This window comes from Cricetulus griseus, assembly GCF_003668045.3.
Source record: "Cricetulus griseus strain 17A/GY chromosome 1 unlocalized genomic scaffold, alternate assembly CriGri-PICRH-1.0 chr1_0, whole genome shotgun sequence".
In the NCBI taxonomy this organism is placed as follows: Eukaryota; Metazoa; Chordata; class Mammalia; order Rodentia; family Cricetidae; genus Cricetulus; species Cricetulus griseus.
In genome coordinates this window covers 237,414,305-237,702,662 of record NW_023276806.1, presented here as the reverse complement: position 1 = coordinate 237,702,662, position 288,358 = coordinate 237,414,305, and the positions used below count along the sequence as shown (strand labels likewise).

Genomic DNA, 288,358 nt, shown 5'->3' with positions numbered 1-288,358 from the left:
TCTTTCTCCACATCCTCTCCAACATGAACTGTCATTGGTGTTTTTTATTTTGGCCATTCTGACAGGAGTAAGATGGTATCCCAGAGTTGTTTTGATTTGCATTTCCCTGATGGCTAAGGATGTTGAACACTTTCTTACATGCCTTTCAGCCATTTTAGATTCCTCTATTGAGAATTGTCTATTTAGTTCTCTACCCCACTTTTTAATTGGATTGTTTGGTGTTTTGGAGACTAGCTTCTTGAGTTCTTGGTATATTTTGGAGATCAGTCCTCTGTCAGATGTGGGGTTGGTGAATATCTTTTTCCAGTCTGTGGGTTTCCGTTTTGTCTTGCTGACTGTCTCCTTTGCCTTACAGAAGTTTACTTTCATTACAGTCATTTATTCATTATTGTCTAACCAGAAAAAGTCTCATCTATTGTCTAAAAACTAGTGAGATGCAACATGTATCTTTACCTAGTTATGTTGTTTCCCATAAAACCTAAACTGATATGAAACTTAGCAGCTAAGATCAAATAATGTGTATTTCTTACAATAACTTGCTATCCAAATACCTTTATATTTCCTGTCTAAATGGGAATAAGCTTTAGAATATCTGATTTGGGTGATGGGGATAACTGAGCTTAAGGCACTGGAGAATGCTTGAGGTGTGTTTTCACCACTCTTTGCGTTTCTTGTTGCTGTAACTTTAAATGAAAATTTTAAATAACTCAAAGGTTTTCAAAGCTACAATGGAAAAATCATTGGACTGGAAGTCTTCTGTACCTCCTCTGTTGATTACTTGCAAGAGAGAGATGCAAAGCTGGGTTACTAGACAGGAAACATCTGTGAATGGGGAAAGTTGGCAGGACCAAGGGGTGTGATGAAGGAACCTTCACCTTGCCGAAGTGAGCTTTCAAGTTCAGTTTCTATTTGTAGCATGCACACAGATTCTTCTTCTTTTATTTTAAAACTGCATGTTATTAGATTTGTTCCTTCTCTGTAAACATAATGTAATAAGTTGCCTATGACGAAGATTTGTGGATTTAAAATTGGAAGGAGAGGTGGATGATATGGTGTTTTCTTGCGCATGAAATCTAACTTTACAATGAAAATGACAACATGCCCACACAGAAAGTTGATTTCTCATAGCTGGAGACAGAAAAGCAGTACACAACAGGCTGGATTCTTCAGAGTCCTTCAAAACAGCTCTCAGTACAGTTTCGTTTGAAATAACCAGCCAGGCAGAAAGGAGGAAAAATATTGTTCAGCTACCTAGCTATTTTCAGGAAATTTTTCTTGGATCACAAAGGAAAGAAATTATATATTCTGGGAGCAATTGTTCTGTGAAAAAATGTGATTTTATAAAATTTATTTGCATTTTTTAACTGACAAATGGGTAATGAATTTGAGTCAATGGCAAACTGACTACATTTTAATATCTAGGTAAATGTAAAAATATGCTCTTGGTAACTTGTATTTAGACTATAATTACTTTACAGTAGACTTTCCAGATGTGGATGCTATTCCTGGCATTGCAGTGATTATCAGCCACACTTCTAATAAATTCTAACCAGGGCCAGTTAAGACAGGACACAGTACTTGCTATCATTCCCAACATTTCCAGGACACTCCAGGTGTTATGGTAGTATTTTCGATGTCAGTTGCACAGTTGCCATCATTATTCAGGCAAAATGCATAAGTCACCCCAGGTGTTAGCATTTCTAGGTCAGTTGCACATGTGCTATCAGCACATGTAAAATGCCTAGTCATTCCAGGCCTTATATAACTTACACAAATATGTGGTGTGGCCATGTAAGCCCCTGTAGGAATGCCCTGAGCATCCCTTAAAGGTAGACATGACAGCTCCTCCCTCCCTACCCCACCCTTCTCTCCCCCGGTAAAAAACTGATATGAAACCAAGTATTTTTTTTTCATTTTCTAGGCACTGATGTTTTAAAGGCAGGAAAATGTTTGTTTGGTTTTTTGGGGGTGGGTTGGTTTTATTTTATTTTATTTTTAAATTTTGAAATCTGTTCAAATACCCTAGGAAACAGCAGGATTACTAGGTTACTCACGTTAATTTGGAATTTTTAAAGATCTAATGGGTGGGGGACTCTTGAATATTCCTAGTATAAAGTCAGACTCCATAGTTTTACCAGTTACTTCGGTGTGATTATTAGGCATGGGCTATATTATATGGGTTAAAATTCCCCACTGCTTCATATACATATACATATATATATATATATAATATATATATATATATATATTCAGTTGAAATAAAGTACATTGAAAATGCCCAACACTTGAGGCCTAGAGCACAGATGTTAAGAATATTTATTATAGCAGGTGTCATGGTATCGGATATAGTGCATGCCAGAAAACCAAAACAAAGGTGACATTCACCTCATAGCTTCATCAAGCTCTAGGAAGATTCAAATGCTATCTAAATCAGTGAGTTGAGCCCTATAAGTTTCAGTAGCTGTCTGATATTGAATGAGAGGGTATTGAAATAGAAACTCAGATGTCATCTATGAACCTGAAAATAGAGGCATGATTTCCCAACTTTTTTCTCTGGTCCAGCAGGTTTTCAGGCTGGACTCCCCACCATTATGATGGACAGTATAGTTGAGCAGACTCAATGGTATGGCATCTTCACACAATGAGCAATGCAATAAGGTCTTCACCTTATTGACCTTCACTTGACAATGTCCCAGGCGTCCTCACATGTGTCTCTGAGTGAAAGAAATTGCTTACAAAATCTATGAACTGAAAGAGAACTTTGTTTTGAAATGGAAGAGTTTGACAAACAGAGGATGTTAAATAGAAGAAAAAGAGAATGCCTATGCATGTCAGAAAGCTCTGTGCTGCAAATCATTATCAGTAGACACCCACTAGGAACCAGAAGCAAGCCTCTCTGCCAGAGCAGCTATAACCTGCCACAATATGACATACTTACCCTAGTTTTGAGACCACCCAGAAAATGCAGCAAAATCAGGATGCTGGGAGCTCTGAATTAATTTTACAGAGTTTCAAACTGCAAAAGGTAGACTTACATAGTTTCAAAATCAAAACCAAATTGGATTTCTCCCTTAGTACTGATGAAATTGAAACTATATTGGAAAGAAAACAAATGTTGACAAGAATATCAATCACCAAGCAAGGAAGTCTGTAACATAATAAATAAAAGTCCCAAAGACTGATATTGGGGTTCAAGCTTTAAGCTGAAGATCAGAAAATCAAAACAACCCAGCCACTAGCTCTTACCTCTACCTCATCTCAGACCAAAGGAGCAATTCTCAAACTTCTCCCAACTTCTACTTCTCCTCAGATTCATTCAAACTGCTATGCTCTCTTCAAAATGGCTAGATACTGTCAGGATGAATGCCTCTACCTTTTATAACTCTCAAATCCTGGGATTAAAGGTGTGAGATGTGATTTACTCTCCCATGCTACTGCCCAGGGTGGTCTGGACTCAGCAATCCATCAGCCTTTCTCCTGAGTCCTGGGTTTAAAGGTATGTGCCACCACCACCTGATCTCTATAGCTTGAGGCTGGCTTTGCTTCTGAATCCTCAGGCAAGCTTTAATAAATCATAAATATATTACCACAAAAAATCAGAGAAGAGTGGTATGAAGAGGGAAGGGAAGAAAACATGAACAGAGCTGAGTATAAGGAATTGATTATTTTGTTTGTTTTTGATGCTAGGACTTGAACTTCGTGTTTCACATATGCACACAGAAGTCAAGTAGTCTGTCCCTGAGCTGGATATTAAATTCTAGCTTTAGTGCCTGGGGAAATGATGTCTCATTCTCGCCTCTGTGGGCACAGTTTGCATAGGGTGCACAGTGAGCTACTTGATGTAGGTGCTGGGAACCAGAGCATCAAGAGCTCTTAAATGCTGGGTTGTCTCTTTAACTGAAGTCCAGCTCTGAATAGTAAATATTTCCATAATGTTTTTAAGTTCTTCTTCATATGTGTACCCTGTACTTTCTATAAATAATTATCATTAAGTCCCATATCCAAATGTAATTCTTCAGGAAAATGCAAACAATCACACAGAAATACTCTTCAAAAATAATTAATAAAATAATTCTAATATCATTGTAGTCTCTAATAATAGGAATGCAAATTATTAAAAGGTAAATCAAATATTACTTGTTATAACATTATAAAATATCACAACATAATTGGTTTGACTACTTCAAAATTGCTAATATATATTACAATAATAATTAAAGTTATAGCATTGTTATAAAATTAGTTTTATTCATCTGTCAGTGTAAAATGTTTTGGGGGATTAGTATTGACCATAGCAAGTTTTACTTGAAAACATCTTAATTACATCAAACTATATGAAAACATTACCAACAAATTTTAGTAGGTATTAAAATCTATTGGATGTTTTTATTTTTATTGTCTGATCTAAGATTTCTGGACTGTGGGTGAGATTGTCTGTAACAGGAATTTATAAATTATAGAATATTAAAATTCATAGCTGTTATTATTGTTAGACTTAATTTCCTAGCTGCTTGTATCATACTATTGTATCATCAGTTTTCACTTCTATGCTCCATTTTCTAATGAGATACACACCAATATTTTGTGCTCTGTGAATAATATTGAATATGGAAATTCTTAATGACAGATTCAGTACTTGGTTGAATAATAAGATACCTGCAAAATTTTCCTAGAATGAAAGTTCATAGTGATGACCCAGATAGTGAGTCAGGTTGCTAAGGTACTCAGTGTCCAAATAAGTAAGGATAGCAAGGAGCCCCTTTCATCATGACTCTGGGAGTGATTCCTTGGAAATTATTGCAGTTGATGTGTAATGCTTATGACATCAAAATTAATGTGAATGAATAAAACAAGAAATAATGAATCTGCTTTTAAAGAGGTATGCAGAGGAAGATGGGAGAGACAGAGTGACAGAGAACTGAGTCTTTAATATTCATTTTTAATATAACAGGATATATAGCTACATTCTCAGTGTTTTGGAAAGATAAATAATACAGTACTAATCTGTATTTATCAAGTACCTCATTTAATTGACAAGCCTCATACCAGGGCTCCATCAATTACAGCCTTCAAAATACTATTTCAATTAAAACTAAAATCTTGACAATTATAAATACTTAAAATTTTATTGAAGTTAAGACAGTTCCCTAACATATTATAAATATGCAATCTATTTCAGCAACTTAAATTGATGACAGTATTTCTATTTTATGCTCTCCTATTCCAAATTCAAGCCTCCCAAAGATGCTTCATCTCCTTTTACTGTAATTTACTTAAGAGCTTTGAACTGACTGTTCACTCAAAATGTATTTTATAAGTGATAGATTTTTTGGAAGTGTTTTTATTTCACCTCTAGTGATAGATATGAACACATTGGATAAAATTTTTGTTTTAAATAACTGTACCAATAAATTTCAAGTTGCTTTTGAATCATTGAATTAGTCCCCATTTTCTGATTATTGTGGATGACTAGTCTTGTCATCACTGCCAGCTTCTATATTTTGGCTTCCTTTTTTAGATTTCGTTATTTCTACTGTGTCCATAAGAGTTTAATCTCTGGGAAAATATTCTGAACTCCATATTTTTTTTAAAAAGTAAAGCTAAATAGGCATTCTACTGAGTTATTAATGAGGAACTATAATTACATCTAATTAAGTCAATCCTTAAAGTATCACCAGAGCTTGTCATGACACATGGTTTTGAAGACAAGTTAACAAGTGTTTGTTTACAGTTAGGAAAGCAAGGTGGTAAGATCAATGTTTTTGTCTTTCCATTCAAATTCAAGCAACTGTTAAGCCATAATGTAAGTGGATTATTAGTTTTTTGTTGACATCCGGGATTTATTTATTTATAGATTTTTTTAAAAAAATTTTATTAGAAACAATCTTCTTTTACATGTCAATCCCAGTTCCCTCTCCCTCCCTTCCTACCCTGGAGTTCTGCAACCCCCTTCCCAACCCCTTTCTGCTCACCAGGGAGGGAGGCCTTCCATGGGGGATCTTTAAAGTCTGTCCTATCATTTGGGTCAGGGACTAGTCTCTTCCCCATGTGTCTATGTTAAGAGAGTATCCCTCTATGTGGAATGGGTTCCCAATGTCCATTCCTGTACTAGGGATAAATACTGATCCACTACCATAGATTGTCCAGAACTCCAAATTGACATCCTCGCTCAGGGGTTCCAGCACAGTCCTATGCTGGTTTCCCAGCTATTAGTCTGGGGTCCATAAGCAACCCCTTGTTCAGGTCAGCTGTCCCTGTGGGTTTCTCCAGTTTGATTCTGACCACTTTGCTCATCACTCCTCCCTCTCTGCAACTGGGTTTCAGGGTTCAGCTCAGTGTTTGGCTGTGGGTATCTGCTTCTGTTTCCATCAGCTACTGGATGAAGGCTCTAGTGTGGCATATAAGGTAGTCATCAATCTCATTTTCAGAGAAGGGCATTTAAGGTAGTCTCTCCACTGTTGCTTAGATTGTTAGTTGGTGTTATCCTTGTAGATCTCTGGACATTTCTCTAGTGCCAGAATTCTCTTTATTTTTTACTTTTTTCTTTCTCTCCATTTTTATTTAAATTAGAAACAAGATTAAACCTATAATGGCTCCCTCTATTGTGATATCTCTTTTCTTGCTCTCCTCAATTCTTCCCCTGACTAAATCTTCCTGCTCTCTTATGTCCTCCTTCCCCCCTTGTCCTTCCCCTTTCTTTCTTCTAGCACCCTCTGCCCATGCACTATGCTCCCAATTAGCTCCGTCGATCTTCTCCCTTTGACAAAGCAATTGTTTTTGTTTTAGAAATAAGATGCATTGAGTGTAACAGAAAATTATGTTGCTGCAAGATTTCCATGAACTCTTTGAGGCTAGTTTATCTGTAATGTTCATCATAAACATTTAATTTCAAGAAACTAATAATCATGCAATTTTCTGGGTTCATAATCACAAAGCTCTGTAGCCCTGCTAAATCCTTCTCATTGCTACAATGCTGGCAGCTGAGAGTATCTGGGAAAAGATGTGCTATCTGTGGGCAGTGAATTTTGATCCATGCCTCTCCGCCTCCAGTGGGCTTCATTGTAATACCCCATTTCTCCCATCCATTCTCTATGTTCTGTGATGACTTCACACACACACACACACACACACACACACACACACACACACACACACATTACCTCCTCAAACTCCAGCCCTTATTTCTTCATTCTTTCAGCTGAAGATCTCACTTCTCATGTGAAGAATATTTCAATAACCTGAAAGACATTTCTTAGTTTTACCACTGCATTTTTGTAATAAATCTGTGTGTAGCATGAGTTTATATTAAGTCTTAATAAAAAAAAAAAAACCAGAGTCAGATATCAGGCTAAATGCTGAAAGGTCAGAGAAGTAAAGAATCCAGCCACAAGAGAGACCTCTTATCTCTAGTGAATCTTCAGACAAAATGGACATTCATGTCTCTAGGAATCTTCAGAGTGAATGCCTGGAGCCCCTGTCTCTTCCTGCCTTATGTTCCAGCCATATCCTTTAATGTCTCCTCCTCTCTAAGTACTGGCATTAAAGACGTACATCTCCCAAATACTTGGACTAATGGTATGAGCCACCACCACCTGACTCCATTTCTCTTTTAGACTGGATCAATCTCATGTAGCCCAGGGTGGCCTTGAACTCACAGTGATCCATCTGCCTCCATCTCCTGAGTGCTGGGATCAAAGGTGTGTGCCACCATTGCCTGGCGTCTAGTTTATGGCTAACTAGTGTGGCTAGCTCTACCCTCTGATCTTCAGTCAAGATTTATTTGTTAGATCACAAAATATTACCAAATCTGTGTCTTTACCTTTGGAAAATTTTTAAAGGATGAATTTCTCAAATACTATTTCTTACCCACCAGTTCCCATGTTCTCCCTATTCTAGCAGCTTCTTTCTTTATCTGTCCTGTATCATAAGGTTTTCTAAGTATAGAACAATACACATAATTCTTCTGCAGACACACAAATAGTACTAATACAAACATTTCTTCAACTTGTCTTTCTTCTCTAGTCTTCTATTATTGCTATTGTCAATATTGTTATCTTTGTTGTAAGTTCAGTTGTTTTCCCTGTGTGTATGTCTTTGCAACATGTGTGTGCAGTGTTCATGTAGTTCTGAAAATGCATTGGAATTCTTGGGATAGGAGTTGCAGATGGTCATGTGCCACCATGTGGTGCTGGGAATTGGACCCAGGTCTTCTTGAAAAACAGTTTGTGCTCTCAACTGCTGAGCCACAGCTCCAGCATCTGACAATAATCTTATTACACCAAATATCTCAACCCAACTGCATGTATGCCATCCCCAATTTTCTACCTGTTTGTGTCACATGAATTCCACTAATATTTCTTTTTTACACAGAAGCTTCTTGCCAGGGTCCCCTGTGATCTTTACACCATTATTAACTGTTAAATCTCTTGCTTTACCTTTCCCCAATAGCAAATTGTCAAATATTATCATTAACTCCTTCTTGCAACAATTGTGAATATGAATTAAACACCTAATATTTTCCTAAATTCGGCACTTGATATCTTCTTCATTTTATCCAATTTTATCATCATACCCTCTCAGAGTCCTTTAATGATGAGATAATTTACTCAACTGACCTACTAATATTGAAATGTTTCATAGTCTTTGCTGCTCTATGGAATATCACAGACGATGTCAGGATTTCACATTCTGTATTTAAACTGATGGCTCCAGAATTCAAAATGCCACAAAACATCCCTTAAATCCAAAAGTTTCTGCCCAGTTTGTATTCAATACCCAGTCTGAGTTCTATTATATATCAACATTCTAGTTAGGATTACTGTTGCTATAATGAAACACCATTTCCAAAATCATGTTGGGGAGGAAAGGCTTTATTTGGCTTATACATCCTCATCATAGTCCGTCATTTAAGGAAGTTGGGACAGGAACTCAAGCAGGGCTGGAACCTAAAAACAGGAGCTGATGCAGAAGTCATAGAAGAGTGCTGCATACTTTCTTGCTCCACCAGGTGTCGTCAGCCTGCTCTATCTATCTATCTATCTATCTATCTATCTATCTATCTATCTATCTATCTATCTATCTATTTTCTACCTATCAATCACCTATCTATCCAATCATCTGTCTTTCTATCATCTATCTATCTATCTATCTATCTATCTATCTATCTATCATCTATCTATCTACTTCATCTATCTATATCTATCCTTCTATCATCTATCTATGTATCTATGTATCTATGTATCTATCTATCTATCTATCTATCTATCTATCTATCATCTATCTATCTATGCCCTGTCCATCTGTCAGTTAGACTCTCTGTCTCTCCTGTTTGGCAGCACAGGCCACTTGGCCATTCACTAAATATTACTTATGTGTTTTCAGATTGGAGCCTAATATTTGCAGTGCCTTGCCTGAAATGCTATTTCATATCTATCAATATTTGAGTTTACCCCCATCCTTAGAGATAACTTCTCTACTTAAAATGAAATCTTAATATATTTTGTCACTTCATTCTCTGGTAATTAAACTTTCCTTTGTTCTTATCCCCTTTTTGCCTTAGATGGAACAAGAAACGTGCATTTAATCCTCCATTTTCTCTTCTTATCGTGTAGGATTAATACAGAAATCTCCTTTGTACTAAGAATTAGCTAAGATAGTGTGTGTAAAACCCTTAATACTCAGTACTCTGGCAAGAAGAACAGCATACTGAAAAAGAAATAAGATGAACTTATGTCTGTTTTACTTTTACATTAGTATTTAAAAATTTTTTGTGGAACTTTCTCTCTGAGAATACCTTTAGGTAAACACTAGTTACACATTTTCAGGAGGAGCTGGAGAAGTATTTATGATGTCTAGCATACTTTCCTCAGCACTGCCACAGCTTTGTGCATAATTTTATATGTTGTATACTTTATATCCAGACTAGTTATTTTTACATCTTCATTCCTATGCATTGCCTCATATACACAGACTATTAATGTACTTGTTCATATATAAATATAAAGAACACTGATACCCTTAACAATTATACTCCATAAATTGGTTATAAAATTCCACATTTATGAGCATATACAAAGGAAATTCAGATTTCCCCAACTTCTGAAAGTGTTCTATAAGCCACAGTATAATATGTGATGGTAAAATAATATTCACAGACCATTCATAATATTCATTTATAGGGACTGTAGCACTCTTCTTCTCTTTAGGCCAGAGGGAACATTTGAATCATTTCCTCAAGAAAATACATTCTATTAAATTCAAACAAATTTTTAAGAAGCAATATTTTACCTTTTAAATAATATTACCATGTTAAAAATTATTTTTCAGATTGAAATAAAAATATTCAGTCACTGTTACTATGTGAAATTCAGTAAGTCATCCCGTCTCATTCTTCCTTCCTCTTCTATACATCTTTGTGATATGAGAAACTGCTCCTTTTCATTATGAAATTCCCTGTGTGTGCCCACTACATCCAAACCTCCTCAAATCATATCAACATTGCAAAACACCAAACAAGTAAGGGAATGCAATTTTGGACTTTCAAAAGCAAATTTACAGAAACTATGCCATTAATTTCAAACTCCACCATAATGTGCCCTTTAGAATATTGCCACTTTGGATATTCCTGAAAGCATTGTAAAACAGACACCATTGGTGAGGTAGTGTGAATTCTGCCCTGACTTGCACAGCAGTATTTTTCTGAAAGAACATAGCAGGGAGAATGCAGGCTGATCTACTTCTTAGAATGACTTTGCACATACTGCTGAAAAGATGCTATCTCTTTTTACAGCTTTTTCCTTCCTCCCCAGAGCTGACCTCTTCAATATTCCCTCTGAGGAGCAATTAGCCATTGATTGCTACTGAGAGAGTGACAGCCACTATTTTTAAGGCGTGGTCACTTTCAAGTTGTTCACACCCCTGTGGATGACTCTACACCCATGGGCATATGGAAAGCTTTAATTCAGTGTTATGAGGAAAAGGACATGAAACTGGAAGGTAGATATATTGCAAATGGGGAAAGCTAACGATAGTTATAGGAAAGGAGCACTGACTAGAGTATTGCCTCAGTGCATTCTGCCAGGTAACTGACTGGGTCAGGCCAGCATACTGCCTGAATCTTTCAACTTGCTTAGGTCAGCTGTTACTGCAGGTTTTCCCAGGAGTTTGGCTCAGTGTTTAGCTGTGGATCTCTGCTTCTGCTTCCATCAGCTACTGGATGAAGACTCTAGGATGGCATTTAAGGTAGTCATCATTCTCATAGGGAAAGGGCATTTAAGGTAGTCTCTCAATTATTGCTTAGGTTCCTAGTTGGGGTCATCCTTATGGATCTTGGTACAATTCCCTAGTGCCAGATTGCTCTTTAAACATATAGTGGCTCCCTCTATTGATGTGTCTCTTTTCTTGCTCTCCTCTATTCCTTTCCCAACTCAATCTTCCTGATTCCTCATGTTCTCCTTCTCCCTCCTGTTCCCCCTCCTCTTTCTTCTACCTTCTCCACCATCCTCCCAATTTGTTCAGGGGCTCTTGTCCTTTCTGCTTCACAGGGAGAACTTGAATATCTCTCTTATGGTCCCCTTGTTTCCTAGCTTCTCTGGAGGTGTGGATTGTAGGCTGGTAATCATTTTCTCTATTTCTAATATCCATATATGAGTGAGTACATACCATGTTTGTGTTTCTGTGACTGGTAACCTCACTCAGAATGGTTTCTTCTAGTTCAATCCATTTCCCTGTGAATTTCAAGATTTCATTTTTTTCTTCTGCATAGTACTTCATTGTGTAAATCTCCCCTCCTTCCCTACCACCTCCCCCAACTAAAGCCCTACCAATCACATACCCTTTCTTTTCCCCAAAGAGGATGAGGCCTTCCATAGAGGCTGTTCAGAATCTGTCATATCCTTTGGGATAGGGCCTAGGCCCACCCCTGTGTGTCTTGGCTCAGGGAGTATCCCTCTATGTGGAATGGGCTCTCAAAGTCCACATCTATGCTAGGGATAAGTACTGATCTACTACAGGAGGACCCATGGATTTCTGAGGTCTCCTCACTGACACCCATGTTTCTGGGGGCTGGATATATCCCATGCTGGTTTCCCAGCTATCAGTCTGGGGAACAAGAGCTCCCATTGTTCAGGTCAGCTATTTCTATGGGTATTACTAGCCTTGTCTGTACCCCTTTACTCATCACTCATTCTTCAATGCAACTGGATTTCAGTTCAGTGATTAGCTGTGGGTGTCTGTTTCCACTTCCACCAGTTGCTGGATGAAGGCTATAAGATGGCATTTAAATCAGTCATCAATCTTGTTATTGGGGGGAGGGACCTTTAAGGTAGCCTCTCCTCTGTAGCTTAGATTGTTGTTGGTGTCATCTTTGTAGATCTCCAGACATTTCCATTAAGCCTGATTTCTCTGTAAACCTAAAATGTCTCCCTCTATTATGGTATCTCTTATCTTGTTTTCTTCTATTCTTCCCCCAACTCAACCATTCTGTTCCCTCATGTCCTCCTCACCTAAAATCAAATTTCTAAGAAATGTTAAATTCTTCTCCAAGGTGGCTAAATTGTGCATTCCTAAGCAATAAATAATTTCCTTTTTCTTTGTGACAATCTCTATTTTTAAATTAATAAATGCTGATATATAATAGAGGCAAGTATTTCATAAAAGATCATTTGCAAGAATTGTTGAAAATGAGTGCATATCCCCATTGTATACAGATAGACATTGGTACAACATGTTTGAAACATATGCATCTTTCCCAGAAGTTAAATGGTCAGATCAGAATTCCATTCTTGCATTGCAAGAATATTCATACTTTCTTCAACTTAACAGACTGTACAGTACGGAAACATTTTGTGTACCATAAGTGGACATATACAAATTAAATTTGAGTAGCTATTCAAACTGTTTTCTGCCTCCAGGAAAATGTTACTTTCTGATTTTCTGTATTCTTAAAGACTTTGTGCTTAAACTCAGCTTCTCATATAAACACTGCCCTTCACTCTGGAATTTGAAATACCTTTCTGCCTCATATGATTTCTTTGCTAAGTATGAAACTTTAGTGATAAAATTCATGATAACCAAAATCCAAGGCAAAAGAAATCTCTTGAACTCCAGCTTTACTGTCTGTTAAATTCTCTAGTGAAACTATCATAAGGGATCATTTACAGATTCTTTATCAAAAAAAATAATGTGCAATCCTGTGAAATTGAATCCTTTTCTACTTTCTGTGAAGTACTTTTTGAAACTTCATAATGACCAAATAATCCTCAAAATACCACTGAGTGCTGAATAACTGGGGTTACATTATAATGCCCTAGAAAATTCATTTTTATAAAACCACAAATGGATTTTTGTTTTCAATTTTGATACCTCTGTGGCTGACTTAGACTGGGGATATATGAAGCCTTTTCACATATGGGATCTCTCTGAAGTATCCTTTCTAGTGCACAGTATAGCTACATTGAAATCTACATTTATAAGTTAGGTTAGCATTGCTGTTTTAAAAGAATGTAGTCTCTGATAATAAAACTTAAAATAATTATAATAGTACTAGCTAATATCAAGGTTAGTCACAAATTAAACTACTGTTTTGACCTTTATCAGTGAAATACATGCTGAAGATGTACATGATGTATCTGCAACTTCAGAACGTTGAGTGTAAACCAATGAGAAACAACCATTGACAGCAACAACCATAGTTTTGTAAGACTTTCCTATTTGCTTTTGGCTATCCATCAAGACAATAATTTACTTCTCAAAAGTATGTACCTACCCATCTTATAAAAACAATGATAGTTTTTTCTGCTCACAGAACTTAAAAACGTGTGAATGGAATCAGTCTCATCTTGTCCTTTGATTAAAGTACTTCCTTACATAAATTGTATATGCTAACACTGTCTATGTATTTATGCATACAAGTTCTCCATATCTTTGTTAAAGCATTTCAGTGTATACATGTACATTAGTTGGCCTATCCATACATTTGATACTATTTGTGACAATTACAATTAAAGAATTGTGATAAATGTCTTTATGTTTTTATATTAGTTTAGTGATATCTATGGAATGGTTTCTGGCTCTTATGGTAATTGTATATTAATGTAGGAATTACCAATACAGAGTCAGGCAAAAATATAAGCTTATTATTAGAGAGAAGCCTTACTTACAGAGCGACCTAGCCTGCTGGCAGGGCAGGAGTAAGTACAGCAAGCCGAAGATGAAAAGGAAGAACAGGGCCTCCACATGCATGCCCTTCACTCTTAAACCTTTCCTACGTCACCCTGACCATGCCCTTGCAGGTATGTTCAGGTATACTTGTAGCCAGCCCCTAGCAGGCATGGTTATGGTGTCCTCTACAGTATATTTACTTCTGAAGAGCAGAAAATGGTTTGTCTGTATGGCTGCTTCATTTTCTATATGTAACAACATGAACTTTCCAACAATTTTGAAGCTTCATGCCATCTTGGAATTCCATTATCCATATACTTTTCATTGCATGGCGCATAACACTAGCTCATTAGGATTTTGACTTGCACTTCTGTAGTGGTGATGTAAAGTGTATTTTTCTGTTTTTAGGTGAAGTGGCAATTTTACTGGGATACTTTATTAAAAGTTTTCTTTATTCAAATTAAAGTTATCTGGAACATTTTAAAAATACATTTTCATATTGTGTCTTGTCTCGTTTTTAGCTTTTGAGCATAAAGAATGTATTTTTTAAATTTTGATGACATTTATCTTTTATAAGCTGCAATTTCAGATATATCTATATATATCTAGATATAGATATAGATATAGATATATATGAAGGTTTTTTTAGAAAGCTAATTCTATATTATTCTTGGAAAAGGTAGCTTAAAAGTTACCATTTTGACCATGTTTCACCAAACTTTTCGGTTGGGTGCACGGATGAATTGGCATTCTTTCCATAATTTATTTATTTATTTATTTATTTATTTATTTAATTTACTTTTACATGTTAATATTACTGGGAAAGACAATTTTGCACCCCACTACTCTGAGCTGATTCTACAGCACAGTCTTAAAAAGCAGTTAAAATGACCACAGGGCCTGTGCTGAGCTTATAGTATCATCTTATTAACCTACAAATTTATCTTAATCAAAATCAACTATCCAACACTGTAGGATAATGTACTGGGGTGTAAGTTCAACGTATGACCCTTGTTCTTTGTAAATATGTCTGATAAAACACCTGCAGCGTCACAACACTTTGTGTTCTTCCATAGGGGAAGCACTAGAGAAGCAAATGGACATTTGCAGGTAGTTGCTCTGTCTTGGTTATTAGAACAGATTCACTAGCTATGAGGACTGACAAATACTGTGGTAGATGATCTTGCTTTGTCCTGTGTCTGTGTGATGTGTGGTCCATCCAGAATTATCATGGTTTGTACCACCCTGATTACAGGACACCAAATGTAATGAGAAAGAGTATGTATTCTTTCCTTGGGTAATATCAGAATATAGTGTTTTGACGAACAGATGTCAAGGCATTTTTCTCCCCCAAATCAATGAATGAACCAGAAAACATTCTTCCCCTTAAAAGCTGAAAAAGTAAAGAGAATGCCAATAAATCATAATTACATCAATAAATATATTAGGCACGGCATAAAATATAATAAGCCCCATAGATAGAAGAAACACTAGAGCAGGATGTGGATTTTCAGATTTGAATTAATTAATTAGAAGACCATAAAATATAAAATAAATATCAAGGTTGTAAATGCTTTTAAACTTTCCTTTCTATTTTTGTATTATAGAAAAAGAGAAAGCTCTATATTATTCCAATGAAACAATTTCATATCACCCACAAAGAAAATTAATTCTAAGTAATGAAATAGAAATAATTGCCTCATCATTTACTTTGAGTCCCACGAAATTATTTTAGCTATGAATTTACTGACTGAACAATGACAGATTTAACAGAACTTCATGTTTCATTAGTGTGTGATGATACAATTTCTAAGGAACATTGAGATCATTCAATTATTCAAAATAATATATTTTCTATTTCAAAGACACTATAATCTTAAATCAAAGAATAATAATGAAAACATGATAATAAAAGAAGAGATTTGAAAATCATGAAATCCACACACTAATCATGTCATCTCTTCTAATACCTAATCTATGAGGAAAGAAGTTATTTAGAGAAATACTAAAATTATATTTAATATTAAAGTGAAATGAAGTCTAGTTTATGCCTATGTTTACTATTATGTGAAGTATTAAGTAAGATGAAAGATTACTGTCTCCATATCTTCAAAGGCAATTTAGTTAAAATTGCTTTAAGGTTTTAAATGTATTTTATAGCATAACAGACCATACTAAATATCACTGCAAAAAATTCAAAGATAATTATGTAGGAGGGAGTTAATATTTCATAACAGAAACATATTGAGCACATAAATGAATAGCATTTACTTGCATCTCATTTGACAGAAAGGAATTTTATTGTTACCATAAATCAACAGCAACTCCAGTCACAAAGTCATATACATATTAGAATATATCTGAAAAGATATTCAACAAAGGAGTTCCATGTACTTAGAGTATATTTTTCTGTAGAGCATTGCCTCGGTTTAGGGAATAGTTAATAGATTAATATGATGGTAGTTGTATTTTACTTATACCAATATGATTTCTCTTTTATTTAATCCATAACAACATTCTTGTTTATGAAAGTATATTTTACACATTGAACCCCAAGGTGTCGGGTAACAAAAATATTGTAAATGTAAATTATAATTGAAAATTTATTTAAATATAGTTAACTGATAAAATAAATGAAAGTATCTGCAATATGGATCCTCTCAATCATATGAAGCTTGGATTTTTCTGTTTCTAATTACTTACATTAATTGTAAATTTTCTTAAGTTTAGTATGCAAAAACACTTTTATTCAATGCATGGTTTTCAAACACTCAAGAATAAATATAAAATAGTATTTACAATATTTCTGAGAACAATGTAACAATAGCATATCGAGTAAAATGAATTTAATTTACTAATCAATTTAATTTACTAATCAATTGTAGTAAGTTTTTAATGCAGTAAAACTAGGTTGATTACTTTCTATAAAGAAAATTCAAGAGCAAAAGTCTTGGCAATGACTTGGCAATGAAACTATGTTTCATATTACAATGGGAGATAAAGATAGACTAAGATCTATTATAAAGGTATCAACCATGAATATTTGAATCTTTCAGAATTTTAAGAAAATATATGGGAAACTGAAGTTTGGGGAGATGTTTCAGTGTGTAAACTGTACAGGTAGTCAGAAGACCTATAAACAGTGGGAAGATATGCCAGGCAACATATAATCTCAGTGTTCAGGATACAGAGACAGTGGTCCCCCAAAACAATCTGAGGAAAATGCCCAGATTTGGCTGGAAGCGGAAGGCCCTTCCTTAATTTAAAAAGTGTAACATGATCAGGGAGGACATATCCAGCATTCACACATGTATCCACAGACATGCACATGAACCCTCACACACAAGTAGCCCACACAAACACAGACATGAATATAAACATCTTGTATCCATGTAGACAATTCTGAATGATTAGGTGCTATTTTGCTTTATACAATTCATTCAGCAAATAATAAAGAATCTCAGTGGATAACTGCTGTTAGGGGGCATATACAATGATTCGTGGACTATTAATTATATAATATGAGAGCTATGGTATTTGAATGCTCATATGAAGGCAGTTGGAGCTCTTTCAGGTGACTATAGAGAATAATCATTTTCAAAATAGGAATGCTTGAATACTACTGCATAGTATTCATAGAACAAAATGCTAATGACCACTTGAATTTTCTTCCATTCACAAGAGGCCAGTTCAATTTCATGATTCTAAGAGCAGATTAGCAGGTTTACTTGTGGGCAGAGTTACAAACTACAAATTGTAACTGTTATATGGCACAGAGAGACCCCAATTTGAGCACAAATTCTATATGTTATAGAAGAGCCAATAGTCAGGATGACTATTTTGCCCACAAATCATGGGGTTATAGAGGCTTTCTGGAGTCTATCTAGTCTTGCTTAAGCTTCTTCACTCAAGGTGGCCTTAGGTAATGATGGCTTTGCTTAAATTGAGGATACAGAACATTTACTAAGCATGACATGAATTCTGTGAATAAATGAAACTCAAAGAGAATGAAACAGAATGGCCAGGCTCTGTACCAAATCCTCTGTGAATATATTATGGCTTCCAGTTTAGTGTTTCTATGGGATTGCTGAGTGTTAAAACAAGTGGGTCTCTGATTCTTCTGCCTACTCTTGGGCTCTTTTCCTTCTGTTCATTTGTCTTGCTCAACTACAATGTGATAGTTTTTGTTTTTTCTTATTAAATTTTACTTTGCTATATTTTTACAATATAAATGAATAAATAATGAATAGATGGATGGATAGATGGATTAAAACATAACTACTGTGTAAAAGTTAACCGCTTAACTATCACATATCTGCTGAGAGAGGAGAAATTAGTATTCTCTAATTGAGTGACAATGGGTATATCAACTACTCCAGGACAGGACTCATGTTTGGGAGTAGTTGACCAACATATAATTGAACTCCATGGTTTTTGTTTGCTTTTTGTGTATATGTGCATGCATGTTTTCATGTGTGTGTGTGTGTGTGTGTGTGTGTGTGTGTGTGTGTGTGTGTGTTTGCTTTTATTTGGTTACACTTTGGTGGTTTTTTTTTTTTTTTCATTTGGATGTGATTTTATTTTGGTTTACTTGTTTGGGAGACATTTGTTGTTGTATTTGGTATTTTTGTTTGTTTGTTTCTTTTCCTTTAGAGAAAGAACCTAAATTTGGGTGGGTATTGAAGGAGAGAGGATCTGAAGGGACTTGGGAATATGATCAAAATATACTTGAATTTGAAAACTATTTTAAGTAATGAAAAATATGGTAAGAACAATTGAAAAAAATGAATAATATTTGATACTAAAAGTTTGTTAAACATGGGGCAGGATAAAGTTTCTTTCTTTAAATACATCTTATTTTAGGTTGAGAAGACTGGAAGTCTGTATTTTCCTCTAGAGTGACATTAATAGTGAAGGCCCACAGAAAATCATTGGGCTCTTTTATCCCAACTAGTCTCTTCTGCAATATATCAAATATATCAGTTAAAAGTTGGTGTTCAATAGGGTTAATGCAATGATGGAAGATATAAAGTGAGGATAAGAAAACTGTTTTCCAAATACAGACATTAAGAGCATGATAATTCATGAAAATGTAAGGAGCAGTATAAAGTCTAAGACATAGAAGTTTACATTTAAATTCAAAATCGATTGACTGAAAGGTAAACAGGATCTTATAATATCAAGGCAGAATTATTTTCATTAAAATCCATTTGATGTTTCCTCACAGAAACCCATGTTCCTGGGGTCTTGATCAGTCCCATGCTGCTATTCCAGTCTGGGGAGCAAGTGTTCTCCTATGTTCAGGGCAGCTATTTCTGTGGGTTTCACCAGCCTGGTCTGGACCCCTTTGCTTTTCCATTATCCTTCTCTGCAACTGGATTCCAATTCAGTTCAGTGATTAGTTGTGGGTGTCTGCTTCTACTTTCACCAGCTGTTGGATGAAGGCTATAGGATGGCATGTAAGACAGTCACCAATCTCATTATCAGAAATCTACGGGACCTCCTGTAGTAGTTCAGGACTTATCCCTAGCATAGGTGTGGACTTTGGGAGCCCATTCCATATAGAGGAATACTCCCTGAGCCAAGACACAGAGGGGTGGGCCTAGGCCCTATCCCAAAGGATACAATAGACTCTGATGACACCCTTATAAGGCCTCAGCATCCAGGGGGAGCAGAAAGGATATGTGAAAGATAGGGTTTCATTTCGGGGATAGGGGAGGACAGGAGGGAGAAGGGAACCGGGATTGTCATGTAAAACAATCCTGCTTCTAATTCAAATAAAAAAGTTGAAAAGAATCCATTTGATGCAACTATCTTTAGCCATATGCTGTCTGTCAGTTACGTTAATCTGTGCATCACTTTGATGAGCATGAATCACAATTCCTAAATTAATCATACTTAGCATTTTAAAGAAATTAAATAGTGTAAGAAAAAAATGAAAGGATAAAATATTAATCAGGTTTTCTTAAATTTTTGTGCACCACCTTGGGTCATCTCTTATTTCATGCATAGAAAAATGAGAATAAATCAAATTTATCGAAATAAATTTAGATGGCAGAGAAATAAGATTAGCCTGAAGGAATGATTATTCTTATTTATTCATGTCTAATAAAGTCCATTGTGCATCCATGAATTATAGAAATGCCTCAATATTTCTTATTAAATCGCTCTACTATTTCATATATATATATATATATATATATATGTATGTATATCTCAGTATGTAACCATTCTCTGTATGAGATCATAGAAAGTAGAGATAATCTTTGTTGGTAAAGGAATTTATGAACCTTGGTGCTGATAAGAGTATTGCAAATGAGGAAATTTGGTCAAATTTGTACATATAAAAATGAAAAGATTAAAGACATTGCATGAATTAAAAATAATTAATAAGTTATCTAAAAATATAAATTTTATTTAGAATATCTATTTACAATCATTAGACAAATGAATTATAGCGTTCAATTTTTAGAGTAATTCAGTCAGTGGGGCATAATGCAATCCTTGAGGCTTCATTAGTCTTCACATTTTGATAGTTGGGTGGTTGAAGTAAAAACAGAAGGTAGTTTTCTTCAAACATACACAGGAATGTATTGACACTCGGGTATTATATCAACTCTGAATACTTACATATCTTTGGAAGCTGACTTCTGTGCTTGAAAGTCAAGAGTAATTAATGAAGGAAATGTAACCTACTGGGTAAAGTTTGGCTTGATTTTGAAGTGGAATTTCTTCTATTAATGTATCCAACATTTCTGTCACGATTAACTCAAGGTGAGACAGGTTTATTTGTATTCACTATTTCAAAGAAGTTTCAACTCATCAGGGCAGAAATAACAATGGTGGAGGAATGAAGCACAGATTTCTCCTACCGTAGGCACAGGTAGGAAGTAGAGTGTAGACATAGGAAGTATAGAGTGTAGACTAGAACCAGAGAGAGTGTAGTTTTAAAGAGCGAGTGTGGAATAATATTTATGTGCAATATGAATATGTATTACTCTTATTGACAAATGAAGAAGTGATTGTTCAGTAGCCAAGCAGGAAATATAGGTTGGACAGCCAGAGACACAGAGAATTCTTGGAAGAAGGAGCTCAGAGTCACAGAGGAGTGACTCTGCCAGCCAGTCAACAGAATGAGTTGGACACACAAAATGGGATAGAGGTAAAAGCCACAAGCTTCGGGCCAGCATATAGATTAATAGAAATGGGTTAAGTTGGAAGAGTTGGTAACAAGCCTGAGCTACTGTCTGAGCATTTACAATTAATACAAGACTCTCTGTGATTACTTGAAAGTGGCTGTGGGGCAGGGTGGGACAGAAAAACTTCCTCCTACACAAGTAACCTCTGCTAGCTACACACTGCATGCTAATGACACTGAAGCAACCTTCAAAATAACACCATAAGCTTAGAACCAAACAATTAAGACATGAGCCTACATTTGGCATTTCTGAGGCATTCAAACTATTTAGAGACCAAATTATATCATAAAGTGGATATTAAGTTTTGGTGGCATATTCAAACATCTGAGAAATCAAGAGCTTCTTACATTGCAGGATAATTAGGTCCATCCTAATTGGTATGAATTTTCATTTTTTTTCTTGTGCTGATTTGCAGTGGCATAGTGATAATGTGTAGGGACCACTTCAGGCTACTATTCACTTTTGCTCTGTAGCTATGTTTTATAGCATTTAATGATTTCCAGAGCAAAATAAACCTGTAAAAATGGATTTCTAATTTTCAAAATGGCACCATTGGATGCAATTTCAGTAGACAATTCAAGCTAGTCTTACCACAGCATGCTACCATATAGTTTACTGGTAAGTGTTTTTTTTTCCTTTTTTATTTAAATTAGAATAAAGATTGTTTTACATGTCAACCCCAGTTCCCTCTCTCTCCTCTCCTGCTCCCCAATAACACCCTACCTAACCCATACCCTTTCTGCTCCCCAGGGAGGGTAAGGCCTTCCATGGGGGGTCTTCAGGGTCTGTCATATCCTTTGGGTTAGGGCCCACGCCTTCCCCTGTGTGTCTAGGCTGAGGGAGTATCCCTCTATGTGGAATGACGCCCAAAGCCCATCACTATGCTAGGGATAAGTACTGATTTACTACCATAGGCCCTATAAATTTCTGAGGCCTCCGCACTAACACCGACATTCATGGGGTCTGGATATGTCCCATGCTGCTTTCCCAGATCAGCTGTTTCTGTGGATTTCACCACCCTGGTCTTGAACACTTTGCTCATTACTCCCTCTTCTCTGCAACTGGATTCCAGTTCAATTCAGTGTTTAGCTGTGGATGTCTGTTTCTACTTCCATCAGCTGCTGGATGAAGGCTCTTGGATGGCATATAAGTTAGTCAAAAATTATATTATGGGGGTGGAGGGCTGCATTTAAGGTAGCCTCTCCTCTGTTTCTTAGATTGTTAGTTGGTGTCATTCTTGTAAATCTCTGGACATTTCCCTAGTGCCTTCTTTCTCTTTAAACCTATAATGGCTCCCTCTATTATGGTATTTCTTACTTGCTCTCCTAAGTGTTTGAATGGCTACCAAGTGTTAGTTTTCAGTAACTAGTGTTTTGTAACAGTCAAAACTGAACAGAACTGAGACACTCATAATCACTAATACTAACAAAGAATACCTCACCTCAAATGGTGTACAGGACTTATTTCCAAATATTTCATTAAAGCATTATGACTAAATAGTAACTGATGTCATTATTACTAATGATACTATAATTTTAAGTTTTGAATGTGATTGATTTTAAGGTAACACAAACATAAAATGAAAGTAGAGTTTAAACTTTTATTAATATTGCATTATATATTAATTTGTGAAATCTAAAAATTATATACATCATAATCACTACAAAATATTACTTGAAAATTGTGATTTCTAACTTAAGAATTTCTGCTACCAAATTCCCTGATCAGCTGATGATCTCCTTTATAAACTGTGATATGATAGACATTTCAATGATTAATAAGCTGAAAATCTCAAAATAGAAATTAACAGTATTATCAAAGTGTCATAAATATGTCATATTCTACTGACATACTTAACATTTCACTCCCATATTATGATTTCCATAGTATCTAAATAAAATTGATTAACTAAAAGACAGTTTCAGTCCTATTAGAAAGCAAAAAATTGAAACTTTGAAGATACAGTTTTAATATTCCAGAGACAATGTAGGAAAGTATAACTATAAGGATTCATATGTAATATGCTATCTCTATCCATTTTAATTACAACTATAAAACTCACATTTCCATGCATTCTGGGTGCCTACAAATATGCTTCCTAAACCAAGTTGTGTATCTGGTTTCTGGATAGTTTTATACTAGAGCTGTAATAATATTATCAAAACTGTTTAAAGGTAGCTTAAATTTCAGGAAGAGCAAATTTATTTTTGAAAATGATACCACCAGGACACCTCTAAGAGAACATAGTTAAGCTTATTATAATTAGATTTGAGGGCTCTAGCTGATTTTATAATCTCAATATGAATTGTGCTTCACAAGAACAAAAATGTTACAGCTAGAACAGTAATCATTGATTATTTCTAGATAAGTAGGATTCTTTTAATATTTTAAGATAAACAGACTCTGTCTAAAACAAATTTGAATACTGAATGGAAATGTTTAAGTACTCTGGGAGATATATATATATATATATATATTATATATATATATATGTGTGTGTGTGTGTGTGCGTGCGTGTGTGTGTGTGTGTGTGTGTGTGTTTATTTGTGTGTGTAATTTAAATAATATTTTCCATCCATTTTACATACCAACCACACTTTTCCCTCCCTCCTGTCTTCCCTATCACCTCTTGCTTCCCATCTACCCCCCCTTTAGGGGGGATATTCTTTTGTATGCTGTGAATATATGTTTCTCCAATTGTTTGATGCATAAAGCTGTTTCAGTCTATGTAAAGGCAGGATGTAGCCAGGCAGGAAGTTTAGTAGGGCTACCAGACTAAGAAAAAGCTAGGAAGAGGAATGCAGAGAGTGAGTCACCAGAGAGACACCATGTACTGATGAAGGAGCAAGAGGGCTGGGCATTCTCTGGTAAGCCAAGACTACATGGGGATACATAGCTTAATAGAAATGGGCTAATAAAAGAGAGAGCTAGCCAACGAGAAACCTGAGCCATTGTCCACACATATTATAATTATTATAAGCCTCAGTGTGTTTCTTTGGGATTAAATGGCTCTAGGGCCAGTAGGGACAGAAACTCCATCATCACCCCTTCCCCATGTACTCCTCCTCTATCTCCATTCAGAAAGGAGCAAGCACATCAAATTGAAGCAGGACCAAGGTCCACCCCTTACATTAAGGCTGGATGAGGTGAGGTAATCCAGAATGGAGAACAGGTTCCCAAAATCCAGCTAAGCTCCATGGACAGGTTCTCATCTCACTGTGATTTGTAGATGATATGATAGTATACATAGGTGACTCTAAAACTTCTACCACAGAACTCCTACAACTGCTAAACATCTTTAGTGATGTAGCAGGATACAAGATAGACTTAAAAGAAATCAGTAGCCCTCCTATATACAAATGATAAGCAGGTTAAGAAATCAGAGAAAACACACCCTTTACAATAGCCACAAATAATATAAAAAAATCTTGGGGTATCTCTAATGAAACAAATAAAAGACATGTATGACAAGAACTTTAAGTCTATAAAGAAAGAAACTGAAGAAGATAACAGAAAATGGAAAGATCTCCCATGCTCATGGGTCGATAGGTTTACCAAAGTAAAGTATCAAAATCCTACCAATTCCCATCAAAATTCCAATGCAATAATTTACAGACTTCAAAATAACAATACTCAACTTCATATGGAAAAAAAAAGCTAAAAGAATCCTGTACAATAATGGAACTTCTGTAGGTAACATTATCCCTGACTTCATACTCTACTATAAAGATATAGTAATAAAAGGTTTGGTATTAGCATAAAACAGAAATATGGACCAATGGAATTTTATCTAAAGACGCTGAGCTAAATACACACAACTATGAACACCTGATTTTTGACAAAGAAGACAAAATTATACAATGGAAAAAAGAAAGCAACTACAACAAATGATGCTGGTCTAATTGGATGTCAATACGTAGAAAAATACAAATAGGTTCATATCTATCAACTTGAACAAAAATCCAAATGGAACAAAGACCTCAACATAATCCCAGTTACACTGAACATGGTAGAAGAGAAAGTGGATGCCTTGAGTGTATAGGCACAAGAGACTACTTTTTGAATATAGTACCAGTAGTACAGATACTGAGATTGACAATTAATAAATGGGACTTCCTGTAACTTAAAAGCTTCTGAAAGACAAAGTACATGGTAAACAAGACAAAATGACAGCCTGCAGAATGGGAGATCTTTCCAACCCAACATCTGACAGAGGACTGATCTCCAAAATATATAAAGAACTCAAGAAACAAGACATTAAAATACCAAATAATCCAATTATTAATGAGGCACAGATCTAAACAGAGAATTCTCAACAGAAGAATCTCAAATGGCTGAGAAATACTTAAGGAATTATTCAATATCCTTAGTCATCAGAGAAATGGAAGTCAAAAAGCTACCTCTGAGGTACCATCTTACACCTGTCAGAATGGCGATGTGCTTTGTTAGTCAGAGAAATTACATCAGTAGTGATTCCTTGAAACAATTATGAGAATATTGAGTTTCAAAAGTGTTTATTCTTGAATAACTTAATACCCCCAAATGTGTTCTAACTTATTCCATTTCATTATATTTCAAAATTTCATATTTTAGCTCATTATCCCATGCAGATCTTGGCTACAAGAAACAACTATAACTATAATTTTCTGAAGTGTGAAATTACTGACTGAGTATGGATATATACAACCATTAAGTAATTCACTTGACCTTTTATTGGTAGAAAAAAAATGTGTGTGTATGTGTCTGTGTGGGTGTATTTACTCATCAGTGTGGTGCTTGCAACAGCCAAAAGTTTCAGATCCCTGAGAGCTGAAGTTACAGGCATTGCAGTTGTAAGCTACCTGCCTTAAATGCTGGGAAACTAAACTTGGGTCCTAGGGAAGTACCTGCCCTTATCAGCTGAGTCATCTTTCCAGCTTCAGAAAATAGGCTTCTTGACAGAGAATTTAACCTATGCCTCATTGTAAGTTTTTTTAATATCGTCACAAATAAAATGACCATCAACTTTGTGATCATCAACATACAGTTGAATGATTAGATATTGTGAGCTTCCAAAGTAAATATCTTGTCTATGATGTTAGAGATGGAAAGCCCCATGAATCCTGAAAACAGCTCCTGCATTCTTTCTTATATCCCCTCCTTCATTGAAGAATAAGGTTTATACTCAACCATTCTCCTCTGCCTGCAAATAATCAAGGCTGCCTCTTCACTGAAATAAGATACTCACGAAGCAATCCATGCCTGAGGCTCTAAGACTTTTAAAATACCAATAAGAGGTACTGTCAAAGTGACAAGAGCATCGTTTCAAGGAGATCAATGAAATAAATGACTATTTCAGGAAAATGTAGTTCATTAAACAGCATGTATGTTTTTTTCTATTTCTACTATTTCTGCTGTTTGTTTAATATGATTTTGACCAGAATGATTGATTTATGACTGCCATCAGTCATGTAAGTGCATGCTAATAATTATATATCCAAATATGTAATCTATATGAAATCTGCTGTATTCAAGAAAGTAGCTCATTTAAACAATTTTTATCTCATAATCATACTGATCTTTGTAACTATGGAATTTGTGAAAGAGGGCACCTTGTTTCTGAATTTCTTCACATCTTCAAATGACAATTAGACTTTTTTACATCACAAAATTCAAAATTATTCATTAATTAAATTCAAAGCATTGGTTTCTACATTTCTTTTTTCTTAATTCTTTCATCTTGCATTCTGAAAGATTTAATTAAATCAATTCTGAGTTTCTTGCATGTAATAGCTTATGGTTGCCAAGAAAAATGTCTGTGAGCTCAGCATCTCTGTGTTTTGAAACTGTTAAAAAGAATTTGCACTGAATCTATGTTGCTGAATGTCTCCACAAAACAGAATAATAAGGCTATCAATAATATTTTTGAAGTTGTACATCCTATGGACTTAGTTTGTGTTTATCCTTTAGCAAATACAAAGTAGTTTTTTAATGTACTTTTGTTTCTTCCTTGACACACTGGACATTAAAAGGAAAGATACAAAAATGTTTTTGTTACTCAATTGCAATAGTAAATACATGTAGATCCAAAGATGTGGAATCATTTTCCTCCTCTCCCATCTATTTCATCTTGCTAGACACACAACAAATTTGTATACTGAGAGGATCTATAGTCTTGTGTTTTCCTTAAATTTACCTGAGTAGAATTTAATGCAACTCCATAATGATCACAACAATTGTCTTATTTTTTATTCTTGCTACCCCTATCTGATAGTAAGTCATTTGTGATTGGATGACTCACCAAATCCAAATGACATGCTACTATTAATGTCCAGAACTGGAATGATAGTCTGCTGGCTGCCAAAGTGAAGGAGGTGCCTCTGCTTGAAAGGCTGGACTTGGTCTAGACACCTCTGTTACTACAGGTGCCCTTTATTGTGTCTTTCCCAGTGATTCTAAACTACTACATTTATACTGTTTCTTATTTGGAAATAAAAAGAACACATATTTCAGATCAATAAAATCATGCTGAAAATTAGAGTACATATTGATTTCTGTAGTGATCATATTACATCAAGCACAGGGCAGCAATTGATTTCCCATGTGCTTAATTTTGGTTTTAACCCAGGATATCATGTTCCTCTGGACTTATTGTTCCAGGACAGATGAATATGGAGTTTCAGAGGCTGTTATTGGTGCCTTGCTTTCATTATGGACCACAGTCTGTTTTTATAACTTCTCATAAACATTTGTTCACCCCAGATAGCATACTGACAACAGAACAACAACAGCAAAATCCTCTCAATCCCATTAAAGAATGAGTTGATCCGGGTCACATACCAGAGACTGAAGGAGAAATTGCTAACCAGAATATGTATGGCTGAAAGGCAGGTATCACCACAAAGCCTATCTGGCACTGTGCTGACTCACCAAGGCTCAATTTCTGAAGGTCTCTGTCCAACTTGTAGGGCACTCCACTGGAGAATCTGATCTACACAGCAATTATTACAAGCGTATCTATGGGGTCAGGCCTTGTGAATGTTTTAACTTTTGAGTGGTGTGAACATTGTATCAGCCAATAACAGCAAAAGTAATTATAGGAAGAATTTATAATCTATTGTTCAGATGGCTATATCATATGATAGGTTGTCCTTAGCACAGGGACAATATCTCCTCGAATAACATAGGCATGAGTGCAGCAAAAAGAGGTCACTGTCTACAGCCAGTGAAAGTAAATGCAGGCAGAGGCAAAAGCAAAAGAGGAAGGTGGAAGGATTTGAAACACTGTGTGCCCACAATATCTTCCTAATCAGGCCCTCCCCTTTCACCCTTGATCCTCTTATAGCTCATCTGCTTTCCTGTCACAAATGTATAAACCATTATTCTGCTTCTGGAAATAAGCACACAGTTTTCCCTTTCTCTCTATGATGAACTCTTGTCCCTCATTGCCTATCATTGAGACTGCTTTCTTCCCTCACATTGTCTACTTCTGTTGTGATTCTCCACTGGAGCCTTCAGATGGGAACACAACCTGGTGCTTAGCATGGTTTTGTGTTCATATGTCTCAGTAAAGGAACTGAGACACACCAGACTTCTGATCTGCAGTACTATGAGCTAATTTGTGTTTAGTTCTTATATATCTAGTAATTTGCTAACCCTGGAGTAGAAAATTAGCATGAATAGTAAAACATAATAATATGTGCTTTGCAATCAGACACTGTTGGGGAACACATTTGAAATATATGACTTAATATACATCTTCAATAACAATTTTCCGTTCTGCTAGCTAAATGCATAATATGAATTAACAAAGCTTCTAATATTAATAAGTAAACAATGTAAATACCTTGGATAATATCTTGTTGGTTATTTTGACAGTTGCCTCAGAGCAGAAAACAAAATTCACTTCAACATGAGGTGCTTTCACTTGTGTGCTCAAACACATGTATGTGATAAAATTGAAAGCATGTTAAACAATAAAGACATCATGAGGTGTGCTTTGTCCTTTCTTGCCTCTTCCAACATGTGGAAACAATGCGTCATTCAGACTCCTCTGATAGTTGAATGAAGCTATGTCATTAACTTTGGCGAAAAAACTTGGAATAGAAATGACATTACTTTTATCTAGACTAGAAAATTTCTCATCAGAGACCTATTGTGCCTATTAGATGTTGTCATAATGATTTTAAATAAGTACTCAGACTCAGGCAATGCTGAGTTATACCCAGACCTTGTTACACTGACCAAAATTCCTGAATATAAGTGTTCTTTATTATATTTGCAGATAATAATGGGGGCTGGAATAGACTACACAGTATTTTCTTGATTCTAACAGAATATAGTTATCATACTTTATACATATTTGTAAGTAAAAAACATTACATTATTCATTATAATTGACAATTACTATTTAGTTTTAATGTTCAGGACAAAGATAATATTAACAAAACAGTTACAGCCTCACAACAAAGGTATATGAGAGGTTTAGAAATATCAACTACATAATCCTGCATTGAAACTAAAACATCTTTGATTGAAGTGATTGGGAAAATTTGTTTATCAATTTCTGTTAGACATCACTTTATTTAACTGCACGCACAGACAGCAACATAGAAGATTTTAGTTAGGATGGTTTGTAGAAAACAGATTAGAAAAAATACTGGATAAATTAATTTCTTTAATTGTTAGGTATAATTCTATATTGCTTAATAAAATTAATTTGCATTATCAGAAAGTCATAGTATAAATAAACAATAATGCTAATATGCTTGTTTTCCTTTGTTTCCAGGGTACTAGGCTATTTTACCTCCTCTTGAAAACACTGGCATCAACTGAGGAACTCATGGGCCGAAACAACACATTGTTCTTTTCCTTAAGCATGTGGAGTTTGAATACCACATTAATTAGAGTATTTAGATTATATGTATTTGATATAGTTCTGAATATCCATGAGGCTAAATTTTAATTCATTTGTTTGCAATTCATCACTTTCGTTCTTTGCACATTTTATTTCCTTGCCTTTCATGTTTTAATTATGTTCTTAAAATAACTTCATTTGATCACCAGTGTTTATCTTTTATTACCATGTCTGTATTTAATTACTTAATTATTGTTCTAGTGTTTGGAAGAGATTTTTTGCTTATCATAATCTATTCTCTGAAGTCATTATAGCAATTATTTATAATGTATAATCTTAGCACTTTATCTCTGTGGACAGTGCCTCATCTTTTGGGAAGCTACTACTACATATTTCATTTTCTTTCTAAGTTATGCAATAGCCCTGTTATTATTTTATGGTGATAATTAATTGCAAAGTACATGTGTCTGAGTGAAATATTTTATAATGTACCTCCAACATTGTTAAATGTGTTTCTTCAATCTCTTATGTACATCCAGATGCCAGGTCAGCATGAGTTTCCTATTGAGTAATAAACTTCCTTAATAGTTTCTTTACTGTGGAAGTGATTAATTCTGTCTTTCTTGTTCCAATATTTTCTTTATTTTGGGAGGGTTATATTTATAATATTTTTAATTCCGATTTCATTATTTGAAAAGTATAAATTAATGTTTATGTAATGTGTTTTACCACAAATATTGTCCTATTGTGCTTTGTCCTTCTGTCAGAGGTTGGTTAGTTGTGGTGATGTTGCTGTTACTGATTGTTATTTATGTGGGATACTTTCAGAAAAGGATCAAACAAGAGTTGGGACACTCATGTTGTTCCATGTAAGCAAGCACAAGTCTCTTAAGTGGCGCTACTGGAGACATAGTAGGAACTTGGATTTCCACCTATTCTAACAATAAGAAGGTATTCCCTCCTCGCCTGAGAGAGTGTGGGCATATATAGAAGAAGGCAAGGTATGTACCCCAAGCAATATCAAAGTCTCCATGCGGAAGGAATTAGAAGTTCACATTCCACACAAAGCTAAGATATATAAATGGAGATCATGCTAAACTCAAATCTTTGTCCAGGAGTAAGATTATTTCCCAGGATGCTAACAGAGGCCAATTGATAATTCTGGATGCTATTACCACTTGACAACAGAAGGTGGAATATTCCCTATCTTCCCACTTGTAGTTAAACTAGAAAATCTAAAGATTATTCTGATTTTTATAATACATCATCAGAAATATCCAGGAATCAATAAAAAGTGACCATCATATGAAGAAATAAACATTCTCAGCTTGAACAATAAGAAAGTAGCTGATGCTCATATCCTGATGAAACAAGGAGTGAAACTTTCTCTACTTATGAGGCTTCACAGTTTCTATATGGTAGGGAGGAAATGATGGTTCAGAGATACATAACAAGCAAATCTCTGTTCATATCCTCACCGAGTTTGTTTGCAAAGTGCAACTTTGAATATAAATGTACTAAAGTTTTGAGGGCAGCAAGGGTTAAGTATTAAAGCAAATGTGGCACTATCTGAGACTTGAGGCATCTTATCTACATTAAATAAGCAAGCGACTATGTTTTAAGAGAGCTTATGTATTCTCATGTTTCATTTTCTAAGAGTCAGTTGCAAGTCATGGGCTATATAACTATACTTCAGAGAAAGATTTTGTGAACATGAAGAATTAAATATAAAGAATATTAACTAATGGCTAGTGAGGATGACCTATTTTTTGCTTGTGTTTATTGACCATTTGTATGTGGATACATCCAATAATTTATGTGAATATGCTGTTAAAGTAGAAGTGAAGCAGTATAGTGAACAAAAGGTACTATTGGGACTGGGAAGAGAGTGAGAAAGTTGAGAGACATGGGGAATGAGAGTATGTGCTCAGCATAGAGTATATACTTGTGTGAATGGGACAGCCTGTAATACATTGTCTCATACAATGAATATATACAATGAAAATTAGTAACAATAATAATGAAATGAAAGCAGCTAAAAGTTTATTGAGCTTGCCTCTGAAGGAGAACCTTGCATTTATTAGGAAATCAGAACTGTGTAGTAATAAACACTCTGGATTCCCTTTCACTAATTTTCTCTCTCTTAATCTTTGCCATGATGGAAGATGAAATAAAATTAGAGAAATAACCCCTCAGCAAACCTCAAGGCAAGATGATGTACTGAAATACTCTAACCCTAACCTAACCCTAACCCTAACCCTAACCCTAACCCTAACCATAACCATAACCATAACCATAACCATAACCATACCCTCTAAGAATCTCTTGAGTTTTCTATTTGGAACATATTCACCTGTTTTTGTTTGTTTGGTTGTTTGTTTTATAATTTACTCTTTGGGGGCCCACCACCCAGCTCCCAAATTAATACATAGAAACTAATTCTTACTTATGAATTCTCAGCCTTAGCTTGGCTTATTTCGTGCCAGCTTTTCTTAAATTATTCCATCTATTTTTTGCCTCTGGGTTTTTAACCTTTCTCTATTGTATATACCTTTTCTTCCTTCTTACACTTATCTGATTGTATGGCTGGGTTGCAGACACCTGTCATCATTTTCTCCTCCTCCTTTTCATGCTCCACCCCTTTCTTCTTTCTTTTCCCTCCAACCTAGATTTCTTCTCCTAATTATTATCTCCACCTGTCAGCCCCACCTATCTCTCTCTCTCTCTCTCTCTCTCTCTCTCTCTCTCTCTCTCTCTCCCATCTACCTAGTGGACATTCAGCTCTTTTATAGAACAGTTAGGTGGTTTAGGTAGTCAAAGTAATATAGCATCACCAAGTTAAACAAAAGCAACATAAAAGAATACAAACTATCTTTGCATCATTAAACAAATATTCCATGCATCAAAGAATGTAACACGTCTCTAACTAATATTCTATAATATTCACCTAATTTATGCCAAGTGGAATTATGGCCTCTTGTGTCATTATAAACTTTTCATTCATTTACTTAGAATTTTCTAGCAGCCAACTAAAAAGATTCTTAGAAGTAACCTTTATTTCTGTAGTAACATTATTTAGATTAACATGTATTATTCTGTAATTGTGTTTGATAAAAAATCACTGTGAGAAGTTCCCATTGGTATTTTTAATACTTTATATATTTTATGACTCTATGTATTTATATAAAATGCAGTGATATATAACCACATTTAAAACTTATTTTTTGTTATAATCAATTGAGAGTTTTCCACCTAGTTGGTAGTGATTTATTCACTTCAGTACTATAAAAAATAGGATTTTCTAAAATATATTATGAATTAGTGGAATTTAGTGTTCAAATACATTACAATACTCATTCAAATAGTCATGTTGCTCTTTAGAGAAATTTTGACTAATTATTATTTTATCTTCATTTGCCTAATATTTTTCTTGAGACAAGAAAACTCATTTTTTAAAGGTCATATTGAAAATAACAACAAGAATATTGTTTTTGGATTGAAATTGGAAAAATGATCATGAACATATGGCAAAAAAAGAAGACAGAAAAAATACAGTGATTAAATTCATATAAAATTATGATCTTTGATGCCCCCAGAGTTGTAAAGAAGTGTAAGACTAGTTCATGAACATTATATACTAGTTTCTAATTTACTATCCAATTATAAAGCTGTTATTCACTGTTTACCAGAATCCATGCATGGACACTTGTGCCTCTCCTAAGTCACTGCAGGAAGCTATTGCTACCACCATGGCTTTTTAAAATGAAGGCTCTATATGGACAACCCATCATTACAGCTTGTGCTCATGTCATTCATTATTGTCAACTTACCTGGAAGTAGGTTTTAGCTCAACTTCTGTAGCCAATGATCCAAAATGGTAACTTCTAATCTTCAAACAGGTAGTGTGGTGCACCTCTATGCTTCTTCTAATGTATGTATTTGCATAAGTTTAATATAAAGGGTTGTGCCCATACTGGAAATATACAAGAATGGTATTCTCCATTAACTGTATACTTTCATGATGATGGTTCTCTGTATATAAAAATATAGGAAAAGGATACAGAGTCTTCTTAAAATGGTCAACTTGGTTATTTAAAGTAACATCCCATTTTAGCCCAGACAGGAGGATGTCAAACCTCTTGTCTAAGTGTACTAGGACTTTTTATGAGTATATAATTGAACATATGCATGTCAAAACAGTCAATTATGATAAGTGAGGTTTTCTAAAAGAACTAAAAAAAATCAAAGAATATATCAAGAAATATGTCTTTCTTTTAGATTTTACAATTTTGTGGAGTACAGGTTTTTGAAGTATGACCTAATGATTCTCTGGATTTCCTCAGTGTCTGTTATGTCCAGATTTTTGCTTCTGAATTTGTTAATTTGGATATTCTCTTGATGCATTTTAATTAGTTTGAATAAGGGTTTGTCTATCATGTTGATTTTGTTCAAGAACTAACTCTTTAATTGATTCTTTGTATTTTTTTTGTTTCTATTTTGTTGACTTCAGCCCTTAGTTTGATTATTTACTGCCATCTACTCCTCTTTGGTGTGTTTGCTTCTTTTTGTTCTAGAGATTTCAGGTGTGCTGTTAAGTCAATAGGGTGAGATTTCTCCAAATTCTTAATGCAGGTATGTAGTGCTATGAACTTTCCTCTTAACACTGCTTTCATTGGGTCCCATAGGTTTGGGTATGTTGTATATTCATGTTCATTTCATAAAATGTCTTTAATTTCTTTCTTTATTTCTTCCTTGACCCATTGGTAACTCAGCTGAGAGTTGTTCAGTTTCCTCGAGTTGATAGGCTTTCTGTAGTTTATGTTGCTGTTTATCTCCAACTTTCACCCATGGTGATCTTATAAGATATGAGGGGTTATTTCAGTTTTTTCGAATTTGTTGTTGTTTACTTTGTGGCCAAGTATGTGCTCAATATTAGAGAAGGTCCCATGAGGTGCTGAAAGGAAGTTATATTCTTTTATGTTTGGGTGAAATGTTCTGTAGATGTCTGTTAGGACCATTATGTCATAAATTGTTAGTTCCCTTATTTCTCTGTTTAGTTTCCGTCTAGAAGACCTGTCCATCGATGTGAGTAGGGTGTTGAAGTATCCCATTATTAATTTGTGGTACTAGATGAGTGATTTAAGATTTAGTATTATTTCTTTTACAAATGTGGGTGCCCTTGAATGTGGGGCATATAATTTCAGAATTGAGACATCATCTTGATGGATTTTTCCTTTGATGAATATGAAATGTCCTTTTCCATTTGAAGCAAAGATTGTATTCATTCTCTCCATGTCTGTCTGTCTCTGGAAATGAGTATGAAATGATGCTGGGATAGAGGTAAATGTGACTCTAATAAATGTATATCTTCAACTCAATCATTAGGTTAAATATCAAAGAGCCCAGTGAAACATTTTTTTTTTTCATTTTACATGCCAACCCAGTTTCCCCTCCCTTCTCTTCTCCAATATCCTCTCCTTCACCCATCCTATCCACCCATCCACTCCTTAGAGGCGGTAAGATATCCCTTGGGAAGTCAACAAATTCTGACATAATATGTTGAGAGAGGACCAAGCCCCTTCCCCCTGTATCAAAGCTGAGCAAAGTATCCCATCATAAGGAACAGGCTCCAAAAAGCCACTTCATGCAAACAATATAAGTCCTCATCCCACTGCCATCATCCCTTCCCCAACAGGTTAAGTCACAAAACTGTCACCCACATTCAGAGGGCCTACTTTAGTCCCATGCAGGTTCCCAAGCTGTCATTCCATAGTCTATGAGCTCCCACTGTCTCTGGTCAGCGGTCTCTGTGGTTTTTCACTTCATGGTCATGACCCTCCTTGCTCATATGATCCTTCATCCCTCTCTGCAGCTGAACTCCAGGAGCTTAGACCAGTGCTTGACTGTGGATTGCTGCATCTGCTTCTATCTGCTAGGATGACCCCAGCTAAGGTTCCAAACAATATTGGGGAGGGTGTATGAACTGGCCTTCCCCTATAATCAGATTAGTTCCTACCTTAATTGTCATAATCGAACCTACATCTTGAAACATTTATTTTAATCTATTCAAAAGGAGAGAGTGTGTATTTCAGAGTTTAAGTTTGTCATCTCTGTAAAGCTGAGAACATATAGTACATTTCTAAAGTTGTCTTTCCAATGCTTACTTAAATTTACTATGTTTCTCAGGTTTTAGTTTTTTAGTAAGATGTAGATAGGTGATTTCTTCAGACTAGGAATTATGAAAATATCAATTAATACCTTTAGCTGAAAATAAAGAAAGGAAGAAATAATGGAAGGAAGAGTAGAGGGAGTGAGGGAGAGAAGGAAGAAAGGAAGAACTCTTGGAGTATGAGAAAAGGAAATATACCATTCCTCTCAGAGTGAATGAATAACAGGAACAAATATTACTAAGATCAATTCATTTCATACACAGTATTTTCACTCATGCAGTCTGGAGGTACCCTTAGTTATAAGTGTCCCTCACTACAGAATGGAAGGAAGAGCACAAGATACATTTGGAAAAGCAAAGGAGTGAATATAAAGAGAAAAGCATGCCATCAATATAAAATTTTGCACTTTAACTCTTCTCAAGGGAACTGGTAAGTTCTTTCTAGATGACATACAAGCTTGTTCTGTATTAAAAAGTGAGAAAAAGCTTTGTTAGTTCAAAAATTCATTTAGCAGATTTTGCTTATTTATTTAAAATGAAACCAAACAGCTGCTATACTGTTGCTTAAGAATACTGCAGTCATAATTTGTGGGTTTTGGATCGAGATTTTTAATAATTAAAAGTAAACATATTTATAAAATTAGAAAATAGTGATACTATTTTACTTAGCAATTCTTCATAGTGAATAGTTAATGCCTATGAATTAATTATTGAATTAATATTAAAATTGTATTGAATATTTAAAAATACTGAGTTTCAAGGAAAATTCAGTTGAAAGGATTCCTCAACTTTAGGAAAAACAAAATTAATTAATCCTATTGGGGTTTGATTTCAAATAATATAGGTCAATCATTACTATGAAATAATATTATCTTTTAAAAATTGTGAAATTCAAGCACACTATCATAACTCCCACATCCTACCACAAATCTGTGTATGTTACATACTTGGTCAAGAGCATGGTTCAGTTACCTAGTATAAAAATGAATTAAATCACTAATTTATCTTGGAAAGATAAACAAAGCACAAGAACCTCTGAAAACATCCATTTAAAAGCTATGAAATGTGATAGATAAATTGATTAAAGAATAAAATATGCATATTTTAAGGGAGTAAGTAAAACATATGGTGAATAATGAAATAATCAGTTTATAAACAATTTAGAGAACATACAAAAAATTTAATTATCCAAACACGTCTGTTGGTGTTAATAAATACATTACTAAGTTTAAATCAAAGGAGAGACAACTCATTTTATACAGATTCAATTTTTTTGAGAACTTCATACATGAGTACTGTGTTTATATAGTTTCTACTTCATCCTCTTCCTACTCCAACACTTTCCATGTTCCCACTACTCCCTTTCAAATTTATGACTTCTATAATTATTATTTTTTACAACTATATGTATATATACAAATATGAATATATATCCTGCAGATTCCATTTAGTATTCATGTGCATATTAGTTGGGGATTTCCTAATATTTTGGGAATTCCTCCCTGAATATGCCTGATTCTTTGTCTCTTAGAAGCCATTAATAAACTGCATTTCTTCACCTGGTTCCTGGGGGGAGCTTTATAATACTTCTACCAATACTTCTACCATTCATATTGGAATGGCAAACTGATATCATTAGAAAGCTTTTATATAGGTGACCACATTGTTGAGAATTCATGGGTGCAGGTTTCCTGTAATATATGCAAGATACTAGATTACTATATTGCTATCTATAATATTGTTATATTTGTTATACTATAGAATCAGTATAATAAGCATAAACATATGATAGAGATATATAAATTTGTGTATTACTAAAATTCTATTGTATGTAAATAGCACTTGTGTGACAGAATAATAGATTATAGAAAGACAGACAGAAAGGTAAAAATAAAATGAGTCATGAGTTACTGTATTTGGTTTGATTGGGAATGGGGCATTGTATATATCTGTGTGCAGTATAGCTGATTTCTTCTCTCCTTCATGCATATTTTGTCAGCTGAGTAGTGTCACTGATAGGTGAGACAATGGGACATGGATTGACTTTTATCGAGGGACTAGTATGAGTTTTCTCTCAAGATTGCTGACAAGCATTAGAAGAGAAAGACCAAAGCATTGAATGTATATTGCAACTTATTCATCAAAGGTAAACAAACAAAGAAGCAAACCCAACAACAACAAAGCCAATTATCTGTATTCTAAAAAGAGCAAAAACATTTAAACTTCATATCTAGAAGGAAAAACATGGAAGGACATACCACAGATAAGAGAGATTATAGATTATAGCTGAGGAAGACATTCTCACTTTACTGGATAATCTTCCATTTTGTATTTTTTGTTGTTGTTATTTATTTATTCATTCATTCATTTTAAAATTTGAAACACGCTTCTAATACAAGTAAATCCAAGTTCCCTCTCCCTCCCCTTCTCCCCTACCCCCCACCGACCACCGATCCCACCCCCTTATTCTCCCCAGGAAGGGTGAGACCTTTCTTGGGGGATTTTCAAAGTCTGTCATATCATTTGGAGTAGGGCCTAGACCCTCCTCCTTGTGATTGGGATGAGAGAGTATCCATCTATGTGGATTAGGGTCCCACAGTCCATTCCTGTACTAGGGATAAATACTGATCCACTACCGAGGGCGGGGGTCATAGATTAACCAGAACTCCAAAATGACATCCTCATTCAGGCTGTCTGGAACAGTCCTATACTTGTTTCCCAGCGATCAGTCTGGGGTCTATGAGCAACCCGTTGTTCAGGTCAGCTGTTTCTGTGGGTTTCTCCAGCTTGGTCTTGACCACTTGCTCATCACTCCTCACTCTCTGCAACTGGATTCCAGGAGTTCACCTCAGGGTTTAGCTGTGGGTGTCTGCTTCTGCTTCCATCAGCTACTGGACGAAGGCTCTATGATGGCATATAATATAGTCATCAATATCATTATGGGAGAAGGACTTTAAAGGTAGTCTCTCCAAATTGCTTAGATTGTTAGTTGGGGTCAACCTTGTAGATCTCTGGACATTTCTGTAGTGCCAAAAAAGTGAAAGACCTGTACCATAAGAATTTTGGGTCTTTAAAGAAATAAATTAAAGAAGTTGCCAGAAAATGGAAGGATCTCCCATGTTCTTGGATAGGTAGGATCAGCATAGTGAAAATGGCAATCTTGCCAAAAGCAATCTACAGATTCAGTGCAATCCCCATCAGAATCCCAGCACAATTTTTCACAGAACTTGAAGGAAAAATTCTCAACTTTACATGGAAAAACAAATGACCCAATATAGCCAAAATCACTGTGAGCAATAAAGGAACTTCAGGAGGCATCACCATCCCTGACTTCAATCTCTATTATAGAGCTATAGTAATGAAAACAGCTTGGTGTTGGCACAAGAATAGACAGGAGGTGGCCCAATGGAATTGAGTTGAAAACCCTGCTATTTAACCCACACACCTACAAACACCTGATTTTTGACAAAGAATCTAAAGTTCTATTCTAAATAGAATAAAGAAAGCATCTTCAAGAAATGGTGCTGGCATGTAGAATACTACAGATAGATCCATGACTATCACCATGAAAAAAATTTTAGTCCAAATGTATCAAAGACCTCAAAATAAATTAAGCCATACTGAACCTATAAGAAGAGAAAGTAGATTGTACCTTGGAAGGAATTGGCACAGGAAATTGTGTCCTGAACATTACACCAGTAGCACAGACACTGAAATCCACAATTAATAAATGGGACCTACTGAAACTGGGAAGCTTCTCTAAGGCAAAGGACACAGTCAGCAAGACAAAACAACAACCTGCAGAATGGCAAAGGGCTGATCTCCTAAATTTATAAGAACTCACCTAGCTAGTCTCCAAAATACCAAATAATTCAATTAAAAAGAGGGGTAGAGAACTAAATAGACAATTCTCAACAGAGGAATCTAAAATGCCTGAAAAACCCATAAGAAAGTGTTCAACATCCTTAGCCATCAGAGAAATGCAAATCAAAACAACTCTGAGATACCATCTTACTCCTGTCAGAATGGTAAAAATCAAAAACACCAAATACAGTTTTTGCTGGAGAGGATGTGGAGAATGGGGAACAATCCTCTACTGCTGGTGGCAGTGCTGGCTTGTACTGCTACTTTGCAAATTGTATGGCAATTCCTCCGGAAAATGGGAATGGAAAAATGGAAATCATTCTACCACAAGATCCAGAAATTCCACTCTTAGGCACATACCCAAAAGAAGCACATTCATACATCAAGGACATCTGTTCAACTATGTTCATAGCAGCCTTCTTTGTAATAGCCATAACCTGGAAGCAACCTAGATGCCCTCAACTGAAAAATGAATAGAGGGAATTTGGTATATTTACACAATGGAGTACTACTCAGTGGAAAAAATGGAATCTTGAAATTCCCAGGCAGATAGATGGAACTAGAAGAAACCATTCTGAAAGAGGTAACCCAGTTTAAAAATACAAACATGGTATGTACTCACTCATATATGGATTTTAGACATAGAGCAAAGGATTACCAGCCTACAATCCACATCACCAGACAAATTTAGGAAACAAGAAAGACCCTAAGACAGACATACATGGTGCCCTGGTGATGGGACAAGGGACAAGATCTCCTGAGCAAATTGGAAGCATGATGGGAATGGTAAGGGAGTTATGAAAATGAGAAGGGGAGAAGAGGAGTGGTGAGGAGAACATTAGTGTGCAGGAAGGTTGAGTTGGGTGAAAATAGAGGAAAGGGAGAAAAAAGATACCATAATAAAAGCAGCCATTATAGGTTTAAAGAGAAATCACATACTAGTGAAATGTCTGGAGATCTTCAAAGATGTCACCAACTAACAATCTAAGCAACAGAGGAGAGAGTACCTTAAACGCCTTCCTCTGATAATGAGATTGATTAACTAACTTATATGCCATTCTATAGCCTTCATCCAGCAACTGGTGGAAGTAGAAGCAGACACCCACAGCTAAACACTTAACTGAACCAGAATTCAGTTGCAGACAAGTAGCAGTGATGATCAAAGGGGTCATAACCAGGCTGGTGAAACACACCAAAACAGCTGTCTTGTACAAGGGGGTGCTCTTGGTCCCCAGACTGATAGCTGGGATATCAGCATGGGACTGATCCAGACCCCAAGAACATGAGTGACAGTGAGGAGACCTCAGAAATCTGTGGGGCCTTTTGCGGTAGATCATTACTTATCCCTAACATACAAATGGACTTTGGGAGCCCATTCCAAATAGAGGGATATTCCCTGAGTCTAGACACGGGGGTGGGCCCAGGCCCTATCCCAAAAATATGACAGACTCTCAAGACCCCCTATTGAAGGCCTCATCCTCCCTGGGTTGCAGAAAGGGTATGGGGTAGGTAGGGTGTTAGTTGGGAGGGAGGTTAGAGGAGGAGGGGAGGGAGAAGGAACTGTGATTGACATGTAAAACAATCTTGTTTCTAATTCAAATAAAAAATCGAGAAAAAATAGAAATTATATATTAGTTCCAAAAATGCAAAGAAACACAAATATTGACCAGAATTTGGGAAGAACAACAAAACCATTTCCATTGAAAAAATTAGTTGAACAACAATTTTCTGGAAGATACCAGCAGACATTTGAAGCATCTATTAATTTTAGAAATAATTAGGACATTTTAACTAGGAATTTGTAATTCAAAAAATATGTTCAAGAACACAGAAATTGAAACAATAACTGGCATTATATTATTTTCTCAATTTAGCTAATAAATATGCTTAGGCAGATGAAAAGCACATAAATCATAATTTAACCATGATCTGGATTACTAGACTAGATATACAATAGCAATAAAAGCTCTGACATTTTTCTCCACCTCTTAGGATATTTCTTCACTTAGAAAACTGCAATATTAGGATTGTAGTTTTAAACTTTTGGGAATATACTATTTATTTATGTATTTACTCTTTTGGGGAATACTAAAGTGTGAACTCAGGCTCTTGAGGATGGCAATCAAGCAGTATACTGCTGAAATATTTCCCTAGTACAGATAGGCCTTGACATGTGATATTCTTGCTTTTGTATCCAAAGTTCCTAGCTTAACATTATTCTACAACTTAGGGCTATACTTTTTACTTTTTTTAAATAGCTTTAATTTCTAGCACATGTATCTCTTTAGTTATGTGTGTTTTGCTTATAAAGTGTCTGTATGTGAGTGAATGTGCATATGTGTACATGTGTATGAGCGTGTGTGTGTGTGTGTGTGTGTGTGTGTGTGTGTGTGTGTGTGTGTGTGTGTGCATGTGTTTGTACCTGTTCATGTGTGTGTACCTGTGCATGTATGTCAATTATCAAGTGAGAAGGTTAGAGGATATCTTGCTGTAACTGCAGGTCTGTCCTTCTACATTGTATGTTCCTAGGATTAAACTTAGATTTTCAGTTAAGAATTTATATAGCAAATCTGAATATTCTTTTAATAGGCTACTTTAGGATGTAACTTTGCTGAAAATGATATTCATGGGTTCCAAGTACTACACTTTTTGTATATAGTGTTCAGCTATCTCCCCTCAGAGATGGAGACATTGCTATGCATGTTTTATGAATGTGTTAACAATAAATCTTTCCACCAAAGCCACCTGAGCCCTACCTCCATGTGGGCAGTGTCCACCAGCCGCCCGAGTTGTGCCCGCCACGTGGATAGACAAATAATACAGAGACATATTAGGTACAAACTGCTTGCCCAATGACTAGGATTTCTCATCTGTTAGCTCAATCTTAATTAGCATATATCTATATATTTTATAAGACTTACCTTTTAGAGGATGCCTTTCGTTGGCACCCTCTCTTGCTGGTGGCTCATATCCCGCCAATGGAGGAGACAAAGGGGAAAAAAGACACTTCCTGTTTCTCCTTTCTTAAATATGAGTCTCCTTGCTATGTCACTTCCTGCCTGGAACATCACTTCTCTACTACATTTCCCAAAATCCTCTTTGGCTCCTAGTCCTACCTAACTTGCTGATTCTTTGGCCAAACAGTATTTTATTTATCATCCAGTAAGACAAACACACAGAGGCACTTTCCCCATCAGCTGCTCTTTTCTGTCTAAATAAAAAGGATAACTTATCTGTTATAATAACTGAAGAAAACTAAAACCATAACTATCTGTCTTTAACTCTATCAAAGATCACAGAAGGAAAATATATAAACTTTAGAATTGACAGAGATGTCCGGCTACCTGGGCAGTCACCCAAATTTCCTCTATAACGTTGGGTCATCCATCTTCAGCCCATAGGCCACAGTGTGTCTGGCACACTTCTCCATTTCAACAGGAACCCTTCAGGACTGTCGTGTTTTGTAAGTTCAGCAGTCACTTTCTTGTGGGTCCTGCATGTCCAGTTTATACAGCAACAAACAGTCCAGGCAAATGCTGTTTCTTGCCCAAATGGCTAATCTTGCCATGTGGAAAGCAAACTCCATAATGAGTTTCTTCAATGCCCATCCTCCTTTCTGATGTAATTGGTGTGCCAGGAGCAGTTGTGTCTCACTGCCAAGAAAAATCCTAAACAATTTAAATGCCATCTTTCTGATGGTCTTTGAAAGGTTTGAAGAATACCTATCAATCTCAGATAAATCTCTGTATATCTAGAAAACCTAACTAACCTAATTATAAGTTCTGACTATAATAGGTGATTATATAACCTGTATTTAATTATGCATATCATTTTAAAAGATGTATATAAACACATTACCTAAAGGAGAGGAGACATCCATATCACAATATTGACCTTAAAGTTGTATCAATAAATGAAAATCCATACCAATGCGAAGTATTCATTCCTATATCATTATTCCCTTTTTTTTCTTTAAAGAGATTGACTATGCTCATTATCATTTATAACCAACCCCATTTTAATGAAAACAAACATTTAAAAACAATATTTGGGGATTTGGGCGTCATTCCTTCTAAACTGCTTCCTGCTGATTGGGGGAGATGTTCATATACCATGGGGATCATGATAAAACAAAGAATCCTGACCAAGTCCCTGTTTTTGTAGTCTGAAAAGGCTGTATCATCTCAGTTTCAGGGGGTCTTGCTTGGTCAAACCATATTAGTCTGGAAGGAATCAATAGCTTTTGATTTACTGTGGAAACATAAGTAAAAACATTTTTTTCAAATAGCCTGTCCTTAGATTTAAATTCTGAAGTCAAAGCATTTTTAAAATGTATAAATTGGATTAATTTAGCAGCATTTATAATACATTTATAATGTATTTTAGCAGCAGTAAGCCTTTCCTTGGAAATCAAACAATTTAAAGACAACAATATGGTATATAGTATCCAGATTTTCTGTGTATTTTCCATCTTTATGTGGCTTTTTTATTACTTTTTTTTTTTTACTTTCTTTCTTTTTTTTTCTGAGACAGGGTTTCTCTGTGGAAATCAGCCTGCCTCTGCTTCCTTCAGCAAATCGCCTACCAAAATGTGCCACCACAACTGGCTACTCTATTTCCTCCTGTTTCTTTTTCTCTCACAAGCCTACATATATTTTTAAATGCAGTGTAAACCGTTAGAGGTTTATCTTTATCTGGATCTGTCTTTATCATCTCGGGAGTGCCTAGTCTAAACCCCAGAAACACCAGCAAGGCACTAGCATACAAAGCTGCTCCAATGCCTTTCAGCAGCCCAACAGGGCAGGCTGTGGTGGCAGGTTTTCCTCTTTCTCTGGGAACTTTGGGGAATGGGGTTAAACTGCTTACTGACACCATTCTGTTATGATAAATCTTTCCACCAAAACCACCAAGCCCCACTGCCATGAGTGCACTTTACACCAGCCGCCCACCCTAGTTAGGGCCCAAATTAATACACAGAAACTTGTATTAGGTTCAAATGCTGCTTGACCAATGACTAGGATTTCTCATCTGTTAGCTCAGTCTTAATTATCATAAATCTATATATTTTATAAGACTTATTTATACAGGATGCCTTTCGCTGGCGCCCTCTCTTGCTGGTAGCTCATATCCTGCCGCTAGAAGAGGCAAAGGGGAAAAAAGACACTTCCTGTTTCTCCTTTTTATATATGAGTCTCCTTGCTATGTCACTTCCTTCCTGGAACACTAATTTTGTTCCATTTCCCAGAATCCTTTTTGACTCCTAGTCCCGTCTAACTTGCTGCCTCATTGGCCAAACAGTATTTTATTTATCATCCAGTAAGACAAACACACAGAAGCACTTCCCCCATCCTGAATGAGTAAATCAAACCTTAGAAAAGTGTAATTATTTTACAAAAGTCTTGTGGTTAATAACTGGTTTCATCAAGATTCACACTTTAGTAATCTTATCCTTAAACTCATATTAGTTGCTGCTCATTACTGCTACATGCTATTTGTTATTTCGTGGTTACCTGTTTGAAAGAGGATATCATATAGGGCAGGTTAGCACTCAACTTCTTATGTAGCCTGGTTCTTGCTCAAACTTAAAATCTTTCTGCCTCCACATCCTACATGTAACAATTTCATCATGAACAATTATCCCTGAATCAGGGGGATGACACTGATATGACTGATGAATAATTTGGTATTTTGGTTTTCATTTATCTGCAGCTAAATTGAGAAAAATAAATTATAAAAGTTGTAGGATTAATATCTGTGTTGGTAATGGGCATATAAATCAAAGATTTTGAAGCCAATTTGGCTTTCTATATTACCATTTTATCTTTCTTAACTTTTCTCTGTTTAAATATTTAATAATTTAAAATTATATTAATAAAATATTAATGCTTTTGTCTATTTTTCCCAGATTCAAGTTTAGCCTTTGTGATTTTAAACATCATATTTTATTTCATATGCATTAAATCCAATACTTATTTCCTGATACCTGTTTTCCTTATGATTCTTTAGCATTTACTTCAGACCTATTGTGTATCTAAGGATCTTTGGCTCTGTGCTGCCTATCAGCAATCTCTGCAGAAATAATTTTTGACATCATGCAGATAGTCTTCCCAGGGAGAATTCATATCTATCTCTTTAATATTCCTTGAGACAAAATCAACTATGCTATGGAAAACTGCAACTTGTGTATGTAAGTTCAGGCCAAATCTGGCCTATTGTGTGTGCCTTTCTAATACAAACACAAAGTACTTCATGACGTAGCTTAGTTCTGAGACATCAGGGAAAGACTGATTGCCCTATATAACAAATTGGGTATTTATTTGTTACACAGCCCTTCTGAAACAGGTTTTAGAGTTTCATCTTAAGACAAAGTAGATCCTCATAGATCAAAATATACTTCACAGTGCTGGGCAAGCCCTGTAGTTATTTTTAGAAAGCAGATGAACTTGGAGGAAGCACATACAGAACTTTTAGGTAAAGAGCTCATTTTGGAGCCCTTGTTGCTTTAAGGTGGGTGTGTACTGTTTAGTAGTGGCCTATATTTTTCTAACTCCTCTCTATCACTGCCCTTTGCTCTCTAAACATGTTTGTAGCACTGTTTCTTCATGTGCTGAGCAAGTTTCTGCTTAGTGATCTGGGATGTAGCCATGTGCCTCATGCATCTAGCGTTTAGTCAAAGTTGATGCAGCTGGAGTTTGAAACGGGTTTGCTTACAGAATCCTATATCCTGAGATCCTGCAGTTTCTGTTTTCCTGTGTCTCTGGCAAATGAAGAGATACATGGAACAGTGAGAGGCGTTCCAGTTACCTCAGTTGAAGAGCTGCTCATGCTCTACCCCTTCACCCTAGATATGCACCTAGATGACATGCCACTGAGATTCTGTGACTACTTTGCAGCAATAAGTGCCTTAATACCCAGCTGCTAATTTATAGCCAAATAGCACCTAATTCATAGGTTTTTACAAGTATTGCGAACAAACAATTTTATAACTAAAATTCACTCAATAAATGTCGATAGGAAATGGAGAGTAGGCTACTATAAAAATCCATGGAGAATGAGTGTCACAAAATGTAAGTTTCAAGAAGTATAGTTTGGACATGATGGATACCAATGCAGGATATTTAGAAACACTGTTCTAACATTCAAATTTACTTACATATATAAAAATCAAGAAACTATTATCATCTGAGCTGATGAAAAACACTAAAATATATTTAAAACTTTACCTTCTGAACCAAGAGTTTATATTTTAACATGCACCGTTCTTTAGGGCTTTGCCAAGGACACATGGAGTTTTTCCATAGTGCATTAATCTTAGAACATGGCTTTTACTATTATTTATGGAGAGCACATCATGCATTTAGAGCTGAAGGCTTCCTATCAAGTGTGATTTAGAAACTTAACAATGCCTGCAAGTGTTCCTCCTCACTATCTCACCAGTTGCCCTATTGTAAAGCTTAAAACTATTCATTGGAGCTATTCCTCTGAATGAAAGCACATCATTAGAATATGCTGGCTGACTTCACTATCCTGTGCATTAACAGCTACTGATTCATCATCATTTGATGAATGAATAAAACACCAACAATTGGATCACAAAATGTTCATGAATAGATCTTTAAGCCTGGGTCAATGTTATGTAGGATGCAAAGGAAAATTAAACCAGAGAATAGAACAGAGGCCTCCAACCAGCCCATATCTAGAAGAGAGAGGAGCCTAGATGGATTATAAACCATTGTTTAGATACCAGGGAATGTGTTCAGGTCATTTCTAGCAGCAGTCCCTCTAGTTATTCATGAAATTTTTATACAACATGAAAGTATCATAATTTCCCTCACCCAACTTCTTCCAAATCCTGTTCTCTCCACCCATCCAACTCTACTCCTTTTATATCTCTCTTTAGAAAGCAAACAGACAAACAAAACAAGCAAAGCAAAATATGAAAAGATAAAACACAAGAAACACACACAGAGAGACAAAATCCATAAATCACAAAATCAGAAATCATAGTATAGAAGCAAAAGGCAAAATAAAAAAGCCCAAACAAAGCAATATGAGAAAAAAATTCTACAAAAATACCATTGAGTTCTTTTTATATTTATATCTACTTGTGGGTATGGAGCTTACCCTTAAGCTTGGTTTATATGCACAGTGACACTCTATTGGAGGAAATTAATTTTTTTGCAAGCAGATATCAGTTTTTGGTGAGGGATGGGAGCAGTTGTCTGCTTCTTTCCCTGGGTTCTAGACTCTGTCTGGTTTGAACCTGTGTGGGCCTTGCTCTTAACAGCTGAGCCAAACCTCTTGCCCCAAAGATTTGTATTCTGACCACTGAAAATAAAAGTAATTCATTTTTATTCTGTTAAGTTAATAATGTAGTAATTAGCATTAGCAGCAGCAAAACTACAAATATACTATGAGGAGGAAAAGGTGGGACTAATGTCTTGAAGAACAAGGTTATATAACAGTATAATTGTGTATGAAAATCAATGATATAGACAGTACTCTGAGAAAATTGGAAAGCATGAGAAAACTCTAAGCCTTGTTTTAAATTCAGAACAGATGGTAGAAAGGCTCTAGAGAGCAACTTTATGTAGGAGTCTTAAAGAGGCACAATGTAGAAATAAAGGCTGTACTGAAGAGGTCAGAAGTGAATGAGCTTAAAAGATGTGGCTTCAAATAAAAGTATACTCTCTATTTCATATAGTCAGACAGAATATAAGTATGTGCATTTAAATGTTATACAAAAATTCAAAAACACATAGCCACCAATACTGGACTTCTCTCAATTAATTATGTAAGCTGTGTCTATAAATTACAGAAACCCATAATAATATAATCTTATGTATCTTAGCTATCTATTGCTAAGAACTAAGGACTCCAAAGGAATGTATTATAATGCTTCTTATTTTTGTATGTCAAGATAATGTAGGCCAGAAAAGATTTTTTGAACTTGCACACTATAAAATAGTAATGACCAGCTATGGAGAGAGCCTTTGTTCATCCAAAGGAGGATAATTACTTTAACTAAGGTTTTGAAAGAGTCTCACATAGCAGTTAAAAATCACTCTATATAATTTTGATATGGAAAATGGTGTTTATTCTATTTTTAGGATATATTTGTTATTTAATATTTCCTTATTGAATCAAAGCATTAACCTAGAGTAGTGTATTATTAATATAATATACAAATACATTCATATTATTTACTTCAGAGATTCAAAGGAACTTTTATCTTTGACACTAACAAAATTATTAGAGGCATGGTTGTCTGTTTAATATTATTTGATTTATATATATTATTTAAATTAGAAAAAATCTTATTTTACATAACAATTTAGTTCCCTCTCTGTCCTATCCTCCCATACCCCCCATCCCATTCTCCACCCACTCCCCAGGGAGGATGAGGCCTTCCATTAGGGATCATTAAAATCTGTCAAGTCATTTGGGGCAGGGCCTAGGCCCTCCCCTTTGTATCTAGGTTAAGAGAGTAACACTCGATGGGAAATGGGCTCTGAAAGTCCATTTGTGCATGTGGGATACATCTGGATTTGACTGCCAGAGGCCCCATAGTCTGCCCAGTGCTTCTAACTGACACCTATGTTCAGGGGGCCTGGTTTCACCCTATGTTTGTTTCCCAGATGTCACACTGGGTTCTATGAGTTCCCACATGCTCTGGCCAGGTGTTTCTGTGGGTTTTCCCAGCATGGTCTTGACCCCTTTGTTTGTTACTCCTCCCTCTATGAAACTGGATTCCAGGAGTTGGGCTAGGTGGTTGCCTGTGGATCTCCTTCTGCTCCATCAGCTACTGGATGAAGGTTCTAGGATGCCATATAAATTAATCATCATTTTCATTATAGGAGATAGGCATTTAAGGTAGCCTCTCCACTATTGCTTAGTGTCCTAGTTGGGGACATTCCTCTGGATCTCTGTATAATTCCCTAGTGCAGGATTTCTCTTTAAACCTATAGTGGCTCCCTTTATTGATGTGTCTCTTTTCTTGCTCTCCTCTATTCCTCTCTCCACTCAAATGATGAAATAAATAACATTATTTTATATCATCACCACCTTATAAAATTTCCAAACTTTATATAGTAACAAGAAATACAAGTTGGCACTCTCACCAGCAGTGGAGAAGTGTTCCTTTTTTTCCATATCCTCTTCAACATGAACTGTCATTGGTGTTTTTGATTTTGGCCATTCTGACAGAAGTAAGATGGTATCTCAGAGTTGTTTTGATTTACATTTCCCTGATGGCTAAGGATGTTGAACACTTTCTTATGTGTCTTTCAGCCATTTTAGATTCCTCTATTGAGAATTGCCTATTTAGTTCTGTACCCCACATTTTAATTGGGTTGTTTGGTGTTTGGGGGGGCTAGCTTCTTGAATTCTTTGTATATTTTGGAGATCAGCCCTCTGTCAGATGTGGGGTTGGTGAATATCTTTTCCCAGTCTCTGGGCTGCCATTTTGTCTTGCTGACAGTCTCCTTTGCTTTACAGAAGGGAAATCAGTATGGCGACTCCTCAAAAAAATCAGTCTACCACAAGATCCAGCAATTCCACTCTTAGGCATATACCCAAAAGAAGCACATTCATACAACAAGGACATATGTTCAACAATGTTCATAGCAGCAATATTTGTAATAGCCAGAAACTGGAAGCAGCCTAGATGCCCCTCAAATGAAGAATGGATAGAGAAAACATGGTACATTTACAGAGAAAACATGGTATATTTACACATTGGAGTACTACTCAGCAGAAAAAAACAATGGAATCTTGAAATTTGCAGGAAAATGGATGGATCTAGAAGAAACCATTCTGAGTGAGGTAACCCAATCACAAAAAGACAAACATGATATGTACTCACTCATATGCAGACTTTAGATATAGAGCAAAGGATTACCAGCCTACAATCCACACTGCCAAAGAAGCTAATAAACAAGGAGTTTCCTAAGAGAGACATACATGGTCCCCTGGAGAAGGGCAGAGGTTCAAGATCTGCTGAGCAAATTGGGAGCACGGGAAGAGGGATGCTAGGAGAATGAGAAGGGGAGAAGAAGAGTGATGAAGAGGACATGAGGGAGCAGAAAGTATGAGTCAGGGGAAGAATACACGATAACAAGAATGGAGATATCATAATAGAGGGAGACCATTTTTTGGTTTACAGAGAAATCAGGCACTAGGGAAATGTCTGGAGATCTACAAAGATGACACCAGCTAACTATCTCAGCAACAAAGGGGAGGCTATCTTAAATGCCCTCCCCTGATTATGAGATTGATGACTGACTTATATGCCTTCATCCAGCAGCTGGTGGAAGCAGAAGCAGACACCCATAACTAATCACCCATCTGAACTGGAACCCAGATCCAGGAGAAGGACCAGTGAAGAACACAGATGTCCAGACCATGCTGGTGAAACACATAGAAACAGCTGACCTGAACATCTGGGAACTCTTGTTCCCTAGACTGATAGCTGGAATACCAGCATGGGAATGATCCATACCCCAGGAACATGGGTTTCTTTGAGGAAACGTGAGAAATCTATGGGACCTCCTTTAGAAGTTCAGTACTTATCCCTACCATAGGTGTGGACTTTGGGAGCCCACTCCATATAGAGGAATACTCCCTGAGCCAAGACACAGGGGTGTGGGCCTAAGCCCTATTGAAAAGGATATGAAAGACTCTGATGACACCCTATGGAAGGCCTCACCATCCAGGGGGAGCAGAAAAGATATGTGGCAGATAAGGTTTTAGTTGGAGGGGTAGGGAAGGACGGGTGGGATAAGGGAACTGGGATTGTCATGTAAAACAATCCTGTTTCTAATTCAAATAAAAAAGGTGGAAAAAATACTGTTACATGATAGAAAAGTCATTGAACTATTAGCCAATACCATGTGGGAGAGGATACCTACTAAATTCTTGGCTCTCTTTACAAGGTATACTTCCTGGGCAAGCTCACACCAAAATGCTATTTTAAAAATAATCTCTTCTATACCTCTTTCTAAGAAAAATCTTCTCTGGGTTGGCTTTCTTAAAGGCACAAAATCATAAGCTCATTAATTCATGGGAAGGCTGGTGATTCTGGCAATTCTAGCCTCTTCAATACCTATGGCACCTGTGGAAAGTCAGACAAACTTTTTGATTTTCTTTTGACAAGCTTAGATTATGATAAAATATATAAAAAATAAACTATTTTAAGTTCCTTTTTTGTCAATATTTACATTTTAAGATGAATGTGAACAAAATGAAAGTGCCCAATACAAAACACAAAATGATTAAGGGAAATATGATTTATGAATAGTGACTAAATAAATTGAAGTTAGTCCACAACTAAGAATGCTGAGACAAAAGAAAAATGTATTCAAATAGGCAATGGATTGTTACATGAATACTGATCAGCCAATCTTAATAAAGTTAAGCAATCAGTGAATCTGTTTGGTGATGAAACTTTTGTTCACAGGGCTCACTTAGCTTTCATTTCACTCCCTGATTTTCTTTTTTCTTTTGTAAAAAGAAACAACTGGGTTGGCAATTCTTATCACTAAGACAATGAAGACACAGAGGATTTATTCATAATAATAAGCTGACATTGTATGTTACATCAAGTAAAATAACTTTGGCTACAGCTCTAGTCCACCTGGCCAAAATAATGAGTGTTTTCTCTCATGATCAAAGTTCAGCTTGATGAGAAAGATGCTAATTGACCAGTAGAGACATGTCATTAGTAGTTTAATCACTTCTCTCTTTACTTTTTCTCCTTGACACCTTAGTTTCTTTCAATATCAGCAATGGCTGCTCCATTCCAGGCATTGCAAACAAATTTATTCTTAACTTACTTATAGAATACAGTTGATGTCCCTATTGCCCATTATTCTAAGGATGCCTTAATAGATAGCAATGCTTTGCAATAATTGGGATTCCACTGTTCACCAAAATCTAAATGAGTTAATACTAAGAAAATACATAACTTTGTTTTACCATAATTCACTTCTAAAATGGTAGAGTGCTAAACTCTGAGCATTTCTATTAGAAAGGAAGAAACTTTCCTTGGAAAATATTCATATTGCCCAAGAAGTCATTTATTAATAACTATAGGAAAACTGGAAGCTGAGCATTGTACTTTTCTTTCTTCTGAGTGTAACAGATGTTTATAATGCAAATACATGGCTACAGGTAGCATCAAAAAATGAGGGATGCCTGGAAAGGACACAGGAAAGTGTACAGATGTAACATGCAATATTCTTTTAAATAAAAGACTAATGTCCATGGTTTCTTATCTGTGATACTGCTGGCAGTAATTCCCTAATGGTAAAGGAGAGGTGTATCTGTAAACCTATTTGAGTTTTGGATGAGAAAAAAATCCCAAACACTTCTTGTATTTTCTGGTTATTTCCCTTTTAATTTTATATAATACAATGAACATTTTTGAAGACTCAAAATTACTGTGGATACATTCCATCCAAACACAAAAAAAATCCCTTCTTCTCAGTGCCACATGGAACCTTCTCTAAAATTGACCACATAGTTGGCAGCAAAGCAAACCTCCATAGTTACAACGAATTGAAATAACCCCCTGTATCAGATCACCATGTGTTAAAGCTAGAATTCAACAGCAGTACAATTGCAGAAAACCTACATATTTGTGGAAAATGAATAATACCCAATTTGCTCCATTTCTGGGTTGAGGAAGAAATAAAAAAGAAATTAAAGACTTCCTAGAATTTAATGAGAATGTAGACATAACATACCCAAACATATGGGACACTCTGAAAGCAGTGCTAAGAGGAAAGTTCATAGCAACAAGTGCCCACATAAAGAAACTGGAGAAAAGTCACATTAGAGAATTGACAGAACAACTGAAAGCTTTAGAGCAAAAAGAAGCAAACTCACCAAGGAGGAGTAGACGCCAGGAAATAATCAACCTGAGGGCTGAAATCAATAAAGTGGAAACTAGGAAAACAGTACAAAGAATCAATGAAACAAAGAGTTGGTTCTTTGAGAGGGTCAACAAGATAGACAAACCTCTAGCCAAACTAATCAAAAGGCAGAGAGAGAACATGCTAATTAACAAAATCAGAAACGAAAAGGGGGATATAACAACCGACACTGAGGAAATCTAGAGAATCATCAGATAACACTTTGAAAACCTGTACTCCACAAAATTCGAAAATCTAAAGGAAATGGACAGTTTTCTGGATAGATAGCACTTACCAAAATTAAACCAAGAGCAGATAAGCAGTTTAAATCGACCTATAATCCCTAATGAAATAGAAGCAGTCATCAAAAGCCTCCCAACCAAAAAAAGTGCAGGGCCAGATGGCTTCACTGCAGAATTCTACCAGAAATTTAAACAAGAGCTAATTCCAGTACTCCTCAAACTGTTCCATACAAAAGAAGCAGATGGAATATTGCCAAACTCTTTCTATGAGGCTAAAATCACTTGGATAACCAAGCCACACAAAGATATGACTAAGCAAGAGAACTACAGACCAATATCCCTCATGAACATCGATGCTAAAATACGCAATAAAATATTGGCAAATCTAATCCAAGAACATATCAGAAAAATCATCCACCATGATCAAGTAGCCTTCATCCCAGGGATGCAAGGATGGTTCAACATACGAAAATCCATATGTAATCCATGATATAAACAAACTGAAAAAGTAAAATCACATGATCATCTCACTAGATGCTGAAAAAACAAATGACAAAATCCAACATCCCTTCATGATAAAGATCTTGGAGAGAACAGGAATAACAGGAACATATCTAAACATGATAAACGCAATATACAACAAACCAATAGCCAACATCAAACTAAATGGAGAGAAACTCAAAGCATTTCCTCTAAAATCAGGAACAAGACAAGGCTCTCCACTCTCTCCATATCTCTTCAATATTGTACTTGAAGTTCTAGCTAGAGCAATAAGACAAGAAAAGGGGATCTAAGGGATACAAATTGGAAAGGAAGGAGTCAAATTTTCACTATTTGCAGATGACATGGTAGTCTACATTAGTGACCCAAAAACCTCTACCATGGAACTCCTACAGCTGATAAACACCTTCAGCAAGGTAGCAGGATACAAGATTAACTCAAAAAATCAATAGCTCTACTATATACAGAAGATAAATCCAATGAGAAAGAAATCAGGGAAACATCACCTTTCACAATATCCACAAGCAACATAAAATATCTTGGGGTAACACTAACCAAAGAATGAAAGACCTGTACAATAAGAACTTTGAGACTTTAAAGAAAGAAATTAAAGAAGATACCAGAAAATGGAAAGATCTTCCAGACTCTTTGATAGGTAGAATTAACATAATAAAATTGGAAATCCTGCCAAAAGCAATCAACAGATTCAATGCAATCCCCATCAATATCCCAACACAGTTCTTCACAGACATTGAAAGAATAATACTCAACTTTATATGGAAAAATAAAAAAAAGCAAGATAGCCAAAACAAATCTTTACAATAAAGGATCATCTGGAGGCAACACCATCCTTGATTTCAAGCTCTACTATAGAGCCATAGTTCCGAAAAGAGCTTGGTATTGGCACAAAAATAGACAGACCAATGGAATTGAATTGAAAACCCTGATATTAACCCACACACCCACGAAAACCTTATTTTTGACCAAGGTGCTAAATCTATACAATGGAAAAATGATAGCCTCTTCAACAAATGGTACTGGTACAATTGGATTCAGACATGCAGAAAATTGCAGATAGATCCATGCCTGTCATCATGCACAAAACTTAAGTGCAAATGGATCAAAGATATCAACATAAATCCAGCCACACTGAGTCTTCTAGAAGAGAAAGTGGGAATTACCCGTGAACATATTGGCACAGGAGACTGCTTCCTGAACATTACGGCAGTAGCACAGAAATCAAGGTCTGCAATTAATAAATGGGACCTCCTGAAACTGAGAAGCTCCTGCAAGGCAAAGGACACAGTCAGTAAGACAAAACAACCACCCACAGAATGGGAAAAGATCTTCACCGATTCCACATCTGACAGAGGGCTGATTTCCAAAATATATAAGGAGCTCAAGAAGCTAGCCACCAAAACACCAAACAATGAAATTTAAAAGTGGGGTGCAGAAATAAATAGAGAAATGACTGAAAGACACTTAAGAAAATGTTCAAAATCCATGGCCATCAGAGAAATGCAACTCAAAACAACTCTGAGATACCACCTCACATCTGTCAGAATGTCTAAAATCAAAAATACCAATGACAATCCATGCTGGCGAGGATGTAGAGAAAAACTAACATTCCTCCATTGCTGGTGGGAGTGTGAACTTGTAAGACCACTCTGGAAATCAATATGGCAGTTCCTCAGAAAAATGGGAATCAGTCTACATCAATATCCAGCCATTCCTCTCTTGGGTATATACCCAAATAGTGCATGCTCATACAACAAGGACATATGTTCAACCATGTTCATAGTAGCATTGTTTGTAATAGCCAGAACCTGGAAGCAACCTAGATTCCCCTCAACTGAAAAATGGATAGAGAAAATGTGATACATTTATACAATGGAGTACTACTCAGCAGAAAAAAACAACGGAATCTTGAAATTTGCAGGCAAATGCATGGAACTAGAAGAAACCATCCTGAGTGAGGTAACCCAGTCACAAAAAGACAAACATAGTATGTACTCACTCATATATGAATTTTAGACATAGAGCAAAGGATTACCAGCCTATAATCCTCTTCACCAAAGAAACTAGGAAACATGAAGGACTCTAAGTGATAAATGGACCCCAGGAATGGGAAGTGGCATGAAATCCTGAGCTAATTGGGAGCATGAGGGTAGGGGAGAGGGAGCTGCCACAATAAGAGCAGGAGAAGAGGAGTAGAGGAGAGGAAATGGAGGAGCAGAAATATTGAGTTGGGGGAAGAATAGAGGAGAAAGAGCCAGATGAGAGACATCATATTAGAGGGAGCCACTATAGGTCCCAGAAGAGATCTGGAACTAGGGAGATCTCCAGAGACCTACAAGGATGACACAATCTGACAATCCAGGCAATGGTGGAGAGGATAACCTAAATGCCCTTCTCCTAAAATGAGATTGATGACTACTCTTTATGCCATCCTAGAGCCCTCATCCAGTGGCTGATGGAAGCAGAGACAGACATCCACAGATACACACTGAGCTGAAATCTGGAATTTAGTTGAAGAGAGGGAGGAATGAAGATCGAAGTGGTCTGTACCAGGTTGGAGAAACCCACAGAATCTGTTGGCCTGAACAAGGGAGATCACATCGACCCCAGATGCTGTCTGGGAGGCCAGTACAAGACTGATCCAGACTCCTGAACATGGATGTCAACAAGGAGGCCTCTGCACTCCAGGGAGCCTCTGGTAGTGGATTAGTATTTTTCCCTGGTATAAGAAGGGCCTTTGAGAGCCCATCCCACGTGAAGGGATACACTCTGGCCCTGGACACATCGGGAAGGCCCAAGGCTTAGTACAGGAAGATTTGGTGGACTTTGCAGAGCCCCTGTTGAGGGCCCTACTCTGCCTGGGGATTGGTAGATGGATGAGGTGGGGGGAAGGTATGGGGTGGGGGAAGAGGGATGGGAGTGAGGGGAGGGAGAGGGAGAAGGGACTTTCATGTGAAACAAGCTTGTTCCCTAACTTGAACTAATAAAATAAAATTATAAAAAATTACCATGAATATAAAGCAATAACCTAAATGATTTGTTTTTTTTTCTCTTAAGACCTTTCCCATATTATTGTAAAAGGGACCTTTGATGATCTCCAAAATTCTCTTATGGTCAATTTACAATAGAAAATACTTGTATTTAAAATGCAATACCCAGGGCTGGAGGGATGGCTCAGCCGTTAAAGGCTAAGCTCACTACAAAAAATATAAAATGAAATTATTATTCTGTTTTTTTGAAAATAGGAGTTTCCCTTTTCAGATAACATATCCTGATTTGCTTTACCCCTCCTTGTACTCCTCCTAGTTCCTCCCTACCTCCATTTCTGTCTGGATCCACCCCACCCCTCTATTCTGTCTTTTAATAGAAAACAAACAGGCTTCTAAGGGGTTAAAACAAAATGCCACAAATACTAAATAGAATAGCACAAAGCAAAGAGAAAAAAAGAGACCAAGAAAAGGTGCAAGAAACAAATTCACTCAGGAATCTCATAAAAACACTAAACTGGAAGCCACAATATGTATTCAAAGAATGTGTAGCATAAAAAGAGAGAAGAAAACTGTGAATAAAATAAAATAAAAGTACAAATAAGATAAAATTAAAAAACAAAAGGTAAAAGCTCTGACATGATATTACGAGACAAAGAACCTGTAATGGTACTGTTGTATTGGTTTTCTATTGGCCATTGGCTGGTGGTTATGCATCCTACTTTTAGGAGAAATTGTTTTCCCAATGAGACGCCCTTGGAGGAAAGTAAATTTTAATTTTCCAGTGTTTTTCCCTTGGAACTTTCTTCTAGATTAGACATAGAGACATGTATGTATTTCTCTGTAAACTCTAGGACAAATGCAGGCCCAGGTTCAGAAACATACAGACCCTGTTCATGCTGCCTTGGTCTCCAGTTCATATAAAGGGCTATCTTTTCTTGGCATCCTGCATACCTCCTGGCTGTTACACTTTTTTTTTTTGCCTCCTCTTCTTCGGGTTTGAAGAACTCTGAGAGGAGGGATTTAATGGAGAGTTGTCATTTAAAACTCCTTTCAGCCTTGTTGACTACAACATATTTCTTTCTTTTAGAATGATTCCATTCCCTATTAGCAGCTTTTCTTGGTAGGTATTCCAAGGCATTCCATCTTCAATATCTTGAAGTATTCAAGGAAATCCAGTTTTTACCTTCACAGCATCATGCAATTGCCCCTCTAAGCCTCCATTCATGGACACCCTCTGCCAAATACCTGGCGGTGGCTTTAAAAATATGGACTGATTCTCAAATTTGCTTGTAATCCTTCAACATGTACCAAGTTGATCTTTGTATAATTCCAATTTTAGTATATGTGCTACTGAAGTAAGCACCCCATATTTTATATATGCAAAAATTATTTTTATTTTTAATTTTTACAACTCCCAGAGTTCAGGTCACTATTTCTCTTCTGGTACTATTAAGGGTGGTTTCTCTTTAAGGATAATAATGATCTCTGTCTGGCTTATAAATATCTACATTTCACAGACAATAATACATCAAATATTTCACAGATTAATTTCCTTACATTTATTTTTTTACATTATCTCTCCCCTGAGAAATTCCACTGTCTTTATCCAACAATATTTATCAAGATTAAAAGAGCTTATGACTATGTTTCTCTTTCCAGTAATACAGGATTATTTATCTTCATTAAGGTCTATATTTTCTTTATATTTGAACCAAGTCATTGCCATAGTATGTACTAATATCTTCTTTAGTATATTCCTTAACCTACAATAGTTATATATTGTTTATTTATTCACTGAAGAAAAATTCAATAAAAATATCACCCAAGCAATTTATTTTTAGAAAAACAAGGGCTCATTTGATATCACTTGTCAAAAAAACAGTTGTCAGATAATCCCACAAACTTCACTCAGGGAAAAATTAGATAAGGCACGTTAGTTCTCTCATTCCCAGGGTTGAATGACAGTTTTATGATGTGACTTGACTGCAGTCAATAAGCTGTGGCTTACCACAATATCACTGAGTTTCATGTTTCACTTTTCCTTGGCTTCATAATCTCTAAGTCTGACAACTGCTGATCATATTTTCGCTATAATCAAGATTGGCATTTTACCAAAGGTCAACTGGTTTAAAGTGCTGTGCTTCAATATAGAATATTGAGACATATTATATTTATAAAATATTACAACACTGTTCAAATTCTTTATGAAATGTTTGGGAGCTGGAATTATAAAACAAATAAAATTATATTTAAGTAATGAGTAGAAGGAGAAATATAAAATTGTGTGGCATGGATGTAGGAAATAATATTCATCATCTTATTGCACTTAATGTCTAGCAGCCTAATTGTCATTATCAAATATATTTGTTCTTTAAGGAAGTTTTACTGATTGTCCATTATGATTAAGTAAATTTTAGGTAGTTAATTAACAAAAAGGAAGCAAATGTTAAAAGTACTCTAAATGTTAATTTGACAACATGCAATTAAATCCTAGGATCCATTTTCTACATTAAACTTTTTGATATCAATGAATTATGCTATGCAACCAGATGAAGAAAAATGTGGGTCATAGTATTTCATTTCACATAGTATTATCAAGTAGCCTCCACAAAGTATAAAGTTATTCTGTTTGTATAAGTCAACATGAGATAGATGTATATATCAAATTTGAACTACAATTAAATGGGAATTGACTCTAAATTTAGGATTTATAAATGATTAAATGATTATTTTAAATGTTTTTATTTTTTGGTTTTGGTTTTTTATTTTCTTTTTAAATATTACTCTTAATTTTGCTTTTACCAGTATGCATTAATGATACATGTATTTTATTATCCCTTTCCATGCATACACACACACACACACACACACACACACACACACACACACACACACACATATATATATGGGCCATATTTTAAAAGGTTTTCCTGCACAGAAGCTTTTCTAAGGAGAAACAGAATATCAGCTACCTCTGAATGGAAAATGAAATAGCAGAGGGAGGGCTGTGCAAGAAGCCAGTTAAAAAATATAGAGAATCAGGAAGTATTTGGCCCTTAAAGCTGTATTACAGTGACAGGGATTCTCAAGTTTCAGGTGCCCTTGGTCTAGTCAGAAGTAGGATGTTTTCTCCTCAGGTCTTTTGGTCAAGTCAGGAAAGAATGTTCTTTCCATGATCTCTTTCACCTACATTTCTCTCATTTTTGCTTACTATTGATAACTAATCATGGATCAGAAGAGAGAGTGACATTATCATGAGAAAGTGACATTATCATTAAACTATTTCCTGTAACAGGAGGGTGTTGACCTCAATGGGGCAAGCTGCTAGTGATATCCTTGTGTAATTTTAGGGCCATAGGCCTCTGGTCCAGTAGTTAAGGGATGATGATCCTGTAATAGCAAGTGATTAAAGGTTTGACTAGAAATTTTTTGGATTTGTTGTTGAAGAAATCTAGACAGAAAGTTTATAAGACAGAATACCATTAGTGCAGTTGGAAAAAGAAGGGAAAGGAGATTAAGAAAGGCAGTATCCAATTCCATATTGGACTGTCAACAATCCATAGACCAGAGCCACTAAGATGTTATGTTTTGGAGATCTGTCTAGAGTTGTCTGCTGTTGACTTTTACTATACCTGATTGGTTGACATTTCTCCCTGAGGAAGGTGGAATATCACCCTTCTAGTTTGATGATAGAGAAAGCATGCAAAAAGAAGAATTATGGTAGAGAGTGATGTAGTTGTTATAAGGAAAATTGTCTCTTACTTGCTACCTGCCATTGAGCAGTTTCTAGATTCACCATGTGCATAGTCTGGGTGAAATGTTGAATGTAAGTTTCTTGAACCTCAAATATACACATGTAGTCTGCTAATCACAGTAGTGAACTGAGAAGGTAGAAAAGGAAAAGTATAGCATAATCCAATGGGGACACACTTGAGTCTCGACAGATGTATGAGGCCTTGCTCCTCTGAGAAAGCTATTTGACCTTGGTATCTTCTGAATTCTAAGGCAGTAAGACCCTGTTGGGTTCAAATATAAAAAAGTGGCTAATCTTATGATGGTGACATAAAGAGCTTGAAATGGGGAAGGTTATTTCAGTGAATGAAACCATGAATCTCAGCAATGATTAGGGTAATAAGGAAGATCCAGAAGTGGCTTGTCCATTTAGGTGAAAGAGAAGGGCATCATGACCAGAAGGAGAGAGGAAGACCAAGTGCCCAATGTTAATTGGGGAGGAAAGGAGTCAGGAAGATGCTGAGTTAGATAGTGTTGGTTGAAATTCCAGAGGAGGGTATGGCATAATGAGATGACATAACAATGGGGTAAGAAGGTGGTAGGGGAGAGGTAACAGCTGAGGCATGAGACCAGGAGGCAGAATTGACAATGTATACATGAACTCAAAATGAGTGATAGAAAGATATTTCTTTGGGTTGGCTGTCAGTCCCAGGAGAGCCAAGGGTAAGAGTTTTATCCAATCTACATGGTGTTCTTGTGAGTGCTTGATAAGAATGTTTTGGAGAGAGTGATTGAACTTGCCTGAGGACTGAGGAGGATAAAGGGTATGGAAACACTGTGGGATGTTGAGATTTTTCAATAAATTTTGGAAGATTTCAAAAGTGAACTCAGGCCCATTTTCTGATTTAAGGGAGGTTGGAAATAGTGGCTGATCTCCTAGAGAAGGACAAGGAGACTGTCTGTGACTACCTATTAGAGATGGTCATTGATCATTGGCCATTGGTCTGTGTTTTATAGTTGCATTAAGAAGCAAACTACATTATCAGAAATAACTACCAAGAGAGCAGAAGGAGCATCATAGGCCTGAAGTGTCCTTTTTCTGGGAAGATTATGGAAGTATTTGGGGTTTAATTGAGAAATTACCCTTATAGTCTCAGGCATTTGAACACTTAGTATTCAAACAGTAATGCTATTTGGGAGGTTTAGGTAGTTCAGCCTTATTGGAGGAAGTATGTAATTGAGGATGGGATTTGGAAGCTAAAATGTGCACTCTTAGCTCTATCTTCCAATTGCCATGCCTGCTGTCATGTTGTCAAGGCCATTATGGCCTCCAACTCTCAACACTTTCTTCTATAACTTGCCTCAGTCAAGGTGTTTTTATCACAGTAACAGAAAAGTAATGAATACTGAAAAGCAATTGCAGGTTCAGAGCTTCAGGGCTGCTCTATGGTAGCCTAGAAGAAAAGTATCCTGAAAGACATTCAGATATGGAGGCCTAGCTTGTGGAATTTCTGAGGGAAGATTGAGAGTCTTTTGAAGACTCTATTGGGGGCTATTCATGCAATATATGTGAATTAATGGTCTGTGGAAGTGAAACTTTCAATGCTTTATGGAAACAATTGATGCTGCTTAACCGGGCCTGAAAAAGTAGCCATGATAAATAATCATTGAGGAAAAATTGCATAGGAAATATTTCCTCAGGTCAACACAGAGAAGTTTCAGTACAGGGTAGCCAAGGCTGCATCTCAAACTGGTATGTGAACTTGAAAATATGTAAGAAAAGCCCAAGTGGCATTTAATTTGAATGTATTTGAGAGGATTATGGAGACAAGTTGAAGGATGGCACCATGTGGCAGGGTTGGAATTCCAGAAGAGAGTCCACCTGCCCCCCTCTGGCTAGATAGTGTAATGTTAATGATGGGAATTTTGTTCTGATCAATAGCATGTGTATGATTACAATCACATAGCAATATTGTTTTTAATTCTTCTGAGATGTTTCTATTATAAAATACCTCATGATATTATGAACAAAACTCCAAAATATGTAAGAAATGAATGTTGCATTTTGCAAACACTAGATCATACTTGATTTGTCTATTTTAAAATTTATGTAATTGTTGCATTCAGGAAATTCAGTGTCACTAGTAATTTTAAGAAACAGTTAATGTCATGACTGTGGCTACCCTATGAGAAAGAGAAAATGTTAAGCATGTGGGAAAAATCTTGCCTTATAGTAAATCACTTTGTATACAGCTGGCCACATTCTTTTCTGGCCTGATGAAATATCATATTTCTATCCAAGCAGCATTTTTATTTTAAGCATTCATACTTCCCCCAAGGAATAATGTTTATATTGCTATCTAGTGTCTGGTTATTACAGTTGTTTTGAATTCTAACAGAAAATCCTGACCTCTGAAGCCCTTTTTATTAAAGACGAGTTGAAACTGTTTCTTCCCACTACATTAAATTAGGATTTTCCTTCTTCAAATATCATAATGCCCTGTATATATCTAGAAGCAAATATTTCATTCTCTTCTCAAAGGATTCATAACTTCAAACAAATCCTAAACCAAAACAACAGGAAATTTAGTATCAAGGGCATAGTATAGAAGCCTAAGAAAACAGAATTAATTAAAGTTTTTGCTGCCTTTTTCTAGTCAACCTAGGAAGCACTGAGGCTCTCATGGGGCATGGTTGCTCTATTTGTTCATCCAATAATTCAATTTGTTTTTCATGAAACATAAATGGCCAGAACTGAAGGTCTAAATAATAGTGATATTTTTAGTTTATAAAACAAACATTAGATTAAATAACTTACTTGCTTCAAATCATAAAATTAATAATACCATTTCTGTCTTTAAAACATGCAGATAATATCCTTATCTTCTCAAGATAATACTCCATCCAAGGCTGACAAACTCTACTCTTTGTATTTATTTTTAAGTAACTTTTGGATATAAGATAATAGAATCATTCCCCTCTTCCCTATCCTCCTTTCAAACGCTTTTTCAAATTTATGGCTTATATTTTTAATTTTTTGAGTGTGTTCCTAATACATTCTAAAGTGTTGTCCTTATACCTACAGATAATTGTAGTTTCCACCCCTCATTGCTGAAACTTCTGTTTGTAATAGACAAAACCGCATTACAGAAAATTCTACCAATCATACTGGAGAGTTTTAGAGCTCATTCCTTACATATATTTATACTACAGTTCCTGCACCTAAGGCTCAGGGATCATTATAGAAGAAAAGATGGAGAATATTGTAAAGGCTAGAGGGATAGGGAGCTAGCTATGAGATTATGATGTCTGATTATGATATATGATTATGATATATGATTATGATATATGATTATGATATATGATATTATAAATGGCAGAAGCTACATTCATGAAGTTTCATCAGCATGGCTGCCTAAAAAGGATGTGAAAAAAGACAATAGTAATAAATCCATTAATGGATAGGCTGCGTCTGAACAGGCCTAGGTCATAGAGAAAGAACTACAAACAACAAAGGTATTCTATAAGAAGAGAGTGTCCATATTCAATCCTTTTATCTATGTTCTGTGGGTAATTCTATTTTTTTATTCTGGGTTTTTGTACATTCTGTTTTTTCACAAGAATTGTTTTTACAGATTTTCAACTAAAATTCATGTTGATTTAATTTCAATTTTAGCTTTCAATCTAATAGTAATTTAGATTATAATGCCTGTTACTATGAAACTATGTTTACATTTGGAGAACATACCTTAAGAATACACATTTCAATTTGTTTTATATAGAGTCATTGAAGTAACTGTTGGTCTACCCTTAATTTCCCTAACTAGTATGTAAACAAATTCATAAGGGATATCATATCCTTTTATCTTTTTCTTCAACCTGTATTTCTATAATGACCAAAAGTGACATGCTTATGTGGAAAAATTCAAATTCCAATGAAGATAATAGCTGATACATTATTATCAAATCAAATTCATGTCTGATCTCTCAGCATCCCATGATACATAAACACTGTAACCAATCAACAAAAAGAGATGCATGAGAAACTTCACAGAAAACAAAACTATATTTTATATGCATCATATTTTTCATGCTCACAAACAGTAAAGAATTATTTTCACAATTTTATTGAGTCATATCCCTTGGAAATGATTCATTGAACAAACTGACAAAGTATAACTTTTTTTCTCAGTTTAGGTTTTCTTTATTGATTATATTTCTACTTGCAAGCCTTTTTTGATACATCTCTTTTGTAAATTCTTTAATTACTACTCATATTTACATATCCATCCCTCCATTCCCTTGCCCTCCCATCCACCCATGTTCCCCCCAATGCTCCCAACCCATCCCACAACCCCTCCCCAGGGATATTGAGGCCCTCTACCAGGGACCTTAAAGTCTGTCATACCATTTGGAGGAGGACCTAGCCTCTTCTTGCTGCATTTGGGCTACAATAGTATCCCTGCATAGGGAGTGGACTCCCAAAGTCCATTTGTGCTCTAGGGTTGAAGACTGGCCCCACTGTTAGACATCCCATAGACTGTCTTGGCCTCTTAGCTGGCACCCACATTCAGAGGGCTTGGTTCCGTCCAATGCTCTTTCCCCAGCTTTCTGACTAGGTTCTCCATGCTCTCACTAGGTCAGGTAAACTGTTTCTGCAGGTTTATGCAGCACTGTCATGGCTTCTTTGCTCATTCCTCCTCCCTCTACACAATTAGATTCCAGATTCAGTGCTAAGCTGTGGGTAATTCAGATTCCAATTAGGTTCAGTGCTAAGCTGTGGGTAACTGTTTATGCTTTGACCAGCTAATGGATGAAGGCTCTAGGAATGGTAAACAAGATAGACATCAATCTTCTTATAGGGGAAGGGCATCAGAAGCATACTCTCCACCACTGCCTAGATTCTTAGTTAGGGTCATCAAAATGAATCCTCTAACATTTCCCCTGAGCCAGACCTTTCTAAAACCCTGTAGTGTCTCCCTCTAACAAGGCATTTCCTTTCTTGCCCTCCTCTATCCCTTCCGTCTCAGTCCTCTTGATCTCCATCCCCTTCTTTCCTTTCTACCTCCTTCCTCCCCATGCACACCCCATGCTCCCACTTTGTTCAGGGGTTATTGTCCCCCCTCCCCTTCTTTGGGGGCCAATGCAATCTTCTCTTTGGGTCCTCCCTGTTTCCTAGCTCCTCTGGCAGTGTGGATTGTAGACTGGTAATCCGTTGCTCTATGTCTAAAAATCATGTATGCATGACTACATACCATGTTTGTCTTTTTGTGACTGGGTTACCTCACTCAGTATGGTTTCTTCTAGCTCCATCCAATTGCCTGCCAATTTCAAGATTCCATTGAATTTTTTGTGTTGAGTAGTACTCCATTGTGTAAATATACCACATTTTCTCTATCCAGTCTTCAGCTGAGGAGCATCTAGGTTGCTTCCAGGTTCTGGCTATTACAAAAAATGCTGCTATGAACATAGTTGGACATATGTCCTTATTGTATGAATGTGCATTCTTTGGGTATATGCCCAAGAGAGGAATTGCTGGATCTTGAGGTAGGCTGATTCCCGTTTTCCTGAGAAACCACCATACTGATTTCCAAAGTGGTCTTACAAGTTTGCACTCCCACCAGCAATGGAAGAGAGTTTCTCTTTTTCCACATCCTCTCCAACATAGGTTGTCATTGGTGTTATTGATTTAGCCTTTCTGACAGGAGTAAGATGGTATCTCAGAGGAGTTTTGAGCCGTTTTTCTGATGGCTAAGCATGTTGAACACTTTCTCAAGTGTCTTTCAGCCATTTTAGATTCTCTGTTGAGAATACTCTATTTAGTTCTGCACTCCACCTTTTAATTGCATTGTTTGGTGTTTTGCTGGCTAGCTTCTTGCATTATTGTATATTTTGATGATCAGCCCTCTGTCAGATATGGGATTGGTGAATTTCTTTTCCCATTCTGTTGTCTGTCATTTTTGTCGTGCTTATTGTGTCCTTTGCCTTACAGAAGCTTCTCAGTTGCAGAAGGTCCCATTTATTAATTTTCGATCTCAATGTTTGTGCTATTGGTGTTATGCTCAGAAAACCGTCTCCTGTACCAATTTGTTCCAGGTTACCACCTACCTTCTCTTCTAGCAGGTTCAGTGTGGCTGAATTTGTGTTGAAGTCTTTGATCCATTGGGATTTAAGTTTTGTGCATGGCGATATATATACATATCTATCTGAAATTTTCTACAGGTCTGAATCCAGTTATTCCAACATCATTTGTTGAAGATGCTTTCTTTTTCCATTTTATAACTTTAGCTTCTTTGTGAAAAAATCAGGTGTTCATAGGTGTGTGGATTAATATCAGGGTTTTCAACTCCATTCCATTGGTCAACCTGTCTCTTTTTGTGCCAATACCAAGCTGCTTTCAGGTTTATGGCTCTATAATAGAGATTGAAGTCAGGGATGGTGATGCCTCCGGAAGTTCCTTTATTGTACAGAGTTGTTTGGGCTATCCTGAGTTTTTTGTTTTTCCATATGAAGTCCAGTACTGTTCTTTAGAGGTCTGTGAAGACTTGTGTTGATATTTAGATGGGAATTGCATTGACTCTGTAGATTGCTTTTGGAAAGATTGCCATTTTTACTATGTTGATCCTACCCATCCAAGAGCATGGGAGATCTTTCCATTTTCTGGTATCTTCTTTAATTTCTTTCTTGAAAGACTCCAAGTTCTTACTGTACAGGTCTTTCAATTTTTTGGTTAGTGTTACCCCAAGATATTTTATGTTGTTGGTTGCTTTGTAAAGGGTGGTGTTTCTCTGACTTCGTTCTCAGTGCATTTATCATCTGTATATAGTAGGGCTACTGATTTTTTTTAGTTAATCTTGTATCCTGCCACTTTTCTAAAGGTGTTTATCAGCTGTAGCATTTCCCTGGTAGGATTTTTCGGGTCACTTATGTAGACCATCATATCATCTGCAAACAGTGAAAATTTGACTTCTTCCTTTCCAATTTGTATCTGCTTTATCTATTTTGTGGTCTTATTGATCTAGCTAGAACTTCAAGAACAATATTGAAGAGATATGCAGAGACTGGGCAGCCTTGTCTTATTCTGGATTTTAGAAGAATTGCCTTGAGGTTCTCTCTATTTAGTTTGATGTTGGCTGTTAGTTTCCTGTTTTTGCTTTTATCATGTTTAAATATGTTCCTGTTATTCCTGATCTATCCAAGAACTTTATCATGAAGGGATGTTGGTTTTTGTCAAAGGTTTTTCAGCATCTAGTGAGATGATCATGTGGGTTTTCTTTGCCCGTTTGTTTTTATGGTGGATTGCATTGATAGATTTTCATATGTTGAAGCATTCCTGCATTCCTGGGATAAAGCCAACTAGATCTTGTTGAATAATTTCTCTAATGTGTCTTTTATTCATTTTACCATCATTTTGTTGAATATTTTTGCATCAATGTTCATGAGGGATATTGGTCTGTAATTCTCTTTTTTCATTGTGTCTTTGTATGGCTTCAGTACCAAAGTAATTGTAGCCTCATAAAAAGAGCTTGGCAATGCCCCTTCTGATGCTATTGTGTGGAACAATTTGAGGAGTACTGGTATTAGCTCTTCTTTGAATTTCTGGTGAAATTCTACACTGAAACCATCTGGCCTTGGGCTTTTTTTGGTTGGTAGACTTTTGATGACTTCTATTTCATTGGGTTTATAGGTCTATTTAAATTGCGTTTCTGTTCTTGATTTAATTTTAGTAAGTGACATCTATCCAGAAAATTGTCCATTTACTTTAGATTTTTGAATTTTGTGGAGTACAGGTTTTCAAAGTATGACCTGAAGATTCTCTCGAATTCCTCAGTGTCTGTTGTTGTGTCTCGCTTTTCCTTTCTGATTTTGTTAACTAGCATGCTCTCTCTCTGCCTTTTGGTTAGTTTGGATAAAGCTTTTTCTATCTTGTTGACTTTCCAAAACAACTCTTTGTTTCATTGAGTCCTTGTAGGGTTTTCCTAGTTTCGCTTTTATTGATATCAGCCCTCAGTTAGATTATTTCCTGGTGTCTTCTCCTCTGGGAAGACTTTGATTCCTTTTGTAATAGAGCTTTCATTTGTGCTCTTACTTCTCTAATGTGACTATTCTCCAGTTTCTTCATGTGGGCACTTAGTGCTATGAACTTTCTTCTTAGAACTGCTTTAAAAGTGTCCCTTAGGTTTGGGTATGTTGTGTCTTCATTCCCATTAAATTCTAGCAAGTCTTTAATTTCTTTTTTTATTTCTTCCTTGACCCAGGAATGGTGTGATTGTGCATTATTTCATTTGCATGAGTTTGTAGGGTTTCTGCGATTTGTGTTGTTGTTGAATTCTATTTTCAAAGCATGGTGGTCTGATAAGCTACAGGGAGTTATTCCAAATTTTTTTGTTTCTGTGTAGGTTTGTTACAATGCTGAGAATGTGGTCAATTTTAGAGAAGGTTCCATGTGGTGCTGAGAAGAAGGTATATTATTTTGTGTTTGGGTGGAATGTTCTATAGATGTCTGTTAATCCCAATTGGGTCATAACTTCTGTTATTTCTTTTGTTTCTTTGTTAAGTTTCTGTCTGGTGGTCCTATCTAGTGGTGAAAGCAGAATGTTGAAGTCTTCTACTATAATTGTATGAAGTTTTGTGTGCAATTTGAGCTTTAGTAATGTTTCTTTAAGAATGTGGGTGCCTTTGTATTTGGGGCATAGATGTTCGGGATTGAGACTTCATCTGGCTGGACTTTTCCTGTGATTACATGAAATGCCCTTCTTCATCTCTTTTGGTTGATTTTAGTTTGAAGTCTAATTTGTAAGGTATTAGGTTTGCTATACCAGATTGTTTCTTTCATCCATTTGAGAAATCTTTTCCCAACCCTTTACTCTGAGTTACTGTCTGTCTTTGAAGTTGAAGTTTGTTTTTTGTATGTAGCAGAAGGATAGATTCTGTTTTCATGTCAATTCTGTTAGCCTGTATCTGTTTATGGGCAAGTTAAGACTATTGTCACTGAGGGATATTAATGACCATTGATTGTTTATTCTTGTTTATTTTGGATTTGTTGGTGGTGGTGCAATTTTTTGTGGATTTCCCCACTTCTTTTTGGTTTGGTAAGATGGGATTATCTATTGCCTATGGTTTTTTGAGCATAGTTATCTTCCTTCTGTTAGAGTTTTCCTTCCAGTAATTTCTGTAGGGCTGGATTTGTGGATATGTATTGCTTAAATCTGATTTTGTCATAGAATATCTTGTTTTCTCCATCTATAGTGATTGAAAGCTTTGCTGTATACAGTAGTCTGGTCTGGCGTCCATGTTCCCTTAGCATTTGAAGAATATCTATCCAAGATATTCTGGCTTTCAAAGTGTCTATTGAGAAGTCTGGTGTAATCCAGATAGGTTTGTTTGTTACTTGGCCTTTTTCTTTTCCTGCTTTTAATATTTTTTCTTTATTCTGTAAGTATGATGTTTTGATTATTATGTGGTAAGGGGATTTCTTTTTATGGCCCAATGCATTTGGTATTCTCTAAGCTTCTACTTTCACAGGCACAACCTTCTTTGGCTTGTGGAAGTATTCTTCTATGATTTTGTTGAATATGTTTTCTGTACCTTTGAGCTGAATTTCTTCTCCTTCCTCTATACCTGTCATTCTTATGGTTGGTCTTTTCACGGTGTCCCATATTTCCTGGATAATTTGTGGTAGGGACTTGTTGGATTTGAGATTTTCTTTGGTTGGTTAGTATATATCCTCTAGTGAGTCTTCAACACCTGAAATTCTCTCTTCCATTTCTTGTATTCTATTGGTTATGCTTACATCAGTAGTTCCCGATCATTATCCAGCTTTTCTATTTCCAGAATTCCCTCATTCTCTATTTTCCTTATTGCTTCTAATTCTCTTTCACACTTTGAACTGTTTGAATTGTTTCCTTCACTTGTTTCATTGTTTTTCTTGGCATTCTTTAGATTCTTTTAAGAGATTTGTTTATTTCTTGAATTTTTAAATTCTTCTTTTCCTCCATTTCATGTAATTTTTGCTTGTGTTTTCTTCTATTTCTTTAAGGGATTTTCTTGTTTCCTCTTTAATGGTCCCTAACATCTTCATCAGATAATTTTTAAGGTCCATCTCTTCTTCATCCTCTGAGTTGGGCTTTTCGAATCTTGCTGTTGGGGAGTCCCTACATTCTGCTGGTGTCACATTGGTCTTTCTGTTGTTGAGTGTGTTCTTATTCTGATGTCTTCCCATTCCTTCTTCCAGTGAGTTCAGGTTGGGTCTCTCCCTCTCTCAGGCAGCAGGCAGAGGGCAGAGGGTGGAAGGAGGACACAGGTGGGGTGTGTCCAGACTCAGGGTGGGCCTTCTGGTCTGGGCAGGTCCACTCTTGTCCAGGGGGAGACTTAGGAAGAATCAAGCAGGGGGTTGGGTGCAGAGCAGTGTCAAGACTCACCTCAGGCAATAGGCAGCCAACAAGTATAACTTAAAGAGCATTATAGCATTATACAGCCTGAACATGTGACATTTAGAATATACACACATATATGCATGTAATAAGAATTAGTATAAAAAGGAGGCTATGAATTTGAAAGAGAGTAAAGATATATGGAAGAGTTTGGAGACAGTAAAGGGAAGGGAGAATTCTTTTAATTAATTTATAACCTTAAAAATTAAAAGAATCATGCTCCTGATTGTAAGTTGATGGTTACTGTGGTGGTTTGAAAGAAAATGGCCCCCATAGGCCTGTAGGAGGCATGGCCTTGTTGGAGTAGGTGTGGCCTTGTTGGAGAAAGTGGTCACTGGGGACATGTTTTGAGGTCTCAGATGTTCAAACCACACTCAGTGTTGCATTCACTTGTACTGCCTGTGGATAAAGATGTGGAACTATCAGCTCCTTCTCCAGTACCATATCTGTCTGCATGCCCTCATGGTTTCCACCATGAAGTTGATGGTCTAAAATTCTAAACTGTAAGCCAGAACTAATTAAATGTTCTCTATAAAAGAATAGCTGTGGTCATGGTATCTTTTCACAGCAATAAAATCCTAAGACAGAAGTTGATATCAGGGATATTTTTGTGATTTGCTTTTGTTCAGTGGAATGTAGACTTTGGAGCTTTGGGTTAGGAAAGTGAGGGAATGCTTTAATCATGGCTTAATGAGCTGTATTAGTAGGAACATGGAAGACAATGGTGCTGTGGGAGCCTGGATCAAGAAATTTCAGAAGAGAAGAAATTTAGAATGTGGTTTAGAGATTGTTCTTGGGAAAATTTGGTGAAGCATATGGTTTCTCTCTGACCTTAGCTGAAAAGTCTGCTTGAGGCTAGATTGAAGCATTTTATATTAAATACTTTAGCAGAGGAAATTTCAAAACAGTATAGCATTGACTCTTTTATGTGGTTATTAGTATTCTCTCTTATGAAGCTCTATAATAAAAAGAAGAAAACTGAGCAAAGAAAAAATGCACATTTTAAGGAGAAAGGGAGCACCAGGAAGTAGAATGGAGTTAAATCTTTCTTCAAGGAGATAAGAAGATTAAAGAAAATCCTGAAGTTAGATGAAGTAAAGGGAGTGGTGACCTCAGGGATAGACCCCACCCAGCTAAATGTCCAAGTTGTGAAAAAGAATTGAAGAAAAGTTTAGGGCTTGGTGTAATGGTGCATGTCTTTATCCCATCACTCTAGAGGCAGTGGTAGGCAGATCTCTAAATCTGAGACCAACCTGGTTTACAGATCAAGTTTCAGGACAGCCAATCTTAGGTAGTGAAGAAAACCACTGTAAACAGAATGCTGGTGGAGAAGTCATTGAACAAAAGGGTCATGTTTCAGCCTCAGTAAGGAGCAGAACTTGGCAGCTTCAGTCACAATTCTATCTTTACAATCAAGGAGAGAAGAAAGGCATTATGGAATCTCTCTCACAACTAAGGAAAGCCACCTAGGCCAGGCATATGTCAGGGGTGTCCCTGTATGGAGGCACAGAAAGGCCATTTTGTGAAGCTGTGAAGGTGAAGCCTAGATTTCTTTGGAGACTCCAAAATGTTGGAGATGACCAGAGACATGTGTTACCTGCTAAGGAAAGCTGTTGAATTCTGAAGGGCACTTTGATATCACACATGGAGATACAGAGTTTGCAGTTTGCTCAGCTAGTTTTCAGTCTTGCTTTGGTTAAGTATTTCCTCATATGCCCCCTTTCTCTCTCCTTTGTAATAGAAATGTATATCCTATGCCACTGTATGTTGAAAGTATGTGATCTGCTTTTCATTTTGATTTTACAGAGGATTACTTTTAAGAGATTGCATGAGTTGAAGAAGAGGTTTTGAATGACTTTTAAACAGTGCTGAGACTGTTACAGACTATGGAGATTTTTGAAGTTAGACATAATGCATTTCTGCATCATGATATGGCTAAAAACCTTTTGGGGCCAGGGAGCAGAATGTGGTGGTTTTAAGGAAAATGACCCCCATAGACACATGGAGATTGGAACTAATATTAAGTGTGGCCTAGTTGGAGTAGGTGTGCCTTTAAAGGAAGAGGTCTTCTATGCTCAAGTTATAACCAGGATGAACACAGTCGCTGTCTGCTATCTGTAGATCAAGATATAGAAACTCTCAGCTTCTTCTCAAGCACCATGTCTGCTGTACAACACCATACTTCACAACATAATGATAATGGACTACACCTTTGAAATGGTCAGCTAGACCCATTAAATATTTTCCATTAGAAGAGTTGGTGTGGTCAGGGTGTCTCTTCACAGAAATAAAATCTTAACTATCCAACTAAGACAGTTACATACACAGAGCTGTTAAGACTTTTAGGTCCAATATAAAAGTTAGTTCAATAAGATTTATTCTTATTGTAATTTATGTACCAAATGCTGCATTTATTGGATATGTGAGAACATATCAGACAACTTTCATGTAGCTTTTTTTATTTGACCCAAACTTTCTAAAAGAAAAAATTGACTTTTTGTAATTAAACATTTGAAAAAATCCATATGTTACAAATAATAAGGTATCCAAAGTAAAAGGTCATGTTAAAATATTAAGCCAATAAATTGTTGGATAGTAAATCATGAATTAACAAGAACAGAACAGCTAATTGTATAGTATAGATCGCCAGTCTCTTTGGTTAGCCCTCAGTAATAAGGATGTGTCTTAGACTGGTTTTCATTCAATCACTCAGTAGCTTTCCAAAGCACTATCTCTCACTCAAAGGATGTTCAAACATTGATTGTTGCATTCACTGATTGGCAAGTAAATATTGGCTGATAATGTTTCAAAAGCAAATTAGCTGGACAGGTGTTGTGTGGTGTTTTGACTGTGTTCTGACAAATAAAGCTTGTTCTAGTCAGAGGGTAGAGCTAGCCACTAGTTTACCATAGAGGTTTGGAGACTGTAGACAGATAGGAGACAGGAAGTAGTAAGGTGGGGTTAAGAAAGGATCTCGACCCTTTTGCATGGAGGAACAGTATCAGTAGGAAGTAACTGTGGCTATTTCATTGCCTCTCTGATCTTTCAGGGTTTTACTCAAGCAAACAAAAGGAATTTAGAAAGCAGAGTTATTAAAGGTAGCTTTTAGCATATCAAGGAATATATCAAGGACATCTTGGTTTTATTTTCCAGTAAGAGATCAAGACAATAGAAAAGTAAGAAAACATTATGATCATGTTTCACATGTTGTAATGATAACAAAACAAAAATTTTAGAAATTCTAAAATATGAAATAGAAAAATTGTAAGGAATATCCAACATAAACTATACATAGGCATATTGCACTGAACAATATATTCAAATGTGTGTGTGTGTGTAAAAGCAATGTTTAAAAGTGAAACAGTGGGCAATAGTAAGACATAGCATTTTCTTAGTTAAAACAGGCTAACTTAGAAACAGAGGAACTTATTTTCATTTCATTCAAATACTTAAGCTCTAGATCTAAACGCTCTAGGCAATAAAACAGCTATTAGGTTTTAAAATTGAGAAATAATGAGTGAGAAATACAAAAATGAAAGGAACTTGTTACCAATGAATCTCCACTAAGGAAGTATTATATTGATCAAAATAAAATATATTTCGAAGCAGAGTTTGAAAATACTAGAAAGTATAGAGAATGATAGAATACAAATATATTATGAGTGCTGAATTAAAACCTTTTAAAAACTATAATCCTAGCATAGTTATTAATTTTCCTTCTTCTCAAAAACAAAAAAAGTAAAGTTGTAGCCAGATAAAAAGTATGTTTGTTCTCTGCGTTGTTTGTTATTTATTATCTTACTGCAGTGATTAAGGGGCAAAAATCAACATTTTGATTATGTTTCTTACCTTTTTGAAAAATGTATATAGTATTTAAATGTGTCACTTCTAATATTTTGAGTGGCTTTTCTAGCTTGAAGATTTTCCATCTATTCTTAATGTGAAAAGAAAGTAAAGAAGAGATAGTTGGGTTGGATTAGAGAGATGAATTAGCAGTTGAGAGGACTCAAATTTGGTTCTAAGCATTTACATTTGTTAGCTCATGACCACTTGTGACTCCAATTACAAAGGATCCAATACTCTCGCCTCCATCTGTAATTGTAGACACACACACACATACACACACACACACACACACACACACACACACACACACACCACACACTCATTGATACACACAGTTGTATACATAATTTACAACAACAATAGGAAGAGATATTGAGGAAGTGTAGATTGCTCCATGGTTAAAGTGCTTGCCACACAAGAAAGAGTATGTAAGTTCCAATCCCAAGAACCCACAAGTTGGGTTGATGAGGACAACATTTCCAAGGTGAACACAGGGAGTTCTTAGCACAAGCTGTCTGGAATACTAGCCATGTAATGGTCTTTCTGTCAAATTCAGGCCTATGCTTAACTACACATATGTGCAGCAACATGCATATGAATAGTTGTACACAAACACAAATACAAACCACACACATACACATGAGTAGAAGAAAAAAGTTTTTTTTTTAAAGTTTGGAGTTAGTAAAATATTTTATGCAATTGGCATTGATGTAATTACTTTCTCCATCTGCTCATTTGCTGAAAGTTCCTTAGCACTTTTTAAAAGTTTAAAGTACTGTTGCTCTATAGATATAAGCTCCTGTTTGCTCTTGGTATATCTGTTTGATACCATGTTGGATCTCTAAAATGTCATGAATCTTCTGAAGTATTATAAACATCATAAAGATTGTTTTCATTCATGTTCCCTAGAGTAATTGATCTATACTTTTCTTATTAAAACTTGGTCTGGTTTTAGTGTCAGAGTAATGTGGGCTTGGTAGGTGAGTTTGAAGGCAAAGTTTTACATGTAATTTCCTGGAGTTTGACAATATTTCATTTAAAATGTATTTAAAACTCTTCAGTAAAGCAAAATGCACTATGATGATCTCTGCAGGAATGTTTTTAACTACCAAGATACTATGGTGAGTGGGATTTAGTTACATGTCTTTCAGATAATGTGCTCATTATATTTAAGCAACTGATTTTTTTTACATGCAGTTTTCCATAGTGTTTCTAATTTGCTATATCTGGTCTTAATCTTGGTTAATGCAAAAATAAACATATATTTGTGGTACACCATTATATTTCAACTCATGACATGACTCCTGAGAAGGCCAGGAACTACATTCCCATCACTTCATCAATAGCTAATGTTTAAAGATTATGACCTCTTTTCTTCTGACCACTCATGGACATGGCATACAGTATTTATACTATGTGGCAATTTCCCTCCAATTGAAACATTCCACCCAGAGGGAAGGGAAGTGTACAAGACTCAGAACATAATACAAAAGTCACATGTTTGAGAGGCTAGAAACTATGTTTGCTCCCCAGCTTTAAGAGAGGAGTGAACAACTGCTGGCGAGGAGATTCGAACAATCTGTACTGCAGAGAAAGTGATTCTGGGAGGTCTTACACTACCTGACTTTGAAATATAGTACAATATGGTAATATACATACAGTAATATAAATAATTGTAACTTGCTACTTGAATGTAAATAGGCACAGTGACCAATAAAAAGAGGTAGCCTACCCACAGAACTTTCTCCACTATTTCTGTTCCCCTAGACCCAATACCTCAGTCTTCTTCCTAGTGCTACAACAGAATACCAGCTGCAGCCTTTTTTCCCACCTGCCTTGTGGATCCCACAGACCATCCTCTCCTAACATCTGACCCCAACTCTTCATTGTATCCCTGCCCCCAACTCAAGAAGATGTTCCCTGCACAACCACAAGTCAAGCTGGCAAGAAAACAAAGTAGATTGCCCAGATACCTTCTCCACTCTCTTGGTTTCCCTAGACAAAATCCCTCAGTGTCTTCCCTAGAGCTGAAAATGATCACCAGCTATGGCCTCCCTTTCACCCTACACATTTCTTCTGTGGATCCTCTAGGCCATTCCCTTCTGACCTTTCTTCCTCACTCATTGCTCTATTCTGGCCTGTAACACCAGCAGGCATTCCCTGTGAACAAACCAGCCCAGAAGGTGATGAAATAAGGCAACACACAGCCACCGAACTCTCTGAAAATCTAGAGATGAAATGGAACCCAAAGAACATAACACCTATCCAACAAAGACGAACCCAGAAGTTGGTACACAGACCTATAAGCACTCCAAACCGAGATGGCTAGATGCCAATATAAGAAGACAATTGATAAAAGCTGGAGCAATATGTCCTCACTGCAGCTCAGCTATCCTACCACAGAAGTTCCTGAATATTCCAACATAGATGAAGCACAAGTAAAAGACCTAACAATTCAGCTGTAGAAAGGTGTCAGAGGTCCTTAAAGAGGAACTGAATAAATTCCTTGAGGAAATCTAGGAAAACATGAGCAAACGATTGCTGGAAATGAATCCCTCAAAGAAATGAAATCCCTTAATGTCAAGACAAAACAAACAGTTGAAGGAAGTTAATGAAACTGTACAAGCCCTGAAAATTCAAATAGAAGCAGTTCAACAAACAAACAACAAAGATAGCAAAAAAAAAAAAAAAACCCAACCCATAAATAGGGAATTCCAAAAATGAAAAATTTAGGAATGTAAACAGGAACTACAGAGGCTTCACCAACAGAATACAAGAAATAAAAGAAAGAATCTCGGGAATTGAAGATACAAAAGAAGAAATAGATACAATTGTCAAACAAAGTGTTAATTATAAAAATTCCTGACACTAAATATATAGGAATTTTGGGATACCATGAAAATTCCAAACCTAAGAATAATAGAAATAAAGGAAGGAGAGGAATTACAGTTTCAATGCCCCATAAATAGTTTCAACAAAATCATACACTATTTTCCTAACCTAAAGAAGGTGATGATATCTCTCAATATCAGTGATCTCACTTGCCCAATAAAGACACATGCTATCAGAATATATGCAAAAACGGAACCCATTCTTCTGCCCCATCCAAGAAACACGCCTCAACATCAAGAGTAAAGGGTTGAACAACAGTATTCCAAGCAAGTGGAATTAAGAAGCAACTGATGTAGTCATTTTAATATATAACAAAACAGACTTGAAACTAAAACTCATCAAAAGAGATAATGAAGTACACTACGTAGTCACAAAAGAAAAAAATTCACTTAAATGACATTTTAATTTTTCACATATGTACCCCAAACACATGGGCACCCAAGCTTATCCAAGAAACACTAATATAGCTTAATTCATGTATTGACCCTCTCACATTGAATGGGGGGAGACTTCAATACCCCATACTTACACAGAACAAGTAATCCAGACAAAAATTGAACTGAAAAACACTGGAGTAACAGACATTATAAACCAAATGTACCTAAAAGATATTTACAGAACAATTCACCCAAACACAAAAGAACATAACTTCTTTTCTGTGCCTCATGGAACTTTCTCCTAAATTGAAAATGTACTCAGTCAAAAAGCAATTATCACCAGATACAAGAGAATTGGAATAACTCCCTGCATCCCATTAGACCATCACAGATTATAGCCAGATATCAACAACAATATAAACAAATAAAACTACACATCTACGGAAAATGAACAACTCTAAAATCAATAAAAATGGGTCATGACAGAAGAAAAGAAATAGATTAAAGACTTTCTAGAATTCTATGAAAATAAATGCACAGCATACCTAAATATGGCTGGATGAGTTGTCCTAGTGGTGCTAAGAGGAAAGGTCATAGCACTAATTGCCTACATAAAACAAATAAACAAAAACAAATTAACAGTACACCTGAAAGCTCTGAAACAAATAGAAGTAGGACACCCAATGGGAGTAGATGACAGGTAATAGTCAAACAGGGGTGGAATTAATAAAACAGAAACAAGGAGAACAATACAAGAAATTAATCAAGGAAAATGGTGCATGGGTCTACACCTGGCACTTCATACATGTGTTGTGGCTGAATAGATTTTTGTTGGACTCCTAACTGCGCAAGTGTTTCTTTGATTCTTTTGCCTGCTCTTTGGACTATTTTCTACTGTTGAGTTGCCTTGTACAGCTTCAGTGTGAGGGCTTTTGCCTTGTCATATTATATTATGTTTTGTCCTGTTTGATTTCTGTCTTTTGGGGGTCTGCTCTTTTTTGGTAGGGGATGCAGTGGGAGTCGATCTATGGGAAAGGGGTGGTACTGGTCGATTGCAAAGGGAGCTGGGAGGAGTAGAGGGAGGGGAAACTATGGTCAGGATGCACTGTATCACAGAATAATCTATTTTCAATTAAAAAAGAGTTTTCAGTGACAGTTACATATTTTCCCAACCAATTGATTCTTAGCATGCATTTCAAAACACATTGGAAAACATGGCCTCTTCAATAAACAGTGCTGGGAAAACTGCATTTCCATACACAGAAGATTACACCTCATTTCTGTGTATGTATGAAAATAAACTCAAGCTGAATCACAGACTAGAGTGTGGGGAGGGAAAGAAGAAAGAGAGGATTTGATAATCGTTTGTATCAATCTCATTCACAGGTAGGGAAAGCTCAAAGAAATCCAAGTAATAAATGTGGTGAAGAATACACAAAGGCACAGCAAAGGAACTGGAAAAACTATAGTGATACAATCATAAACATAGTTATTGAAAAATCCACAGTATGAGGCAGTGCAAAAAATATCAACTTCTGACCTTTTGTCAGTGCAGAAGACAGTAAAGTAAAAAGTAAAACTGTCAGCCTAAAATACTACATCAAATAAAAGGGTGTGTAAGTCATGAAGAAAAGTTCTTTTTTGTCTTCATCATTGATACTATCTGATGACTATCCCAGAAATTAATAAGTTTTCTATTAAGGCAAGTGCAGCAAATAAAGAAACCAGATTGGTAATTTGTAACAATAATTCAGAAATGATAGAACCAAAATAATACACTAAGTTATTCTGGGAAAAGTGGAGATCAGAACATATTTTGATGTAGCAGAGAAGACTCCAAGAAAAAGTGAAGGTAGCAATCAATATTAGAGTTCCTTGAAGGAATGCAAGTAAAATAGGCACCATCCCTAATATAGGGAGATGGGGGTTTTACTGGTAGTGTGCTTCATGTTAGGGAATAGCACTTGGTTTGAATTAAAAGTATCCAAGGACAATCAGAATTCCTAAAATTAGCTAGAACTTTGACATTTAACATCTCCATCAAAGCATACTCACACTATTTTCTTATAAAATGCAATATGTGACATAAAAGAAGGGGTTTAGGCTAGAGAGAGGGTGCTCAAGTGGGAAAAAGTGCTTCATGGTCTTGGAGATAACTTGAGTTTGGTTCTTGGAACCCATGAAGGGTTCCAAGAATAACTCTAGCACCAGTTCCAGGGAATCCCCCCTCCTCTTCTGGCCTTCATCAACAACATATACACATGGTACACACAACACAACATACACTCACATAGACAGATACACAGACACACAAATGCATACAGATATTTTCAAAAATAGGCCTCAAAAAAATAGAAGAAGTGGCTTTAGGCTAGGATCATACACACCTAAATTATGTCTCAATTTTTAATGGTGTGCTGAAAGTTATGTAGATGCTGGAAATTGTGACCTTTTGGAATTCATGGAAATATGTGCAGCTATCACTCTTTCATTCAAAGGGACTCTATCTTTGTTCCTCTTCTTTTTTAAAAGCTTTTCATTTGTTTATTTATTTTTTTACATTATCCATATACAACACGGTGTGTTAAAAAGGTGCTTTTGAGACACCAAAATGTAGCTAATTACCTCATCCAGAACTTCAGATGATTATGATTTGGGGGATGAAAACACTCTATAGCCTGCCTCAGCATTTTTAAAGATTATCATATACTATTAACTATAGGCAACCTGGTGCCAGTGAATCTCTCTGTGTAACTGAGATTTCACACATCTTGGCTAATCTCCCCCTTCTCACAACAACCCTGGACCCTTGTAGACCATTCCACTTTCTGATTCTTTTTTAAAATTTTTATTTTAGAAACATTTATTTTACATATCAATCCCCCATTCCCTCACCCTCCCATCCTCACATGCTCCCCACAGAATCCCCCAACCCACCACCTGCCACTCCCCAAGGATAGTAAGGCTTTCCATGGGGATCATCAAAGTTCTTCACATCATTTGTGGGAGGGCCCAGGCCCTCCTTCCCATACATAGGCTGCAATAGTATCTCTCCATAGGGAATGGGCTCCCAAAGTCCATTTGTGCATCAGGGATAAACACTGGCTCCACTCTTAGAGGTCCCATAGACTGCCCAGGCCTGCTAACTGTTACCCATTTTCAGAGGGCTTGGTTCAATCCAATACTTGTTCCCTGGCTTTACAACTGGGGTTCCTGTGCTCTCACTAGATCAGGTCAGCTATTTCTCTGGGATTCTCCAACATGGTCTTGGCTCCTTTGCTCATCTGCCCTCCATCTCTACAACTAGATTCTGGGAGTATCACTCAGTGATTAGCTGTGGGTGCCTGCTTCTGCTTCCATCAGTTAATGGATGAAAACTCTAGGATGGCAATAAAGGCAGTCACTAATCTCATTATAGGGGAAGAGCATCTCCACTACTGCCTAGATTCTTAGTTGGGGTCATTTTGTGGGCCTTTAAACATTTCCCTAGTGCCAGATTTCTCTTTAAACTTACACTGGCTCCCTCTATTAAGGAATCTCTTTTGCTCTCCTCTATTTCTCCCCTATCTCAGTCTTCCTGATCCCTCTTGTTCTCCTCCTCCCTCATCTTCTCCACTTCTCTTTGTCCTTCCTCCATCCCCTCTCCCCCTGTGCTCCCAATTTGCTGAGGGGTTCTTGTCCCTTTCCCCTTCTTTGGGGGACCATGTGTTTCTCTCTTAGGGTCCTCCTTGTATTCTAGTTTCCCTGGTGGTGTGGATTGTAGGCTTGTAGTCCTTTTCTCTATGTTTAATATCTGTATATGAATGAGTATATACCATGCTTGTCTTTCTGTGACTGGGTTACCCCACCCAGGATGGTTTCTTCCAGTTCTATCCATTTGTCTGTGAATTTCAAGATTTCATTGGTTTTTTCTTGATTTTTTTCTGCTGAGTAATACTCCATGTGTAAATGTACCTCATTTTCTCCATCCATTCGTTGGTTTAGGGGCATCTAGGCTACTTTCAGGTTCTAGTTATTACAAACAACTCTGCTATGACCATAATTGAACATATATACTTGTTGTATGAATGTGCATTCTTTGGGTATATGCCCACGAGTGGAAATTTTGGATCTTGAGGTAGACTGATTCCCTCCATCCCCTCCTTGGAACTTCCTGTGTCCACTACACATGTAGTAGACCTGCCCCTGCAGGACAGAGGACCCTGAGTCTGGCCATATCTCAGTCTTGTCCCCGTCTGCCCTCTGCCCTACACTCTCCACTTGAGTCTTGCTACCCCCTACAGCCCCCACTTGAATGAGAAGCCTGACCATCCAGAGTTGCCAACATTGAAGACTTGACTCACTGGGAGATTAGAGGAGAAGGAAAGACCCCCACCTGCACCCACTCAAAGAAGAAATGGGAAGAGGAGACAGTATAAGAACATACTCAACAACAGAAACCAAAGTTACACCATCAAAATCTAGGGACTCTACACCAGCAAGACCTAACTATCCCAATGCAGATGAAGCAGAAGAGAAGGACCTTGAAAACAACTTTATGAAGATGATAGAAACCTCCAAAGAGGAAATGAGAAAATCGATTAAAGAAATGGAGGAAAACACAAACCAAAAAATTCAAGAAATAAGCAAATCTCTTAAAGAATGCAAAGAAAGCCAAGAAAAAACAACCAAACAAGTGAAGGAAACAGTTCAAACAGTTAAAGGCTTGAAAGCTGAAATAGAAACAATAAAGTAAACAGAGAATGAGGGAATGCTGGAAATAGAAAAGCTGGGTAAATGATCAGGAACTACAGATGTAAGTGTAACCAATAGAGTACAAGAGATGAAAGAGAGAATCTCAGGTGTTGAAGACTCACTAGAGGAAATACAGTCATCAACCAAAGAAAATCTCAAGTCCAACACATCCCTAACACAAAATATCCAGGAGATATGGGACACTGTGAATAGGACAAACCTAAGAATAATAGGTATAGAAGAAGGTGAGGAAATACAGCTAAAGGTACAGAAAACATATTCAAAAAAATCATAGAAGAAAACTTCCCCAATGTAAAGGATATGCCTATGAAAGTACAAGAAGCTTACACAAAACCAAATAGACTGGAGCACGAAAAGAAGTCGCCTTGCCATATAATAATCAAAACACCAAACTTCCAGAATAAATAAAGAATATTAAGAGCAACAGAGGAAAAAGACCAAGTAACATTTACAGGCAGACCTATCAGAATTATACCCAACTTCTCAATGGAAACTCTGATTTCCAGGAGGTCCTAGATATATGTTCTACAAATGCTAAGGGAACATAGATGCTTTTCTTAATACCTTGCTTTTTATATGTTATTAGTGGTTGCTCTTAGTCATAGCTGGGGACCATACATGCATGCATGACTGTTCGAAGGAAGGAGTTGAAATAATCACACACACACACACACACACACACACACACACACATTTATTTAATATAAACCACTTCTTAGTTGAACAGGAAATGACTTTTAATTGTTTTAAATTACATAATTCTTAATGCTCTTTGAGTTATTAATACATTAATATAATTTAAACAAAGAAAAATTTTACATCATTTTAAATTTAAAATTAAAAAAAAATTAAATCAGGTTAGCATAAACTGTTTCTGCACAGCAACAATTTCACAGTGCACTGGAAATTTTGAAACTGTGTCATATGCTGTTTCCTTTACTACTTTAAAATTACTTCCATTTATACATCTGTTATATGTCCAAGTTACATCACTTTTTTTTTTTTACTGAAAATCATGGTATAAATAGAGGGAACAAAGCAAATATCTATTAATGTAATAAATATTTTTCAAACAATGTAACATTTTATTAATAAATATATCTAACATATAGCATGTATTTTATGTTCACTAATAGTATGTATCATATTATTCATATTATCTATTGGGTTGTTATATTATTATTGATAATTTATAACTTTTAAAATAAAATACCATAAAACACATGGAATGGAAGCATTATAGAGAAAAGTCTACAAGGGTGAATGTTGCTAAGATATCCCCAAATTGCAAAATTTCATCATAATTGGATAAAAAGTCTTACACCAAATTCAGAGCCCTAGACACTTCGAATTTCATTTTAAGCCCAGTTATTTAAGACCTAGGTTTAAGACAAATTTTTATTCCAAAGACTTTTTAAAAATTTTCTCGAAGAGTGAAAAGCCATGAGGAATGCTTTTCTTTCTCAGGAAATTGGCCTTGTTACTGATTTCTGTTAATATCACAGGAGAGTGACCTTTCCCAGGTAATAAAATTTCATGTTTGCTGTAACCTAACATTTTACTAGATCTGAAGATTATTATATGTTTTATGAAATTAAAAAATTTAACATTTCTTTTCTTAATAAAATATAACTGAAATCAACTTATACTTCTGTTCTCTGGATCATAATTTTGAAAATTAGTTTAATATTCTTTCATGATGAGACAGTAGACACTGGTGCCCTGGGACATAGCCATGAAAGTCAGCAAGTCCAATGAGTTGATATGAAAGGTGACTTTATTTTATTTTTCTCACATCTTCCTACATCTTTGTCAATACTTTGCACTGTGAAATCACATATTACCTGCCAGATTTTGGAAAATTAAGTTGGAGTATGTTAGTATTCCTAGCTTCTAAGTTTCAACTTTTCAGAGTATCTGGCAAACATTTTCAGAGTCATCATATTGTGCATTAACATAAGTTTGTTAATTTTAATGATCATCATAATAATGTAATAAAAGTGAATAATTCTTATATATTTTAACATTCTCATATCATAATGAAGACTAAAGATTTTGGGTAGAAACAGAGCAATTTATTTCATAATGCATTTTTGACTTCCATGGTGATTAGCTGGGACTATTTTTGACTTTGTACACTTAATATTCCTGAAGTATAATAAAATATTTTTATTCAGTAAATAAAGATTCAGCATTTTAAATCCAACAGCCCAACATACCTCAATTAGACAATATGACTATCCTAATATTTCACATTTAGTTTACATTTGTTAATGATATCTCTTATAATATGATATACCAAATTTCTGTATAAATGTTTGCCTAACAAAGGAAAGTTTACCAATGCCTAAAGAGAATCACCCCACATCATTGAAATATAGAATTTATACATTCATGTATTCATTAATTTAACTACACTAGGTACTGGTGGTAATCTCAAGTCATAACTATTTTCAATGGGTTATAGAGGAGAGACAGGAATATTAAAAACAAATCATGGGTAGTCAAAATAGTATAGTTATAACTTACATCAATAACTAATAATGTTATTATTTGATACTTTTCATAAAGCAAAAATGTGGTATGCAGAATTTTGGCACTTAAAACCTATTTCCTGTTAGGGCTTGAGCACAAAGAGAAAGCTGATCAGTAACATAAAAGAGTTGCATAATTATTGTACTATTTATACACAAGACGTATATATACTAATAAAACAACAAATGAATGACTTAATGTACATTTTCCAATTTTGAAATCAATTTAATTTAAAATTAATTGTATACATAGTCTGATATTATCACTTTAATATCTTATGCACCATTCTAGGATGTTTATATACTTTTGATGATATTGAATTTTATCCTAAATAAATTTTATTTTTTAATATAAAATACACAACAAATATTAAAATAAATCCAGTATTACATTTATATAATAATGTATGAATTAATAAAATATTTAACATTATTGCATATGAGGTGCAAATTAATAGTTTGGGAAGAACTTGAAAACTTATAAACAACAGAAGTAATACAACCATTTGTCACTTAAAATTGTATGTAAACAGGATTATTTTACTTTTCCATTCTCAAACATCTGCATGGGATGCTTTACTGTCTAGGTATTTTGTTTGGTATTTCTAGTGTGATGGTGAAACCTCAAATTTCAGTCTTACAAGTTGGCTTGCTCTGGATGGGGTGCCAACAGTGACAAAACATTCAGGTTGACTTTTTTGTCTACATTTATCCATCCATTTCTCTTTTGTCGTGGATTGTAAAGTTCTGTGTCTGGAGGGTTTGGGTAAAAGTGGTGTTGAAGCAAGAAATCCAGGAAGGTCCTGCTAGGTGAAATGCTCACACATCTGTGCTTACTGAACTTAGAAAATATTTAAATGGACTCCGTAAGAGCATTTTCATTCCCAAAAGTCCTGCTTGTCTTTAGGCATTTCCTATCTGTTTCTCTTGGAAGAGATTCCTGTTTTTCTCCAAATGGTTCTTATTGGTTCAGCCTCTCATTTGAGACCTTCTCTTTCCACTGGTGAAATTTGGGCATTGTAGCAGGCTGTTTCGGACCACCAGTCCCCAAATCATGACACATAGACTTATTGTTAATTATTAATGCTCTGCCTTATCTTATGCTTGCTTCACTAACTCTTAAAATTTAATTTGACCTGTTACCTTTCATCTGCACTTTGCCTTGGGATTTTTACCTTTTTGTCATTCTGTATACCATGCTTCCTCCATGTCTGTCTGGTTGGAAGCTGCCTGTCATGCTGGCATGGAGTTTCCCTCTTTCTCTCTCATTCTCCCCTTGATCCTTGATTCTTCCTCATATATTCTATCTGCCCACCAGCCCCACCTATCCCTTTACAGGCTAGCTATTCCCCATTCACTTTTTTTTAGATTAATCAGGTACCTTAAGCAGGCAAAGTAAAACAGCAACACATCATTACATAATTAAACACATGCAGCATAAACAGATTCAACACATCTTATTATAGTTAAACAAATACAACATACCTTCAATAGTTAAAGTAATATTCTACAACCTAACAAATGTGACACATCTTTGTCTAGTCAAACAAATATTCCACAACCATGCAGTTCTATGCACAACTACTGCCAGCATTCAAGGAGAAGAAATGCTATGCTCTTGAGACAGTGACTTTCACAGATTGATACTTCATTTTTTTGTTGTTGTTGTTGTTCTTCAGTTTTAGGCTAGTTCAAGATTATACTCTGTAACAGGAATCTGCCTTTTTTCAATTTAGTCAATTTTAGTCAGTGTCTCATGATATGGAATTAATCATCTTGTTCCTATTCATTTGTTCCCATCAAGAACAAATTTACTTTTCCCAGTGACATTTAAACTTTTTGTGTAATTTTTAGTCTTATGGAAAATTGTCACCTGAATTTATTCTCACTTGCTGGTGAAAAGTGAATGAGAATATCTATCAATCACTCCACATTCATAAATAAGTTCCTTTGTTTTCCTTAATTTATGGAGACTAAAGGTACTCAGACCAATATAATGAACAAAAAGGAACCCAAACCACTAACTGCAACTTCATCCGCTTTTTGTTGTTTCTTGATATTTAGCCAAGTTGGTTAAAATGACACATCCACAGGGAAGCAGCAGGAAAAGATTTCATTCTGTTTCTCACATGTGAAAGTGCAACAATTAGATCTGTTTCTGGTCTTGGAGAACCTACAGATGAGGACAAAGAACAAATGAAAGACTTCTGAGATCTGTGGGAATTGATATTCTGAATTATACACTTGACACGACCTAGAATCACGTGGGATGAGAGCTTCAGAAATGGATTTTCTAGATTGAATTGGTCTGTGGGCATGTCTGTGTCTGATTACCTTCATGGTCTTGATTGATTAAGAAAGACTCAGCTGGAGAATGGGTAGCACCATTTTCTAGTTTTAGGACCTTGTTTTTCAGAGAGGAGAAAGCTAGTCAAGTGGTATGCATGAATTTCTTTCTGTTGTTGATTGTAAGATGTGACTCAAATGTGTTGCTGTGATTTCCCAACAATTATGAATTATAACTGGGAAAGGTGAGCTAAGGGAAACCCCATTCTCCTATGTTGCTTTTTTTTTTAACTCAGGATATTGTTATTACAATGATAAGATTAAAACTAGAACCATATGGTATCATTGAACTGTCCAGTTGTATAAGAACTTAAATTGATCTATAATGACTATCTTCTCATTTATCATCTATCACCTATCATCTATCTATTAATCTAATCTACGTTCTAGGAATAAATATTTATTATTTAACAACCCACGCACCTTTCATGTATCTATCTATAATTAATACACAATGGAGTATAAATATGATAGACAAATTCATAAATAGGTATATTAATTTTGTTCTTGTACTATCCATAAGAAATGTTTAATGACAGTGTATTGAGTTTTTTTGGCTTACTTGGGAAAAAATTATCTTTCTTTTTCTGTATGATACATGTCTATATTCTGTATAATCTACCTTACATATATTCATGAATAGTTTAAATGGTATACATTGTGTATATGTATATTATAATATATATTTAAGTCATAAATTATGCACATTTATGTTTCTAAAAGCAAGTTTGTAAGAGTTAAGAGAATAAGATACTTATTATTAAGTATATTATTAATAATATACTTAAGATTATTAATAATATACTTAAGATTATTAATAATATACTTATTAATTAAGTATATTATTAATAACATACTTATATTATGCTTAAGCTAAATAGTGAGTATTTTATATATTTCATGTTTTAAAAATAAACACTTTAAAATTATTATGGAGAAAACCAAAAAAATGTTTGTATTTGGCTTATCCAATTTAAAAAATAGAAAGAAACTTGGCTAATTACCATTTACTATTGAATAAAGTTTTCACATTTTTATTTTATTTATTTTTGTTTTATGTGCATTAGCACTTCACCATGATGGACCTGGAACTTCATACAGTTGTGAGCTAGCATGCAGGTGAAGGGAATTGAACCCAGGTCCTCTGGAAGAGCAGTCATTACTCTTAACGACTACTCTTAATGAATAAGCCTTCACTCCAGCCCAAGATTTCACATTTTTAAATCAACTTATTTGAAAATCCAAAGAGGCATGTATTTTCTAGCATCAGATACTGAACTCAATAAGGGAGCTATCAAAATATAAATATCAGATTATTGAATTTGAACTACTTTAGGAATGTAAACTTTTTGTGTGTAACACAGAATAATTTATTTTTTACACTTTATGGGTCTGGAGATATGACTCAGAATTTGAGAGCACTTGGTTTCATCGAGAATTCAGGTTTGGTTACCATTGATCATATCAAGAGTACTTTCAACTGCCTGTAGTTCCAGGGAATCAAACACTCCTATGGCCTCTATAGGCCATAAAAGTGGTACACACACAGACACATAAAATAAAAATAATAACATACATGTCTTTAATATTTTATAAGTCCCAATAGATGGTCAATTTAAAATACTATATTACAAAATATTGCATCCCTATAAACAATATAATGTAGATTAATATCACAGAAAAACATAAATGCTGATTCTGGCATTTGCATTATATCTGTTTAAAAACAAAGGCATAATTTCATATATATTTTATAACATATGTGGTTTTAAATACCCAAGCCAGAAACATTACCAAGCTGTCTGCAAACACATTTTTTTAATCCTGAAGAAGAAATGTGTTAAAACTGTACTTTACCCATATATACATACATAAAAAGAAAAGTCATTTCAGGCTTTTCCTTTTCCATTCTTTCAAACCTTTACTTAAATAAATGGAGCTGCCATCCAATTGTTCTGATCTTTTCCAGATTCTAATGAAGAGGTTACTTTTGTGCACCCGCCCACATAAACACACATACATGAATAGTCACACATAAACACACATCCAACATCTCTATAAATAGCTTTTTAATGTAATTTTCAATTATAGTCATGTTATTTGATTATATTAAAGTGTTGCAGAATGTGACTTTAACTATGTAAAGGTGTGTCAGATTTCTTTATGTTACATTTGTTTAATTATGTAAAGATGTGTTGCTTTGCCTGCCTAAGGCACATGACTAGTCTAATGAAAAACTGAAAACCCAATAGCTAGGCAGTAGAGGGATAGGTGGGGTTGGCAGGCATGAGAGAAGCAGGAAAAGCAGAACAAACAAATGAAGAAAGGTAATCCCTGAGGTAAAACATGGATTTTGGATGATTCTTAACATTTAAGGTTGATATATGAATATGGGATAAAAAATTATTAAGCTCAAATATTTTACATTGGTGTGCATTTTGGTATATTGATACAAATTTGAAGTTATTTTTCTTATATTGTATGTATGTTTCTATTACTGTTTGTGGTAGTGTGCTTATGTAACTTATCTAAAAATGTAATGTATAATTAAGAAATGCAAGTTATTAGTTAGTCATCCAAAATAATCAAACTTGTGGTCATATTACAAATGTTTTCAAGCTTAAACAGGTATATGTTTAGATAGATAGATAGATAGATAGATAGATAGATAGATAGATAGATAGATAGATAGATGACAGACAGATAGACCTGGTTGGTGGCCAAAAAGAAAGCCTGTTCCATTAAAATTTGTTGGTCTAATCTACATGGAGAATTTATTTATACAAAATAACATATGTTAAAATAGTTAATATTTGACTGGGCTGTGGTGGAACATGCCTTTACTCCCAGTACTCGGGAGGCAGAGGCAGGTGGATCTCTGAGAGTTCAAGACCAGCCTGATCTACAAGATAGTTCCAGGACAGCCTCCGAAGCCATAGAAAAACCCTGTCTCAAAAAAAAAAAATAGTTAATGTTTGTGTTCCTCAACACCTCTATCAAGAAGGTAGTAATTAATAGCAAATAAGATAACATTTACAAGTCTCAGTTTTTGCTTTTGAGTCACTCTCTCCGAAGAAAATCACTATTTTGAACACCAAGATTATAGGCTATGTCCCAGCAAGATGACACAGTGTGCAAAGGTACTCACCACCAAGCCTGAAACATGAGTGTGATCCCCAGAACCAGTACTGTAGGAGAGAATTATCTGAAGCAAATTTTAAGTTGTCACCTGATGTCCACTCTGATGACATAGCAATGCACACCTCCATTAATTTTTTTTAAATGTAAAAAAAAAAAACAGTTTTAAAAACAATATAGGTTATGTTTATCTTGTTATTCAGGTTATTGTGAACAATACAGTTTAGTGTGTAGATTTTGTGTTTGGCTTCTTAGTATAGCTAGACATCTGTGATATTCATGTTATGATAAATCTTTCTGCCAAAAGCTGCCTGAGCCCCACCATCATGTGTGAGCTTTATGCCAGCCCCCCGCCCGAGTTAGGCCCAAATGAATACACAGAAACTTGTATTAGGTTTAAAGCTGCTTGTCCAATAACTAGGATTCTCATCTGTTAGCTCAGTCTTAATTATCATAAATCTATATATTTTATAAGACTTATTGGACACCTTATTGGCGTCCCTCCTTGTGGGTGGCTCACATTGTGCCACTGGAGCAGGAGCAGAGGAGAAAAGAGGGCCCTTCCTTTTTCTCCTTCACTTAAATATCAGTCTCCTTGCTATGTCACTTCGTGCCTGCATCAGCAATTCTCTACTACATTTCCCAGAATCCTCTTTGACTCCCTGTCCATGCTTGCCATTGGCCAACAGTATTTTATTCAACAATCAATAAGATAAACATACAAAGAAGTACATTCCCCATCATTCATATATATTATTATAATTATAAATTAGCTGTCATTGCAATCTATTATTTAATTAAAAATACTCACACTTTAGCAGTTTTGCCTTCTGTATTATGAAGTGCTGAAATAAAATGCATAAAGATTCTTAATCTTTCTTCCTAAATTGATTCCTTTTTTATTAAGGAGGAATAATTTGGTATCATAAGCAAAATTCCTTATACAATGCTTGCTTTTTTCTCACATAATATAGTCATGGGGGTGGTCTGAATGATAATGGCACCCATATGGTCACATATTTGAATGGTTGATCACTAGTTGATGGAACCATTTGGGAGGAAGTAGGGGGTATGACCTTGTTGGAGGAGGTGTGTCACTGGAGCTGGGTTTTGGAGCTTCAGAATCACATATAAGGCCCAGTTTTGGTCTCTGTACTTGCTGCTAAAAGGTCACATGTAAACTCTCAGTTAGTGCTCCAGTTCTATCCTGTGTGCCCTCTGCCAGGCAGCCTGCAATGATCTCCATAGACTCACCCTCTGAAACTGTACAAAAATAATTACTAATTAAATCTTTTGCCTGTAAGCTGTCTTGGTCATTTTGTCTCTTCTCAGCAGTAGAAAAGTAACTAAGACAGCTACTCTATTGATAAGTTTACTAATGTTCTGTTGTTTTATCCTTTTACTACTGTCCTCTGGTTTATTTTGGATTAAGAGATATTTCTTTTTTCTCCATTTTTATTTAAATTAGAAACAAAATTGTTTTACATGTCAATCCCAGTTACCTCTCCCTCCCATCCTCCTCTGCCCCCCACTAACACCCTACCTATCCCATACCATTTCTGCTCCTTAGAGAGAGTGAGGTCTTCCAGGGGGGGTGGTCTTTGGAGTCTGTCATATCCTTAGGGATAGGGCCTAGGCCCTCCCTGTGAGTCTAGGCTGAGGGAGTATCCCTCTATGTGAAATGGGCTCCTAAAATCCATTCCTACACTAGGGATAAGTTCTGATCTACTTCAAGAGGCCCCATAGATTTCCAAGATCTCCTCACTGACACCCATATTCAGGGGATCAGGATCAGTCCCATGCTGGTTTCGAGTGATCAGTCTATGGGTCAAGAGCTTGGACTTGTACAAGTGATCTGTTTCTGTGGGTTTCACCATCCTGGTCTTGACTCCTTTGCTCATCACTCCTACTTCTCTGCAACTGGATTGCAACTCAGTTCAGTGTTTAGCTGTGGGTATCTATTTCTGCTTCCACCAGTTGCTGGATGAAGGCTCTAGGATAGCATATAAGTTAGTCATCAATCTCATTATCAGGAGAGGGCATTTAAGGTAGCCTCTATATCGTCGTTTAGATGGTTAGCTGGTGTCATTCTTGTGGATCTCTGGACATTTCCCTAGTGAATAATTTTCTTTAAACCTATACTGGTTCCCTCTCTGATGGTATCTCTTATTTTGAGGTCCTCTATTCTTCCCCCTACACAACCTTCCTGCTCCCTTAAGTCCTCCTCACCCCTCCTCTTCTCCCCTTTTCATTCTCCTAGCTCCCTCTATGCCCCCACCATGCTCTCAATTTTCTCAGGTGATCTTGTGATTTTCCCTTTCTCCAGGGGACCATTTATGTCTGACTTCGAGTCCAGCTTGTTGCCTACTTCTGTTTTGGTATGGATTGTAGGCTGGTAATTCTTTGCTCTATGTGTAAAATCCATATATGAGTGAGTGCATAACATGGTTGTCTTTTTGTGACTGGGTTAACTCATTCCAAATGGTTTCTTTTAGTTCCATGCATTTGCCTGTGACTTTCAAGATTCCATTTTTTTCCACTGAGTAGTACTCCATTGTGTAAATGTACCACATTTTCTCTATCCAGTCTCCAGTTGAGGGGCATCTAAGTTGCTTCCAGGTTCTGGCTATTACAAACAACGCTGCTATGAACATAGTTGAACAGATGTCCTTGTGTGAATGTGCTTCTTTTGGGTGTATACCTAAGAGTGGAATTGCTGGATCTTGTGGTAGACTGATTCCCAATTTCCTGAGGAATCGCCATACTGATTTCTAAAGTGCCTGTATGAGCTGGCACTCCCACCAGCAGTGGAGGAGTGTTCCCCTTTCTCCATATGCTCTCTAGCATAAGTTATCACTGGTGTTTTTATTTTAACCATTTTTGGGGGGATTTTCGAGACAGGGTTTCTCTGTGTAGCTTTGAAGCCTATCCTGGTACTCGCTCTGGAGATCAGGCTGGCCTCAAACTCACAGAGATCCTCCTGCCTCTGCCTCCTGAGTGCTGGGTTTAAAGGTGTGTGCCACCAACACCCGACTATTTTAACCATTCTTACTGGAGTAAGATTGTATTTCAGAGTTGTTTAGATTTGCATTTCCCTGATAGCTAAGGATGTTGAGCACTTTCTTATGTGTCTTTCTGCCATTTTAGATTCCTTTATTGAGAATTCTCTATTCAATTCTGAACCCCACTTTTTAATTTGATTATTTTGTGTTTTGGAAACTAGCTTCTTGAGTTCTTTGTAAATTTTGGAGTTCAGCCCTCTGTCAGATATGGGGTTGGTGAATATCTTTTCCCTTTCTGTGGGCTGGGTTTTTTCTTGCTGACTGTGTCCTTTGCCTTACAGAAGCTTCTCAGTTTCAGGAGGTCCCATTATTGATATTTGATTTCAGTGTCTATGCTACAGGTGTAATATTTAGGAAGCTGTCTCCTGTACCAATTGGTTCAAGCATACTTCCCACTTTCTCTTCTAAGAGGTTCATTGTCTCTGGATTTACATTGAGGTCTTTCATCCATTTGGTCTTAAGTTATGTGCATGGTGATTTTAGGTTAATTTTATCCTTACTATTGAATTTAACATTCATTGTATTATTGCCTACACGATTTAAACAGTTTTAAATATCTCTCAGATTTTTTTCAAAAGATTTGTTTGTATTTCAGAGAGGCATATTTGCCATGTTTAATTTTTTGCTTGATTTTTATTTTTTTGAATCTTCACTTTAGCTCCTTGAAGATGTCTATTTCATCATTGTTTTCTGCATGTCCTCAGTTTTCTGCATGTCCTGATAAGTTTGTAGCATCATCCTTGAGGTTTTTCCACCTTCACAAGTCTTCACTGTGTCTAACCTATTTGCCTTTGAGGTTTCCTCCATATCACTGATTTTTACCATTGTGCATCTGCTACAGCTTCATGTAGTTTTCTGGGCTTGAATTCTGTCTGCAGTTGTAACTTCTGGGCACACATACTTAGAATTTGTTTCAGAATCTGAACAGTTTTTCCCAGATGCTTTTATTTGGCATCAGTCCACAATAATCAGTTGCTATTCTTTTCTTTGTGATTTTCTCTCTTTTTAACTCTCTTGCTGCTTCAATTGGAGATTTTCTTTGGATTTCTAGGTCTTTGTGTTCACTTATATTTTGTTTGGTATATTAAAAACTCCAATGTTCTATTTCTATCATGGACTTCCCCTAGCACTGTTTATGTTCAAATCTCATCTTCCTTATGCATGTTTCCTCTAATCACAAATATTTTAAGTAACTATTTGAATACTTATTTCCTATGCCTGCTACATATTTCATTTTCTTTATAACTATTTTAATGGGTTGATTTTCTAATGATGAATTATTAAATCTAGCTCCTTTAAACATCAAATACATTTTAAATGATTGTCTGCTGAACAATGTTATTTATATTAATGAATAAATATACATTTCAAGATTATTTTTTTGCCATAAAATCTATAATTTACTCATGAATTCATTAGCATTTATGTTCAAGATTCTATGAAACTATCAATGTCAATGCTTGGTTATAAATAATATAATCATGAATGGGAAGATTCATTTATAACATTTTTTCATTTAATTTCAATAATTCAAAGATTTTCTATTCTTTCTATTGAATGTATATATTGGTAATAAGATTTTATAAAATAATTTGACATTTCCTTTTTATTTTACACATTTGTAATTTATACCTTTTAGTTTTCTGGAGAGTTAGTAACTCCTTCCAGCCTTTGTTTCCTGATTTATTTATTTTTCTCCATCACTCTTGTGGTTTCTTTGAGACATTTCCTTTTGAGTATGTTTGATTGTTTGTTTTTGCTTTTTTGGATCCATGTGATGAAATGTGTGTTTCCAGGTGGTACTGAAATAATCTGGTCTCTAAGAAGTAGAATCTACTTAAGAGGTCCTTAGCTCACTAGGGTTAATGTATTAAGAGCTCCTATGAGCCCCTCCCCCATCAATGAATGACTGGGTATTCAATGACTTAATTCCATGCAAAATACAACATTTTACAGCCTTCTTCACTATGATTTGGCCTTATAATTTTCTGAGATGTTCCCTGAATCTTTACTGAGGTGACATGCTTTCCCTGCTTAATGCTGAGAACTTATTAGCAGTCATTTGCTCTCATCACATTTACCAGCCATAAATCTGCATTAACCTCCATGTAATGCCATGAAAATCTTCTTTTACCAAGGCTGATGAAAGTACTGGTTGATAAGTGTATACACTATTTAAGAGGCAGCTTGACCATATGATCATTTAGCAAAGCAAAAACAGTAAGTTCACATATGGTGCCTATTATCTCACCACTATTCTACCAGTAAGCTCTCCTTTGCCTGGGTTGTTAGTATTGGATGTGCATGTCCTAAACTGGGGAGATAATTTCTGACTTTCTTGCATAGAAACTCCCATACTAGCCACCAGGGAGAATGCTTCAAACCCATTTTCTGCTAAGTTTCTTTGTGTCTGTAACCAAATAACTTAGTCTATTGCTATGAAGAGACACCATGACCATTGTGACTCTTGTGAAAGAAAATATTTAATTGTGGACTTGCTTGCATTTTTACCAATTTCAATGGCCTAATGTTTCAAATTAAAGACAAATGACTTATCTGCTTTAATGACACTAAGTGTCCCAGCATCATTGTCATATGCAAAGTGGGGATACACACTTTTTCTCTCAAATGAGACATGTTATGATCTGTAGTATGGGATATTATGACTGAAATTGATCAAAAGAAAATTTGACCTTAATTTCTTCCTCCAGAAGCTACAGAGTATAAAAGGCCTGCTGAAGATTGTTGCTATTGTTTATTTTTTGAGACAGGGTCTTAGTATGTAGTAAAACTTGGCATCTATGTCATGATCTTCCCATCCTCAGTAGGAGATTACTAAGAATATAGGAGTGTTTTATAATAAACACAGTGGAGTTTCCAGGCTCTTCTGCTTTGTCTTCTAATATTAGGAAACAGGAAAGACAATGCATATTACCAACAGTCAAATAGTTAAGCAAAGACATGGATAAAATTAAAAATGTTTAGAGAGGCAGCTCAGTGTCAACAACTTACCACACAAGGGCCAGACCTCATGGAAATCTAGGCAGGCTATAAGACATCTGCAATACCAGTACTGCTATGATGAATTGAGAGGCTGAGGAAGGAGTGTCCCTGAAAATCAACTGTCTACCATACTGAATTGAATGTGGTGTCAAACAAGAAAAGGCTTGTGTCAAACTAGTTGCAAGTTCAGAACTGATTCCTGAGGTTGTCCTTTGACCTTCACATTGTGCTGTGACTTCCTTACACCTGTATGCACACCTGTATGTTCACACAGACACATAGACACAGACAGACAGACAGACAGACAGACAGACAGACACACACACACACACACACACACACACACACACACACACACACACGATAATGAACCTAAAAGCAAAACAAAACAAAGACCAATGAATGTTTAAAGGGAGAAATGTCATATTTCCCTAAAGAGAAAAGTTATTCATAGTAAGAAACACATAGATGATTAGAAAAAAATAATTGAGAGGCCATTAGCCAAAAGAAATTATTTTAGTATCTCAGGAGTTTGGATTTATGTGTGTGAATAGCCTTAGGGGAGTAGAGGAGACATGATAATTTTAATTACACAGGCTTTTGAAAACATGACTCAAACCTAGATCTATTTTACATTATATAAAATTGTTTTCACCTTGTTATTAAGAGTAAGAGAGCAAATAATTATCTTTGTTATGTTAGAAATTACAATGCAACTATCCTTACCAGTGATTTCATACTTCAACAGTATAATACCAGATATTATTATCCTTAAGTTCTCTCTCTTCCAAGCAAGAAAAGCTAATTTCCATTATGGGCAATACATAAACTTTATAGCTGAATCTTATAGCCTATAATCTTTAATTATCCCTTAGGAATCCAAAATATTTATTCTCATATTAAATGCCATAGGGACCTTCTCAGGTCATCATATGCCCAGCATCTTCTACACTTTGTACAAAAGCATGAGGCCAGTGTTATCACAAGCCAGAAGCTGGTCACTAAGGTATTTATCATTCAAAAAGCATTTCAGGATGAGTTATATAGCATTCCTTTATATTTTATAACAATTTCAATAAATAGCAGTTAACTGTAGGAATTGCTCTGAATCATTTTTACATATTAACTGTTTTTGTTCAATAAAAAGACACTATAATGCAGGTGTTTTTCCACCTATCTTAAAAATGGGACCACAGATAGCTGGATGGTTAGATGATTCCTAATATAATTTGTATATGGATGGCACATTTTGTTCACACCTATCCTCTTATTTTCAGTTCAGTATTTTTCTTCTAGGAGTGGTACTATAATAGTATTAAGAATCATCCAGAACTGACTCCATCATCCTCATTAGGTCAATGGTTAGTGGCTCCACATGTGGTAGAACACACTTTTAATCCCAGCACTGGGGAAACAGAGTCAGGCAGACCTCTTTGAGGGCTATCCTGGTCTACACAGAAAATTCTTCATTAGCCAGGGCCAACAGCACAAAATAAATCTTATTTCTCTTCCATTTATGGAAATATTTGTCATAAATATGGGTCAAACATATGTGGTAAAACGTCCCTTAACATTTCCTTGTTAGAGCTGGGCAATGGTGGGGCATGCCTTTAATCCTAGTGCTCAGGAGGAAGAGGCAGGCAGATCTCTGTGAGTTTGAGTCTAGCCTGATCTATAAGAGCTATTTCCAGGACAACCTCCAAAGCCACAGAGAAACCCTGTCTTGAAAAACCAAATAACAAAAACAAAAAACAAAACATTTTCTTGTTAGATAAATATTGAAATCATAATTCAAAATATAATGAGTACCTTAAAATTATTAGATCATCCTCTAATACTGTAAATAATACAGCAATGCATCAAGACAATATTCTCTAGTGCTAAGTAAGGGTCTGAACTCATAAACATATGGCTTCATTATGTCCTGATAACTATAATTGCAATTGTTTGGATATATATGTATAATATATGATTTCATCATTTACATTGCATGTAGGGGATGCTGTAGCCATGCCTCCTTAGGGACTGGCTACAGGTAAGTCTGCCCACGCCTGCAAGTGCGTGATCAGTGTGACTTAGGTAAAGTGGAAGAGTGAGGGACACTTACATAGGAGCCCCTGCTTTCACTTTCATCTTTGGCATGCTGCATTTCTGCTGCCCCACATGCTGGCTAAGTCACTTTTTAAATAAGGCTATTACTATCAAATTTCCCTATTAAATTTCCTTGTGTTTTTACCTGGCTCCCTATTGGTAAGTTCCCACATTATCTGGTGTCAGAAGTGTGATCTTGTAAACCTAGACCCCATTTGGGAGAGTTTGGGGATCCTCCCAGGACAGTGGCTTAGGCTGGGAAAGCGCCCTCTCTCCACAGGGGCTACCAGCTCACAGCCAACCTGCTGTGCCACACAAGCAGTTCCGGCTGCCACTGAGCTGCTCAGAACTCTCCACCCAGCTTTGAGACTTCCACAGACCTCCCCATGGTTACTGACACAGTTTCTAGCTGCAGGAAACAGATTGGCTCAGACTGCAGCCTACCTGCACCTGGAGTCCTCCTGCCCTTGAGCTGAGTAGGCCTTGGGAGTAGGCCTCAGCTTTCAGCAGGGCTGATGGCTTCCCCTGGCTGCAGCAGCTGTAAAGCCATGCCTCTCGAAGTGGTTTTGACTGAAAGGCCATATGCTCTCTAAGCTAAGCAAAGCCACCTGTGTGACCTCAGCTCTTCCACTGCCACCACCTTGCCTGACCAACCACTACCAAAAGCCACTCCGACTTACTGAATGCCTGTGCCACTTGCTGGTCAAAGATAGTTACTGCATCTGGAGTAGCAATCAGGTCAAAACAGGATGGAAAATTTATCATTTGCTAAAATTGGTAATATTTTTGCTTATTACGTGAATTCAATGTTTGAGGAGGATGTTAATCTGAAATTATCATCCTATATGCAGTAATGACACTTAGCTTGCTGGTACAAATAACATTGCTATCCAGAGTCCTCAGGAACAGTAACAAAGATAACCTCACCTCCTGCTTGCAGGAAATAACAGATTTACGCAATGAGGTTTTAGAGAACAGATTAGGTCAGGCCACAATTGTGCAGCAAGTGGAACAGAAATAGTATGATAAGCTTGGCTCTGTGTCCAACACACTAAAGACAGAGCTGTCTGTTACCCAAGATGAGATGCAGCATATTTATGATAAGATAAACACAGAGAGATGCTCCATGTCTGAGGTGTTAGAGGCTAGGCTATCAGAGGACCATGACAAACTAAAGAATATCTGTAGCCAGCAAGAAACTCAGATAGGCTCTGTGACCCAGAAACTAGATGCATAGGTGCAAAATACCCAGGATAGGGTTGAAGAATTGGACAATGCCATTCAATAAATTATTCAAGCGTCTAAGGTAGCAGATCACAAATCAGAGTCTAGATTTGAATGCTTGAAAGATAATTTACAGAACAGGGCTGACAGATTAGATAGGTCCATATGGTCGATTGCTGAGGACAGATTGAGAATGATTGGTAGCAGCTGTACTTGAGAATTCATGTCAAATCCAATGGTGGGCATTGTTCAGGGAGGAGGCAAAGCTCCTTGAGCATCAAGGCATGAAGGAAGGTTTTGAAGTCCCCCTAGATAAGATTATTGGTGAGGGTATGTATGCTAAACCACAGGCTCAGGCTGAATATGAGGACCATATACTGTCCCTATGCAGGGAAGCAGCGTTAAACACCTGGGATAAGGTTCGTGAGCCAGGAGAACGCCTAGAAGCTTATCCCAGAGTAGAACAGGAACCTACAGAACAGTTCCAGGACTTCTTACAAAGGTTGAATACTGCTGTACAACTACAGGTAATAGATCTGGGATCAAGACAATCAATTATATATACAATAGCTTATAAAAATGCAAACCCAATATGCAAAAGAATATTTTGCCTTTAAAGATCAGAGCAACTCCGCTAGAAGAATGGGTTTTGCAGGCAGCCAACATTGATTATAATGTGCAAGATACTGGAGCTTTGGTAGCAGAAGCCATCGCAAAAGGTTTAAAAAGGCAACAGGAGATTAAAAGTTCTAGAGGTGAGGACAAAAGGGTTTGGGATGGAGAAGCACCTTACAGAGGTCAACATAGGTACCAAGAGGCTAGAGGATACTACTATGAACCAGAACCTTGGGTAGGAAGAGACTTCCCCAGGAGACCATGAAGATGCAAGGAGCCTAGATGTTTCAGCTGTGGTAGAATGGGACATATCAAGAGAAATTGTAGACAAACAAAATCTAACAATGCCTCATATGGAAAGCCACTGCCTTCTGGATTTTGTAAAAATGTGGGAAAGGCAGACACTGGACCAATGAATGTAGATCTTGCTGGAGACATGCAAGGAAACGTTTTAAGGCTGGGAAACCCCAAAGGGGAACCTCAAGAAGGCCCCCACTTGGAGAAAGGTCCCGTCATTCCCAGGAGAAGTGGAAGACAATCTCTCACAGGATGAATAGATAGTTCTTTGCCTATTGTAAAAAATAATACTGCTCTAGATGGTAGTTTTGCTAGCTACAAAGAATCAAATTGAATGGACAAAATTAGAAATGCATATTTTGGCAAACTTCTATTAATTATAAAAGACCTCAGTTGAAAATGAAAATTAATAATAAAGGTATCACTGCCTTAGTAGAGACTGGGGCAGATGTGACTAATATTACCCAAAAGTCTTAACCATCCACGTTACCTAGTACAGAAACTAGGTACAAATGATGGACCTTCAGAGGAGCCAAATGTCCTGCCATTGAAGTGGATTACACATGAACCTGTTTGGTTAGGACAATGGCCTATGACTTCTGAGAAGCTAGAGCCTTTAGAAAATTTAGTACATGAGCAGCTAGAGGCTAGACACATAGAAGAATCTACCAGCCCCTGGAATTCTCCTGTATTTGTTATCAAAAAGAAGTCAGGTAACTGGAGAGTACTCACAGCCCTGAGAGCCATAAATAAGATAATTCAGCCAATGGGCTCTCTGCAACCTAGAATTGCCCTCCCTGATACCTAAAGGATGGCCTATCATAGTCATTGATCTAAAAGACTGTTTTTTCACAATACAATTACAGGAAAATGATAGAGAATATTTACTGTACCAACTCTTAATAATTCACAGCGAGTTAGGAGATATTAGTGGAGGGTTTTGCCACAGGAATGCTAAATAGGCCTACTTTGTGTCAGCACTTTGGAAATTATTTGTAAGAAATTTTCACAGGCTCTTGTTTATCATCACGTGGATGACATCCTTTTTTCAGATTCTAATAAGGAAACACTGGAATATATGTTTGAAATGGTGAAGGAAGTTCCGCCTCATTGGGGGTTACAGATTGCCCTAGAGAAGATACAAAGAGGAGATTCTATTAACTATTTAGGTTACAAGATAGACTTACAAAGAATCAGGCCACAGAAGGTAAAAACCACTAGAGATTGTTATCAAACACTTAATTCTCTTCAGAAATTATTAGGGCAAATCTCTCAATTACAGACCATTATTGGTGTAGAAGGGCATGACTTAAAGCATTTTTAAAAGGCCCTTAAAGGTGTTAAGAACCTAAGCAGTCTGAGAATATTATCTGCTGAGGCCGAAAAAGAGTTACAATGGGTAGAAAACAGAATGTTGGATGTACATGTAGATCAGATATACCTTGATTTAGACTGTATTCTGGTTATCTTGCCATCCAGAGAATACCTTTCTGGGATTCTGATGCAGAGGGAAGACACAATATTGGAGTAGATATTTCTGCCACACAAACAGAATAAAAAGTTAAAGACATATATAGAAAAGATTTTGGATGTTATATTTAAAGGGAAAATTAAGACTTCATCAACTGACTGGAAAAGATCCCAGCAGAAATTATAGTATCTTTAACTAATGAGGAAATTTCCTCCTTGTGGAATGATAATGAATATTGGCAAATAGCTCTTACTGACTTTTTGGGAAGGATTAGCAACAGCTGTCCCAAAACTGACAGAATTAAATACATAAAAAAGATAGTCTGGATTCTTCCACATATTGTAAGATAAACACCCATTTCTGGAGTTCTTACCTTCTACACTGATACCAACAAATCAGGTAAGGCAGGTTATAAATCAGGTGAGGTAAGTAAAGTAGTTCAAAGTCCCTATACATCTGTACAGAAAGCAGAATTATATTCAATTCTCATGGTACTCATGAATTTTACAGAACCTCTTAATATATTTACTGATTCTCAATATGCAGAGAGAGTCGTGTTACACATTGAGACTGCAGAATTCGTTCTTGATAATACAAAATTAACTTTTCTGTTTATACAATTACAGTTAACAATCAGAAACAGAAGTAATCCTATATACATAACTCATATCAATTCCCATACAGATCTGCTAGGCCCACTAGCACAAGGCCATGATGAGATTGATGGTTTATTAATAGGAAGCATGCTAGAAGCCTCAGAATTTCATAAGAAACATCTTGTAAATAGCAAAGGTTTGAAAAAAGGACTTCTCCATTACTTGGCAACAAGTCAAGGAGATAGTGAGAAACTGTCCTGATTGTTCCTTCTATAACTAAACTCCATTTCCAGCAGGTTGTAATCCTAAGGGTATTTGGAGATATGAGGTTTGGCAGATGGATGTCTTTCACTTTGCAGAATTTGGAAATTTGAAATATGCACATAATACTATAGACACATTCTCAGGGTTCCAATGGGCTACTGCTCTCAACTCTGAAAAAAACAGAGTCTGTTATTAATCACCTGCTAGAGGTGATGGCAGTTATGGGTATACCTGCACAAATAAAACTGAAAATGCTCCAGCATATGTCGCCACTAAATTGGAACAGATTTTCAAATATTATAACATAAAGCATGTCACCAGTATACCACACAATCCTATGGGACCAGCAGTGGTTGAGAGATCTAATAGAACACTTAAGAAGATGCTCCACAAACAATCTTGGAAGTCTAAAGCCCCCAAACATAGGTTGCATAATGCTTTACTAAACTTTCTTAATGACAATGAAAAAGGACAAACAGCTGCAGAAAAACAGTGGACTACGGAAAACAACTGCTGAACTGAATCAGCCAGAATACTTCAAAGATGTACTAACCTCTATATGGAAACAAGGACATGTGTTACGATGTGGTAGGGGTTTTTCATTGGTTTACACAGGAGAAGAAAAACTTTGGATACCTTCAAATTTGATCAAGATTTGAGTGGAAAAAGACAAATCTCTCTACAAGGACGAGTGACAAGTATTTTACTGAGGTATATCTCATGAAACAAATAGAAACCTCCCAAAGGAAAGGGAAGTGTTTTGCTTTTATTTTCACAGGAAAACTCATCTCCAGAAGTCAAAGGACACTATATAGGTACATGGATAGATACTTAAGAAGAGACAGCAACTATAACCATCAAACAAAAAGAATGTGCCATACGGTAAACTTTACAGCTGTCGTTCAGAAATCTCTATTTCTCTTTATTTCCTAGTCCCTATTCAATTAAACCAATGCTGGATTTAGAGGTGGATTTGGCTTTCCTCCTCTAAAACCCAAGCATGTTTAACTAAACTTTAGAATTTCTGTATTGTATCAAGAAGCCAATTGATGTAATACAGAATAAGAGAAGAATTTGGGGATTATCTTTGTCTTTTCTTGGCTCTTTCTTTCAAGGTGTACACCCTCTCATGTTATGCTCCCATGGTTGCATTTTCCATTATACATACTTGCACAACCAAACATTTCTCTGCTAACATTTATATTTGAGCCCCTCACAGCTAATGAGGACCTGCCTGACAGCAATCCCTGGATACCTTGTAAAGAAAATGGGCCACACCTCCTCGACTGCACTGGATCTAACTTGCTCCATTTCAACTGACACTCCAGCCATAGCTTTGGGTACTGTCTTCAATCAAGCTGAGGATTTCAATTGAGATCTTCAATCAAGTGAATCCCATCTAACATGGACTGGATACAATACATTCAAGATTTTCACTATACTAAAATTTTCTTCCTACAGGACCGCACGAGGCTATCACTGACCCATTTCAGCAGGAAGTAACTTGGAGTATGCTATGCCCCCTATCACCCATTGTTGTCACTTAGGCTAGTGTACACACCTAATTAGGGATACTTCCTATTGTTTATGTTTGGGCTTGGAAGGAGGTATTCAGGCTTGGACACCTCTTTCAGATGACTTTAGGGTTTAGTTAAAATAGATAGTTAGGATGTGAAATAAGTAGATTCTTGTATCTTCTTATATTTCACCTTTATGATTGTTAATTTTGGATACCTTACACTGTTAAGCTTAATCATCTTTTAGACTAAAAGGGGAATTGTAGGGGATGCTGTAGCCATGCCTGCTTAGAGGCTGGCTACAGGTGTGCCTGACCACGCCTTCAACAGCATGCTCAGGGTGATGTAGGTAAAGAAGAGTGAGGGACGTTTATGTGGGAACCCCTGTTTTCACTTTCATCTTCAGCTTGCTGTACTTCTGCTGCCCTGCAGGCTGGCTAGGTCACTCTATAAGTAAGGGTTTTCCCTATTAAATTCCTTTGTGTTTTTACCTGGATCCATATTGGTAATTTTCCACATTAATTGCACTTTTGATTTGGTTACTAAATATAAGGTCTTGGAGCTTGGCAAACTCCTGTCTTCAGAATGAAAATCACTCCGTTTTTTGCTACACCATCTCCTCTTCCCTAACTCACTGCAAGTGTGCCTACTTCTAAGTCGCACTTTTAAAATCATCCACTCAAAGAGAACTTTCTTGTGCCTTCTGTTCTCGAATCCCTCACCTATATATGTAGCTCTTTATTACTAACTTTCTACATACAAATCATATGTAAATATATTTGAGTATCATTTTATCTATTCTAACTTTATCTTTCTGTATAATGCAATTTTCATGAAGTTAGAAACCTCATCCAGCTTGTCAATTTTTATGCTTTCAGCACACAGCATAATCTGCAGATACAATGTGTGATTAAGACAATAATTGGATGAAACAATGAGAATGATGGTTGGAAAAATCTATATCAAGACAAAGTAATTTGTGTCTTTTCAACTCCTCCTGAAGAAAATGAATACCACACTGTGATTGCATGAAGTCAGAAAATTTTACTTCTTCATTTCACTTGCAAGTAGGGTGACTACAAGTTCAAAAGCAACGGAACAAAAGTATGATAGAAGGAAAATCTAGAATTCCTAAAAGTTTGATGCTCTTTTATGTATCTATCTAGCTTTAGCTGCTTAATTAAATAGAACAATTAAATACAAAACAAACCTAAAAATAAGGTCAAGAGCATGATAAGTTACCACATCTTACACATGGAAGGAATAATTCCTTTTTTTTGTTGGTAACTGATTTTCTCACAGAAGATCCTTCATTATAGAAGATACACATAAACATGGGGGCTAAATCATTAGTGAGATGATAGGAAACATATTAATATATGGTCTTTTTGATAGGCTGCCAGAATCAATGTTAACATATTGCAGTTCCTATTTCTGCCACTTCTCCCTAAGTTTCCCCTTGAAGGGTTGTTATCAATAATGTTTGGAATAAATGGAACCATCTCTAAAGGATCCAGTAACTAATAATAACTGAGCCTTGGTCGTTGCTCAAATTTATCCTTGTGAAATCTCTTCAACTTAGTACAGAATCTGGGGGTTAGTTATAAAGGCTAATTTAAATCAAATGCAGAGTAAATTGTTTAAAAGAGTTTGGTGTCTTAATTTTTTAAAGACAGTTTGCTGATGCATTAGCTATATTAGGTACTTATATTACATCATCTGTAGAGCATAATGATACACAGTAATACAAAAAATGGTGGGAGTTACTTGGTTTGGGGACAGCTGATAAGAGAGTCATGAGCTAACCTTCTGAGTGTTCCAAAAATGATCTTAGGATAAGACTATTTTAATTTTTTCAGAATTGATTATATTTAGGGTAAAAGTAATGATGAAACAGGAAACAATATATCACCATAATTATTCATTTGGGAATTTAGCACACACACACACACACACACACACACACACACACACACACACACACACACACACAATACTTCCATACTTTATAAAATTTTCATATTTCCTTCATTATCTTATTTAGAATTATGACACATTGACACATGAAAATTGGGTTGGACTTCTTAACTTTTACCCAATTATATGTAGGGATAAAAAGCCCAATGTATCATTTCTCAGTTAGTAATTCACATTTTCTTAAAATTCTCAGATCTCTAAAACAACATTTTCTGCTGGTAGTGTGGTTCTTAGATTAAATGTCACCTATATGTACAGGCCACTGTTCTGATTGTTTTCCATATCTCGTGTTGTATCATTCTTTACCTTACCATGTCCCTAAGAGACTGACCTCTGCCTAGGACCACAATTGGATTCCAGACCTCTGACTGTTGGTCAATGACAGATTTGGAAAAATGTCAAAAAGCTGATCTCCAGTCATTCATGTCCCATTTCACTCCCTGTCCTCAGGTTCTCTCTCTCCTATCTATCACACATTTTGCATACTTCATATTTTCAGTATCTCTATTTTCTCCAGTGTTTTCTTTTTCATGTTAAGGAATAGTAATGACTCTATAGTTCTTACTCCCAAGAAATTTGCCCAATTCTATTTTTTCTCTTAAATAGCTTTATCCATACTACATCTTTCTTTCTATATACTCATTCAATTACATATTTTTAACTTCCCTGTTGAGAAGGTCATTTGTTTCTTTTAAGAATCCTGACTGAGATTCATTTGGTCTAACAAAACTAAATTAACAAGTAGATTTCAGCATATATATATATATATATATATATATATATATATATATATATGGAAAAGTTTATCCAACTTGAGAGTTAGAGCCTGGAAGGGGTGACCTGAAGGAGTGCTGGAAGCAGTTTGATGGAGAAAAAAGAAAAAGGAGTGGAAGTGTGATATAATTATAATCCATTATAAAACAAAACTTCAGGGGATTACAGGTGTCCCTCACTGGTAGAGCATGGGATAGCCTCAGTGTTTGTTCCCCAAAAATGGAGCTATATAAAGAAAGGCTACTATATTGAATTAATGAAATAAGCACTATAATTATTTCACTTTAAAAAATCAATAAAGTCCCCATATATCTCAGTGGTAGAAAAGACTCTGAGTTTCAGACTAAAGCTTTCTGATAAGCTAGTCATTGAATTACTTAGTGACTATTATAATAGAAAGTATACTTCAGAATAAAGTCTTTTAAAGTGTGGTGGGTATAGAAATGGGTAAAACATTAGCTTTATGTGTTTCCAAGGCTCAGAGAACATTGTGATAGAGGGGGATGAGAGAATGGAAAAGTAAATGGATAAGAGAGAATACAGTGAAATGTTATTTTTTTGCTATAGCATTGCTGTTATTTTTCTTTTCACTTTTTAAATTTAAATTAAAAACAATCTGATCCTATATACCAATCCCATTTCCCGCTCCTGCCTGTCCTTCTACTCATTCCAGCCTCTCCCAGTCTGACTGCCTATCCACTCCTCAGAGAGGGTGAGGTCTCCCATTGGGGATCATCAAACTGACATCATTTGGGGCAGTACTGAGGCCCTCCCACCTGTATTTAAACTGAGCAAGGTATCCCTCCATAGGGAATGGGCTCCAAAAAGCCAGTTCATGCACTAGGGATAAATACTGGTTCCACTGCCAGCAGCCCCTTAGACTGTGCTGGCCTCCTAACTGAAAGCCACATTCAGGGGCCTAGTTTGGTCTTATGCAGGTTTCCCAGATATCAGTCTGGAGTCTGTGAGCTTCCACATGCTCAGATTAGCTGTTTACCAGCCTACAATCGACAACACCAGATAACTAGGAAACAAGGAGAACCCTAAGAGAGACATGCATGGACCCCTCAAGAAGGAGGAAGGGACAAGATCTCCTGAGTAAATTGAGAGCATAGGAAAAGGGAGAAGTAGGAGAGAGTCGGGGAGAAGAGGAGTGGGGAGGAGAACATGAGGGATCAGGAAGGCCCAGTTGCAGGGGGTGAGGGCACAGAGAAGGAGAGCAAGGAAAGATACATTTTTTTCAACTTTTATTTAAATTTAATACAATCTTATTTTACATACTAATCTCAGATCCCTCTCCCTCCCATCCTTCCATTGCCCCCACCATCTCCCCATCCCACCCCAACCACGCCTCAGGGAGAATGGTAAGTCCACCCATGGGGGAGCATCAAGTCTGTCACATTATTTGGGGCAAGACCTAGGCCCTCTCCTGTGTATCTAGGCTGAAAGAGTAACCCTCCATAGGGAATAGGCTCCCAAAGCCCATTCATACACTAGGGATAAATACTAGTTCCACTGCCAGAGGCTCCATATACTGCTCAGACCCCCAAATAACACCCATATTCATGGTGCCTGGGATGGTCTTATCTGGTTCCCCAGCTGCCAGTTGGGGTCCCTGAACTCCCACTTCCTCAGGCAGCTGTTTCTGTGGGTTTCCCCAGCATGGTCATCACAGCTTTGTTTATCACTCCTCCCTGTCTACAACTGGATTCCAAGAGATACTTGACTCAGTGCTCATCTATGAATCTCTGCTTCTGCTTTTATCAGCTACTGGGTAAAAGCTCTATGATGGCATTTAAGGTAGTCTTCAATCTCATTATAGGGGAAAGCCATTTAAGGTAGCCTCTCTACTATTAAATACCAAGCTGGGGTCATCCTTGTGGATTCCTGGAAATTTCCTAGTGCCAGGTTTCTTGTTAAGCCCACAACAGCTCCCTCTATTAAGGCATCTCTTTCCTTGCTCTCCTCTGTTCCTCCCCCAACTCAGCCTTCCTAATCCCTCATGCTATCCTCCTCCATCCCATTCTCCCCTCCTCTTTCTCCTACCTCCCTCCTCCTTCCCCCATGTTGCCAATTTACTCAGATCTTGTCCCTTTTCCCTTCTTGAGGGGACAATGTATGTCTCTCTTCGGGTCCTCCTTGTTTCCTAGCTTCTCTAGAGTTGTAGATTGTGGGTTGGTTACCCTTTGCTCTATGTCTAATATCCACTGATGAATGAGTACATACCATGTTTGTCTTTCTATATTTGGATTTCCTCACTCAGGATGGTTTCTTCTAGTTACATCTGTTTGCCTGCGAATTTCAAGATGTCATTGTTTTTGTTTTTGTTTTTTTATTGGTGAATAATACTCCATTGTGTAAATGTACTATATTTTCTTTATCCATTATTCAGTCCAGGGGCATATAGATTGCTTCCAGTTTCTGGCTATTACAAATAATGCTGCTATGAACATAGTGAGGGAGCCATTATGGGGTTAAAGAGAAACCTGGCAAGAGAGAAATTCTGAGGAATCCACAAGGATGAACCCAACAAAGAATCTAAGCAATAGTGGAGAGACTACCTTAAATGCTCTTCCTTCCCCTATAATGAGATTGATGAGTACCTTATATGTCACCACAGAGCCCATTCATCCAGTAGGTGATGGAGGCAGAAACAGAGATTCACAGCTAAGTACTGAGCCGAACTCTTGGAATCCAGTTGTAGAGAGGGAGGAATGATGAACAAAGGGGTAAAGACTATGTTGGTTATTACTGTTGTTTTAAAAGGTTATGTGGGGGATATAGAGGTGGCTCAATAGCATTGGTTATCTGCATAAGACACACACAAGTTCAAAAACTGTACCTTGGATACAGGGTGGTAGAGTTTCTAGGCCTCACTCCTACAAGAGGAGAAACTTTTGGCTGTTGATGGCTACTGAAGAAGGAGAATCACTTTCCTTTGGGAATATGACTGTTAATAAATTATCCTTGCTCCAACTGTAACATGCACATGTGTTGTTCAGTAATCAAACTCAGGAAGTTAGTTATAAAATAAACAGGATATGAAGTTAGGAAGAAGACAAGTTATAGAGTCCACTTGGGAATTGAGAGAGTATTGTGGAGTAGATGTGATCAAAATAGATTGTGAACATGCATTATATTTCATTATTTAAAAGGATATACTTTTAACAGCAGGCAATGATCCTGCACACTCTTACAATACAACGGATAATGGCACTTTCCTCTTTGGTGTTCAAATTTTAAAATTACTAGCACAGAATTATGAGAAAAGAAACATTTTGTCTTGTTTAGTGATTAAAATTTCATAAACAGAGACATGAGTTTTATATCTACAAAATTATATTCTCAATTGGACTGGTGGTTTGCTGATACAACTCACATCTGACAAACCCTAGATGATTTACTAAAAATTAAAATACATTTGTGGGATTCAGACAAGTGAAATCATGGTTCAATTGTGAAAATGGAATCTTTTCTAATTGGGTTTCTCTTTCTTGATGACAAGTGGAGAAATATATTAACTTCCTCAGTGAACTTTGGTTGTACTTTGTAATGCCAATAATAAAATGCTCATTTGAAGAACCAACTTATTTATATGCAGCTCTGGCTCTCAAACATAAAACTTTTTAAATTGAAAACAATACATATAGGTATTACATCATGACTTACACTTACTCAAAAATTAACATGGGATATGTTATTCATATTTAGAAACATTTGTAGGGCAATGATGGATGTGGTAGTAAATTTTATATTTCAGTCATATCTAAGAGTATTATATATCAATTATATACCACTTTCTCCAATTGAAATGATAGGTTGGAGGATGGTATAGAGTAAATTCAAGAAATATTCTAAGAGAATGATAGCCAAATATGTGTAAAGACCAGAAAGCCATTAGAACTGTGAATTGTAGAGAACATGAAATACAGTATTATATATTAATGAAGAGATGCAGTAATAAATGGTCAAAAGATAAAGAAAATGAAATGTATCTTTATTAATAAAATATGGAAATATATTTAGAATATGAGTATTTCTATGTGAAAAAATCTTTTAGAATCTGTGTGTGTTTACCTTGCTTATTTTTGATATTGTGCCCAAAAATGTGTCAATTATTGACTTTTAAAGTTGCTACTTATTTCCCTTTGTATCATTTTCTTTAAAACTAAACTTACACTTGAAAAATGAATACACACTTTGGTAAACTACAGTTGTTTTTATTTTATACCATGTGACTCTCTCTGTGACCCAGCTCTCAGGGAGTAGACGTTGCTTACTGACACTTGTGCACCTCCATGTTGCAGGGACCAAAGGTTAAAAACACAGAGGTGAACCTGCCTCTTTGTCCCTGGTTATTTTTATTTGGTTTAATTTTTCATGTGGGAAGAAACATTTAACTTGAGAACCATTCTCATAATCATTGTTACTTCATCCATTGCTGAAGTAAGTGTATTTGCTTTAATATAGCCCACCTGACTCATGCATCATTTTATTCTGAACACAACATGGGGAGTTTTCCAAGTAAGGATTGCCACATTTGTTTCAAGTGCATCTTAATTAAAATATCCCTGTTGGTTTTAAAGCATATGTGATTATATTAGTCTTATTTTCACAAAAAGAGATGTCATTCTTAAGCAACTATTCCAAATTAGCATTCTCCTTAAAGCACAAAACTGGATTTTATGTGCATGCATTCTGTAATAGGCCTGAAGATGAGATCAGAATTACAGCAGCATTTCTAAATCTGTTCTTATTTCACTAAATCCCATCACTCATTTAGCCTCATTCCCACTGGAATATATCAATTTTACTCTTTGTCTCTTAAATTAATATGATACTTATTTCCAGCCATTCAGCATTTCCACTTTTTCTTTTTCTTTTGTATGGTGTGTGTGTGTGTGTGTGTGTGTGTGTGTGTGTTCCTGTTTGCATGTGTGAAGGTACACATATGTGTGGGTATACCTGTATGTGTGTGAACATGAATGCAGACTCCCAGCATCAGTAACTGGAATCTTCCTTGATTGTACTTCCTCCATATTTTCTTTGAGGCAGGGTTGCTCAAGTAAAACCCATAGTTTGTCAGTACATCTAATCATCCTGCTTTACGAACATTTACTAGGCCTTCTAAGAAGCCCTTTGTCAAGGAGGAGGCAACAAATTTATAATTATCATATCCCTCTGAAGGAGTATCCAATTATTAACAAAAATTACAAGGAATAAAAGAAACAAAAGACAGTGGCTCATTGCAAGTGGGAAAAAAAGTAAAAGAAAACTCAACAGAACTTTATTGGAAAGACTAAATAGAGGATCTACTAGACAAAGACTTTTAAACTTTCTTAAAGACACTAAGAATTCTAAATGGGAACCTGAAGAAATTCTATGTAATAATGTAAAAACCAAACACCAGTATCAACAAAAAGGTCGAAACCTAAAAGGAAATCCAAAAAGACATGTTATACCAGAATAATCCATAAACTAAAATATTCACTTGAATACTCAAACATAAACAAGCTGCAGAAATGAACATGATACTTGAAGTTAGGATGTCAGCATATGATTCTAAAGAACAGATAAACAGGTCTAAGAAGAGAAAACAGAAACACCCAGGTCTGTGAAACCACCTTTCACATAACTCTAGCTTGGGTCAAGTTGATATAAAACTAGCCAACAAAACTGTACCCTTGTCACCTTGACAAACTAACATATCACTGTTAAGCATTAACCTTTCCGTTCTTGTTCATCCCCAAGATCGAACATCAATAACAACATTACAATATAAACATTCTAAATTTAAAATGTACAAGGTTTTAAAAATTCAAACATTTAAAACTCTAGTCTCTCTTAAATAGTCTTTAAAATCCAAAGTCAGCATCTCAAAGTAGTTTTTATCTTGATGACTAAGGATGTTGAACATTGCTTTTTGTGTCTCTCAGCCATTTGTGATTCCTCTGTTGAGAATTCTCTGTTTAGATCTCTACTGCATTTTTAAATTGGACTACTTGGCTAATTAATGTATAATTTCTTGAGTCCTTAATATACTTTGAATATTAGCCCTCTGTCACATGTGGAGTTGATGAAAATTTTTTCATTCTGTAGGCTGGTTGTTTCCATATTTTCTATTGACAGTTTCCTTTGCTTTATAGAAGCATTTCAGTTTCATGAGGTCCCACTTATTGATGATCTTAGTGCCTGCACTTATGATGTTTTAGTCAAGAAGATGTATCCTGTGCCAGTGTATTCAAGTATATTTCCTACTTTCTCTTCTATTAGACTCAGTGTATCTGTTTTTTGTTTGTTTGTTTGTTTGTTTCTTTTTGCTTTAGGGTTTTTTATTTGTTTGTTTTTGTTGTTGTTGTTTTTGAGACAGGGTTTCTGCACAGTTTTACAGGGTGTTCTGGAGTTCATTCTGTTTACCAGGCGTTACTGGAACTCACAGAGATCCTCTTGTCTCTGCCTCCAAAGTGCTGTGATTAAAGGTGTGTGCCACCACTGCCCAGCAGGTATCTGGTTTTATGTTGAGATCTTTCATCCACTTGGAGTAGAGTTTTGGGCAGGGTGGTAGATATTAATATATTTTCATTTTTTTCTACATGGTGACGTTCACTCATTCACTTAGAGGAGCATAATTTGTTGAAGATGCTTTATTTTTTCAATTGTATATTTCTGACTTCTTTTTTTTCAAAAAAATAGGTGTCCATAGGTGTGTAGATTTATATTTGGGTATCTTTGATTTGATTCCTTTGATCAATCTGTCAATTTTGATCTGCCTCAAGACCAGGTTGGGCATGTACTCAAAGAACTCTTCACGCTACCACAAGAAAAATTGCAAAAGTATGTTCATAGCCAGAACCTGGAAATAAGCTAGATGCCCCTCAACTGAAGAATGGATCAAGAAAATGTGGTACATTTACACAATGGAGTACTAGTCAGCAGAAAACAAACAAACAAACAAACAAAAAAACCCCAAACAATGGAATCTTGAAATTTTCTGGAATGGATGGGACTAGATGAAACCATCCTGAGTGAGGTAACCCAGTCACAAAAAGACAAACATGGTATATACTCACTCATATATAGATTTTAGACATGGAACAGGGCATTGCTACCCTACAATCCCACCACCAGAGAGACTGAGAAACAGGGAGGACCCTAAGAGAGATATGCATGGAACCCCGGAGAAAGTAAATGGTACAGGAGCTCCTGAGCAGATTGGGAGCATGGGGGGAGGGGAGAGGGATATGGGAGAAAGACAGGGGGAGGAGGATATGACTGAGCAGGAAGGTTTAGTCAGGGGAAGAATAGAGGAGAACAGGATGAGAGATACCATAATAGAAGGAGCCATTATAGGTTTGAGGAGAGATCTAGCTCTAGGGAGATTTCAAGAGATCTACAAGGATGAAACCGACTGGCAATCTAAGGAATAGTGGAGAGGTTGCCTTAAATGCCTTTCCCTGATAATGAGATTGATGACTACCTTATATGCCATCCTAGAGCCTTCATCCAGTGTGTGATGGAAGCAGAGGCAGACACCCACAGCTAAACACTGAACTGAACTCCTGGAACCCAGTTGCAGAGAAGGAGGAGTGATGAGCAAAGGGATCAAGATCGGGGCTGGTGAAACCCACAGAATTAGTTGACCTGAACAAAGGGGAGCTCATAGACCCCAGAGTGATAGCTGAGAGGCCAGCATGGGACTGATCCAGACCCTCTGAACATGGGTGTCAGTGAGGGGCCTCAATAATCTATGGGTCCTCAGGTAGTAGATCATTATTTATCCTTGGATTATGAATGGACTTTGGCAGCTCATTCCACATGGAAGGACGCTCTCTCAGCCTGAGCACATAGGGGAGGACCTAGGCCCTGCCCTGGATGATATGACAGACTTTGGAGATCCCCCATTGGGGGCCTCACCCTCCCTGGGGAGTGGAGGGGAGATAGTGTGTGGAGTTGGGGGAGTTGGTGGGGGCTGGGAAAGGAGGGGAAGGAGAGGGAGCTGGGATATGTGAAGCAAGCTTATTTTGTTTTCTTTTTTTTTTTCTTTTGGTTTTTCCAGACAGGGTTTCTCTGTGGCTTTGGAGGCTGTCCTGGAACTAGCTCTTGTAGACCAGGCTGGCCTCGAACTCACAGAGATTCACCTGCCTCTGCCTCCTGAGTGCTGGGATTAAAGGTGTGTGCCACCAATGCTCGGCAGCAAACTTATTTTTACATTTTAAAAAGGACAGGAAAAAAAGAAAGAAAGAACAAAAGGAAAACCAGTACCACCTGGGTGACTGTTCAACTACCAGTACAACCTGGGTGACTGTTAAGCTACCAAGTCTGGCTGTCAGAATAAGATACAATCTTAACCACCTCAGGAACACAGCTACTGTGTTGGTACTCCAAGAAAACTCTTCTCTGAAGATTTTACCTTAATGATGTTGGTCTCTTCTTAATCACTGCTAATTGCTTAGCTGCAGCTCACCAGTATCTGTTGTCCCAAGGTTGGATGTTGTTGGTTCCAGTCTCTTGTTAATCACAGCCCCAGTTAAGCAGAACCACAGGTTCTTAACTCTAATGATCTGGTAGTATCTTTGTTTCTCTCTCAAACTTCATAAACCAGGCTTCCATTGTCTGTACTGCTCTCAACATCCTTATTTTCCAAGTTCCTACAAGATATTTAATATCATAGTTAAAATTTCTTGGAAAGTTATTTAAACATCACAATGATATAATGACTATAGAAATCAGTTTTCTGTATAAACACCTCAGTATGGTATTATAGAAAAAAATCATGCATTCCAATAGTGCCTCTGCTAAACTTCAGATCATTTTATAAGTTAGGTAGCTCTTCTGCTAAAAATGTATCAAGAATGTGAAGGGCATGGTCAAGATGAAAAAAATTTAGGAAAAATTTCTTACCTGTTTCAATAAGCAGTGCTTGTTGAAGTATATAATTTTCTTTTGTTTGATTTATTAGAATAAATGGTTAAAAACTAAAGGAAATTATGTAACAAGAAAATATGGATTATCTATTAAATCAGAAGGGAAATGTGCAAGAAGTTGTTTACCAATTTGCATCCAAACATTTTTCTGTGTTTATTCTTGAGATGTTCCTGGAACCTGAAATCTAGGTTATCTGAAATAGATTATGAAGTCTTCTAAATGTTGATATAAGAAGGGGTGTGTTATGGATGGTTCTTCCTACCAGCTGGTTCCCACAGCTGCCTTGCCCCAAATGAACACATAGACACTATATTAATTATGAAACTGTTGGCTGTTGGTTTGGATTTCCTATTGGCTAGCTCTGTCTTAATTATTTACCCACCACTACTAATCCACATATTTCCATGTGGTCTTATCTTCCTGGGAAATGCCAGACCTGCAACTCCTTTGCCTGCTGCCTGCTACATGATCACTGCTCAGCATCTCCACAGAGAAGAGAGCGACTTCCTGATTGTACCTGCTTATATTCTGATTCTTCCCAGCTATATCATTTCCTGCCTGGCCAATCAGTGTTTTATTCATTAACCAATAAGAGAAACAAATATACAGAAGAACATTCCCCTTGGGGTAAAAAAGAGAGTATGTACTAGGATCACTGGGATCTTGTTAAAAATGCCTAAAGGGTTACTACAGGGGTCACCCTAACCATGCCTCCTGGGGCTGGAGATATGGCTCAGCGGTTAAGAGCACTGGCTGTTCTTCCAGAAGGGTCTGAGTTCAATTCCTAGCAACCACATGGTGACTTACACCCATCTGTAATGAGAAGTGATTATAAATTAAAATATGGAAAATGAGAAACACATGCATGGGCTCCCACATATACAAAACACAGCTGATTCTGCAAAAGTCCAAGAGACCTGATTTCATAGTTATTGCACTTCCAATACTATTGCAAGGAACTCTACAAACCTATCCAGGACAAAGAAAGCATAAGACAAACATAATGAGAAGTTATTTCTATCAGCATTTGAACCTACACTAGAGGTAACAAAAGGGTTAACAAATCAATTGCACCTCTCTAAATTAATTTGTTATGTTACCTTCTATTGATCTTTTCTAATGCAAATGCATTGCTGATAAAAATACATCTGAGATTTGTCTGACCTCTTTATTGTTGTAGGATGTGGCAATTAATTTTTTTTATTGAGAATCCAATTAGCTTTCTGCTCTTACAATGTTTTACCTAAATCCTCCTTCTAAATTCTCTGAAGGTTACCAGAAAAAGATCAACTAAGCATGACTGTGTTAAAAGGTAGAAATAAAGAAAACATTACTTATGTTGTGTACAAAATTGAGGTTAAGGTAGGTTAACTGAATCAGATTCCTTGAAGAGATAAAGATGTGCTAAATCATGAAGAATTAATCAGAAAATTCTAATTGAAACACAGGACCATAGTAGTCTATTATGAAAGGGGAGAAAGTGTCAAATTAGCACAGCAAAGCTGGGAGATCGGAAATAGATTTTACACGCTTTTGTCATTATGACCCTTGTAAAAAGTGTTGTTGAAGAAGGAGAAAAACAAAAGGAAAAAGGCCCAAGGGTAGGGCTTCATGATTAGGACCACCCAAGGAGAAGCGCTAACAAAAGAAAATGGAGTTCCCTAATTGGAGGTGGTCTGCATGTAAAGAGCTCAAATGTCCTGCAGACACCAAGGACAGAGGATGGAGTCTGAGTAATTACTGCAGGGAAAATGAGAGGAGGGTTAAGGGAGGATGTTTCAGACTCCAGGTCAGTGGCTTAGGCAGGAGCTTTCAAGTACAGCTCTGTAGTAATCCAGGGAAGCGCTTACCTACCATTCAGGTTAAACATTTAAAATTACATTAAAAAGCCTTACGGTTTCTATTCACGATCTACCTGGCTTTCTCTGACCTTGAATCAAAGGTGGCTGGCTAGAAAAGGTAGGACAATTCTGAAATGTCCCTGGTGTGAACAATGAAACTCTACTGTAGTCACAGCAAAAATGAACATGTGGACTCACTCAGAAATATTTTCTCTGGACGTGGGAAGATTCCGGTTTTCAGACTCTAATCCAGGTGCTGGAACACTGAAGAGAGGCCACCTAGGAAGTAGGAAACCTGCCAAGGTCTCCTGCTCCCTATTAACTCTCTTTCCCGAGGCTGCAAAGGTACTCAAGAGAGTGAATTCAGATTAAGCTGAATTCTTCTCATGAAGTTTTCCTAAATTGGTTATTTTCAAATTCTCAACTAGTAGGCAGGTGTTGCTTTTATCAGGAGGCATTAATAGTTTCTTTAAAATATTTAATACTGAAGAAGAAAATATGAACTAATTTAGTTTTTGTATTGCCCATCCCCCTATCTTGAATTTTTCCTTTATATCCCTGTTGGTACGGCACACAGACGTGATGGGGACGTAAGGGCTGTGTGCTATGGATTAGAATACATGCTTGTCATGAGTAAGAAGGTAGATATCCCAGTTAGTATAACAAAAGTTATATATATTTTTATTATGCTGAGAGTCACCACACTAGCTTTACACTCTAAATTCTTAAATGTGGTCTTAAGCCTATATTCCTCATGGCTGCTCACAAGAGGGCCATATCTTAGCTGAAGGTCAGGTCCAGTCTCTAAAAGAAATCTCTGATTCAAGGCTTGGGATCCCCAGGGGAGACTCTGCAACCACAGGGCAGATCAAGATGACACCTTTCCAGATATGAAGAGCAGAGCTTTGCTCTTGGTCTCTATTGTAATACTGTTCAATGCACAGCATGGCGTCTAGTACTATGTCTGATTATCATGAGTGAGTAGTTATCAACCTTTGATGTATTGGGGATTCTGACTAAGTTATTTTTACATGTCTAAAAGGAATTTTTAAAAACTATGCTAATCATAGATATGATTTAAACATCAAAATGAATCCTACAAAATTGTCAATAATTTCCCAGTAGTTAGTAACTTGCCATCATCACTGTGGCATAAGGAATTGCATGAGTACTTGGCTTCAGTACAATAACATGCTTTGGGCATATATTTAATTCCTAGCATTTACAGATTTAATAAATGTGTTCATGAACTGTCTCTTATACCTTCTGTTACTCCCATTTCTAACACAGGACTTAGTTTTAGTACATTTAAAATCTAATTTATAGACTAATTTAGTCATTATTTTTCTGCTTAGATTAATAGAGTTTTGTACTTTTTATATCCTAGCAAATTCCCATATGTATACCTGGATATCAATAACTGCAATTTGCATGTTTTATATGTATTGATTATTCTTTTAATCAATGGTTTCAGATTCTGTTTGTGCAAATTTCAATTATTAATCCCACTGAATCTGGGAGTATTGGTTTGTTTCTCTATAAAAATATAATTATTTTCTGATTTATTTTTGTTTTATGTACATATTATGATATTTTGTCTCTATCTGATGTTTCTGGTTTTAATTGAAATTGAAGTGAAATAATTTTCAAATCATATTTTTGCTGTAGAAAAATTCAACCATAAAAATATAGAGACACTTGTATTATTACCCCTGTTCTACAAATAGAATTTAGTAGATCTTAACTCATGTCCCAGAGTTTTTGTTTGCTCAGTCATCAACCCAACTGAAACTAATGAAAAGAAATAACATTAATGAAGACAACACCCATGACTTTGGGAATCTCTATTTCTGTCGGCAATCCTTTCTTTATTCTGCATTATTACTTTAATGATCAGATATTAGTTTCTTGAAATTTGTAACTGTTTTTTAAGAAGGAACTGTGAAGCCAATTTTAATTCCTGTTAACTCTGATCTGAGATTCCTTGACCCTTTAGAGTATGCAAGTGACCCTACAATTAGATTTAGTCTTTTATCACAGAAGAGTTATCTTAACACGATATTATAAAAGGAATTATGGTTTATATTACCATTTCCCACACTCTTTCATTTTCATTTGTACTCAGTAAGGAACTACAATATTATTAAATATATTTGTATATTTAAGGGGAAAATGGTATCACTCAAACTATATTGAATTCAGGTCAGAAGGCTGCAGCTTGCATTGTGTATCTATGGGTCTCAAAGTCACTTTTTTCTTGGTATATACCCTATTATGAAAAATGGACAGATAATTTTTCTCAGACAAATTATTAGATAACATACAATATGTTTTGAATCCTGCCTTATATGAAATAGATGTGTGATCTCACTGCTTTTCCTGTTTGTTTTATTTTGTTAATATTATTATTTTGTTAAAGAGCAGCATTGCTAACAATACCCACTACAAATGAGAAAGTAATATACATGTGATGGAGAAGTGGTAATTAGTACTTGCCTGGCCTTTCCTTCTCCTACCACCCTAACCACACATTGAACTGACAAAACCAGAAAATAAAGCACATGAACTTTGAGCTCTATAAAACAGATGCATAGATGTGAACATGAATAATATTTTGGTTATAAGAAAAAGCACAACTTTATTAACTTATGAAATAGATTGCTATAGTGGGAAATTACCAATACGGAGCCAAGTAGAAATATAAGGGTATTTAATAGGGAAAAGCCTTACTTACAGAGCAACCTAGGCAGCCAGCGTGGCAGTAGCCTGTACACAAGCCAAAAGGGGTGAAAACTGAAAACGAAACTCAGTCAACTCAAACTCTTACTCTACATCATCCTGAACATGCCCTCGCAGGCGCGGTCAGGCAGACCTGTAACCAGGCTCTAAGCAGGCATGGCTACAGGTTCCCCTAGAATTCCCCTTTTAGTCTAAAAGAGGATTAAAACTTAACAGTTTAAAGTATCCAAAATTAACAATCATAAAGGTGAAATACAAGAAGATACAACAATCTGCTTGGACAGGCAGCTGGCTTAAAGCTCACACATGGCAGTGGGCCTCAGGCGGCTTTTGGTGGAAAGATTTATCATAACAGATTGTATCATTTCAAAGCTTAAATTCCTTGGGAGGCTAAATTTGAGATTCTGAAAAGAAGCAAGGATGAACCAAGAGCATCTTGAGATCCCAAGCACCATGTGATAAGAAGTTTCTAAGAAAGGTGTTTTTTTTATCCATGACCCATACTCAAACTCAGCTACTGTGAAGATGCATTCCAAACTACAACTATGTCTTCACTATATTAATTGGTGTTATTACAAATAGAATACTGATAAAATTCATTTAAAGAATAAGATTTTCGTTTTAAAATCAGCTGTTTTAAAGGAAAGCATAATGTTATATTTTCAACTTATATAATGAAATTATATGGCTCAGCTCTATATATTATATACATGTATGTTGTTTATTATGTATAATCATAATATATGACTACTTGTAAATCAAGAACAAAGAAGAACATGGCCTTTGCACCTATTCCCTGTGGAAAGAAATGGAACTATTCTGTTGATGGTGGTGAAGGAAACTCAGGATACCAGAGCTAGGTAACATCTAAAAAAGGTATTTTAAACATGATTTCAAATGACCCCAAGGTATAACCTCTGATGAGTGTTGCCTACCCTGAATTAAGTACTGGTTATTTCATGATAGGCTATAAGAATTTGACAAAGGCACACAACACAGGGGGCAGAGATAGGCTCCCTATGACAAGGTGTTCTGCAAGTAAATTGATTGAAAATTATGAACTGAGCTTTGTATGACCTTCCCCCCCTTCAACTGAGAGAAAGTTGTAAAGACTTTGGGTTTTGCAGACTGCAAATCCTTAAGAAATAATCATGATTTAAAGGCATGCTTAGCTAATAAGAATGCAGTTGTTAATCAAAATGAAACAGGCTGCAACCAAATTACACAGCACATGGTGGGTACCTGAAAGTTGCTTTACATTTCCTTCTTGACCTTGGAAACTAATAACTAAATTCTAGCAAAAGTTTCAGGCACTAGCAAGGAACAGGTATAATTCATGCAGAATCACAAGGTGATATCACTTTTTAGGCACTCTGGAAGTGATAAGAAATTAAGAATTCAGAAAAATTTCTACTACACTTTTGAGTTTAAGGTTTCTAATGTAAAAATAACCAAGCCTAGATCACCACTGCTAAAGAGAGTATGGTGGTTTGAATAAAAATGAATTCCTCCTCATATATTTACATGCTTAATCACCAGTTGGTAAACTGTTTGCCAAGGATTATCAGGTATGTCATTGTTGGAGGAGATGTATCCCTAGGGGGTGGGCTCTGAGGTTTTAATAGCCCAAGCAAGACCCAATCTCTCTGTGTTTCTTTCTCTCTCTCTCTCTCTCTCTCTCTCTCTCTCTCTCTCTCTCTCTCTCTGTGTGTGTGTGTGTGTGTGTGTGTGTGTGTGTGTGTGTGTGTGTGTGTGTCTCATGAATGAGAATGTAAAGCTATAAAGTTCTCAGCTACAACTCCAGTGCCTTGCACCTCTTCTTCATGATGTGATAATCATGGACTTACTCTCTAAAACTGTAAACCAATCCCCAATTAAATGCTTTCTTTTTATAAAGTGTGTTGGTCATGGTAATATTTTACTATATTATAATAGTAAATAAAGCAGAAATACCTAGGCAGACTTTAGAATTCACTTTTATTTTACTTAATATGCTTGTGCTTGCTCTAAGTGAAAGGATGCCAGAACCTATCTGCAAAATTCCCACCATGTTCTTCAAAAACATAATGAATTTACTTATTGATTTTTCCTTCTCTGTGTCTTGATGTTTGGGCAAGGATTTAGGCTATATATTGATCACTGAAGGAAGAAAGGCATTTGAAAATTGTACTCAGTATGCAGATAATCAAAGGGACAGGCTGCATGAATAATTATGGTTAGTTACTCTATAATTGATCAATGCAATATGGAAAAAACAGAATAGAATGATGACAGACTGCTACTTAAAGTGCTGTGAGACAGCTGAATAGTCAAGATGTTCTCATAAACTAAAAGTCACAGCATGTAAAGTGCCAATTTTTTTCTACTTACAAAACATGACATTTGTGCTACCTATTGCTTTTTCTTACCTTTATCCTCCAATTTTGCAGGCTTCATGAATAGTCATAGTAAGGTGTATGGTACATTATGATGAGGTAAACTTTAGTGTTTTAGTGTGTTCTTCTTGTTGCTGTGGAAAGCTATCCTGGCAAAATTAACTTCAGAAAGGTTTCATTTTGGCTCCCAGCTCAAGGCTTTCTGTATTCCATCAGTGGCAGGAACATGAGGTAGCTGTCCTTCCTGCAATAATATCAAAAAGCAGAGAGCTTAGCTTTTGCTAAGATTCTGGAATGACAGCCCTGCTGCTTAGTTGTCTTGGATTGAAAGCCAACAACCACACTTTATCTCTAGTCAGATTAGCATCATGATATCACAGATCCTCTGAACAGTATAGTTTCCTGAAGGAAGTTTCCTATAGTTCCATCTCCAGCCATCACTCTATTTTAGGTAGTTTTACTCCAGTCACGATCTTTCTGAACACCTTCTACCTGCTTTTTAAGAATTCATTCCAGGCAAAAGAACCTTCCGTGAACAATAGATAACCATGCTCACCCCACAGATCTTTTTATCTCAGATATGAAGAAATAGCTCCTCCAGTAACTTAGAAAAAAAGCCTGTGACAGCTATAATGCAAATATTGTGATTGGTCCCCATTTCAAGCCTCCAATTGGTGGACTTAACAATAATGCATTTACAAAGCTTGACTCTTAGAGATATAATTCCAGAACAAATGTGTCATGTCCCTCTTCTGACTATATATGTTTGCCATTTTGGGGGTCTGTCCAAAAAACTTTTCTCCTGTCTTCTGTATACTAATGTTCTTTGGCATCAGGCTCCAAGCAAGACATCATCTAAATGTTTGGGTTTTTTCTTTTTTTCTTTTTTTTTTTTTTTGCTTCCTTATGATGTTTACTACAGGGAAAGTGTTTTGAACTTGATGCATGAAGAGCTGACAATTTTAATACCGTAGAAATAAAGTCAAGGGAAGTCAAGGCAATATTTCTTGCATCACCAGTGGAGTTAGGTACACTGCCGACTGGACTATTTGGCTATTGCCAAAAGAATAAAATTTAATGGAGCAATATTATTCACTTAGACAGTAAAGACATTTAACACTGCAGGGATCATTTAACAAGAGGGCACTCTAGAAGATTAATCTGGTGGATACGAATGAGACTGAAGGATAACCAAAAATGTCTCCTATACATAGAGGGCTAGAGTAATGGTGGTTTTACTTTATAGCCATAAATAATTTTAATAATCTTGATGGGAATTGGCACCTATCAAGATCATAAGTGACTTTTGTACTGAAAATTAATGGCTGTGTCTCATTCCTATTATTCAACTTAACAAGCAAATGTTATTAAGTTGATTATATCTTTCTTAAATCAATTTCATCTATAGGCCTCTGTTTTGACAATCTGTCCCTTTCCCTAATGCATCCTTAGGTTCATATCTTTGCTCAAGTTCTCTAGAAAACAAAACTTGACACAAAGGTTTTTTGTGACAATATTATATTAGAAGATGCAGTTCAAGAAGGCAAGAAGAAAGAAAACTGAAGAGGTACTAGAAAAAAAAGGAATAAAGTTAAATTTGTAAGAGATAGGTTTTTTTTTTTTTTTTTTCTGGAGTGACACAAAAGTGTAAATGCAGTTTCTCAAGAAATACATCTTGTCGTATTTGTTTGTTTTTTCCCTCATAAAATAGTAGATCACAAGAAAAATGGTTTAAGCTAGATGCATTGTCATGAAAGTAAAGAAATGATTTTATCCAAAATCCTGTCTCTCTTTTTCAAGTATGCTTTAGGAGAAATGACCTATTTTGTACATGATGGGATATGAGCTTGCCCCTGGAGGCAACTGTCTGAGATGATATGCCTTCCATGTTCAAGTCTAGTAAGGAGATAGAGTCTCTGGTATAGCAAATTTTTTAAGGACAAAGAAAACCATGCTGAATCCCCAAATTGATCATAAAAAGCAATGCAACAGCCTAGGTTGTTGGAAATTGCCCTGGGGTCCTTTTGGGCAAAAGGTTGACTATCTGTAACCTATTCCTGGTATTAAAGCTTCATTTGGTGATGAGAGATGCCCAGTTAGGTACCATTTTCCACTACTATTTGGGGATTTCACTTAGATTCCCTTTATTTATGTACATAATTGCAAAGCTACTACTGCATTAGGTGGCCACACAATCATTCAAATGACGATTTTAGCTCCCCCTACCACTATTCCCTCACTCTTCCATCCCCCTCCTGTCTTGGTCCTCTCATTCCACACCTCAACCTAATCCATCCATAGCTACCTGTTCTATTTTCCTTTCCTGGGAAGATCTATCTGTTCCACTAGTCTGTTACTGTATACTTACCCTCTGTGGTTCTGTGGATTATAACTTGGTTATCACTGACTTGACAGCTAAGATCCACACATAAGCAAAATCATACCATGTATTTTCTTTCTCTGTGTGAATTATCTTACTCAGGATGAGTTTTTTCCAGTTCCATTAGCTTGAAGTTTTTAATGGCTGAATAATAATCTATTGTTTAAATATACCACATCTTATTAATCATTTCTTTTGTTGAGAAATATCTAGGTTGTTTGCAATTCCTGGCTATTATGAATACAGCAGCAATAAACATGGTTGAGCAAATGTCTCTGTGATAGGATAAAGTATAATTTCAATATATGCCCAAGAGTGATGTAGCTAGATCTTGAGGAGATGGAATTCTATCTTCCTGAGAAAACTGCACACTGCTTTCCACAGTGGCTATATAATTTTGCACTCCCAACAGCGATGGCTGACTGTTCTTCTTACGACACATCCTTCCCAGCATGAGCTGTCATTTGTGTTTTGATATTAGCCATTCTGAAAGATGCAAGATGGAATCTCAGAGTCAGTTTGATTGTATTTCCTGATAACTAATGATGTTGAATATTTCTTTAAGTGTTTTTCAGCCATTTGAGTTTCTTATTTCGAAAATATCAATCTATCTGTTTATCATCTATCTTCTATTTATATGCATATATATATATATATGTAAATTCAATTTTTAAAATTGGGTTATTTGCTTTCTTAAATTCTTTACATATTTTTGATATTTGATGGTAAAAATCTTTTCTAATCCTGCATTTATTCTAAATGGCAATGTTTTTTTACTGTGCAGAGTATTTCAGTTTCATGAGGTTTCATTTATTAGCTGCTTTTCTTAATGTCTGTGCTAACAGTGTTCTCTTCAGAAAATTTTCTCCAGTGCCAATGAGTTCAAGACTATTTCTTTTCTATCAGGTTCATTGTATATGGATTTATAGAGGTCTTTGATCCATTTGGAAGTGACTCATGTACAGGATGATAAGTATGCAACTACTTGGAATCTCTACATGCAGCCATCTCCTTTGACCAACACCATTTGGTGAAGATGCTGCCTTTTATTTTCAGTGTATATTTTTTGTATACCATACAAAATAAGGGTTCCATAGGTGTTTGGATATATGTCTGGTCTTTTAGTTCAATTCCATTGATTCCATGTCTGTTTTTGTGTTATTGGCATGCTATTTTTATTTCTGTAGCTCTATAGTACGATTTGATGTCAGAAATGATCACAAGTACAGCAATTATTTTATTACTCAGGATATTTTTAGCTATCCTTGTTTTTTTGTGTTCTATATGAAACAGAAAATTCTCACAATGGCAGTGCCCCATAGCTGATGCCAACACCTACATATCGCACTTAGCATGGAGAAGTCATTTTGGTTCAGTTTGTTTCTATTCAACAGCATTAATTCAACAATCAAGCCATAAACTAGCATTCAGCAAACAGGAAACTATGCTACTCACAAATTTTCTTCATAAAGATTGAGAATTAACTTCATATATTTGCAGTATTAAATCTAATTAATTTCACTTAATAAAATAGGTTCTTCAATTAGAGTAACTTCATATTCTAGATGAAGAAAACAAAATTACAGAATTATAACTATTGCATTGGGACTCCTAATTTATTACCACAATTTAAATACATTTTAAATATATGTTTTTATATATTCTTTTTATATACTCTTTAAATGTGTGTATACTAACAGGAAAAATCAGTATAAGCCAAATAGCCTTCTATAGATCTACAAGTACTTTTCTTGAAATTTGAAGTTGTTTAAGCTATATGTTTAACATAAAATAAGTCATATAAACATAATTTCTGCTTTTGGAGCATAATTGACAAAACCAAATACAATCATGCCATAATGTTTTGATATAGGTATAAATTATGAAAATTAAAGGAAACTGGACTTTTGAAAAATACTTTCAGTTTACTTTGTATCTATTCTTACCAAACATCACCTAAGCATTATTTTGTGGACTGGGTATAACGATGTAGCTCTGTATGGCTTAGAATTCATTATGTAGCTGAGATTACAGTAATTCTCTTACCTCTTTCTCCATATCTCCTAACTTGTGCCACCAGGCCTAACTTTATTTTTCCCTTGTGCCAAATAGTCAGCCCAGAACTTCATGGGTGGTGGGCAATCTCTTTGTCACTGATCGCTATCCTGAGGCATGAGCCACACAATATTATTGACATTGATACTGTAATGCCTACCGCACCTTCGGAATCATTCATCTTATAAGACCTAGCTTATGGAATTGACCAACATTGCTCTGGTTAGCCTTTCTTTCCATAGCCCTATATCCCTATTAACACCATCTGTTTTACTTTTCTGAGTTCAGCTTTTTCAGACTTTACATTGGTGTGAGGCAGCTTTGTATCTGTCTTTCTGTAGTGACTTATTACACTTTGCTTGATGTTCCAGGTTCATCCTTGAGGTGGCTGATGGTAGGAACGCCTTTTTACAACAGTTGGATTGTGATTCATCAAATAGATATGCTGTATATTTTCAGCATTTCCACACTGATAGAACATTAAGGTGAAATCCATATCATCGATATTGTGAAGAATGACACAATAAACACAGAAGTATAGATATCACTTTGTGATTGCGATTTCATTTCCTTGGGAGACAAGCCTGGTAAAAGGATAACCAGCTTCTATCATCTTTCTTTTCTCTTTTTGTTTATTCTTTTCCCTTCCTTCCTTCCTTCCTTCCTTCCTTCCTTCCTTCCTTCTTCCTCCTCTCCTTTCCTTCCCTTCTTCTTTTCTATCATTTTCATATCCTCAATAAAGTTTTCTATAATGAAGGTACTAATTTGCATTCTCACCCTCAGACCCTCTTTTTTTCATGACCATGCTAATACTTTTCTTTTTTAATTTACTCATACATTGTTTTACAAAATTGGTTGTGTAGGAGACCTGCCACTCAGCTTCACCAGCCACTAATTGGGTGCCTTTTATTCATGCACAATTCAACTAAACCCTCATGTCTCACTTTATTTTTAGGTCTCTTCTTTTTGATAAGGCAATTATGTGCATAATAAGGACCATAGTATTGTTTCTGGTTATGTATGAATGCTGCTGCAGATTTGTTGACCGTGTGTAAGAGCTTATTTAGGCTTTAAATTTTGTTCTATTCCATCTAGGTTTTTATGGTAGCAATGAACATTTTTATTAAGATGTGTTTGTTTCAGCCCCAAGATCTCTAAGACCTTTACCGGATAAAACTGTCTCCAGATATGTTCAAGAATGCCAGATATCCTGAGGGAAACTTCAGAGGGAACTAGCTACTTGATGGTCGATTAGTCTTTTGCCCCTATACCAAGGTCAAGGACCGATTTGTATGTCAGAACTGCTACAGATCTCCACCAGAGTTTCCTCTGTCCTCATTCTCACTCTACCCAGACATAGTTGTGTGTGTGTGTGTGTGTGTGTGTGTGTGTGTGTGTGTGTGTGTGTGTATGTGTGTGTGTGTGTGTGTATGATATGAATGCAAGGGCCTTGTGAGGCCATAGTGTGTCAGATTGGTTCTCCAGAAGCTGGAGTTACAGGTGGGTTTTATGCTGGCATTTGAATTTGGGTATTCTGCAAAAATGATGTTAACCACAAAGCCATTGCTTCAAGTCCAAACAAGCTTGTTGATTACTACACCTCACTGTTGTATTCATGGTGCTTCAGAGATTGCTGTGGTTTTGCATAAATTTGTTTTTTGTCCCCCCATCCACCCATATTTCCTAGGAATTGAAACTGAAATTGAGAAGGAATGGCTACACTGATTTTTCTTATCCATGAACAAAGTGTATGCCTTTATGGTCATGTTCTTCAGTTTCTATAATTAGTGTTTGGTGATGTTTGGTAGTGTTTGGTGTACAGATGTTTTATGATCTTGCTTAAAGTTGTACCTAAGTATTTTATTCTGTTTAATATTTATTGTTAATGTTAATGTGATTCTTTTCTGAATTATGTTTTGGACATACCTCCCAGAATCATCTATGCAGTTCTGGCTGGTCTATTACTCCTTATGCAGATCAGACTGAACTCAAAGTCATAGAGACCTTCCTGTCTCTGTCTTTGCCTCCTGAATATAGGAATTAAAGGTGTGCACCAACATACAAGGTAAATGAACTGATGTTTAATTTGTATTTTCTAATAAGTGTATATGGAGATCATATATGTACATATAGAGAGAGTGAAAACAGAAACGTCAATTTTCCTTTCTTATTCTTCATTTAGATGGCATTTTTTTCTTTTGCCTAATGGCCCTGACTGGAACTGTATTGAGTGGAAAGAAACAAGTGCATGTCCATGTCTTCACCCTGTTCTTGAAGAAAACGTTTCAATTCCCACCTCCAGTATGGTATTAGCAGCATTCTTTTGAAAGTTTCAGTTTCAGGAAAGTTCATTACTTCCTTATGTTGTGTTCTTCATTGAGTAAATTTTGCATGGCATTTCTTCTTTTTTATTTTGTAAGTTATTGTTAGATGTTTATTATGGAATAAAATGTAAAGTTTTGAACGTTCCACACCTAGAGGAAATATCTATTCAAGTTATTTTATAAATTACTCACCTCAGCAACATCATTTTTGCAGCTGAAATATTGAAATATATTTTAACAAACATGAAATATTCGAAGTATAGTTACTATCATTGAAGCTCAGTAATCACTAAAACTCGTTCTACCAGTCTAAGGAATGAGGGTTGTCATGCTGAAGGAAGTATCTGGAATAGTAAGAGAAGTACTATTATACTTCTGTGTGTTATCAAAAAACAAGACATCTTATATGAAACGAGGATAAAGTGGTGTTTATTAGAAGCTGAGGGTAAGAAGGAAGAATGGAAAAAAATGTCTATCGAAGAGCTTCCTTCTTGTCCTTACTTTTTAAATGTGTTTTTAACTGAAATAGAATTGCATCCCTTTCCTCCAGTCAATATAAGTAGGCATGTTCATATAAATGGTGAACATTGTATTGGGCTCCACCCAGAGACCATGCACTGCAGGGAACTGGGAGAAGGAAAATAAGCTTCTCCCAGGAATGAGACCCTAACTGTTTTTGCAAAGCAGAGTGGTCAGACCTGAAAACATGTTCACTCTCCTAATGTACACACAAAAACTCCAAGATGGTCCTTGGACCTAAGAGGATTAAAGCCCCCCCCCCTTTTTTTGTAAAGACTGCTATTCCTCTATGACTCCTTTCTGTTTACAAAGCGAATAGCCCCTTTCTTCCCAGGAAGATACATTCTTCACAGTCTTCTCTGATGCTCATATTAGCCACAGATGGATGCTCAATGATGCCATGCTATGCTCATTATGATCTTCTCTTCTAACCTTAACTCAAAGTAAGCAGTAGTGATGACAGTGTCTCACTTGGTGAAGAAAGAAAGTGATCAGACAGCCATGCATCGAAGGTGTCAAGCAAATTTACATTAGAACAAATTTCCATGGAATTAATATGTGTTATAATTTAGTTGTAGGAAAAAGATGCATAATTCCAGTGATTAGATTACATTTTAACCATATATACATATGTATAAGGAGTTATAAATTGAGAATGTCTGGATGTAGATATAGAGACAAGCATCTTTGATAGATTTAGAAGATAGTTTGGAAAATGATTGAGAAATAAGCATTTTGAAATATCCATAGTAGTTGGCATTACTTGCATTATTTCTTTTTGTAAATAAATGTATTCATTTATTTATTTTCTTTCCTGGGTCCAGTTTCTCCTCTCTTATCTCCTCCCTGTATTCCTCACTCTGTTCCCACCCCAAAATCCACTCCTCATCCATTTCTGTTTAGAAAAGGGCAGGTCTCCCATGAGTGTCAACAAAATATGGCATATCAAGTTTCAGTGAGACTAAGCACCTCCCCGTGTATTAGGTTGGACAATGTGACCCAGTATGAACTATAGGGTCCCAAAATTCTGTAAAAGAGTCAGAGACAGCCCCTGTTCTCATTGTTAAGAGTCCCACAAGATGACCAAGCTAATTAACTGTGAGCATATATGCAGAGTGACCAGGTCAGTCCCATGCAGGCTCCCTGATTGTTGTTAGTTCAATCTCTGTGAGCCCCTAGAGCCCAGATTAGCAGATTCTGTAAGTTTTGTTGTAGTGTCCTTTACCACTCTTACTACCATCCTTTCTTTTCCTCTTTTGCAGGATTCCTCAATCTCCTCCTAATGTTTCCCTGTGGGTCTGCATGTTTCCATCAGTTGCTGGAATATGCCTCTCTGATGACAATTGGGCTAGGCACAAATCTGGTCACAGGAGGTGGTCAGTTCAGGCTACATAACTGATATTGCTAGGAGTATAAGCTGATCTTCCTTAGAGATTTATGGGCTATTCCCTTGTGCCAGGCTTTTACCTGACCCTGAAATGTACACCCTTCCTCTAGTCTCTTTCAGCACTCTGTCCCTCACCCCACATGTATCTGATCACTCACATTGCCATCCCTACCCACCCTCAGTCTACTCAGGAAATCTCTTCTATTTCCCCTCCCAGAGATCTGGGGAACCCCTGAATATAGCTTGCTACCTAGACTCTCTGAGGGTTTGGATTATAGCATGGTTTTCCTTTATTGTACAGATAATATCTATTTATGAGTGAATACATACCATGTTTGTCTTTCTCAGCCTGGTTTGCCTCACTTGGGATTATTTTTTTCTAGTTCCATCTATTTTCCTTCAAATCTCCTGATGTCCTTGTTTTTAACAGCTGAGTAATACCCCACTATGTAAATGTACCACATTTTCTTTATACATCCCTTGGTTGAGGGGCATCTAGGTTGTTTGTAGGTTCTGGCTGTTATGAGTAAAGCTGTTATGAACATAGCTGAGCAAGTGTTCTTATGGTATAATTGAGGATCTTTGAGTGTGTGCCCAAGAGAGGTATAGGTGTGTTGTAGGGTAGGTTGATTCTAAGGTTTCTGAAAAACTGCCACAGTGACTTTCAAAGGGGCTGTACAAGTATGCACTCCCACCAGCAATGGAGGAGTGTTCCCTTTAGTCCACATTCTCTCAAACATGACTTATAGCTTGTTTTTTTGAGATTAGTCATTCTGACAGGTGTAAGAGAGCATCTCAGAGTCATTTTGATTTGTATTTTGCTGATGGCTAACAATGTTGAACATCTTAAGTCTTTCTTGGCCATTTAAGATTCTTCTGTTGAGAATTCTATGTTTAGATCTGTGCCACATTTTTAAATTGGATTATTTGGTTTGTCCATGTCTATTTTCTTGAGTTCTTTATACATTTTGAAAATCAGTCCTCTGTTAGATATGGGGTTGGTGAAAATCTTTTCCAACTCTGTAGGCTTCTGTTTTGTCCTACAGACAGTGTCCATTGTGTTATAGATAATTTTCAATTTCAGGTCCCATTTATTAATTGTCAATGTTATTGTCTGTGCTATTGGTGTTAAGTTCAGGATGTTGTCTCCTGTGCCAATTCCATCGACATTGTTTTCCACTTTTGCTTCTATCAGGTTCAGTTTATATGGATTAATGTTGAAGTCTTTGATAAACCAGGGCTTGTGCTTTGTGCAGAGTGATAGAAAGATAGAGAAATATTTGCATTCTTTTACATATCAGCATCTAATTAGACTAGCACCATTTATTGAAGATGCTTTCTTTTCTCCATTGTATAAATTTGACATTTTGTTGAAAATCAGCTATCCATAGGTATGTGGATTTATGTCTAGGTCTTTAATTGGTTTCAATTGGTCATTCTAATTTTATGCCAATAACATGCAGTTTTTATTACTATACCCCTATAGCAGAGCTTGAAGTCAGGGATGATGATATCTCAGGAAGTTCTTTTATTGTACACAATTGTTTTAGTTATCCTGTATTTTCCCCCAAATGAAGCAGAATATTGTTCTTTCAAGGTCCATAAAGAATTGTGTTGGAATTTTGATGGGGATTGCATTGAATGTGTAGATTGCTTTTGGTAAGATGACCATTTTTACTATGTTAATCCTACAGATTCATGAGCATGGTCAATCTTTCCATATTCTGATGTATTATTTTATTTATTTCTTCAAAAACTTGAAGTTTTTGTCACATAGTTCTTCCACTTGCTTGGATAGAGTCATGGCAAGATATTTTAATATTATTTGAGGTTATTCTAGAGGGGGATGATTCACTGATTTTATTTTCAGCCCATTTATAGTTTATATATAGGAGGGCTACCACTCTTTTTGAGTTAATCTTGTATTCAGCTATATCACTGAAGTTATTTATCAGGTGTAGGAGTTCCCTGATAGAGTTTTAGGAATCATTTATATATACTATCATATCCACTTGCAATAACGATATTTTGACTTCTTCCTTTGCAATTTGTATCCGCTTAGTTTCCTTTAATGTCTTACTTTTGCAGGTAGAACTCTATATTTGGGCATGGAGGGAGTTGACAACTTTGTATTGTTTCTGATTTTAGTGGAATCACTTTGAGTTTCTCTCCATTTAATTTGATGTTCGCAATTGGCTTGCTTTATATTGCTTTTATTATGTTTAAGTCTGTCCCTTGTATCCCTGGTGTCTCTGAGACTTTTATCATGAAGGATTGGATTTTTTAAAGGCATTTTTTAGCATCTAATGAGATGATCAGTTTGTTTATATTGTTGATTATATTGGCAGATTTTTTGCATGTTGAGTTATCCCTTCATGCCTAAGATAAAGCCTACTTACTAGATGATCTTTTTGATATATTCTTGCGATAGGTTTGTGAATATTTTATTGAGTGTTTTTGCATAAATTTTCTGAGTGAAATTGGTCTATAAATGCCTGTCTTTGTTGAGTCTTTGTGTGGTTTAGTTATCAGGGTGACTATGGCCTCATAGAAAGAATTTGGCAATGTTCCTTATGTTTCTATTTTGTGGAATACTTTGAAGGGTATTGGTATTAGCACTTTTTGAATGTCTGGTATAATTTTGTGTTAAAACTTTCTTGCCTTCTTCTGTTTGTTGGAAGACTTTTAATGACTGATTCTATTTCCTTAGGGGTTATCAGCAAGTTTAAATTGTTTATCTGATCTTGGTTTAATGTTGGTAAGTTGTATCTATTAAGAAACTTGTCTATATCTTTTAGATTTTCTAATTTTGTAGAGGATAGGCTTTTCAAGTATGAACTAAAGATCCCTTGTATTTGCCTGGAGTCTGTGTTATGTCCTCCTTTTTGTTACTGATTTTGATATTCTCTCTGTCTTTTAGTTAGTTTGGATAATGGTTTATCTATTTTGTTGATCAATCTCTTTGTTTTATCAATTCTTTGTATTATTCTCTTTCTTTCCATTTTATTGATTTCTGTCCTCAGTTTGATTATTTCTGGCCACCTATTCTGTCTGCTTCTTTTTGTTTTAGAGCTTTCAGGTGTGCTGTTTAATCACTAGTATAAGATCTCTCCAAATTCTTTATGCAAGCACTTTGTCATATGAAAACTTACTTAAAACACTGCTTTTATTGTATCCCATAAGTTTGGTTATGTTGTGCATTCATTTTCATTGAATTCTAGGAAATCTTTAACTTCTTTCTTTATTTCTTCCTTGAACCAGTGGTAACTCAGTAGAGAGTTCTTCATTTTCAATGAGTTTGTAGGCTTTTGGTTGCTTCTGTTTTTGAAATCCAGCTTTAATCCATGGTGGTCTTATAAAATAAAGGGAGTTGTTTTAAGGTTGTTTTTTTTTATCTAATGGGACTTGCTTTGTGGCTGAGCATATTGTCAATTTTGGAGAAGATTCCTTGCAGTGCTGAGAAGAAGGTATATTCCTTTGTGTTTGGATGAAATGTTCTGTAGTTATCTCTTAGGGTCATTTGAGTCATAACATGTTAGCTCTGTTATTTATATATTTAGTTTCTGTTTATATGACCTGTCCATTGGCAAGTGTGGGGTGTTAAAGTCTTCCACTATTATTGTTCAGGGTTCTATGTGTGATTTAAGCTTTAGTAATGTGTCATTTATAAATGTGAGTGTCCTTGTGTTTGGGGCATAGAAGTTCAGAATTGAGATACCATCTTGGTGGATTTTTCCTTTGATGTCTTTGAAATCCCCTTCTTCATCTCTTTTGATTGATTTTAGTTTGAAGTCTATTTTGTGTGATATTAGGATAGTGGCACCAGCTTGCATCTTCAGTCCATTTGATTAGAAAGTCTTTTTCCTACCCTTTACTCTGAGGTAATATCTGTCTTTGACTTTAATATGCATTTGTTGTATGCAGCGGAATGGTGGATCCTGCTTTCTTATCCAATTTTGAACCCATGTCTTTTCATTGGTGAATTGAGTCTATTGATACTGAGGGATGTTAATGACCAATGATTGTTAATTCCTGTTACTTTGTTAGATATGAACTGTCTAAGTTACATACCCAGGTTTCATAATTAGCACTTCGTCTCTGTGTTGTTATTTGTGAGATGGGGGCACAAAGAAAATGTCAACTACAGTAGACCATGATATGGAGCCCAGGGGAGGGGTTTCAGACTGGGGTCCCTAAATCTGGTCTGAACTCTGGGGTCTCTAGGACCACTCTGGATTCCAGTATAGATGCCAGTGCTAGGAGCCCTATATGGAGTGTGTGCTCCAGTGAAGCTGAAGTCTACTGAAGCTGTAGACCTGAGGTCCCTAGATCAGGCCTGGCCACTGGTAAAGTGAAGTCTACTTCTGAAGTTGTAGACTAAGATATGGAGCTGGGTTGGGGGCTAAGTGGATCAGGGTGTTGTGCAGTCTGGAGTTGTTGGGCAGGATTTAGATGGGTTCTTTGGATGGTAGGCAGTGTCTTAGCTGGGGTTCATAGGACCAGCCTGGCTCCCTGAAAGGCTGACAGGGCTGTGGGACACAGTATGGAGCCTGGAGGAAGGGTCATAAAGGTGAATTTCTAATGAAATTTTATCCATGTCTATTTTGAAAAAAATAAAGGTTCCATATCTATGGGTCTTTGTGTAAGTTGCTGCACCTTTGGTACTCAGAGTTTACTGCAACAGAATTTGCTTAATAATTTTAATATTCTTCATTTATGGTTCATTAGATTTGCACTTACTGCTTTAAACACTAATGAAAGTACTTTTAGTGGTTATGATGGACAATCAAGAGACTATGTTAATGATCTCTAAATAAATAAAAGTCTATGAGAAAAAGGTGGAATGGCTTTCTGTTGGTCTCTTCTGATTTACTTTGAACTCTAAATTATAACAATGTCTTGCCAGAACCAAAGTTTATCTTATTCTGAGTATATTTGAATTGAATAAGAAATAATAATCTTTACAGTTTTATTCAAACAAATTCAAACATTAGAATGTCAGTGATTCTTTTTCACTGTTAGGCTTCCCATATGATGCAAAAATGCTTAGTATTTTTATATTGTGATTTTCTGCTATCTTTTGGAAGAGGTTGTATGGTATATAGCTTTATAACTTGGAGCCATCTCTCTTTATTATTTTTCTGAAATTTCTACTTATCCTCATAAATTAGTATAATGCTAGTGTAAACTGCCTGTCATTTACATGGTGATTTTATTCCTCTTTGGGCTTTCATTATATTAAGCACATTTGATGTGGTCCAGACAAATGACCTTATCACATAACTTATTTGGAATTTTTAGAGAGGTACAAGTACATTCTCTCTTTTCTTGAGCCTCTGACTATATGATTGAGAAAACTGACTTTCTGTTTTCTTGTAAGTCAAACCAAGACAGCCTTTTTTTTCAGCTCCTCTGAATCCATTCACACCGAGGTAAATACAGAGATTTAGATGATTTAGCTCTTCAGAATGCACAACAAATTACTACTAACTATATAATGCTCTTTTCTGAAAGGAAATGGAGGGGGAATATATCTGTGGGAGAGGGGAGGTGCTGGGAACTGGGAGGAGTGGAAAAGGGAAAACTGTGGTCAGGATGTATTGTATGAGAGAAGAATCTGTCTTTTCCCAATAATAAAAAATAAAAAATAAAGTAAAAATCTATTCCCAATAAAAATAAAAAGTATCATAATATTTCCATTGTAGAAGCCAAGGTACTGGTGCTATTCTTTCCTGTTTTGATCATTTCCTCCATTTTGCCTCTTACATATTCTAATGGCTCTTATATATTGTTCTCTGTAAGTCACTGTTGACTAAGTTACAGATAGACTTGGTATATGAAATCATTCCATGATCCTCAGTAAATGATTCAATATAATCTGTAGGACTTTGATGAACATAGCACAAATAAAACCTTTCTATGTATGACATTAACCACCCATATTCTTTCAGTTGTTTTTCCAGATCATGCTGAAATACCTCATGAGAACAGAATCAACAAAATAAAGAAAAATGATAGGAATGACATTCTTGGCAAGCTATGCAGCTGAAGTTGCCTTTTCCCACCAATGACTTTCAGTTCATATTGATATCACTCAAAATATGTTTATATTTCCCTGAAAGTTCCCAAACAACGTTACAGGTAATGTTTGAAATATGGTTGAAATGAGTCACATTTTCTACCGCTTTTACAGTCAGTTGATATGGAGGCTGTTCCCACTTAAACCTATTTCAGTAAAGAAATAAATGATTCTGAATTGGAAGTTTTCAAGATTTTTAATTTGGCTTCAAAGCATGTATCTTGTTCCTGATGAGTGTTAATATGGACAAATAATCCTTAACCATCACATTATTTGTACATAGAGTTGGAAAATAATTTTACTTTTTCTTGCTATCTCACATAACACATGAGTAAGTACTAAGATTAAATTGTTTCTATAAATTAAAATAAATATTTGTCTTGTAGAGAATGTTAAATGATTGGTGATAGGGGAAGATGTAATGATGAAATTTATTTTTTGTTTAATGTTCCTTTTACATAATTTTCAATTACGTATGGAGTTTACATTTTAAAATTTATTGTTTGGTAAGTTTTCATGATGTTCATGTGTTATGGCTTGAATCTGAAATGTTCCTCAAAGGCTGTAAGCCAAAATGTTTGGTTAGTAATTGCATAAAGGTGCTAGGAGGTGATGCAACCTTTACAGTATGTCACACACACATATACATATCCTTAAATATATAAGTACAATATTTTCAGTCTGTAAAATTTTACTTGTAAGAATGCTGCAAGGCTGACCATTTGAGATATATGGGATTAACAACAATCAATGGAGAAGGAATCCATAAATATGAAAGGTACCAAGAAGAAGAATATGGGAGGCTTTAGAGGGAGGGAAAAAAAGGGAATGATGTAATTACAATCTCAAAAGAAAAATTCAAAAACTTATAGCCAAATTTTCTGCTTTTGCTTTAGTTTACAGGTCTGTTTACAGTTTTTTTTTTTTATTTAACAGGGACAGAGTTATTAGTTTTGTATTTTGGTAAGAAACTTGGATAATTTTCATAATATACTCTTTAACATGCATTGAGTAGAGTAAACATTTTTTCTTGCATAATTGGTGAGTATTGTTTACCCTGATTGAATATCACTGTAGATTAATTCATGTGAATTATGTTTTTAAGCAGCAAATGTTCTTTCAACCATATCTCATTAATCATTTAATTAGTTTATGAGACACACTGCTATCCTGCTGTAGACACTGTGCACTAAAGGGGTTTTAACTGATGGCAGAATACAAGCAAGTTCAATTATAAATGAAATCAGATAAGAAGGGACAAGAGTAAATAATTATATTATTTATTGTATGCAATTATTAATATATATATATATATATATATATATATATATATATATATCCCAAGAACATTCCAGATAATTGAGATGAAAATAAAGTAAATCAGTTGTTAATAAATCTATGATTTTGAGTTTTTAATAAGTGAAAACCCACAAACTTTTGTACTGACAGTTTAGTTAAAAAAGAAATACAAGAATACTTTGTGGTTTTTTTCAAAATTTAATTGACATTAGTAAAATAAGCAATGAATTGTAATTTTAAAATTTGAGAGTCATTAAAACATTAATTTCAATAAAAATCAAGTACTTTCTTTCTTGACTTTGGAAATCATTACTGATTGTGGTAAAAAAAAACTATGAAATACTAAAGTTAAAAATTATATAATTTTAGGAAATATTTGTGTTTTGGAAATATTTGTTTATGTTATTTTTAATTAAATGCCTGTGGGTATGTGTGAGTGTGGTTAAGTCAACATTATAGCAGTTGTGCTCAGAGAAACTAAAAGGGTGTTGGAGCCCTGCAGCTGATGTACAGGCAGTTGTGAACCTGCTAAAGTGAGGACTAAGAACAAAGTTAGATTCTGTGATAGGTCAGTACATGCTCTTAACCTTTGAGGCATCAATCCACCCCTTATGAAAATAATTCCTTACAGGCTAATGTCTTATTTCATGTGAGGCTTTGATTTTAATGAAGTCTTAGAAAATTTGCTTTTATGTAATTTTCTCTTTAATAATCCAAACACATTTCAAAATTATATCTAATACTTAAGTCACATCTTAACATTTGCAATATAGGGTAAGAAAGGCCAGCAGATGCACTGGTGGGTAATGGGTGCTTTTCAAAAACCTCTCTACCTGAGTTCAATCACCAAGCTCCAAAAGGCAGAATAGGTGACCAGCTCTCACTAGTTATGCTCAGTTCTCCACACATTAGCTTTATAACACTCCTACCAACACCCAAGCTATACAAACAAATAAATAAATGAAAATTAAGAAATGTAAAAATGAATGTTTCACATCACAGTGTTGTATAAATATTATTACAAGCTGAAATGATGCAAACAAAGTGTTCCTGTGATATGTATAATTATATTCTAAATTTATACTCTAAATTATACTCAAAAATTAAGATGTGCTCCCCACAAGGCTGCAAATCAAAATATATTTAATATGTCAGGAACTTTTCATGATAAGATCAAATGTTATGAAAAGCTAAGGAATATGTTTATTCACCTTCTACACCTATACAACAAAAGATACAAAGGGAAATGTGAGAAAATAATCATTAGAAACAAAAATTAGAAATAAGCACTGAAACATATTTGTCTCTCTTAGTAAAGAACACAGGACTCCAACTGGGTCACTGGAGCAGTACTAATGAACACAGTCCTCCTCAGAGTAACAATTACACAAGTAAGTACATTTCTGATGCAGATATTGTCACTTTTTTCTAGGTTTCGTCTTGCTAGATAGAACAAAAAGAAAAATCACTTCAGGATCATCCAATCATCTCTCTGTTAAACATGTCATTGATTACTGTAATCTAGCACAGGAGAAGATAACACCTGATTGGAAGTCAAGAGAAGAGCATACAATAAAAACATTCTTCTAGAATAGGAAACTTGCTTGATTTTCTGAGATAGACAAGTGCATGTAAATATAGGTTCTGTGCTCCACGAGGCAACAATATTCAGAATTTTTAACAGAAAGCTAAATTCCTTAAGAGCAAATGGAATTCTTCAATCAAAATTATAAAGCATTAGTGGAAATTAAATAGCCAGAGGATATGTTTAGGAGTGGATTAGGCATTTTTGAAATAAACAGAATACTGAATTTTCAGGTAATACAGACCCCTCTTGATTTTGTGAACAAAAGAAGAAAAACTCAGGCAAAGAAGAAGCAATCACCCAGTCCAGAGATGGTGTAAAAAACCCACAACACAAAAGTTTTTTTGGGGAAGTGTTAGGGTTCTATAACTTTTGAAAAGTGCTACAAAGTACAAAGATATGATTGAAAAATTTGAGTCATGCGGTCTTACACACAATTCAAATGTTGTGACTAGTTTACAGGGCACTACCAGTGGTAAGCTCATCAGAAGCAGATTTCTGTAAATGATCATTTACTGTAACCAAATCATCTAAATGGACCTTTCAGATTCTTCCCTCTCTCAAGAACATGACATAATACACACACACACACACACACACACACACACACACACACACACACACACACACACACACACACACCCCTACACAGTTTTTTATGTGTGAATGAAAGAATGTCTGGTACCTAAGATGTTACTTCATGTTCCTCATTTCATAACCATTAGTGTATGGATGTCCACATTTTATACTGAAGCTTTGGAACTCCTTTTCAAACAGATTTTTGCCTTTTTTACACTTCCTGATAATCCAAGCTGGTTTCAAGTTAACAAAGAAAAGAAAAAGTGTAACTGTTCCCTTTTCAATGTGACACACTATAAAACTATACATTACTATTCGCACTATATATTACTATAAAACTACAACTTTCTTATTTATCCCCAATATATCACATTAAAATCAGTAGTGCAATATAAAACATAATAATAAGCAGGGCAAAGTATAACACAGAGATTCAAATGGACAGAAACAGAAAGATAGAAATTTAAACTATGTGCACTTGTTTTCCTAGAAACAGTAAGTCCCATAGTGTTTAGAGAAACATACCTTGTTTGAATTTACCAGTTTTTCCATCGACACATATGTTTGACATGCTTCTTTAAGACACAACAAGAGAACATTCTAAACAGTATTACCTATGATTTCTGCATGCAATAACTTCTCCTATTAGAGATTAAGAACTATTTTGAGACTTGTCAATACGTAAACAACAAACTAACATTTGTTCTTGATTATTTCATTCAATCCTACATGTGGTTTTTCTGTCTTCTTAAACAGTAAATATTTGTTATTTTCCTATTAGGTTAGAAAGTCATTTCCCTCTAAACACTTGTAGTTGGAAGTTTTTCTCTGTCCTGCTGGTCCCCCGGGACCAGTTTTCTTCATTCTTCAGAAGGTCTCCATAGCCACTTATGAGACAGTCACTCAGAAGCTGATATGTTAAATATAAGTGTTTGGCCAATAGCTCAGGCTTTCAATTGGGTAGCTCTCTCTTATAAATTAACCCATTTCTATCCATATGTGTATTGCTATGAGTCTGTGGGTTACTGGTGCTCTGGCATGTTATTCCTTAGGTGGTTACATGGTGTTCCCTGACTACACCTTCCTTATCTCTGCATCTTTGTTTGGATTTCCTGCCTATATATATATTTTTCCTGGCCATTGGCTAAAACAACTTCATTCAACAATCAATAAAAGGAATGCATATTTGCTGCATACAGAAAGACATCCCACATAAAGTACTATAGAATTTTTCTCAGACACATTCAGTATTTCAGAACTGTATCATCACCACCATTGGATTTCTAGTTGTTAAATGAATTAGCTATCAGATTGCATTTACTGCAATATTACATTTGTAATATTGTTCACTTTTGGAAAATACCTTAAACATTCAATATTGGTATTGGAACATGCTCAAAAGAATGACATATGACTGAGGATCCAGGGTTCAAGAATGATACATGATGAACAATGCCTTGGGGAACTGTGAGAGAGACTCCAGAAAAAAAGGCAGAGGGGCTTTTACCTACCTCAGGTGCATTTTGATCCCTGGATTATTCTTGGACATGTTTTACTCCATCCTGTGACAAATATTTACATTCAATTTATAAGACGTATGTGTTCTGTTGGATGTCAGAACATAGCTATAGAACCCAATCCAGTGAAAAGATATGTTGAGTGCTATGCTCAGTGTATCCTGAATCTGGACATGGCCTTCTGCCTTGCATTCTTGCTTTCCCAGATATAATTTATGTTACATGCTAGTCATTGTGTTTCAATTTGTCTGTTCTGAGAAAGTTGTGCAAAAGGGCTGCTCTGTTAATATTTAATACGTGCTTACTGATGTTTACTTACATATTTTTCTGATGAATTATTTTTGTCATGTTTTCGTAACTCAAACAACCTGCCTTGGATCACTGTTTTCTTTGTTGCATTTGTGTATAAACATATGCTGAAACTGAAGGAATGTTGTCTCCAGCATTAGACTTTATCTAGCCCCATTTGTTCAGGTCCTCAGGTCTCAAGTGTGACAGACACAGACCTACATTTGTAGATGGACATTGACAACTGGGAAATCTACAGACCTTTCAAAACACTTATTCTATCAAGACAACTTCATCCCAGTGCAATGAAAGTGCTCACTTAAAAGTCAATTCCCTACTTCTAGAAAGGAGATGTCTATATTGCCCCTTTGTAGCATTCCACCTATGGCTAACATCCCTTAAGCTGTCAGATTGCATTTCAATTGTTTTTAAGGGATTCTATGCCAATTTACATTTGACTCCACAATATGATCCTATTAATCTGTGGCATTCTAGGCTGGCAGCCTTATTCTTCCCTCTATCACATCTAGACAGCTGCATTGTCTTGATTTATGGCTTCAGAATGACAGTGGCTCCACAGCACCTTACACTTTGTCCCACTAAATTGACTTTGCATCATCATCGTGTGTGCACAATACATTTCATCCTCAGACTCAAGTAGAATTTTTAGAAGATGCTTAGTAACTGGATCTTAGTTTTACAGCCATGAAGTGAGAACTAGAAGCCATATGCAATTTCACATTTGTATTACCCAGTCTCCCTGTTATTTTACCTTGGCTTTCAAGAAGATCAACTGGATTTGGAAGTGAAATATGTTGGGTGCTTAAACCAATAAATAGTTCTTGTATTTGTCTTCATGGTATTGTTCCTGACATGGTAAAGGGATTGTCACAAAGAGCAGTTCACATGCAACAGCAGTAGTGATGAAGTTTCACAGTAATCCATGAATATGATGCATATAACTGGTCCCTAGCAATACTCATTTTCTTTCTTTTGACTTTTAGTAGTAGATTACTCAGGTAGCTAAAAGTATGAAGTTGTGGAAATCTGTACAATTCAAGGAGTACCTCATTTCAAAAACGAATAGCATGCCAGCTTCCAGACTTATTGTGGTTTCTTTGTAGACTTATGACATGAAACAATGTAAATCAGAATAATTACATTTATTCTGTGATGTTTATCATACTTCAGTGATCATTGACCATTTCTCTTGTACTTTGGTCAGAAGGTACATACAGGGGGAATTACTGAATGTCAGCCATTTTCTTAAACAAGGCAGTGATATCTTTTTGTCATTATGCTATTCCCTTAATCTTAGTATTTACTGTATTTATCTACAGAGATCTCATGTAACATGTTTAACAGAAACCAGAAATAAGAGCGATTTATCTTATTCATGTACATAATTATAAATTGCATTAATTGCATTTGAGTTGAGTACAGGTCTAATGCAACAGAGTAATTTTCTTTTTGGGGGGAGCAAAGGGTTACAGCTTACACTTCCATATCATAGTCCATCATCAAGGGAAGTCATGGTGGGAACTCAAGGGAGGAACTTGGAGGCAGGAACTGAAGTAGAGGCCATGGAGATAGCTGCTTTCTGGTCAATCCTCATTGATATTTTCCTCATGGCTTGTTCAGCCTGCTTTTTTTTTTATAGAAATCTGGATCACCAGCCTAGGGGTAGAAGTGCTCCTCACCATAGGAAGGGTTCATCCACATCAGTCATTAAAAAAAAAAAAAATGCTCTCTCCTCAGGCTTGTCTAAAGGTAATCTGATGGAGGCATTTTCTCAATTGAGGTTCTTCTTACCAGATTTAAAGAAACAAACAAGCAAGCAAGCAAGCAAGCAAAAAACAAAACAAATAAATAAAAAAAAAAACAAAAAAAGAAAACCCAAACAAATGAAAAAAGCAAAAACCAACCTGGACTACTGCCTGCATCCTTCTTTTACTTATTTTTTTGACATACAAATACATCACTGTTAATCTATAACCTTTCCTTTTTGGTCCTCAAGACAGCATGTTAATATTAACGATGATATAAAACATTCTAACTTTTAAAAGTTCCAGAATCTTTAAAAATTTTAACACCTAAAAGCCCAATTAGTATTCAAGTATTTCTAAAAATCCAGTTTCTTAACTGTGGGCTCCTGTAAGACAACAATGACAGCGATGATGACTATGATGATAATAACAGCAATTTTCTTACTCTAAGAAGGAAGAACTAGGGCACAGTTACATTCAAATCAAATCAAACTTGAAGTCTAACTGTAAAATTTAGTGTCAAACACCTGGGACTCACAATCTTCTGGGCTCCAAATGGCTTGCTTAGCTCCATTTCTCTGGTTCTGCCATCCACAATATACATAACAGATCTCATAGTTTCAAGATGGCTGTTTCAAAGCTGCTCCTGCCCTTGGTAGCAATGGAATATCCAACATGTTGGGGTCTCTTCTGCATCCTGACCACATCTTCACCAGTAGCCTCTTCTGGGCTCTTTTCAGGGACTCTGGCCCTGAGGATAGGGTGTCTGGGGAGGACCCAGAGTAATTTTCTAACAACCTAAATGTACATGTTTTATGGAAACAGCTTCTGTTCCCCAGTTCCCCAAATCAGAAGACTAGATGGTCCATGATACAGACTGATATGTCAGCCTGGACCTACATACAGCATGAGTAATACAACTTTATTTTCTGTTACATGCTTTTGAGACTTTGCAGCCAATTGTTACTTGATTGGCTATGATTGATATGGCATGATAAATTTATGATAAATCTCAATGATTTGGAATATCAAAAGATCACATTTTGTGTGAACTAATATTTTTCTTCAGATCTTCTAATACTTTACTACCTTCTTTAGTTAAAATGATACTAAGTTCTCTGTTAATACTATCACATATCATGACAAATCCAGCTGCTTTGGTAGTTAAGAAAGCTTCCTGTGCTTCTAGAAGAATAAAAATGTAATTCCTAAAACCTATCAGGTGGCCCACAAACTCCTATGACTCCAGTTCTAGGAGATGCAATGCTTTTGTCTGGCCTGGCCTCCATTGGCCCCACCACAGAACTGCACATACACACACAGATTTCTATGCATTAAAAGTAAAAACAAATATAAACAAAACAATAATTCATTTGTTTGCAAAGCAGAAGTCCAATAGAGTTCTCACTGGATGAAAATAAACATATCAGCAGGTTTCTTTCAGTTTTGGAGACTTAGAAAAACTTCATTTGCATTTTTCAGATCTGAACTTGACATTGTTTTTCCTCCTTCGATCTTCAAAGCAAGCCACATTAGACTGAGAACTTTGTGTTTCTTTCAGATTGTTCTATCTTCTAATTTTGGGAGCTTCTGTAACTATGTTATACTCTCAACGATAACTCAGGACAATGACACAGCCTCAGGTGTTAACTATAAAGTTGTCTTTGTTAGGAATTCTATATATTCGTGCATCTCATGGATTAGGGTGTAAATTTTTAGAGGTAGCACTTTGTCTACCACAATACTAGTGTCCCAGATTTAACCTTGAATTAATACAAGGAATAATTTTCAACGCAGCCAAAATTTATTCAGAGGATAAGAAATAAAATAATGTAAACAAACAAACAAATAATATGATTTGAGTTTTAAGAAGAAAGGCATACTTGCATAACACAAATCTATAGTTGTGGGGCCTGGAGAGGCTGTTAAGTGGTTGAGAACACTGGATGCTCTTCTGGAGGACTTGACTTTGAATCCTGGTAGCCACATGGTTGCTATCAACCTTCTCTATTTCCAGTCCTAGGAGATCCTACATCCTTTTGTGTCTCCACAGACACTATGTGCATATGGTGTACAGACATACATGGAGAGAAAACACCAATACTGCACAAATAAATGAATGGATTAATTAAGTTAAAAAGTCTCCATGTTTGCTGGATTCAGGAGACTCTTGTGAAGGCTCAGAATATTGTAGACACAGCCAATTGACCTTGAGTTACCTTTAACCATTTTAGTAGCCACTCAGTGATCACATCTGTATTTCACTTGTTATGTTTGTGACTATCAGGTGGTACTAACTTTACCCAACAAAAGCACTAAGTCTTTTACCAGACAGAACAAGAAATCTTCTGCAAGATCTCCCCATGAGGTGTCATCTTCCTGTTGTTTCCATCAACTTATTTGAAAAATGCCTGGGTTTATGACTTACTTTTGACTACAAATATAAAAGTTTCAGGAAATAATTTCTACACTGGAACATGTTAATCTGTGTGTGTGCAACATGCTCACTCATGTTTGGATGTGGTAGTTTTGTTTTTGTTTTTGTTGATTTATTTATTTATTTTTTTTTTACAATACTAGCTACCACCAGATGAATGATCCTGAGGCTTCCACACCAGTGACTTTTATATCAGTATCTTACCAATTAGCATAGGGAAAAGACTGAGAGTCTTACACACTTGTAGAGTGTGATTAATGTAGAATGCTGCATAAAGGCCAAAGCTATTAATAATGTGGGCATTATCCAGTAATACACAAAAACTATTTATGGCAACACAGCTTTATGCACTTTTGACTGAGATAGAGGCTCTTGATGCCAAAAGAATTGGCTTGAGAATCTCATTGGAATTAGAAAGATTAAATACTAATTACTGGAAGGAAATGGGAGAGATCCTCCTAATCCTTGTCTAACTATGGCTGTGTTTTCCCTTCCATGCAAATCCATACATGCATTGTTATCCAGAGCTATGCCTTCCTATTCCATATGAACTTTGGAATGACTTGAAAATAAGACACAGCTGTTTGTTTAATTCCCTCTTTGAAAACTAAAGACATAATTCTATTAGTTGACCTTACACATACTAAGTCCTAAGCAAATTATAATTATTGCTGTTATTCTTTGATTCTACCCTTTGGTGTTATTATACTAATTAAGATACTTAATTGCATCTCAATGTTATAATCAACTAAATTTATTTTCTTTTGTCTATAAAAGTCCTATTACTTATGAGAGAGAGAAGAGAGAAGCACCGAGAGGGGAGAGAGGGAGAGCGAGGCAGAAACGGAAACAAGAGAAAGAGAGATTTTTGCCCACTTAGGACTATTGGCTACATTCTCTCATTTGGCTACAGATGATTAGATAAAATCAGCAAAACATTCAACCAATGTTTTTAGAAACCAGAAAAAAATCAGTGCTGAGCTGTAATTCCAGATAGAAAGACAACAATGAAGTGAGTTCCAGGATTTTTACCAGTTTACTTCCAACCAAGCTTCATTTCCAAGTTGTAATTCTGGGTCAGGAAATCACAGTAGCTGAGAGAATTTGCCATATTCAAGAAAGACAAATCAAGGTTTGTTGAAACTGAAACATAATACCTGACATTAGGACTTAAGAAGAGGAGGAGGGGGAGGTTGGTAGAGGAAGAGGAGCCTGAATGTTCTGGTTGTCTATACAACAGTGATTCTGAACTGTGCTGGTGCTGTAAACATGAAATTATATTTTGTTGCTCCTTAATAACTGTAATTTTGCTACTGTTATGAATTGTAAAGTAAGTATTTTTGGAGATAGAGGTTTACCAAAGAGGTTGCAACACACAGGTTGAGAACTTAAGTTAAAGGGTAAACTGAACCTTTAGTTTGGAAAAAGTTCAAATATGAAAAGGGAAAACAACCAATAGTTTGTGGTGATATACTGTTTATGATATATTAAAACTTTCCCCGAGGATTCAGAAAGTAAATTTATCCACAAGCCATAGAAACCAAGCACACATGTTTAATCCCAGGATTCAGGATTAAGAGGTAGACAGATCTCTGTTAGTTCAAGGCCACACTGATTACAGGAAATTGATTCAGTGCTAAGAGAAACAGCTCACACAAAAGGTGTTCTCAGCCCTTGGTATCACATACTATTAATCCCAGCACTAGAGAGGTATAAAAGATAGGAACAGGAGCAGGGTCTTCAGTAGGCTCAATCTCAGGATTCTCCATCCATATGGATGGCATAGCAGTCTCAGATTTCAGTCTGAGGTTTGGATGAGCCAGGATAACCTTTCAGTCTGAGGTAGAAGTAAGAGCTAATGTCCAGCTGCTTTGCTTTACTGATCTTCAGCTTGAAGCTTGAACCATAATACCATTCTTGGGGTCTTTTATTTTTCATCATACAATAGATGGGAGATAAACTCTCAACAGCATGATTCGAGAGAGGCTGACCACATAGTTGTTGAAAAGCAACCTCAGAACACATTCTTTGCTCAGTGGCCAAACAATTCTAGACATACAACTACTCTGACTGTAACTTAGAAAATGGTTATATAGGAGCAAATGTGTTCTTAAGTTGGTTTAAAAACACTCCATATCAAAATGTTTAAATGTTTTATAAAATATAAAGCCTATGGAACTGAGTGATCTGACATCTTCAGTATAAGACCTTCGATTACACGAGTTGAAGGGGTAATGCAGAGGGAAAAAATCCTGCAGTCAGGAAAAGCAGGGGATTATGTACTGACATTTAGTGTGCTAACAGTCAGAGAGAAAGTAGGATGCATGAGATCTCAGAAAAAATCCTTGAATTTCCATTCTGTCTAGTGATGAACTCATAACACCTTGTTGTGCCTATGATTCCCCAAGAAAAATGGACACATTTTCAAATCTATGTTGCCTATGTACATGACCCAGTGTATACTGTATGGACAATGGAACAGAGTTGGAATGGTTAGCATGAATTAGGCTTGTTTTATTATTTTGTGTATATGCCTATTTTTAAGTGTATTCCCCAGATGTGGGTTATTAGCTCACTGCTTCACAACAGCTATTCTGTTCAGATATCCATATATTAGTGACTATGAATCACCATTCACAAGTCACTAATCTTTGAACAGCATTATCAGTGTATTTTCTGTTTACTTATTTCATATTTCTAACTGTTGAACTTATATCCTATGATCTTTTTCTAAAATACTTGATTTTTCAAAATTATAAATATATTTGTATGTATGTTTAACATAGCATATAGAGAGTGAATGAAATTGTCTTATTACAAAAGAACTACTGTAGATATGCAACAAATATGCATTTTGTCAGGCTGTATTGCCTATTTCCTTTTCCTGCTTACTTATAATAGAATGTGTTCTACCTCTCCTTTCTATTACAGGATGCTATTCATTGACTTTAATTTTGATGAACACTTGTCGGAGCTTTATAATCTTTGTATTGGTACAATGTCATGAATGTGTTCCATTTTTCATTGCTTCTTGTGTCAATTATTTAAACTAAATTGTTGAAGTTATTTTTATGTCAGGTATTTGAATTAAAATGTGCTATGTTAATGCCTACATGTCATTAAATATTAAAGTTTTCCATTTATACATCTAATAAATTCAGAAGAGGATCAACATTTAACAGTGAATATGAGGGTGAATTAAAGGTAAGAGTTTATAATTATATGTAACAGAACTTTGCTCTTCAATATTTATTTAACTAAAAGGATTTCTGCTGCCTTAATTTTTTAAACAGGAAAGTCAAAGAAATGGGGTCTATTGGAGTGTTTACTGTTGGAATATGGACTCATAGAATGTGTTGTACCTTAAAATTGTTAAGCTATATTCTAGGATTAATTATATTAAATAAGATGATCAAGTGTTTAACTTTATTCTAATACATGTGGACATCCAGAAATATTTGTTGTAGTTGATTTTTCTCCAGCATATCATTTTAAAATTTGTGTCAATAAGATATGGTTGTGATTATTATAATTGTATTTCATCCTTCTATATGGCTCTATTGATCTACATGTCTGTTTTGTGCAAGATTTTTCATTATTATGACTCTGTAATTTAACTTTGCTTGGTATGATAATCTCTTTGGCATTGTCCCTTTTTCCCTTGATCACTTTGGTGATCCAAGATCTTTTGTGGTTCCATAGAAAGCCTATCAACTACAATGGCCAGCATGGGACTATATTCTGGAAGGTGAAATAGTGGCACTTGTATCACAGAGTTAACCAATAATCTCATAATTGTATTTAAGGCCCACAAATTTGTGCCTGATACCATAAATCTAATGTAGCTACCTGAAGCTGATGGATGTCATGGACTCTAGAGAATTAACTACTACCATATTGATAAGCCAGTTTCACTCCTAACTGCTCTCTAAATACCTGACTTTATATCCACAAATAAGTGTGCCTTTTCCCCATCACTAAAGAAACTCTTATTGAGATTGATGGAAGTGATCACAGAAATCCACAACTTGTCAAAATGCAGAGAATGCTGACCAGGGGGTTCCATTTCACCACTGATACATCTACAACACAACTTCTATGTCTAAGGACAGGGAACACACTCAAAGAGGAGGGATGATAAATAAAAATTCTTTTTCTTTTTTAATTTTAAAGATAACAAAGCCTGGCAGGACCAATATCTTCCTTCCCCTCTGCATAAAGCACCGAGACAAGCTCAGGGAGTCCAGTCAAAGAGAGGGAGGAGGGATTATATGAGCAAGGTGGGTCAAGATCATGATGGGGAAATCCATAGAGACAGCTGACCCAAACTCATGGGAGCTTGTGGATTCTGAACCAACAGCTAGGGATCCTGGGTAGGACTGACCTAGGACCTGTGTATGTGCGTGAGAGTTGTAGAGTTTGTTCTTTTTCTGGGTCCCCTAGCCGTGGGACAAGGATCTGTTTCCAGCACATTAACACCTGGATTTTTGGAACCAATTTTCTGTGGTGGGATGCCTTGCCAAGCCTTGGTGCAGGGAGACAAGTTTTGTCCTGCCAGGGCATCTTCTAAGAGAGTGATTTCTATATATGATGGGAAGTGTCAACTATAAATCTTAACACTATTGCTGCCTACATAAGGCCTGAACAATGACAACACTGGTTGACATTCCAATGTGGACAGGAGAAATCTTACAAATAACCGTCCCTAGATAATGATCTGCAGATAATGGCTGCTGAGAGATTTTTTTTTCCTCCGTGGATGAAGCCCTTGATAGTGTTTCCAATTATAAATTGTCATTCCTAAATACACATACATATATATGTACCAGACTACATTGACATATATATGTGTACACACACATACACACACACACTCACACACACACACACACACACACACACACGAGTCATATACATGAAACAATGAAAATTAAATAATGAAAATTTATTAAGAGGGTATAGGGCAGACTAAAGAGTTGGAGGGGACATATAGGGACATATATAAATGATGTAAATACCTTATACATGTATAAAATGATAAAAATACATGAGTAAATGTCAAAACATAATGTTCAGGCTTTAAATACACAGGAAAAAAATAATTATCCAATGAAAATTATTAAAAATACTGTTATTATCAATGACACTAATAATTTTGAAAAGTACCAAGAAAGTTTTAGTAGGAAATGAAAATTATTTTCATTCCTGTTGCTTTTCATCATTTTTCTTCATAACACTGAACATTTAATTTTATCAATTATTTAGTACACCCTAGTATAACTTTTATATTTAATATAATAGCATTATTTAATTTTTCTTCCTGTTCATTTTAATTTTGGATAAATCTTACTATGTAATATACTATTTCTCCACACTGCAAATAGAATTACTATATTTTAAAATATTATCCATCTGTAGTTACATATTTGTTGAGAATTTCATATATATAAAGAGCTTTATGTTCAAATCTACTCCCCAGTCTACCCTGTAATTTCTCCACATCCTCCCTCCACTGTTCCCTCTAAAGTTTGTGTTTTGTTTTAACACTCACTAACAAACTTAGTGTTGGCAGTGTGTACATAGGAATAAGACCATGTACATAAGCATGGAAAGACTCTGTTGAAGAAATCTTACTGTTGAACCAGCAGCTAACATTTGCCAGAAACATCTCACCCAATAGTGAAGCTTCGTGAATCTTCCTCCATCAATGCTGCAATTTAGGCTCATTTGATCTCATGTAGGTCTTGTGAATTTTGTCACAGCCACTGTCTGTTGATGTATGCAAGGGTACTGGGCAAGTACTGTTTCCATAAAAATGCCTATTACCTCTTACAGCACTTCTATTTTTTGTTTAAATTTCTTTTAATTTTTGAGTCTCTTATATGCAAGTAATGTCGGCATCACTTTTAGCTCTCCCTATTTTCCTTTGCATTATCTACAAGGGCTCCACTAGCTTACTCTCAAAATCAAGATATTTTTCTTCTTTCATGATTATTTTCACAAACACATGTGCATACACACACACACACACACACACACACACACACACACACACACACACCCTACTTAGTCCATTTGTTGTTGCTCATATCTCATATTGTACATCTATTTAGAGATGACTCTTGGGATTTAACAAACTAGAAGGGAACTCTTCTCTAGAAATAACTAGTTTCCTATTCTCAGCAGCCATCAATTACTGATGGTGCTTCAAATGGAAATGGGTACCTATGAAATTCCTGTTACCAGCATTGGTATGTTAATTGGAATTGAAATTATGCATATCTTGTTTATGCAATGTTATTTTTGAGATTTCCTGCTTTATATGATTTCTCCATTTTTGTCTCTTTTTCCATTCAGAATTTACTTAGTTACAGCTGGTTTTACTGTCATTCTTTTATTTAAGGTCTATAGCTATAATTATACCACAGCTTACTAACCTTTGGATTATTATAATGTGGCTTTTATATATAGAATATATATTGTATATGTAGAGAAATACAGTGATTTTCTTAAATGTACATCAGCTAATTTTAATCAGAAATAAAGATATGAAAAGGAAAAAAACTATTCTGAGTCTCTCAGAAGGCAACCTTCCTATGGGTGAAACTTTAGCTTTCAAGTGTTGGCACCAGTCATCTTAGATACTGTGCACATGAAGTATCATGAGAAGCATGGCATTTTCAACATGTTCTCACTCAGCAGATGGGAAAAAAAAACAACCTAACTTAACAGTAGGTTGAAGCTAAAACATATGCTAGAAACCAGTCTGAGTAATGTTCAGTAGTTACATAACTATAGATCATGAGTAAATTTCTCAGAAACTATTTAGTATTTGTTAAATTAAATGTCCTCTCATTGCCTTTTCATGTACGTAGGATTCTTAAGAAGCATTGTAACTATTAGCTTTTTATTCAGGACAACCCTGCTGTTGAGAGCAGTGTTCTGTACAATATGGTTTCTATTTTCACTGCTTTGGTTCTTAAAAGTAATGTGGAGATGCCCTCACATTCTTACATCTGTGTGCACCTGCCTCCAGAGGACATTGACCTCAGTGAAGACAGCTGTCTCCCTCTCACATCTGTGTGCAGTGTCTTCAGGGGGCAGTGACCACAAAGCCAGCAGTCTTCCTGACTCACATAAATGCTTCTCATTAGTAAACTCTGCCCATGTGCCTCTGGAAAAAGAAACACTGAGAACACAATGTTCAGATGTTCTTTGAGGAAGATAGAGCGCACAGAAGGGGTGAGATGTCAGATTATTTATTGCTAGAAAATTGTCTATCTATTGATACATAAGCAAGATAGAAAATCAAGTCTGATCATTTGTAAGTCAGAATTTGTGTATATTACTTTAGTTATTAATTGATTCACTAAAAATATGATTAACACCTTTCATCAGCATACAGCAAGCACTCACAGAAGTGAATGAACTCTGAGTCTCATGGAGGCAAATCCATTATGGCATCATAAGTAGGCTCTCAAGCTCTGGCACTCTTTCACTAGGGAATATTATTTGTGGTAAGAAGACTGTGAAATAAAATCATCATTTAATCAAGTGCCATACTCCTTCATAAAATGAGTTTCTTCATCAGTTATCAACCTGCTTAGAAAAGAGTCATGGTGAGTCAAACAAAAATATATTGGATAGAACTGAAGGAACCGGCTTCCCTTTTGGCAGCCATAACAGCCGAACACGTGCTTGCCATAAACCTGCCTTGGTCACTTAGAGGTCAGATGCCTGTCGTGTGACAAGGAACCCATCAGAAGTTAGTCACTAGAAAGTCAGATGCCTGCCTCGTGACAAGGAACCAATCAGAAGTTAGCTGGTGGCGCTATGCTTTACGACCCTGGGTGTGCTTTACGGACAAACGCACGACAATGACGTAGAGAGCATAGCAACCACCCTGGGAGGGCCTATGGGCCATAACAACCAGTTGACCAATCAACACAGGGCAAGCCCTCCAAGCCTGGAAGCACACCAATCGTGAGCCTGTGCGTAAGCCTGTGCGTACCCCTAGACACTCCCCTTACGCTGCCCTATAAGATCTTTTGGGAGACCCAAGGAGCCGTCTTTTCTAGCCGTCTGCCATGGCAGGTGGGTGAAAGACCCGAGCTAACATAGGGTTAGCTCGTTAAATTACAATAAAGCCTCGTGCAGTTTGCAGCAAGCTCTCGAATCCGCCTGGTGATTGGGGTGACCGCGAACCTGGCCTGAGACCCCGGAAACTTGGGTTTTCGGGGGTCTAACAGAACAATTCATCCTGACAAAAAGTATGAGCTCTAGTGTAGATAGTAGGCTGCCACTGTGTTAGGAAGCATCTGCTTTAGTAAACACATTACTCATGGACTGTTGCTTCACCAGAGTAGCCTATCTTGTCCACAAGTATCTCCTTTCACCATGGTTTCCATTTAACAGTCTGGATACAGACACAGACACTTTGTTGCCCATCCTTAAAAGTCTATCAAAATATCTCCTCTTGAAACCTACTTGTAACTCAGTTTCCAATTGTGTCACTTATCAGCTTCTGGTTGTGATTGTTCATTTTATATATGATCTTCTTTGGCTAGGATCCATGGTCAGGCATTTTGACTCATTCTAACCATGCATATTTCAAATAAGATTGCTTTGATGATTTGAACATTCCCAGTAGATGTCTTTGAGTATAACAGGCTACAGTGAGTTGAAATCAATAGAATAAACAAACCAAGGCAAAACAAAACAAAACAGCTGCAACAACAGAAACAGACCCCTCCCCCCAAAACAAACAAACAAACAAAGGGACATCCCTGAGAAAGAAGGACTTCTGCCAGAGTATGCCTTTTGGACTATGCTTTTAACTTCGACTTTTATTTCACTCTTCCTTTTGTCTCCAATTTGTGGATATAACTATATCCTGAAAATATTGTTGGGAGCTGAGAACTGATTCCGTTAGAGGATTTCTCGAGGTCCAAACCTCCGGATCCAGTAACTGGGAACTTTGGATCTACATTGTATTTGCAGATGCTAGCTAATCTGCTATTGAGTGGCATAGCCTCAGTGGAGATTGCCTCCTAGTTTGCATCTCTACAGAACTAAGCATTTGAATAGGCCTGCACCAGGGCTGAGGGCTAGGTGTAAGTGACAAGTGAGGACAGAAAGAGTTAGGAGGGTGTGTGGGAGGGTGGAGGGGGAGGGGGTGGATGGTAGAGCGAGATTGGCTGATAGGGTCCAGGAAGATGGAAGAGAAGCATCTCAGGTTCATGGAAGCTCGGTTAGGAAAGAGCCAGGATGATGCTGAATAAAGAAGTGAAAGACCCTCGGATCGAGGAGTCTCCACAAATCGGACGGTCCCCCAAAAAACACTCAATGTCCAGTCCAGCTGATGTAAAAACAAGAGGTAAGTTTATTGTGGGATGTTTGCGAAAACGGAAGAGCCCTGTTCCTCAAAAGCAGGCTTCTTTTATAGGAGAAAAACCATAGGCTTTTAAGGGTTTGGATACGTGACCAAAGTCACAGGTCCTTTGGAGATCTCTTATCTTTGGGGCTGGATGGTCTCCTGACTCAGTGGGATAGTCTGTTCTTATCTTCATGACCCCAGGGCAGGGTGGCCCTCTGGTAATTCTTAGTATTTCCTTAGGTTGTCTTGTGGCCTTGTAAGGGAGTTATTGCTGCCAGCTAGGAAATTCCAGGGACCCGGGTCATTGTGACCTTGGTTAGGTTTCTAAGTCAGGTCTCCCCATTCTTAGGGTGAGAGGTTTGTTTTTTTTCTAAGTATCCTTATTTTATTTCTTTGTTAATTCTTAAGTCCTTCAGAAGAGATTCTAGTTTTGCAGCATGGAACTGAGAGCTCTCTAAAGATGACAAGATGCCTGCATCTGGTCTTTATCTCTGTTGGGTTGTTAGGAATTTCCAAGTCCATGGTCCCCCACTAAGGCCAAACCTCTTGGCTTAGGGCTAAGACATGCCGGGCCATGACAAAATATTCAGTATATCAGCATTTGTAATTACATATGTGACCATTTCCTTAAAACATCCCTTCTTATTTTATATCTTTCTTTCTTATGTGTGTCTTTCATCTATCTGCCTATCTGTCTATCTATCTATCCATCCATTCATCCATCCATCCATCATCTCTGTACTATCTCTCTATCTATCCATCTGTCTGTCATCTATCAGCTATCCTTCTATCATCTATCTGTCTTTCTATCATCCATTTATCTTTCTATGTAGCTTTCTATAAAGTCTGTCTATCACTTAGGTGTATGTATGTATTTGTGTTGATGCTCATTTTTATTGATATCCCTATCACATGCCATGAGAGCAAATGAATGCAAATTTGTCTTTCCATACAATTTATTTTTTCTGAAAGACAAAAATCTCAATGTATGTATATTACATGTATTATATTTATATGTAATGTATATGCATATGTAATATATCTATATAATATGTATATTATTGGGCTCTTTGAGTTTTTGGCTGCTGAGAAACATTTGATTCTGGGCGTTGCTGAGGGTAAAGAAACATATATGTTGTAAAGATAACTTTAAAAATAAAATCTAAGTATATGTTGCTTTGGAAAAAGAGATTCTGCTTTTGTTTCCACAGAGGATTGGAACCTATGGATTCCTACCAGGCTATGGCTTGATCAAGCAAGTTGCCCTGAAGAAATGGCCCAGGTGTTTCAACCTTCAAAACAGCTGAGATGATACAATCTCACAGAGAGCTACAGCAGGGATTTGACCATGGCTCTCGGTTTTGTCAGGATCCCTGTGGGATTGACACCCCCCCAAAAGCAGAATACAGTATGCAGAAAACTATTCCCAATTCTTAAATATCATTTACATATGCTTGTTTCATAAAATAGGGTTGGTTAAAATATTTAATGTTCACAGTCTATCTCTTTCCAAATGAAAAAAGGGAATATGACATAATAATAAATACTTTTCATTGGTATGGATTTTTGTTTATACAAATTTGAGGTCAAATATATATATATATATATTTCTACTCTTGTTTTGGCATTATATTTATATAGCTTATTTTAAAATGTAAAATATAATTAAATACAAATTTTAGATAGTCACCTACAATAGTCAAAATTTATAGTTATGTTAGTTTTTCTAGATATATATAGAGATGTTACAAATGGATATGTAGTCTCCAAAATCTTTCAAACACCTATAGAATACATCATTTTAAAAGATTTCTTAACTTTGGTGTTTTCATGACTATGAGACACAACTATTCTTGGCATCACCGAACACATCAGAGAAGAAGATGGACATCAAAAGAACTCAATGTGGCAAAACTGGCCTATTGGGCTAAGGACATCCCTTGTCTCAACTGCTTTCAGTAGGCATGTTGTCCAAACTGGATAAGCAGGTTACAAAGGATAGTGTCCGCTGAACTTTCCAAGGGATGTGATGGTTTTCCAGGGTTCCTGCTTTACAGAATAAAACAACTGATGAATTTGGCAGTACAAGATAGAACAGACCTTCAAATTTTCTGCTTCATTAAAATGTCTGCTAGACACTATGGCCTATGGGCTAAAAATGGATGCCCCAACATTAAAGAATAGCTTTGGGTAACTGCCCAGGCAACAAGATGTCTCTGTTAATTCTATAGTTTTTATTTTATCTTTCTGGGGTCTTTGAGGGAGTTGAAGACAGATAACTATGGTTATGGCTTTCCTTAGTTATGATAAAGGAAGTTACATAAGAAACTTTAGGGTCTCAAAGATAAGGTTGGTGATAAAATATTTTTTTAAAATGTGCCAAACGTAAATGGATTAAATATTGTAACTGCAATTCTTGATAAATGTTTTGTTATTTATAAGTTTACAATGTTAAAATTAAAAACTTCCAAAAAATTAAAACTTTCCTTTTTATTTAGACAGAAAAGGAGAATATCTTTTGTATGCTGTGAATATATGTTTCTCTTATTGGTTGATGAATAAAGTTGTTTCAGCCAATGGAGAGGCAGGATTTAGCTTGGTGGGAATTCCCCAAAATAGAGGCAGAATAAAGGAAGACAAAGGACAGAAGCCATGTGACCACCAAGAAGGTAGGACAGTGGGGCATTATCTAGTAAGATAAGGCTACATGGAGATATACAGATTGATAGTTATGGGTTACTAATTAAGAGAGATCTAGCCAGTAAGAAGCCTAAACCATTGGCTAACAATTATAAATGTATACTAAGTCTCTCAATAATTATTTTGTTTAAGCAGCTGCAAGACGCAGTGGGCAAAGAGAAAACAGGTCCATTGTGACCCAGACTAGATGGGAAAATTTCCTTTTACACCCAATATCTATTTCTCATTACTTTTCAAAGGAAACCCCTGATTGAGGCTGTTTTGCTGCAGGTTTTCTCTTCTGGTGGAATCATCCTACTAGGCAGAATCTTTGGACACAAATGCTTGTTTGCATATGCTGCACATATCTTCTCTCTGTTTTTGTTCTCCATGTGAAACCTATAAATAAACCAAACAGAGCAGTTTATATTAATTGAGTTACAATTAGTATCTTTTCATATATAAGAAATCTTAGTTTATCTTATACCATGAAGATATTTCCCAAGTTTTTTGAATGCATGGAAATGAAACTTGACCTGAATATGTCCCTAAAAATTCATAAAAGTTGACATAATTATTTCTAAAAATAAATTTTGTTGCACTAAAAAATCAGCTAAAAATTATTTCATGTCAAGAACTGCTTACATCAGCAACTGCTATTGGAAATGCATGGACTTCATGCCTGAGTACCATTCCATTTTGTTCCTTCATCCTCACCTTTGGCTCAGGCTACAGAAAAACCTGACAAGTTTCTGGTAAGGTGGGATAGATTCCATTTGAGGTGGTTGGCAAAGCAGCAAAAGTTTACTTTTGAAATGAAAGGGTAGACAAATTGTATAAAAACTTGCTTTCTACATTTCTCTTGACTGCTCAGCAACGCAAGCCTTTTAAAAACCACAGATAAACTAAAGAAACTTGGCAACACAAATAACTTTACAAACTTCAATGAAAATGAAAATGTGGACATCTTATTGATATTAAATACCTTGGAATTACTACTACCCAGTTATCTAGTCATAGGTAGATACCTGAAGTTACAATGCTTAAACCTAACAAACCCTGAATCTTCTATGCATGTGTGATTAATAAATTATTAAAATAAAAATTAATTATAGTGGTTACTAGTGAGAGAAGCAGTGAACATGACAGAAATAATTGGAAAGTTTTAAGCGATAGCCATGTGAAGGAGAAACATTTCTTGACTCTATTTTTTAGATCATGATTCTTAAGATAATCACTACATCTAGACCAATTAAATAACTCATAATATTTAACCAGTGTATAAAGATGCCAAATCCAGAATATAACTAATAATATATGGATAAATATTTAAAGAAATGGACATCACTTTTGTCTTCAGGGTTTGGGAAAGAAAATGACTATCCTTTGTAATATTGGAAAAGAAACTTTGGAATATCCATTGTAAATTAAAGACAAAATGAACCATAAGCAAATATTTGCATGGAACATGATTTAAGAATTAAATGTGTATAAGCAGGAAACAAAAGAATCAAATTTGGATAATTGGAAGCCTGTTTCTCAAAGTCAAGAAAATAAGTGTAAATTTGAGACTTTAGAATCATACTTCTGATTTTGGATGGGCTTTGGAAATATGGCTATGTAGACAAGTTTTTCATAACATATTAAATTAAAATGTGTACATATAAAATATATGCATGTACATAAAGTTTAACATACATGTTTATACTTTCTGGAGTCATCAGCTAAACTTAGATTCAATGACTTCTTGCAACTTAGTCAAAGTGTGAGATGCTGTGTATAAAAATGGTGTCACTACAGATCAGCTAAACCACAACATGAACCTGAGAGATATATGATTTCATGAAGTAAGGAAGTTCTTGGAAAAAATAGTGAATTGATGAAATGACGTAGCAGGGAATCAAAAGGAATTTTTGCTAGCTAGTCAAGCACAGCAAAAGTTATAATGAATACAAATTTATATAAATTAAATAGTTATATGATAAAATGTCAATCAATATGCACGACAGTAGTTGTGTACTTAGTGGATTCAAAATAATGATGATGATAGAAATTACCATGAGGCTAACATTCAGTGATGCATATAATAGAAAAAAATTGATTGATATCAAAATGAGTTAGAAAATATATGTTCTGAAATAAAATATTTGCATATTGTAAAAAGTATTCCAGTAAGCTACTTATTAAGGCAAACATAATATTTAAGCATGGGAAATTACAGCATGTATCATATATAAATATATATTCAAGTATTATATCTAACACACATGAACACACTCACACACAGAGAGAGAAAGAGAGAGAAAGCAAGGAGCCATGTACTTATTCTCTTTCTGATCTAGAATGTCATCCTGCCTTGACTGTTCCACCTTCCAGTAATGGACAATAATACAAAATTGTAAGCCAAGTATAAATCCTGTCTTTCTTAAGGTCCTTTTTGTCAGACATTTGTTGCATAATCATGAATAAAACAAGAAAATATATACACACATATAGGAAGAGAGAGTATGTGTGTATTAATATGGAAATAAGATTATATCTTAAGGTATCCCTGTGTCTTTTCCATGTTCCCCTTCACATTATTTTCAAAGTCTTCTTTACTTTTGATAACCATGAATCACCATGTCCATAAGAAGTTCTGACATCCTGAACTAAATTTCTTGTTATAAACCCAGCCTGAAACCTATATTTACTTTTGATCTAGAAAACAAGGCATGTTGGCATTATGTAATTCTTTCTAGACTGGAATCAGAAAGATTGTTTTGTCTATATGAGCCTTTTGTATCTCTGAATTCTGAAGTCGTTTTTTTCATATTTTGAAGAATTATATTGGGAATTAGATTGAGGTAGCATCATACTTGTAGATTACTTTTGGTAGAATGGCCCATTATAGAATATTAATCAGACCAACCCTGAGCATGAGAGGTCTTTCCATCTTCTGGTATTACCTCAAAATCTGTTTTAAATGTCTGAAAGTGTTCATTGAACAAGTACTTCACTTTCTTGATTAGATTTATTCCAATATTTTTATGCCATTGTAAATGGGATTATTTTCTGATTTTTTCACTTATGTTTGTCATTGTTACATAGGAAGGCTAATGATCTTGGTGTGCTATTTTTGTACCCTGCTAATTTGATGAATGTTGTTATTAGTTGTAGTGCTCTTCTGGTGGAGACTCTAGTATCTTTCATGTATAGAGTAATATCACATACAAGTAAAGATAATTTGACTAGGTTCCTAATTGTCTTCTCTTGTTATATTGCTCTATCTAAAATTACAAGTAATATATTATTTTCCCTTTAGCATGATATTGGTTATGGTTTTGTTATATACTGCCCCTATTATGTTGATCTATGACCCCTATATCTAGATTCTCAACAGCTTATAAAAAGTAGGAATGCTGAATTTGTCAAGGTCTTATTCTGCAACTAATGAAATATCCATGTGGTTTGTATCTTTGAGTCCATTTATGTGACAAATTACATCTATTTATTTGTGTAAGCTGAGCCATCCCTGCAGTTCTGGGATCAAATTAATCTGAAGATGGTAGATAATTTTTGATGTGTTCTTGAATTCATTTTGTAAGAAATTTATTGAGAATATTACATCTATGTTATCAGAGAAATTTACCTACTAATCTATTTTGCAGAGTGTCTTTGTCTGGTTATGGTATCATGGTAACAGTAGTTTCATAAAAAAAAACTGTGTTTCTTTGTTCTTTTGAAGAAATTAAAAAGTATTATGAAGAGGGATAACTTCTTTTTTCCAAAAATTAATGACTTCACACTGCTGTTTGAGGAATCTGAACTTACCTTGGATAGCACACCCCATTCTATGATGGTGCCACATCATGCTTATTGTATATAGTTTCTGCACCTCTCCTGGGTATCACTACACCTTGTTATTGCCAGCCAGGCTAGAACACCAAGGACCACATATAAAAATCTGTGAGACTTCAGATGTTCTGCAAGGAGAGCCTTAGCTGTCTCTTTGTCAACATGACACAGGCTAAAGCTTTCTGTTTCTGGTCAGCTGGAGCTGAAGAATTAGCTGTGAGTAACAAGAGACAAGTAAAACTAAATTAAACCTTTTCTTTGCTAGGACAATAAACACTAGTCATCTGGGGTTGAAAAATCAGTTCTGATTTGGATTTCCCTGATGGATAAGGCTTTGAGTACTTTCTTATGTGTCTTTCAGTCATTTTAGATTCCTGTATTGAGAATTCTCAATTTAGTTCTGTACTCCACTTTTTAATTGTAATATTTGGTGTTTTGGAAACTAGCTTCATGAGTTCTTTGTAAATTTTGAAGATCAGGTCTCTGTTGGATATGGTGTTGGTGAATATCTTTTCCCATTGTGTTAGCTTGTCTTGCTGATTGTATCCTTTGCAGAAGCTTCTCGGTTTTAGGAGGTCCTATGAATTAATTACTGATCTCAGTGTCTTTGCTACTGGTGTAATGTTCAGGAAGCTGTCTCCTGTACCAATTCATTCAAGGATATTTCCCAATTTCTCTTCTAAGAGGTTCAGCGTGGCTGAATTTATGTTGAGGTCTTTGATCCATTTGGACTTAAATTTTGTGCATGGTGTTGGACATGGATCTATTGGCCATCTTGTACATACCAGCATCCAGTTATGCCAGTAACATTTGTTGAAGATGCTTTTTTATTCCATTGTATGTCTTTATCTTCTTTGTCAAAAATCAGTTGTTTGTAGGTTTGTGGATTAATATTAGTATTTTCAGTTCTATTCCATTGGTCTACCTGTCTGTTTTTGTGCCAATACCAAACTGTTTTAAGGACTATAGGTCTATAATAGAGCTTGAAGTCAGGGATGGTGATGCCTCCAGAAGTTCTTTTATTGTACAGGGTTTTTTGGCTATCCTGGGTCATTTGTTTTTCCATAATTTTTTTCTTTCCAGGTCTGTTGAGAAGTATGCCAGCATTTTGATGTGTATTATGCTGGAGAGGATGTGGAGAAAGGGGAACACTCCTCCATTGCTGGTGGGAGTGCCAACTCCTACTGGCACTTTGGAAATTAGTATGGCAATTCCTCAGGAAAAAGAGAACCAGTCTACCACAAGATCCAGCAATTCCACTCTTAAGTATATACCCAAAAGATACATATTCATGCATCAAGGACATCTGTTCAAATATGTTCATAGCAGCATTGTTTGTAATAGGCAGAACCTGGAAGCAAACTAGATGCCCCTCAATTGAATAATGCATAGAGAAAATGTGCTACTGTCCATTTACATAATGGAGTACTACTCAGCAGAATAAAGAATGGAATCTTGAAATTCGAAGGCAAATGGATGTAACAAGAAGAAAGCATTCTGAGCCAGGTAATCCAGTCTCAAAAGACAAACATGGTATGCACTCACTCATATATGGATTTCACACATAGAGAAAAGGATTACCAGTCTACAATCCACACCATCAGAGAAGCTAGGAAACATGGAGGACTCTAAAAGAGACAAAAATGGTCCTCTGGAGAAAGGGAAAGGGACAAGATCTCCTGAGGAAACTGGGAGCATGGTGGGAGGAGAGAGGGAGCAAGGAGAATGAGAAGGGAGAAGAGGAAGGGCAAGGAGGAAATAAGGTAGGACAAGGGCTGCTTCTGGTTCAGGTTCCCCAGCCCTAATCAGGGACACCTGACTCCTGAGTTCTGTTTATTGGACCTGAGCTTGGCAGGCAGGCTCCAGCACACCCAGAGACTGCAAAGGTCCCGGTGACAGTAATGCCTCCAGGAGAAGAAGACAGACATCAGAGTATTGGGACTGTTTGCATCTACCAGAAGAGAAACTTGGTCCTATACTCACAAGGAGAGGAAGAGACTCCTGCTATACCCACCAGAAGAAAGGATGGGAAGAAGACAATATAAAAGCACATTCAACAACAGAAAAACCAATATGACACCACTGGAGACTAGGAACCATATGCCACCAAGACCAGAGCATCACAATAAAGATGAAACAGAAGAGAATGACTTTAAAAACATCTTCATGAAAATGATAGAGAGCCTCAAAGAAGAAGAAGAAATGAGAAAATCACTTAAGGAAATGGAAGAAAAAAACAAAGCAAAAATTACAAGATATCAACAAATCTTTCAAGAAAACACTTCAAGACCTAAAAACTGAAATAGAGACAATAAAGAAAGCACAATCTGAAGGAATGCTGGAAATACAAAAGCTGGATAAATGATCAGGAACTAAAGATGCAAGCATAACCAACAGAATACAAGACACGGAAGAGGGAATCTCGGAGGTGAAGATACACTAGGAGAAATAGAGTGATCAACCAAAGAATATATTAAGTCCAACAAATCCCTAACACAAAATATCCAGGAAGCATGGGATACTTCGAAAAATCCAAACCTAAGAATAATAGGTATAGAAGAAGGTGAAAAAATTCAACTAAAGGTACAGAAAACATATTCAACAAAATCACAGAAGAAAACTTTCCCAACCTGAAGAAAGACATGCCAATGAAATTACACTAAGCCTACAGAACACCAAATAGATTGGACCAAAAAAAGTCTCCTCATCACATAATAATTAAAACCCCAAATATACAGAATGAAGAGAAAATATTAAGAGCAGCAAAGGAAAAAGGTCAAGTATCATATACAGGCAAACCTATCAGAATTACACCTGACTTTTCCATGGAAATTCTGAAAGCCAGAATGTCCTGGATAGATAATCTACCTACACTAAGAGACCATGGATGCCTGCCCAGACTACTATACACAGCAAATCTTTCAATAAATATAGATGGGGAAAACAAGATATTCCATTACAAAACCAGATTCAAACAATACATATCCACCAATCCAGCCGTACAAAATGTTCTGGAGGGAAAACTCCAACCCAAGGAAGTTAACTACAACCAGAAAAATATAGGCAATAGATATTCACACTTTACCAACAGCTAAAAGAAAAAAAGTATGGAAATCCACACATAATTTCATCACCACTACCAAATCCAAAACAAACAAGAATGAATCATCAATGGTCATTAATATCCCTCAATATTAATGGTCTTGCCCATAAAAATACACAGGTTATCAGAATGGATAAGAAGACAGAATCCATCCTTTTGCTGCATACAAGAAACATACCTCAACTTCAAAGACAGATGGTACCTAAGAATTAAAGGTTGGGAAAAGATTTTCCAATCAAATGGACACAAGAAACAAGCAGGGGTAGAAATCCTAATATCCAACAAATTGGACTTCAAACTAAAATTAATCAAAAGAGATGAAGGAGGTCACTTTCTACTCATCACAGGAGAAATCCATCAGGATTAAGTTTCACTTCAGAACATTTGTGCTCCAAATACAAAGGCAACCACGTTTGTAAAAGAAACATTACTAAAACTCAAATCACACATAAATCCAAACAGACTTATATTGGGAGACTTCTACATGCCTCTCTCACCACTGGACAGGAACACCAGACAGAAACTTAACAAAGAAACAAAGGAACTAATAGAAATTATGGCCCAATTGGGCTTAACAGACATCTATAGAACATTCCATCCAGCACAAAACAATATACTAGCTTCTCAACACAACATGGAACCTTCTCTAAAATCAAACACATACTTGGCACCATAGCAAACCTCAGCAGGTACAAAAAATTAAAATAACCCCCTGTATCTTATCAGACCACCATGTTTTAAAGCTAGAATTCAACAACAACACAAATTGCAGACAACCTACAAACTCATGGAAATTAAGTTACACCAAATTGCACAATTCCTGGGTCAAGGAAGAAATAAAAAATGAAATTAAAGATTTCTGACAATTCAGTGAGAATGAAGACACAACATACCCAAACCTAATGGGACACTTTGAAAGCAGTCATAATAGGAAAGTTCATAGCACTCAATGACCACATGAAGAAACAGGAGAATAACCATACTAGAGAAATAACAGCACAATAGAAAGCTCTAGAACACAAAGGAGGAAATACACCCCAGAGTAGTAGATGCAAGGAGATAATCAAATTGAGGACTGAAATCAATAAAGTGGAAACTAGGATAACAAAGCATCCATATTCTTAAAAGAAACATCACTAAACTCAAATCACACATGAAACCACACACTTATAGTGGGAGACTTCAACACCCCACACTCACCACTGGACAGGAACACCAGGCAGAAACTTAACAAAGGAAGAACAGAACTAATAGAAGTTATAGCCCAATTGGGTCATAGAATCAATGAAACCAAGAGTTGGTTCTTTTCGAAGATTAACAAGATAGACAAAATTTTACCCAAACTTACCAAACAGTAGAGAGTGAACATGCAAATTAACAAGATGAGGAATGAAAAGAGGGACATGGCAACAGACACAGAGGAAATCCAGAGAATAATTAGGTCATACTTCGAAAACCTGTATTCCTCAAAGTTCAAAAATATAAAGGAAATGGACAATTTTATGGACAGATTTCAGTTACAAAAATTAAATCAAGAACAGATAAGCAACTTAAATAGACCTATAAACTCTAATGAAATATAAGCAGTCATCTGAAGTCTCCCAACTCAAAAAATCCCAGGAACAGATGGCTTCAGTGCAAAATTCTACCAGAAATTCAAGGAACAGCTAACACCAATTCTCTTCAAGGTACTCCACACAATAGAATCAGAGGAGTCATTGGCAAACTCTTTTTATGAGGCTACATTACCTTGATACCCAAGCCACACAAAGACAAAAATAAGAAAAAAAGTACAGACCTATATCCCTCATGAACATTGATGCAAACATACACAATAAAATGCTGGCAAATCGAATCAAAGAACATATCAGAGAAATCATCCACCATGATCAAGTAGGCTTCATCCCAGTGATACAAGGATGGTTCCACATATGAAAATCCATCAATGTAATCCACCATAAAAACAGACTGAGGAAAACCAACCACATGATCATCTCAGTAGATGCTGAAAAGGCCTTTGACAAAATCTTCATGACAAAGGTCTTGGAGAGATCAGGGATAAGGTATTTAAGATACCTTAAAATAATAAAAGCAATATACAGCAAGCTGTCAGCCACCATCAAATTAAATTGAGAGAAATTCAATGTAATTCCTCTAAATTCAGGGACAAGACATGGCTGTCCACTCTCTACATACCTCTTCAACCTTGTCCTTGAAGTTCTAGCTAGAGCAATAAGACAACAAATGGAGATCAAGGGGAAACAAATAGGAAAGGAAGAAGTCAAACTTTCACTATTTACAGATGATATGATAGTCCACATAAGTGACCCAAAAAACTCTACCAGGGAACTCCAACAGCTGATGAGCACCTTTAGCAAAGTGGCAGGATACAAGATTAACTCAAAAAAATCTGTAGCCCTACTATATACAGATGATACATTTGTGGAGAAAGAAATCAGAGAAACATCACCCTTTGCAATTGCCACAGACAACATAAAACACATTAGGGTAACACTAAGCAAAATAGTGAAAGTCCTGTACCAAAAGAATTTTGAGTCTCTAAAGAAAGAAAATAAAGAGGATACTAGAAAATGTAAGTATCTCCCATGTTCATGGATAGGTAGGATCAACATAGCAAAAATGGAATCCTTGCCAACAGCAATCTACAGATGGAATGCAATCCCCATCAAAATCCCAACACGATTCTTCACAGACCTTGAGAGAACAATTCTCAACTTCTTATAGAAAACAAAAGACCCAGGAGAGCCAAAACAACCCTGTACAATAGAGGAACTTCTGGAGGCATCACCATCCCTGACATCAAGCCCTATAACAGAGCTATAGTCTTGAAAACAGCTTGGTTTTGTCACAAAAATAGATAGACCAATGGAATAGTGTTGAAAACCAAGATATTAACCCACACCCCTACAAACACTTGATTTTTGACAGAGAAACTGAATTTAAATGATGGAATAAAGAAAGCATCTTCAACAAATGGTTCTGGGAAAGCTGGATGCTGGAATGTAGAAGACTGCAGATAGATCCATGTCTATTGCCATGCATAAAACTTAAGTCCAAATGGATCAAAGATCTCAACATAAATCCAGCCGCACTAACCCTTTCAGAAGACAAAGTGAGAAATCCCCTGCAATTAATTGATACAGGAGACTGCTTCCTGAACATTACACCAGTAGCACAGACACTGAGATCAAGAATTGATAAATGAGACCTGCTGAAACTGAGAAGCTTCTGTAAGGTTAAGGAAACAGTCAGTAAGACAAAACGACAGCCCACAGACTGGGAAAAGGTATTCACCAACCCCACATGTGATAGAGGGCTGATCTCCAAAATATACAAAGAACTCAAGAAGTGCGTCTCCAAAAAACCAAACAATCCAATTAAAAATTCTTCAATTAAAAGAACTAAATAGACAATTCTCCATAAAAGAATTTAAAATGGCTGAAAAGCACATAAGAAAGTGTTCAACATTCATAGCCAGGGAAAGTCAGGAGATCTACAAAGATGACTCCAACTAATAATCTAAGCAACAGAGGAGAGGCTACCTTAAATGGCCGCCCCTGCTAATGAGATTGATGACTGTCTCATATGTCATCCTATAGCCTTCATCCAGCAGCTGGTGGAAGTAGAAGCAGACACCCACAAATAATGACTAAACTGAATTGGAATCCAGTTGCAGAGAAGTACAAGTAATGGGCAAAGGGATCCAGACTAAGCTTGTGAAACCCAAATAAACAGCTGACCTGAACAACAGGGAGCTCTTGGTCCCCAGACTGATAGCTGGGAAAACATCGGACTGATCCAGACCCCAGGAACATGCGTTTCAGTGAGGAGACCTTGGAAATCTATGGGACCTCCTGTAATAGTTCAGTACTTATCCCTAGCATAGGTGTGGACTTTGGGAACCCATTCCACATACAGGGATACTCTCTGAACACCAAACAAGACACAATGGGGGTGGGCCTGGGCCCTATACCAAAGGATATGATAGACTCTGATGACCCCCCTATGGAAGGCTTCAACCTCCCTGGGGAGCAGAATGGATATGTGATAGATAGGGTATTCGTTGGGCGGGAGTGGTAAGGGAGGAGGGGAGAGAGTGGGATTTGGAATTGACATGTAAAACAATCTTGTTTCTAATTCAAATAAAAATTCATTAAAAAATAAGAAAATACCAAAACCAATGAGATGAAATATTCTGGGAAATGTTTCCTCATGGTTTCCCCCCAAAATCTGTGGTTCAAAACAGTAAGAGTCAGGCTGTTTCTCATCCTGGCAGCTGAATTTCATATTGTATGACTGTGTCCTAGCTAAAGAACACTAAAAAAATGCCTAACATTTGGATTCTTGTCATAGAAGAATCAGAAGAATACCATAATTAAGGCGAGATGGGAGCAGACATGGGGAGGAGAGATTATAATCAGAATATTTTATGTGAGAAAAAAATCTATTTTCAATAAAAGAGAAAAGAATAGTTTCAATAAAATCATAGAAAAATATTTTCCTTATGTAGAAAAAGAGATGTACAATCTGGATTAAGAGGATCAGAGAACACCAAACAAGTAAGACAAGAAATGAAACATAAAATAAAGAGCATTAAAACCACACACACACACACACACACACAAACTCAAAGTCACACATACTTTCAAAGATAAAATCTACCTCTTTGTATATAGAAAATTTCAAGCTTTAATCACATTGTGTGAGGACAGAGAGTTGAAGCAGCATTTCAGAGCTTCCTTCTTCCAGAGACTTCCAAGTGCCTGTATCTCTAACTACAGAGGATTTGACATCCTCTTCTGGATTCCTTCATCCCACACATGGAACCTAGAAACTCACACACATACAATCAAAATAAAATAAAAATACATCCTTAAAACACAATTTCAATCACTTCTGTTTGTATTTTGTCAATTTTTCTTTATATTAACAGTTAAAAATAACTAGTACTTTTGAAAGCTGGAGTTCATTGTACTTTTTATATTCTCAGTGACTAAAAAATACTTTACAAAGCATCTAAGAATCTCATATTGCATAATCTCTTGGTAATTAGATCATATTTGCAGTAGAATATAGTTTGCTAGATGTCTTATTAAACAAACATGATTTATTTCTCTCTAATTGCTTTGTGTGGCATTCATGTGCCCAGAACAAGTAATAAAGCTTCTTATGATTTTTTTTGTATTTGGAGATGAAATTATTTACTACCAGATATTCTTAAATGAAAATATTTGACACACATAACTGCTTATACTGTTCCTTTGATTAAACACACTTTCTTTATTAATGTCCTATATAAAGCTGCTCAGTCAGTACCAATTGGAATTATTCTTAGAACATTTCATATTGATCTAAAAAATTGCAAAAATGAATGGCATGCCTTGATGGTCAAGAAAAAAGTATTGTATATATCTCATTCATCCTAGTTATTTCATTAACATCATCCTATTATGATATGATGAAGCAAAAATTTTCATACTGAGAGAGTAGCTGAAAACAGTTTATGGATTTCAATGAAATCCAACTAATTAAATGAAAGTATGGATTAAATCCAGACATTTATATAGGATTTATAGCAATTCTCTAATTAACTCATGCCCTTAATTTAAATGAATTGCTTCATTTTAATAGAGACAATAGTATAGGTGTTTCTGGTATTACAGATGAATGTGATATGTAGTACAGGATGGGACTTAAGGAGGAAGAAACAGTAAATATGAATGCAAAAATACTGAGATATAGGACAGTATGTAAAGAATCATTTGAATGACAGAATTATACGTTCTGCTTGCTGAAATATATTCATGTTATTCTAGAGCATGGCATGCAAGACTTGGGTGGGAAGAGATGGAGCCAGTAGGCAGATATAAATAATGATGTTTAAAATACCAAGAAATGTGTACTTCATACTAAGTATAGTTGATTCTGTAAAATGATAGAGTGACATAATTAGTTTTTCAGCAAAATCACTATCAGAATAATCAAAATTTTAAAAATGAAGGATCAATGTTTCTTTCAGAACACCTATGTCTTAGAGTTATTATTGCTGTGGAGGAACCCCATGACCACAGCAACACTTATGCCTTATTGGAGGAGGTCTGAACCTGCTGGAGGAAGTATGTCACTGGTGATGGGTGTTGGGGTCTCAGTGCTCAAGCCAGGCCACCTGTAGCCAAGAGTTCTACATTAAGACCAGCAGGTAACAGGAAGAGAGTGATACTGGACCTGGCTTGAGCATTTGAAACCCCAAAGCCCACCCCAGTGGCATATTTCCTCCCACATGGCCGTACCTATTCCAACAAGTCCATACCTCCTAATTCCCCTCCCTAAGCATTCATATATATGAGCCTATGGGATCCAATCTTATTCAAACTACCAAATTCTACTTACTGGCCCCACAGGCTTGTTATCTATATCATAATGCAAAAATGCATTCAATCAAGCTTCAAAAGTCCTCACAGTCTATCACAGCCTTAACAATTTTTTAAAGCTCAAAATTAAAATTTTTTTCTAAGGCTCTTGGCAATCTCTAATTGTAACCCCTGCAAAATCAAAATTGAAATGCAAATTATATGCTTCTAACATACTGTGACACAGAACAAACATTAGCATTCCACAAGGGAGGAAAGGGAGCATTATATCAGGAAATACTGAACTAAAGCAAGACGAAAATCCAGCTTGGAAAACTCCAAATTCTGCATCTGCACATCTGATATAAAGGCCTCTTCAGATTTCCAACTCTCTTCTTGCTTTGTTGACTGTAGCATCCTTCTTTCTCTTGAACTGTTTCTACTCCCTGTTAGCAGCTTTCCTTGATAGGAATCCGATAGTTCTGGCATCTCAAAAATATTGGGTCTCCAAGACAATTCAGGCTTTATCTCCACAGCTTCACTCAATGGCCTCCTCCAATCATAAATACTCCTAAAACATGCATGGCCTCTGTGGCCTTTCTTGTTTCAGAGGGAGATTTTCTAACCACTTTCTTATATACTTGACTCTAAATGCAGAGCCACATGGCCAAATCTGCCAAGTTCAGCTACTTGCTGGGGCTAGAACATGGCCCCCTCATTCAAATATGTTTTCCGCAATTATCTGTTTTCAGTTGTTCTCTTTACTGCTTAAGCTTAGCTGACCTTGATCTTGCTCTGTAGACCATGATGCCCTATTTGACTACCCTCTACTCTCCTGGCTCTCCCCTGGACCCTTCCCCATCTCTTCACATAGCCTGGCTCAGGGTCATGTTTACTCTGGACTCTCCATTTTTTCTACAATAAACCTACTCTGCTATACCTAGGAGCAGTTTTGTTCTTCATTTGTCCTTCCTACCTCCTTTCTTTCTTTCTTTCTTTCTTTCTTTCTTTCTTTCTTTCTTTCTTCCTTCCTTTCTTTTTTCCTTCCTTCTTTTGTTTTCTTCTGCTTCATTCAACTACTTTGTTTGAGAGACTCTGGAAGACTTCTAATAAGATATTATTATATTTTTACAATAGTTACTGTTGATGACTATGGGAAAAACAAAACATAGAAATTTGAGGCAATTAGTAGTTTCAGAAAGATTCCAGAGTAAGGGAAATCAACAAGAAAAATATAGGTTAACTTTGAATGTCATTTACATGTAAACTTATGCAAATATTAGATATCAATTGATCCAAAAAATTTGATCAAATGTTGTGAAAAAAGACAAACTATTAGATTTATGGAAAACAGAACAAGTCTATTAGACTGTTAACTTTCTTTCTATTTTTTTATTTAAATTAGAAACAAGCTTGTTTTACATGTCAATCCCAGTTCCCTCTCCCTCTCCTCCTCCCTTGCCCCACACTAGCCCAGGGAGGGTGAGGACTTCCATGGGTCCTTCAAAATCTGTCGTATCATTTAGGGCCTTGGCTCTCCCCAGTGTGTCTAAGCTGAGAGAGTATTCAAAATACTGATCCACTACAAGAGGCCCCATAGATTTCCCAGACATCCAAAATGACATCTTCATTCAGGGGGTCTGGAACAGTACTATGCTGGTTTCCCAGCTATCAGTTTGGGGTTCATGAGATCCCCCTTGTTCAGGCAAGCTGTTTCTGTGGGTTTCCCTAGCTTGGTCTTGACAGCATTGTTCATCACTCCTCCCACTCTGAAACTGGATTACAGGAGTTGGCCTCAGTGCTTGGCTGTGGGTGTCTGCCTCTGCTTCCATCAGCTACTGGATGAAGGCTCTAGGATGGCATATGAGTTAGTCATCAATCTCATTATCAGGGAAAAGCATTTAGGATAGCCTCTCAACCACTGCTTAGATCGTTAGTTGGGGTCAAACTCGTAGATTTCTGGCAATTTCCCTAGTGCCAGAATTCTCTTTAAACTTGTAATGGCTCCCTCTATTATGGTATTTCTTATCTTGCTCTCCTCTATTCTTCCCAAAACTCAACCGTTCTGCTCCCTCAGTCCTCCTCTCCCCTCCTCTTCTCCCCTTCTCATTCTCCTAGTTCCTTTTCCCCTCCCCCCATGTTCTCAATTTGCTCAGGAGATCTTGTCCCTTTCCCCCTTTCTGGGGGACCATGTATGTCTCTCTTAGGTCCTCCTTGTTTCCTAGCCTGTATAAATGCATTCTGTAGCAAAAATGTGAAGGAAGAAAAGATGTTCAAAGAACTTGTTCATCCTCCTGGGGAGAGGGCTCTTAGGAAATAAGCATGAGTTACAATTAGAGAAACTGAAGGATCTGGTAAAGACTGAGCATGTTGGTAGAAAGATAATATTAAAGATAATATATATATATATATATATATATATATATATAATATATATATATATATATATATATATATATATATCCAACAGAAAATTTATGTTGCAATTTCACCTCAATTTGTGGATCCTTCATGTTTCTGAAAGATTGGTTATAGAAGATGAGGTCCTCATGAGGATTGGGCTTTCAGTTTTTCCAGGGAAGTTCTTCAGTTTATCAGTTTCAGAAAGATCTTGTTTCACACATCTCCTTCATTTACCCTCCAAGAAGACACTTATCCCCCTTTTCTTCAGGAATTCTATCTACTTTTCCTTTGGCTGCTGTTCTATTTTCCCTTTCCAAACCAAAATTAATTCTTCTCTGATCCTAACTAAATTAGAAAATAAACAATAACTAATAACTGTCCCGCGTGATTGTCTCTCCAGCAATAACAACACAGGACATTCGGATCCTTCTGCAGTAAAGCTTTTATGCGTCTTGAGAGAGAGAGCATAAGCTTACAGAGCGGAGACCCCGAACCAAGAATCCCGTCCCCTAATAAAGGCTGGCAACCGCCGCCTCGGACGTGTCACCCCATGATTGGCTGTAGCTCATCGGACCATATGACACCACGGAAGAGGCAGAGATCAAGAAATGGAAAGTTACCCAGCGCCTGCGCGCACTAACTTGTTTACATTCGGTGCCTGCCGGATGCAGGCGCCATCTTGTAATGGAGAATGCAGGGACAGCTCCCTACAAATAACGAATATACTTTTACAGAGAGATGGATACCATTTGTTTTCTTTGACAACACACTGTTAATTAATATATGATGTTTCAAATATTTAGCTCCAAAGTTGATTAATTTTCTGTTCTATTTTTGGTAAGAGTTAAAGTAACAACATTACGATTTCTCTTATAGTATTTAGGTAAAATAAATCCTAATGGAGAATTCATTAGTTGCATTTTTCTTTGAGTGAATGTAAATTAGCAGCAAAACATGGTTTACAAACATTTAGTTCTAGGATATAATCATGGCCCTTCCATTTCTTAGCTATCACTTTAATAATGAAATTTGTTTTCAGTGACATTATATTATTACCCGTCCTATAAAAATGGTACTTCTTCTGATATCTGATCTGGGTTTTATTTATTTTGGTTTGTTTTTCCCTTCATCTAAAGGAATCCTCATATCTATAAAGTAGTTCACAAGTTCTTTTTTTTTTAACTCCACGCTAACTGATCATGTTTCTAACAACACAGTTTTCTATCTGATACAACCAATAATTTCCATCAGGATTAAGCCTTAATTTTCTCCTGGAATCATCTTCATAATGGTATGTGTTAGTTCATTCTTAACATTCTTACTGCTTCTCACAACAGATTCTCCATTTGAGCTTACTCAGACCAATTTCTGAAGTTATATTGTTTGTATGAGGGGGAAATGTATGGCAAAATGTCATTTTTGTTCCAAAATGGCATAATACACATACTCACATATGATATAGACTTATTTTGTAATGAATATCACTAAAGGTTTTTCTCTTAAGATTTTTTTAGTTCAATATTGTATTCAATATGTTAGATATAATATGCTATATACAATAATGTACAGCAAAGAAGCCTTAACGTTATATCATAGCAAATCATTGTCACTGTTCATATCCATTCCCAAACAAAGGAATGGAGCTATAAAAAGATGAAGGCTAGGTGTGGTGGAGTGGTGGTGTATTCATATACCACCAGCCTTTGGTGGGAGTATGGAAGACAGAGCAAGATTCCCATTTCAAAGATGGATATTTAAAAAAGTGAAGAAGGGTTGTGCAAATGACAAGTCTCTTAGGTCTAAGAACTGAATTGTTTTAATTCCATTTTGTATTATGTTAAACTAAAAACAAGCAAAGGCAGAGGCTCATGCTTGAGGGTTGGTATATTTGTGATGTTAAGGCAGTATTTCCTAGGAGAGAAATGAGAGGTTGAGCATAAATTTGAGAAATAACAATTTTAGTTATTTTAGAAAATTTTGAATAATATCTCATAAATCAATCACTGTTAATTATGAAGCAACATTTTCTTAATTGTTGGCATGTAGTTGGTGGAAATCTTAATAAACACAATTCTTTATGAAAATACTAATGTATAAATATGGCAAAAATGTTATGGGACTAACCATCTACTCTATCAGTGAATATGAGGCCTATTCCTTGTGATAAATCTTACCTGGTGCTTTAAAAGTAGTCAAAAATACATAACTAAGAATACATAACTAAGTGAACATAAACTCTAGTCAGGAAGTACTGTGATTTGCTGTTTTGACAGGATATCAACGTGCCTTCTAAATATTTATGCATCTACTCACAAAAAATTGCTTCTCTCAGCCTTCATCTGTGAAGCTTCACTTTTCTGTGAATAACTGACCTTTGAATTCTTCCTCCTAAGCCAAATGTTTATGCCATTCAACTTCAGGCCTCAGAGAACATTACAAAAGTGGAGAAAGAAAGTATGTAAGATCTAGATTGCTGTTGAGTATTATTTCAAGTAGGTAAAGATATTTTATGTTTGCTTATGCTGTGGAATATTACTTGAATTGTGTAAAGGCATATTACATTTGTTTAGGCTGCATTTCTTTGATGATGTAAGAATATGTTATAGTTGCTTATGCTGCATTTGTTTAATTACTAAAGATGTATTGCTGCTTCACCTTGTCTGCCTAAGTCATCTTATTGGTTGATTAAAAAGCTGAATGGCTCATATCTAGGCAGGAGAGGGATAGATGGGGCTGGTGGGCAGAGAGCATAATTCAGAGGAGAAACTTAGGTTCAGAAGAGAATAAGAGAGAAGGAGGAGAGAGCAAGGGAGACACCCAGAGCCAGAAGCCAGGCTTTCCAGTTACCCAGACAGTAGAAAGTAGTGAACATAAGATATATAGAAGAAAGAAAGGTCAAAATACCCAAGGGAAAATGTAGATGAAGAGAAACAGATTAAGTTAAAAGAGCTGGCCAGAAATAAGCCTGAACTTGGTTCAGCATTCATAGCTAGTGAGAAGTGTTCAGCCATGATTTGGTAGCAGGTTGGCGGCCCAAACAAAAAAGCCGGGTATACTAGATGAAAAGGAGAAGGGATGAGAAATTCTGTCTTCTAGGTATGACACAGCCATCACAGTCATAAACTTCTGCACTGGGCCTGCAATAATCATCCATATGTGAGAGAAGGGTTCATATAGACCTACCTCTCTCTGGGAAAACTACTGGTGGTGGACAGATGATGGGAAATGGGAAGTCATCAGTCCTTCAATTGTAGTTGTGTTCCCACTAGCAACCTCATCCACCTACAATGCTTAGTTCTACATCAATGGGCACCTAGGTGACCATGGTTAAAACCAGTAGCTCATAAAACAAACAAAAAAGAATTGAATGTCGGGAAAAGACTTGAAGAGAGGGGAAGGGATCTTGTGGGATGTAGGAGAGGTACAAGAAATGATATGAGATAAGAGAAATAAGAATGCATTATATACTATTTAACCTTATAAAATCAATTTTAGCAATAAAATGCATATTTTTAAAAAATTTTGTAAAAAAATTTATAAAATAATTTGGGACAAATGTAATTGTTTTGGGCTAGAAAATGTAAAATTTCTCTACTTAAATTCAGCACACAATATTTAATTAGTCCATGAACAGTTGTAACTGTGATGGGCACAAAATAAATTCATGGATAGTATAATTCATTTTACAATAAGTCCACCATGATATAATACATTAGAATAAAGGATGGAACATTTATAGATTGCCTTTTAAGGTATGTTTTTTAAACATAAAGCAGAGCACCATGAGGGGCCAAGAGCAAAGAGAATCCCTGGAAGAAGAAATTACATTCAAAATTGTTTATGTGCTTCATAATAAAGGCACATGATGCTGTAAATGCAAACAATATTATTATGGTAATGCTGTCCCACAGGATTAAGACTTTTATTTGTAGAAAATGGGATTGCAGAGCTATTTGCTATTACAATTTTCAGGATTAACCCTCTGGCAAAAATACCAGGTGTACATTTGAGAGATACAAAGTTCAAGCTATAAAGACAAATTATTCAACTTTAATATTATTTTATTGTCAAATTATTATTGAGTATTTTATGAGTGCCTAGCACTAACAGGTATTAATAAAATTAAGAGAGAACTATAATAAAAGATGTAACAGTCCACCACATGGCAATTGAGTATGCAGAAACTAAAATTAATAATGCTCTGTGATTGTTTTCTTTGGGATTTATAGGAAAAGAATCAATTTATTTGGCTTGTAAAATTGGCCTAGGTATTAATTACATTCCTGTTGCTCTATTGACAGAAAGGCTCACAGGAGAAAGGGTTTGATTTTCATACAATACCAGAGGCTAGCCAGTCCATCATGGAAGAGAAAAGATGGCAGTGGAAACAGGAAACTGAGAAAATGGGAAGTTAGGCCAGGCTATGGGACCATCATGGTGATGTCTTTCTCCATCAAATGTTCTATGTTCCAGAGGTTTCATGTTCTCTCCAATTGTGTCAGCACTTGGGGACCAAGCATTCAAATTCAAGAGCCTGTTGGGGACATGTTTTGTTTATATCACAGGATGGAGATGGTGACTGGGGAGATTGGGTAGTTCAGGATCTGAAATCCTACACCAGTTTCTCACCTAGTTGGAAGCCATTGTTTCAGTACTTGATTGCCAACCTGCAATTCTACTGTAGAAAATGAAACAGGTAGAGAATTTCTTTCCTTATCATTGGCATCAGAAGACACACTGAGTGATCTTTCTGGGTGAAGACTGGAAAAAATTATATATATATATATATATATATATATATATATATATATATATGTAGCCACATATAGATTACACTTTTTATCATTGGATATTTACAGGGAATCTTACATCATTTTTACTTTTTTACTTCTTTCTTTCTTTCTGTCATCACGCCCTACTTTCTTGCCTCTCTAGCTCACTACTGGTTTCCTGCTCTCTTGCCATTTTATCAAACATTGTAATTTTTTATGAGGTAGCTGGTATAGTATGAATGTGCTTCCAGACTCAGAAGGACTTATGGAATGCTGCCCATGAACATAGCCTTGACTTTCACAGAAAATAGAAGCTTTCATGGCATGAATAAGTCATAGAACATGTCACAGAGGGGGAAAACTTTAACTGAGATTATTGAGAAGTAAATTTGATACAAGGGAGGGAGAAAGAGAGAGAGGGAAAGGGGGAGGGAGAAAAAGAGAGAGTAGGGGAGGAGAGACTGATTCTAATTATTCTACACCAACAAAGAGAAATGTGAAAATATTTTACTTTTGAAAAGGATTTGCTAGTTTTGTGCTGTTAGAGAGTTAGTATAAGAAGATGATTTACAGGGACATTATAGGTTATTTCCATATTGTGAATGCCTTCGTTCATCACATAGAACAACTGGTATTCCATAATATAAAAAATAAGTTACCGACTCTTTATTTTTTTGAAGAAAGATACTAGGACTGGATTGTATGCATGTGTTTGTTTTCTTGTTGCTTTCACCTAAACACTGATACTTAAATTGGATGGCAAACCCCCATATGGTCATGAGAGCACTGCAAAGTGATGCTAGAACATGAGCGGATACACATTTCTCAAGGACAATGGTTAGGAATAGAATGGGTATAGGGTGTGAGAGAAGAATTACTTGATTTGGGGAAAATCATTTATTCCATCATGGGTTTTTCTGTTTGACGTTAAAAAATTCCAAAGCACATAACTGCCTACTCGATCTTAAGAGTTCTATGAAGTCTAAAATTGTGGCATATATATTTCCCCTCAACACTCATAAGGTAGTGATACATGGAATCTTGTGAGTTTGAAGCCAGCATGGTCTGCACAGTTAGTTTCAGGCCATCCAGGACTACATAGTGAGATCCTGTCCGTAAACCCCAATAATTAACCAAGTAAATAACTAACTAAATAAACAAACAAGAAAATACATTAGGTAACTATGATGCAAGCTTATTGTTCTGTGGCTTATTGCCACTGGCCCAGAAATATGTAAGTATAATCTTAAGCCATTAGCAGTAGCTAGTCACAGTAACTATCAGTACTGTCTAATATAGTTCCTAGGCCATGAATTTCATGACCCTTCACCCATTACCAACAGATAGCATTACAGCTTTCAGGCTTTGATTCTTCCGAACCTTGGTCCTTAAGGCTTGGTAGCCTCTGGAACTCCTCCACTGAGAAGTTTGGCCTTTCATAGCCTTTAGCCTTCTACGATCTTACCTTGTATCTTCTCCTCCTCTTTTTTGTCTTCTGCTTTGGTGTGTTAGCTACTTTTACTCCCATGGTTACTGCTCTGGTCTCTCTATGAAACTTCCTGTCTTCTCTGGGGTTACTTTCTGGGCTGCCATTTCTAGCTCCAATGTCTTTTGTTCATAATACCAGTCCCCCACACTCTGAGATTAATGGAGTCTGTGAGTTAAGAAGACAAGTTTCAGTGTTTCATAAGTCCTAGTATTGTAGAATGTAAGAGATCTCCTAGGTGACTCACAAAATGTAGACAGCAGGCTGTTTATAGGCCCAGAAGTACATATGAAGTGGGCATTATATGAAAATGTGAAATTGTAGTTTGAACTCATCACAGCACAGCTCCCAGTTATTCAATGCATAGGCTGTACAAAAGAACCAAACACAAACCTTGCATTATATCATCCTCAGGCTCCTGTTGCATCAGTAAGGGAAGTGACCCCTCACTTCCCCAGTGCAACTAAGTGAGTGTGACTTCAGAATACCACAAGACATTTATAGTTTACTGAAGCTTTTCATATTTGGAGTAAAGTGTTCTAAAATCTTGATCAGGTTGTCCAAGGTAGTTATAGCTGGAAGAAGGCCTTGTGAAGCCGGAGGTATGGTCCCACTGGCTGAAGTTTCTGTTTTTCATACAAAAGGAGCATAGTTTACTTAAGGCACCTGTGTAGCATCTGCGTAGCTTTCAAGCTATCTGAAACTCTATAATAATAACACAGATACCGCTGAAAGAAAAATTCATGGTTGACAGCTCAAGATCAATGCAGCTGGGTACAGGAGAAGAACCTGACTACTGTCAGTAAAAAGTTAAATCCACATGGTTCTAACAACAATCCCATTTAGAGCTGTATGCTTCAAGGTATCTCTGTATGTATAATGTCTGGCTGTGGGTCTCTGTATATGTTCCCATCTGCTTCAGGAGGAAATTCTCTGATGATGGCTGAATATGCACTGATCTATGAGTATAGCAGAATGTCATTTAGGAGTCATTTTACTACTACACTTTTATTTGAACCATAATATTGGGTTTTATGCTAGGTCCCTGGCCTATTAACATTACACACACACACACACTAACACACACACACACACACACAGAGAGAGAGAGAGAGAGAGAGAGAGAGAGAGAGAGAGAGAGAGTCCTTGGAACACAATGCTATAAGTTGAATGCCTCTCTCACATTTCTCCCCTTGGAGATCAGGGAACCCCATGGAAGGTGGGGCAGAAAGAGTGTAAGAGCCTCAACATATGGAGGGCACCAGGATAACAAGGTCCACTAAATAAACTGTGCAAACCTCATATGAATTCACGGGACTTAAGCAGCAACCACAGGCATGACAGGAGTTTGCCTGAGCATATACATTATAGCTTTCAAATTAGTATTTTTATGGGATTCCTGAGTGTGAGAACAATGGGTCTCTGATTTTTGTGCTTGCTCTTAGGGTTCTTTTCATTCTGTTCTTTGACTTGTCCAACTTTGACATGATGTTTTTGTTTTAACTTATTATATTTTATGTTGTTATGTTTTGTAGTTACTCTCAGAAGCCTGTTCTTTCCTAATGAGAGACAGAAAGGGAGTGGATTTGGATGGGAGGGGAGCTGGCAAGAAACTGAGAGGAGTAGAGGGAGAGGAAATTGTAATGAGGATATCTTTCATTGGATAATATTCCATTTCCAATTAAAGGGTGATAAAAAATAAGGGACGAAACCATAAAAGAGAACTGATAGTAAAGTAATTCCATTAGCCTTAACGCTCTTAATAGTATTTAGCAGATGTTACTTTCTAGATAAATACACTTCAAAAAAGTTGAATAATTCTACGTCTCTGTGGTAATACAAGCATAAGAGATTGTGTGGAGAACTTTAATTTCAGTAGTAACCACAGTGAAAGTACACTTGGCAACCATAATGGGTATAGAAAAATTAATAGACAGGTTGTTGGTAAAAACATATATTCAATGGATAAAAAGCAAAAACCTAATAAGAAGCTGCACTGCTTGTGGATGGCTGTAGTAAACACACAGAAATTCATTGAGATATATAGACACTGAGTATGGTTTATTTTGGAGCATGATTATTTGCAAGTTCTTTATAATAAAGTTTTATTGAGAAAAATAAACGTGGAAGATACTAAGTAGAATCTGGTAATACCTGTCATAACCCTTTCAATGTTACTATGAAATATAAAGAGAATATATAGTTTACTATGAAGCTATTTTGTGTGTGTAAAGTATAAAGCATAACACTGGAATAACTAAATGTATCTTAATAATGCAATGTTAAGTAAAAACATAAAATTTCACACACAGGCACACACACAACACACACACACACACACACACACACACACACACACACACACACACACACACAAAGTGTCATTTTTCAAGCTATCTAACCAAACATATGGTAGGCCCTATTAGGTCTTAGGTCTTAATTTTAAACTTTGAACTATGTTTCCCTATCCCATCTTTTATCATGTATTTATGCATCTATTCATTGTTAAAAAAGAAAATAAATCATTATTCCAACTATTTTCTAAGCAGCCATAATTCTGATTTTCTAATTGATAACTATAATCTCTACTCAAAATACTTACTACTATACAGTACTTAAAACTTCTAGAATTAAAGTTGCATGAGAATATTTATTAATAAAATATTTATATATTTTTATGGAAACCACAAGTGGCCATCCATTCTGTGAGTTAGTTGGTTCTTGTCCTTTGCTTTTCTTGGTTATATATACAAAATCAAAATCCTATAACCATGTAGTCTTATTTGTCTTGTTTTTAAGGGAAAAAAGTAAAATATTCATTTTTTACCAATAGGAAAAAATATCAGAGGAAAGGAAAGAAATATTTTGACAAATGCAATTTGTTTTTAGAGAGGTTGCTTAAATTCATCTGTCATTGAGCTTTGAGCTTCTTAGCACTATTAGATAGGAAGAGAAGAGGCAATAATAAGGTAAATTTTATATTTTGCATGGGTTTTCATTGAATAGCAATGTCCATCACTTTCATTTACTTTGTACTTGTGTGTTTACTTGCTCCAGCATCATGTAATTCAAAGCAATTTTGTCTTCTCTAAGGATGGTTTAATTTTTCTTTTGACTGACAGATAATGATATGAACTGACAGGCTCTAAAATGACAGCATATGCATTCCACTAGTCATTCATGAAAAATTTCAATTCCCATACACTGACACCAACACTTCACCCACCCACTACTCCCCACACACTCGCTAAAGGATTTTCCCTTTATTGGTAGTATTATTATTAGCATTAAATGATTTTTCTGAGATTTATTTTATGCAATTTACTTGTATCATCTATGATCATTTTATATTTAATATTTTACCTTAAAGATTTGTTTTTACAAGAACTTGTGGAGTTAGATAAATAGTGGAGATCTAGGAGGGGTTTGGGGAGGGAAAACATGATGAGAACACATTGCAAGAAAAATTCATTTTTAACAATAAGAAAAATAATCTGCTCTTACATTTTCCCAAAAGTTTGTTTGTGTGTGTGTATTTGTAGGTTAACTGACTTCTTTATAAGTTTTAATCATTGTCTCACTGATATACAGTTGTCCCTTTAAATAGAGTGTGTCTGTATTAGTGTATTTTGTCTGTGTATTTACTAATATGAACACACAATTATGTTACATGTGTAGGATATATAGTACATGTGTATATTGTCTTAAAGTAAACATACTTGCTTATGTTCAAATGCCAAGGATTGTTGCCCTGTTACTGTCTATATTTTTTGAGTAATACTCTCTAACAGAATCTATAGCAATCAAATTGATAGAACAGACGGCTAATGAGATCCTTGTATTCGCCTGCCTCTGCTTCTCAGTGTGGGAAATATTGGCACTTGTCTTCTTGCCTAACATTTGCTATGCTGGGGATATGAACTCAGCTCTTCTTGCCTAAGAAGTAAGTAATTTACCCTCAGAGACATTTTCCCCTGCATACAATTAATATTGATTGAAAAATATCCTTCCCCATTACAATTACTGGCTCTTTTTATAAAAAGAGTTGATCACAAACATGCAAGTAATTTAAATATTACAACCCAATGCATTCATCTATATACCTGTCTACATTGCCTGCAAGACACTACGTTGACAATTTTTGCTTTATGGTAAATTTGAAATATAGAAATAATAGTGCTATTATTACCATGAATTTCTTGAAATATTGTATAAATTAAAAGTGAATCACATTTAGAAAATAAAAAGTAGAGATGTAGATTAAGTCAATGAGCATCACCTTTATAAAAATAAGCATTTCCACGATTGAACTCAGGTAGGTATTTATTCATATTTCTTTGACAATGTTTTATATGTGTGATACAGAAGTTTTGTAGCATTAAATGTACTATGAAGCAATTTGTTGTTTTGATGATATATAAGTACAATAATTTTGATTTTATGTCTTATTTTTTACTGTTAGTGTATAAAAGTGAAATTTGTTTTTCATATTAATCAAATAGTGATACATTTTAGATTTTTCCAATATCCAATTAAGTATGTAATATTCAGAGCTCACTGCCTTCTTCCAACTCCTGTTTTAAGTACATCTCCAGCTAGTTTCTGGGGTTGATATTCCACCTAAATCATTTGAGGTTATAGATATTTCTAAAGAGCATGTTAAGGTAAGATGTAGATGATAAAAAAAATCAAAGATGTGTTTTGCTGAAATGCAATACAAAACTACACCGAAGCACATAACATTAAGTGTCTAAATAATGCTTAATATCTAAATTATCTTCATAGCTTTGCCAGCTATATTAGAAGAATTTGTAGTGAAAGTGTCAAAAAAGTATTTTGGTGCTAATTTCCAATTCCAAGGTGGTTTTTAATCCCATTTTGTAGGAACATGAAGCACTAGAATTCATCTCTTTAACACACTCACACATATACAACACACACACACACACACACACACACACAGTTGGCCTCATTTACTCTCCTGAACCATGACAGAACAAAGCCCACCAATATATAGACATGGTTATGAATGTGAATTTCTTTCTAAATTAATTCTCAAAATTTCCTCGGATTTAACTGAGCTCATTGAGTTCTATCTCAATACAGTACAGTTTTAGTTTTTATTCACTTACATTTTAAATAATTCTTTGTAGTCTATGACAAAAGATGTTCTTGACTTATGGAACTTGGACTGTGCATATTTAAGCAATAAAACAATTATATACAGGAAAAATCAAGGGCTCGTCATCTCACACAAAGATAATTTTGTCCTACTTGATCTAGTACCTACATATTATGTGCATTCTTTAAATATTCCGTGGGAATACGAAACCTCCATATATCTAAAAATCTCTAGTTATCAAATCTATGACTGTATTCAGAATGTTTTGTGTTGAATATATAAAAATATTTTTAGCAGTTCCTTCATATAATCTCAGAACTGCCAAATTTGAATTAGATTGTATCATGTTTATTTATTAACATTCTTATTTATGTTATTTAGTATTTGTGTAAAATCTTTTATCATTTCTTATAATTCATAAGTTTGAAGATTTTTTAAAAAAATTTCATAGCCATTTTTTGTCATTACTTATCCTTACCACTGAAATAAAATAAAAACAATCAACTTAAGTATAATCATTAGTGAAATGAAACACAAGAAAAAAGGTTTCATTAACATTTAAAGAACTAAACAAATAGAAATTATTTTATATTCTATTATTTTCCATAGATTAGAGGATATGCTAAATTTAGGTTTAAAAATGGAAGAAAAAAAGAGAAAGAAAACTTGTGTGAAGAAATATTGAGATTATATCTCTAAGAAATAGGATTCTGACATTGATACCAAAGACTGTCAGCCACTGAAGTATGATTAAATACATTAGGTCAAGCACTGTTTTATTAGCTGTATTACAAGGGAGATGACATATTGAAAATCTTTAGCACTGGTTTCCTGTCAGTAGTGAAAAATTTCACCTTAACATGATATCAACCTCTCCATTCCGAGAGTTATTTATCACATAGAATAGATTGAAGTGGTGACCAGATGACCAGTGAAGTAGACTGATTTTGACATAAAATAATCTTGATAAAAAGTGAATCAGACAAGAAGGTGGATTGATTCCTAAGCAGAAGCCTGAGTCCAGAAATGAGGACTTTTTAGCCAGCAACAAAGAAATAAGTAGAAAGTGTCTTTGGAGGACCAAAATATACTATTGTACAGCCATTGAAAGGTGCAGACGTAGCCACCAACTGAGACAACTAGAGAGGTGACAGTGGTGAAATTCTTGCTATGCATCCCAAGTACAACCCAGATGCTTCGAGAAGCAATTGTTTCTGATTAGATTGTATAGAAGGTGTCTACACTTGTGATCTAGTGTCCTGTTATCATCTGTAAGCATCGTGTGTCATCTTCAGGGAATTTTTGTTACTGGAACAAAGGGACCAGGACTTAGGAAGATTTTCTTACTGGAAAATAGAGGGAGACTTGCTATTTACATCTAGGTAGACATACTAGGTAATAAGGATTGTGAATTTCCAAGATGACTGGCTTCTTTCTCAACATCTTGACTTGATACAGAAATCTGTAAGGTTACACTATAGGCTTAGTAGGCTTTTAGTCTCACAGTAGGGCCTGATACTGATGAAGTGGCTTACCAAGTTCAAGGACATGCTTATAAAACAGTTTTGAGACAATCAGCCATCCTGCCTTTCTCCAAATTGATAAACTCTAAATTAAAGCCTAAATTTTTTAAAAATGCCTCAGAGACTCTGCAGCCACCAGCCCTCAAGGAGAGACCATATTTTGATTATTGGAAACTCCTTTCTCCTTTGTGAAGGGGTTTTGTGTGTGGTGTTAAGTATGTGCTTATTCTTATCCTTACAATGTAAGGGTTTGAGAATAGAGGAAGGAAGACCCCAAACTCAAATAGTATGAAAACACAAGGAATGTTTATTTGGCAAAAATAGACAGAATGCAGGGGTCAGTCATTCACACAAAATGGCAATGAGGACCAGCCCAAAGGTTCACTGGCTGTCTTAAAGGCAGGCTTGGGGGATTCTAGGTATTCAGCTTCTATTGGGCAGTTGGGAACAGATACATGAACTGCATATTGATTGGAAGAGGTTGGCAGCAAGACTAGCTTTAGTCATATATGGTCAGTAACAGCAGTATCCTTTCACTCTGGGGCACTTTGCCTTACAGGGTCAGGTTCTAAAAGTATTGACCTGATTGGTCAAGCTTGGCTGGAGGAATTTCCAGATTTGGAGCTCAGGTCATTACCCACAATGGGTGGCCCATGCCTAGGGTGGATGTCTATTTCAGCCCTTTTCAAATTAAAGCCTTTCTTCACCAGCTTATTTCTTCCTGCTCTTATTTCTTGTGATAGAGAATTTCTCCTATTGCACTGACGTTTTTCCTATTTTTAATACTATAAAAGAGAAAAAGAATATGACCAAGAGCGCTACATTGTAACAGTACAATTCCTTTTTCATGTCTTTAAACCTCAAACTTTGAATTTGATTCATAACTTATTTTTCATAGGTGTGTTCTTCTCCCATCTTCCTTGCCAGTCTTGAGCTTATTCTCATTTTACACAGAATGCTGTTTCTTTCATCCTAATCACCATGGCAATAGAATGCAGTCTGCCTAAAACTGGTCTTTACATTTTTGCTTCTGGCCATATTCCCATACTCAGTGATTTGTAGCAATCTTCCCTTCTCTGTGCATGTACTTTCCACTTCTTAAAAATCGAATTCCCGATGGGCTTTGGTGGTGCACACCTTTAATCCCAGCACTCGAGAAGCAGAGGCAGGTGGATCACTGTGAGTTCAAGGCCAGCCTGGTCCCCAGAGCAAGTGCCAGGATAGGATCCAAAGCTACACAGAAAAACCCTGTCTCGACAAACCAAGAAAAAAAAATCGAATTCCCTGCTGCAATTTGAGTGTGAAATTTCCCCCACAGGTTGATATGAAATACCCCAAACAAGCTGAGGTGTTTTGAACATTTGCTTTATCAGCTAGTGGTTGATGGGGAATGTACTTTTTTGTATATTTATCTTATTGATTATTGAATAAAATACTGTTTGGCCAATGAGACAGAAAGTTAGACAGGACTAGGAGTCAAAGAGGATTCTGGGAAATGTAGTAGACAAGTGGTGATGCAGGCAGGAAGTGACTTAGCAAGGAGACTCATATTTGAATGAGGAGAAACAGGAAGTGTCCCTTTTCCCCTTCCTCCTCCAGTGGTACAATGTGATTGTGGCAGCAAAGGCATCCTCTATAAGATAAGTCTTATAAAAATATATAGATTTATAATAATTAAGACTGAGCTAACAGATGAGGAATCCTAGTCATTGGCCAAGCAGCTTTGAATTTAATACAAGTTTCTGTGTATTAATTTGGGCCCTAACTCGGGCAGGTGACTGGTATAAAGTGCACATGTAGCGGTGGGGCTTGGAGGCTTTTGGCAGAAAGATTTATCGTAACAAGTGGTTCTGTTTTCAGTTGGAGTGGAAGGGCTGACTGGCCCTTGGGCAAGGCTTGGGGGTCATACTCCTTTACTCCATTTACATTCTGAGATCTCTGCTTCTTGGTTCACCATGTGGGAAGCAACTACACGCTCCCACTGATATGGACCAAATCACAATGTCGTCTCAAACTCTTTCTGCTATACTATAGCCTTGGAACTGTGAGCTAAAAAGGAACTTCACTTCACTTAAATTGGTAGTGTCCATTAATTGATCACAGAGACATAGGAACAAAAACCTAATCTGATACAAATAAGTTGAAATAATCAACATTTATTTAACACAGGAAAACAAAACCCTTCCTTTCCCTGCTTCTTTTCTTCCTACAAAGCTTCTCAACATTCTGAAAGGAGGTCCTTAGCCCCTCTGTCCTTCTCATTTTTCCATTCACATTTGATCCCAACCCCATCCCAGTCTGCCAGTGGACAGTCCATATCTCTACCATGGGGAAAACACAATTTTCCTATTGGTCAAACTCTTTTTAACTAAGATGGATGAAAAGGCCCAGGCCTTCATATTCTACAGATTGGGTTATTGTATTCATATGCCCAAGTCTTCTCTTTCTCTGATACTCATTCTGTGGCTTGCTCCACTCTACCTTATGAAACAACAGTCACCATTCACTCATTTTCCTTTTGTTTCCCTGGTGTTCTGATGGTATTCTTTCTTTTCTCTTTCATATCTCATATATTTTATGGAATATTTTTATACTTATATGACCTGTCCATACTTTGATTTCTCATTTTAACCTCTGAAGAAGATCATACTTAAGGGATTTAGAGCACCACATGAAGCTGACTTGGATACACAAATGAAGTTATCCCAAGCTAACCCCAAAGTTGCACTGGGAATTCACTGCAGGCACTTCCTATTCAGGGGGATTGTTGCTATATCAGTGAATAGCATAGTAACAATAGCTCACACCATTTTGCATGTATATAATGAGCAATGTGGTAAGTGCTACTGAGGAATTATCATTATCAATCAATTCAATTAACCTTTGTGGGACATACAACTATTATCTTCATTTTACAAAGAGAGGAGCTTACCCAGACAGTGGTTTCTCAAAGTCATTTCTCTGGTGAATGGGTGCCCACTTTTTATATATTTTACATTCAACAGACTCTTTTGAAAATTAATTCTGACTCTACTTTACATGGCACATTAAAGTCACAAGTACAATCCTATAAAAGTGATATAGTTCAATCATTCACCTCAAAATAATACATCATCGATGGATGTTCTAAAGTGTGATGTTTCCCCTGCTTTTGTTTTGTTTTGCTTTTTTAACATGAATTCAAGTTCCACCTCTCTGAATATCTTCTATATCAATAAACACACTGTAACTGTCATAGTCAGGAACCTAGCCATGTTCTTTACTATTACTTCTCCAGTTTACCATAGTGGCCTCTCAAATTAATTTTTAATGCTGTTAGGATTTTTAAGAACTTGCGATTATACATTTATATAAAACATTCAGTTAAATTTTGAGAAAATTTAAATTCCTTAACCAATTTTTCACTCTATTTGAAGTCTATTATAAAGAGAATCATCATAAATTTTTCCTTTTTATTTAAATTAGAAACAAGCTTCATTTGTATGACAATCACAATTCCCTCACCCTTCCCTCCTCCCATGCCCCCTACCAAATCCCATCCCATCTCCTTTCTGCTCCCTAGGGAGGCTGAGGCCTGCCATAGGGGATCTTTAAAGTCTGTCATATCATTTGGAGCAAGGCTTAGACCCTCCCCCATGTGTCTAGGCTGAGAGAGCATCCCTTTATGTGGAGTGGGTTCCCAAGGTCCATTCATGTGCTAGGGATAAATACTGATCTACTACCAGAGGCCCCATAGATTAACCTGACAACCTCATTCAGGGGATCTGGACCTGTCCTATTCTGATTTCCCATCTATCAGTCTGGGGTCCCTGAGCAGACCCTTATTCAGGTCAGCTGTTTCTGTGGGTTTCACCAGCCTGGTCTTGACTCCTTTGTTCATCACTCCTCCCTCTCTGCTACTGGGTTCCAGGGTCCAGCTCAGTGGTTAGCTGTGGGTGTCTGAACCTGCTTAAATCAACTACTAGATGAAGGCTCTAGAATGGCATATAAGGTAGTCATCAATCTCATTTTCAGAGAAGGACTTTTAAGGTAGCTTCTTGACTATTGCTTAGATTGCTAGTTGGGGTCAACCATGTAGATCTTTGGACATTTTCCTAGTGACCAATTTCGCTTTAAACCTATAAGGCTCCCTCTATTTTGATATCTCTTTTCTTTCTCTCCTCTATTCTTCCCCAGACACAATCTTCCTGCTCTCTCTTGTCCTCCTTTCCCCTACTCTTTCTTTTAACTCCCTCTCCATTCCCCCCATGTTCCCAATTAGCTTAGGAGATCTTGTCCCTTTCCCCTTCTCCGGGGGACCATGTATATCTCTCTTAGGGTCCTCCTTGTTACCTAGCTTCTCGGGTGATGTGTATTGCAGGCTGCTAATTCTTTTCCTAGGTCTAAAATCCATATATGAGTGAACACATACCAGGTTTGTCTTTTTGTGACTGTGTTACCTCACCCAGAGTGGTTTCTTCTAGTTCCATTTGCTTGCAAATTTAAACATTCCATTGATATTTTTTCCACTGAGTAGTACTCCATTGTGTAAATGTACCATATTTTCTCTATTTTCTTCAGTCGAGGGGCATCTAGATTGCTTCCAGCTACTGCCTATTACAAATAATGCTGCTATGAACATGGTTGAACAGATTTCCTTGTTGTATGAATGTGCGTCTTTTGGGTATATGCCTATGAGTTGAATTGCTGGATCTTATGGTAGACTGATTCCCATTTTCATGAGGAATCTCCATACTTATTTCCAAATTGGCTGGGAGGATTTGGATTTTACAATTAGAAGGGTTTTTAATGTTTTCAAAATTCTTCATGTTCAATATGTGGAAATTTGTGTTATTTTAATCAAATCAGTCTTTAATTCTTAACAGTGAAGAAGCAACAAAGTTTTACTAAAGTATATTATTTTAATAAGCAATCATTCTGTAATGTGTGCCCTTGATGTTAGAAAGGTTTAAGAAGGCTATAACTTTCTTGTCACTGTAAGGGCAGCACAACTGACAAGAAAAATATCTGATATCTAAACACTTTGCTGCTTATTTTCCCCTTAGCTGATGTGGTTTAGAAATCTGTGTCTCATCATGTATCTATCTGTCTGTCTACTTATCATTTATGTTTTAGTTTTTTAAATAACTATATATTATGTATAATTTTTAATTAAATTAATGTTTTAATATGAACAAAGATTAAATGACTTGGGATTTGAAATGCCTATAAAAATAAAATAAAATTTTAGGGCATGCGCAGAAGTCATTGATTCCTGTGTTAAGAAAACAAATCAGTAGATAGTAGGAACTTAGCATCTTCAGGCTCCACATTTGCATCTTTACGAATTATAAACAGACTTCATTTTTCATTATTCCCTCCATGATACAATACATTTTGCACAGCATTAGTATTGTATCATGTGCTATGTGTAATTCAGGCATGATTTCAAGTACAAGGGAATGGTGTCTAAATTCTATTTTAAAGTTCACCAATTTACATGAGGAAACTAAGAATGTACAGATTTTGGTATCCACAGAGTTTCTGTACTGTGTACTCTATGAATACCAAGGAAGGGACAGAATTATCATTTTTGAGTTATTACCAATTGGAGTTACCCATGAGACAATGCAACTCACATTCTAACTTTAAGTGGCTCTATGTGTACATTATCATTACTAAGTAAATGAGTAAAATGTAGGCTCTGAGAAGAATAAATGTTTCCTTGTTTGCTTTCTATAAATCCACAGATAAGAATTGATTAACAAATTCAAATCATGTTTTTGGTCCCACAATTAAATTACAACTATATCCATTATGGACATAATTTAATAAACATAGGAAATAAAATCATTTGCAGAGTGGTTGTGCTTTACAATTACAGTCAGTATTAAAATGAAAATTTTAAATGGCATATGTACATAATGGATTTGAATAGTAGGAATGAATCCAAATTGAATTTTAATAATATTGTGCATATATGTATATATTATAGATAGATAGATAGATAGATAGATAGATAGATAGATAGATAGATAGACAGATAGACAGATATGGGGGAGTATGAAACAGATAGCTAGCAGCTTGAAGTGACAATTTCAATTTGCTAACGAGTGTGTGCCTGACCCTGACTGTGACAATTATAGAACAAAGATGGTGATTTTGCCTGGCTTCAGTTGTTAACCTTTTTGATATTAGGATTGACAGCTCTAATTAGCCCTCAACAGAAATACAAACACACACATTCTCAGAGAAGACCTTAATAGCAAAATTTGAATGCCATTGTTTTGAGATATAAGTAGGAAAAAACCATCTTAATGACATGTAAATATATTTGCAATTAGCTTCATAAACAGAAGTATTTAGTAAATGGTTTCCTTCCACACCTTAGTCTGCTCAGGTTGTTGTAACACAAAGCCACAGACTGAGCAGCCAAAACTTTCAGAAATTTCTAGTGTCTGGAGGATGTGATGCTAAGACCACAGTGTCAGCACCACTGGGCTTTATCACAGAAGGTTGTCTTCCTCTGCATTCTCACAGATGAGGAAGAAAAAAAATAAATGTCCCTTCTTATAGGAACTAATCCCTCCATGTGGAACTGGCCATGATGACCTTATCCCATCCTATATACCTTCTAAAGGCCCCAGCTCCTAATGTCATCATCTCGAGGTCAGGACTTCAAAAACTGGGTTCTGACACAAACCAACCCAAAACTATGAATTAATATAAATCTTTTAACATAAAATTTTAGTAATTCCTTCACTATTTCATATAGTATGTATTGGTCATATTCACCCCACTCCTTCCCCCTTTTGCTTCCCATATCTACCCCAAACTCTCTTACACATATTTTAAACATATTATTTCTTTGTCAAGCACTATAAAATAAATGAAAAGATGCTAATTAAGAAAAACATCTTTTACAGAAATGAGTGAGGGGGAAGTAGTTCTCTGAATTTCATTTTTTCAGTGATAGAAAATGGTTTAAAATATCTGAAAATGTACATGTACACACATGAAGATATATATTTACATATGTATATGCATACATGCACACATGAACATACCCACAATGCATGCATGCACAATCCTACAATGCACACATATGCACATACACATACACACTTACACATGCACACACTCTAGAGCAGTGGTTCTCAACCTTCCTAATGTAACAACACTTTAATAAAGTTCCTCATGTTGTGGTGACCCCCAACCATAATTTATTTTCATTGCTACTTCATAACTATAATTTTGTTATGGTTATGAATCAGAATATAAATATCTGTGTTTTCTGGTGGTTTTAGGTAACCCCTGTGAGAAGATCTTTGATGACCAACTAATAAGGAAGGCACGTAATCTGTCAGGTTAAGATATCTTTTATTAGATAAACCCCTGGGCAGCAAGGCAAGGAGGCCAGAGATAAGGGCCCCCGTGTGCCTTGTCTGTCCTTTTAAACCCTATCCAGCGTCACTCTGACATCACCTTGACCACGCCCTAAGGGGCATGGTCAGGCACACCTGTAGCCAGCTTCTAGCAGGCATGGCTTACCTTGTCCCCTACAACCAACGGTGTTGCAAACCAGAGGTTGAGAACCATTTATTTAGAGCAAAAGCCTGTGGGACTAGAATTTGTGCCCCAGAATCTAGGCATGTTTTTAGCATTGTTTCACAATTTACTTAAAAATGAAAGAAGCTGTTTGCATGTGTGTGTGCCCGAGCATGTGGTATGTGCACCTGTGCGCATGTGTGTGAGTTATTCTTCAAGCCCTTTTCAGTAATATTTTTTTTAAATGACCTCCTAGATCATTTTTGAGCCCGGAGTATTTTTCATGCTTCCCAGCCTGACAGCAAATACTAGGGAAAAAGGATGTCTGACTTTAACTGACATCTTCAAAGTGTGTTTTAATTTGAGGAAGAAATTATAAAATCAATTATTCTGTCCCAGGACCACATTTCATTTTTTTTCTGGAACTACATTTCTTTTTTCATAACTACTTCTTGAAGTCCCCTATAAAAACATAGTCACAATGAATTTAGACTGCATAGATTGTTTCCCTTATCCTTAGATACTTAGCTCTTTCCATTCTTAATTATATCCCACCATACTCTTCTTTATCAGAAGAAGAAACAAGCTAAAAAAAGAATGAGAGGAACACAGATGTCAGCATCCCTCATCAGTGATTGGAAATATGAACAATTAGTCACCATGATAACACTATCTCAGCTGCTTTGTAAGCCGAGCCACTGTCCCCTTTAAATATGAGCATGCTCACTGGTTATATCTCCCCAGGCCATTTTCAGGACCGGCTATCTTTTACTGCAGTCAGACTATCCTCTTCATAGCGTGGGTCACATGAATATCAGCAGGCTTGTTATAGCTCAAAGTGAGCTGACAGCTGCCAAGCTTGCTAAGCAGAGATTTCATTTTCATTACCGGTAGGTGAACTGCTCCATGGGCCTCCTATTAAGGTCAGTCTCATTCAATAGCCTTAACCTCCTTAAAGGCCGACTACTTTCCTTCTTCCCTCTTGGTCTTTTCATTGCTGCCATCCATTAACCAGGTAAATGCCTTAATAAACTAACTTTTTAATAAAGGAGATAGGAAAATTTAATCCTCATACTCCTTATGAAGATTTTCATAAATTTTAAAATTAAAATTGCATTAGTCACAATCATTTGGTGGTTTTCTAATATTTAGAAAATATCATCCTGTACAGACAAGTCTTCCCTAACTTTAGCATGCACAGCTTGGAAAGCTAAGATTCAGGACAAAATCAGTTTTCCACCAGAGCTACCCCAAGCCAGGGGCTTCCATGTCTGGATAACATAGTGGGCAGGAATGGGTTGTGAAAGAGAGCACTTATGAGAGAGAGAGAGAGAGAGAGAGAGAGAGAGAGAGAGAGAGAAGAGAGAGAGAGAGAGAGAGAGAGACAGACAGACAGACAGACAGACAGACAGAGACACAGACAGAGACACAGAGAGAGAGACAGAGACAGAGAGACAGAGAGAGACAGAGACAGAGACAGACAGTGAGAGGCAAAGAGAGACAGTAACAGAGACCCAGAGAGGGAATAGGGAGAAAGAAAGAGACAGGCATAGCATAAGACTTCATCCCATAAATATTGGTACCCTTGAGGTTTGATAGGACTTGTGGCAGAAACCCAAGTGAAACACAGGGAGCTGAGTTCCTCAGTCCAATTGGCCTACCCAGTGGTGGTCATCTGAGTGGTGAAAGGAGAATAACGCTAACCAGGAGGCAGAGCCAGGGTCAAGCTGCTCACCTCTCCCACCACCATTCTCAGTCCTAGGGTAAGGCATGGGCAGGGATATTTTTCCTGATTCACCTTAAACTCCCTTACCAATTTCTATCTTGTCACCAGCACTATATTGAAAGAAACAGGTGTCTACACTCTTATGTTATTGAATAATTCTTCTTTTGCCTTTTAACATACTTTTAAAAAAAGAAACGGGTGTTTAGTAAAGAGGGAATGCCCCAAGTCATAAAGTCAGGAAGGAAAAGAATAGAACAGAACCCAGCAGAACATATTGAGCTTAAGGAGTTTTGTGCAGATAGTCCACTATGCTAATTTCATTACCTTATTATGTAAAGATAATTTGTTTTTGACTTTCACTTCATTTTTCTTTCTTTGCCAAAAAGAAGAGAGCTCCCTGACCTATGAAATGACTTTCCATGAGGATACAAAGAGAGACTTTTGAAAAGATGAAAGGAAAGATTCTGTCTTTTTCAGTTTTGTGTTAACTCTTACAGGCACATGTTAATTCTCTGTCTAATTCAGGTATTCTGGGGGTAGAATCATGTAATATTTTATTACTGACTACAAGTATGATCACAACAATTATTTCAATAAGTTCTGCTTTTATAAATGCTGCTTTTACATCTGTTTTTGTTCAATTGCAAATCATTTTTCCATTTAACCTCCTTTCCCATAGCAGGCAATATTGTAGTCTTAGGAATTTTTCACAACTGGGTTCATATTCTATAGTTATTTTCTAAAATAGTTAAAAAGAATTTTAGTTACTGAGTATAAGTTTCAATTCTCTCCATTGTAACATACATCATATATTTTAAACACACACACAATATATATATTTCCATAGTGCCTAAACTTTTCATTCAGACAAGCAATAGCAATTTAGTAGTAAGGATGAGCTTTGGACAATAACTAAATCAGATATTGAAAAATCAATAAATTCAGCATACTTGCAGGATGATGCATAACCTATGTGGTATTTAATTTCTGACTGCAGAAACTGGGGAATGTTAAAGCATTGTGATGAATCCCTACAAAAGTTCCTGATATGCTACAGAACCACTGAGTAACTATTGTCATGGTTATAAATAAAGTTTGTCTTCAAATTTACATGTTATTTCATATGCAACACTGGTCAATGGAGACCTAACTATCTGTTTGACTTTTGACTGGAAGAAAAAGCTATTATGTGGTAATCAAGTATTCTGTCTTTTTTTTTTTTTTTTTTTTTTTGGCCAGAAATTGAAAAAAATAAAAAAAATCTTTCTTTTTTCTTTAATTCTTCTAACCTTGCCAGAATCACAACCCTTATTAATCAAGTCTGGCTTATAGTAGAAGAGTGATCAACTGAGTTAAATGTGCCTTTGCTGTCACAGTGAAATAATAAGAATTTTCCCGAAAAATATGTTTGGTGATTTCATTAAATTTTGGATACTTCATCTCCTTGAGATTTTCAAAGGGAAATCATGGCAGCATACTTAGAAATCATTATAAGCAAGTAGTTATTATAAAAAATAAAGAACAATTTCTAATCATGCTTTTATAACAGAGAATATTTAAAATTGGAGATTTAGTAACAAAAAAGACAAATTAAAATATGTATTAAGTAGTAACAATGGCAAAATACAGGTAAAATGATAATAGGAGGAATAATTAGAATATAAAAGCTTAAGCAGGATGAGGATGAGGGATAGAGGAAAATATGGGTGATAATTAACCAAATAGGTAGAGATAGTGAACAAAAAAGAAAGGTGTTTGAAAAAGCCAATTGGAAGCATAATATCTTGGAACCCAACTAGAGATTATAATCAGAAGTTATACTGCTTTGAATATATGCAGTATGTAAGAAGATTTAAAAGCCATATGGGTGCAGGGTCTTGACCAGATCTCAGGAGGAGAATTACAAATTCCTGTATTTGGTACAAAACATTGCTGTTGCACTTATGAGCAGACAGCAGCTATGGTTACCTGCACAAGACCTGTACAAGATTAAGCCAGTCAAAACTCCAGTATGGATGTAAAGAAGCTCACTAGACACTGCACTAGCTGAAGATTGGCTATCAGTGGAAGCTAGGGAAAATTACCATTTCTATTTGTGAGTGTGTATACTGGTAGTTTGTCCATGATCAATAAATAACCCAAAAACTTTAACATATGGGCAAAAGTTAATGGATGCTGTACACACACACACTCACACACACACACACACATACACACACACACACACACACACACGACTGAAAAGCAAATGTTGGAGGGTTCCTTGAAAAGTTGAAGGAGGGAGTTACACATGGTCACAGTATATTGTTTACAAGTATTAATTTATTAAAAAGTAAATAAAAATAATGAAGAGGTCAAATACAACAGAAACAAAAAATACACAGCTTAAAATAATATTCCAAAACAAAGATGTGTTACAATTGTTAATGCTATGAAATATCACTTCAAGTTTTTGAAGGTGTGTTACAATTGTTTCTGATGTATCTATTTAGCAATGTAAGGATGTGTTACATTTGTTTCTGCTGCATGTGTTTAATTATGAAAAGATGTGTTGCTGTTTCACCTTGTCTGCCTCAGGCATCTGATTGGTCTAATAAAGAGCCTAATGGTCTATAGCTTGGCAGGCGAGGGATATGCTGGACTGGTAGGCAGTGAGAATTAGTAGGAGGAGAAATCTAGGCTTCAGAGAGAAGAACTGGAGGAAAAGGGAATGTGAAGAAAAGGGGGAACATGTCCAGGGCTAGAAGCAAGGAAACTGACAGCCAGTCAGTCATAAATACAGCAGGAAAGAAAGATACAGAAAGAAAGGTAAAAGGTCCCATGGCAAATCATAGATAAGGAGAAACAGGACAATTTAAATTAAAAGAGATAGGCAGAAATGAGCCTAAGCTATCCCAAGCATTCTTAACTAATAAGAAGTCTCTGTGTCAATGTCCCTTCTGCTTCTATTGTGTGGAATAGTTTGAGGATTACTTGCATTATCTGTTCTTTGAATTTCTGGTAGAATTCTGCACTGAAACCATCTGGCTCTGGATTTTTTTTTGGGGGGGGGTGGGAGACTTGTGATGAGTGCTTCTATTTCATTGGGGGATTTAGGTCTATTTAAGTTGCTTATCAATTCTTGATTTAATTTTGGTAAGTGATATCTATTCATGAAATTGTCCATTTTTTAAATTATCAAGGTTTGTGGAGTACAGGTTTTCAAAGTATAACCTGATGATTCTCTGGATTTCTTCAGTATCCTTTGAATTTTTACAAGGCCACAATTACCTTGGTACCCAAGCCAAACAAAGACACAACTAAGAAAAAGAATTACAGAACCATATCCCTCACAAACGTTGGTACAAAAATACTCAATAAAATACTGGCAAATCGAATCTAAGAACATGTCAAGTTCTGACCAAATTGGCTTAATCCTGGGGATGCAGGGATAGTTCAACATACGAAAATCTATCAATGTAATCCACCATATAAACAGACTGAGGAAAATAAAACACATGATCATCTCAGTGAATGCTGAAAAAGCCTTTGACAAAATCCAAAACCCCTTCATGATAAAGGTCCTGGAAAGTTCAGGGATAACAGGAACATACCTGAACATAATAAAAGCAACATACAGTAAACCAACAGACAACATCAAACTAAATGGAGAGAAACTCAGTATATTGTTCACAAGTATTAATTTATTAAAAAGTAAATAAAAGTACTTTAAAATTTATCTATGAAAGAGTTGTAAAACCTTAGATGTTCAGAAAGTAAATATTTAAAAAAATGCAAAGTACAAGTGTCAACAAATTAGCAAGAAATGGAGTCCAAATTTCTAAGATATCAAATAAGAAAAAATTTCTGTGTTGTTTTAATAGTGCAATTTTTGAATCAGCCAACATGGAAACACCTTAATGGAATATAAAAAAAACCACATTTTTGGAAAAAGTAACAATGATACAAAATGTCCTGTATATTCTCAGGATAGAATTATAATGTGTAACAAAAATATGAGCTTTGGTGTTATAAGATAAAGAAATAAACTCAATGGCTGGGACCAACAGCAGAGCAGAGGGAATAAATAAAATACTTAATTGTGAGGCTGCAATGGGAATTACAGAATCTAAGCAAAAGGAAAATGAAACTGACCAAAAAAATGAACAGAATATGAGAGAAAACGCACAAAACATAAGTCCAAATGGATCAAAGACCTCAACATAAATCCAGCCTCACTGAAACTCTTAGAAAAGACAGTTTGAAGTACCCTTGAAAGACTTGGTACAGGAGACAGCTTCATGAGCATAATAACAGTAGCACAGACACTCAGACCAACAATTAATAAATGGGTCCTCCTGAAACTGAAAAGAAGACAGTCAAGAAGACAAAACACCAGCCCACAGAATGGGAAAAGATCTTCACCAATCCCACATCCAACAGAAGGCTGATTTCCAAAATATACAAAGAACTCAAGAAGCTAGTCTCTAAAACACCAAACAATCCAATTAAAAAGTGGGGTACAGAACTAAATAGACAATTCTCAATAGAGGAATCTAAAATGGCTGAAAGACACATAAGAAGTATTCAATATCCTTGGCCATTATGGAAATACAAATCAAAACAACTCTGAGATACCATCTTACTCCTGTCAGAATGGCTAAAACCCAAAACACCAAAGACATCTTGTGCTGGAGAGGAGTAGAGAAAGGGGAACACTCCTTCACTGTTGGTGGGAATGCCAACTTGTACAGCCACTTTGGAAATCATTATGGCGGTTCCTCTGGAAAATGGGAATCAGTCTGCCACAAGACTCAGCAATTCCACTCTTAGGCATATACCCAAATAATGCACATTCATACAACAAGGACATCTGTTCAGCTATGTTCATGCAGCATTATTTGTAATAGCCAGAACCTAGAAGCAACCTAGATGTCTCTCATCTGAAAAATTTATAGAGAAAATATGGTACATTTACACAATGGAGTACTACAAACTGGAAAAAAAATTAAATGGAATCTTGAAATTCACAGGCAAATGGATGGTACTAGGAGAAACCATCCTGAGTGAGGTAATCCAGTCACAAAAAGACAAACATTGTATGTACTCACTCATATATGGATTTTTAGACATGAAGCAGGGGATGGTCAGCCTATAATCCACACTGCCATAGAAGCTAGGAAACAGGGAGTACAATAAGAGATACACCCATGTTATCCATAAGGAAAAGGGAATAGCATATATTGAGCAGATTGGCAGTGTGGGTGGAGGAGAGAGGGAGCTGTTAGAAAGAGTGTGGGAGAAGAGGGGGAGAGAGAAGGAAATGGGAGAGTAGGAAGGTTGAGTCTGGGGAAGAAAAGAGAACAGGATGAGAGATTTTATAATAGAGGGAGTCATTATAGATGTGAGGAGAGATCTGGCACTAGGGAGATTTCCAGAGATCTACAAGGATGACATACCAACTGGCAATCTAAGAAATAGTGGAGAGGATTTCGTAAATTCCCTCCCCAATTGATGACTGCCTTATATGCAATACCAGAGCCTTCGTCCAGTGGTTGATGTAAGCAGAGTCAGATAACCAGAGCTAAACACTGAGCTGAACTCCTGGAATCCAGTTGAAGAGAGGGAGGAGTGATGAGCTAAGGAGTCAAGACCAGGCTGGTGAAACCCATAGGAACAGCTGACCTGAACAAGGAGAGCTTATGGACCCCAGACTGTTGTCTGGGAGGCCAGAATTGGACTGATCCAGAACCCCTGAACATGGGTGTCAGTGAGGAGAACTTGGCAATCTATGGGGTCTCTGGTAGTAGATCAATACTTATCCCTAGCAAAGGAAGACTTTGAGAACCCATTCCACATAGAGGGATACTCCCTGAGCTTAGACATACGGGGCAGGGGAGGGCCTAGGCCCTGCCCTGAATGATATGACAGACTTTGAGGATCCCCCTTTGAGGGCATCAGCCTCCCTGGGTACTGGAGGGGGGATGGATTGGATGGTAGTTAGGGGACAGGGCAGGAGGGGGGTGAGAGGGAACTGGGATTGACATGTGAAGGAAGATTGTTTCTAATTTAAAATTTTAAAAATGTTATTAAAAAAGAGAAGTCTCGGCCGAGCGATGGTGGCACATGCCTTTAATCCCAGCACTCTGGAGGCAGAGGAAGGCAGATCTCTGTGAATTTGAGGCCAGCCTGGTCTACAGAAGGAGTGCCAGGGTAGGTTCCAAAGCCACACCGAAACCCTGTCTCGAAAAACCAAAAAAAAAAAAAGTGAGAGAGAAGTCTCTGTGTCATGATTTGGGAGCTGGTAGGTAGTCCAAAAGAAAAAGCCTGGTACAATATACAGGAGTTTTATTCTTAGTATTATATGAAGCTGATATTTTAAATAATAAAGGAATATTGTTCCTACAAATGTTCAACAAGCAATTGCATGTTAAACTGGGCAGTCATGGTGCATGCCTTTAATCCCAGCACAAAGGAGACAGAGGCAGATAGATCTCTGAGTTCAAGATTATCTTGGTCTACAGAGCCAGTTCCAGGACAGTCAGTCAGGACTACACAAAGAAGTCTTGTATCTAAAAATAATTAAAAATGTTTTTACCTTGATTAGACTGTGTAGACCTTAAAGATTCTTTGACAACATAAGAAAGCAAAGTGCTCATGCCGGGCGTTGGTGGTGCATGCCTTTAATCCCAGCACTCAGGAGGTAGAGGCAGGCAGATCTCTGTGAGTTCGAGGCCAGCCTGGTCTCCAGAGCAAGTGCCAGGATAGGCTCCAAAGCTACACAGAGAAACCCTGTCTCAAAAAACAAAAAACAAAAAATAACAACAACAACAAAAAAGCAATGTGCTCATTGCAAGGTATATTTTATATAGGTTAGTAAACAAACTGTAATTAGGTAGAGACTGTGATACAGAGTTCAGTGTGTCAGGATAGCAAACCAAGAAATAGACTAATGATAGTATACCTAGTTAACTTTTATAAGAAATCCAATAAAAATGTGAAAGTATACCTTAAACAAATGCTTCTTGGAGATATTAACAACAAAACCTTCAAGTATCTCAAAATTTTTAAGTAAACAAAATGTGATTAGAGATTTAAATGTAAAATTTAAAAGTTATAGAGACTATCTTCAAAAATAAGACTTTAAAGATTCTTTTTTTATTAGAAAGAAAATTATTTTACATATCAATCCCAGGCCCTCTCCCTCCCCTCCTCCCTTGCGCCCCCCAACTAATGCCCTACCCATCCATCCAATACACTTTCTGCTCCCCAGGGATGGTGAGGCCTTCCATTGGGGGGAGGTCTTCAAAGTCTGTTATATTCTTTGGGATAGGGCCTAGGCCAACCCCATTGTGTCTAGGCTCAGAGAGTGTCCCTCCATGTGGGATGGGCTCCTAAAGTCCATTCCTATACTAGGGATAAGTACTGATCCACTACAAGAGGACCCATAGATTTCCACTGACACCTACATTCCGGAGGTCTGGATCATTCCCATGTTGCTTTCCCAGCTATCAGTCTGGGAACCAAGAGCTCCCCCTTGTTCAGGTCAGCTGTTTCTCTGGGTTTCACCTGCCTGGTATGGAACCCTTTGCTCATCAGTCCTCCTTCTCTGCATCTGGATTTCAGTTCAGTTCAAGGTTTAGGTGTGAGTGTCTGCTTCTACTTCCAACAGCTGCTGGATGAAGGCTATACAATAGCGTATGAATTAGTCATCAATCTCAGTATCTGGAGAGGGCATTTAAGGTAGCCTCTCATCTGCTGCTTATATTGTTAGTTGGTATCATCTTTGTAGCTCTCCAGACATTTCCCTAGTGCCTGATTTCTCTTTGAACTTATAATGTCTCCCTCTATTATATTATCTCTTATCTTTTTCTCTTCTGTTCTAGAAGTATCCACAAAAGACAAATTATTCATTTTAAAATTCATTTTTTAAAAATTTCAGTTCTATAAACTGTTACAACAACACAAGAACAAGCTATGAACAGGAAGAAATTATTTGCAAAACTCATTTCTATCAAAATATTGTTGTCTTCAATTTCAACATACATAAATGTTGGATTTATATTTCTTAAGAAATGCAATCAGAAGTAGCCATTTTACAAATGGAGCTACAAATGCCAATGAAGTATTTTTCATAATTAACAGACCTAGATGATAGACAATTAACATTTAAACCCTATCTGGTCTTAAAATGGTTAAAGTAAAATTGCTGCAGCACCAAATGTGAGTAAGTACATGGGGACATTGAACCTTTGCTGTAATACCAGCATGGGACTGATCCAGACCCCAGGAATTTAGGGTTCAGTGAGGAGACCTTGGAAATCTACAGGACCTCCTGTAGTAGTTCAGTACTTATCCCTAGCATAGGGGTAAGCATAGGGAGCCCATAGAGGAATACTACCTGAGCCAAGACACAAGGGGGTGGGCCTAAGCCCTATCCCAAAGGATATGATAGACTCTGATGATCCCCTATGGAAGGGAGATCCCTGGGGAGCAGAAATGATATGTGATAGGTGGGGTTTCAGTTGGGGGGGTGGTAGGGGAGGAGTGGAGGGAGAGGGAACTGGGATTGACATGTAAATCAATCTTGTTTCTAATTCAAATTTTAAAAAAGGAAAAAAAAGAATTGATCTCAAGGATAAGAACTAGACTTTTGATAATGAGTTACAAAATGGCAAAAGTATGTGTTTAGGATCCTTCCTGAAATCACTGTAAATTCTATCTTAATTCTGAGCCAAATTTATTTAATGGTATCTTCTTATAATGAAGTTTTCTTGGGTGCATGAATTGGCTTTTTGGAGCACTTTCCTATGGTGGGATAACTTGCTCAACCTTGTTACAGGAGAAGCTGCTTGTTCCTGCTCCAACTTGGTATGACAGACTTTGTTGACTCCCCAAGGAAGGCCTTATCCCCTCTGAGGAGTGGTTGAGGGGTGGGAAGGGGGAGGGGCCAGGCCAGAAAAGGGGAGGGAAAGGGAAATGGGGTTGGTATGTAAAATGAAAAATATTTAAATAAAAAATAATCAAGTTAAAATAAAAAGAAAAGAAAAAAATGCAGTCACTCTGGAAAAACAGCTGAAATTTCTTACAGCCTGAATATGCAATTACCAAAGCTAGTGAACAATTTTGGTGATGCAAATCTTCTAAATTGCAACTGCTTATGTCAATATCCTTGTATGAAACTGCACTGCTATGTAACAAGGTACCAAATAGTGAGGGGCTCAGGCCACCATTGCTCTGTGTCACGACTTACAAAACATGTAAAAATGAAGGTCATTAAGGGGAGGGACAAAGAAGAAAAAGAAGGTAGGTGGGAGGATGTTAATCCACTCAAAGTGTATTATATAAATGTATGAAAATATCCTTATGGAACCTAATACCATGGAGAATGAATACAAATTATTAATAAAATAAAATTTTAGATTTCAGTTAAAAATAGATTAAACTTGGTTATAAAGTTTCATATACCTTTTAAGGATACATGTATACATTTTGAGATTTGAGTTCTAATTTGAGGTGCATTAAGATGATTGCAGGGACTGAAAGTGATTGAAACTCATACTTAATATCTCCATGAAGTCACAGAGAGCCAACTAATTGGAGAATATTTATAGCGGAACTGTACTCTTTGATTGTCCTGAGTTTCTTTCATGAATTTTAATAACTTTGCCTGCCTTTGCTTTTAGTGCACCTTCAATATGGAGAGCTGAATATCCTGAATACAAATTCTTAAGCTTCCCATTAATCATAAAGAAGTAAGTTGTTTTTGTTAAAACTTGTGACAGTACTTTTTATTTTTCTATTTTTTGAGTTTATAATTATATCAATCCTCCTTTCTTGTTCCTCTCTGTAAACCATCCCATATACTCTCATTCAAATCCATGATCTCCCTTTGTGTTGTTATTATATGCATATACATATGTATTATGTATGTGTGTATACAAACATACTAATACTCAGTCTATATAGTATTACTTGTATGTATTCATTTAGTACTGGGTAATCAATTGCTGTATGTATCCTGGCGAAGACTATTTCTTCTATTCTCGGCATTCATTAATTGCCTTTAGTTCTTTAAGTTGTATTGAAGCCTGTTGGGATTTACAGATGAGTACGGTCCTCACACTTCATCAAAGAAACTGTTCTTTGCAATAAAGGGAGATCATTAAAGAAAACCACAGCCAATCAAAATGCAGACTTTTGGGGTCAGTTCCAAAGGATGATATATCTACAAAACAATACCACAACTAAGTCTCAGGAAATAATATGGAAGAGGGAGTGAATGACTTTAAGAGATAAAAGATTAGGAAATAAAATTTTGTTTCCTAGTAATATCAGAATCTACACCCTGAAAGTGTCACAAATAGGATTGCCTAAACATGAGATGAGATGAACAATGGTGTCACCAATATACATGATGGTTCTGTTGAATGTATCACAACACAAGAAAATTCAAAGCAACATATCTCTAAGCGGATGCCTTTGTTTAATAATCTGTTTCTGAAGGCTGGGGTTGCAGGCTGAGGCAAAACACCCAGAGTTCAAGGATACTCAATCTGCATACGAGAAAAAAAATAACACCTTGCTGCTATGTTAGACCTCACCATTGTTCCCTATTTTAGCAGTCTTGGAGCATGACTTTCTTTCATTTCATATCACAAGAGGTTCTATGAAAGTGATATTTATCAAGGTTCAATTTTCAAGTTGTCCTTATATTTTTAGACAATTTTCTGAGTATGTTTAATCAAAAAAGTGAATCTTCAGATAAATTTATTTTCCAGATAAATATAGTTCCATTAAAAGGTGACAAGGAAACACTGAGGCTAATCCATCCATGGCTTATAGAGTCTGGAACATCAGTTCTTTGAATATCTCTACAACTATTTTAGACATTTACATTATTATCCTAGGATTTATTTTAAATATCTAGTTTGAAAGTATTGGCATATATGAAAAAGTATAATCAATTTGATTCACTTTATAACTAGTTGTCCTAATCAGACTGGTCATTAGAATTATTTTACTGGACAGGAAACATAAAATAGGAAACAAGGCTGAAAATGTTCCTTCAGCACATAATTTGAAATAAATATACTCTGAGAGCTTTCACTTATTTTAAATTCTGTGTTGTTTTCAGACTAGCAAACTAAATTTAATATCATTGGCTGATAAACATTCTCATTTCAAAATGCTAAATCTTCCACTTATATGGTTATCAATATTTTTAATCACTAAATGACCTTGGTTCTACAATCACAACACTCATTGATGACTACTGTAACATAATTGTCTTCAGAGAGCCTTCACCCAGGAAGTGACGCAAGCAGATGCAGAGATCCACAGCCAAGCACCAGGCCAAACTCAGGGATTCCTATTGAAGAGAGAAAAGCAGGATTATACCAGCCTGTGGCATCAAGGACATCATAAGGGAACCTACAGAGACAACTAACCTGGGCTTATAAGAGCTCACAGACACTGGACTAACAGCTAAGAAACGGCACCTACCTAGGCCCTATCCACATGTGTGACAGTTGTATAGCTTGTATAGCTAGGAGGACTCCTAGCAATGGGAGCAGGGCCTGCCTTCATGCTTTGGCAGGCTTTTGGGACCTTATTCCTCATACTAGGTTGCCCAGCCCAGCCTTAATATGAGGAGAGGAGCTTAGTCCTCTTTTAACTTGATATACCATGCTCTGTTGATACCCATGAGAGGCCTGCCTGCCCTTTTTGGATAAAAACAGAGGAGGAGTGGATGGGGTGAGACAAAGGGGAGATGGAAGGAGGAGGTGGGGGGAAAGGGAGGGGAAACTGGAGTCATGATGTAAAATAAACGAATAAACTTAATTAATGAAAAAAATAACACAAGTAAATGGATGCTATTGCAACAGGATAGACGAATTTATCACTGAGAATGGGGCAAACAGCCTGAAAGTAACTATTATTCCATGTCTTTTCTCTTGGCTGACATCAGAGGATGAGACTCAAATTTAGGGTGTGATTTCCTTCTTAAAGTAATCCTATTAAAAATGTCCATCAGGGAGTGCACACTGGCAGAAAGGAAGAGCCAATGGCTGGACCTCATGCCACACCTTGACCCAGGGAGGCAAAATCACAGAAGATGGAGAGTCAGTCATGCCCATGACCACCTGAGCTCCACCCAGCCAAGCCCTGCTGGAGCCTGGGATGATGTCTATGTCACATTTTACCACCTAAGGTCATATTGAAGCAAGTGGCTTGCAATGCCACCTGAGACTATGGTGATGTCTGGGTCCTTGTTGGAGCCAAAGGCCACATCTGTGTCCAAGGCACTGTAGCAGCCAGTGTGTGTGTTGATGTCCATGGCCCAAGTTACCACCAAAGACCACAAAGAGGTTCCTGTTCTGTGCTACAGCCGAAGCCACAATGACAAGCATGGGTGATGTTGTTGTCTGCGGCCAAATTGATTAAGTAGTTTGTGCTGTCACCTGTAAGCAATATTGATGTCTGGGCCCATGCTGCCACCAAGAGGCGTGTCTGGGTCTGTGGTTCTACAGCAGTAGAGGCACATATTCATGGTTTGTGGTATCCACAGAAACAGAGCAGAGGCCCATGACCTGTGTTCCCATTGACCAGGAAGAGCAGGGAGACTAGTTTTGCCATGAAATCAATGGTGGTGCATGCACAGTTGAAAGGGGGAGACTGTGACAACACCTACTCCCACCCCAAGACCATGCTTAATAAAAAAGTAAAAAAAAAAAAAGAAAAAAAAAGAGCAACAGCCTAGACAGGAAGTCTCCAAAGAGAACTCATGAAGTGTGATGGAGATCCCGAAGAGTAGCTCTCCACAACTGATGGCTTCTGGCAGAGTTATAGACACACTTGTATTTAATATCCCTCAGATAAAATACCTAGAATACTGGAATTTATTTGATTCTACAACCAGTTAGGTTGACAACAAACTTTAGTTGTCACATCAAGGGAGTGTTTGTGTTGGAAAAGAAGTACACACTAGGGAAAGGGTTTTAGATGTAAATAACAAACATTTAAATATGAGTGGGGTCAGCTTGTGATAATCATTGAGCATTTCTGTGCATATATGCTATACTTAAATTGTTTTAAAAATACTGGCATTGTACTGATTTAAGTTAGAATTGGAGTATTTGGCAATTCATCTTTTCTTATTTAATTAATATATTTTCTTTGAATTTAACATTTTTGACAACTTCAGATATCTACACCATGTAATTATCATATTCATCCTCCAGTATTCTCTTCTCCTCCTTTCCAGCCCTGATTCTTCTAGGCCTCTTCTTTTCAAATCTTTCCTTCTATTTCCATGCTCATTTTCCCTCCTTTTGTCCTCCACTCCTCCCTTCCATCCTTTCTTACTCTTTCCTGCTTTCTCTCTCTCTTTCTTTCTCCCTCCCTTTCTTCCTTTCTTTTTCCCTTTACCTTTTTTGTACCCATTGCATTTACTTAGAGCTGCTTCTGTGAAATTGTGATTTGGGATTCTTTCTGAATAATATTAGTGAGGAGGGATAGAGTGTGGGAACCAATGCTCTTTCTGTTTCCATTTTATTCTCATTAGAAAACAAAATCAGGAGAAGTTTGATTCCAGTGCATTAGTGCTACTCTTTTCTACATTATGTTGTATGGGATAGATATCTTTATTTACTCTAAGTTGCAAGGCAGCTGCCTTAACTACTTGTAAAAATGATATGTTAAAATACCTGAGAATCATTAAGGTGAACAGCAATTTTGTTTGATTTCTCCAACATCATAAGAATCCTTAAATTGTACAAGATTCTGCATAATCGAATAGTGCTCACAAAGGAAGCAAAATAGAACCTAAGGGAAGCATCTGAATCTAATGGACCTAAGGAAATTCTTTGATAGTTCCCAGTGGGTTTTGGGTGGGTGCTATTCTTTGCACTTTTTCTTTTTAAATAGGCATGCCCTTGGGAAAAATCTAAAGTGAGAGACTATTGCCATATAGATCATTTACAGATGAGAATCTTTATATTTAAATGTTTCCTATAACATGGTATGCTTTGAACCTGCATTTTGAAGAACATTGACCATTTGCTTTTCAATAATGACTATAGTCAAAGATGAAAATTTTAATGAGTAAACCTACAAAGGTTAAATCAACGAGGAAATGCCAGTGATTTCAGGTTTTTGTCACTCCTCATCAGAAGCATCAAATACCAAGTGCTGAAAAGAGGTTTTCAATCACAATGTAGATGTTTAGCATATTTTCCTGATCTGCATATTATTTTCTCTGTATGTGTCATCTGTTGGGAACAGAATGGCAGTTCACTAATAAATTCAGAGGAACAGGTTTAACCTGCAGAACATAAAGTGACAATCAAATCAATAGAATAAGTTGTATATACTGATATTTTTAAAGATTTAACTTTTGAACAATTCCTAGTCTTGATGCACATAAATGGCTGATACCCATACATATAAGGAACTATTGTACTATCTGTAAAGGCGTCTCTTGCTTTGGAAGCTGAAATCGGTGACAGTAGATCTTGGCAGCCTTTGAAATCTTGTCTTTTTCCCCTCACAACCAGGCTGTGGGCATATATCAAAAACAGCCATGTTAACACAAGCATTAATGCAGCACCCAGGCCTTCATTGTTAGCACTTAGTTTTTCTTAGCAGGGTCATGTTATTAGTAGGTGTGCTTTAGGCTGTCCTGCTTTTCTTTCTTTTTTGTAACTCTTGTTCAATCCATTTGCATTGCTTATGTAAGAGCAGTTTCTGACTCCTCTACCAGATCATGAAGGGATAAAACTGGAGGCATTAAACCTCAGTCATGCAGTTGGCATCCTAGTTCATGAACCTTGGTCACAAGCCTGGCTAGAGTTGAAGATGGATATTATGTTTTTTAATCAACCAAAAAGAAGCCATTAGCTTATCACAATCTAGAGGAAACAGGTATAATATGAGGCTCATCACAGAGCAGAAGACAAAAATGTGTGTCATTCTTAGAAATCAGCTGCAATTTCAAGGAAAATTATATATAAAACACAGCTAGCAAAACAGTAACAACAGATGGCTTCTTGAATAAAGACAACGATGTGGACCCTGTGTGTGTGTGTGTGTGTGTGTGTGTGTGTGTGCATGCGTGTGTGTGTTTGTGTGTGTGTGTGTGTGTGTGTGTGTGTGTGTGTGTTTTGTGATGATTAAAAGAACAAGATAGAATGAGACATTCAAACACTATCTCATAATTGTATCTACCTCTCTTCACATATATCAAGAATGAACAAAATTAAAAAAGGCAAATCTCACTGTCAAAACTGGATATATGTGAGCATCAAAACTGGCCTTAGTGTCACTTCTAAAATGATATCAAATGGGATAATCAATGTCTCATCTGCTATGAAAACAGGCCACACACATACTATGTGTTTATACATAGTAAAGTTTATATATAAGAAAGTATAAATTGGGAGAAACTAAAGCATCATTCAGTGGAAAAGTAAAATATAAATTTTGCTGCTTAGATTCTTTAAAAGAGGAATGGGAACATATTGTTGGCACCAGAAATAAAGTATGAAGATGCAGACAGGTGAGTGATTCTTTGTGTTGTGTTTCCTGGGCAGACACATTCTACAAGGACATTCTATGGGTAAGAACATTGGGGGTTTTATTTCAATTTCACTTGTCATCGTGAAAGACAAGCAGCATATTGGAATCCCTTTGCATGCTTAATTACACTATTAAATCTGTTAAACTTTTGTGGCCAGCTAGGGAGAAATAAGAAGACAGAGGAAGCAAATCACTAGATTAAATAGAAAATTTTCCTTTTCTAACTATTCTTTTATCCGCAAGTTTTAATCTAAGATTCTGCTGCTTCTTACTGTAAAAGTGTGATTAAACAGACGAGAGCAATAGAAATCTAATCTAATTTGTAAAATGAAGTTTCTTAGATATCTAAGTTGGCCATACCATTTCTTATTAATGAAATAATGAAGCACTGTGGTGATCATAAAGGAAGATGGTACTTGGCATCACCAATCCTTAAAAATTCTAATCCAGGTGATGAATAAAGAGGCCATTTTTCATTTATTTATATTTGGGAATATTATTTCCTCAACTTGCTGCTGTAATGTTATGGTAAACTATTACAATTTTTACATGCATGCTAAAGTTCTAGAAAAATAATATATTCTATTAATAACCTAAATATAAAATATAAAATTTTGTCAAATAAAATAATCTATAAAACAACTGTCATTTAAAAAATTTACCCTGGAAATCAGACAGGTGAATACCGCAACTATCATTATAAAGTCTTCATCCAGTAATTGATGGAATCAGATGCAGAGGTCCACAATCAAGCACCGTGCCAAGCCCTGAGAATGTAGTCAAAGAGAGGGAGGAGGGGATATTTGATCAAGGGGATAAAAATCATGATGGAGAAATCTACAGAGACAGGTGAACCAAGCTTGTGGAAACTCATGAACTAATAGTTGTGGAGACTCCAGGGGACCAAACTAGTCCTCTGTATGTGAAGCTTGGACTATATGAGGGACCACGGGTAGTAGAACCACAATAGAAACCTGGTACATATGCTAGCTTGGTGGAAGCCATTCCCCATGGTAGGATGCCATGCTCAGCCTTAATGCATGGGAGAGGGGCTTGGGCCAGCCCCAACTTATTGTGTCAGACTTTGTTGACTCCACAAGGGAACACTTACCCATGAGGAGCACTAGACCCAGGGTGGTGGTGGTGGAGGGCTGAAAGGGGGCTGGAGGAGGGGTGTGAAGGAGAAACGTGGTTGGAATGCAAAATGAGTTGTTAAAGAATAAATTACTTTAAAAGTGGTATCTTGTGGTTCAAATGATAATAATTTTATTCTTTTAAACAAAAGTACAGAATTTTCTTCTACTTTTATTTCTTTTATGAGTTTTGACAAAATATCTCATAGAGCATAAGGTGTCTTATAAATCCTGATCCTTCAGCCTTTAATTGCTAAGTGTGGGGATTAAAAATATCTCAGCACACATGGCCTAAGGTTTTCTTAAACCTCTCACTGTTTTCTGTCTTTCTTCCTATTACCATTTTTGTTGTTCTCTTAAAACACACTAGTAAGTTGAAGAAATTACATTGGAAACAAAATTTTTACATGATCACTGCATCTTATTCAGAAAAAGAAAGTTTTGAAATTATAATTTGAAGTAATTTTATTCATACCTCCTGAAGTGGGAACAAAATACTGAAATGATCTATAGAAGACATAGCAATACCCACACATTGAAATATTGAAATAATTGTACCTACCATTTAAAAAGCAATGGACTTCTTATTGATTGTGGTAATGGATAGAGGTGAGAGTATTTTCTTTGTATCCTAAGAAGGTTTAATATATAATGGATTATATTACTATGAAGTGGTGGGCTAGGGAAATAATTTCTCATTATAGCCATGAGAAAGTGTTATTAAAATCATATGATACCATGAGTTTTTCTTCCAGTAAGATGATGGTTAATCAATTTCTGGTAACAGACTACATTAATATTAGTTGTTATCTTATTATTTTACTACTTTCTAGATGGGTTTCAGCACTTGGAATTCATTTTCTCTATTTTAAAAAGTTATCTGAACATATTGGCTTGCCCTTCTGGCTCACTAAGTATTTCTGTGGGTTGCTTAGTCAGTTTCCTGCCAAAAAAGTGCCAGGGTGTTTCTCCATATTCCAGAGAACTAAGGTTAAAAAATTCCTAGTAAGTATCCTATTAAATTGCTATAGATGGTGTTGTATTTTAATGAAATGCTTTGATCAAGCACATGGACCCTTCTACTCTTAAGTGCTTCTAATTTGTACTTGAAGGAGTTCTCATAAAGGGGACAGAATGAAAAAAGTCACAGCTAAAGTTTTGCATTCTCGTCTCTCTCATTACTAATTATTTCCCTACAAACGCTTTATTCTTTTTCCTTTTTTTATTACAAAGGAAAGTATTTTACATGTCAATCCCAGGTTCCTTTCCATCCCCTCTTCCCCTGAATCCCCAACTAATGCCCTACCTACCCCTTTCTGCTTCCCAGGAAGGGTGAGGCCTTCCATGGGGGTCTTCAAAGTCTGTTATATTCTTTGGGATAGGGCCTAGGCCAACCCCCTTGTGTCTAGGCTCAGAGAGTATCCCTCCATGTGGGATAGGCTCCTAAAGTCCATTCCTATACTAGGGATAAGTACTGATCCACTACAAGAGGCCCCATAGATTTCCAAGGTCTCCTCACTGACACCCACACTCAGGAGGTCTGGATCATTCCCATGCTGCTTTCCCAGCTATCAGTCAGGGGACCAAGAGTTTTCCCTTGTTCAGGTCAGCTGTTTCTGTGGGTTTGACCATCCTGGTATGGACCCCTTTGCTCATCAGTCCTCCCTCTCTGTGTCTGGATTTCAGTTCAGTTCAAGGTTTAGGTGTGGCTGTCTGCTTCTACTTCCAACAGATGCTGGATGAAGGCTATACAATGGCGTATGAATTAGTCATCAATCTCAGTATCTGGAGAGAACATTTAAGGTAGCCTCTCCTCTGTTGCTTAGATTGCTAGTTGGTGTCATCTTTGTAGCTCTCCAGACATTTCCCTAGTGCCTGATTTCTCTTTGAACTTATAATGTCTCCCTCTATTATATTATCTCTTATCTTGCTCTCTTCTGTTCTTCCCCCAACCCAACCTCCCTGTCCCATCATGTCTTCCTCACCCCTCCTCTTTTCCTCTTTGAATTCTCCTAGTTCCCTCTCCCCTCCCTCAGTGCTCCCAATTTGCTCAGCAGCTCTTGTCCCTTTCCCCTTCTTCAGGGGACCATGTATGTCTCTCTTAGGGTCCTCCTTGTTTACCAGCCTCTCCTGCAGCCTGGCCTGCATGCTTGTAATCATTTACTCTATGTCTAAAATCCACATATGAGTGAGTACATACAATGCCTGTCTTTTTGTGACTAGGTTACCTTGCTTAGATGCTGGAGAGGTTATGGAGAAAGGGAAACACTCATCTACTGATGGTGGTTGTGTCAACTTGTACAGCCACTTTGGAAATCTGTATGGTGATTCCTCAGGAAAATGGGAGTCAGTCTACCACAAGATCCAGGAATTCCACTCTTTGGCATATACCCAAATAAAGCACATTCCTATAACAAGGACATCTGTTCAACTATGTTCATAGCAGCATTATTTGTAATAGCCAGAACCTACATGCCCCTCAACTGAAGAATGGATAGAGAAAATGTGGTACATTTACACAATGGAGACCTACAAACACTTTAAAGGAAGTCCTTCACATCCATTTGCCCATGGCTTTGTTAGCTTTCCTGTCTCTCCTATATGAAGTATTTACTTAGAGAGAAATTTAGAATTCAGTGAGTATCCATTAATTGATTATATTTATAAATGATTTATATAGCACTTTTATTCACATCTTTCCTATTGAATAAAAGATTCAATTAGTTTTTAAAATCTGAAAAAAATTGGGCAGGTGGTACAGTTCAATGTTAAAGAATATTCAGCTCTGCAACACTGAATGTATGTTATCAAACTGGCTGTTTCAGTTACAGTGAGAAGTGGGATGGTATGAGAAAAAATATCCAAAAGTGAATTATATCCTAAAGATATGCTTTTCTTGACTTTGTGAAGTTTCAGCAAGGCTACATTATTCAATGAAAAGTGGTGCTAGCAAGGTAAAAAGAAAAAAAAATTCCATAGCAAGAACATTTATAGTACAACTTGGGTTGAGTCTCCTGGATTATGTTTCTAATAATGAGTTCGGTTGTAGTGGATTAAAATTAACTGAAACAGATGAAATGTGTGAGCTTTTCTGCCACTTGTCCATACTTCCCAGTTCCAAACTGTTTCTTGGTTGATGAAAATTTTCTTTTGCTTACTGTTTAGATGTTAGTCTAATGCCCTCAATTCTGCAATGTTTCTGATAACAAATCTGATTATAGGCTTATTGAATGCTTCCTTTGCATGACATGTGTTGTATCTTCTTATATTTCAATTTTATGATTGTTAATTTTGGATACTCTACACTGTTAAGTTTTAATCCTCTTTTGGACTAAAAGGGGAAGCATAGGGAATGCTGTAGCCATACCTGCTTAAGGCCTGGCTACAGGTGTGCCTCACTATGCCTGTGAGGGCGTGGTCAGAGTGACATAGAGTGAGGGATGTTCAGGTGGCACTTCTCTGCTTTCAGTTTCACTTTCGGCTTGTTGTACAGAGTGCTGCTGTGCCCGGCTGGCTAGGTCACTCTGTAAGTAATGATTTTCCCTATGAAAATCTCTTTTATTTTTACCTGGCTCCGTATTGCTAATTTGCCACATTAGACAGGTTACTTCTTTCTCATTTTTTCCCCTTTAAGAGTTTAAATATCATTCATTAATCTCAATAAGAACCTATGTAAATTTATACAAACATTACTTACATAATCTGTCTATTTAGAATTGTCTTTCAGGAATTCCCATACTATATTTTATTGGATGGTATCTTACACTTTCTTAAAGATATTTTTATTTTCATTTTTTTTCTATTTTTCTTCAACCCAAATAATTTTGGTGATTTTTAATCCAATTTAGTCAATCTTTATTCTACCTTTTAATAACTGTCTTTGAGTTTCCATATTAATTATTTTATTTTTAGAATTCCTATTCCACTATTTTTCTAGTAAACTTTCTTCAGGGCTTACATGATTTCCTGTTGGTCCCTCCCTCCCTCCCTCCTTTCCTCCTTCCATCCTTTCCTCTCTCCTTTCTTCTTTTTTTGGTTTAATTTAAAGATTTGTTTATTTACTTAATGTACATGTGTGCTCTATCTACATGTATGGCTTCATGCCCGAAGAGGGCATCAGATCCCACAATAGACTGTAACATGAGATTTGTGGAATGAAATTTTCTACCCTGCTTGTCTGGTCCCACAACTGTTTCACCCTCAAATAAACACATGGAGAGTTATATGGAGAGTCATTATGAAACTGTTGGCCAGTGGCTTGGGGTTCTTATTGGCTAGCTCTATCTTAGTTATTAAGCCATTTTTATTACTGTATGTATTTCCACGTGGGTCATATTATACCAGAGAAGAGGTCCAGACCTCTAACTCTTTTGGCGGCTCACATGATGACTGCTAAGTATCTTTGCAGAGATCAATTTCTTGTTTTTCCCTGCTTATATCCTGTTTCTGCCCAGCTATGTCACTTTCTGCCTGTCTGTACAGACCTCCAGACCTCTGTGGTTATCTAGTGGCAGCTATGCAACTTCCTGTCTGGCCAATCAGCTAATCAGTGTTTTATTCATTAAGCAATAAGAATATATATATATATATATATATATATATATATATATATATACATTCCCCATCAAGAGATAGTTGTGTACCAACATGGTTTTGCCAGGAATTGAACTCAGGACCTCTGGAAGAGTGGAAATTCCTTCCTTTTTACTTCTGTCCTTCCTTCCTGCCTTTTTTCCCCTTCTTCCTATTTTTTTCATTTATTATTATTTCACCCAGAAAAAAAATCTTTGAAATCAAAGTATCTATGTGGCATTTAAGCATTTTTATTTCAACTGAAGTAATTAAATTAATGAATTGTATAACTGTGAAAATGGAGAAATATTTGGTTTTCCTAACACAGTGAAGAGTCAACATTCTGAACTGAAGATGGATAATGTTTTAGAAGATCAAGAAAAGGAGCAAACGTAACTGATCTTAAAAAACATCAATGGGATGACTCCTGTTAGATATCTATTTTACTATACTCATAGATCAGAGCCTTATTCAGTCATCATCTAAGAGGCTTCCTCTGGCAACAGATGGGAATAGATGCAAAAACCCACCATGGAGAGAGTCTAAAGGGAGGTCTCCATATAACCCTTCCTCTCTAGCTCCCTCATGGAATACCACAGAAGAGGATGCTATGGGCTACTATTTGGTCACATTCCAGAGGCTTTGGACATTTGCTAAAAATTAAGAGCCCTTATACCCATTCCATTCACAGCAGTGCAAATAGGAAAGCTCAAACCTCTTGGAGCACACAGTTAAGACACTAAGGTACCTGAACCTCTAGGATCAATTGTATCACTGATCTCAGACACACAACTGAGTTATCAGTAGGAAAACACCAACTTACAAACACAGTAAGAGCGCTTCTTACTGTGGGTAATACATGAACTGATGATGAGTGAAAAAGAAATATTAAAGCTCAGAGGGAAATAGATTTCTTTCTTTTCCAGGGTGATATTTGAGGCACTGGAGGTCTCAGATTATCTGTTAAGGAAGAAGACAAGATGAAACAAGCAGATAGTTTTTGCATCAGGACAAGAAGGTACTTAGTGGGGTTAAGCAAATGAGATTAAGCATAGCACACACACACACACACACACACACACACACACACACACACACACACACACACCATTTCTAGTAATGTGTAAGTCATTTCTATCACTGTGTAGAAAAGTTTGATCTTGATTATGAATGAACCTGATCCTCTGCATTCTGTTATTTCTTTCTCTCTCTGACTGAAGAGGGTTTTTTGATAGTGTTTGAAACTCCTGGGAAGGGTAACCTTCTCTTTACCAACACAAGAGCTTAGTACAATTTGGATAAAAATACCTGCTGCTGAAGTCATCTAGAATGGCAGATTTCCACCATAGTGAGAGACCTTTCCTCCATTACTTTGACCCTTCTTCTTTCAATATATATATTGAATATCTAATATATATATATATATATATATATATAATATATATAGTGTTATTTATTGTGCATGTATTTACACATCATTGTATGTATGATGTTGTGAACAATAATAGTGTTGTTAAACATTGATATTATGTAGCCTGGTTACACATGCATATTCTCAAAAGTATAGTTGATTATTTCAGTTTTTAAGCACCAATGAAAACAATAGTTTGGAAATACCAATACTTTGCTTTATCATATTAGAGAACTTCTAAATTGTTTTACTTTGAATTTGGGCCTCACCATGTAGTGATTGACAGTGACACCAAATTCCCTCCCTTCTTTTTGAAGCAAAACCCTCCAGAACAAATACCTTCTATCAAACAAGCCATATTTTTCACTGAGAAGTACCTTGATGTGAGATCTTTCTTAGCTCATTTGTTTTCTGATACCTAACTTTCTCTTATATTCTCATGATTCTTCTGGCCAGTCTTTGTCCTCTGGATGAATCAATTTAATAATATGCTATTATTGTTTCCACAACTATCTACAAAGGAACAAAAGAGGGTCAAATTGACAACAATGTACCATCTTGCTCTTTAGGTAAAAACAACAGCTGGACAAGTTTCATCAAGCAGTTCAAGGGAGGCTTAATCAACTGTGGATTTTTTTGCTATAGATGCTTGTGTTCAGAACCCTGAGAGATTCATTTAGTCATTTTCTTATATACTGTCAAGTAGTTTTGCTACAGAGAATGTTAATTATGAGTCTTGCAAAATATTGTGCTTGAGTGAGTAAGAGCATTTGTACTGATCTCTCTACTTCTGAACTGCTGTAGGCTTTCACATTATCTCAGCAGCTTTCTTACAAGATGCTCTGTGAGATTCCATTTTGAAGTTAATATTATTTTAGCATCAGATGCTCTCAATTAACTGCTGTCTTTGTTTCATGAGAAATTGATTTTGATTAGCAGATTTTGTTGTTTACATGGTTTCTCAGACCATATTGCAACAAAGCAACTAATTTGCTGTCCAACTGCTTTTCTCTTATAGTGGAGATGGCAAGACTTTGCAGAGAGTTTGTCTTTATTTAAGTTACTATAGAGCAAAATAAGCAAAAAATTATTAGATAGAAGTAATTCTTACAAAACGTTCATATTACATCTTTACTGAATTCAACCACAATCACTTAAAAACAGGAAAACAAGAAGAATCATGTATATTGCATTGATAATTTTAAAAATAATGTTATATTAATATTTACAAATTCTAATTATAAACCCCCAGATTCAGTTTATGTTTTTATTGCTTGTTAAAATAACTCTTAATCAGAAATAATATCTTTTGTAAGTTTTTGTGACCCAGAGCCAATGATTGAAAAACAAATAAATACATAAATTCTTATTGGTAGTAAGAATTTAACATTCATTATACATCTATTGATATTAAATCTATACTATCCAATTTTAAATTCACAAGCAAGAATATCATATGTACAAGAAAACATGTAGATTAAATATTTAGATATTTTCATTAGTTTCAGCTTAGAAGCATATACTGCAGTTATCACTTATAACCTTTTTTTTTTTTTTTCCGTGACTCAAACAAAAATCATTCCTGTGTTGAACCAGACTCAGTCCCCAGGTTTTGGTGATAGTGCAGTGTGGTGTCTCCAGATATTTGCATCCAAGTCTTCTGCTTCAGTTGTTTTATGCACCCTGATCGAACTGACTTTGGGCCTGGGAGAAAGCTTGGAAATTATGAGGACCTGAGTTCAAGTTACAGAAACCACCTGAAAAATTAAAACTGGGTGTGCTAAGGTTCACTTGTAATCCCAGTACTGCAGAGTTAGACCCAGGCAGATCCTTGGAGCTTCCCGGCCAGCAAAATTAGCTGTCTTGATGAATTCTTAACATAAATTGTAGATGACACCTGAGGAATGGCATTTTAGGTCATCCTTTAAACTCTGAATGCACAGGACATGTGTGCAGAAATATCTATTCACATATATGTATACACACAGAGATGAAACAAGCTTGAACTTCATTTTCTGGTGCACCCCCTCCAGTAATGGGATTGCAGACATGACAGATTTTCTAGAGCATAAGATGTCATGAAACATATGGAGAAAGAGAGGGGGGATTGGGGAGTATCTGTTGTTCTCACTGGCTCACTCCTTGCTGCTCATTCCTTCCTCCATGTTGAATGACTACCTCATCATCCTGCTACTCCATATATAAAGGATTCCTTGCTTCCTGTTTCTGAAATTATCCCCTTCTTTGTTTACATGCTGTTGATCTCTACAGACATGTTTAAACATTTAAAGTGCCTTTATGTATTTTAACTGCCAAATACCACTTATCTTTGCTTTGTTTCTTTTGGAGGGATTTTTAAATCCTTCCTTCCTTCATATATTATATCGTGATCACAGTTTCTCTTTCCTTCATTCTTCTAGCTACCACCTCCTCCCCAAGAAACTCCCCTCTCCTTGTCATTCATTCCTCCTGAGTTTACCCTTCAGAAAAGGGTAGATTTCTTGGGGATGTCAACTAATCATGGCATATCACATTACAATAGGACAAGGCATAACCCCTCATATTTAGGATGGTCAAGGCAACATAGTAGGAGGAAAAGTGTCCTCAAAGCAAAATGTTGGGGACATATGTATATATAACCAAGCTAAATAATATATCCAACATATCACTCTTCCTGATGTATTTTATAAACCACATTTGGAATTCAGTTCTTTAATTATTTTTAGCATACCATATATTATTACTAACTATTGTTCCTTTTCTATGCTCTATATATAAGTTTTGAAAACAATTAATTGAGCACACTAATTCCTGTGTTTTCTTTCAGGGTGTGTGTGTGTGTGTGTGTGTGTGTGTGTGTGTGTGTGTGTGGTCTGTTTCTAATGGTTTATCAAAAGATAAATTTCTATCTCCACACATAGGTAAATGCTAATATTATAAGCATTTTCTTAAGCAGCATGTTATTTGGACAATTACTCATTCTTTTTTTTTCTTCCTTTGTATCTAGGAAATTAGAATGCCAAGTGTAACATGAAATATATTAAATTTTATTATGTGATCATTTCTGAAAATGTTAAATTCTATACCAAAAGGAAAATGTTTCTAAAAAAGGTTACGCTGAGTCAATAAAATTCTGGATAAATACTTGTTAAATCACAGTGTTACAGCATTCACATAAATAAAACCTTTCTAGTTGAATATTTTTTAGTGTGAAGTTATCAAATATTTAGAATGCTTAGTCCATTTTAGCTCAAGAATTCCAATCTACTACTTACACTTTTTTCCATACAGTAGACACTTTGGGAAGCTTACAAAAACATGTGTCATTATACTTAAGCTTGGCTTCCATTTCCATTTTCTAGAAATAAAATCAACATTCCCCATATCTAGAAAATTCAAATAGCCATGCAGAGGTATTCAGTCTGAATAAGTTCATTAGAATTCAGTTTTCAGACTTAGAAACTTCATGGGACTGTTTGAGAACAAACTGTTTTAATATATCTTTGAATGTGGCACCTCAGCAGAAATACATCTCTATAATTATTTTAACAGTCAAAATATTTTGGGTAATAAACATTGAATCAGATGAAACTTCTTTTGTTTTGGTAGGTATAAAGATGCATATTTAAAAACCAAACCATGTTACAGCTACCTATACAGTAAGATCTAGCATGTAAATTATATTACAAGAAAACAATGTCCCCTCAGTTTTACTGTCATTAAGAAAGAATAGGAAAAGTGGGTTGCTTAGATATTTTCCCAGAGAAGTGTTTTGTTCACCTTTCTTTCTTTGAGAATCACAACTTTAAATTGACACTGTCAATAGAAAGTACTTTACACTTTGCTTTAGGAACATAAATTATTCATTCTTCAATTGAGATGGAAAGTTATCTGCATGGATATCCTGCCCGTTTTACAAATGCATTCTGGCAAATAGACCCTAGGCAAATTTTAGCAGTGACTTTTTTCATGGCAAGTTCTAAGTAAAATAGAAAATGAAATCTCTATTTTCTCTTACCTCTTTCTTATAACTCCTGTCTATTTCTTCATTCTATTGTTATTTCATAGTTCATCATATAAGAAAAATTATTTTTCTGACTTTTAAAAGACAGTTTTAAATACTCAAAACTATGAAATATCAGTATTATAGTGTTAAACACTAACAGTCTTATGGGATTTTTTATGAAGGCTTTGGGATCTCAAAATAATACTCTCCAAGGTGTTTCCATGTTATTGCTCTCACAAAGTGTCTCATAGTCCTGCTTAAGTATAACAAATCCTGGTTTGACTTTCTACACAGAAATGGTGTGGTGAGGACAAGAGCACTCTCTACTAACTGCTTTGTCTGAAGCTAAAGTGGAGTCGGTGATATCATTCTTCTTCTACCAGAGTTGTCATTAATGATGAATCAAACCAAAGCCACTTATAAAAAAATAGAAGTGTTTTAACTTGGCACTCTTTTGTGCTTATATTTTCTCTGGATTTTTTATATATAATGAAGTGACTGTGGCCTGATGTGGGAATTGATGCTACTCTTATTGAAGTGTTTTTTTTTTTAACCAAAGTTTGCTAATTTTCCAACATGAGTATTTTCTTTTTTTTTTAAATTTTTTGAGAACTTTCAACAGCTAATTGCAGTGGGTTGATTGCCTGAATTTCAGGTATGTCCTGAACTGTGAAAGTGAATCAATGAGTCAGAAAATTTTGTGTGTCTCTCTGTGTGTGCATTTATACATGTCTATGTGCATGTGTTTACATATGTTAGTGGGCCTTTTCTTGGGTTATTTGCTTGTTTTTCTTTTGAGACATGATTAAACTATGTACCTTTAAAAATGAAGCCCTGGAACTCATTTTGTAGCCTAGACAAATAATTGCATGTGGTTACCTGACACATAATATTTCAACACATAAACACAAATTTTACTGATACAGCTATTCTATTTGGATGTTATGTTCATTAAACTGTTATTTCTATGTGTGATCAACTTTTGAATACTCCCTTTTCTAGTTTTTTAAATGAAATTCTCAAGTCTCCTGCTGTCACTCTCTGACTGCTAAGTACAATGCTTACAGATATGTACCAACATCCCCAGCTTAGACACAGGCTTGAGATAAGTTAGAAAGTAGCCATTTTTCTTGTAAATTCTATCCTTTTTCCTTTGTTATAAATGATAGTTTAATCTTTTATAAAAATTTTGCTTCAAATTAAGTCCTGTTTTGAGATATTAGTATAAATGTATTATAAGGAAAGTGATGTTAAATTAGGTTAAGAAAGAAATGTCACTCTCCAATTGCCTAACATCTTTGGTATGTATCACTGAATTAAATTTTATTTAAACAATGTTGCTACTCTCTGATAGATATATGGAAGTACGGAATAGATTCCATTTATGTAGCTTAACCAATGATTTCATGTGTTTACCTTACACAGTATAATATTTGAACACATAAATACAATTTATATTGATACAGTTATGGTATTTGCATGTTATTGTTTATTGAACTGTTATTTCTATGTGTGATGAACCTTTGAATACTTATTTTTCTAGTTTTGAAATAAAATCTGCAATTAATTGTTGCAATGCATGGTAAGCTAATTTTGCTATAGGTCAGGAGAACTTATCTCATTTCTAACCACATAGAAAAATAAATCAGCAAGGAATATAAAAAACACATTTCAAACTTTACTTATAATCAAAACATGCAATTCTAAAGTAACATGATGTTTTGAACCTAAGGCAGTTTGTCACATTCTCATTGCTATGAAAAAGAAAACCCATGTTATTAGAAATTAAATTTATTCAACCTAACTAGTGTTCAGTATGAATGAGCATCTTCATGGCACTTCTTAGTCTTAAGCTTCTAATGATTCTGCATCACTTTAGTAACTGAAAAGAAAATACCTCATAAAACACAAAAATTATTTTACTGTTTTTGCCAAAAAATATTATAGGTATTACCATAGTTTTCAATTAAATAGTGCTAGAATAAAAAGATTATAGCTTTATTTATTTTAAGTCACTTCAAGAATCTATTCCTAAAGATATGATCACACACACACACACACACACACACACACACACACACACACAGAGAGAGAGAGAGAGAGAGAGAGAGAGAGAGAGAGAGAGAGAGAGGAAGCTGAGGCATGAAGACTATGAGTTTACTGCTAGCCTAGATACCCAGCAAGCACCTGTCTCACAAAACTAAACAAATAAAAAACTGAAACATGACAAGCAGCTCAAATACTAATACTTTTCATGAATTAATATGACTTTTATTAAACAACAGAAGAAAAAAATAAATACCTTTCCTAATGATTTTTATATAGAAAACCACATAAATGAGAGATATCTACCATATCTAATCACTTGCTGGATTGTGAGTACCAAACATATAATAATTAGGATTCCAGGAAATATGTGTGATAACTACAGGAAACTTCACATCCAAAAAATATCATTAGAAAAATAGAATGAGGCCGACTTTATATTTGGAATCATTGCAGGATTGCAGAATTGGGATAGGCCTAATACCTGGGTTCTAAAGAAAGTATGAAGACATAATGGGAATGTTGACAGGTCAGTTTCCAATTGTTCTGCATTGGCTTTTCTCAAATTCTGTTCTTCAGTAGGTAGTCTTCACACTGTGTGTTCATGGACATCATCTAAACTCTAGAAGTGAGCACATGGTCAAAATAAATAAATAAACTAGTAGCATGCCCCTCCTCTCAAAAAACTAAACCACTGATTATCTCAGGAATGTCATGACCTCTTTAAGTTAGTAAGACACATCCAACAGCAACATAAAAATATCTCCACTCACCAGGAACTTTGATAATGATAATGAGGGAAGAATCTGCTAAGAAAGTCAACGTCACATGAAAGGAAAATAACTCAGTGTAGTTTTTGATTCAGATGTGACTATAGCAGAGAAGCTAGACTAGCAAACTCTAAATGATAATTACATGATGTCTGTTCATAAAGAGTCTGATGGCAATGTGGCTGAATGGCAGAATACAGTATGATGCCGTGGGACAAGAAAGGTCATGATCAATTACAAAGTTAGACCTCAGAGGGTTGCTCTTCAGATGCATGGCCTCAGGACCAGCTCCCTAGTCTAATCACCTTCCCCATTCAAGGATTCAACTCAAGGCTCAAGGGAAATTTGCTGGGAGTAATGGGGATTGACTGTGAATAGGAGTAAATGGTAAGAAATGCTATTCTAGGACATGTGATTTGGCAGGCAAAGATTTGCATATGACACATGTTTTGTAGGCTTTATTCCAGTTACATAAAAATTAAGTACACTTTAAATTTTAGATAACTCCTATGAAGAGTTAGCTTCCTTTAGAACTAGGTTCCCATGAACTACAATGTTGAGGCAAGAGGCAAATTAAATGTTCTTTTGATATTCATTTCAGATTAATGATTCAGCGGTGTTTGCTTTTATGTTCAATATAAAAGTCGGTATTTATACTTCAAAACCAGTGTCCTACATGATTGAAATATTCTGTAACAGTTGTATTTCTTATATAAGAAAAAACTGAGTCTACCTATCACATATCAGCACAGCATATCAAAATTTATTATGTATGTGTGCATTAATTTTTCTATTTCATCTTTAGTCATTATTCTTTTAGATAACAGTGTACAGTTATCCATACCCATAAAAGAATTAATTGTACAGAATATAAAATCTGCCTGTTCTCTTAGCTTTAAACATATCTGGAAGTGTACCTCCTGTTCATATAAAAGGTAGGTATGTGTAACCACCTTTGGAAGACTAGATCTCAGTAAAAACACATGTGAGTCTGTCAAGATTGAGTGTATCTGCTCAGCCACCAAGTTATCATAAAAGTGAAGCATATCATCATCTGAGGAATTCTGTTTCTTTCTAAGCAAGTATACATAAGGATTAATTCACTAAATAAAATCAAATTATGCAAAATTGTCACAACATTTTGGCCCTTTTATTTCAGGTTCAAACTCAGAGTCTGTTGAACATTAGCTAATTCACACTATTTGTGAATGACACACAAACTAATATTTTATTTAAGTTAGATCTTTATGTTTTATTGAGTGATCCGGGGGTTTCTTTGTGCAGCTCTGGCTAACCTGGAACTTACTCTGTAGACCAGGCTGTTTTCCAACTCAGAGTTTCACATGCCTTTCTACTATTAGTGTTGGGATTAAACGAATTCACCACCACTGCTCAGCTTTTACGTTTTTATGATATAATTATAATTTTTTCTCAGCCCTTTTCTCCCTTCAATTCCTACCATATGGCCCTCTTTGCTGTCTTCAAAATTCTTGACTTACTTTTAAATTAATTGTTCCTAAATGTATATATGTATGTAGTTATGTTATATACATATACACATATAATATGTATACTATATACATATATATTCCTAAATACAACTGTATCCATCAGTATGTTGCTTGTATTTATGGTTTCAGGGCTGAGCTTTTGGTATTTGTTAACAAGTTGATATGTAATTGATGTTGTTCAAATTCTATTCTTATTGCCTTTCTCCATAACATTCTTGTTCACATTTATACTATTATTTTTCTAATGCCTTCTGCATGAATCTAAACACCACCTCCTACCTTCAAGGAAGGGTTCTGTAAAAGTAGTGCCAATGGCCTTTACCATGTGAGCGCCTCACTGCAATATGAAGTTCTATTGTTTCCAAGCATATTATCGACAATATTAAATAGATTTGCAAAGTGACTTAGACCAGCTTCCCCAATTTCTTAGAGAAATATCCATTACTTCTTTTAATAGAACTCCACAGCATCTAATAATTAGAGTTAGCTGGGTGGTGAAGTTTTCCTCCCCCACAATCTCATTATCTAGTAGGATGCTCTGAAAGTAAGTTTCTAAAGAAAAGGTGCCAAGAATCATTGTGCCACGATGTCATTGGTAGTGAAAGCAGCAATAATTTAAAAAGAATTATTATTGATTAGTTCAAAGGCATAGATTGTCCAGACTGCCCATCGAGTAAAAAAAATGTTCTTTTTATCGCCCTGATATGACATTTCAAATTTTACTTTACATTCTGTTAGGAATTGTTAAGTCTTTTTCTAGTTGGATTAATTTTCCCTGCTTAATATTTATGGTTCTCTCTGAATTATTCAAGTTGACCAAACATTTATTTCTTATAAAATTGCTTTTAGGAACATATTGTTTATTTAATAAGATCTGAGTAGAAAAAAAACTTTTAAAATAAGATGTGCAGTATGTTTAGCCAGAATAAAATATTTATAGCAATAATTTCAGTGTTTGCCAATGAGATCACTCAGTAAAAACACTATGTCCCAAACTGACCCAGGCTGATTAGGTGGTTTAACAAGTGGAAGATGCTATCATCTTTGATAAATATTTTTATTTGCTAATACTTAGATATTTTAAAGATCAAATATCAGGGTAAAGTTTCAAAATAAAACAAGTCTGAAGTCATATTTCTCCAAGCATGCAAATACTGTTAAGAAAAAGGAAGCACACATCATTTTATGTCTATCGGGATTTCCATTTGCTGAGGAAAGTATTATAATTCGCAATGTGCTTGAAGAACTTTTGAAGATCAATGGAATTCTGCATAAGCAGAAGGGTCAGCTAGACTTGTAGCAAACTGATAATCATTCATGAGAAGGCTAGATGCATAGCTGCCAAGATTCTGGATGTGGAGTTATGTTCCATATTACTGATACAGGCAGATTCTGTATGTTTTGTATGTAGAGTTTCAGGTGCCATAATTTTCCATAGTACCTTAAACTTGGAAACCCATTCTTCCCATTTAAATTTTTTTTTAATATTTTTTTTTCGAGACAGGGTTTCTCTGTGTAGCTTTGGAACCTATCCTGGCACTCGCTCTGGAGACCAGGCTGGCCTCGAACTCACAGCCTGCCTCTGCCTCCCAAGTGCTGGGATTAAAGGCGTGTGCCACCAACGCCCGGCCCATTTAAACTTTTTAAAATATCTGTTCAGCTAATGAGAAAACTTAAATGAATGCCAATTTTCATTGCCAAGGATTAAGTCATCAACAGCATGGATTCTATTGTTGTGATTTTAGTGATTCTTGGTTGGAGATTAACAATATCTGAGGTAGTAATTCGTTATTTGTTTCCCTCATGTGTTAAGTATTCCTAAACTCACTTTTTAAACAACAATTTAAACAAATATATGTTTGAGTATAATATGCTCCATTCTGAAATATTTATATTGAAATATTACCTTAGTTGCAAGAACTTGCATTTGGTATTTTTTTCTAGATATACACTCACTAAAATTTTGTTAAAAATAAAACCTAATCCTTATAAATAAATTCCCTCTGTTCATGATGAGATGTATGACAATGCCGTGCAACAGAGATCTTCCAATGTGCAGTGAATATGCTTCTATCTGTCACATGATCCTGATTCACACATTTTAATGCTTCATAGTTCTTTATCTCAACACTTGGATAAAGCTTCAAAGGCATCAACAATGGATTCCATAAAACAGGTGCTCAATATACATACTTAAAAATTTAGACAAGCTCTGATGTCTCCATGTTCCATGACTCAAATATGTGGTGTGTTCAGTGAAAGCATACTGTCATTTGGTTCTTGAAGGTAACCAAGAGTGTAGGCAATAGCCTGTAATGCTGGGAATCTATGGGACCTCATGTCTAAAAGGAAGAAATCTAGTACTCATGCTGGGCTTATTTTATATATTAGCCTGTGGAATCTGCAAGGGACATTGCTGCCTCACTATAAATAATTTTCATTAATCACACACACACACACACACACACACATATATATATATATATATATATATATATATCCAACAAAGAGAACACACACACACATATATGTATTATACATGATTCATATATATATTCATATATATGTGTGTATGAATTTTCTATACTTGTTTGTTTCCATATGACTTTTTCTAACTTTATGTAGGGTTAGTTATCCCTTCACATATCCACTCCTCTAACCTGCCCTTCTCTCCCCATTCTAATTTAAAGTGTCCTGTACTTTGTTACTATTACTCTCTAAGCCTTTATATAACTGCATTCTATTTCCCTTCTTTTGAAAGCCTGTATCTAGTAGCTGATGGAAACAGAAGCAGAGATCCGATAAAATACAGGGGGTTATTCCAATTTTTTGTATCTATTGAGGTTTGCTATGTTGCTAAGTATATGGTCGATTTTTCAGAATGTTCCATGTGGCACTGAGAAGAAGGTATATTCTTTTTTGTTTGGATAGAATGTTCTATACATATCTGTTAAACCCAAATGGGTCATAACTTCTGTTAGTTCCTTTGTTTCTTTGTCAAGTTTCTGACTAGAGGTCCTGTCTTGTGGTGAGAATGGAGTGTTGAGTCTCCCACTATCAGTGTGTGAGGTTTTATTTGTTATTTGAGTTTTAGTGATGTTTCTTTTATAATTGTGGATGCCTTTGTATTGGGACATAGATATTCAAAATTGAGACTTAATCTTGATGTATTTTTCCTGTGGTGAATATGAAATGACCTTCTTCATCTCTTTTGATTGATTTTAGTTTGAAGTCCAATTTGTTAGATATAGTATTGATACACAAACTTGTTTCTTTGGACAGTTTGTTTGGAAAACCTTTTGTCAACACTTAACTCTGAGGTAACATCTGTCTTTGACATTGAGATGTGTTTCTTGTATGCAGCAGAAGGATGGAGTCTGTCTTCACATCCATGCTGCTAGCCTGTATCTTTTTATAGGTGAGTTAAGACTATTAATATTTATGGATATTAATGACCACTGATTGTTGATTCTTGTTTGTTTTGGATTTGTTGTTGGTGGTGGTATTGTATGAGGATTTGCACCTTTTTTTTTCTTTTGGCTGTTGGTAAAGTGGGATTATCTATTACCTATGTATTGTGAGTGTAGTTAACTTCCTTGGGTTGGAGTTTTCCTTCCAGTACTTTCTGTATGTCTGAATTAGTGGATATGCATTGTTTAAATCTGGTTTTGTCATGAGATATCTTGTTTTCTCCATCTATATTGATTGAAAGCTTTGTTGGGTATGATAGTCTGGGCTGGCATTTGTGTTCTCTTATTGTTGGTAAAATATCTATTCAGGACCTTCCAGCTTTCAGAGTTCTCCATGGAGAAATCAGGTGTAATTCTCATAGGTTTGCCTTTATATGTTATTTGGCTTTTTTCTGTGTAGTTCCTGATTGTTTGCCCAGCTTTCCTATTTTCACCATTCCCTCAGACTGTGTTTTTTTCTCTCTATTTCAACTTTCAAGCTTTGCTCTGTTTGAATTGTTTACTTCATTTGTGTGGTTGTTTTTTCTTGGAATTCCTTCTTTTATTTAAGAGATTGTTGATTTTGTAGCATTTTTGGTTTGCCTTTTCCTTTATTTTTTTAATTTTTTGTTTGTTTTTCTTTCATTTCTTTTCTCATTTTCTCTTTGAAGGTCTCTATCATCTTCATAAAGTTGTTTTTAGAGTCCTTTTCTTCTGCTTCCTCTGTGTTGGGAAGGTCAGGTCTAGCTGGTTTGGAGTCCCCAGACTCTGGTGTTATCATAATGTTCTTTCTGCTGTTGAATGTGTTCTTATACTGTTGTCTTCCCATCTCTTCTTCCAATGGGTGCCAGTTGGGTCTCTCCCTCTCCTGGTGGGTAGGGGTCCAAGGTTCTCTTCCTGTGGGTACAAGTGTGTCTAATACTCCAATGGCTCTCCTCTTCCCACGGGTGGAAGCAGGACTAGCATCTTGAAGCTGGCAGACTCTGGATGGATTGCTCTGCCAGGATGGGATGGGTTCCCCCTGCACTGAGTTCCTAGGTCTTAGGGGGCTCTGAGCAGGGCACCGGAAGTTGGGCCGGCCAATGTATCTGTTTTTTATGCCAAAACCATGTAGTTTTTATTATTATTATTATTATTACTGTGGCTATACTGAGTAGATATGAAGAAAGTAGACACCCTTGTCTTGTTCCTGATTTCAGTTGAATTGTTTTGAGTTTCTTCTCATTAAATTGATGTTGGCTGTAAGCTTACTGTAAATTGCCTTTTTTATGTTGAAATATATCCCTTGTCTCCCTAATTGCTCCTAATCTCCCATCTTTTATGATGAAGGGGTATAGGATTTTGTCACAATCTTTAGGAATCTAATTAGATGATCATTCTTTTTTTTTTTCTTTCTGTTTGTTTATATAGTAGATTACATTAGCTGATTTTTTTCTTCACTGTTCTGACTTGATTATTATAAAGTTTCAGAGAATTTATTTACAATTCCTTGGTTACTAACAATGTTTTAAATGGGTGTTGGATTTAAGAATTCTGTTTAGTTCCATGCTCTATTTAAAATTTATTTCCTGGTTTTCTTGATGTTTATTTGTTTAGTTTTAGTTATTTTCATATTCTAGATATTAGCATTTGACAACCATATATCCCTTTAAGAGAGTTTTCAGTTCCCTAAAGAAATCTCTTCACTCAAGTGATGATGTTCTTTGATGAGAAGAAGTTTGAGGTACAATAGAAGCTACCCAAAGAGAAAAATGATCACCAGTCTTAGGCATCTGTGAACCTTGCATGCTGTAACAATACATGATAAGGGTGGCCTACTAGTACATGAAGGTAGAATGTCATAGAATTAACCAGCCAATCTTTTTTGATAGATTTAAGGCTCGATCCACAAGTTGAAATCCATTTCTGACTCTAATATTGTGTTCAAGAACCTATGGAGGTCACAGGCCTCAAGGAAAAACCTACTACAATTGTATCATTCTGCTAACTGGACATAGCATAACACAAGCTCCAAATGGCTTATTGCTATAACTAAAGGTTAATACAGCTCCGAACCCTCATGGTTCTCTCTATTTAAGTAGATGGTTATTAACACAGATAATTGCAACTGACCAGTATCCAGAGAACAAAAGACTGAGTTGTGCTCCATCCAAGTGTGGCAGCTATATGACACCCACTTTCTCCATGTCCCAGAGATTATTTTGTGAGAGGGGCAAAAAGATTATAACAATAGGAAGTAGGGGCTGATTGCAAGGAAACAATGTTTTTCAGTCATAGCTGAGCAGTATCAGTTCATAGCAGAACAGATATGAGTTCACAGCATAAGAGAGCACACACAAGAATTGTGCAGTCCTAAGTCAGACAAATCCCAGCATTGAGAGTGGCATTGGACACAAAGTTTCAGCCCTTACTAAGGAGGTATTGGCAATTGATTGTTTAGCTACTGAGGGTGCAAGTCTTAGTTTTCTTTAAGTGTGTGGCTCCTACTGTGTTGACGACATTTCAATAAATGAAAAGAGGATAAAAGCTTCGGTGAGTAAATAAGTAGTGCAGGTGGATCTGGGAAGAGTAAGGAGACGTGGATAATATGATAAAAAGTCATTATACTGTATTCTTAAAGAACTAATATTAAGTGATGGAAAAATCAAGATGAAACCTTAATCTTGATTGTTTAATGTAGATAATGCTATATTATCATGGTTTCATAGATTAAAACAGTTGTAATAAGAGTTACCATATTATTAAACTTGAATGCACTTGACTTGTCAAGTAGAGTTCCACTAGGCCAATATATTAAGGCATTTTAGAGCAGATACTCCCTGTGGTTCTTTTGTAAAGGCAAACCAAATGTTCTCTTAAATGAGAAGTAAGTTCTAAGCAAACTAAAATGTTTCCCACATAGCCCTTTCAATAAAATCTTTAAAGACGATTTTCTACCCATTCTTTTGCTTTTTGTGGATTTCTGCTAGTCCTTTGTGGTTGACACAGTTTCACTATGTGTTCCCTAAGTTGTGCTTTGACGTGTTGTGGATTCATCCCATTCAGTTGCCTCTTTGGGCAGCCTTTTAGAACAGCTGTGCTTCATAACTCTTTCATTTGTCCAGAGAATACTAAGTGGTAGCCTGCTGTCATGCTGCTGCCAAAGAAAATTAGATGCTGTGATTCCTGTGCAGTGCCCCAATTACAGCCAGGAACAGCTCTTACCAAGCCTCACATCCCCGATCTGTGGGCATCATAACTTTCTGCTGGAAAATAGTTGTTCCCAGGAATGTTATTCATGTATGATGACATGAATTTTATAGCATTTCAAAACCAAAAGAAAAAATCAATTTCATATAAATGCCTAAATTTTTCATGTTAGTGTTCATAAAATGCTAAATAAACTTTTAGGTGTAACAGTTGCTGATGATTTGGATGAACCTAACTAGGAATTGAGCCAATACTTTCACTTTGGATCTTTACATATTTTTAGAATATCTTTGTACCAAATGGAATGATGAGCTCATTTCTAAATAAATAATATTTATATATGTGCACAAATACATTGAATTGTAAAAGTACAAATACTTGATAAATAAACAAATTCATACATATATTTGTTGAGTATATATATATAATTTATATGTATTATACAAAAACACAACATATATATATGTAATATATATATATTACTATGTACATGTTTATGCTTTAAATTTTATATAGACACTTCATTCACATCAATTAACTAAGCAAATTTATTTCTTATTAATTTCTTGAAACTCACAATCAATTCAAGTTAACTTTACTTTTTGGATGGCTATTCATTTTTAAGGCATTGATAGTGGAGGCCAAGATCATACCAGTGTGCCTTTTGCTAGCACTCTTTAATTTATTTATTTATTTTCTTGATATTTTGGTTGTTTTTGTTTTCTGTTTTTTCTTTAAATGGTATAAAATGTGTAGTTAATGATTATGGAATTTTTCCCAAGTATCATAGTAGGGGACTTTAAATGTATTTATTCTTCATGAAATGCTATGCATTTTTCTGTTAATTATATTTTATAAATTTAAAAGTGAGTGTTGAATAGGTTATGTATTGGTGCTAAATACAGTAAATAATCCTGCATTCCAGGGCCATAACCTACAGCCCTTCTACCCATCCATATGACCCCTTTCTCTATAGTACATGGATAACTTTGGAACTGAGACACTTTTTAATAAACCTTCAAGCCGATCCTGGTTGTAGGAAGAGGCTTTGATTTCATGTCTTCAGACATTTAGCTGCCCATTTTATTCTGGTCCACACTGAATTCAGTTCTTGTAATTTAATGTGCTCTTGCTCTGTCCAACTTTCTATCCCAATGAACATAAATATCATTAATCCTTTAGTGGCCTAGTGGACTACTCATAGCTCATCTGACTTGAGAATCTCAGATGCCTCCTAATGTTTTTTATGCAACAATTTTCCAGACAGTTGCTGTTATTGTCAGAAATTCTAACCAGAAATTCATAATTCTTCTGAATATTCTTACTTAATGTATGATTAATTTTCAAGATATACAACTATGGACTGAAAAAAACCAAATTTCCATAGTGTTACAGTAATATTAAACTTCTGACTTTTTCTTCCATATTTGCACCATTATATAGATTGAATAATTTTTTGAGTAAAGATTATACTCCTTAATTCTTTTTTAGCCTTATAGACTTAGTTAAACATTATCACAATAAAATATTCCCTGAAGTATTTGATTGAAATGAAAATGGGTCTCAGGTACATAAGAGTCAGGTTGGTGCTATAGACACATAATTGCTCTACTTGTTATGCCAATAAGATTGATATTAAACTTTGCAAGCATGTACATGAGTGGTTTAGAATAATCCCCATGTAACTCAAGTCTGATGACATTTGGTACTACTGCAGCTTCCAGGAACTCATGGAAAATGTCAATTCTTCCCTGTAGCACTTTTGCCAACTTCAGCTAAAGTGAAAATTGGTTGTTACTCAGTAAACAAACTAATTTCTCCTAGAAAAAAATCATTTGTTAATGACCAAAGCTCTTTTTGTTGAAAATTCATATACCTCCCAATTAATATAATGCTGAAAGTTGGCTGTTTGACCATATGAACTTTGAAATATGTTAAGTCAGTTACCAGCCTATACTTTAGGTGCTTTGACCAACTAAAAACCATTTCACCTTTTCTAAGTCCAGATTAAAAATGGTTTGTTTGATCTATTCCAGAAAAAAATTAAAAAAAAACACTAAAAACCTTCCATATAACTACTTCTTGAATGCCTGCTGTACAATGCCAGTTCCTAAACCTGGCACAAGTTATGGAAAGGTGGTAAAGAACTTGGTCCTTCACTTAAAAGTCTCATTCATTTATAGAGAAATGTAAATGGGTCCTCATGAATTTGAAACGTTCTGTGAAGGACATCATTTCAGACAAGTGGCAGCCTACAGAATGGAAAAAATAGCAACTATATATCTGATAGCGGGTTAGTATGTAGATTGTCTGAAGAAAGGGGGAAAGAAAGAAAAAGAAAGAAAGAAAGAAAGAAAGAACAAAAGAAAGAAAGAAGAGCTGCATATCAAGAAAGGAAATAACCCAATTAAAATTGAGTTATAGAATTATACAGAGAGTTCTCCAAGGATGAGACACAAATGGGTGAGAAACACTTTAAAAATATTCAACATCCTCAACTTTAAGAGAAATGCAAATTAAAACCACTTTGAGATTTCATCACTCCTCCTTCTCTGCAAATGGATTCCAGTTCAGTTTAGTTTTAGCTGTGGGTATCTGCTTCTACTTCCATCTGCTGCTGAATGAAGGCTCTAGGATGGTATATCTTACCCCAAACAAGAGAACCAATGTTAACAAAACAAATGACAGCTGATGTTAGTGTGTATGTGGGAGAAAGGAAAGGCTTATCCATTGCTGGTGGGAGTGGCAACTGGTACAACCACTATGGAAATCTTCAACAAGCTGAAACTTGGTCTACCATAAGACAAAACTATACTGTTATTGGGCATATATTCAAGAATATACATCTTCCTACAGGGATACTTGCTAATCCTAGATGTCCATCAACTAACAAATAGATAAAAATGGTATATTTACACTATCGAATTTCATTCAGCTCTTATGTAGGGTGGGTTGAACAAAAATGATCCCTGAAGGGAGTGGCACTACTAGAAGGCATGGCCTTGTTGGGGGAAGTATGTCACTTTGTGGGTGAGCTTAGGGGTCTCTTTCTCTCAAGCTTCCTTCAGTGTAACAGTTAATCAACTTCCTGCTGCCTGTAAGATGTAGTATTCTGAACTCCAGCACCCACCACAACAGATAAAATGGCACAAATGTTATAGGAGTAACCAACCACTTTTTGAATAAGGTAAGACCCACATCAAGAGATGTAACTCATACCTAAAATCATTAATGAGGTCAAGAACTTGGTACTAGAAAGGACATGGTCGAACTATATTATGCTAAATGAACACATCAATAAATTTAGTCTTAATTGTATATTGTTATTCATAAATGAGTGCATCACTCAACTTTGTAGTAGATGGAAATTAACACAAAGATCTACAAAGGACAGTGTGTGGAGAGTGCTCTCATTAACTTTGGAGCACTTGACCTTAAATGTAATGTCTTTATGACACCCTCCCCTCAATATTCACTGTTCTCTGCAGAGAAGCAGTTGTTAAAATTATAAGACCCAGGCTTTTTGAATGATGCCAAGGAAGCAGTGTTTATCAATACAACAAGGGTGATGTACTGATGTACTCACAAAAGTTTTGATAGCATACACAATTTCAAGACAGACAAATTATAATGGAAAAGGGGGACGGCACAAAGTCCCACCAATAACCAATAGGCTATTTGCAATTGATAGCATTGAGAGCAGGAAAATCAGTTTTCTCCAATGGAGTGTCACTAGGTATATCAACTGCATTCCATGGAAGGTTTCAGATTCAACAGTAGTTATCAACAAAAATTGTAGTAAATATTTTGAGTGTGTGTACTTTCTTTTGTTATGATTTAATTTTTGTCCTTTAATTTTTGCTTTTGTTTTGTTGAATGGGGGTGTCTTTGGTTTCTTTTGAGAAAGAAAGAGAACATGAAATTGGGTGAGTAAGTTGGTAGGGAGAATCTGGGAGGACATGGAGAAAGAGAAGGAATATGATCAAAATATATTGAATGCAACATTTTAAAAATGAGAAACAACTAGGAAAAAGAAAGTAAAGCAAAAGGAAAATAAATTTGAAATTATTTTTCCTTTGATTGTAAGTATTAAATAGCCATGAGGACAATGTTCATGGGTACAGAAATCATTACTCCAAACAACATTTCAATTTGTGGCAAAGCACTGGTTTCCATCCTCAATGTGAATATGAGTACAATGACAACATACAGTGGCATCTTAATGTTATTATGAGAACAATTTTGTCAAGTGGGGCCCTCACAAAGTCCTTTTCTTATTATTTATAATGCAGACTGTGAGAGCCACTGTACTACAGAAAGGCAGTAAGAACTAATAAAGCCAATTCACATACATTTTAGCACTGAACAGTGCTCTGTTACATGACATGAGCACACTGCTTGCTTATTAACTCTCAGATAGTCACCGGTTTGAAGAATGTACTCATAATGCTGCTATAAGTGTCCTGTGTAAACAGATATTTGCAATTCTTCTTGGATAAATTTCTAGGGAATGGAATTGTTGATAAATTATACTCAGTTTAAACAATGAAGAATTGTATAACTGTTATACAATTTAAGTTCTTATGAGAAACATCAAAATTGTAGTGGAACAGAGAATGCCAGACATGGTCAAAGGTGGGAACAGAGGGCATAGACACAAAAGAACCAATTTGGAAGTAGCTTGTGGCAATTTCCTGGTTTACATTAAGATTGTAGCAAATTTTCTGAATTCTATCCTTGTATTTAATTGACCATACACCAATAAAAGAATCAATTTAATTTTACGTTGTAAAAAAATAAAGCAATACTAAATGATTACACTGTAGGCAAATTTTTTAAATGTGTCTCACCTGGTAATGTCCACTATCTATCAGCACAGCTATTTACTGTGATGTTTTGTTTTAAAGGCAGAAACATAATTAATTTTATGATTGCACTGCTAGCTGAAACCAACTCTTTGGAGTATTGCCTCAAACAGGAAAGAGCAGAGAATCAATAAAGATATCACATTCCTTTTATATGTGTTAATCTGAACTCAAGCTCAAGAAACTGAATACAGGTACAACAACATCTAAACAGGTGGGCTTCATTCCCTCTGAGGCAAATAGATATGTGCACATGTAAATCAAACAGACAAGTATACCTGCCCTTGAAATCAGAATTCATGTTACTTAAAAATTGTACATATATTTTCAGCATATGATTTGATGGTGTAATTATAAAAGGGAAGAAAATAATATTGCAGACTTAGCTAGTGGCTAATATGTGAGTAAATTAGCAAAAGTAAGGATGTCACTTCGAGGCTGTGTTGAATGTTGGCTATCTTACCAGTGCCACAGTTCTCTGATAGGAACTATAGATACATTTGTCATCACTTCTCAGAATACAATTTCAAAAGTTATTCTGGCACATAATTTATGTTTATTAGGGTGTTACAGCTTTTTTTTTCTTTTTGTCAATTTGTCAGAAGCTATGGTCCAATTAAAAAGTGCCCCTACAGGTTGGCCTTCAGAAAAGGCTGTGGGGCATTTTCTTGATTAATGATTGATATGGGAGAGATAGTATACTGTGGGTGATGCTACCCATGGACAAGTGGTCCTGAGTTACAGGAGGAGGAGGAGGAGGCACCAGCTAAGTGAACCTTGTGATACAATCTACTGAACATGAGATACAATCCATGACCTTCACTGCCTTTCCTGTCTCCAGCTTCCTACCTTGACTTCCTGCCTGACATTAATTTATAATAGACTATAAACTATGAGCTGAAATAAACAACTCTCCAAGTTGCTTTTGGTCATGGTGTTTATCACAACAATAGACAACAAACTGGAGCAACTGCTGAAGTCAGGGACAACACTAAAGCAAGGTCTTTGAGGATGATGGTCAGGGAGCTGTTCTGTGTCAGGAGACTGGCACTTACTAGCACTTTGTCTTTGTCAATAGCAAAAGATATAACACAGTATACAGTTAATGTCTTTTCTCTCAATCTTCATCACTCCGAGTTGACACTGAGTCATGACAGCCCTCCCGACTGGTGTGTACAGTTACTTTTTCTTTCATATTTGTTCCCTTAATATGTTTCTTGTACGTATAATCACATCTTACTCTCTATTTCTCCTAAAATCAACATATTGATAAAACAATAAACTTTTATTTTAATTTTTCATATTCCTTGAAAACACAGACAAAAACGTTCTGTGTTCAAGAATGAAAGTGATGTGTAAAGCATTCCTTCCATACATAGTCCTGCAATGACTATTTTGAAGAGAGATTATTATGTGACACATGAGTGGAACCTAACCTAATCACATAATTCATTCACATTACTTCATTTAAACTACTGACAACATTGTATGCTCATTCATACAGATAACAATACTATGTCAGAAATAAGTTTTATTATTTAAATTTTCATAAGATATAAAATTGAATGTAAAAATGAAAAGTTTTATAATTTGTGAAAACCATCACAAACTTCAATGTTTCTCAATTCACAAAAATTTCATATTATCAGTAGCAAAATTAATCAGTATGAACTTTGCTAATTACATAATAAAACACAGCAAAATATATAATTGTGAAACTTTCTGAAACAATTTTTTCACCTCATAAATAAACAAATTGAAGCATCATATAAAGTTTTAAAAAAGTAATTCGAAGGCAAAACAGACCAACATACATGACTAAGTTTTCTAATATATATGTATATTAGAGCAAAGGATTACCAGCTTACAAACTATACCTCCAGAGAAGCTAGGATAAAAAGAGGACCCTAAGAGATACATACGTACCCCTGGAGAAGGAGAAAGGGACAAGATCTCCTGAGCAAATGAGGTGAAGGGAGACAGAGCTGGAGAAAGAGAAGGAGAGAAGAGAAGGGGAAAGGAGTACATGAGGGACCAGGAAGATTGAGTCAGGAGAAGAATAGAGGAGAGCAAGAAAAAGAATATCTTAATAGAGGGAGCCATTATAGGCTTAAAGGGAAATCTGGTACTAGGGAAAGGTCCAGTGATCCTCAAGGATGACCCCAACTAAGAATCTAAGCAATAATGGAGAGGCTATCTTAAATGCCCTCCTCCTATAATGAGATTGAGGACTACCTTATATGACATCTTAGAGCCTTCATCCAGTAGATGATGGAAGAACAAGCCAGACACCCACAGTTAAACACTGAGCTGAAATCCTGGAATCCAGTTGTGGAGAGCAAAAAGAGTGATGAGCAAAACGGTCAAAACCAGGCTGGGGAAACCCAAAGAAACAGCTGTCCTGAACAAGGGGCAGCTCATGGACCCCATACTAACAGCTAAGAAACCAGCATAGGACTAAACTAAGCCCCCTGAATGTGGGAGTGATGAGGCTTGGGAAGTCTATGGGGCCTCTGAGAGTGGAACAATATTTATCCCTAGGGCACAAATTGACTGTGGGAGCCCATTAACTATAGAGGGATATTCTATCAGCCTAGACACATGGGGGAGGGCCTAGGCCTTACCACAAATGATGTGACAGACTTGGATGTTTCCTCCTGCAACACGTCACCCTGACTGGGAAGCAAAAGGGGAGTGAGATGTGGGGTTGGTGGGGAGCAGGGGAGCTATGAAGGAGAGGGAACTGGGATTGATATGAAAAATAAGATTGTTTCTAATTTAAATAAAAATAAAAAACAACAATACTAATGAAATATGATAAATATTACTCTTGATTTTTTTTAACTTAAATTTAATAGTTTTAGGTAAAAGAAAAGATGCAAACATTTATGAACCTCAGCCTCAGATTCTACAACTTAGCAGCTCATACATTACTATAGTATAATTAAATTTAATAACCACCTATAGTCATACCCTTTTTATCCATTCAAGATCCCAAGTTAAACCAGTTGTTGATGGAAAATGTTTGGAGAAAAACACTTTCCATCTCTATGCCACTTGCTTAACATGAGTGAAATTCTCAAATAACTAAATACAAATGATAACTGGAAAAAATAATAGATATAACTTTAATACATTCCTCCAAAAATGGGAAGATCTATACAATACTTCTCAAGACTCTGAATAGATAAAAGAGAAATTCACTTATGCCATATCACTTGATTTTAAAATTCATAAAGGCATTCAAGGGTAAAACACTGGCAAATTTTTGCCTATAAATAATGACAGGGGCCATTAACACATTAGAAATTAAACCCTTGTGGTAGGATGCCATGCTCAGCCTTAATGCATAGGAGAGTGGCTTGGCCTAACCTATTGTGCCAGACTTTTTTGACATCCCGTGACAACCCTTATGAGGAGGAGTGTACTGGGGATAGTTTGGTTGTGGTGGAGGCAAGGTAAAGCAGAAGGAGAGGTGGGAGGGAGAATTGTGCAGAAATGCAATTTAAAGGAAAATATAGATTATACAAAAAGAGATTAAAAGATGTTTTTCATGATAATACCTTCATAAAACCTTCATAAAAACCTTCGTAAAAACAGGGGTAACCTTCATAAAAACAGGGGAAATGAAAATCGAACCAATGAACTAATACAACAAAATATCCCCCAAATGAGCATTGCATTCTCTCATCAATGATGGGAAGATTTCCTGTGGACTATCTAAGGAACACAGATGGTTGATTTCTCCACTTCTATGAACAATTTTAACAGAGATATTTCCAAAGTAGCCAGGACAAAATAAAATTAAAATACATTTAAATTTAAGGAATATGGGAAATTATTTGTCCCTAGTTTGCCTAAGCCTATATTCAGGTCATACAAATTCCATTGACAGTAATTGACTAGTTTTAACAGTTCCACAAAGCTTCAAAACATAAGCTCTGCTCATAAAAATCAATTGTTTTCATTAACTAAACAATTAACACTTAAAAAGTCAAGAAAATAATTCAGTTTATACTTGCATCAAAAATATATGTACAAAACATTTAACCATAGTGAAAAAACCAATGTGCACTCTACATTATAATGCATAACTTAAAGATGATATAAATAAACTGAAAGATATTATGTACTCTTCTGTAGGATGATTGTTTATGTGTCATTGCTACCCATAGTGCTATACAAATTATAAGAAATTTTTATCAAAATTCAAATACCGTTACAAATCCAACTATTGCAGTACACACATTTAAAAATGCTAAGTGTGCACTGTGCCATAAACCACTGGCTTGCTTTCAAGACGAATACACATGTATTCCAAATTCACTTATAATTAAATTCAACATCTGTAAGCAAAGTAATTCCAAGAAATAACCATAAAGAACTCATGTTTCCTCATTTCAAAAGTTAAAACAAAAATAAAGTCATCAAAATAGTTTGACATTTATATAAGAATAGGCATAGAAAATGGAACAAAATTGTCTAGAAATAAGAACTTACATGTAAAGCCAATTATTTTGGCAAGGATTTCAAGACTATTAAATGAAGTAGAAATAGTCTTTCCAACAAATGGGCCAGGAATACATAAATACCTACATCCAAAAGAATGCTCAATGATATGTTTTGTTGAAAATATATATTTTTCATAAACTATATTAAAATTCTAATTTTCCCCACCTCAACTTCTCAAATCCTACCATCCTTCCCTTCCCCTTTCTCCTTAGAAAATAACTCTGTCTTCTCAGGAAAAAAAATGGACATCTAAAGAAATAAAAATAGCTTCCTCTGCCCTGCTCAGGAACACCTAAGGCCTGGTGTCTGTCCATGGAAGATCCTAATTCAGTGGAATCCAAACCACCCAGAGACTGCCAAGACCCTCTAATAGTCCTGCCTCCATCCACAGGAAGAGGAGAGGCATCAGAGTATTGGATCTGTTTGCACATATGTGAAGGGAACATTGGTCCTGTACATACCAGGAGAAGAAAAAACTCTCTCTACACTCACCAGAAGAGGGAAGAGAAGAAGACAATTCAAAAACAGAAAAACCAGTGGAGTCTAGTGACCCTACACCAGCAACACCTGAACATCACAACACAAATGAAACAGAAGAAAATGTCCTTAAAAACATCTTCATGAAAATGATAGTGGGACTTAAAAAGGATTTGAGAAAATCTCTTAAAGAAATGGAAGAAAACAAACAAACAAACAAACAAAAAAAAACCCACAAAAATTAGAAGAAATCTCTTAAGGAAAGCCAAGAAAATGTAATTAAACAGCTGAAGAAAACAATTCAGACAGTTCAAGACAGAAAATTGAAATAGAGACAATAAAGAAAACACAAACTGAGGGAATGCTGGAAACAGAAAAGCTCAGTCAACAATCAGGAACTACAAATGCAAGCATTGTCGCATCTATCTCGACCAGTAAGAGAAACACGACAACGACTCTTCTTCAAGCAGTTTATTCAGGAACCTTGTACATCAGCTTCTACTTCCCCTAGCCCCCCCCCCAGCAAGCCCTTTAGAGCAAGCTCATTACCCAATTAGCTCATGCCACCTGGCGATCACAGATAGGTCACAGAAGGAGGAGGCACACCAGATCCACTAAGTGCTTCCAAATAAGGCTTGTTTACAGCTAAGCTCGGTCTCCCTGGCATCCAGCCAAGTGCCATCTTGGGGCTGTGGCTCCCCACAAAGCATAACCATCAGAATACACAAGATGGAAGAGAGAATGTCAGGAGTCAAAGATACACTAGGAGAAATAGACTCATAGACCAAAGAAAATCTTAACAAACACATAACACAAAATATCCAGGAAATATGGGACACTGGAAAGACAAAACCTAAGAAAAAGAGGTATAGAAGAAAGTGAAGAAAGCCAACTCAAAGGTGAAGAAAACATATTCAACAAAATCATAGAATACTTTCCTAAAGAAAGACATGCTAATGAATGTACAAAAAGCTATAACAACAAATAGCGTGAACAAAAAAATCTCCTCACCGCATAATAATCAAAACCCCAAAATACAGAGTAAAGAAAGAATATTAAGAGCAGCAAAGGAAAAGGTCAAGTAATATATAAAGGCAAACTTATCAGAATTATGCCTGATTTTCCATGGAAACTCTGAAAGCCAGAAGGTCCTGGATAGATGTTCTACCTACACTAACAGACCATGGATACAAGCCCAGATTACTATATCCAGCAAAGCTTTCAATCACTATAGATGGAGAAAACAAGATATTCCATGACAAAACCAGATTTAAAAATACATATCCACAAATCTAGCCCTACAGAAAGTTCTGGAAGGAAAATTCCACCCCAAGGAATTTAACTACAACCAGAAAAACATAGGCAGTAGAAAATTCCACTTTACCAACAGTCAAAAGAAAAATGTTCAATGTTCATCAATATCCTTGATATTAATCGTCTTAACTCGACTATAAAAAGACACATGCTACAGAATGAATAAGAAGACAGAATCCATCCTTTGGCTGCATACAAGAAACACATATCAACTTCAAAGACAATCGGTAGCTCAAAGTAAAGGGTTGGGAAAGATTTCCCAATCAAATGGACCCAAGAAACAAGCAGGTATAGCAATCCTAATATCTAACAAATTAGACTTTAAACTAAAATCAATCAAAAGAGATGAAGGAGGTCATTTCACATTCATCAAAGGAGAAATCAATCAAGATGAAGTCTCAATTCTGAACATCTATGCCCCAAATAAAAGGGCATCCACATTTGTAAAAGAAACATTAATAGCACTCAAATCACTCATAAAAACTCACACACTTATAGTATGAGACTTCAAAGAAAACTACAGAACAATATGTCTCATGAACTTTGATGCAAAAATACTCAATAAAATACTGGCAAATCGAATCCAAGAATACATCAGAGAAATCATCCACCATGAACCATCCACCATCCACCATCCACCATGAAAATCCATCAATGTAATCCACCATATAAACAGATTGTGAAAGAAAACCTACATGATCATCTCATGAGATGAAGAAACAGTCCTCTGACAAAATTCCAACACCCCTTCATGATAAAAGTCTTGGAGAGGTCAGGGATAACAGGAACATACGTAAACTTAATAAAAGAAATATACATCAAGACAACAGCCAAAATCAAAGTATGTGGAGAGAAACTCAACATGAGTCCAGTAATATCAGGAACAAAACAAAGCTGTCCACTCTCTCCATATCTCTTCAATACTTTCCTTGAATTTCTAGCTAGAGCAATAAGGCAACAAAAGGAAATCAAGGGTATACAAATTGGAAAGCAAAAAATCAAACTTTCACTATTTGCAGATGATAGTCTACATAATTGACCTAGAAAACTCTACCAGGGAAATCCTACAACTGATAAACAACTTCAGCAAAGAGGTAGGATACAAGATTAACTCAAAAAATAAGTAGCCTTACCATATACAGATGATAAATGCATGGAGAGTGAAATTAGAGAAAAATCACCCTTTACAATAGCCACAAACAATATAAAATACGTTGGAGTAACGCCAACCAAAAAAGTGAGAGACAGGTATCATAAGAATTTTGAGTCCTTAAAGAAAGAAAAAAAAAGATATCAAAACATGGAAGGATCTCCCATCTTCTTGGATAGGTAGGATCAACATAGTAAAAATGGAAATCTTGCCAAAAGCAATCTACACATTCAATCTGATCCCAATCAAAATCCCAACACAATTTTGCCCAGACTTTGAAAGAACAATTCTCAACTTTATATGGAAAACACAAAAACAAAAGACCTAGGATTGCCAAAACAACCCTGTACACTTAAGGAACTTCCTGAGACATCACCATCCCCGACTTCAAGCTCTATTTTAGAGCTATAGTCCTGAAAACTGCTTGGTATTGGCACAAAAATAGACAGGTGGACCAATGGAATAGAGTTGAAAACCCTGTTATTAACCAACTCTCCTTCGAACACCTGATTTTTGACACAGAAACCAAAGCTATACAATGGAATAAAGAATGCATCTTCAACAAAAGCACTGGCTTAACTGTATGTTGGCATGTAAAAGACTACAGATAGATCCATGCACAAAACTTAAGCCCAAATGGATCAAACCATTGAATCTATTAGAAGAGAAAGTGGGAAGTACCCTTGAACAAATTCAGCAGCACAAACCCTGAGGTTGTCAATTAATAAATGGGACCTCCTGAAACTCAGAAGTTTCTGTAAGGCAAAGGAGACAGTCAGCAAGACAAAACTGAAGCCCACAGAATGGGAAAATATATTCAACAACACCATATCTGACAGAGGACCAATCTCCAAAATTTATAAAGAACTCAAGAAGTTAGTCTCCAAAACACCAAATAATCCACTAGAAAAGTAGAGTACAGAACTAAATAGACAATTCTCAATAGAGGAATCTAAAATGGCTGAAAGGCACTTGAGAAAGTGTTCAACATCCTTAGCCATCAGTGAAATGCAAATCAAAACAACTCTGAGATACCATCTTACTCCTGTCAGAATGGCTAAAATCAAAAACACCAATGACAGTTTATGCTGGAGAGGAGTAGAGAAAGGGGAACACTCCTCCACTGCTAGTGGGAGTGCTAGCTCATACAGTCACTTTGGAAATCAGTATGGTGATTTATCAGGAAAATGGGAATCAGTCTGCCACAAGATCCAGCAATTCCATTCTTAGGCATATACCCAAAAGAAGCACATTCATACAACAGGACATCTGTTCAACCATGTTCATAGCAGCATTATTTGTAATAGCCACCAACTGGAAGCAACTGAGATGCCCCTCAACCGAACATTGGATAGAGAAAATGTGGTATATTTACACCATGGAGTACTAATCAGCACAAAAACAAAATCAATGGAATCTTGAAATTTTCAGGCAAATGGATGGAATGAGAAGAAACCATTCTGAACAAGGTAACCCAGTCCGAAAAAGACAAGTATGGGTATGTACTAACTCATATATGGATTTTAGACATAGAGTAAAGATTACCAGCCTACAATCCACACTGCCAGAGAAGCTAGGAAACAAGGAGGACTCTAAGAGAGAAATACATGGTGCCCCTGAGAAAGGGAAAGGGACAAGATCTCCTGAGCAAATTGAGAGCATCCTGGGAGTGGTAAGGGAGCTAGGAGAATGAGAAGGGGAGAAGAGGTGGGTTGAGGAGGACATGAGGGAGAAGGAAGTTTGAGTTCAGGGAAGAATAGAGGAGAGCAAATAAGAGATACCATATTAGAGGCAGCCATTATAGGTTTAAAGAGAAATCAGGTACTAGGGAAATGTCTGGAGATCTACAAAGATGTCACCAACTCACAATCTAACCAACAGAGGAGAGGCTTCCTTGACTGTCCTCCCCTGATAATGAGATTGATGACTATTTTATATGCCATCCTATGTCCTTGATCCAGCAGCTGGTAGAAGTAGAAACAGACACCCACTGTCAACCACTGAACTGAACTGAACTAGAATCCAGTTGCAGAGGAGGAGTGATGAGCAAAGGGATCATTATCAGGATGGTGAAACCCACAGAGACAGCTGACTTGAACAAGGAGGCACTCTTGTTCCCAGACTGATAGCTGGGAAACGAGCATGGGACTGATCCAGACCCCATGAATGTGACTGTCATTGAGGAGGCCTCGGAAATCCATGGGGCCTCTTGTAGTAGATCAGTACTTATCCCTAGCATAGGAAAGGACTTTAGGAGACCATTCCACATAGAAGGATACTCCGTGAGTATACATGAGGGCTATACACATGGGGGTGGGCCCAGGTCCTATATCAAAGGATATGAAAGATCCTGAAGACCCCATGGAAGGCCTCACCCTCCCTGGGGAGCAGAAAATGTATGGGATAGGTAAGTTGTTAGTTGGTGGGTGGTAGGGGAGGAGAGGAGGGAGAGGGAACTGGGTTTTACATGTATAAAAATCTTGTTTCTAATTTTAATAAAAAATAGTGGAAAAAGAAATTAAATTAAATAGAAAACAATAAGTTTAGGACAAAGGCCATTTTAGAGTTTGTATTGAAACTTCGTACAGTAGACATTCATTCATATATATGAATGAATGCATATCATATCAATGAATGCATGCATATCAATGGAATGAGCATATTATATGGGAGACAAAGCTCCAATTAAGACACCTCTAACCACTCTTGAAACCTCCAGTGGCAGGAATGGGTTACTACTAATCAAATTACAGGCCAAAGGGGCCCTATGAAAACCTCAAAATACCAAAAGAGTCTAAATGTTGAAGGAAGAGAGTTGCTGTCATCCTGGGGAAAGAGTTGAAAGTCCTGTGTCCTGAATGTCTGACCTAGAGCTGAAGCCTGACTTCTCCGGTGGACGGATGTGCAGCTCTTCTTCAAGGACATCATAAGGACATGTTCATGAAGCAAACAGTGGACAGACAGCTTTATTTCATTGTTTTTTAAAATTATAAAAGAATATACATTTAGATCATTCTGCATGGCATTGTATGAAGCACTGATAATAAGAATGAAGTTAAATATAACCTATATCAGAGATACTTAAAACATCATCCACATAGGCCCTGTAGCATGGCTGAACAAGGAGCATGGATCATATGATAGGCTAAGGGGTGAATGTATTTGCACCTCTAGGTGGTTGGCCTTGTTTCCACTGGACTTGTGGAACAAAATCACATCTCCCCCCACCTTAGCCTGGGGAATTTTTCTGCAGATGATAGAAATGTAGTTGATGGGAGAAATTGCTTTGACACATTTTAGTGAAAAGGAAGGGAATGTATGATCACAAATTCAGGGGTAAGCAAGCACTGGACTTGATTTGATAACAAACATATAAAGGTAATGGCATTAAAATATAATGCAAAAGCTATTGAGAAAAGGGACTACAAATACACCATTGTCAAAAGCAAGGAGGACAATTGGGAAACACCCTAGAAAACTTGTGCAGAGTCCACCAAACATGCCAAGGTTTTGTCTTAGAAACAAATGATGGTCTTCTAGGCTGCCTGTGAAAACCTGAACTACTTTCAGTCCTCAACAGGATCTTTGCAAATGGCTTTGTCTCTCTGGGCTTCAAGCTGTTTCCTCTGTGAGGTAGGTCACTGAAGGTTACTATTGCCACTTCAGAACTAATGTTTAGTTATTATGTATGGTTCATGTTGTTTCTTTCTTTTCAAGTAATAGTATACAAAATTAAATGTATTTGCCAAACTTTTGGGTTATATTCACATAGTTAATGCATTTTCTTTTTATAGTTGGTTATTTCAAGGACAAATTTGGATGCATAGTAAACATCATTATGCGAAAAAATACCAGAAGATAATTTTCATCCAATCTCATACTGTGAATAAAAACTAACTAAAATTTATTAACTTAAATATCAGGACTAAAAATATAAAAACCATACAAAGACTACTCTTAAGAACTTTATTTGGCAATAAAATCAATACCCATAAAAGTGTAGAAAAATTGTGTTTTATGAAAATTAAAAACTGTTATGCATTAAAATGTTATGAAGAAAGAAAAAATAAAATGAAATGAGATATATCATATGTAAGTCACATGCCAGATAAGAATTCACTATAAAGATTATATCTCTACTAGCTGGAGTGATGGCTCAGAGGTGGCAAGCACTTGCTGCTCTTGCAGTGGACCTATGTTTGGTTATTACCACCACATGTAAAATATATCTCAAAAATTTAAATATTAAATGAATAACTCATACTTATCAAAAAGACAAAATGCAATATCAATATTTAAGTGCTAAAGTAGCCATCTATACAACTAAGTCATGCAAATGGCCTACAGATACAGAAGATGAGCAAACCATTGGTAACAAGTTATTGCAATCAACAAAGGACTGCCACACATCATTGGTAGAAATCAATACATGAAATACAATTACAATCTCATTATAATTAAAATCTCATTAAATACAAGTACTGCTAAAAATCTAACAAATGAATAATGATGTCTCATTGTGGCTTTAAATCGAATATATCTAATAACTATAACATTGACCATATTACCCAATACAGATTAATGCACACAATAACCAAATTCAACCCTCCATAAATAACACAATGCTCTTTGATTTGTGACTATATTTGATACTAGAACATTTTTTAAAATGTGAAATGAAACACTAGATATATTTTACTATAGCAAGAAAGGTGAGTTTTAATTCTGTGATAAAGAACATGTACTTTGGCTAGGTACAATAGATATGCCATTTTATGCAGTCTTCAGGCCAGGCTTCAATTTAATGTATTTTTATGTGGTTTTACAAAAGGAAAAAGACAAATTGCATGTATGCTTCCTAATTTGCATTCTTACTTAGACAGCTGCTGTCACAGGCTATATAATTTTCTTCTACATTTTCTCCTGTTAGCCTTTTATAACCTACAAACTTTCTTTTATTAATATAAACACATTGGAAATCAGAATGTCTCTTTGAAGCAAATCTAGGAAGATAATGAAAGGACAGGCTGGATACATACATGTTTAGCACTATCTATGCTTCTCAAGACTTCTTTTTTTCCCATGGAGGTGAGAAAAAACAAAAACTTAATTCCACGGTTCTTTTGCCAGGAAGAGTCACTGTCAGAGTATATAAGTGATTGGCCATGTACAGAATAGGATTATGGGGAAGGCAGAGATGCTATGATTTATTCTGTGGCAATTTTTGGAAGTCATCAAACTATACGTTGTGATGAATTTCCCATTTGAAAGTAGTATCCAGAAATCCTCCATGTTGAAATTATTGGTTGGATATGTGCTATCAATGGTATTTTCATTTTCTGAGCCCATACATACTATTTATGTAACTCCACATTCTCAAACTTGCATCCCACTTTTCAATTGTTATAATGTTGATTTTCCATTTTAAAATTATTTCTCAAAAGCTTAGTGAATTTTCCCCTACTAAGCACTAAGTGATATGTGTTATGATATTGTTACTTTTAGTGAGCAGCTTCATGACTCAGAAATATATTTACCATCAGAGTTAGGTGAAAGTGTTTACTTATATCACTCAGCTTGCAAGAATATATTTTTAGATTTCCCCCATGCTCATTTTAATATATTTCCCTGCATGGAAATAGATAAACATTTCCTATACCAAAAATAAGATACATTATTTTAATTTGAAGATTTATATTTTTATGATTTTGTTTTTTACAGCTGTCTCAGTGTATCAGCTTCTACTTTCATTATCCTGAATATTCCCCATGGTTTTAAACTGAAATAATGGCCTTCCCACTTTCTGGCAAACATACGCAAAACTTGTTTTCTAGGTTTCAATGTGTCTACACAAATGTTACTGAATTTGTAAATGTTGATGTACTTACAAGTCTTTATTATTATTATTATTATTATTATTTAGAAATTCCTGGCTCTTCCTTATCCCAGAAGTTTCAAAGTCATGTAATTTATTGACCCTTCTTGGAATATTGTAACTATTGCAAATGTGGGTTAGCTATGAATAAAATAGCATTATATATATAAAAAAACTTTCCCATTTCTGTCTTTTAATGAATTTCCAGAGACCGGCCGCTTTCTCTTGTAAGATACCCATTTCTGATGCTGAGCCCTATACTCTCTCACTGTTTTGTTACTATAGGGATGATGCAATGGAGAACTCTCTGTACAATTTTCTTCTGCTTAAAGAATTTAAAATTGTTCTTTAAACTTTTTTTATTTTTGTTTTGTTTCATTTCTTGCCATTTTTTGTTCTATTGAAAACAAAATTTTCTCTCAAGTAATGTATATTAGTCATAGTTTCACCTCCCTCCACTCCTCCTAGACCTTCTCACCTCACTTCCCATTCTGATCACCTCTTTCTCTTGCTGGGAAACAAACAGGCTTCTAAAGAATACAGAACAATAAAAAAGTATAATACAATGCATAGCAAGATAAAGCAAAATCTAACATGTCAAAGCTGGGCAAGACAGAAGAAGAATACAAAAGAAGATGTGGCCACAGAGAACCACTCATTTGTACATGCAGGAATCCCATAGAAACATCAAAAGAGAAGCCATGATATGTTTGTAGAGGACCTGGTACAGACCAGTACAAGTGTAGTGAGTACTTTCTCTAAGTCTCTGTAAGTTCCCATGAGCTTTGATTACATTGATTTAGAAAGTCTTATTTTCTTGCAGTCCTCCATCTCTTCTAGCTCTTATGTTCTTTCAGCCTCCTGCCCCATAGGCTTCCCTGAGTCCTAAGGGGAGGGATTTGATATGGGCATCCCATTTAGGACAGAGTTCTAACCTTGGAACACTCAAGTCATCTAAATTATTTCATAATAAATACATGATACAGTTGCTTGTATTAGGTTCCACTAATTCTTCATATGCTTTCTTCACTATTGTTGAATCCCATTTTAGGATCAAATATAAGAATTTTACTTGCAGTAACAGCTGATAGTGATTCCTTAGTTGCATATCCTAAACACAAAATAGTGTGCTTTCTTCTTTCTTGATTATTTAAAGACAACTGTAACAGTAATGTTAAATAAAAACAGGTTGAATGTACACATATGCATGTTTAATTGGTTTTCAAGTATATTCATCATTCCAAACATATTAAGATATCTTCCTCCACTTTTAGTAAGACTTATATATCAAATAATTAGTATGTTTGATGTAAGTTCATAGTGTTCCTTCTTGATCCTCTATTTGTGAACCTGTGTAATTTTTCCTTTCCTTTCTGAATATACTAAATTTATTCCTCTCATAAAAGAGAGTCTTTCATGTTTTCAAACAGAACAGTTAGCAATTTGGTCTTACTTGTATTTACAACAGCACTGAAACTACCATTCAGTCATATAGGACAGATGTACACTAACGTAGCTAAGTTAAATAGTCACTAGGGAGGAACATTTAAACTTACAATTTGTTGCCATTTGTGTTTTCAAACAACTAGTTATGAACCATAAAATTAATTGCTGTGTCATTCTTATTTTATGATGTAGACGAATATGTGAATGCTGACCTTTCCCCAAACTACACTTAAAGCACTCACATTTACCTCAATAGCAAGAATGATGAATAATGAATCTCAACCTTGTTATGAATGGCTTTACCCTGTCCTAAACTGTCTCTATACAGAGATCCTATTCATTGACTTAAAAATTTTATTGGTAAAGAGCCTAGCAGTAAACCTGAGTCAGAATTCAGGGTATTAATAAACCTTGGATTTTACTATTGTCTTAAGCTGTCAGAATTTATCTTTCCACAGATCATTCATGGTTTAATTCTGCAAAGATTTAAGTGATTATAATAAAAAATCCTATAATGAATGCTAAGACCATAAACTTTCTCTTTTGAGTTCATAGACTTAGCAGATATAAGTTATTTTATAAATGAATGTTTCATTTGTATTAAACTTAAAAAAATCACCATCAACTTGTCAAATTGTATTTTTCATATTATAGCAAAGGAAATCTAAAGCACGAGTGTAATGCAGGATAAATCACTTCTTAATAAAGAGTTACTGTAATAAGTAAAAGGAGACCTTGATTGTAGAATTAAACCAAACATTAAAAAGGCTAGTTTTACTACTTTTTCCTATTTTTCTGGCTTCTTTTTTTCTAATGTTGCTGTACATACATACCTACATACATGTAAATAAATATAAAAACAGAAGCCATTGATATCATTTGTTATTGTTATTTTATGTATTTTTGAGCTGATAGCTTGGTTTTGGATAACCACTTAAGATCTGAGTCCCCACTCTCACTTGCCAGTAAATAGCTGTAAATCTCCATGTATGTTTGGGGCTCCAGTGAGTAAGGGATTGATAAGCACACTCCAGTCAAATGGGACGAGGAAGCAATCAGAGATTTCTATCCTAATATCTGAAAAAATAGACTTCAAATTAAAAAAAGTCAGAAGAGAAGAGGAACACTTCAATTTAATTGAGAAAACAATTAATCAGAAAGGAATTACCATCTTAAACATATATGCACCAAACTATGGCACACCCAATTTGACACACACAAAAAAAGTTTACTGGAAGTAAAGACATAGGATAAATCCAACTCAATAATAGCAGGTGATTTAAGTACCCACTTTTTCTAATAGGCCTTTTGACAAAAACAAAAACAGAGACATATCAGAGTTATATAACATTTCAAATAGTTCAAACAAATACTTCACATACAACAGAACGTTGTATATAAAGACAAAAGAATATATACTTTACAAGAACTTCAATGAAGCATATTTTAAATAAGCCAAAGAAACACAAATCAGATCTTAACAAATTCAGAAATTTGAAATAACTCCTTTTATATTATCTGACTGAAATGAAATAAAGCTTAAATTTAACATCAAGTAAATTCCTAGTACTTATACAAACTCAAAGAGGTATCATTACTGAATAACAAGTAGGTTAAAGAAGAAAGCCAGAAAGATCTCTAAATGCTTCTTCTTCTTCTTCTTCTTCTTCTTCTTCTTCTTCTTCTTCTTCTTCTTCTTCTTCTTCTTCTTCTTCTTCTTCTTCCAAATGAAAACACAACAAAAGAAACCCTCTTGGACTCAGTAAAAACAACCACTAGAAGGAAATTCATATTTCTAAGTGTATTTTTTAAAAAATGAGAGGGTTTGGAGGGAAGGGAGAAATATTGTTATTAAATTAAAAGGTCAACAATCAAAAATAAGACCAGAATGTGAACACTAAATGGTTTAATAAAGCAGCTCAGGAAGTTGGGCAAGCAAGAGCAAATCAAACCCAAATTCAGTAGATGGCAAAGGATAACAAAAATCAGCAATTTATGCTGGGCAATGGTGGCCCAACCTTTAGTCCCAGCATTCAGGAGGCAGGGGCCAGTGGATCTCTGAGACTCAGGCCAGCCTGGTCTACAAAGAGACTTCCAGGACAGCATGGGCTGTTACACAGAGAAAACCAATCTCAGGGGGGAAAAGAAACAATCAGCTATTTACCTATTAACCAGTTCTGTTCTCTTTGTCAATTTACTGTGTTATGATTGTGATGAAATCTGATTCACTATTGAATACTTGGGACATGCACATAGGACAAAGCGAACACCCAGACACTGGCATTTGAGCCTGTACTCTGGAAGAGAGGCCACTGAAGAACAAGGGCAGATGTTTGGTTCCTGAGATTCTTGAAAGTTGTTGGAGATTTCAAAACACAGGCTTTTGTTTTTCAGAAGCTGCATTTGTTTCTTTTCTATTTCTGTGCTAAAACACTATCATCAGAGAAGCTTACAGAGGAGTGCTTTATTTGGGTCATACAGTACAGAGGGCTAGAAGTCAGTCCATCATCGTCATGGCTTGGAGCATGGTACCAGGCAGGCAGGCATGGTGCTGGACCAACAGCTGAGAACTCATATCCTGATCAACATCGGGAAGCAGAGATGAAACACTTGTAATGAGGAGAGGTTTTGAAACCTCAAAGCTTGTCTCCAAGGACATACCTCCTCCCTTTTCCTTAAAGGGGAACTGAACAAATTGTTCCTCTAAAGGGGACCAATTATCCAAATGTATTATCATGTAGGGGCTATTCTTACTCAAACCACCACAAAGGCTACAATCAGCATAAATTAACCCTCTGCACTAGCCACATCGCTGATCATGCTCATTAATACATTGTGGCCTCTACTTACTTTTCCATCAGCACAAGTTTACAAAGAATAGTATAAAAGACCAGCAGCCCCCTTTAAAATGCCAAGATTCTCTGAAACTCACTCCTGCAGTACATTTCTATCTCCCCACATGCAATCTTTCCTTTTTTTTCCCAAATCAGAAACTCTCCTGTATTTCTGCCCACCCCTGCCAAACTTTTGCATCCAAAGTTAAACTCCTCAACTACATATAAATTAAAACTTTGGAACGATGGCATGAGCAGAAAATAGTCCAAGCAGAGTTTGAAAACAGGATTTGAGGAAGTCTTTGAAAAATAGTTTAATAATATTGGTTGAATGGAAATAGCTTTGATTCTGAGATCCTATCATTAATTGTAATGTGAATATAAGTTCTTATTCTTCTTTGTTTTACTACATAAAAATGTCTCATTAGGTCTAACACATGTTTCTAATATAAAAGTTGTAAGTTCAAAGCCAGAACAAATGCAGAATTAGGACTCAGTATCCATCAGTCAACATACCTCCATCACAGCACAGGAGAGGAGAAACAGAGACAGAGACACAGAAAGAATGTTATTTACTGTTTTGAGTCTGTTTCTGTTTCTCAACTCAACCTTGACCCTGGGTTCTATGCCCATTCTTGTACTTTTTCAGGTACAACAATACTCCTGCTATGTAAATTGAAAGAACAGAAGGAATGCACTCCAGTACCTGATCTTTCTCAACTCCTCAGTAGTATGTTTATACCCCTTATTGAGATTGTATAACTTTCAGCCATTTTGTCCTCTGGCCCCTCCACTCTCCTTCTGCAAATGTTCCACAGTTGAATCTGATCATCCTCCTTTATTGCATTAGTGTAGTTGTATATAACAATAATCCTGACTGAAGGAATAACTTATCATTTAAGTGTGTGTGTGTGTGTGTGTGTGTGTGTGTGTGTGTGTGTGTGTTTGTGTCAAACAATGAAAACCCAGAGGCAGATATTGGGGTTCAAGCTGAAGATCAGAAAAGCAAAGAAGCCAGCCCAGGCCTCTTACCTCTACCAAGGTTGAAATGGCAATCTTGTCTTCCAGAAACCCTTGGTTTCTTCCCTATATACCTCTCTAGTGATGATATTAAAGGTGTGAGCTCTGTTCCTCTTTTGGACAGATTCACTCTCACACTGCCCAAGGTAGTCTTGGACTCACAGAGACCCATAAGCCTCTGTCTGATGAGTCCTGGGATTAATAGTGTTTGGCATCACTGCTCAGCTTCTGAGGCTGACTTTATCCTGATCTCAGTTGCTTTGTTAGATCATAAACAATATATCATAAACAATATTGTGCCAAGTTTGCATGAGATACTTATACTTGTTTTTAACCATTCTTCTGTTGTCATGTTTTTGAGTACCATGTTTTTATGAGGTCTGCTACAGGTCCTTAGCTAACCAGGCTTCAAGGAATTGTGAAAGTTGGTTTAGCTTATCTCTTAAAAATCTTGCAAACTTCCCTCTCAATTTCAAACTTGAATTTCATCTTGGAATGCTTTCACTCACCTAAGGGATTGCTGAGCTGAAAGATAATGTTGTCAACCTTCAGTTTCCAAATAGTGATGTGATAAGTTGCCCTCCAAAGATTTTAACAGTTATGTTTCACTCTAATCCTTATTCCCTGTTCATATTTTGTTTCAATAAAAGTTGATTAAGGATACACTACTGTGCCATTCGAATACTCTAATTACATAAGAAGTTAATAAAAATTCTCCATCAATTTGTCATTGTTACAAGACACATCTTAAGCTTTTAAAATGCCAGAGAATTTCAAAAACTTGCATTTTTGTCTATAGTTTTGGTTTCTAAAACATATAGATCCAAATACACAAAAGCTCTTCTTTATAGAATAATTATAAATAAAGGATAAAATAAATTATAAATTTACATATATGTATACATATATATATATATGTTACACACATTAAAAAACTAGAACTTATTAAGTTTAAGATTACTACATTTCATTTATTTGTCCTATATTGTCAATGTGTTTGTGACTCATTGATGTGGTACTTTTTCCATATTTAATATCTTTCATATATCTATTACATTGTGATGACATGTAAAATAAAATGGAAGTTATTTGTTTTTAGTGGCTCCTGAAATTATAGTACATTTAGAAAGCTATGATATTTTAAGCTCAGTTGATTACTATATTTTTCTAAGTCAGCTTTGAAATGAATTCTAAACTAGAAATGACAGAGAAAAATTTCACTGGGTTGAGAAAATAAAATTGTGGTGTCCAATCAAACTGGAGTCACAAATATTTAATTTATTATTCTGTTTTATACTAGTTAAAATATGAGAGAACTCTCTTTTGAGATTGAACAACCAAAAGTACATGATACTAAGCACGGGGACATATGTGTTACGATCACCTCATTCTCTACTGATATGTTTCACTGCCTCAGGAGAGGTATCAGGTCATAGGGTAGGAGGGGTGATTTTAAGCATGGCTTGTTCTATCACTGGCTTTTGGTGAATGGAATCAAGCTCCAGATCTCTTTTCTTCCTAGAAGTCAGAGAGGAAGGTTAATATTTAATTGTCTCTTTGGTTCCTCTGGCAACCAGCTCCTATCCTCCAAAAGTGACCTCATAGGATAAAAAAGCTTTAATTGAAAGGACATTATCACAAATAACAGAACTCATTCTTCTTACTTCCATCACTGCAAATAAAAATTTTAGTTATGTGCCTAGAACAGGACACACACACACACACACACACACACACACACACACACACACACACACACACACACACAGTGTGTGTGTTTGTACATATAAAATTGGTTTCAAAGGCTATGATGTTTTCAGTGGTTGCAATCAACTAAAGTTAATTACTCTGCATTTTAAAAGTGCTATAGAGCATTAGAATTATTTTAATGTTCTTATAATTTAAGAACAAAATAAGGATGTCTTTGCTGAGTTTTCAATACACTTCATGAGTGTTACTATATTTAAACAAATTTTTAAAAGCAATTTATAAGAAATACTGAGTAAAATATTTCAATTAATCAGTTGTTGTTTGACACTAATAAGCTTGCACTGTCTATGGTTGTGAAATGCCTATTCAATTTGAATGGAAGTTATCGAACTTAATTGACACCTCCTCGTGAAAACATAAAAATAGAACTAGGAATTATTAGCTGATATTAATTAGGAATAAGGCAGCTCCAATTTATGAGCAGGTACTCCCAGAAAGAGACCTAAGTAATACAAAGTAGCTATATGTGCTAGGAAAATGGCCTGTCAGCTCTGAGAATAAAGAGGATTTACAATGAACTCCTCAGAATCCTACAAAATGGCCTTACCCACCAAGCTCTCAGGAATCTCCCAGCTTCTGTGTTCTTCCTCCTCCCTAAAAAACATTGGCTTTTCTTCTTATTAAATCCTGGCTCTCTAGATCCCTAGAACTTTTAGTGTCCTTCTCACTGTTTCTTCTTTCATCCCCCATTCCCAGTGGTGGATTCTTCTTTCTGGGTCTATGCTCTTCTATCAAGACCCATCCCTTGACCAATTAAAATTCCCCACTCACATCCAAATTAAACAACCAGGTTCATCCCAAGAGAATGCCTAGTCTGTAGATTGCTAAATTGCAAACAGTTAGGACCTAATTTCCTGTTTTGAACAAACATTCTATTTTTATTCTTCATTAAAGCTAAATGAAGCTCTATTATGTGTGGATGCCTCATGCTCATTATCCATTCACCTATTGCCAGACAACCTTAATAATTTAAATGGAACCCAGGATTTTATTTATATATTTTCTAAATTGTTTTTCTTTTCCCTAATGAGAAATGTTGACATAACATAAGTATATAAGGTATTAACCGCCATTTTATTGTCTTAATCATTTATTCAGAAACTAGAAAAAGTAGCTAGAACACTACAGAAGATATATTTTTGCTAAGTGACTATCATGCTTCAGTCGAGAAAGTTACAGTTCATTACATAAAATTTTAGAGCTGACTCTTTTTGACTTTGAGATGTTTATTCAAGAATTTACCCCTGGTGGCTTTTGTTTCTGACTGACATGGTGATGATGAAACTAAAAACTGTCTCTCAAGATGTAGTGTCTGCCAGTATTTTGATAATGTCTAATTAAGATAAACGAGGCTGCTTAGCCATTTGCATGGCATATGGAGCCTGCCGTTTTCAGAATAATGTTAAAATTTTGCATGTCTTAGTGAAAGCCCAAATTAGATTTAGAATTGGTAGTTTGCTGTCAGTACTGTAAGCAAGCACCTGTTCAGCAGCACTGATAGTACCATTGCATAACAGTTGTCTTTGGATGGCATGGACTAGACAATGCAAAACATCATATCTGGATCCAGTCACCAGACTTTTTAAAGAAAAGGTTGAAATACATTAAATATGCTCTTTCCATTTGATGATCCCTTTTATTTTTTAAATAGTGCATTCAGAGTGATTGCATAATACCTTGAAATTTAACATTCACCAGTTGGAAAGTTTAGAACATTTTTTCTTATTCTAGTGCTTTCTACTGTTGTCTAAAACTTTCTACAAGCTCAAGGTTATAGTATAACAAAAATATCTGAGAGTCAGAATTCCAGGCACAAACTATCAATGTACTCAGTCTCCATGTGGAATGCCATGTGTCAATTCATCCATTATCTAATTTGGTACTCATTGTGCCCTTTCTTGTCTACTTAGATTATTGACAAAATAGATTTATTTTGCAAATGGAGACTGGGCACCACCATTTTCCTGCAAAAATGAAGACCAGAGAAGCTCTCACCTCCTTAAATATCACACTACCAGCCTAGTGTGTTATCTATGAAAAAAGGAAAGAAAGCGATTATTCTAATGAATAAAAATGCCAAAAAAGCTGATGAATTTTATCTTATCACTTTATTTTATCATCAGTTTCATTACATAATTTGTGCATTCTGTCCTACTACTAATGATTTTCCTCTTTGGATGGTGTGAAGTGTCAGAAGTAGGAAAGGAGTTTCAAGAGCTAACTTGAAGATAGATGTGGGAAAAGTGGGGAAAAGCATCTCATAGGAAAGCATACCCTGCCATTGTGCTAACTAGAGCTACATAAATGCTGGCACTTAGGGTTATCCTAGAAAGACTGGAAGTCCCTTGAGAGGAATATCACTGTACATGACTCACTCTAGGGCAAATGCCAAGGATTCTACTTTTAAAGACGCTTTAACAAAAATGTTTTCTAATAGATGATGATGTACAAAGTAACTTAATCATCACTTAGTTCCAACTGTGTCTCCAGAGTCTACATAGCCCTCAGAGACACAAAAGTGCAGGAATCCATTTAAAGTGACCAGACAGCAGAACTAAAATGTCTAAGCAATTTCTGAAAATGTACATTCATGTCTCCACCTAAGTTATATATCTATGTTTATATTTACAAATATTTGGCATCTACTCTCACCTACTTTAGAGCACACACTTTGAAATGCACTTATAGCAAATGTCTTCTATCTGACAGTTTGCTTGGAATTAACATTTCTTTTCTAGTATTGTTCTGATGATCTCTAATTTTAGTCTGAATCCAGAAGCAGTTGGGGTGAGTAGAACCATATGAATTGCCTCTATTTCAAAAAGAGCACAGAATTAATAAAAATTTAGAGCCCATGCAATTATTTGAACAAGGATTTTCAAGACTATCAGAAAGATATCTGCTGTTAAATCCCCAGCTGTGTACTGGGAGTCTCTAGCATTTTTAGATCTTGATGGACACACTGTGTGGAAGTTACTAAAATTAATTGCCATTGTTCTGTATACTTTCTTGCTTATTTATTTATCTTTAATTAATTAGTTAATTAAAATTTCCTAGCAAGATCACTGTTTCTCCTCCCTCTTCTCCTGGTCCCTCCCCACAACCTCACATCTTTCCCCATCCACTGGAATACTTGTAACTACTCTGAGTTTGAGGCTACATGGACAGAAGCAGAAAAACCACACTTTATTTCCTTTCTGGTATTCACAGAATAATGACATGACAGAAACAGAAAATGACTAACATTATTAAAATTTCAATTTTGTTACCAATATGAAGGCAGGGCATCACGTATATCAAGGAAGATTTCCCAGGGCACGTCTGAGCCTAGACTCTAAGCAGAAGGGATGTAATGACCTTCTTGAGGAATGAGGCCTTTGTTCACCAAGTACTGGGGAGATGTGGACAGGAAGATCCCTGGAGCTCACTGGACAGCTAGACTCGCTGAAATTGTGAAGAATATGTGAGCCCTGTGTTTATCATGTGACTGATTCTCTCTCTCTCTCTCTCTCTCTCTCTCTCTCTCTCTCTCTCTGTCTGTCTGTCTCTCTCTGTCTCTCTCTGTCTCCCTCTGTAACACACACACACACACACACACACACACACACACATGCTCGTGTTCCTGCATGCATATGTACATACATGAGCACTTACATGATACAATACACACAACTTGCATACAGATATATATATATATATATATATATATATATATATATATATATATATATCACAAATTCAGGTGCTGCTGAACATGTGTGTACATACATGAGCACACACATATAATACACAAAACATGCACACATATAACACACACACACACACACACACACACACACACACACACATACACACACGCACACATACACACACACACCAAAGATTCACCGTAAAAACTGAACCTATGAAACTTCCAGATAAGAGTGCAGGGAATTCACTGCAATAGAGAGGCATAGGTTAGGACTTCATAAATAGTACTTAAGTTACTCAGCAATAAGGCCAGCAATTAACAAATAAGACCACGGGAAATGAAGAAGAACAAACTTCTGTACATCAAAGGAAACAGTAAATAAGTGAAGGGGCAGCCTTTAGGATGGAAGAACATCTTTGTGACTGTACATACAATGGAGAATTGTATTCTCTAGAATACAGATATAAATTTCAGCAATAGAGAAATCAAAGAATGAAACACTAAGGAGAAAAGCAGCACAATGAAAATAGGGTACAGACATGAACAGAGAATTTTCAAAAGAACAAATATGAGTGGCTGATAGTATTTTTAAAATTGTTAAACATTATTAGTCATGGAAAATAAAAATTAAGACTCTTTTGCAATTCCATTCACCCCAGTCACAATAACTATCACCAAGGATCCACATGATGACAATTGCTGGCTAGGATGTGGGGAAAGAGAACCCTCCATTTATTGTTGGTAGGAGTGCAAACTGGTGCAGCTACTGTGGAAATCAGTGTGGAGACTCCTCACAAAGCGAGAAATAAAACTGCATTTGACCTAGGGACTCTATGGCTACCACATAACCAAAGAAACCTATAACCTACTACAGCAATACTTGCTCATCTGTGTTCATTACCGAAATCATCACAATGATTAGGGAATGGAATCAGCCTAGATGTCCATCAATAATGTCTGGATAATGAACATGCAGTACATTATACAATGTACTTTTTATTCATTTATAAAAAATAAAATTAAAATATTTCTGGATAGATGGATGGAATGGAAAAAACATACTAAGTTTTATAGACATGGAAAAACAAGTGCCACAAGTTTTCCTTCAGATGCATATCCAAGCTTCAAATAACTAATTTATAATATTCATACATGCACTTTATATAATATAATTAATGTGTAAATGGATTATATTTTCATTTAAAATAAATACAATTTATTTTAATAAATATTCATTGCTTACTGCCTTGGTTCCATTTGCTTTTCATTACTTAATGGAAGAAAGATTTGTTTTGGCTTACTACAGTTTAAGGGGACAGTCTGTCCTCACAGTGGAGACATGGCAGTGAGATAAAGAATTTGACCAGCTACAATGAGATGGCAGTCAGAGGACAAAGAATGAGGAATGTGTCACATTTAGTTTCCTTCCTTCTTTCCTTCCTTCCCTCAGTCTTTCCTTTTTCTTCCCTCCCTTCCTCCCTCTTTCCTCCCTGCCTCCCCCCTCTCTCCTGCTCCTCCTCTTCTTTTTCTTGTGAGACCCCAGTTAATGGACACCTCAATTAACCTAATGTAAAAATTATATCACAGACACATGCAGAGATTTGTCTCCAAGGTGATTCTATATCCTATCATGTTGACAGCCAACATAACCATCACATGTGCTGCATATTGTTCTGCTTTTTAGAAAACTCTCTCTCTCTCTCTCTCTCTCTCTCTCTCTCTCTCTCTCTTTGTGTGTGTGTGTGTGTGTGTGTGTGTGTGTGTGTGTATGTATGTGTGAGTGTAGAGAGAGACAGAGAGAAAGAAAGACAGAGAGACAGAAGAGAGACTGAGAAGTAAGTGGTGTATGTGGCCACTAGAACCATTGATACACCCTCAGTGCATAAACTATTGCACTATCTCCTTTAGGATTTGCTACCATCCACAATGCTTTGAGTGAATTCTTAAAGTAAACCAACTTGTAGCTCTCCATCTATATCTTTTTCTTTTTCTCTGCATGTGCTGGGAACATTGAAGATAATTCACTGAAGACTGATGGTATAGCTCAGGTGTAAAGCATCTGCTTTATATATCATGTGTTGCTATTACCTATAGTCAGGTTCTCAAAAGCAATCAAAAGTGTCAGAAAAATCTCCCGTTCCCAATGTTACTGATAGAAATAAGTGCTGTTAGGCAAATAATGTATGCCAATGGAAAATACATATTTACAAGCAAAACTGTACACATGGATAAAAAATTACTTTTTACAAAGCATTGTTACCTAAAATATGACAAATGGATTCTTTTTTTTTATTTCAGAGCAACTGCCATAATGATTTCCAAAGTGGTCTTACAAGTTTGCATTCCCACCAGCAATGGAGGAGTGTTCCTTTTTCTCCACATTCTCTCCAGCATACTGTCATTGCTGTCATTGGTGTTTTTGATTTTAGCCTTTCTGGCTGGTGTAAGATGGTATCTCAGAGTTGTTTTGAGTTGCATATCTCTGATGGCCAAGGATTTTGAGCACTTTCTTAAGTGTCTTTCAGGCATTTCAGATTCCTCTGTTGACAATGCTCTATTTAGTTCTGATCCCTACTTTTTATTTCATTGTATGGTGTTTTGGTGGCTAGCTTCTTGAGTTCATTGTATATTTTGGAAATCAGCCCTCTGTCAGTTGTGGGGTTCCCATTCTGTGGGCTGTCATTTTGTCTTGCTGACTGTGTCCTTTGCCTTACAGAAGCTTCTCAGTTTCAGGAGGTCCCATTTATTAATTGCAGATCTCAATGTCTGAGTTACTGGTGTAATGTACAGGAAGCAGTCTACTGTGCCAATTTGTTCAAGGGTATCTCCCAATTTCTCTTCTAAAAGTTTCAATGTGGTTGGATTTATGTTGATATCTTTGATCCACTTGCACTTAAGTTTTGTACATGGTGACAGATATGGATCTATCTGCAATCATCTGCATGTCTGAGTCCAGTTGTGCCAGCACCATTTGTTGAAGATTTTATCTTTCTTCCATTGTATAGATTTAGCATCTTTGTCAAAAATAAGGTGTTTGTAGGTATGTGGGATAAGATCAGGGTTTTCAATTGGATTCCATTGGTCTATGTCTATTTTTGTGCCAATACCAAGCTGTTTTCAGAACTATGGCTCTGTAATAGATCTTGAAGTCAGGGATGGTGATGCCTCTAGAAGATCCTTTAGTGTACAGAGTTGTTTTGGCTATCATGGGTTTTTTGTTTTTCCATATAAAGTTGAGTATTGTTTTTCAAGGTCTGTGAAGAACTGTGTTGGGATTTTGATGGGGATTGCGTTGAATGTGTAGATTACTTTTGGCAAGATTGACATTTTTACTATGTTGATTCTACCTATCCAAGAGCATGGGAGATCTTTCCATTTTCTGGTATCTTCTTTAAATTCTTTCTTTAAAGACTCAAAGTTCTTACTGTACAGGTCTTTCACTTTTTTGGTTAGTGTTACTCCAAGATATTTTATGCTGTTTGTGGCTATTGTGAAGGGTGATGTTTCTCTGATTTCTTTCTCATTGGATTTATCATCTGTATATAGTAGGGCTAATGAGGTTTTGAGTTAATTTTGTATCCTTCTACTTTGCTGAAGGTGTTTATCAGCTGTAGGAGCTCCCTGGTAGAGTTTTTGGGGTCACATATGTAGACTATCATATCATCTGCAAATAGTGAAAGTTTGACTTCTTCCTTTCCAATTTGTATCACTCTGATCTCATTTTTTTTTTTTGTCTTATCGCTCTAGCTACTTCAAGTACAATATTAAAGAGATATGGAGAGAGTGGACAGCCTTGTCTTGTTCCTGATTTTAGAGGAATCCCTTTGAGGTTCTCTGCATTTACTGTGATGTTGGCTGTTTGTTTGGTGTATATTGGTTTTTATCATGTTTAGATATGTTCCTGTTACTCCTGACATCTCCAAGATCTTTATCATGAAGTGATGCTGGATTTTGTCAAAGGCTTTTCAGCATCTAGTGAGATGATCATGTGGTTTTTCTTTTTCATTTTGTTTATATGGTGGAATACATTGATGGATTTCAGTATATTGAACCATACTTGCATCCCTGGGGTGAAGCCTACTTGAACATATTGGATGATTTTCTGATGTGTTCTTGGATTCGATTCCCCAATATTTTGGTGAGTATTTTTGCATTGATGTTCATGAAGGATATTGGTCTTTAGTTCTCTTTCTTAGTCGTATCTTTGTGTGGCTTGGGTATCCAAGTGATTATTGCTTCATAAAAAGAGTTTGGCAATGACCCTTCTGCTTCTATTGTGTGGAACAATTTGAGGAGTACTGGTATTAGCTCTTGTTTGAATTTCTGGTAGAATTCTGCAATGAAGCCATCTGGCCCTTGCTTTATTTGGTAGGGAGGCTTTTGATGACTTCTTCTATTTCATTAGGGGTTATAGGTCGATTTAAACTGCTTATTTGTTCTTGTTTTAATTTTGGTGATATCTATCCAGAAAATTGTCCATTTCCTTTAGATTGTCAGATTTTGTGAAGTACAGGAATGACCTGATGATTCTCTGGATTTCCTCTGTGTCCATTGCTATATACCCCTTTTCATTTCTGATTTTGTTAATTAGCATGCTTTCTCTCTGCCTTTTGGTTAGTTTGGCTAGAGATTTGCCTATCTTGTTGATCTTCTCAAAGAACCAACTCTTCGTTTCATTGATTCTTTGTAATGTTTTCCTAGTTTCTAATTTATTGATTTCAGCCCTCAGTTTGATTATTTCCTGGTGTCTACTCCTCTGTGGTGAGTTTGCTTCTTTTTGCTCTAAAGCTTTCAGTTTTTCTGTCAATTCTCTAGTGTGACTATTCTCCAGTTTCTTCATTTGGGCACTTAGTGCTATGTACTTTCCTCTTAGCACTGCTTTTAGAGTGTCCCATATGTTTGGGTATGCTGTTTGTACATTTTCATTAGATTCTAGTACATCTTTAATTTTTTTTATTCCTTCCTCAACCCAGGGATGGTGCAATTGGGTGTTATTCAATTTCCATGAGTTTGTAGTTTTTCTACAATTTGTATTGCTGTTGAATTCTAGCTTTAAAGCATGGTGATCTGATAAGATACAGAGGGTTATTTCAATTCTTTTGTAGCTGTAGAGGTTTGCTATGCTGCCAAGTATGTGGTCAATTTTAGAGAAGGTTCCATATGATGCTGAGAATAAGGTATGTTCTTTTGTGTTAGGATGGAATGTTCTATAGATATCTGTTAAACCCAGTTGGGTCATAACTTCTGTTAAATCCTTTGTTTCTTTGTTAAGTTTCTGTGTGCCGGTCCTGTCTAGTGGTGAAAGCGAGCTGTTGAAATCTCCTACTATAAGTGTGTGTGGTTTTATGTGTGGTTTGAGCTTTAGTAATGTTTCTTCTACAAATGTGGGTGCCTTCGTATTTGGGGCATAGATGTACAGGATTGAGACTTCATTTGATGGACTTTTCCTGTGATGATTATGAAATGCCCTTCTTCATCTCCTCTGATTGATTTTAGTTTGAAATGTAATTCGTTAGATATTAGGATTGCTACACCAGCTTGCTTCTTGGGCCCATTTGATTTGAAAATCTTCCCCAACCTTTTATTCTGAGGTAATGCCTGTCTTTGAAATTGAGTTGTATTTCTTGTATACAGCAGAAGGATGGATATTGTCTTTGTATCCATTCTGTTAGCCTGTATCTTTTTATGGGCAGGTTAAGAACATTGACATTGAAGGATATTAATGTCTATTGTTTGTTGGTTGTTGTTTGATTTGGAATTTACCTTCCAGAAGTTTCTTTAGTGCTGGATTTGTGGATATGTATTTTTTTAAGTCTTGCTTGTCGTGGAATATCTTGTTTTCTCCATCTATAGTGATTGAAAGTTTTGTTGGGTTCAGTAGTCTGGTTTGGCATCCATGCTCGCTTAGTGTTTGTAGGATATCTATCCAGTACCTTCTGCCTTTCAAAGTTTCCATTGAGAAGTCCGGTGTGATTCTGATAGGTCTGCCTTTATATATTACTTTGCCTTTTTCCTTTGCTGCTCTTAATATTTTCTCTTTATTTATTTATTTTTTAGGTTTGGTGTTTTGATTATTATGTGTCGAGGGGACTTCTTTTTGTGGTCCAGTCTGTTTGGTGTTCTGTAAGCTTCTTGCACTTTCATAGGCATATCCTTCTGTAGGTTGGGGAAGTTTTCTTCTATGATTTTTTGAATATGTTTTCTGTCCCTTTGAGCTGTATTTCTTCACCTTCTTCTATACCTATTATTCTTAGCTTCAGCCTTTTTATGGTGTCCCATATTTCCTGGATATTTTGTGTTAGGGATTTGTTGGACTTGAGATTTTCTTTGATCAATGACTGCATATCCTCTAGTGAGTCTTCAACAACTGAGATTCTCTCTTCCATCTCTTGAATTCTATTGGTTATATTCGCATCTTTGGTTCCTGATCATTTATCCAGCCTTTCTATTTCTAGCATCCCCTCATTCTGTGTTTTCTTTATTTTGTCTATTTCAGCTTTCATGCCTTGAACTGTTTCGAGTGGTCCTTTCACTTGTTTGGTTGTTTTTCCTTGGCTTTCTTTAGATTCTTTAGGAGATTTGTTTACTTCTTGAATTTTTTGGTTTGTCTTTTCTTTCATTTCTTGTAATTTTTGCTTGTTTTTTTTCTTCTATTTATTTAAGGGATTTTTTTGTTTCCTCTTTAAAGGTCTCTATCATCTTCCTAAGATAATTTTTGAGGTCCATCTCTTCTTCATCTTCAGTGTTGGGCTTTTCAGATCTTGCTGGTGTGGAGTCCCTAGATTCTGTTAGTGTCATTTTGGTTTTTCTGTTGTTGAGTAGGTTTTTATTCTGTCTTCTTCCCATCCCTTCTTCCAGTGAGTGCAGGTGGGGTCTCTCCCTCTCTCTGGTGGCAGGTGGAGGGCTCAGCCTCTTGTATCAGTTGGATGTCAGAGGGTGGTGGCTAGACAAGCTTTGGGTGTACCTTCTGGTCTGGGCAGGTCCACTCTTGTCCGAGTGGGCTCAAGCAGAATCCAGCAGGGGTTGATAAGGAAGTTTGGGTGGGGCATAGAAGCACCCAGACTCACCTGAGTCTCAGGCACCCACTACAGGACCCATGGCCACATCTTAAGTGATATATTTCTTTATTATTAAGGGCAGTTCACACTTATTTTAGAGGACTTGGTGATAGATATGTATAAGGAAACAAAGAACTCACTACTGAAAAAACCTACCATTTGAACATAATAGACAGGTTTTTAAAATGTGTTGGAATTCTGATTAATGGGTAAAATTTCACTTCATTTTAAAAGGACTAATTAATTCTGCATTCATTCAGCCATACCGTAGCCACATAAATTGAATCTTTGAAGATTAAAACTAATAGAATTCTTTAAATTGTTCCATTTGTTAAGGTTAAGAAACATTTCCTAGGTATATCTCAACATCTGTTAGACTTCTTTGTAGTATAGATTTTTTAATTAGTTGAATTAATTCATTAATTAATTGTGTTTGCCTGTGAGTGTGTGGTGTGTGTGTATATGTGTGTGTGTTAGTCAAATGGCAGTTTTCACCAGTTGACTCTCCTTAGTCCCATGGGAATGCTCTTGTTGGGAAGATGCTTTCTGTGTATCTCCAGTATTGCTTTTATTCAAACTTTCTACAGCAAAAAGCTACTTCTTTTTATCGTACTTTAGTTAAAAGGTGCCTTTTACGCTGAGAATTGGTAGCGCACACCTTTAATCCCAGCACTCGGGAGGCAGAGCCAGGCGGATTTTTGAAAGTTCAAGGCCAGCCTGGTCTCCAGAGCTAGTGCCAGGATAGGCTCCAAAGCTACACAGAGAAACCCTGTCGTGAAAAACAAGAAAAAAAAAAAAAAAAAAAAAAAAAGAACAGTGCAAACCGATCCAATACTCTAATGTTTCTCCTCTTCCCGAGGATGGAGGCAGGGCTGGTACCAGGGCCTTGGCAGTCTCTGGGTGTGTTGGATCGCACCAATTTGGGATCCGCTGTGAGCAGGCCCCCTCCCACCACGACATCACATGTCCTGGAGCAGGGCATAGGAACAAGGCCCAGAAACAGACCCAAGCCTACCTCGTCCTGTGGAAGGAGGTGGGACTGGTACTTGGGACTTGGATGCATTGGATCCCGCCAAATTTGGATCTGTAAGGAGCAGACCCCAAGCCTCAGGTTTCCCCAAACAGGGCAGAGGAACAATTGGTATTTCTTTGGAGCGCTTGTGTTGAGTTGACCCTTGAGGGTTTCAGTAAATGAACAACAGTAAAGCCTACTACATAGGGCTTTAGGTTATGGCAACCCATTAGACCCTAAACAATTAGCAGCAGGAAACTGCTTTACATGAGGGGACAGCAAGAAATGGGGAAGAAACTGACATGCTTCCAATAACCTAAACCACTCCCAGGATACCTTGCCTTTAAAAGGTCTATTACATTGGGCATGATGTTGATAACTCATGAGCCCTGTGAAAGTGTTATTCAAGTAAACTATAGCATACAGTATAACCAAAAGTAAACCATGAAGTCCTAGAAAATAAGTATCTGTTATCTAGTCCCTCCATGTCATTTAAGGTTTATTCCTTATAGCTTATTGTATCCAGTCAACAATTAGTCAGACAACTGTTTCTCAAAGGCAAAATACCTCACACTCCTCCTCACTTTTCTTTTGGCATATTGATCATGAAAAAAATCATATTTTTACTAGAATTTTCTTCATATTATTATTTTGTTATTATGTGACTGAACAGTTATTTTTCAGCTCATTTCTAAGTGCATTTCTCAGATGTACCTTTAAAAATTCTCTATATAATTAGGCAAAAGAGTATTTGGATACCTGTAGTTTCACTGCCTCAACACTTATCATACTTTGCTTCAAATTGCTGTATAATTTCCTTTCTTCATTATAAGAAAAGATACAGGAAGATAAGACTAGACCATGTCTTCATTATATTTTTCTCACAGTACAGAATGATACACACACAAGAGCAAACAATGTAGTTCTTTAAAAATCAAAGAGATGGAATAAGGTAAGAAAAGAATGAATATGATGACAGAAAAATCTCTCTTTGATATAGAATACCTTATATTTCGTGTGGCATTATTATTTAATACTTGGCAAAAGTTGATTTTAAAGATTTTGAGAGGAAAGTCAGATATTAAGATTTTGAGATGAAGGTATGCCTTAAGATATGGCTTATTTTAAAATTTAGCTTATAATTGAAATAGATAGTTTGTACTTCTTGATTTTCAAAGAGGTGAGGACTAAGTTTGACTTGGGCAATGGCATCAAAATAGAAAGGAAAAAAACATATGTGCAGGGTAAATGGATATTTACAGTTATAAGAATTTTAAAAAGACTGAAGTATCTTAAAGTATTTTTCCAATTATTTTTAATAGTTTCAAGTTTTCTTGTTAGATCTTGAAGTCATTGTGATCTTGTTCCTGTGTAAGAGCTAAAGGTATATTGTAATTCTTCTGCATGTAGGTATATAATTTTCCACACATGGTTGAAAATTAAATTTTTTCTAATACATATTTAATGTCTTTATCAAAAACTATTTACCTTGTTAGTAATATAAAAGAACCAATCACGGGGACAATATACAAAATGAAAGAAAGTCACATGCATGCCAATAAAATGCTAGACTAAAAAGAATATATATTCTATGATTCCGTGTGTTGACATTGACATTGGCGAAAATAGCAAAACTCTATATTTAATGAAAATCAAAATACATACATACTGAGTGAGAAAAATAAAATAGAACATTGTAATGTGTCTAAACTTCCAAATTCTTGAGAAAATGTTTGCCAATCAAGTGTACAGTCAATAATTTACAACAGCTTTGAGATTATTATTGTGTTTTCTATGAGATTTGTCAAATATATGGTGTTAAAATTTCCTACTGCTATATACACAATAATTTTTACTGTACACTGAGGACTCTGTGCTCTGCATATCCTGTCCTTCTTAACTCTGAGCAACCGCTGATCTTTTTATTGTGCCCACAGCTTTGTTATCTTCATAATATGTAACTTTTCATGTTGTTCTGTTTTGACTTCAATCCATGAGAAAAATTTTGACAGTAAGGAACTATAGTAAACCCTCCAAAAGAAAATCCCAATCATGTTATGCTCCAGATTAGGGAGATATTAATACGTATGGAAAGGAGTATGGAAAATACTTACAATATATGCTGAAGAGTCAGATATGAGTGACACCCAGAGAGCAATACAAAATATCTTAGAATCTTATACATAAGCAGCTGTTACAATAATTGGTTGAGGATAGAAGAAAAATATGTTTCATTTGGAATATATTGTAATTTTTGAGATAATTTTGAAGTTAATGTTTGTTTTACTCATTCATTTACAGAGTTTTTTAAATTGAAAATAGATTCTTCTTGCCTGTCCAGTACTCCAAAGCTCCAGCCCCAGCCACATGGACCAGGACAGCAGCCATTATTTGATGAAGACACATGTGATGGAGAGATAGGAAAGACAGATTATATGGTGGAGACATGGGAGAGAAAGAGAAGCAGAGTGGTTTATGTGCTGTGGAGATAGGTGGAAGTTGAAACATGTAGGCTTTGAGGATGATCTGAGTGCCTGCCCTGCCAACTGAGACCATGGTGATATCTATGGTCTGTGCTTCCTCCTGAAGCCATTTTGATGTCTGAGCATCCTGTTTAGCTACCCTGTGCCTTACAAGCTGCCACACATCAACACAGGCAGTGGGATGGTGACCAGGAGGCACAGACTGTCTAATTCTGATACCACTCAGGCCCAGATTCAGGGCCTTGACTTGGCACACTTGAACATCTACCCCATATGTGAGTTGCTGGAGCACATGAATGGACTGAACCTTTAGATCAATAGTCACAGGATCTCCGTAACTCAGGGCAACAGCAGAATATCTGAGAGGAGTCTTGGTGAGGTTTCAGTATTGATGATGAAGAAGCTGAAGGCCCGTGAACTCGTCCAATGACTCATTGCAATGAACATTGACAAGTAGAGCTGTTTGGGCAAAATGGTATACTGTGTAACATACCATAGTTCCCAAGGCCTCTATGACCCATGAATATGTGGTAGAGAGGCAGAAAAGATGAAAGAGACAAGACATCTGTGACTGGTATAAGAAAAAGCTGCAACTGATAAGAGGAACAAGTTGTTACCCAAGGAGGTCATCAAGACTTCTTTTTTCAGATTTTTAAAATTTTCTTTTATAAGGAAGGTTACAGGGGTAGAAGGCAGACACAGATGATCTGGGAAATGAGTTGGATTGTGGGCATGATGTGAATTTCCTCCAAAAAAAATCTATCAAAAACTGGGTTAAAAATAGATTATTCTCTCACACAATATTCTAACAACAGTTTCCACTCCCTCCACTCCTCCCAACTCACTCTTAACTCTCCTCTGACACAGATCTGCTCCTACTCTCTTTCCTTTCCAGAAAAGAAAAGAACAGCCAAGCATGACAAACAAGATACAGTAACACAAGGCAAAAGCCCTCATAATGAGTCTGGACAACACAATCCAATAAGAGGAAAAGGGTTCCAAGAGCAGGCCAAAGAGTCACAGATCACAACTTGCTCCCACTGTTAGGAGTGCTACAAAAATACCAAGCTAACAGCTATACACAGAAGACCTGGTACAGAGTCATGCCATCCAATTGCTTTCTATTTCAGTTTTTGTGAACTCATGTGAGACCCGCTTAGTTAATTTGGTAAGCCATGTTCTCCCAGTATCCTTTCACCATCTTCTCTGACTCCCATAGTCTTTCTTTGTCCGTCTTCCATGTGGTTATCCCTTTTCCAAGGGTGGGGGGACCAGATGGAGACCTCCAATTTAGACTTTCCACATATCTGGCTTAGGGACTCTGCACCAACTCCCATCTGTTGCCCGAGGAAGTCTCTCTTATAATAACTGAACAAGGCACCAATCTATGAGTACAGCTATATATCTCCAGTGGTGTTTAGGGTTTAGAACTACTCTAGGTCTCTGGTTTATCCATCCAGTCTCCTGTTCTTGGCCATCCAGCCAACACTGTAAGATATGGGCTCCCTCTCATGGCATAGACCTCAAGTTGCAACAAGCATTTTTTTTTTTTTTTTTTGGACACAGACTTATGTAGGGTTTTTGTTGCTGTGAAGAAACAGCATGATGACCAAAACTCATATAAAGGAATAACATGTAATTGGCGTGGCTGATATTTTCATAGGTTCAGTGCGTTATCAACATGTTGGAGAGCATGGCAGTGCACAGAAAGATGTGATTCAGGTTACAACTGGATGAGCAAGCAACATTTAGTGGAGTGTGATATTGGGAACAGCTTCAGCATAGGAAATCTCAAAGCCTACACCTACAGAGACACACTCCAAAAGGTCATACCAACTTAAAGAAAACTATACCTCCTAACATTCCCACTCACTTTTGAAGGCACTTTCTTTCACATTCTATTCCCTGGCCCCCAAAGGCTTCTAGCTATATGACAATGCAAAAACCATTCAGCCCAACTTCAAAAGTTCCTATAGTCTATAACAATCTCAATCTTATTTCAAAGTCCAAATTTCAAAGTCTCGTCTGAGGCTTGTGGCATTCTTTTAACTGTAATCCTCTGTAAAATTATAATAAAAAAGCAGATCACATACTTCAAACATAATGGCAGAGGATATAATTTACCATTCCAAAAAAATCTAGGGAAGGGAGCATAGTGAGGAAATACTGGATCAAAGCAAGATGTAAGCCCAGATGGGCAAACTCCAAACTTTGCATCTCCATGTCTGATGTCAAACTGAACAGTGGTTCAGTTCTCTAACTCCTTTCAGTTTTGTTGACTGCAACACATTTCTTCAAAACACCACAGTTACAATTTCCACAAGCACATTTCTTCTCTTGGGCTGTTTGCACTCCCTGTTAGAAGCTCTCCAAAGCAAGTACCCAACAGCTCTGTCATCTCCAACATCTTGGGGTCTCCAAGGCAATCCAGGCTACAACTTCACAATTTCTTGCAGTGTCCTCTCTAAGGCCTCCACTCAGGTACACCACTGCCCCATGCCTGGTCTCAGCATCTTTATGTAGTTATGGAGGAAGGTTCAATAATATATTTCTTCTATCCTTCACTGTAAACCTTAGAACAATATGGCCAAAGCTGTCAAGTTATGTTGCTTGCTGGTGCTGAAACCTCTCTTTCTCATTCAATTACATCTTCACCAGCTTTCAGTTTCCTAGCTTCACAGCCTAAGCTGTCCTGAGAGTCTGTTAATCTGACTGGACTTAAACTTCTGAGTACTGGGATTAAGGGAGTGAGCCAAAACACCAGGACTGAAATTTTGTTTAGTTCATTTTCACAAGTTAGATGCTTTTTGGGTGGAATTTTGTCCTGAAGTTACCACTCCCTTTATTCCATTTCTTAATCTGTTTATCTCTTTGAACACTTGACTCAATTCCACTATGTGGTGTCCTTTTTCTATACTTCTGAATTCTGAAATAAAGAAAGTTTTAGGCAATTAATTGTTTCCTGTTGCTGAAATTTATTAATGTAAAAGAATCAAACGTTGCCAATTTAGCACCCTTTTGTCTTTAACAAAACAACATTTCAAAGGTAAAAGGGTTTTACAACAAAAGAGCATTGAATCTTAGATCACGGTGTACATCCAAGATATTTTTATAAAGATTAATTATTATGTGAGAAAATCATCTGAATTAAAGGCATCATTTTGAAGCTCAGTCATTTTAAAAACATAAAATCCTTGGAAAAAAATAACAGGATGAAAACTTTGCAAAAAGTTGGAAGACTGCCCACTACAATACCTAGACCCATATCCATGCCCTATATGAATAATATGCATCATCCACATAGATGTCACTGTGACAGTCAGGGGTAAGTGTAGACCTTTTAGCAATTATGTATTTATGTGACCTATCATCTTGTGTACTATCTCATTCATGTGGAAATGTGAATGAAAGCATTTCCCCCTTCCTTCCTATCTCTCAAGCAACTCAAGTTAGCTAACTTTGAACTCCTAGCAATGATGTTGCCTCATCCTTCTTAATCCCAAGTTTCCAGGTAGACACCATTACTTAGTTCTGTAACATGAATTCCTAACATCAGCTGAAAAGATTGATTCAAGGAAGAATGCTGTTGCAATTTATTGTATGGCCAACCTCAATATCTGCAAACATGTCTGCTCCTCCTATGGAGCAGCTCTTCATTTTCTCAGATACTTCTTGATTATTCCTACAAAGAATGATTCTAAATATAATAATTTGATAAAGAATTTCACATAAATATATCCTATGTGGATATAAATATTAATTTGGACCCATCTTAGTGTCTCATAAATAAAATGACTGGAAATATCTTGTATAATTTTTGGAACAAATGTACTTAACCTATAGAATTTTCACATTCTCTAGCTTTAAAAATGAGCCTTGCTTGTTCATATCTCTGCCTTGAATATTACTATAAACTTGAAATCAGTTAAAATTTCAATATATACCCTGTCATTTTATTCTGTTATTTTGCTTAGGTCAATGGTTAATGGCAATCATACCCATAAAAAATTCACAAACATGTTCCATATCTAAACCTCATTTTCTTAATTCTAACAGGTTTAGTTTCCCAGATTGAATATTCCAAAGTTCAATTTCCATTTTCTCTAAAATTAGACCAGCATCAAACATTCATGTGAGTTACTGAGCCTGACATCTAATTAACACAGTCTTTACAGGTTTAATGAGCAGTGATAAATTTCTATCCTTTCTTTGGCACATTTTAATTAGTTCTAATTATGAGTGGAGTGACCTGAAAAGATTGTTGTCCTACAGAATCACACTAAATTTGTATAATTTATATTTGCAGGGACAGAATGTGTTTTTATGACTTGAAAAACCAAAAGGTTATTTAAGCCATTATAGCAGTCATATAAAATCCCCCATAAAGCTCAGGTAACTAAAACATTGGACATTCATATTTTACCAACATCCAGGGACATGCTTCATAAATCATATTTATCACAGATCATTCCTGCAGAGAGTTGGCCTTTTGCAAATTTTGGACAACTAAAACTCAGATACACACATATATATGCTACATTTTAATCTTCTTTATAAAGGATTTATTTTTTTATTTATGTGTTAAAATTGGGAGCAGGAGCTAGAACCCAAACTCTGGTTCTCTACAGGAGCAGCAAGTGCCCTTAACCACTGAGAAGCCTCTCTGAACCACAACTTTACCTTTCATTTTTATCAATAATAAAAAACTATATTTATGCTATTCCTGACATAATTTAATTCACAATTGCTAACTCTTCATTAAACATAAAATGTTTATATACATAGTGTTTGAAAAAAAGATCAGCTATGACTTAGGAGAGAAGTTACAAATATGGAAGATCTTTCCCTTTTTTTAAACAAAATTAAAATGTGTGCTTAAGGCATCTTGAGCTTATTTTCAGATAACATGAAAAATTAGTGTGGTTTCTGCAACATTATTACTTTTAGAAAGTAAAGAATCATCCTCGAAAATATGGCAGAATATAAAAGTAGTTTTCATAAACATCAACATGTACATACCAGTCACATGCAATAATATAAGTCATGCTGTTTGATGTAGTTTAAACAGTCTTAATCCATCTTGCAACAGCACCTCAGGGATCCTAGAAATGGCTGGTGGTGATGGTGAAATAAATATTCTTACTCATGGTATGCTTATTAAATATATCAATACATAATTATATAAATTTATAATATTTAATATTTGGTGAAATAGAAGTACTAGTCTGTTATAATTTCTCATTGGAAGAAATAATCCTTGTAAACAGCAAAAGAAAAAACTTCCTGGTTCATAGGAGACTATTTTTAGAATCTTACATTCAGTAAAATACACATGTGAATTACAACCACTTCAATAAGGAAAAGGCATGTATTTTTTCCTTCTTTGTCCACTTTTGCATTTTAAAACTATTTTCTGTTTCAAGTCTAAGTTGAGACTTCAGTTATCAAGGGTTCCATCTACTAACCCTTCCCCTACTAACAGGCCTCTTTAGGATGATGTCATATTCACAGAGAATTCCAGTATCCTAATTCTCTTAAAAGAGCTGAAAAAGCTTATCATCATCATACATATTATTTAGAAGAAAGATCTAGTTATTTATCAACCATTTTCAGGGGAATTTTTATTTGTTATATCAATGAAGCACACAGTCAATCAATTGTGTAGCTTATAATGACTCTAGATTTTTCTACTAGATATAATGAATTTTATTAGAAGAATATGGCTAAGTTTATCTCTATAAACTACATCTACTATCTTCTCATTATTTGTAACACATCTTAATTCAGCTGAGTAAACATGAATCATTTACAACAGAGGAAACACTTTCTGACTCCTATGAGCATAACTGAAAAAATTATCATGAAACTATGCATAGTTGAAAAGATTCTGAAGCCAGGGGGTTGGTGGCACACGCCTTTAATCCCAGTACTCAGGAGGCAGAGGCAGGCAGATCTCTATGAGTTTGAGACCAGCCTGGTCTCCAGATCGATTGCCACAATTGGCTCCAAAGCTACATAGAGAAACCCTGTCTCGAAAAACCAAAAAAAAAAAAAAAAAAAAAAAAAAAAAAAAAAAAAGGATTCTGAACTACTATGATTAACAGAAATCTAGCATACTAATAGTAAAAGTTAATAATGTTAATAGACCTATTGGAGTCACCCTTTGTCCTTACAGACAGAGAGAAATACCTGTAGCCATCATTCTGTCCAGCTCCACGTGTCATCAGTGAAAATGCAAATGAGATTGTACCAAAAATGGTTAGCTTTATGTGTACTAAATTCATAACAAATAGAAGCTCTAAGGAATAATGATCCCACAGTTTTGATATGGTAGGTATTTGTATGACTTGTTATCTGGGAAGAGATGGTGAGGAGGAATTATTAAACGGTATTTTAAATCAAGCTATAGTGTGCTTTCCAATAGGTCCATGAATGCTGAACTTGTTACAAGAAATTTTCAAACTCTTTCCTTATTCCTTTACTTTTGTTATATTCACACAGTGAAACTATTCTTTAGCCATGTCCTTAAGTATTAACAAAAAAGACAAAATTACACTTGCAATGTTGCTCTCCTGATTCTACTGCCAATAGACACTGAGTACATTTGTGGCCACCAAGGGCTTTCCTGACCTATTCCTGCTTTTCAACTTTCATGCACAATGACTGTAGCAAGTCACTTAGCATCTGTGCAGCAACTTTTTCCTCAGGAACCAACAGTCATAACACTTATCTGTTCCACTGGGGTGTTGTATAGTTTAGACAGAGCCATAGTTTGAACACATAAAACATTACAATTTTAAAGAAATACTGTAAACATACTACCCATTGTCATTTCTGATTATATGGAGTGGGGCCCAAGAGGACTGATATTTACTTTTCAGAGTTTACTGTTTCAGCTTTATCATTCAACTCACTACATCCTTCAATAACCTTTTAATTGCCTAAAAGTTTCGTTAAATAAAAACCTGTGTGTTGTCTAGAAATAGGTGCTATTCTAGCCTATTTTCCCTGCTCTCTAGAAAGTTTTTAAAGGATGTACAAAGCTCTATGTGCCCCAGTCTATCTTGGATGTGAGGAGTATATTTTACTTCTTTACACTCAGCATCAGAGAAAGCTTTGTTATGGAATTCTGTTTGGGGTTATGTCTTAGACAATTTAGACTGTTGTACCCTAGGTAAAAGGGGAGAGTGAAACAGGCAGGACTAAATTAGAATGGGGAATGTAGATCCATGAGAAAGAGAGGAAATGGGGAGGGATATATAATACTAAAGATCATTTAAATTTTTCATCTGATACCTATGATGAAATCTATACTTGTTGAAGCTTCCATGTACAAAAACACACATGCACACACTACAAAAGCAGTTAAATGGAAACAATGCCTCTACTAGAAAGCACATGTTGACAAATAAATTTCCCGAGCCAAGAATGGGTTACTCCATTTGGAGTATGGCCCAGTGAGGTCCCATAGACCCTTAATTATATGACTTTGCTGTCAATGATGTTGATTCCCTTCCATAACTCATAATTTGACAATGCAAGCCCATTGCTGAGGCATAACATAATTGAGCCTTAGAGGCTGGAGAAACACACCTGGTATTGACTTGGTATTGACCTCCATAAAGGAGAAGAGGACAGACATCAGACTAATGGAAATGTTTGCATCTACCAGAAGGGAACGTTGGTCCCATACCCACCAGGAGACTAAGAGACCCTGCTATATCCACCAGAAGAAAGGATGGGAAGAAGACAAAATAAAAGCACATTCAACAACAGAAAAATCAATATGACACCACTGGAACTAGGGACCATACACCAGCAAGACTTGAACATCACAATGCAGATTAAGCAGAAAAAAATGACCTTAAAAACATCATCATGAAAATGATAGCTGCCCTCAAAGAGGATATGAGAAAACCCCTTAAAGAAATGGAAGAAAAAACAAACCAAAAAATACAAGATATCAACAAATCTTTCAAGGAAACACTTCAAGACAATAAAGAAAGCACAAACTGAGGGAAGCCTGGAAAAGGAAAAGCGGGATAAATGATAAATGATCAGGAACTACACATGCAAGCATAACCAACAAAATAAAAGAGATGGATGAGAGAATCTCAGGAGTTGAAGATACACTAGGAGAAATAGACTAATCAACCAAAGAAAATCTTAAGCCCAACAAATCCCTAACACAAAATATTCAGGAAATATGGGATACTATGAAAATACCAAACCTAAGAATAATAGGTATAAAAGAAGATGAAGAAATTCAATTTAAAGGCATACAAAACATATTCAACAAAACATAGAAGAAAACTTTCCCAACCTAAAGAAAAGCATGCCAAAAAAGTAAAAGAAGCCTACAGAACACCAAATAGACTGGACCAAAAAAAGGTCTCCTTGCCAAATGATAATCAAAATCCCAAACATACAGAACAGAGAAAATATTAAGTGCAGCAAAGGAAAAAGGTCAAGTAACATATAAAGGCAAACTTTCATAATTACACCTGACTTTTCAATGGAAAACCTGAATGCCAGAAGGTCCTGGATAGATGTTCTACCTACACTAAGAGACCACAGATACCAGCCCAGACTAATCAAATTGAGGGCTGAAATCAATAAAGTGGAAACCAGGAGAACAAAAGAGAAACAAAGAGCTGGTTCTTTGAGAAGATCAACAAGATAGACAAACTGTTATCCAAACTTACCAAACAGCAGAGAGTGAACATGCAAATTAATAAAATCAAGAAGGAAGAGGGGGACATAACAACTGACACAGAGAAAATCCAGAGAATCATCAGGTTATACTTCGAAAACCTTTATTCCTCAAAGTTCGAAAATCTATAGGAAATGGACAATTTTCTGGACAGATTTCACTTACACAAATTAAATCAAGAGCAGATAAGCAACTTAAATAGACCTATAAACCCTAATGAAATAGAAGCAGTCAGCAAAAGTCTCCAAACCAAAAAAAGCCCAGAACCAGATGGCTTCAGTGCAGAATTCTACCAGAAATTCAAGGAACAGCTAACACCAATTCTCCTCAATGTATTCCACACAATGGAACCAGAAGGGTAATTGCCACACATTTTTTTTTTTTTTTTTACGAGGCTACAATTACCTTGGTACCCAAGCCTCACAAAGACAAAAACTAAGAAAGAGAACTAGAGACCAATATCCCTCATGAACTTTGATGTAAAAATATTCAATAAAACAGGCAAATCGAATCCAAGAACGTATCAGAGAAATCATCCACCATGATCAAGTAGGCTTCATCCCAGGGATGCAAGGATGTTACAACATATGAAAATCCATCAATGTAATCTACCACATAAACAGACAGAGGAAAAAATCCACCTGATCATCTCTCTAGATGCTGAAAAAGCCTTTGAAAAATCCAACACCCCTTTATGATAAAGGTCTTGGAGAAATCAGGGATATCAGGAACACACCTTAACATAATAAAGGCAATATACAGCAAGCTGACAGCCAACAGCAAATTAAATGGAGAGAAACTTAATGCAATTCCTCTAAAATCAGGGACAAGACAAGGCTGTCCACTCTCTCCATACCTCTTCAATATTGTCCTTGAAGTTCTAGCTAGAGCAACAAGACAATAAAAGGAGATCAAGAGGATACAAATCAGAAATGAAGAAGTCAAACTTTCACTATTTGCAGATGATATAATAGTCTACATAAGAGACCTGATAAACTCTACCAGGGAACTCCTACAGATGATCAACACCTTCAGCAAAGTGGCAGGATACAAAATTAACTCAAAAAAATCAGTAGTCCTACTATATACAGATGATACATTCATGGAGAAAGAAATCAGAGAATCATCACCCTTTATATTTGCCACAAAAAACATAAAATACTTTGGGGTAATGCTAACCAAAAATGTGAAAGATATGTACCATAAGAATTTTGAGTCTCTAAAGAAAGAAATTAAAGAAGATAATAGAAAATGCAAGGATCTCCCATGTTCTTGGATAGGTAGAATCAACATAGTAAAAATGGCAATCTTGCCAAAAGCAATCTACAGATTCAATGCAATCCCCATCAAAATCCAAACACAATTCTTCACAGGCCTTGAAAGAACAATTCTTAACTCTATATGGAAAAACAAAAGACCCAGGATAGCCAAAACAACCCTGCACAATAAAGAAACCTATGGAGGCATCAGCATCCTTGACTTCAAGCTCTATTACAGAGTTACAGTCCTGAAAACATCATGGTATTGGCCCAAAAATAGACAGGTAGACCAATGAAATGGAGTTGAAAACCCTGATAATAAGCCACACACCTACAAACAATTGACTTTTGAAAAGAAGCTAAATTTCTACAATAGAATAAAGAAAGCATCTGCAACAAATGGTGCTGGGATAACTGGTTACTGGAATGTAGAAGACTGCAGATAGATTCATGTCTATCACCTTGCACAAAACTTATGTGCAACTGGATCAAAGACCTCAACCTAAATCAAGCCACAATGAACCTATTAGAAGACAAAGTGGGAAATACCCTTGAATTACTTGGTACATGAGACTGCTTCCTGAACATTACACCAGTAGCACAGACACTGAGAGCAACAATTGACAAATGGGACCTCTTGAAACTGACAGTCTTCTGTAAGGCAAAGGACACAGTCAGTAAGACAAAACAGCAGCCCACAGACTAGGAAAAGATATTCACCAACCCCACATCTGACAGAAGGCTGATTTCAAAAATATACAAAGAACTGAAGAAGCCAGTCTCCAAAACACCAAACAATCCAATTAAAATTGGGGTACAGAACTAAATAGAAAATTCTCAATATAGCAATATAAAATGGCTGAAAGGCACATAAGTAAGTGTTCAAAATCCTTAGCCATCACGTAAATGCAAATCAAAACAAATCTGTGATACCATCATACTCCTGTTAGAATATCGAAAATCAAAAACACCAATGATAGATTATGCTGGAGTGGATTTGGAGAAAGGGTAGCATTTGTCCAAAGCTGGTGGGAGTGCCAGGTTGTTCAGCCACCTTGGAAATCAGTATGGGGACTCCTCAGGAAAATGGGAATCAATCTGCCACATGATCCAATTTCACTCTTAGGCATATACCCAAAGATGCACATTCATACAATAAGGACATCTGTTCAATGATGTTCATAGCAGCACGATTTGTAATAGCCAGAACCTGCAAGAAACCTAGATGCCCCTCAACTAAAGAATGGATAGAGAAAATGTGGTACATTTTCACAATGCAGTAGTACTCAGTAGAAAACAAAACAAAACAAAACAAAACAATGGAACCTTGAAATTTGCAGACAAATGGAGGGAACTAGAAGAAACCATTCTGAGTGAGGGAACCCAATCACAAAAAGACAAACATGGTATGTACTCACTCATATGTGGATTTTAGACATAGAATAAAGGAATACCAGCCTACAATCCACATTGCCAGAGAAGCTAGTAAACAAGGGGGGCCCTAAGAGAGACATACATGGTTCCCTGGAGAAGGGGAAAAGGACAAGACCACATGAGTAAATTGGGAGCAAGGGAGGAGGGGGGGAGGAAGCTATGAGAATGAGAAGGGGGAAAGACGACAGGTGAGGAGGAAATGGCAGAACAGAATGTTTGAGTCAGGGGAAGAATAGAAGAAAACAAGAAAGTAGATACCATAATAGAGGGAGACATTTTAGGTTTACAGAGAAATCAGGCACTAGCGATAGGTCTGGAGATCTGCAAAGATGACACCAACTAAGAATCTAAGCAACAGAGGAGAGGCTACTTTAAATGCCCTTCCCTGATAATGAGATTGATGACTGTCTTATATGCCATCCTATAGCCTTCATCCAGCAGCTGGTGGAAGTAGAAGCAGACACCCACAACTAGTCAGCGAATTGATCTGCAATCCAGTTTCAGAGAAGAGCTAGTGATGGGCAAAATGGTCCAGACCAGGTTGGTGAAACCCACAGAAACAGCTGACCCAAACAAAGAGGAGCTCTTGGTCCCCAGACTGATGGCTGGGATACCAGGATACCAGCATGGGACTGATCCAGACCCCAGGAATGTGGATCTCAGTGAGGAGACCTTGGAAATCTATGGGACCTCCTGTAGTAGTTCAGTACTTATCCGTATCATCAGTGTGGACTTTGGGAGCCCATTCCACATAGAGGGATAGTCCCTGAGCCAAGACTCATGGTGGTGTTCCTAGTCCCTATCCCAAATGATATGATAGACTCTGAAGACCCCATATGTAAGGCCTCTCCCTCCCTGTGGAGCAGAAAGGATATGTGATAGGTAGGGGCTGGTAGAGGAGGAGGGGGTGAGGGGAAACTAGGATTGAGATTAAAACAATCTTG

At 36.1% G+C, this 288,358-nt stretch overlaps 1 non-coding gene across 1 annotated transcript; it reads right to left on the bottom strand.

The window, feature by feature from the left end:
* Window positions 1–59,151: 59,151 nt before the first annotated feature.
* LOC113833313 lies at window positions 59,152–59,255 on the bottom strand. The gene has a single exon (XR_003480939.1). It is a non-coding gene; the product is annotated as a U6 spliceosomal RNA (small nuclear RNA).
* Window positions 59,256–288,358: the final 229,103 nt, after the last annotated feature.